Source organism: Actinia tenebrosa, unplaced genomic scaffold (genome assembly GCF_029948245.1).
Source record: "Actinia tenebrosa isolate PJP-AT-01 unplaced genomic scaffold, QUT_ActTen_1.0 PGA_scaffold4__44_contigs__length_22323623, whole genome shotgun sequence".
Lineage (NCBI taxonomy): Eukaryota > Metazoa > Cnidaria > Anthozoa > Actiniaria > Actiniidae > Actinia > Actinia tenebrosa.
This window is the reverse complement of record NW_028292581.1, coordinates 20,752,367-21,032,322: the sequence shown is the minus strand read 5'-3', so window position 1 is coordinate 21,032,322 and position 279,956 is coordinate 20,752,367. Positions and strand designations below refer to the sequence as shown.

General features: G+C 38.6%; 22 protein-coding genes, 1 long non-coding RNA gene and 1 other non-coding gene across 35 annotated transcripts in view; 13 read left to right on the top strand and 11 right to left on the bottom strand.

Moving 5' to 3' along the window:
- The window catches only part of LOC148907466 (uncharacterized), a 9,493-nt gene extending 2,876 nt beyond the window's left edge, over positions 1–6,617 (top strand). The window contains exons 2-3 of the mRNA XM_089036876.1: positions 4,672–4,753; positions 5,147–6,617. Of these exons, the coding sequence (XP_088893002.1) occupies positions 4,672–4,753; positions 5,147–6,428 (1,364 nt within the window). The 3' untranslated portion in view covers positions 6,429–6,617. The remainder of the gene's footprint in view (positions 1–4,671; positions 4,754–5,146) is intronic.
- Positions 6,618–6,755: 138 nt separating this feature from the next.
- LOC148907465 (uncharacterized) lies at positions 6,756–8,577 on the bottom strand. Its single transcript, XM_089037196.1, has 2 exons — positions 8,244–8,577; positions 6,756–8,072 (listed from the first exon to the last, which is right to left on the bottom strand). Exons 1-2 carry the CDS (start codon positions 8,567–8,569, stop codon positions 6,776–6,778), a joined length of 1,623 nt encoding a protein of 540 aa, XP_088893322.1. The 5' UTR covers positions 8,570–8,577; the 3' UTR covers positions 6,756–6,775.
- Positions 8,578–36,369: 27,792 nt separating this feature from the next.
- LOC116298967 (band 3 anion transport protein) lies at positions 36,370–56,925 on the bottom strand. The gene is made up of 15 exons (XM_031707561.2): positions 56,532–56,925; positions 56,278–56,431; positions 51,209–52,228; positions 49,215–49,372; positions 48,586–48,760; positions 47,499–47,845; positions 46,735–47,076; positions 46,479–46,662; positions 45,637–45,992; positions 43,854–44,048; positions 43,368–43,556; positions 38,042–38,567; positions 37,638–37,807; positions 37,393–37,563; positions 36,370–37,156 (listed from the first exon to the last, which is right to left on the bottom strand). Exons 1-15 carry the CDS (start codon positions 56,595–56,597, stop codon positions 37,088–37,090), a joined length of 4,122 nt encoding a protein of 1,373 aa, XP_031563421.2. The 5' UTR covers positions 56,598–56,925; the 3' UTR covers positions 36,370–37,087.
- A 1,585-nt stretch (positions 56,926–58,510) lies between these two features.
- On the bottom strand, positions 58,511–61,154 carry LOC116298969 (2',5'-phosphodiesterase 12-like). Its single transcript, XM_031707564.2, has one exon. It carries the CDS (start codon positions 61,134–61,136, stop codon positions 59,289–59,291), a length of 1,848 nt encoding a protein of 615 aa, XP_031563424.2. The 5' UTR covers positions 61,137–61,154; the 3' UTR covers positions 58,511–59,288.
- Positions 61,155–61,316: 162 nt separating this feature from the next.
- On the bottom strand, positions 61,317–65,321 carry LOC116298975 (26S proteasome non-ATPase regulatory subunit 7). The gene is made up of 6 exons (XM_031707578.2): positions 65,083–65,321; positions 64,723–64,815; positions 64,151–64,248; positions 63,102–63,182; positions 62,933–63,024; positions 61,317–62,135 (listed from the first exon to the last, which is right to left on the bottom strand). The coding sequence occupies exons 1-6, from the start codon at positions 65,252–65,254 to the stop codon at positions 61,691–61,693; spliced, it is 981 nt and encodes a 326-aa protein (XP_031563438.2). The 5' UTR covers positions 65,255–65,321; the 3' UTR covers positions 61,317–61,690.
- A 577-nt stretch (positions 65,322–65,898) lies between these two features.
- On the bottom strand, positions 65,899–92,811 carry LOC116298972 (voltage-dependent L-type calcium channel subunit beta-1). 5 transcript variants are annotated; one of them, XM_031707571.2, is made up of 14 exons: positions 92,548–92,811; positions 92,332–92,388; positions 79,058–79,168; positions 78,839–78,961; positions 77,460–77,527; positions 76,583–76,654; positions 71,751–71,839; positions 71,316–71,470; positions 70,904–70,984; positions 70,773–70,831; positions 70,579–70,691; positions 69,605–69,756; positions 69,249–69,344; positions 65,899–69,080 (listed from the first exon to the last, which is right to left on the bottom strand). In XM_031707571.2, exons 1-14 carry the CDS (start codon positions 92,647–92,649, stop codon positions 68,883–68,885), a joined length of 1,476 nt encoding a protein of 491 aa, XP_031563431.2. In that variant the 5' UTR covers positions 92,650–92,811; the 3' UTR covers positions 65,899–68,882. The 5 variants fall into 5 exon arrangements, with proteins under 5 accessions (XP_031563431.2, XP_031563433.2, XP_031563434.2 ...); XM_031707573.2 differs by lacking the exons at positions 92,332–92,388; positions 92,548–92,811 and adding an exon at positions 88,591–88,685; XM_031707574.2 differs by lacking the exons at positions 92,332–92,388; positions 92,548–92,811 and adding an exon at positions 85,965–86,093.
- On the top strand, positions 83,691–101,961 carry LOC116298977 (uncharacterized). The gene is made up of 5 exons (XR_004197398.2): positions 83,691–83,848; positions 97,967–98,015; positions 98,155–98,261; positions 100,550–100,732; positions 101,447–101,961. It is a non-coding gene; the product is annotated as an uncharacterized LOC116298977 (long non-coding RNA).
- Positions 84,714–84,786, bottom strand: Trnaa-ggc (transfer RNA alanine (anticodon GGC)). Its single transcript has one exon. It is a non-coding gene; the product is annotated as a tRNA-Ala (tRNA).
- LOC116298968 (mitogen-activated protein kinase kinase kinase kinase 3) lies at positions 94,577–115,381 on the bottom strand. 2 transcript variants are annotated; one of them, XM_031707562.2, is made up of 31 exons: positions 115,129–115,381; positions 114,930–114,987; positions 113,684–113,774; positions 112,940–113,004; positions 112,551–112,606; positions 112,417–112,464; positions 111,574–111,616; positions 111,288–111,360; positions 105,612–105,663; positions 104,908–104,987; positions 104,396–104,458; positions 103,679–103,760; positions 103,466–103,594; positions 103,298–103,373; positions 102,686–102,741; positions 102,558–102,595; positions 102,345–102,414; positions 102,125–102,268; positions 100,344–100,418; positions 99,256–99,340; positions 99,053–99,135; positions 98,631–98,691; positions 98,391–98,472; positions 98,192–98,250; positions 97,941–98,044; positions 97,454–97,551; positions 97,282–97,355; positions 96,667–96,732; positions 96,495–96,587; positions 95,874–95,944; positions 94,577–95,725 (listed from the first exon to the last, which is right to left on the bottom strand). In XM_031707562.2, exons 1-31 carry the CDS (start codon positions 115,228–115,230, stop codon positions 95,582–95,584), a joined length of 2,421 nt encoding a protein of 806 aa, XP_031563422.2. In that variant the 5' UTR covers positions 115,231–115,381; the 3' UTR covers positions 94,577–95,581. The 2 variants fall into 2 exon arrangements, with proteins under 2 accessions (XP_031563422.2, XP_031563423.2); XM_031707563.2 differs by lacking the exon at positions 100,344–100,418.
- A 305-nt stretch (positions 115,382–115,686) lies between these two features.
- LOC116298973 (cardiolipin-specific deacylase, mitochondrial) lies at positions 115,687–124,249 on the top strand. The gene is made up of 2 exons (XM_031707575.2): positions 115,687–116,431; positions 123,501–124,249. Exons 1-2 carry the CDS (start codon positions 115,712–115,714, stop codon positions 124,128–124,130), a joined length of 1,350 nt encoding a protein of 449 aa, XP_031563435.2. The 5' UTR covers positions 115,687–115,711; the 3' UTR covers positions 124,131–124,249.
- On the top strand, positions 117,000–119,801 carry LOC148907464 (uncharacterized). The gene is made up of 2 exons (XM_089036928.1): positions 117,000–117,254; positions 117,665–119,801. Exon 2 carries the CDS (start codon positions 117,719–117,721, stop codon positions 118,847–118,849), a length of 1,131 nt encoding a protein of 376 aa, XP_088893054.1. The 5' UTR covers positions 117,000–117,254; positions 117,665–117,718; the 3' UTR covers positions 118,850–119,801.
- Positions 119,579–122,071, bottom strand: LOC148907463 (uncharacterized). Its single transcript, XM_089036929.1, has 2 exons — positions 121,568–122,071; positions 119,579–121,244 (listed from the first exon to the last, which is right to left on the bottom strand). Exons 1-2 carry the CDS (start codon positions 121,780–121,782, stop codon positions 120,827–120,829), a joined length of 633 nt encoding a protein of 210 aa, XP_088893055.1. The 5' UTR covers positions 121,783–122,071; the 3' UTR covers positions 119,579–120,826.
- A 2,255-nt stretch (positions 124,250–126,504) lies between the features above and the next one.
- LOC116298974 (uncharacterized) lies at positions 126,505–131,485 on the top strand. Its single transcript, XM_031707577.2, has 10 exons — positions 126,505–126,680; positions 127,003–127,122; positions 127,310–127,420; positions 128,666–128,785; positions 128,866–128,973; positions 129,049–129,168; positions 129,452–129,559; positions 129,789–129,908; positions 130,366–130,473; positions 130,557–131,485. The coding sequence occupies exons 1-10, from the start codon at positions 126,578–126,580 to the stop codon at positions 130,583–130,585; spliced, it is 1,047 nt and encodes a 348-aa protein (XP_031563437.2). The 5' UTR covers positions 126,505–126,577; the 3' UTR covers positions 130,586–131,485.
- A 465-nt stretch (positions 131,486–131,950) lies between these two features.
- LOC116298966 (uncharacterized) lies at positions 131,951–143,305 on the bottom strand. 2 transcript variants are annotated; one of them, XM_031707560.2, is made up of 20 exons: positions 142,982–143,305; positions 142,377–142,475; positions 141,685–141,880; positions 140,875–141,115; positions 140,347–140,599; positions 140,034–140,252; positions 139,608–139,816; positions 139,136–139,290; positions 138,127–138,566; positions 137,908–138,036; positions 137,671–137,814; positions 137,113–137,347; positions 136,689–136,865; positions 136,033–136,219; positions 135,877–135,950; positions 135,497–135,630; positions 135,047–135,235; positions 134,087–134,386; positions 133,606–133,782; positions 131,951–132,656 (listed from the first exon to the last, which is right to left on the bottom strand). In XM_031707560.2, the coding sequence occupies exons 1-20, from the start codon at positions 143,040–143,042 to the stop codon at positions 132,049–132,051; spliced, it is 4,227 nt and encodes a 1,408-aa protein (XP_031563420.2). In that variant the 5' UTR covers positions 143,043–143,305; the 3' UTR covers positions 131,951–132,048. The 2 variants fall into 2 exon arrangements, with proteins under 2 accessions (XP_031563420.2, XP_031563419.2); XM_031707559.2 differs by having other exon boundaries at positions 133,606–133,785; positions 142,982–143,285.
- Positions 143,306–146,032: 2,727 nt separating this feature from the next.
- LOC116298971 (neuronal acetylcholine receptor subunit alpha-9) lies at positions 146,033–153,488 on the top strand. Of its 5 annotated transcripts, none has more exons than XM_089037016.1 (6): positions 146,033–147,006; positions 147,098–147,240; positions 149,852–149,896; positions 149,934–149,978; positions 150,223–150,332; positions 151,582–153,488. In XM_089037016.1, exons 1-6 carry the CDS (start codon positions 146,901–146,903, stop codon positions 152,744–152,746), a joined length of 1,614 nt encoding a protein of 537 aa, XP_088893142.1. In that variant the 5' UTR covers positions 146,033–146,900; the 3' UTR covers positions 152,747–153,488. The 5 variants fall into 5 exon arrangements, with proteins under 5 accessions (XP_088893142.1, XP_031563430.1, XP_031563429.1 ...); XM_031707569.2 differs by lacking the exon at positions 149,934–149,978 and having other exon boundaries at positions 146,037–146,763; positions 146,870–147,006; XM_031707568.2 differs by lacking the exon at positions 149,934–149,978 and having other exon boundaries at positions 146,037–146,767; positions 146,870–147,006.
- Positions 153,489–153,624: 136 nt separating this feature from the next.
- LOC116298970 (neuronal acetylcholine receptor subunit alpha-10-like) lies at positions 153,625–170,811 on the top strand. Of its 2 annotated transcripts, none has more exons than XM_031707565.2 (6): positions 153,625–153,917; positions 165,085–165,283; positions 166,128–166,264; positions 167,954–167,998; positions 168,073–168,182; positions 168,485–170,811. In XM_031707565.2, the coding sequence occupies exons 2-6, from the start codon at positions 165,142–165,144 to the stop codon at positions 169,686–169,688; spliced, it is 1,638 nt and encodes a 545-aa protein (XP_031563425.2). In that variant the 5' UTR covers positions 153,625–153,917; positions 165,085–165,141; the 3' UTR covers positions 169,689–170,811. The 2 variants fall into 2 exon arrangements, with proteins under 2 accessions (XP_031563425.2, XP_031563427.2); XM_031707567.2 differs by having other exon boundaries at positions 165,059–165,283.
- Positions 158,557–162,316, top strand: LOC116298976 (uncharacterized). Its single transcript, XM_089037023.1, has 3 exons — positions 158,557–159,132; positions 159,227–159,407; positions 159,745–162,316. The coding sequence occupies exons 1-3, from the start codon at positions 158,569–158,571 to the stop codon at positions 161,610–161,612; spliced, it is 2,613 nt and encodes an 870-aa protein (XP_088893149.1). The 5' UTR covers positions 158,557–158,568; the 3' UTR covers positions 161,613–162,316.
- A 4,090-nt stretch (positions 170,812–174,901) lies between the features above and the next one.
- LOC116298978 (ubiquitin carboxyl-terminal hydrolase 46) lies at positions 174,902–179,187 on the top strand. The gene is made up of 20 exons (XM_089037018.1): positions 174,902–174,972; positions 175,089–175,192; positions 175,282–175,457; positions 175,628–175,723; positions 175,809–175,880; positions 175,996–176,120; positions 176,198–176,332; positions 176,427–176,508; positions 176,638–176,671; positions 176,794–176,894; positions 176,992–177,036; positions 177,132–177,176; positions 177,310–177,348; positions 177,480–177,584; positions 177,694–177,738; positions 177,897–178,000; positions 178,071–178,137; positions 178,561–178,642; positions 178,778–178,828; positions 179,053–179,187. Exons 2-18 carry the CDS (start codon positions 175,156–175,158, stop codon positions 178,588–178,590), a joined length of 1,338 nt encoding a protein of 445 aa, XP_088893144.1. The 5' UTR covers positions 174,902–174,972; positions 175,089–175,155; the 3' UTR covers positions 178,591–178,642; positions 178,778–178,828; positions 179,053–179,187.
- A 581-nt stretch (positions 179,188–179,768) lies between these two features.
- Positions 179,769–185,817, bottom strand: LOC148907462 (uncharacterized). Its single transcript, XM_089037011.1, has one exon. It carries the CDS (start codon positions 185,595–185,597, stop codon positions 180,333–180,335), a length of 5,265 nt encoding a protein of 1,754 aa, XP_088893137.1. The 5' UTR covers positions 185,598–185,817; the 3' UTR covers positions 179,769–180,332.
- A 4,877-nt stretch (positions 185,818–190,694) lies between these two features.
- On the bottom strand, positions 190,695–193,510 carry LOC148907461 (uncharacterized). Its single transcript, XM_089037017.1, has one exon. The coding sequence runs from the start codon at positions 193,372–193,374 to the stop codon at positions 191,845–191,847; it is 1,530 nt and encodes a 509-aa protein (XP_088893143.1). The 5' UTR covers positions 193,375–193,510; the 3' UTR covers positions 190,695–191,844.
- A 6,097-nt stretch (positions 193,511–199,607) lies between these two features.
- On the top strand, positions 199,608–210,187 carry LOC148907460 (uncharacterized). The gene is made up of 2 exons (XM_089037021.1): positions 199,608–199,876; positions 207,688–210,187. Exons 1-2 carry the CDS (start codon positions 199,771–199,773, stop codon positions 208,233–208,235), a joined length of 654 nt encoding a protein of 217 aa, XP_088893147.1. The 5' UTR covers positions 199,608–199,770; the 3' UTR covers positions 208,236–210,187.
- A 1,366-nt stretch (positions 210,188–211,553) lies between these two features.
- On the top strand, positions 211,554–217,792 carry LOC116288756 (Golgi reassembly-stacking protein 2). The gene is made up of 11 exons (XM_031695581.2): positions 211,554–211,706; positions 211,891–211,971; positions 212,270–212,366; positions 213,783–213,830; positions 214,164–214,222; positions 214,772–214,858; positions 215,469–215,558; positions 215,638–215,678; positions 215,934–216,048; positions 216,554–216,602; positions 216,766–217,792. The coding sequence occupies exons 1-11, from the start codon at positions 211,644–211,646 to the stop codon at positions 217,353–217,355; spliced, it is 1,320 nt and encodes a 439-aa protein (XP_031551441.1). The 5' UTR covers positions 211,554–211,643; the 3' UTR covers positions 217,356–217,792.
- Positions 217,793–242,174: 24,382 nt separating this feature from the next.
- On the top strand, positions 242,175–248,554 carry LOC116293528 (uncharacterized). Its single transcript, XM_031700968.2, has 11 exons — positions 242,175–242,838; positions 242,990–243,271; positions 243,637–243,921; positions 244,144–244,443; positions 244,857–245,171; positions 245,309–245,458; positions 246,110–246,213; positions 247,052–247,113; positions 247,202–247,344; positions 247,644–247,940; positions 248,148–248,554. Exons 1-9 carry the CDS (start codon positions 242,175–242,177, stop codon positions 247,278–247,280), a joined length of 2,241 nt encoding a protein of 746 aa, XP_031556828.2. The 3' UTR covers positions 247,281–247,344; positions 247,644–247,940; positions 248,148–248,554.
- Positions 248,555–278,247: 29,693 nt separating this feature from the next.
- LOC116290266 (uncharacterized) overlaps positions 278,248–279,956 on the top strand; it is a 10,323-nt gene continuing 8,614 nt past the window's right edge. Inside the window, exons 1-2 of the mRNA XM_031697273.2 lie at positions 278,248–278,341; positions 278,594–278,721. Of these exons, the coding sequence (XP_031553133.2) occupies positions 278,298–278,341; positions 278,594–278,721 (172 nt within the window). The 5' untranslated portion in view covers positions 278,248–278,297. The remainder of the gene's footprint in view (positions 278,342–278,593; positions 278,722–279,956) is intronic.

Below are 279,956 nucleotides of genomic sequence, written 5' to 3'. Positions count from 1 at the left end.
TTTTGAAATTTCACATTTGTATGAAGTTCCTGTGGTATTAGGGTTAAGGTTAAGAATTTTTTTTGGATTTTTACAACCCTAAGCTGAAATCTTTTATTTTTCATTTCATGGGATTCCTGTGGTATCTACTTAGTCTTGGAGTCAGGGTAAGGGGGTTTTTAAGCTTTCTTAAAACTCTTACGTAAATATTCAAATGGTTATTTACGGTCACGTATGTAGTTTGTTGAAAATATTAGAGCTGTGCAGCCGCTGTCCAAAATAACCGCGGGCCGCGTCTGAACCTTTGAATTCGTCTTTAGAGCTAGCGCAGTGACATTTTTTAAGATTCTCTTTGCTTATAGGTATCTTTTGCAAGTTCAAACCAGATTCATATTGCTTCAAAGGCTTTCAAGGCTACTACAATGGGTTTTCTCAAGACAAGTTATCTTGGAAGCAAAAACATTCGAGTTGTTATTCTGTATTGGGCGAAGAGAATGCTTGGATCGTGTACTTCGTAAATAATTGGAACAAAGAACAACTTTGATAATCGACTGCTGTATTTATAGGGTGAGTATATCAAGGCTGTAGCGTTTGTTTAAGCAAACCTAACCCTCTTTTCTTTTTATTAATGCGTGGTTCTACAGGGTCGAGACATTAACGAAACGGTAGAACAAATATTAAATACAACAACACTAGGGCATTCCATGTGGAGCGTGACAAGTGTAATGTTGACCTCAAACGTTAACCAAACACTGTTTATACCAGGACGTAGAGTAATTACATCTCAAACTAGTCTTATTTGTATACATAAGCATAAACATTCTTTAATCACGAAAATCCTGGAGGGTGAAAAACACATGTTTCGGTCGTTTGTATTTTTAATTTTATGAACAACATGAACAACAATTAGGGTTAGGGTTAGGGTTAGGGCTAGTGTTATTTGTTATTTCTCTTCATGTTTTCATTACATTAAACTGAACAACCGGAATAGACCCATCCCAAATTCGCTTGACTGACCACGAAACAATGGTTTGAAGTCGAGACTGAATATGATTCTTTTATTCATCAAGATCAACCTCGACTTAAAACCATTGTTTCGTGACCAGTCAAGCGAATTCGGGATAGGTCTATTCCTAAATTATTATTGGACAATGGATTTCCGCCTTGCTTTGAAACTTGCATCGATGAAACGAACGTTGTAAATTTGAATTCTGGGATCGGATTCAAACTTTATTCCAGCAAAGCCTAAATTATTTCTACAGTTGTGATAACTGATCTGTGTGTTGTGATGTTTCGTTCAAAAAGTTCTTTCGCAAATGCACATTTTGATGTTTTGAACATTGAAAATTACAACGTTCGTTTCATTAATGCTAGCCTAACTTCAAAAAAAGATGGAAATCAAATTTACAATAATCACAGAATGCTGCTTTGAGTGTAATGCATTCCAATTTCAAATACACTAAGCAACTTAGAAATCATACGATAATAACAATTGGGAAGAACTTCAATCACTTTATCTTTTTGAACTCCACAAGACATACCCAAGGAAACAGTCAATGTCATGGAAGCATAGATTAAACGCTACGGACTTGCCTGTAAATGTCTCAACAATGACCAGCAGTGGACGGAGATTGACGATATTTATCGTATGATTAAACAAAACGCCTTTCCTTGCAATTCCAAATAATTTTATTTTTCCGGTTCGATAAGGTTTTTTGGGAAGGGGGGTTGCCTCTAATTAGTTATTTTCCCTTGTGAAGACATCGTAAACAAAAACCCATTAAAGCTGTCCAGACCAGATTGTATGTTCGAGACATACAATTGGCTTTCCGACAAAGCCTTTAATTGCGACACGGCACCAATGCGTCTGCACAACTTCGGCGGGTACAGGCAACTCATCCGGGACCTCAAACGACTTAAAACATTGTGGGATGCAGGGAGCCCACCATGCAAGAGACACATAGATTTCTGTCAAATAACAAATATATTTAAATGTTGGGACACCTCCGAGTTTCCTCGCCGCCTTTCTTTCAGCTGTACAACAGCCTACAAAACCCTGCATGGAGGTGCCCAAACACAGATTCGCCCACGAGGCTCCGTACTTTACAGGTAACAGTCGGACAGCTCTTCTATAAGACCGTCTTTTAAAACCAATGCTTTCCCTTTTTTACAACACCTTCCCCGCGTTACCAGCAGTACGCGAGAAACACAATTCTTTGTGTCCCGCAAATTTAAACCCTCACGAAGCTTAATGATGCCTTCAAATACCTCTCTGACCGCCAAAAATTCTTCTTTCATTACGTTTACTAAGCTCAGTCACTCTCCTTACCAACGGTTTACCTGCTATCTTTAGGGTTTTAATGGCAGCTACTTCTGGTTTTATTGGTCGTGGTCATGTTTCTAGCGCTATCAGTTCAATCACCGGCCTGTCTCAATTTACCTCCAGGTAAGACTTTCTTTATTACTCACCCTGCTCCTGCTAAATAACCTTGCGTATTCCTCAGCTAGCAGTGTAATAACTTTTATTATGCATTTTACTCGCTTGTATAAAATAATAATAATAATAAATAGACGAGATAACTAGCTAAAAACTAGTGTGGCCTGCGTCGGTGTTTCTAATTAAACAGTAATGATAAAAGGTTTTAATGGCAGCTACTTCTGGTTTTATTGGTCGTGGTCATGTTTCTAGCGCTATCAGTTCAATCACCGGCCTGTCTCAATTTACCTCCAGGTAAGACTTTCTTTATTACTCACCCTGCTCCTGCTAAATAACCTTGCGTAACTGCCAATACTCTTCACTTCATTCATATCAAATCAATACCAGTCAAATGAATAGAGAGTTACAATATTTACTGCTTTGGAATTATTGGAAGCATTGTCTCTTAATCATCAATCCAAAACAACACCTGACACCTATGCTTTATTGCTATAGTTACTTTAAACTAACTATACTTTAAACTAACTATACCAAAAAGTATAGGCTAATTATGCTATTATTTTGCATTGATAATATAAGTAATAATGTTAGTGTCGCATGTCATTGGTATGCCATATCCCTTAACTATACAAATATTGAGGTTGAGCCTGATATCCTAAATTATCAAGGTTTCTAAGGGTCTTGCTATCTGCCGAAGCTGTATGCTGAAACTGAATTCAATAGTGGTTTTATTATACATTTTGTAAACTAAGAATAAATATCAATATTTTTGCTTTCAGTTCAAAAAAAATCAAACATATTTCTCTATTTCGACCTTGAATGAACCTGACATATTTGCATGGAAGCCTACAGATATTACTTTCATCATGCCGAGTTCACACAGCATCATGAATTAACACTGGCTGATTTGTGTGTGTGTGCTTATGTGTCTTTATTAAGCTCAATTATGTTCCTGTTTCTGATTCCATTATTCAATTCTTAATTCAATTCATAATTTCATTCTCTAATCTTAAATTCTAAGGTATCTTATAGTAATATGCCATACTGTTACCTTTCATAAATAGTTTTTTCTAATAATGTTTATCATAGTATTGTACGCTATTTAGTTCTTGAAATTAAATATTTATTATTATTTGTTATTTATTATTCAGTATATAAACACTCCTTTCTACCGCCTCTTTCTCTTTTACTCCGAAGAAGGACTAGCGTCCGAAATGTCAGTAGTAATGAAAACCAATGAATGCAGTGAGCTAGTTACAAAATGTCTGCAGATTACAAGCCAATTCTCAAGATGTGGGTAAACGTTAAGCAGTTGTTGTTAATTTCAAGTTTACTTGCATATTTACGGCAAAGATGGTTGTCTTCAGGCACTCTATCGGTCAGGTTTTTCGTAGTGTACAATAGACAATTTATTACACTGCTATAGTTGTGCAAATTGCAGCTGGATAATTTTACTCGTGAAGCTATGATGGGGCTGGAAAAAATATGGCTGCTTTCACTCGTCCAATCAGCAGCTTTATTCCTCAGCTAGCAGTGTAATAACTTTTATTATGCATTTTACTCGCTTCTATAAAATAATAATAATAATAAATAGACGAGATAACTAGCTAAAAACTAGTGTGGCCTGCGTCGGTATTTCTAATTAAACAGTAATGATAAAAGGGTAAAATTTACACCGTGAAAAGATGAAAAAACTATTATTTTATACCTAATCAAGTCCCAAACATCTCTTCTATCAATTTATAAACGTATAGTTTTCATCTATTTTTCCTATTCTGTATGCGTTAATAGACCCTTTCAGCTTCCTACGTCACCGATCGGTCACGTGGTCTGAAATGGGTAAACACACGCACGCTTCAAGCACGCTTCAGCCAAATACTATCGAAGTGGAAAATTAAAAGCTCGAAAATGGTTCACTATTGTTGCGTGTTCAATTGTTATAATAGTTCAAACGATACGACGCTTTCATTTCATGGATTCCCAAAAGACAAAAGTCTTCAAAAGGTGAGTTAAAATTCTTTTAGTTTTGTCAAACAATCAGGTGTTGACAGACTACAATGTCGTCTCTTGAAGGGTGCGCTTCACGAAATCTTTCATTAAGACTTAAATACCGGACTTTAATATAAGCTTAACACTTCAGCAAACGCCTTTTCCTATGTCTATAATGTAGAAGTGGACGTCAAGAATAAAGAGAGATCCAAGTAAAGACTTCAGGATAACACCCAGCACAAAAGTTTGCTCTTCACATTTTTTAGATACGGACTACAAGTTCTTAGACAGCAAATCTAGACGACTGAAGGAAGAAGCATGTCCCTCGATTTTTTCCTGGTCCAAAACGTAGGTTACGATACTAATCTACCTTTGAAATTAAGGAGAAACTACTGAAGACATAATATATAATAAGTCTCCAGTCATAATGTATGACAGGGGTGGGAACTGATTTTTTTACACAAGGAAAATTTAAGATCCCCCTTGTGATAAGAAAAAAATTCTTGAACGCCCCTTCCCTAGAATAGGCCAATAAAAATTTAGACATGAACTCAAAATCTGCAGTCTTCAAAAAAGAGAGACCCCCTAAACTCATTAAAAAAATTGTGATCCCCACCCAAATGTCATCTGCCCCCTCCCCCCCCCCCCCCCCCCCCCCCCTCCCTCCCTGCCATACATTACTATGAATGAAGGCTAATATGTACTTAAAATCTTAATACAATTTTCCTATTTCATTTATAGAGAGAGCAATGAAAGACCTCTATCAGTCAGAAGAGAGCAACTTCAAAGGAAAAGAGAAATGCTTAAAGATGAAGAAACAGAATCAGCCTCTGAAGGAGAAGGATTTTATGATATGGCTTCAGAATCTACAGCAAATCGTGGCAATCAAACAGATTTGGACATCCCATGTTCTCACCAACTATCAATAAAAATGTTAAAAACAAGGTGCCCTACTTCCAAAAAAGGAGAGAGGTTTTTCTCACATCACACTGGATTCAAAAACTACATGCAGTTTAAGGAATTTCTTGAATTTGTAGTACCGGGATTAAAAAGAGAAAACATTGTATACTGGGGAACAGACCAAGCACGCAATAATCGTATAGATACTTCAGCTTTGTTCAAGTCAATACAGGAAACCAAGCATTCAGATTCTGAGGACAGTAAAAGTGATGATAATTCTAGTAGTGGAGAGTTGGATGGTGATACTGAATATGAAGGGAATGGCAGAAGCGGAAATAAGGCAAGAAAACACAAGTTAGATCTGGAAGATGAATTTTTACTATTCATGATGAGGCTTAAATTAGGACTCACTGTCACTGATTTGTCATTTCGTTTTAACATTGCTGAGGGATCTGTAAGTAATATAATAACCACATGGTTAAATTATTTGTATATTCACTTAGGAGAGCTTAAGATGTGGCCCCACAGAAATATTTTACTTAACAATATGCCCTCAGATTTTAAAGAAAAATACCCCAATAATATCATTATCATTGATTGTACAGAACTCAAGATAGAGACACCTTCATCTTTTGTAAAACAGTCACAGAGTTACTCATCATATAAGAGTACTAATACTTTAAAGAGCCTTGTGGGAGTTGATGCCAAAGGAGGGTTTATTTTTATATCACAGCTATATACTGGGTCTATATCTGACAAGCAAATAGTAACAAGGTCTGGGTTTTTGAATATTCTAGAAAGGAAGTTATCACTTAGGGAAATATTACCTAATGACTCCATAATGGCTGATAAAGGTTTTGACATAGAGAGTGAATTAAAAGGTATTGGTTTGCAATTAAATATACCACCATTTTTGGGCTCAGAAGCTCAGTTTCAAGAGTCAGATGTATTAAAAACTCAAACAATTGCTCAACATAGAATACATGTAGAAAGAGCCATAGGAAAAGTCAGGAGGTTTGGGATTTTTTCAAAGCCATTACCTATATCCTTACTTGGTACTGTTAACCAACTTTGGACAGTCTGCTGTGTAATAAGTAACTTCATGGACCCTATTTTAGAGTAGCAGACTAATACCTGCCATCCTGTTGTTATACAATTCAGCAAAAGTGGAGCCTACAACACACTGATATGACACGTTCCTTAACTAAGGGAATGATGAACTATTACAGGGAATGGAATGTGGTTTAAATAGGTCATAATAGTTATCAAGGTGTAAACCCCATGTTTGAAATAAAACTTTTAAAACCTTGAACATTGTCTTGAAACACTTTAACAGCTGTATATTATTCCTTGTAAGTTTTAACCACCTGCATTTATTCAAATGACTAACTTCTATTCAGGCATTCTGTACCACAACCAAATATTATTTGCATAACAGTAATTACTGAGGGTGTAACACTAAACAGTTTATCATACAAGGAACTGTAAAGCATGCCTGAAATAAAAGTCTTTCAGTTTAGGCAGAACTTGATCACAGTATGCCTCATCAAAATAGACTCTTTGTACATTCATTTCTTTAGATACTGTTAAATAGACTGCAAAATCACACCACCTTGCTTTTGACAAAGCAAGCTGTCCCTGCACTTGTGCATAGTATCCAGCCTTATGGTTCTTCTTTAAGCAGTACTTTCCATCAACAATCTCACAGGTAAACTTTGGGTCCTGACAAGCATCTTCAAAGGTCATGTCCCTCCAAGTGAAAGGGCATTTGATCTCTAGAAGCCCAAATGGCTCTTTTTCTGTTGGATCAAATACTTTTGCATCTGGTGTTGCACCAAGGAAAGGCAGCGAAGGATTGACAGCAAGCCCTGCCTCAAAGACAGTGAATTTTCTGTTTTTCTTTTGCATTTCACATGCATATATAGCTCGTGCTTTCAGCTCATTTTGTCTCCCATGCCTTATTGACTCTACATTTGACAGGTCTTTAGGATCAAAAATGCTTTGCAAAAATGACTCTGTTGGTTTTTTCTTACGGTGAAGTACTGCACCAAAATTTGAGGCTGTTAGTCTTTTCTTTCTTGCTTCAAACCATTCAGGAAGTAATGATTGTCCTACAGTTTTGTCAAAGAGTTCCTGAGCCCTCTCAAGAGTTAATGTTATAGATGATAAAACTCTTACTTCTTCAGGCGTAAGATTTTCAGGAGGCACAAAGGGAATATTGTCAATTGCACCTACTGGTAAACTAGGGAATGGCTTTACATACTTCAATACATCACTCTCACTTCTGATGTTTTCTTCTCGCCTATCAAACACAAACTGTATTTCTTCATTGTTTTCATCAAAAAACTGATAACCCAGGTATGACCCGATGGGAACATTGCCAATAGCAGTGTTAATGAGATTTGTTGGTTCTTGATCCAACAAAAGGTAGGATGCAGGAGGTTTTTTATCGCGATTGCTGAGTTGAGAACATTCCTTAAACACTGTCTCTCTATTCCAACCTTCACCTTTTAGTTCTGTTGATCTGGCATCGTAAATTTTGCAGTGAACAGGTGGTTTCTTTCTTTCTCCCTTTTTATCTGTGTCTGCACAGGCAAAAAAGCAGCTCATAACTGGTTCAGGTTGAATTTGCGGACCCCTAGGCTTATGCCAAGTCTGTGGCATACTTGTGCATGTTTTGTCTGCTGGAATCTCATTGAGATTTAACATAAACCAGTGATTCAGCGTATACAATAATCCAAATAAGTGATTACAGTGTCCTCCATTCCTTGTGAACAAAACAAAAAATCGATATTACTCATCGTATTGATCAATAAATATCGGATAAACTTCGGCACTGAACTTATAGTATGCCGATCGCTTCATTTGCCACAGTATGGAAACATTGAATAAATTGAAACAATTTAAAACTTAACACAGAAATTCACGTGGCTCTTACCCGGCTTTGCACGAACATTTGGCTTTGATTATTTTAGTTTTTTTATCTTCAGTCCCAACTTCTAGCTCCATTGAATGCGGGGATTCCGTTTTCCTCTGGCTTCGATAGCACTGTGCCTTGACTTTCGTCGTATGAATACTTCCTGGCATTTTGGCAACATGTACATCGTGAATATAAGCTTCGGCAAAGAATTTGTATCCTTTTTCACCAATGTTCTTTTTACCACAGCCTTTTAAGTGCTCAAGTACATTTGGATACGAAATTTCAGGTAAAAATGAAAGTGATTTTCGCCAAACCACACCAGTGTCCGCCATATTGGATTTCATTTTGTTTACCCATTTCAGACCACGTGACCACGAAGCTGAAAGGGTCTATTGTATTTGGACCTGTTTGACTCAACTGAAAATTTTGCATACTTTTGAGGTCGCCGCTAGGCCAACAGTTTTTTTCGGGTTTGTTTACTTGGTGATGCTTTCCAGCAAACCAAAAATTAGCAAAATCAAAATTTTGACTGTGACCGGTCGATGATCGATATTAGTGACCTTTCGCTCTTAAAAAAATGCTTTCATCTAAGTATATTTTATCTTTTATTATTCTAATTTATTATTGATAAATCAGAAATATAGGACAAAATGCATTTAAAAAATGGTACCTGAAATGTTTGAGGATATATATTTGAAAGTTATCACTTGACACTTCGTTGAAAGTAGTCACTTGGGAGTTTATTGGTTTTATTTCTCTAGACTTTCTAAAATTATAAAATACTGATAAACTATATAGATAGAATATATTTTATTTATTTCATTGTATTGATGCATCTCAATAGGAAAAGATGTTTGACAAACTGTACGTTTTAAATGCCACTCATAAAATATCACCTGCTGCTCGTAGTTTTTGATATATATGTCAGTATTTTTCTGTTTTTAATGTTTCTGATTACTGCAGTATTAAATGTTTGTAAAACGCTTATTTTGGAGAAAGTGTATTACAATTGTACTTTTAATTAAAATGTAACGCTGCAAGGGCGCTAGGACAGACGGATTTGGTTATATGTCGGTGTGTCTGTTTCACTTATTCATAGATACTAAATATTGTTCACTGATATATGTTTGTTTCTAAATAGATACTAAATAGGGCTCACTTATCTTAGAAGTAAACGTCCTTTCCAACCAACGGCCTTTCTGGTTTGAATCAGCTGTACGCTCTGAGTATTTACTGCTGCACTTGTCCGTTCCAAGCCGTACCAAGCAGCGCCGGCGTCGCTTCGTTAGCGATTAATTTCTTTTGATAAGTTAATCAAATTTACCTTCAGTACAGTACTGAAGGTAAGTTTGATTAACTTATCAAGGATAGTAATCGCTAACGAAGCGACGCCGGCGCTGCTTGGCACGGAACACATTTAAAACCCAATCCGTATGTCCTTGCGCCCTTGGCTGATTGGCTCACTTTTAAAAGAACAGGACTTGAAACCTGAACCGCCATCCGGTTAGCTCAGTTGGTAAGAACGTCGTGCTGTTGTGCAAGCATGCATGTCATCGAACAATAGTAAACATTTGAAAAGTTGGTGTTTATGAACATGTTCACTGCTCTTTTGTTACGTCATCGACAGCCATTACGGTTCCACGCTTAGAGCTTACTGCACCGGTAATCTCGACAAGAGAGAGTGCCACGCTTCGACAAAAACTTGAATACAGAAATATGACAGAGACTTTTTGGGCAGATAGCAGAGTATTCCTTTGCTACATCAATAACGATGTCAAGAGATTTTATGTTTTTGCTGCAAACCGTGTTCAGCAAATTCGAGATTCTACAAATCCTGACCAGTGCCAATTCGTCTACTCGTCTAATATTCCAACTGAAACTGCGTCCAGAGGCTTGAAGGCAGAAGATCTCAAGACCAGTCAATGGCTTAAAAATCAGTGCAAAAAAGTGGCAATTTCACTTTTCGTAATCATTTACATTTTGAAATGTTAAGTTTCTCTAAAATTCAGATCGATTCAGGATTTGAGTTTTCGGATTGAGTCGATAACTGAATTTTCTTAGTCTTATTGGTTTTCTTCATGGGAGACTGATGAAGGCTAAAAAACCCTACTTTATTTGAAATAAAAAGGTCGAGATTTTTCTTTTTTTTATTTTTTTATTGGACACATTTCATTAATTTTCTCAACTATTAAGCGACATTCTGCTTTTCAAAAGAGAAGTAAAAACTAGGATTTAATGCATGAAAAAAAAACTGAAAAGAGAGGAACATTTTTCAGGATTTTTTTAAAAATCAAAAGATGAAAAAATACTTACTTTTTCTGAAATTCTAACAAAATCAAACAGCTCTAAAAGGATCGACTTTTTCCAGAAATTCCTTGAGAGTCGGAATCTGAGAAAAGTGCATGTCCTTTGAAAGTTCTTAGTGATGTTAGAAGCTGGAAAAAGAGTCGCTTTTTTCAGGCATCGAGACTTGGAATACACTAACTCATTTGAATTCGCTAAATTTAGAACCGTAGGATCACTACTGTTATTGGTCAGATTTGCGTTAATATGCGTCCAATCTGATCAGTGCGGATTGGAGTAAAATATTATTTCCCGCCAAAAATTTTTTGCATTACTTTTACTAGTAACAATGGCGAAGGGTGGTCAGTTTGTTGCGATAAAATTTAGTGATAGAACTCATAAATTGAGGCTAGGCAGTATTAATGTCCAAAATCTGTCCATGATATGAAAACTTAATCCAGCTAGAGGTATATATTTTTTAACTTATTCACTTAAAATTTCTGGGATAGATACTACCATTTTCGTTCAACCACTCATTCATTCAAAATGTAGAAGATAATATAGGTAAGTTGTAGTGCTTGGGAACGAGGTTGTTCCGGTTGTTCTTGGAATTAAATTCGGAAAAATTAATTTCCGACCTCGCTGGGATTCGAACTCACGACCTTCGGAATTGTACTACCGACGCTCTACCAGCTGAGCTAGAGGTCAGACTGAGAGTAGGACGGGGTGAAATAGATGTTAGGTCGCGGTAATTATGATGCAAAGATGAGAGTATGTGGACCGCGTGGCACTAATGAAATAGTAGAAGATAATATAGGTAAGTTGTAGTGCTTGGGAACGAGGTTGTTCCGGGCGAAAGCCCTTGGAATTAAATTCGGAAAATGCGAGGTCGGAAATTAATTTTCCCGAATTTAATTCCAAGGGCTTTCGCCCGGAACAACCTCGTTCCCAAGCACTACAACTTACCTATATTATCTTCTACTATTTCATTAGTGCCACGCGGTCCACATACTCTCATTCAAAATGTAAATAATTACGAAAAGTGAATTTGCCACTTTTTTGCACTGATTCTTAAAGGACCCCAATATCTATGGCATGATCAACCGCAGGAAGATAAAGAAAAAGATCAGTACATCATTTCAGAAACAGACCCAGTTCAAGTTCACCATACCGAGAACTTAGTGAAGACGTTTGCAACACTTCTTGAAGGTTTGAACTAATTTTCTGTTTGTTGTCGTGCAAAGAAAGCTGTTTAAATGTGGCACAAGTTTAAAGAAAGAGTTCGAAATCGTTGGTTGAAAACACCTTTGCAGCCATTATCAGTTGAGGATCTCCAAGGAGCTGAACAGTTAATAACCAAGGAAATGAAGCGACAGGCTTTCGATGGAAGGAGTTCTGAGAGTTGGTGGACGGATCAAGCACGCAGATGTTTCATTAAGGGTTAGAACACCCGATCATTCTACTAAAGAAAGGACATATCACAAACTTAATTGTCAGGTATCATCACGAAAAAATCAAGCACCAACGTCGAGGTATAACTCTAATTTCTTATGGAAAGCATGGTTGACGTAGCGGTGAGAGCGCTTGCCTCTCACCAATGCGACCCGGGTTCGAGTCCCGACGAGCTCGATGTCGTATGTGAGTTGTTTGTTGGTTGTCTCCTGTGTAGTATGTGAGTAGAGTTGTTTGTTGGTTGTCTCCTGTGTAGTGCCTCAAGGGTTTTCCGGTTTCTCCAGCTTTCCTCCCTCCGCAAAAGTCAACTTCTAAATTCCAATTGGAATCCAGTGGAAGAAGAGCCACTCTGTGGAATCCACTGTTAGTCCATTATTTTTTTTTATTATTATTATTATTATTATTATTATTATTATCAAACGAACTACGTTTGATTGGTTATTTGATTATTAGGGGTAGGTCTTTCGTTGGCAACTACATCAAAAACTGCGTGATTGTTGCAAGTTACTAAGCAAGGCTGAGAACTAAAAGATGGATGATTTGCTAATCGACAGAGTTTTTTTTTTGTGCAACCGTGTACTTTTTGTGCAGTCGACTTCTTTGGGCCTTGGTACATCAAAGAAGGTTGCAAAGGACTGAAAAGATATAGATTGCTATTCACTTGGCCTGCAGTGCAATACACCTGGAAACAGCAAGTTCACTTCAAAGTACTCCTTAATTTATGCTTTACTACGTCTTATAAGCAGACTTGGACCAATACGACAGTTACGATCTGACAGAGGTTCTGATTTGGTTGGCGTAAAAAGAGAGTTGCAATAATCACTGAATGAACTAAAAGAAACAACTGTTATTGGATAACATTTAAAATGAACTTTCCATATTCAAGTCAAATGGGAGGGGCCTGGGAAAGGCAAATCAGGACAGTTAGAAATGTTCTAGCTGCACTTTTGGACGAGACTGTAAGACAACTAGATAACGAATCACTGACAACCCTAATGTGTGTAGCGGAGGCTATCGTGAACAGTCCTCCACTCACATTGGTAAACGTAGTCTCACCCGTCTGTCCAGAACTATGCACTAACACCTAACCATCAACTTACAAGTTAGTCGGAAGTCATTCTACCTCTTCCAGGTCTATTTCAGTGCGCAAATTGTTATTCCAGAAGACGATGGCGTCATATCCAGCACTTTAGTAACGATTTTTGGACACGTTAGAGAAAAGAATTCTCTCGTTACTCGTTGTTTGAAGGTAAACAATCGCCTGTATGCCTTAGGGTACATAAGAAGGCGGGAGTTCATCAGGCCGACATGGATCACATTCATTATTCCTAAAACGGGCCTTTTTGGAGTACGCGGTGCTTGTATGCCATGGTTAAAAGAAAGGCACTGAAGATCATTTTTCCTGATCTCAGTTGTAATATGATGATTATAGAAACAGGTTTGGAAGCCCCAATGGACCACCGAGCTTGCCTCTAAGCAAATATTATGCACAAAGCAAGTCACACGGAGCCCCTGAAGTTTTGATGTACCAGCTGGCACAGAGGTTGCTCATGGGTATTCTCTTGCGGTCTGGAGGTTGGCGCGTTGACCGGTACAAGGGTGCCACAAATAGACTGAAATTTGTTTTTAATGTCCGCTTTAAATAGTGTATACATATTTAATGTTGCTTGCTGACCCATACTGTAATTCAGCCTGACTGCAAAGTGTTGGAATAATTATTTTAGTGTTTTTAACACAATTGAATATGATAAATAATGGAGAGAGAGTTTTGCTTTTTCCAATTTCATTCATCTCTGCAAGCGGCACAAGTCGACAAACAAGCGCGTGCGTGCGCGCTATATTTTTCCTGTAGGCGAATATAATATCAGCATAAGACGTAAATTGTGATCAATGAGAGCGCCGGATTTATTATATTCACTTGTGTAAAAATACTAAACGATTATTATTATCCAACGGATTTGCCCAAAAGGATTTGCCCCAGCGTTAATCTAAGAACGAACCATATCGTTTTATTAAAGGACAGAGATGTTCCTCAAAACAAGTGGTGTATTTCAATAGTTCAAGACATGATTAAAGACGAAGATGGTCATACTATACAGGTTACACTTGTCGTTGGATAAAGTACATTGGATAAAAAAAGCAAAAGAACCAAGAATCCTTAGTTTTGGAGAGACCAATTTACGAGGGTTGTTCTTGTCATTTCCTCAAGAAAAACAAGATAGTACCTAGATTGTGAACATTCTGTGTTTACAAAGGAAGTAAACTAGAAGAATTATGAAGAGTCGCAGAGAATCTACAGAGAATTCAAGGAGAGCCATGATCACATTTATGAATACTTTATTGAGAAAATTAATGAACAATGGACCTATCCCGAATTCGCTTGGCTGACCACGAAACAATGGTTTGAAGTCGAGACTGAACTTGATTCTTTTATTCATCAAGTTCAACCTCGACTTGAAACCATTGTTTCGTGACAAGTCAAGCGAATTCGGGATAGGTCTATTAGTTAAATATTTGAAGGGGCACTTGGATGAAAATCGATGAAATTTGGAAATGATTTGAAACTCGGTTAAACTTGTCTATATGGCCCCAATATTAGCGAAGCAACATTTTTCACAGTACTTAAAAGTGGCGGATAATAATTATCAATTTTATTCAGCATCTAAATTGTGAAGAAATGACGTCATTTACTCAACCCTATTTTTCTTTTTGCTTTTAAACAAAAACTTCTCAACTGCAAGTGGCTTCCAGACTAAGAGGTTCCGGCTCTGGATCTCATAATTATAATTGAGTCATATTATCCTAAAATATACCTCAGTTTTTTCGAACTTTCAAAAATTTGGGCGTTCTCTTCCAATTACCCCTTTAAAAATCGTTAAGAATTAAGAATAGGTAGTTACATAGCTAATCATTAGTAAAATTTTGAAAAAACTTAGGAAAGTCATGTTAATGCAAGCAAATAGATTTGTTTATTTAATACATAGTTTCATTCGCGCGTGTTCTTTATTAATAAAGGATTGACCATCGATGAATGCCGCACGCTCGCGCAAGTTAATTAAAACTAATCAGAGCGCACATTATATCGTTCTTTGACATTCTGTTCTAACTTCTTTTCAAGTTGGGCTCTCATCTCTAAAGTATCTCTTGCTTTTCTATCAGCAATATATAATGCTTCAGCAAGCTTTGCAAGCTTAACATTTATATTCGGATCTTGTGGTGGTCCACGAGGAATTTTCTTACTAGTCTTGAACTTTGGTGACTTCATGGGGTCTTTTTTGCATTTCAACCATATTCTGATTACCCGTTTGCACCAGAATTGTGAGTACCTTATGTACTTTGCTGACTGTAGTTTTTGGGCTGCCTGAGTAGGCTGAGCAGCGGTTTTTTTCGTGTTTACACCTTTCTTTGAAACTACCCTTGTCTTTTCTGTTACACTCTTCACCTCTTCCTCGTCGGGCCTAATAAATTCGTCCTTCAGGTGAGTATCAATTCGCTGAAATTCGAGTGAATAACCTTTATCTTTTTTCTTTCCTTCGTTTTAAAATAGCATCATGTTACTCGTCCTTCAGCTTCTAACTGAACGGGTAAAGCATTAGATGTTTTTGCTTCCTTATCCCTGCCCGTAACCAAAGGATCCTGAGCCACATGTATTTCTGGAAAAGCTCCTCCATCGCCAAGATCATCGACTTTTCTTGGGATTCAACCTTGAAGGTGGTTCTTTGGTAACAAATAACTTTTGGTACGAGACCTCAAGCTCTTCATCTTACTCTTTATTCTTATAAGCAATGTTTACGGGAAAGATACTATTAGGGGATACCATGATTGATCTAGTTCTCTCCTGTTAAAGTCGATCGAAAGGATAACTCTTGTACTTTCTTCCTTTTCTTAAACAACATGGCGAACGTCGTTTACTGTAACTACTTTGCTTGGGAAAGTTGCGTTTTGTACTGACTAGTTTACTAATTAGTTTTTTGCCACTCAATTTCAACTTTTGAGAGTAATGTAAAGACATTAGCGATCAAAACAACCAAAGGAAAGCTTTATCCGTCGGTTCTCTTATTGATTATAAAAAATAACCAATCAGCGCGCGAGAAATGTGCAAGTTATTGTAAAAAACATTGTTATACATTCATATTTATATTTAATCCTTTTAAAATATAAACTTTTTCCTGATGAGTATTTTAAATTATCATTTTTTATATGATATATATTTGTAAAGCGCTGTTGAACCTTGGGGATTTGGCGCTCAATAAATCATTATTATCATCATCATCATTATTATGCGAGCTATTAATATATTTTACAAATATGTTTTCATCGATGAATAAGTAATTTGTACATATATTTGTTATTTTATATTCATAATCTTTTTTTATTGTTTTATTATTATTATTATTGTTGTTATTTGAAAGTATTTTTGAATAAAATAATTTTTTTTCATCATCATTATTATTATTATTATTATTATTATTATTATATAAAATATTAAGCATTGGAACTTTAGTAGCTTTGGAGCGAGTGTATTTCTATTTCTATTAAGACATGCATAGACTGTTAAGGTTTATTATTATTATTATTATTATTATTATTATTATTATTATTATCATTTTTACATTTTTAGACTTTAAACTACAAACAAAGAATACAATACAAAGTTACAATTTACACCTACTTGCAAGAAGGTTGTCATACCAGAATAGAACATTTGTAATTTAGTAAATTAGTGATTTACTAAATTAAGAATGTTCTATTCTTGTATGACAACCTTTTTTCAAGTAGGTGTACACTGAAAAATAAGCGAATATTACCCTTACCGCGATAATACCTAATTCCTAGCTAACGAAGATAGTTGTTGCAGGAACACAAAAATATACGCAAAAACTTTGGAACTCTAAACTAGAAGCTTCGAAAAACGCATTTCGCAAAAATTATCTAAAATTAACTTATCTGTTCTGTTATGTGCTGGCTTGATTTTTTCAGTTTTCCCGTCCCTGATTTTTTTCCAGTTTTTAACAGTTTAACAGTTTAAACGGCTAAAAACAATAATATAACGAAGTCTAACGGCTAAAAAACCATTTTAGTATTCAGTATTTTAGTAATCAGCAATTTCAGTAAGTAAATAAAGTTGGTTACGATTAAGTGTTCAAGCAAAACGTTTTAACCATTATTTTTTGTTGCAGAAAATTAGAAATTGCCCAGCAGTCGATTTTTTTCGTTTGTATTATATTCCGAAGGCCTACCCAGGGTCCTTAAGTCGCCTTAAGTCGCCTTAAATCGCCTTAAATCGCCTTAAATCGCCTTAAATCGCCTTAAATCGCTTTAAATCGCCTTAAATCAGTTAAAGTCACCTTAATATGCCTAAAGTTTGATCTTTTCAGACTTATTTTTTGCATTTTTGTATTCATTACTTCTATCATTCATGCATTATATCAAGAGGAGTTTGCTTGATGGCATTACTTGACCACCATTACCAGAATGCTTTGCAAATTCCCTAGTGAGAAAAGTAAGAAAATTGATGAAATGAACAAAACAAAGGAATTCTGGTAGCAGAGGTTCATGACACCACAATGCAAATGTCCTAGCTATTATAGTTAAGCACTCATAGTCATATGAATAACAAAAAGCTGACATAAACTCAACTTAAAAAACTCATTAATAATTCATGAAGGAAACCAAGAGAATATGAAGTAAGAGAGCATATCCCTGTGACCCATGAAAGTTTCTTGAAAATCTATTTTTAGCTCCGCGCGCTAGTCTGAGCTATTTTAGCATATGAATCTTGATTGGTCAGAGTTGTAGTAATGTCATAGGTACAGAAGAGATCGGCAGTGACAAAGCAAGCTTCACGCAGTTGACAAACCAAACTTTATTCAATTTGACGAGAAAATGTGTTTAGAGGAATTCCTTGAGAAATTCTGAAAGGTTTTTGAAAGAATCCATAAACAGCATATGTATATAATCAGCTGAGACAACATCATTCAAGCTTGTTTTTAAATCAAGACATTGGTCGCTCGATTGAGCCAATCATTTTGGAGTTGATTGCAGTTATAGATGAGACTGTAAGTTATTCCACAATTCTCCACCTAAACTGAAATACAGTTAATATTTCTGCATCCCAAGAACACGTACTTCTGACCTGAACTTCAGTGTTTTCAAAATGACAAGTTATCTAATGGACATCTAAAATGAAGGTAGATTGGACTCGTTTACGAAAGAGCCGGAGTTTCGATTAACAAACTTGTTGAATTCACCGAGTTAAGAGTTTAAAAAACTTTAAACTTGAGAGAAAATTTAGCATTTACTGTTGGAATCAGTTGCTTACCAGTAAAAAGAAGAGGTTTTAAGATAGCTGAAAACAGTCAAGCTGCTTGGAATAGAAGAATTTAAAAACATAAAGGCACAAATACGCCGAACTGAGAGCATCTGGCAGAAAAAATCGCAAGTAAAATGCCCTTCAATCAGGTGAAAATAATCTCTTTTCTATTAGTTTGAATCCTCAAATACTAAGTTTGATTCACTTTTTGTACTTCGCCGATATTGTGATTGTATTTCTATTGTCTGTTTGGGACTTTAGAAGTTGAAAAGTTATGAAAAAAATACCTGAACATTGAGGCGGAGCGAAAATTCATGGTGCAAAATTTGAAAGAAAGTTCTAGTTTTGATAGTCAAACTTTTTCATTCATTCACCTTTTCTCAATGGGCAATGTCTTTTGCATAAACTGACACACCGTATTTTGGCAAGCTAAACATATTTAATAATCGTGAAAAATCACTTCAGCGCCTCTTGTAGTTTTTTCCTCTGTGAAAACAGAAAATTTTCTTCGGTACATTTCGGTGCAAATAGTTTTTCTGATTCGTGTGTGAAACAAAATACTGGTCTTGTTCATCGTCTTCTTAATTACTTTAACTTAAACTTTATTTACTATAGAAAGCACAACGGTAAATGCTTTTTTGGCTGTATTCACTGTAGGTTTTTCGCTATTTTCATCGTATTTTTTATTGCGGTTTCCTTCCCCATGGCGTCTTCGCTGTTTTTAGCGCTTGTTCGTGTGTGACTGAAAACCATCCTGATTTGATCTTTTTCGATGTCCTTTTACATCAGTTGTTAAGTTAATGTTTAATTCGTCCATGAAGAACACATGATACTTTAATCATTTCAACTTTTTACTAATTTTGAAGGCATTCTTCTCGTCGGGAAGTAAACATTTTTCGCTCGCATGGAAGTCACTACAACTCTGAGCAGCAATAAGGGATCGCATGTTAAAAATAGCTTGCGCGCGCAGCTAAAAATAGATTTTCAAGAAACTTTCATGGTTACAGACCCATGTATGGGAGATGTGCTCTCTTACTTAATATTCTCTTGAGGAAACACAATAGAAATCATGACCATGAAGGAGGTTTTATATCTGATATAGATTGGTCTTCATTTGCATAAACTTTAACTTGGATTTTCTCTATCAAACTTGGTTCATTTCGTAAAGAATTCGGTACAGTATGAGTATATACATCAGGAGTTTCTTAAGCCGTTTAATAAACTCGCAGATCGTGTTTTATCGGGTCTAAAACCACTCGGCTACGCCTCGTGTTTTATACCCGATAAAACACTCCTGCTCATTTATTAAACAGTACATATAATATTATGTAAATAATTAAGACATGTCACTTAGAGTACAAACTCTATAATTGTGTAACATAAATACCACTAAATACTGCCAAATTATGCTAATCCTATTGTTTTTTATTGTTTAATTAGCACTATTTACTACTAAATAGTGCAAAGTGTTGCACACTTTTAGTGTTTGTACTCTATAATCATATATATAATAACAAACTGAGTCTGTCTAAAGTCTAAAGTCTGTCTGATGAGTGCGTAAGCACGAAACTCGGAGTTACAGTGAACATGTCTCGTCTTTAATCCAATCTTTACTATATATAATAACAAACTGATATATACTCATAATATGAAAATAAGCAGATATGATATGTGAGTAATATTAAGACATATGCTATATATGAGCAGCCAGAATACCTTGCTGATATAAGCTGCTATACTAAGTTTTATTTATCTCTGTTGGGTCATTTGATGTTAGATAATTTCAAAATGGATAATGTTTTAAAATTCTATAAGTCTTCATGTATTTTGAAGTCAATCTTGCTAAAATATGTGGTTTTTGGTAAATAAGAATATTTGATTTTCCAACCAATACTTTTTTGACTGAGATTACTGAGGTTCTTAGAAAGTTTTTATCGCAGACCACGTCATCACTACTCTAAAATTATACAAACTATACAACGCATTGATTCCTTTTTACGTGCATTTGATTTAAGCTTATATTTTTTGCAAATAATCTTTAAATTTGGCTCAAAAAATTTAACTAACTAAGAAAATGCATGACGAATAATGCTGGAACTTTAAGGCCTAGAAATACACATACACTTGTTACCTAGACACATTTGACTTTATTAATGAAAGCTTTTACTATGTATGATATATAAGACGTACTTTACAGGCAGATCGAGAACATTCTAGAACATTATCTACTCACTTGCGAGCTAATGCCATGCCATAGGAATTAAAGTCTCTTTATTCCAATCACTTTCACATTCGCATGCAGTTCACCCTAGTTATAAGCTAGTTATCACCTCCATTTTAGTGGTGTTATTACACTGACTATTTTAATGCGCTGTGAAATTCAAAGAAAACAAACCATCCGAAAAGCCATTACAAAACAGTATAACATTCGCCATTTGGAAATATTTTGGCGCGCAAGGAACTGTGGTTGTAATTACAACTTCTCGCCCCAGATTCTCTCTGTTGTAGGTCTTCCAAATATTGGCAGAGAGGGAGGGATGGGTTTGGATAATATAAAAGATAAGATGTTCGTCGTCGGTAAGGATAGTAAGTAACAACACGCGATTGTGCGAGAAAAATTTCTCAAGTTTGGAGGAGTAGCCATAGCCGACAAATGGGGTGACGTGACCTTTAAAGAGGGCTTGCACAGCATGAAATTGCCCGGACTTCCAGATCAAACTGTATCAGTTTCGATGGAGTGGATCACTAGCTGCATTGCCGATAGGAAGATTCTCCCTAAGGTTTCGTACGAGGCAAGAAATCAAAAGGTCCTTTGAAACCTCTTTTACTAGTAACACGCTTTCCGCCATAGTTATACTCGCGGGATTCGAGACCTCTTGAGACTTTTACGGGAAGTGTACTTGAAAGCTTGAAAGGACTGGTAACGAACAAAATGGCGGATTTCTTGCGGATGTCGAAAAAGTCAACAAGAGGACGAAAAAGACGTACGCTGTGTCAAAGACACCTTCCAAATTTTTTATCAACCAAAGAAGTAGTACCAAATGCTTTCGAGTCTCGACGATGATCAGAAGAAGTGTTTGAATTCAGAAAAAAGCTTGGTTATTGAAGCTGATGTGCCGATTGGGAGTATTTTGCTGGTTAAGGTCTGACGTATAGCACCAAATAGGATAGGTTCCTGAGAAGGAAAGCTAAGCTGATATAAAAAGATTGAGCTTATGTGTCAACAGCCAAGTTTTCGTGTGAGGATCATCAAGGAAACAGCAAAAACAGTTTCTGAAACCTTTTCGAAGATTTCTATTGTCTAAGCTTATATTTTCTTAAACTTCATCTTTGGTATGTAAAACATTAGATTTGCATGAGGTATATAAATTTAAGCTAGTTTTTATGAAAGAAATCAGATTTTGCTTTTGTTGTCATAATGATGTCATTTGACCTGAACACAATCAATAGAAAACAATGGAATGAACCTAGTAGTGTTAGATATTAAAGTTGTGGGTTACAAAGTCTTTCCTACTCCAGTGTTGTTATGTTGGTATAGACCCTTTGCACTGATTCCCAAGAGGAATTGAACTGGAGGACAAAATGATTGTTGTTATTTTTCACATGAGAAAATACAGCTTGAAATGTTTTGGGAATCAGGGCAAAGAGTCTATTAAGAGTTAGAAACAGAAATGATAGAACATTTTCACAACTATCATAACACTGGTTATCATACTGAGAAATGTTAGCTGCTTGAGTACTTGCACTAAACTCATGAGAGAATTGTTGCTAATTAGTACTAACAGCACTAATAACTACACAGACAAAACAAAAACAAAATAGCGTAACTTAGCAATATTTTGTACTAATTTATGTTCATGGGTTTAGTGCGAGCATGCTAGGGTGTTTAACACGGTCCTTATTCATACCATTTATGGTATCTAACAGGTGCCAGTATAAAATCAGAAATGCCAATGCAAACTAGGGAACCAGGGCTACTTAGACAGGTCTTTCTATTAATCAATCACAGTTTGCATAGTTGGCATTTCTGATTTTATGCTGGCACCTGTTAGATACCATAAGTAGTATGAATAAGACAGTCCTTTGTTTACCTTTAATTAGATAAATCATTTTAAAATTTATTTATTTACAAGAAACTAACTTTGCCCTCTTAAATCACCTTAGTTGCTTTAAATCGCCCTAAAAATACCCAAAATGTCATCATATTTTCTTCTTAAATCGCCTTAAGTTGCCTTGAGTCGCTTTAAGTCGCCCTAAAAAACCGTACCCAAAATTCCATCATATTTTCTTAAATCGCCTTAAGTCGCCTTACGTTGCTTTAAATTACGGCGACTTAAGGACCCGGGGTAGGCCTTTCCGAGGCAAGACAAATACATCAAACTGAAATTTATTAAGCAAAGGAAAGTTGTTTGAAGTTTCTCCACAAAACTAGAATACTTTGAGCTCCATAAGAAGTCGTTTTCGTTGAGAAACAGCAGAAAATTAGGAACTACCTGGCACCTATAATGCGTAATGTTTTCCAGAGTTCCTGAAGAAGGTCATTTGTATTTTATGCCGAGGCAAGACATACATCTGAATTTAAATCTATTAAGCAGAGGAGAGATATAATGATCGAGGAATAATAGGACTTTAGTATTTCATATTACTCAATATTTTAACAGGAATATCTAATTTAGCACAGGCTAGTTTAAATAGAGTCCTGTATAAATATTATTGCAAAGTAAATAACCATTACATGAATTACAAGTTACGTTACGATACAATATAATGATAGCTCAAAACAAGACAATAGAAAAACCTTCGGGAAAATGGCAGGGCCGTACCAGGTGGAGGGTTAGGCTTCACGAATTCGCAGCGTCCCCTGTGATTGGTTAGGTTTAGAGGCGGGGTTAGGGCGAACCCAGGTGGTGTGCGACACGGGTTCGCAAAGCATGATGGGTGAAAACGTGAAATGTGCTCATTTGCTTCTGGCCGTCGTAGTGCTCCAGCTGCTTCCGAAACTGAAATTGTACGGTATTTCTAATGATATTTTCAAAATTTAAAGATCTAAAAAGCTGAGCAAAGTTCTTCATGTTAGAATAGGCCCTTTGCAGCTAAGCAATCACGTGCTGATTAATTCACTGAGAGCAAATGAACTGAACATTTTGATTCCCATGAGTGAAATTTACTGGAATGCAACGAACACACTTTCTGCAACCTGTTTCGAGAGATCGTAATAAAACTGCATTTCGTAACACACTGGATACACATCTTTTCATTCATTTCTTTACAAGTACCTATTATTCGACTTGTCCTTTAGGAGACTAGTTAGCTTTACAAATACGACAGGTTTGCTACGAGCGTAAGGTGCACTGAAGCTGACTAGAAAGACGTTCCCTTAGTAGGTGTGGTTTTAGAAGGATTTCCTTACTAGACCATTCGTCCTAACTTAGGTCCATGCTTTCCATTTCAACTACAGCTACAGCCTTAGACTCGGCCTTCTAACTCCAAAGTTAAGTCGATTCAGTGTGTGTAAGAACTGTCTAAGTTATTATTAACTTTTTTTTATTAACGTGTCTTTCGTTCTAGCTTACAATTAAGAAACTAATTGGAGACACCTATCTAACCCTAATAATAACCCTTAAAATCCATAGTTAATTAAAATGTGGTTGCTGGAAAGGTTTCACATCTAAAGGAGTAATGTTAGACATTTACACTTTTGGGGTCTCTGTGTTGTGATTTAATTTATTGATGTTTTTGATGAAATAAATAAGTGGGCGTTTTGAATTGAGTCGATCAGCAATGCACAGTAATTAATTAATTAATGTACAGAATTTATTTGTGAACACTTTCTCAGAAAGAAAAATCAAAACAAACTTACTCATCAAAGTCATCGAACACCTCAATCTGGAACTCCAAATCCAGTTCCGGTCCGGATTTTGGCATACGTAATTAGGTTTCATGAACGTGCACATTCGCACGAAAATTGTATAGCTCGCTTTAAAATCAAAATGCTTCATTTAAAACGTAAATACAGGCTAATATTTTTTCAAGTCCTCTCTCATAATTGATTTAAATTTTATTTAGTTTATCGATATTTTTAAATGAATCGCCATTTTTTGAAGAAAAATTAAAGGAGATCATTCGCTACGAACGGCAAAGATCAAACCCTGGAATAGAAGTCTTGAGCAAATATTAGAAATATTAATAAATATTGCTATGTACCTCATGTTCCTTTGTGAGTAGACTTTGAAGTCAAAACAGTTAATATAAATACATGAAAATAGGTTATAAGACTATATTGTCAAGTTCAAGAGAATAACGAGTCATATTGAATGAAATATTTGTTTACTACAATATCGCTTATCGTATAATTCTGACCCTTGAAACCCTGTTCTCCTCATCGATCTTCGCTTGTTCGTGCAGAAAACACTGTTCGAGTAGATGAATCATGAATGGAAAACCAAAACAAGGTTTTGCCCATGAAGTTCATTGAAAATTCTTGAGAATAATCGCTTCAAAATCATCCCTATCTTCTCGGCTTGAAATCCTTGGCTGCGAAATTGATGAATTAATATTTCTAGTTCGGCTGTCTTGAATTACGGCGGTCAACGAAATAGAGCATGCGTAGACATAAACCTGAGCCACGTGATCTGCTAGCTCCGCCCTCTCTTAATCACTTGACAACATAGTGACATTGATTGACATCTGATACATGATAATTGATTGGAGTATAAATTGGAACCCTATGGCAGATACCCGCAAAGGTCTCTTGGGTAAGTTCCTGAAGACCCCTGGGTACTATTGCGCAACTTGTTCAATTTGTGGAACAGGAATCAAAAAAAAAAAACCAAGGGATTTTATAGCTGGTATACCACAGGTATCCCAGCAAAAAACAGTCTTTACACTCCTGAGTAGAGATAGTCATGGCCAAGTCCAACTTCCTTACTTGATTTCTAAATATATTAATTGGTTCAGCCATTTTGAGCGATTATCAAGCTTTGACCAAATTTCGTAGAATAGATTTAAACTTGGTTGAATCGAGAAGGAGATCGGGCGCAGCGAGTTCGCATAAACTAGAAGACCTACGTGTACTAGAGGGGTCGGAGGTTGAAGTTGAAAAATCGTTCTGTGGGCTAACATGGAGATTTTTTTTCCATGCTTCTTAGAACTCCCAGTATCGAGGCGGGATTTTATGGGTAAGCCCGTGTAGTGCCAAAATGTGCAATGTTTTTCAAATTTTAATGCCGTGTTTTGCTTCTAGCGAAAGCTTATCTTAGAAAACAATAACTTTAACCCATAGAAAAGGTCTTTTTGAAAAGATCTGAACAGATTGTACGAATAGATGTGTCATTAATTTCTCAAACTTCTTGCGCCGGGTATACTGTATATACTTGACGTGATATCGCTCATTCACAATCATCTTATGTACTAGTACATGTTTATATGTAAATAAAATTCAAGTTGATGATATGATACACTTAAGAAATAGAAAAACAATCGTATGATATATAAACTGATTTGTTAGTAGAAGTTAAAGTTTTTATTTATTTTTTTAATGTTATATACAAATAATTATTCGCTCTCATGATCGAGAGTTTCGTCGCTGTCACTGTTTCCAATGAGGTCTTCGCTTTCCCAGACAATATTTATAGACCTTGTCATTCCTTCATTTTCTGGATCATTTAGACACAAATACCATGCATTTGATATCATCCACGAATAAAGTAAATAATTTCCTCACGATCAGCGATCCCTTCTTGTTTGGAAGAAGTCGAATTTCGAAACCACGCTTCTCGTAATATGATATATAGTTTTACGCAAGAATAGCGTCAGCCATACTTTTGGTCAGCGGATTAAAATTCCGATTTGAAACAGCCGTGTACTGTGCCTCCCATATGTTATTGTGTTAAATCTTGGTATTGAGAAGTCATCTTGAATTTCTTAGGTTATACCTACACCCATTGCCATGGAAAAGGTCTGGTATATAGGGTGGGGCTAATGTTGGAGGTTTTGCCTCCTTTAAAAGCTGCTCGTATGAGCTACTCCTATCGCAGTAAATGGCCCTTAATGCGCGCTCTTGCAATCGTTATAGCTTCCTAGTATCCTAGCGCGACGGAAGTGCCAGACGGTATGGCAATACGTAAGTTGCGATAGAATGAATGATTTATAAATCCTTAACTTAGCTATTGTTGGCAACATATTTCTGAGCCTCATAAGCACCCCCACTTTCTTCGCCCCCTTGCTACAGATATCCCTTATGTGATGGTTAAAGTTTAAACGTTCATCAATAGAAACCCCTAGTAATTTCATTTCAGTTTTACATTTGATTTCCTGATTCATCATGTTTATGTTCATCTCCTTATTCTTGTGCTTTGGTCCCAAGCACATGGACTGAAATTTATCCTGGTTACACTTGAGTAAGTTGTCTTTATACCAGTCAGAGATATGCCTTCATTTATCGTTTAGGGCTTCCTCAACTTTATTTATCTCTTTGCCACACGGGTACACTTGGTGATCATCAGCGTACATGATAAGGCTGGACTTGTCTATATTATGGACTAGATCATTTTGAAATATGTTTCATATTAGGGGTCCCAGATTTGATCCCTGAGGACATTCCCTATCAAAGTCTTGCCATTGACTCAGAATATCTGCACCCATCCTGACTCTATTTTTTTCTGCAGTTCGTCTATATATATATCTAAATCTCATTTCCTATTTACATTTTGTGGCTAGATAAGCTACTTGGGGCTAGGTTTTGATTAAAACAGATAGTGTTGGTTTAAGTTGTGGCTATAAGAATGGTAAATATTATTGACAATCTTGCTTCATAACATTCATGTTCAATAAAATATGTAGACTTTAACTTTAAATACTTTACTATGATTTCGCTAATTTGGCATACGTATTTATTTACTATAAAACGATCCAACTAGAACAAATTAAACATAAAATACAATTAGAAGACGGAAGAAAACGAACAAACTTGAACTGGAAGACTAAGATAAATACTTACATACGTTAGCGAAAAATAACTTGTACTGTAACTGACTATGACTTGAACTGTAACTGATTAAATTTACGAACGAAGGCTACTGACTTTAAGGAGAAATTAACATAACGAATACACAAGAGACTACGAAGGGATTACAGCGAACGGTACAACGAGAAAAATAACAATAACCTAACAATATATATTAATTGACCGCTACAAAATACGCAAACTTGTACAAAAGTTTGAAAAGTTGAAAAACTTCACAGCTTCAGCTTGAGTTGTCCAATACTCATAATAATAATAATATTAATAATAATAATAATAATAATAATAATAATAATAATAATAATAATAATAATAATAATAATAAGGAATAATTTATATAGCGCCGATATCCTTAAGTTCAAAGACGCTTTACAATATAAAAATGTGACTCAAAAAATTTAAAATTTAAAATAAATTTAAGAAAAGAATTACTATTTCATGAATAAGAGTGAGTAATAAAACATGCCCATAATACATATCATTATCAACATATTTCAAATAAAATTCGTTGATAATATGTCTCAAAACTACGTCAGGATACAAATTAGAACTTAAACTAATATTACACAAAATTGTAAGACTATTGAACTCATTTGAAGCGATTTAAAGCGAACGAGAAATAAAGAAAACATTGATCGTCTCCCAACGATTTGATGCTCTGGGAATTCTATTGTTTGCTAATGATTTAAACATCAAATTCTTTCGCACCATGCACGGTCTCATCTTGCTTGGCTGCTTTTTACTATTTCTTTCTTTCTTTTATTTATTTATTTATTTTTTCGTGAGGGTCATATGATAAAATGCTTATTGACTGAGTTAGGTCGGGCCACACGGGAAAATATTTGGCTCTCGGTCATTTGTATGGTCCTCGCTGCGCTCGGTCCGTACAGCATCACCTCGAACAAGTCAGTCAATAAATACATATTATTTCTAGAGTTTAAAATGGCGCTTGGCCTTTGCCTTAAACTCTCCGAGATTGGAAGAGTGTTTTATATCTATTGGATGAAAGTGCGCGCTCTATTTATGCGAAGCTACCTTGGTATTTGTCGGTTTTAGCTAGTGGAATGTAGAGTAAGTCTCGGTTCCTAGTACGATAGCTATGGATTCCCCTGACATGTTTGAATTCGCCAATGAGGTATTCAGGGGCTAGGCTATGAATTGATTTAAAGACTAGGATCGACTTCATATAGTCTCGTCGCTTCTGCAGGTCAGGCCAGCTGAAGACTTGCGGCAACTCGGCATGCTAGACAATTCTGCCTTTGATGATACTGGCAGCCCTCCGATCTTTTTTCCCATGTATTCAATGTGCTCTTTCCACAAAAGGTTTTTATCTAATATGACTCCTAAGTATTTAAACTTCTCTACCCTTTCAAGATTATGACCATTCGCCTGAACAGTGAAATTACTGACAGGAGCAAGTCGTTGATGCGTACCTATCAACATCAATTTGGTTTTGCTAATATTCAGTGATAAGAAATTATTGCGCAGCCAAAAGATGACATTACCTAAGTCTGAAGTTAAATTATTCTCAATTGTTGCTACTGACTTACTAGCAAAATAAAGTAGTGTGTCATCAGCATATAACTCTACGTTACAGAGGTTTACAGCGCAAGGGATATCATTTACATACATAATAAATAATAGTGGCCCTAAAACGCTGATCTGGGGCACCCCGAAACTGATCGGATGATGGTCAGAGCTAATATCATCAATGCAAACGCTTTGCGACTTATCTGTAAGGTAGGATCTAAACCATTGCACGGCAAATCTATTGAAGCCAAAGACAAATAGCTTATCTAACCACATCAAGTTATGGTCAAGAGTGTCGAACACTTTACTAAGGTCCAAAAAGACAAGGCCAGTGAGGGAAATCTAAAGGGAAAGGGAAATCTTTCTTCACGGGTGTTCAAGTTTGTGGGCACGACTACTCTATTGAAAGCCTATCACAAGGACTGAAGAGTCTGTCTGTAGCATGCAGTTAAGGAGGCTCTGGGTAGTTTTGGTCTGGCACACCTAGCCGCATTAAAACGGCTACAACTTCGTCTCGGATAACTCGATCTGCGAGCACTTTTCACACAATGAAGTCAAATAAAAATAAGTACGCTCACAACTATTTTCGCTCACGGCTGCTTGTTGATTATTCACGCTTGACTTCCGTGTTATTCCTTGTCGTGTGCTGTAAGTTGTGAGCGTACTTATTTTTGTTTGAGTGCCTTAAAACCCTTTAATGCATATGAAATTAAAGGAGATCATTTGTAAAAGTTACATCTTTTCGTGACTTCATTAAAAAAAAAATCGTTCAACGATTTTTTGAATGCCACTTTTTTCGATATTTTCTATCGCTTTTGACAACAAATGGGGTCATTTAGCTTCATATCAAAAAATCCATAACGTTAGAAAGAAAGTCACAATTTGATTCATACTCAATAAGGACAGTGTCTATATCCATACCTATATTCTAGCTACTAATAAAAATATTGAATCCACTAAATTAAAGTCCCGATTTTGAGGGTATAAAGTTGACACGCTGAAAATGATAGTAAAAGTCCATGAAAATATTCATTGCGTAATATTTGGAAAACGCTCTCATACATTTTTTTCATATTGCAATATGTTGGGTGCCTTGATGAATCCTATCGACTGGTGCAAGTCACTTTGAAAGTTTAGGTCTAGTTTTCGAGAAAATAAGCGGTAAACGATTTCTATGATGTCATCATTACGCCATAATGAAAAGGCCGCTTTAAAATAATTTATCATTTTTGAAACCTTTAGTTCTTTCCTGACATTGTGTGAAAAGTGCTTGCAGATCGAGTTATTCAATGTGGACATAACGTATAATGCCGAAAGCAAGAAATCGATATTAACATCCAACGACACAGTTATAGAAGTGAACAATTGTCAACCTAAAAGTATCAAGTCCATCTTAAAGAACGAATTAGTGAGAAAGTACGAACTCGAAGTTGAACAGCAACCCTGGGTTGGACAATTCATGGCTAAACATTGGAAAAACAAAGAACTGCACAAAGAATGGTGTGACATCTCAAAAGTCCGGAAAAGCATTCCAACTGTTGTTTACAGTATTCACACAAGTATTATTCAACAACTATTGCCAACTAAAGTCTATAACGTAAAGAAACTGAAAGATGAAGAAGAAGACCTGAAATGTCGGCTTTGCCAATCTGGAGATGAGAGTATTGCACACATCATGTGCAAATGCTCGGCCATAGCCCAATCGCTCTACACATCAAGACATGATCACATGCTTAGACCTGTGTATCACGCGATACTTAAGAAGTTTAAACTTTCTGATGCATGATAAAGACAACGTAACACCTTGGATCAAAGAACTACCCCCAAAGAGCTCTGTCGAAAATGATGAAGCAAAAGTACTGTGGAATATCCCTATCTACCAAGACAGCCCTCCAAAAGGCGGTGCAAATAAACCAGACATCCTTGTGCGGAGTAAGAAAGACAAGCAATGGATTATATTTGAAGGAACAGTCTGTAATGTAGGAGAGATACTTGATAGGGATAAAAAGAAAACTGTTAAATATACTGACTTAAGATCTAGTCTTAAAAGAATGTACCCTGGATATAAAGTAACGCAAGTCAACATAGTATTTGATTTTCTATCTGGGTACCACACGGATTTGATTAGTAAACTGGCTGATGTAGGCCTCACTGAAGGTCTAAAAATTGTAAGAAAGTGTCAGAAATGGGTTATTTCACAGAACTGTGAGATTGTGAAACGTCTGTACAATTGTTAAATTTGTATACATCTTTGTAAAATCAGTCATGCAGGACTATTCATGCCCGCAATATTCTGTATTCATGTAGCAAAAATGTCTGAAGTTGAAATAAACATATAATAATAATTATAATAATAATTAGATAATTAAATAATTTTGATAATAATAATAATAATAATAATAATAATAATAATAATAAACCTTAACAGTCTATGCATGTCTTAATAGAAATAGAAATACACTCGCTCCAAAGCTACTAAAGTTCCATTGCTGAATATTTTAAGGTAATGATAAACAAAACAAAATTGAAAAACTATAGGATTTAAAGTTCATAATCTCAATGCCATAATGATAATAATATATATATATTTATTTAATGATAGAATTCAATTAACTATTAATAATAATAATATATTATTATTATTTATTTATCCTCACTAAGTATGATAGCACACAAGTGCTAGTTTGAGCGAGCTAAAGAATAAATAGCTATGATAAAAATATTTAAAATAAGAAAAGATACACAATAATATAAATATATAATATATAAATACAAGTAAAGTATAATAATAAATATAATGTCACTGGATACTAGTAAGATCAATTTTTGAAATATGGTTTCTGGAAGAATTGATCTTACTAGTATCCCGTGACATTATATTTATTATTATACTTTACTTGTATTTATATATCATATATTTATAATATAAGTAGTATAGGCCGCATGGCACGACCCCTTTTTTGGGTGGGCTAGTGGTGGGCACATTAATTATTCATTAAATGTAAGCATAAAACGACGGGTAGGCATTGTTTATTAAATCATTACCATAAAATGAAGAAGAGAGTATTGTTAGGCAAGTTTGGGCAAGTCTTTTGTTTACCAATCCAATTTATAGAGCGCGGGGATTTTGAATTTTTAACTCCAAAACTCAACCAACCAAGCAAGCAAGCAAGACCTAAAAAATTTATCTTTGAGAAACGCAATGGCTACGTTATTCCAGGCAGGCTCTCGAGGATATCACGCTACCGTCAATGAATTCAAAGGACTAATGAAAATAAATCAATGTTTTTTTGAAACAATCTTATGTGTTGATCTAATTCCCTCCTGCTGCTGCTATCAGGCTATCGATAGCTTAGCTTCTTGGCTATCAATAGCTTAGCTAGCTGGCTATTGATAGCTCAGTTATCAGGCTATCGATAGCTTAGCTAGCTGGCTATCAACGGCTTAGCTATCAGGCTATCAATAGCTTAGCTTCTTAGCTATCAGGCTATCAATAACTTAGCTTCTTGGGCTATCAATAGCTATTACCTCCTCCTCCTCTCCTCCTCCTCCTCTGGATGAAATGATAAATTAGAACTATAAGCTATCAAAGTATCCGGCTATCAATAGCTTAGCCAACCGGCTGCACGCTATAAAATTTCATTCACTCATAGTTCTAGCTTATCATTTCATCCAGAGGAAGAGGAGGAGGAGGAGAGGAGGAGGAGGAGGAGGAGGAGGTAATAGCTATTGATAGCCCCAGAAGCTATGCTATTGATATCCTGATAGCCAAGAAGCTAAGCTATTGATAGCCTGATAGCTAAGCTATTGATAGCCAAGAAGCTAAGCTATTGATAGCTTGATAGCCAAGAAGCTAAGCTATTGATAGCTTGATAGCCAAGAAGCTAAGATATTGATAGCTTGATAGCCAAGAAGCTAAGATATTGATAGCCAGCTAGCTAAGCTATTGATAGCCAGGCTATTGATAGCCAAGAAGCTAAGCTATCGATAGCCTGATAGTTAAGCTATCGATAGCCTGATAACTGAGCTATCGATAGCCTGATAGCTAAGCTATCGATAGCCAGATAGGGAAGCTTTCGATAGCCTAATAGCTAAGCTATCGATAGCCTGATAACTAAGCTATCGATAGCCAAGAAGCTAAGCTATTGATAGCCTGATAGCTAAGCTATCGATAACCAGCTAGCTAAGCTATTGATAGCCTGATAGCTAAGCTATCGATAGCCAGCTAGCTAAGCTATTGATAGCCAGCTAGCTAAGCTATTGATAGCCAGGCTATTGATAGCCAAGAAGCTAAGCTATTGATAGCCTTATAGCAGCAGGAGGAGGAGGTAATCTTACATCGACCTCTCATCAACCTCTCGTCGACCCTCAATCATAGAAAAAAATAAACAAAAATAAGATTATTATAAATTCAGTTATTAATTTTGGTATTTCAAATGGTCTTGGCTGTGGAAATAAGAATTGGCCATGGGCTTCCTGTGTTTTTTTTAATAACTAAATCGGATATGGGCTTCCTGTAGATTTGTGCATTCATAAAATTGTTTTGATGCTGTGTCTTATTTATCACGTGCCAAACAATGATTGAAGGAAAGAGATATGACAGCATTAATAAGCTTGAATGCCAAGGGGATTTTTGAATCATTGTACTATGGTCCAATATGAAATAGAACGATCGCTGTTTATATAATAAAGAACAAGATAACAGAACTAATCATTTTAGGAAGAACTTAGTAGGTCTTATTTTTTATCGTTTATGAGTCATTAAGTGCATTGTGTTGGATACAATAGTCATCAAATACTCGAAGTATTTCTTGAGTTTCATGAGGGATATCTTTAGAGTTTGGAAGATTTACGCTTGGTAGATTACTGAACTTGGTGTTTGCTTTTAAAAGAATTATGGAAGGATGTTATCAAGAATTTGCTCAACACATAAGATTGTTTCAAAAAAACACTGATTTTTTTCATTAGTCCACAGGTAGCCCAAGCTTGGTTTCTGTGGTGTCCTGTTATAAGGAAATGTATGGAGATTCATCAAAAATTTCAATAAAATCATTGAAACGTGAAATAAAGCCTCGACATTTTACCCGATCATTGAGAAATAGCACTTCTTTCGCTCTGCGTGGTTATTTTTTGAATTTAGCCCGTTTTAAGATTTTCCCCCTCACCAGTAAGAAATAAGAGAAGGTTGGAAACTCGAGTCCCAAAAGCGAACCATCACGGGTCTTTGAAACCTCGTACGTCTTCGAATTTTCTTTCCAGCGCCAAATTTTAGTCATGACCCTTCTCTCACATCCCTATAGAACCGAGAAAGTCGCATTAGAGATTAGTCTTCGCGTCTTTAAGCCATGAAATTTGCCTGTATTCACATACTACCTAGCTTGTTCTGACCCGTACTTGGAGCTCACTGTGCACCAGTTCAACGGATTTCTTTCGGCAATCGACCCGAGGTCACGTCGGAAGTCTTCGTATCGTAAATGCGGGTTGGATTTGGATATAGTCTTTCTTCGAAATTATGGTGACTGTATTTTTAACGGCCTAAGATATAAAAGTATTTAACTTATAATTTATAACTTTATAATCTTTCTTCGAAATTATGGTGAGTGTATTTTTTAACGGCCTAAGATACAAAAGTATTTCTTCCGGCGTGACCTCGGGACCTCGGACCTGTGATTAGTCCTTTGAATTCATTGACGGTAACGTGATATCCTCGAGAGCCTGACTGGAATAACGTAGCCATTGCGTTTCTCAAAGGTAAATTTTTCAGGTCTTGCTTGCTTGGTTGGTTGTTTGAGTTTTGGAGTTAAAACTTCAAAATCCCCGCGCTGTATAAACTAGATTGGTAAACAAAAGACTCGTCTAACAATAAACTCATGACGTCAATTGGTCGTCATGGTAACCCAAAACAATACCTACCCGTCATTTTATGGTAATGATTTAATAAACAATGCCTACCCGTCGTTTTATGCTAATATTTGATGAATAATTAATGTGCCCACCACTAGCCTACCACTAGCCCACCCAAAAAAGGGGTCGTGGCATGCGGTCTATACTACTAATATAGCTTAATAATGCTTTAATTAAAATGTCATCTCTGGACAATGAAATACTGCTCAACTATAGGCCAATATCTTCCCTTTGTTTTGAAATGTTGCGAAAAAGTGGCGACTTCCCAACCGAATGCCTATTTAAACGACAATAACTTAACAGAACCTTTTCAGTCTGCGCATAAGGAGCGCCATGGCACTGAATCTGCCCTCATTAGAGCTGTACAAAACGCAAGGATCTCAGTTGGGCCCAATCCTCTTTATACTATACACTTCGTCAATGGGAGACATAATGAAGCATCATGGCGTTTCTTTACTATACTTTTAACAGTTGTATAGGAGATGATATGGACTTATGTAGACACAAGGTTGAGGCGTGTAACACGTGCACTCGGACAGCTCCGATATAAAGACTTCCTTTATTAAGCTAATCTTTTTACTTTTTACTAAGGGATCCTGCACGGGCGATTTCTGCTGGTTTTGTGCCTAAACTTCGCGCCTTGAAAATAACCATAATTCTATCATGTCGATTGCTAATACAACCGTCGTTGCGAATAGTCCATGTAACCGCCAGGTTTTTTTGGATAATAAAAATACAAATCAACATATTACTTAGCTCGCTGTGCATCATCGAACCTCAAGGATCCTGCGATTAGAAATTGATTTTTGCTAACCCTAAAGCTAAGGAAAAAAACGGAGAAAACCCTTGAAGCACATGAGAGAACCATCAAACAGCTCTACTTAAATACGACACAAAGCACGGACGGCAAGACTCGAAACTTGGGTCGCACTGATGAGAGGCGATGCACGGGTACCACCCGTGCTTCTCAGTAGGTTTTATGACATAACTAAAATATAACGCCAGCTCTGATTGGTTCACCACCTATGAAGAATAAATGTATGGAGCACTCGTATGGGGCACGCTGGTGACGTCAATTTGGTAAAATTCGGTAAAAATTGCAAGCATTCAGATAAAACTAAAAAGACTACTAACTGGTCTACCCTTCTGTACATTTAAGGGTAAAATATGACTTGATTTCCTTTCAATAAATAAATTTATAGCGTATTTGTTTGAGCTCAAGTTTAGCTTACTAAAAAACTCGCCCTTCCACCGGCCAGCTCACTACTACAAGACGTAAAAGACTATCGAGAAGTCTTGCAGTTGAGAAGTCAATTAGTTCAGTTTTTCTTGCTCAATCCGCCGTACAGGTCACCACAGTAGTCCAGCAAAACACCATCATGGTTACTCGGCTCCGCCTCGTCGTTAGTCGTGCAACTCGTACGCTACCATCGTGCTCTCCCAACTATCCGCGTGCACCATCAATAGATTTAAGTACGCTAAGCATTGACCATTGCTTAATAAGTGGAATTTAGTATTTTGCAAATAAATTTTGGGATTTACGTTCTGTTATATTGGTGTTGGGACAGACGCTCTTTGATGTATACTGATATACTATACGTCTTTTCATTTTTGTAGACACACAACTCAAACAATTATAATTCATTCCATTCATGTTTTATGAAAATTGACGTAAAGAATGAATCTATGAGCTATATTTACTATTAAGTTGAATTATTACAAAAATACTTTTATTTGTTGGTGTACAGGCCGTTCATAAAAGACTGTTAATACGTGAAACTCTGTCCGGTAGTACTGTCCGGTGGTTATAGCAAGTTTTATTGTATTTGATTTGGCACATATTTCCAAACAAAAAAATTAGTCTAAAATTTTTGAAACTTGCATTTCGCACATTTTTAACCTCTCTTCTCTCCCGACCTATTATCAAAGTCACAAGATGACTGTAAGCCGGGAGAGGCGAAATGAAAACCGCCGTAGGTTTTTTCCGCCTCTCGCGGCTCGCTTTCGCGGCTCTCAGTTAATCCAAGAAAAAAAATCCCTCTGGAATCCAGGGTACCAATCCGATAGTGGTGCACAGTTTGATAAAAATGTAAACAGCACGAAGAACAAATCGGTTCGCTCTAAAATGTGTTTCCACCATTGCGGAAATGATATATCAACTTTCCTACTCATTGAAGCTTTATGAGAAGAAAAGAAGTAGAAAATTTTGTGTTAATATGGAATACAAGAACACTTGCGTTATACAAAATTAATACCTCTATAAGAGGTACGTCTTATAAGACTTTCGTGTTTGAAAGAAAACCCACTTTACTCAATATATAGCGAAGCGTTTTTTCAATTAAGTTAATTACTCTAGTATCAGCGATGCATTAATAATTCAATGTCATCGAAATCACTATCATCGCTTTCACCTTCTTCGTTGTCAAGCTGAAAAGAAAAACATCACAATAACACGTTACTAACAACTCTTTGGTGCATTTTCATCAGTCTTAGTTTGGAACCGGTGTTTTCTAGGCTTTTCCAGCCACTTTCTGAATCTGATCCAAGCCCTATCACAACCAGATTTGGGTTGTATGAACATGCTGTGTACGTTAAAAAAACTAATTCAGTATCAATAAAGATTAACGAAAACCTCCTAAATGCTTCAACCTTTGGGAATTTACCTCCGCTAATTCTTCTTCGTCAAAAATCTTGTTTAGAGACCACCTGAGCGGGATGAGACATATGATGAAGAAAGGAAACGCAGGAGCCACGTCGGTTAACTTAACAATCATTAATAGAAATAGACACACCATCTGGATAGCAGTAAACCAGTATATCGTCCTTGTTTTCACCTGAAATGTAATTAGTTTAAAGTCACCTATTCACCTTGTTAATGTCAAGTAAAAGATGCAAAATGCTGGCTCACCTTTCTGACGTAGCTGACATCAGGATGGTGTTTTGGAGGCATGAATAACATAATGATACGGTTAACAAGTTGGATATGAGATAAGGATGCTACGCCCAAGAAAAGAAGGACTCCAAAAAGTACCGGAACAGGAATACGATTAAGTACTGGAGCCAAAAGAATGGAAAACCCTAAGAAAAAAAATGTACTAGGTTCAAAACAAGCATAAAATTGATAACATTGAACGCAATCTGCTTGATCGCCCAATTTTGTTTGCAAAGCATAGTAAAAAGCGAAGTCCAATGCCGGCACAACTGTTCATGTCGCGAACAAAACCAATCCAAACAAAGTATTTATTGAACCTGATTTTCCCACAACTGAACAAAAAAGAAGATGTAAAGATAAGTGAAAGTGTAAGTCCTTACCGGTCAAGACATGTATAGCAATATTTGTAACTCTCTGTTCTTTTACTTCAACAAGGAATGGTCTTTCGCCCGGGGCGTGCGATGTACTCCATACTGACAAGGCAGAGAAATGTGATATTGAACGAACAGTAGCAGCACACATCCACGGTAATCCAAATATACCACAGATAAATGTTAATACACCCATCAAAAGTAAGTCCATATTGAATCCTGGAAGTTTTCGAAGGCAGTTCTCTTTCTTGTTTAACAAAACACCAGTCAGTTCGGTTTCCATAAAAAGAAGAATTCCCACAAATATCGCAGGAACAAATGCTGCGAAAACCCACCCGGGTCGTATTATTTCCTTAAGTCCAAAGGGATTTATAACCCAGCCTCGTTTTTCGTGAAGAGTTGGAAGAAAACCCTCCTTGAAAGGGTTTCCAAACGCAATTTTAGGAGTGAGTACTTTGTCTCCTACCACAATATCCAAAATAACCATGGTTGTCATAGCGATGACGATACTTAAATCACTTATTAATCTTCGCATCTGAAAGAAAACCAAAAAAGAAATGATTAACCCAACCACTGAATGTGGGGGTAAAGAAACCCTAACCTCAAGAACTGGCATAAGTCAAACAAACAAGGCATAAAATAAATCATGAAAAATTATTATTGTAAAACAGTGGTTCCACAAAGTGGCTCTTCTTCCACTGCATACTAATCGAAATTTAGAAGTGTATTTTTGCAGAGGGAAGAAAAATCGGAGAACCCGGAGAAAGCCCTTCCAATGAAGCACAGGAGAAAACCAACCCGGGAATCGAACCCGAGTAGTATAGGGGATGGGGGTTCCAGCGCCACGACCACCGGAGGATTACCCGTCTAAAGTGAATTCCTCGATTCGTACCGCGATTACCCGCATCCCGTGTCTATGTAGTTAAATATGTTAGTCTATATATGGAGTGTGAAGAATGTAAGAGAACTTTTAAGAAAGAAGTGGACTTGAAGAAGCATTTGAAGATGAAGACGAAATGTATTATAAGAGTATATTTTTGCCCATTGTTTCGGCAACCATTTTCGGCTACCTTTTCTACTCCCGCACGGGTATTCCTCGTAGACACATTTTTGCACAAAGTAGTATTTTTTTGTGTCCACTGCGCTGGTAGCAAGCCCCAGGAATGTCCGTGGAGGCGAAATACCTCTCCATTTTTGTATGCTCTTGTACTTTCCCCGCCGTAGCAAGACACCGCTACCTTTGCATGGAGAAACACAAGAAAAGGTTGGCGGGCTAAGGGTAACGATTCGTTATGCTTCTACTAGTAGCCAAAAACCTTCGACACCCTATATATACATGGAAGAGCAAAAGAGTATTTCGGCAACACTGCAAGAGATGGGTATACGTGCGAAGAATAGGGTGCTAGCACATTTGCTGTTGGACAATGCATACGACGGGAATCTACTACCAGACATATCCAAGTGCGACTATTTGCGCGGGAACGAAGGTACTACCGGCCTGCAGCCGCTATCCGGGCTACCACCGTTCGTAGACGATGTGTTTGTCTATGGATTTGTTGCAGAAAACGACATGTATGGACGCATATGCAGAAACGCAAAAACGCTGGTCTCCAAAATATCCACTGCGACCCAGGAGGCATTTGGTACGTTCCTGCATGTCCAAATAGTACACAGCTGCAGGCAAGGAAAAATAGTAGATCGCGTCTCCCACATGGCAGCCAAATGGTCCAGTTTGCACGGAGAACCTGCAGCGGTTTTCGTAGCCAAAGTAGACACATCGGAATTGTCCATAGAAACCGTGGAGGAAAAGATACCCAAGTTTGCTACTTTGCTAGATGGGCACGGATATGGTATCTATTCCGTGGACTACACACAGGATTTCTCTGGTACTTTGGATAGAAAACCTTTGGTGCGCAGATTGCGACAGCTGGGCTACGAAATGCAGGGAGAACTGGGGGGACGCAAGGGTACTATTTTGGACAATACACACCAAGTAGGCAGCCACGTTTGCACTTGGATGGAAGACGGGAAACGTACGAAAATATACAACAAGATAGTATCCAACTTCGAAGCCGGAGAAGTGCAGAATCCAGTAGGAGCAAAGTTGGCAGAGTACGTGGATTGTCCCAACGACCACCTGCGTAGGACATTCCTGCATCCAGACGTGCAGAAAAGAGGATGCAGCAGAGTGGAAATATCCATCTATGGTAGGGATTTCTCCAAAGAAAACACAAATGCCATCGCAGAGACTATAGAGCCTCTAGCAGACATATTCGTAGTACAACCACCCAAAAAAAAAAAAAAAAAAAAGCCTTATAGAGGACGAATAAAGTATGTATGTATGTATTTTTTAAAATAAAAAAAAACAACATGTGGTTGGCACTCGCGGAACATTTGGATAGATGTTTGTGTATTTGCTGCGAGGAGACAAAAGAAATCTTCCTAGCTTGGTACTGCCATGCAGAAACAGGTAGGATAGCCGGCATACGCGTGCGAGGCAACGAAAGATGGGAACAATGCGTACTTTGGACTATAGCAGAGTTTGGTCTGCGCAAATGCCCCATATTCCGCATAGATGTGCGAGGATTGGACCCTGTGGAGATAGCTCCACTTCGATGCTACACCAAAGATTCCCCCACGGTATTGGCGGAGTCTAACAAACCCACCAGAGTGCACAAAGATCCTCCTACTATCGCAGACTTTCTCCCAACTACGGAACACGTGGAGTGGGCTTGGCGCACCAAGAAGGCGCAAAGGATCGGAGTGGAAAAGAGTCTCTTCGGAATACTAGAAGTGCCTACGAACCGCAGGATATCCTTTCTGTCCAAAAGAAAACGACAGCAACGCCTGGAAGACATACGGGACGATTTGGAAGGCGACGAGTGGGTCGAAGCTACGAAAAGATACCACGCAGAACTGTCGGAACAAAGGCAGTCCATCCTGCGGCAGAAAGAAGAGGACAGGAAGAAAATAGAAAAAGAATTGGAAAAGTATAGGAAACTATTGGATAGGATTTCCAGAAGGACAGACAATCTGCGTAGATTGTTCTTTGGAGAGGAAAGCCCGTTTGGCCCAGAGACGCCTAGGGCCAAAGTGCATAGGATGGACCAAATACCTGCAGGAGACTACAAGATACTAGGATATGCGATCCCCAGAGACTTGGATGCCAACTGGTTGGCAAGAGGGCACCGCGTAGTATTGCGAAGGAATAGAGAAACTTCTGTAGCATGGGCCACGGAAGCCCTATTGGAAGCGTGCGCGGCTGGAAAGTTCGAAGCGAACGGCAACATACGCACTGCCATACCAGGAGAAGAAATATTGGTGGAGTGGCAGAACAACATAGCCACTGCCTTCGTGCCCGAAGGACCTGGTTTGGATACGTACTACGAATTGGCTAGAAAAGTAGAACATCCCAAACACCCGGAAAGACTACTAGAAGTGCCTGCGCCGCCCAACAAAGAATGCGTACAGGCGCTACATATGCATCCAGGCGAATACCAATGCTGGAGATACGCCAAAACCACGTACAGAAAAAAAGAAAGGACAATCCTGTTTCTCTCCGAAAGATGCTCGGAGTGCGTTTTGGAGGGCTGCACGGTAGAACATGCAACCACTCCGGTCTGGGGACACTTCCTGGACGAGCAAAAGATAGACTGGACATCGCAGCCGCCGCTGTACTGCAAAATAGGTAGGGAAAAGACTACCAAGGCAAAGAAGAAAGACAGACTGGTGCACGTCTCTACTCCGGAATCCTAGGCCTGCAAAGGGTGTTCGCCTCTACTCCATCTCCGGAATCCTAGAATTTCTCTGCGGTTTCGTATCCTCCGCTGGATGTCTGTAGTAGACAACTTTGGGTGGTTGCATGCGCGTCCAAACGACAGCAGCCACGCCCACTAGCGCAAATAGCACATTGCTAGCTATTTGCCAGTCTATTTTTGTGGATACTTCCTCCACTTCGCCCTCTATTTCTTCGAAGGAATTCTCTTCGGGTTCCTCTTTTTGTTCCATTTTGGCTAGCAATTCCTCCTTTGCGTCTCGGAGTTCTTCTCTAGCTTTTTGGAGATCGTCCAAGACTATAGCAAAGGAGTCCTGCACTTCTAGGAAATGTTTCTGCAGGTCTGTAGTAGGTGGTTTTTCGGGGATTGCTACCTCCAAGCCATTCTCTCGCTCTATCCTGCGTATCTTTGGTATGCCTATGCCGTACTTTTTGGCTACCTTCTGCAACCCTACGCCATTTCGTCGATCTTCCAACAATCCTGCAATTTCTTCCTCGGATAGTATTTTGGGTGTTGCCATATATATCTACGAATACGGTTCGAACATAGCTAGGTACCTATGGATCCATAGGGGTATTCCGTGGGTCCATAGGATATAGACATGTATCTCTACATAGCTGCGGGTATGGTCGCATACGTGCTAGTAAAACAAAGAACTACACGAATACTTTTGGAGATCTTGGAAGGTCTCTACAGACTTCGCATACCGGGCTACGTAGCCACTTTGGCGCAGCTACCGCGGCGTAGATAGTAGAAGCATAACGAATCGTTACCCTTAGCCCGCCAACCTTTTCTTGTGTTTCTCCATGCAAAGGTAGCGGTTGCTACGGCGGGGAAAGTACAAGAGCCTTGTTTCGGGCCCATACAAAAATGGAGAGGTATTTCGCCTCCACGGACATTCCTGGGGCTTGCTACCAGCGCAGTGGACACAAAAAAATACTACTTTGTGCAAAAATGTGTCTACGAGGAATACCCGTGCGGGAGTAGAAAAGGTAGCCGAAAATGGTTGCCGAAACAATGGGCAAAAATATACTCTTATAACTTGCTCGTCAAGATATACCGGGTGTAAACCTGGGATATGACTCATCCAGTCTCTAAAGTATTTTATTCTTTTGTATGGGGTCTTCTTACGACCTCCATTGGCGTAATATTGCTCTTTGGTAGCATTTGGTACGGCATTACGAATATTCTTACCACACTCGTAACACTGTGCTGACGTGTCGTCTTCTATTTGCATTTTCTTACCACAACAAATATACTTATTTGGCTTAGTAGGTACAAACTTGGGTTTCAAGCACTTTACACAGAAATCATAAGCAAACTCTTTACAATCTTCGCACTTCATATATAGACTAACATATTTAACTACATAGACACGGGATGCGGGTAATCGCTGTACGAATCGAGGAATTCACTTTAGACGGGTAATCCTCCGGTGGTCGTTGCGCTGGAACCCCCATCCCCTATACTACTAACCCGGGTCGCATTGGTGACGCCACCCGGGCATAAATCGAAGAAATACGACATCAAATAACATAACCAAACAGTTATTTTCTTACCTGTTTCCCAAAAAAATGGCTGTGTCTAACTTTTTGCATGTAAAAGGCAACAAAGAAAGTTCCAAATAGTAGAATGACAGACAGAAGAGCTGTGTTGGGCTCTCCTTTAATCGGGACCACTACATAATCCCCTTTTATTGTCATATTCCTGATGCTACTAATTCGGCCCAATGGATTAACCTTGAATACCTTAAACAACAAGTGGGATCTAATCAGTACACCCGTTACGACACTGGACCATAAAGATAGAATAGACGATTGGCATCATTTGCATCTAAGGGAGAATGCAAATTACTTTTCATTTTTATAATAATATTTTTTTAAATGTTACCCCTAAAGTTTCTTTTCCCTCAAGACCCTTCATAACAAATCAGTCGAAATGACAAAAAAATGAACCGGAAATATTATCTGCTAACATCTAGTCTATCATATTGTGTCAAGTAAAGCCATTTTAATTCAAATAAAATAAAAATGAATTCGCCCTACCTTAACCAGGAAATTGATAGCCTCGTAAATAAATATTGCTGATATCAGGCATCCAAATATCTCCTCCGTAAAGCGAGAAAAATAACGCACAAGAAAACATCCCTCAAAGATGACAACAACCAGCAAAATTATCATGACCCATATTCCTATCCAAAACCGCCACGGAAGAAACTCGATGCCATACTGCTTGCAAAACTATAGACAAAACAAGATAAGACTATTATATCATTACTAACCCGTGAAAACTAAGACACCATGTAACCTATCAGCTGGAATGACTAACCCCAAGAAAACTGCACACCACGTAACCTATCAGCTGGAATGACAAACCCAAGAAAACTGACCACACCACCTAACCTATCATGTAATGACAAACCCAAGAACACTAACCACACCACCTAACCTATCAGCTGGAATGACTAACCCAAGAAAACTGACCACACCACGTATCCTATCAGCTGGAATGACTAACCCAAGAAAACTGACCACACCACGTAACCTATCAGCTGGAATGACTAACCCAAGAAAACTGACCACACCACTTAACCTATCAGCTGGAATGACTAACCCAAGAAAACTGACCACACCACCTAACCTATCAGCTGGAATGACTAACCCAAGAAAACTGACCACACCATCTAACCTATCAGCTGGAATGACTAACCCAAGAAAACTGACCACACCACTTAACCTATCAGCTGGAATGACTAACCCAAGAAAACTGACCACACCACCTAACCTATCAGCTGGAATGACTATCCCAAGAAAACTGACCACACCCACATTACCTATCAGCTGGAATGACTAACCCAAGAAAACTGACCACACCACCTAACCTATCAGCTAGAATGACTAACCCAAGAAAACTGACCACACCACGTAACCTATCAGCTGGAATGACTAACCCAAGAAAACTGACCACACCACCTAACCTATCAGCTGGAATGACTAACCCAAGAAAACTGACCACACCACGTAACCTATCAGCTGGAATGACAAACCCAAGAAAACTGACCACACCACCTAACCTATCATGTAATGACTAACCCAAGAACACTAACCACACCACCTAACCTATCAGCTGGAATGACTAACACACCACGCAACTAGAATGACTTCTTATTATACACTACTCTTAGTTCACTCCAAAAAATACAAGAATGGGTTTTGAGATTGAAAACGTATCAAAATAGAAATAGCATTATAATAGCTTTGGGTTGACAGAGGGCGATAATAATCCTCGTTTGCATTGCGACTATAACTGTGACCACCTATCTTATTATTTTACCAATACCGTTGAATCCTTTCCCGCATTTAAAACACTTTTTACAAAAGTGTCCAACGTTAGCCAGCAAAATAAATCTGAATATTTCTGGTCACGCTGAGTGAAATTCTCGCTATCTGATTGGCCATTAAACTGGATAAAATAAGCTGGGTGGCCACGGTTGCCAGGCGCGTTGCACTTTATCAGTATAAATAATCGTATAAATAATAGTAATTTAATAGTATAAACAGAATAAATAAACTAAATAGATAATCACCCTCTTTTAGTGGAATATCAATTTATATCTATGCATACTATGCATACGACTTTCAAATCACATGTTAAATCTTACGGAGGGAAGAGAAGGCAAGAGAGAACTACAACACATGAAACAAATTCAACCTACATGATCTAGCCCAGGCCGGTGCTCGAACCTGGAACACAGTGGTCAGAAGCGAGAGGTACACGACTTACGATAGGTTGTTTGCCCATTTATAATTAGTTGAATCACATATATACCTGGTAAATAGTTTGTTCAAAAACCAGTACAGGTCCTGTAGCTCCAATGATTATTATTGGCTGTCCAGAGAAGAAACCAAAAAGTATACCGCATATACAAGTACCAAATATGACCTCTGATACCCCAAGCCATCGCTCAGTTTTCTCTGCCAGAAGACCTCCGAAGGCAATGTTTGGAGCGAATACCGAGAAGTACAAAAAAATGGTCACCCACAAGGAATGGAGGTTAAAGCCATCTTTAAAGTCGCTTACATAACATTCAGCACGCCTTTTAATATCTCTGATAAGCCCACCACATCGGTGACCGGTTCTTTTCAATGGGTCTTCTTCCTCCTCTGCGGCAGCAATAGCAATGGCTGTGAATACAGTACAAAGCCGGGTTAACTGACTGATATAATGTCTCATTAATAATGAAACCAGATTTTGGGTTTCACTTGTGCAGAATGTCCATCGGCTGAATCACAAGTTGTCACATAGAATTCCTTCTGGTTGACAGCACATGGTGGTCAGTGTTTGACCATCATTTGGAACAGATAATGAGATCCAAAGACTTTTATTAGGTGAGTGAAATCCAGGAATTGGAAATGTCGAGTTTATTATGGGAAGCGAACTAATAATGTAATCATTGGGGTTGATATCTCGAGAATAACAAACAACACTGTGTTAATGTGAGCATGGGGCACTAGAAGTTATACCAACTCAGGGTTATGCTTGTATGTCTGTTTTCACAAAAATAAGCTCAGCAATGACTTTTTTTATTTTGTTGCATGCCCTATGCCCTAAAAAAGCGCACAACAAAACTGTTATTATTGATCTTACCACTTATATTATCTATATCTTACCACTTATTTGTTTGGCTTCTTTTCTTCTTTTAGCCATGACCTTACTTTGCTTCATCAACAGAGGAACAAGTAGCTGACGATCCCACTCACCAGGAGGGAGAACTACTGTGTCATCTAGAAACTCATTTATAGCATGCAAGATATCCTCACGTGATTCAGAATAGTATGCTAGATCATGGAATACCTGCAAGTAAGCTGACAATTAATCAATAATACGTGAAGGGACAACTGATAGTCATTACAAATGTATACTGACCTGATCTGACATGAGTGTAGATATAGACCGGCCAATTTCATAGTAAGTGTCGCTGTTGTCAGGCGGCCCGAGCATAATGAAAATAAAACGTACAGGGATATCAACCTCTGTAAGATCACCAAGGTAACATCCTTTGGCAATGCGTACAAATGCCAAGACTGGACTTGTTAGTTTGTTTAACGAGCCAACCATAACAGCGGTTGCTTCAGCATCGGCTGGAATACGCGACTTTACGTTGGATTCATTCTTACGTGTCCCCTTTTCAACTGGTTTGGGAGGCTCAAATGTCACTTCACGTTTAGGGGTCGTAATGTCGTCCTCACTAGAAGGGTACAATGGAACCTACAAAGAAAGAAAAGAAGAGAGTTTGAAAAATCAATAAAATTGATGATATAGAGATGCGATACAGCACTAGACCTTTTCCAAATTCGTTTAATAAGTGGCCAAAAGGAAATGGCTCCAAATCGATGTTGGACTTGAAAAAAGCAAGTAAATGTATGAACACATCAAGACCTCGACTTAGAGTCATTTGGGAAAGGTCTATTAATTGATCTGGAAAAGTCAGCTATGAAGTTGAAAAGGTCACGTAGCTTTGACTGTGACCTTTGAGTTACCGTGTCCCTTTTGTTCTCATTGGTTCAGCGTTCAATTGACATATTTAGCTAAACAGATTTCTCAAAATAAAGATAAAAATTATTTGAACAATAAAAGTTTAGTTTGTGAGTGTAAAGAACGTTTTTTCTTTTAGTTTTTTTTTTACATACAATGCTTTTTTGACCGTCATTATCGGAACGTTCAGAAAAATCTTCATCGATTTTTAATCGAATGACACCATCCTCTTCTTCGTCGTCTTTTGCATGCAGTAGGAAAGTAGAGTCGTTTTCATCCTTTGATGGAGCATTCTGTGCAATTGACATGAGATTGTAGGAGGAGGGCCGCCTTGGTATATCGGGATCGTGCTGTTGATATTGATGTTTGTGTTTGCAAAGCAAGGCTTCTATTATCATCTCTTTATCAGATCGGGGAATCTGATCTGTGATAACCATGCTTTCTACCACTGTTTCGATAATACTTTGCAGCTCAAACTGCTCTAAGTCTAGCAAGACGGTTCCTGTAAATAAAGATTAATAACATGATTCAAATATTCACTAAAGTTTCAAATGTCCTAGTTTGTTCATGATGTGCCTACATGCAAGAATCTAAAATAAGCCGGAAAATAATGAGAAACACAAGTCATTCCAACTATTCTTGGATCTGGGAATGACCAATCACCCTTGGCTCCGATAACCTTTTTATTAAATGAGGTCCGGGGGGTGGGGGGGGGGGGGGTACTCCCCTATATTTGCTATACGGGTATGTGCCGCCCTATAGGGTATGGTTTTTCGGCTTCTGGGTCTGGGGTAGGGTATCATTTTTTGACATTTTGTCTGGGATACGGTATCATTTTAGTCTGGGATAGGGTTAACGATTTGGTCGTTTTTGTCTGGCGAATAGGCTACGCTTTCTGCCGACCAAAAACAATGACAAATGTTAGTAAATATTGATTGCAATCGATTGTAAAACCGTATTTTCCGTCTTTTAGTCTGGGATAGGGTGTACAATTCTTAGTTTTAGTCTGGGGTAGGGTATGTAAAATCAAAATTTTAGGTCTGGGATAGGGTCAGGGTTTCGAGGTCCTGGCGGCACACCCCTACCCAAGTTGGGGTGGTAGTACCCCCCGGGAATGAGGTATATATGAGAAGTCGTCAATACGCATTCCTCTTGCATATGGCAGCACTAACATAACCTCTGTTAGGTCTGCCAATAAATACTCTTTAGCTATTGTTATAGGTTAAAACGATTATGTAACACCTTTTTCAAGGCCTTTTCTTAGTTCAAGTAGACTGTGGAATGTCAGAGATGCCACGTGTGGTTTGCCCCATCGATTTGATGCTTCAACGTCTTCTTCAAATTTGATCCATCTGGCTGTCTCTTTCCAAATCATTCCATCTCCTTTGTCTGTTAATTCTTGTAATTCAATAAACGCCTAAAAAAAATCATTTATTAGCTTACTTGTAATAAGTTTTTGTCAAGTTGTCATGATATTATTTTATTCCTTTTACTTTAAGCAGGCGGTTGTCAATTCGGACTTTGTCCTGTTACCGCCTCCTGACACATGCTCGTCTTTTCTTTCCTTTTAGTGTGTGCTGTGTTGATTGTAATTTCTATTAGGCGTAATGTGTATATATATATTTTTCCTATTTAGTTTTTTGTTTATGAAGTCAATATACCACAAAAAATAAAATAATAATATAATAATAATAATAAAAATAAAATAAATAAATAAAAGTGGGTTGTAAATATTTGGCATCAACAATGGCTTTATGCCAAATGTTACCCTCCGCAACTTATACACCAATGCTTAATGGGTTAATAAGTTAGCCCTTTTTAGGCTAAATGGATAGATTACTACGATTTTCTTTAAGCTTTTTAATACTAACCTCATGTGGGCTGTGATCATATTTCACTGGAAACTGCTTGTAACTCACAGTTAGAGTGTCCGTACTACTTTGTCTGGTCAACATACCAGATTTGAGCCTAGGTTTGCGAAGGTGGGGGCGGCGCCTTCTAAGTCCCCGAAGGTCTTCAAAACGATGCCCTATAAAATATTTTACAAAAAAATGTACAGAACATATTAAAAGAAAAAGGAGAACATTAGAATCAAAGTTTTAAAACCCTATACTAATAAATCAATCAATAAATCAATCAATAGATCAATCAATAAATCAATCAATAAATCAATCAATAAATAAATAAATTAGTAAATAGAGTGCTTACACTATATCCATGAAATAAAATCTAAATAGTTACTATCTAACAGTTTTTATTTAGTGACTCAACTGGAACAGCTTTAGTAACAATACACAAGGGAGACCAAATACTCAAGACAATAGAAAGATAATACTTTGTGTATTGTTACTAAAGCTGTTCCAGTTGAGTGATAGTCACTAATAGTCGCTAAATGGAAACTGTTAGGTAGTAACTATTTAGATTTTATTTCATGGACATAGTGTAAGCACTCTAAATAAATTAAATAAATAAATAGATAGATAGGTAGATATATATATATATATATATATATATATATATATATATATATATATTTACAAGGATAGAAATAATGTTTAAGTGAAAACGTTTTATTTAAAAACTTTTAAAAGCATCATTTCTATCCTTGTAAATATATATTTTAACAAGAAGCAATATCATGACAACAATAATATATAATATTGTTTGGTTATAAAATAATTTGCAGCTAGCCATTGTCAATATGTTTAGGATTTCAGGGAAAGAGTTAGGAGTGTACAATGCTTGTATTAATAAATATGTATTAATATAAATACTGATTAAATTATTAACAGTGTTATAAGTATTAATTAAGTTATTACTACGGATCCCACCGAACTGTGACAGGTCATTAAACAATCCATGTCTCTACCACGCCCACTTTTGTGTACTGACACGCCCACATTTGTGTCGAAATTCTTAGAACTCATATAAGCTTCACGTTCGATAGCATGCTGGTCATGGATAGATACAAATTCAAAGTCAATCCACAGTGGAAAGATAATTTACAAAGTCTTGGCAGTACTGAATATTTTCAGGGGTAAACTTCTCTGCAGAAGGTCTGACCATTCTTTTCCAAGATCATTTTCCTCCTGACATGCAAGTTTTGGACCGTTGAATTCAATGCTTGTTGGCCAGTGCCTTTGAGAAGTACACAAAAGGTATTCAGATGCTTCAGTAATTCTCCAGTTGCCATTGAAGGTCAATGAATTGTGTATCTTGGGGTTGAAGGTGTTTTACTCCACTAGAACTTGGCTTAGGACGTTTGAAGTCTCCTATAGTACAAAATGTATTCCAAACTTTTTTGACCGTTCCCTGTTCAGTCTTAACTTTCTTGCTATATCATTGAAGCTTCCAGAAAAAAAACCTGTTACAATGTAATCGCCTCCGTTTTCTATATTTCATTGATTATTAAGGAACGGAATTCTTCTCGTAGAGCTTTTCCTATGCTGTAGGTACGTCCCAAGCTTTTCACCTCCATTTCCGAGTAGCCACTAAAATCAGCAGTGAGGCTTACGAATGGGGGCATGTCAGTACAGAAAAGTGGGTGTGGTAGAGACATGAATTTTTAATGACCTGTCACAGTTTGGTGAGATCTGTAGTATTAACATCTAAAAATCTAAATCTTATGCACTTTGCAACCCAATTGATAAGGCAGCTGGTAGGTTGAATTATAATTTAGAAGTCGACTTCTGTGGAGGGAGGAAAGGTAGGAGAGCCCAAGGAAAAACCGACTCTACTCACATGACACCCAGGTCCAGCAGGAGTTGAACCCTGGTCACATGGGTGAGAGGTGGCACATTAGCAGCACATAACACCTGTCCTTCCCTCAACTTAATAAGTAATAATATAAATAAGACAGTCTTACATGCTATTTCCTGCAGGTCCTTCTTTTCTAAACTTCCAACTTCTTCTTCTTCTACTCCTGATAGATATGTTTTTGGAAAGTCATCAACTCTAGGTTCAGTTTCTTGAAGAGTTAGAAGTCCAGAACGTATGCGGACTTTTTCAGCCAATGCTTCTCTTTCACTTATGGTCCTATGTTGCTTGACCTCATGTTTACGATGGCGTCGATGATGATGGTGATGGCGTTTATGGCCTTTCTTCTCTAGATGTTGCATACTTACAACTTTTTCTCTGTGGTGAGACTCAAAATCAGGTTCCTCTTTAGATGGAAGTTGTGCTGCATCTTTATCAGTATCATCTGGCATTTTTATAGCATCAAATGACAACACAACATGTTCTTTGATTTTTGGCATTACGTCAATGAGTGATGGTTCTCTATCTTTTGCAGCAAATTTTCTTATTTGTTTGCCATCACCATTTTCTTCCCTCTTTAAGCTTTCTTGTTTTTGTATGTCATTGCTTTTGTTAGCTTTACTTGGTCCATCAACATAACTTTCAGATATTGAAGGAGTATCAATTTCTTTACAAACAATTGAGCAAGTCTTTTCATTTACATCTTCTTTCTCTTTCTCTGAATATTGTAAAGGACCTCCACCTGCTTCCTTAACATTATCCTCATTTGTTGAAGATAAAGCACTAAACTTCTCCGAGTCATCTTCAGTTGGAACTTTGCTACTATCCTTGTCAAAGTCTATTACTTCTTCAATTTTACTAGCTTTGTTTATCTCTACATTATTCTGTATCTCTTCAGCTAAAACCACAGTACCAAAACATCTTTGGGGTGGATTTTCCCCAGATATGGCTTTTTCTTCTTCATGATTTTTCACAGATTTTTGTGTTTTAGTGTCTCTGTTTTGATCTTTTTTGTGTTTCTTCTTGTGGTGTTTTTTTGAGCTTTTCTTGTCATAAGAAGATAGGTCACCATGATGAGTGGGAATGCGACGCAGTGGTTCATGATATTTTGTGGATGTTTTTCTCCTATCTAAAAGACAGCAAACATTAATCTTAACCATGTGCATTAAATTCTATAGAATAGTAATGTTTAGTGCAAATCTTATACCACAAAGAAAAGGCCTGGGGATAAATAAAAGTGGAAAACTAATATGATATTACAACATAATCCCTGCCAAATATTTAAAGTATTGATTCTACATGAAGTAATTGAATGGTCAACTATTTTTTGAAGCAAGTTGCATCCTTAAGTAACAATAGTTTATAAATCCAGTATTGCTTTCAAAGAAGCATCATTGTTTTGCTTGTGGGTTATGTGAAGATTATTGCAAATTCGCTTTCTGATAGGTGGATAGAACAAATACTGTGGATAATGCCATAAAATGAACTATAACTTTATAATTCATCAAATACATGGTACTCCATAGTAAAGCATTGATCCATAATTCTAAGTGAGACAAACTGAATCCCAAAAATAAGTGTTAAAGTGTACAAATATGAGACTGTTTTGCTCTACTAGAATGAGGTACCATTTATTTGATAAAATATAAAGTTACAGGCATTTTTCATTTTATGGTAGTTATCTGTGGTATCCATGTTTTGTGAAAAGATGCATGATCCTTTGGATGGTTAGTTTTGTTCAATTACATTGCAATAATACTAGCCTGGTTAGCACTTTGGGTAATTGCTGGGAACAAATAAAAGTTAATTATTGACTGATATTGCAAGAAATAAACAAACCACTATTACCAAACAGGCACCAGACAATGACCCAAGGGTGTCTACTTAATTTAAAACTGCTGTGAAACAAGCCTCTATTACCAGACAGACACCAGACAATTACCCAAGGGTATCTACTTAATTTAAAACTGCTGTGAAACAAACCACTATTACCAGACAGACACCAGACAATGACCCAAGGGTGTCTACTTTAAAACTGCTGTGAAACAAACCTCTATTACCAGACAGATACCAGACAATGACCCAAGGGTGTCTACTTTAAAACTGCTGTGAAACAAGCCTCTATTACCAGACAGACACCAGACAATGACCCAAGGGTGTCTACTTTAAAACTGCTGTGAAACAAGCCTCTATTACCAGACAGATACCAGACAATGACCCAAGGGTGTCTACTTAATTTAAAACTGCTGTGAAACAAACCACTATTACCAGACAGACACCAGACAATGACCCAAGGGTGTCTACTTTAAAACTGCTGTGAAACAAACCTCTATTACCAGACAGATACCAGACAATTACCCAAGGGTGTCTACTTAAAACTGATGTGAAACAAACCTCTATTACCAGACAGACACCAGACAATGACCCAAGGGTGTCTACTTTAAAACTGCTGTGAAACAAACCTCTATTACCAGACAGACACCAGACAATGACCCAAGGGTGACTTAAAACTGATGTGAAACAAACCTCTATAATGAGCACTGTAGCTAGAGTCATCTCAAGAACTAAATCCTCCGAGCATATACAACCTGTCCTCTACTCACTTATAAAGCACTTCATGTTCTCACTCCTAACTACATAACTCAGCTACTACAAATATACAAACAGCAAAATCCTCTCGGATCTTCACGTCATAATTTGTTAATCGTTCCTACTACAAACACTTCTTACTATGGTAACTCTGCTTTCTCCGTTGCTGCCCCAAAATTATGGAACTCTTTACCAGAAGAAGTGAAAAACTCTGAAACTTTAGAAACCTTTAAAAATCTTTAAAAACATATCTTTTTGCAAGTACATACTGTTGACATTTAATTCTACATTAATTTCATATTGTTAATATATTTTAAATTCTATATTATTTTTAGTTTTATCTACATATATTTGTTATATATATATATATATATATACACTCAATTGTATATACACCTAAACAAAAAAATTCTGTAACTTCAGATATATATATGTCTTTTGTTCTTGAGAGACGAAACAATAGAAAAACAAAAGATATATATATATGTCAAGTTGCAGAATTTATTTGGTTAGGTGTATATATTGTTTATGTATATATACACTCGATTGCAGAAACGTTGTAGTATACATTACATTTATACAAATATCTAATGAGATGCATAATGCAAATTAACCATTTCCAAAACTTAAAACCAACTGATTTATAATCTGTACAATCTAATAGACAAGAAAAAATATTTTGACAGTTATTGAATGAAACAAACAGTAAATAAAGCAATTTTTCTGTTTAAATTGCATATCATTAATATACTGAATAAATTAGATATACGTATAAATGTATACTACAACGTTTCTGCAATCGAGTGTTAATGTATATATATTTATGTTATATGCATAAATTAGTTTATGGTAAAGTGCCTCAGCCTTTATTAGGATGCCCTATATAAGACCTTATATATTATTATAATTATTATAAATGAGTGGTAGTTTACAAGAGATATTTTAAAATTACAAAGCTATTTTTCTTGAGAGTTACTGTCTTATTTTTTCCAATCCTGTATTCTAACAATAGTGTCTACTACTTCGAAGTAGGCACTAAAAATTGTGCATTGTGATTGGCTGTTTGAGTGGTTGCTATTTTCTCAGAATCTGCCTGCAATCCAGTATCCTGACAACACTCATTTGTATGCGCACATGAGATAATGATTACTAAAGAAGTTGAAAAGTAAAGGGGTTAGGGTTATTAATAAATTGTTTACCATCCTAAATTTGGTTTGGGTAGGGAAATACTGTGCCTTCATCTTGAAAACAGGCTTTAGCCTAACGGCCTCAGCCCGTATATTTAACACGTCAGACACAATAGACCCTTTGCCAAAATGGTGGCCTCAAATTCGATTGAGTCAAAATTAAACTGCCTTCCTAGGGGTCTTATTTATTTATTTCCTTTGGAATGGCCTGCTGAGTGAATTGAGAAAGGCCAAGTCCTTTACGTCCTTTAAATCCGGTTATAAAGAGTATTTCTCTTTAACCAAAGACTTGGCAAGACAATGGCAGTGACTCATGTAAAGCAGTAATTAATTCATCTTTATTATTCGTACTTAATTTGTATTTATAAATTTATGTATTTTGATTTTACTGTTTATGAATGTATAGGAACTGCTGCAACGTTTGTGTATAAATAAAATGATTTATCAATAAATCTATGTAGCCACGTTTCAGGGGGGCTTATTATAGAGTGCTCAAATAGAGGGGGCCTTATTGATTTAGCAGAACAGTATGATGTAGCGCTATGAGGATAGAATATAATAAGATAACTTTTTTTTAAACACAGGGTTGAATAACAATGACATGATTTTTTCCCATGTTAAGATCTTTGTGTGATTGATCTGAACTGTCTTCCAAGACGTGAATAAATCATAGTACTTTAATCATACACATGCAGTGCTATATATCTTTAGTTGAGTAGGGGAGGAGAGGCCTAAAAGAGAGGGGGGTCATGATTATGTACATATTGACTGAGTGAGAGGCAAAGTTAGGAAAACACTTGGCTCAAGTTAATGAGGTATGGACCAAGTGCAGCAATGTCCATAAAAATGACAAAGAGCCAAGTATTTTTTCCCATCTGGCCTGACCTAAACTCAGTCAATAAGCATTTTGTCATATGACCCTATTTTTGTCATAACAAATTCCTATAATTGATAAATACAGCGCACCTAAATGGAGAAGGGCAAGACAGGTTTTTCTGGTGCCTGCTCACGTCAACCAGCTGTCCGGACCACATCACATGACTTTTCCCAAAGGTTTTATTAGAGCGTATGAACAGAGCTGTATTGCTCATATGATAAATTTCTTTCTCAGGAGGGCTTATTTGAAGGGGGGGTTTATTTACGGAGGAGGGGGGGGGGGGGTGCTTAATAGAGGATTTACGGTATTTCATCCCTCATTGCACAGAAGCTAGCTATAGGCTAAAACAAATAAAGAAATGATTCCTAAATTCCAATTCGATCATTATGGAACGAGGCCACAGCTATTAAGTGCTGCTCTCAAGACGTCATTTTTTAATGGCAGCAGTTAAAGACACACAAATTATAGAAATAAAAACGAAATAAAACATGTAATGGAATTTAAAACCAGCAAATCTTGACTTACTTTTATAATCCTTTTCATCAAAGTTGTAGTCGTAATGCGAAGTAGGAGTACCTTCCTCGGTAGAGGTTGCATGGGCACTTAATCTTGGTGCAACGAAAGGTCGATCTAGGACTTTCCTAAACTGCTCTGTGTCAGTAACCAGTTGTCGCTTTGCCTTTAAGGTACATAACTCATGTTCAGTTGAAAATTCAAAAATTAAACACATTCTTTACAATAAACAAAGTTAGAGGACTTTTTTGCAAGTGCAAACTTACCCCCCTGTCAATGTCAGTCAACTCATCTTCTTCTACATCAGAGCGACTCAACTGATCGCTATCCATGTCCACGTAAAATCACTTGATCTATAGAAAATCTTTTGCACATGAGGTGCAGAATACTTTCATCTACTATATTCAAAGCAAGCTTCTTCCGTTTCACCAGTGGTCTCGTGACTGACAATCGATCTGTGATAACAAATGTTTTGTACAATTTTGTATGTTCTGTAGTCTTGAAACACTTTAAAAACACAATAATCCTTCAATTTCTGGTCACAATATACCAACGATGTCCAATAACAGAACCAAAAATTTCATAAACGTCTCATTCGATCAAACGTTTGGGCCAGATTCATCTTTACTTCTCGAAGTTGGTTTGTTGTTCCATCAAGACGTCCCCTCTTTTATGAACCAATCATAAAGCTGAAAGAAATCACATGTTCACTTTGAAGCACGTGCAAACATTATTTTTGCAGTGGCACTTCATGGTCGAACTTGATCTGTATCTTACTACACTCCGAGTATACTGTGGTCTGTAGTACCTATTAAAACAGTTTTTCTACATTTCATCTGAGCACAGAAGAATTTCTTTACGACCAAAAATAGTATTTACACTAGGCTTGTGAGTTTTGTCTTTTACAAATACCTTCGGGGTCCCTCCAATGTTAAACTGACACTGATTCCTCTACTCACTGAGACCGGGTCTTCTTCATTCTTTAACATTTTTTAAAATTAAATAATGAAATGTCCTTTTAATAGTACATAGTTAATAGACCAAACGCAAAACTCGCACCGATGTGAGGCGATGTGAGGGATCTGGCGTGAAACAAAAGTCACGAATCATGCAAGATCCCTTTGTTCACAACTTAAGCCTCACATTGGTGCAAATTTTGCATTTGGTCTATTAACTATGTACTATTAAAAGGACATTTCATTATTTAATTTTAAAAAATGTTAACTTAATAACAGTTATAAAAATCGAAACTATGCATCATTTATTTCATGTAAACCAATATTTTGTGGGGACCAGGTCCCACCAAAACAATTCGTGCAGGGGGGGTTTCCACTGCCCCTGCTATAATATAACTCATCAATAATTCAAAGGTCCTACCTTTCCAGGATCAATTACATTCCAAGCCCCCACATTTTCTTACCCACCCCACCACCTACTCTGATGGGTGATGAACCTGCTCTTTTATTTGGTCAAGTTCATAGAAAAAAGTGCAATTGTTCATAATACTATTCGAAAACTGGGAAACTTCCCTGCTAGCATTCTCCTTCCTTGGCAATATTTGGCAGATTTTTTCTCTGCCAAGAATCATCACTGAATGAGACACCTGCTAACAAGGAAGAAACCAAAACACATCACCCTTGAGAGTCGTGGAAATGTGAACATTTAACTACAGTAAAACAGCAAAATTTCTTGTGTTACATCAGGACCCTTCTTCATTTGTCAAAAGGCTTTGAAACAAAAACTCTGGAATAATCATTAGGTTTCTTCTACGTCATCGAACATTTTTATACAACAAAACTTCATAGACCAAAAGAGCAACAAAAACTATATCTCAGCCCATGTTCTAGCTAAAAGAAGTTTTAGATACAGAGATACGAACGAATGATTATACTCATAATTTAGTTGAAATGTATGGGACTGCCGCCTTAAAGTCCTATTGAGGGGCACAAAGATGGCAGCCAGATATTACTATAAAGGTTGAAAATCATGTTTATATTGCAACCACTTCAATATTTTCAAACAATAATCATCAAAATAAAGTTAACAATCATCTATTAAGTTAATAACATATTATTACAACCAAATTTCCTTATTTCTGATGCTTTGAAAATGTGTGACAGAATTGGGTGAGAGATTTGGAGTCATAATAAATCAAAAACTGAACATTTATAATACAAAATCATTTTGGTAAATCTTTTTTTTAACGCTTTAAACAATATATTCAACAAGCAGTTTAGTGGAATGATTACTGTATTTTGGATTTTATTTTTTGATGACATCACGTGAAAGTCAGTAATAATCAAAATTCCATGCAATCCTAGGGTAGAAAATTTATTATAGTTAATTTAATAACTTAAGTCACTAATTTTTTTTATTATTGTGTGCATAATAACGAGATTGGTGTATTTCCACTTGTGACTATCTTTGTATGGTTTGTTTATATTCAAGGCAGAAACTGTGGGCTAGGCTATTTTGTCCAATATGGTAATGTTAATGGTAAATTTTTGGTGACCGTAACATCAAGTACATCATGTGCAATCTAGAATGTAATTGGTGAATTGACAACTCTTAAAACTCCAGTGTATGCAGGCTTAGCCTCACTTCTGAGGTCTGCAAACAAAAGCAGAAATTAGAATAACAAACAAGCAATTCCGGTATTGGAGGTTACGCCTGCATACACTGGAGTTTTAAGAGTAGTCAATGAGATGTTAAAATTGAAAAACAAAATGCATGCATGCATTTCTGAACATTTTCTGAATTAAACACCATTATTGTCAGACAAGTTTGAAAGTTGAATTTTTACATATTTACAATGGCACAAAGATATTCTCAACTATAGCACAAAGATATTCTCAAACAAATTATTTGTCACTTTTAACAACTAGGCATATTGACCCTTCTAATTGCCTATTCATTTTATGAGAAAACTATGATTCAAAAATTACAACTTCTTGTCTATATAGCTGATGACAGTTTACTATGAAATGTTTCAGCTTTGACCATCGAGTTTGTTTAGGGTTTTTTCACACTGTTTTCCATTTGAGATCACAAACTAGAGCAAGATGATCAGATGGCATTACAACTGAGGGTAGAGCTGTGTGCAATGACAATTCTTCTTCTGATGGCAATGGAATAACTGAATCTACTTCAATTTGCTGTGAATCGCAAAAGATATAATCAACAGTATCTTGGAAACCAGAAGTAAAGTTAGTAAATGGCAGATTTCCACAAGCACTGAATAATTGGAAGTCATGTGAAAGGTTGATTGTGGTACAATGTTGGTCTTCTTCTTCAGTAACTTTCCAGTCCTGGTGGTCAGCAGGAACACTTCCATTCAAAAGCAACTGAACTAGTCCAGTATTTGGCATGCTGTTAAAATCTCCACAAAAAAGTACAGCTATCTTGTTGTTAGTTAATTCATTTTCTGAATGTTCTTCAGTCTTTACAACATCTGGATTGAGTGAGCCTGTTGTTGTACATAATTCAACAGGAAACAAAAAATTGTCCACCACTTTCTTTATTTGGTTCAAGATGATTGCTGCTTGAATAAGTCTAATGTGTGGATAATTAGGCTTAAAAAAAAGATGTGTATTGACTATGCATAAATGTTGGCTCATTATACTTTTGTCTTTTAGTATAGCAATTTGAGCAACTGTATTTTTCTTTAGCAAGTTTTCCAAGAATGCTGGAATGGATGACAAATGATGAAGTAGTTCTTTATTAACTGGATCTTCCAAGAGTGATTCTTTTAGCACGATATCATGGCTGCTAACAAACTCAAATTTGTCAACATTAAAAAAGATTGCTTCTCCTTCAGGGACACCACCAGCCTTTGGTTTCATCATTCCATGATACCCGAGCATTTCCATGGACTGTTTGAGGAAACCATTGAACATTTGCACACCACACTCCTGCAAACACAATACATCTGCATTGTAGCCAGTCAATTCTCTCAGGAGAATTTGTTTACGATAACCAATATCCAAAGCATAAGGAGGACAGTAAGGATATAGGAAATTAATTGCAAAATCTTCTCTAGAATAGATATCTGCAAGTATGTTATAACAAGCAAGCCTGAAACCTCCATTTCCAAGTTTCTTGGATGTATAAAGATGACGATTTTCAAATGGACAAATCCCAGGTCCTGCAGATACCTTTACGCAACTTGTAACCTCTGATTTCATACTGCTTATTTTGTTGTGTCTTGCAGCAGTACATTCAACTTTGATGTAACAACCAATATCTGATACACTTGGGTTAACAAAGAAATCACTTCCAACCTTTTCCCATTCTGTTGGCATAGTTGGACTGGCACTGGCAGAGCATTTACTAGTACAAGGATTTCTGGAACGAAACCACTCAAAAATACAATGGTTTACATCGGCAAATTGAAGTTCCATCTCGGGGAAGATTGGAAATTTGGCCATGATGTGACTTGGAAGAGCCAAATGTGCTATCGCAGGAGGGTTTACTTCAACCCTCAAAGACCTTTCTCCTATTTTCAGTTCACAACCGTCTTTCCAAGCTTCTGTATTTACAGTATTTTCATTTAATTTTTCCCCTTGATTCCAAAGAGATGCACATAAGCTTGGAATGCTATTATCTCTAACTTCTTGTTTCCGTTTCTTTTCTTTCACTTTTCTATTTTGAATGGACAAGTTGATTCTGTTGAGGCACTTCTCTAAAGTTTCTGCTTTAGGTCGCTGCATGTTCCTTTGTTTCCCATCGTGAGTAAACGATATTGTCATAAAATCCTCACTCTCAAGACAACGAACAGTAACCAAAGACATTCCAGTATCAGAATACGCTTTAAGTTGCTGTAACTTGCAAAGACTCTGCAGAGATCGACTTATAAAGACCGCTCTCAGCATGGACGAAGTGTTGCTCCCCTCGCCTGGATGGAACCCAGAAACCTCTGCACAGAAATACCACAGGGAACCCAAGACAGAAGTTTAAAAAAATGTATTAACCCAACCGAACCAAGCAACTTAGATCCAAAAATGTCGAAACATTACCATCTCATAGCTACATGTATTGTAATTACTCTTAGATTATATTTAGAGTAGAATTTTAATGTCATAAAATATTTCATATGAAGTCCACATCAAATGTCCACCATGTTGCCCACCGCTACATATTTACAACACACAGCACTCAACTCTCTCATGTTCATTTTTATGGAGGGATAATAACCAAAGAAAAACCCTTGTGGAAAAGGGTCAACACATCAAAAGAATTCAACTAACATATGTGGTTCAGTTGGGAATCAAACCTGTCAGAGATAAACAAATGCTAGAATAAACGATGATGTAATCCAATATAGTATTTACTAGTCAATAGTCAACATATTAACTAAGAAAAACGATACATTCATAACTTAAGAACAGTAGTAAACAATAAACAATAATTATTGTCTTAAATGTTCTTATTTTTTGGTATCCTTTTCCTTGCTTTTGTCTTCTTTTTCTTTGGTGTCTTTGTCTTTGTCTTTGTCCTTTTCTTTCTCTTTACTCTTCTCATCCTTTTTCATTGTTTCATCTTTTTCAGCATCTCTGTTTGTGACTTTATTACTAATCAAGTTATGTAAGGCAATAATAGCACGCATGAGTGATGCAACATAAATAACCATCATTTGGTCATTTGTCACAACTGTCACAGATTTGAAGAATTCTTCAATATTCAAATTAGGCAGTAAGTTGAACACATCCTGTAATTCATAGATAATAGCATGATTTACTGGAAGGTTGCCAGTAGCAACTTTTTCAAGGTAATCCCTTATGTCACAAAGGCGAGCATGAAGACCTTTGAGTGAGTTGAGCTGATTAGTGATGCGCTGTGACAGAGTTCCTGCAGTTAGATTTTTGATGTCCCTAAAGAAATGGCAATCAAATAAATCAGTAAAAAATATCACTATTTCCATGGCATTTTTAAGGTGGCTAATTACTTTAGCAAAAAATGAGCATAACATTTCATAAAAATCTTTTTTGTTTTACGAAGAATTTAACATTTCAAACAAAGGAAAGAAAATTGGGTGTCCTGAGCTTGTTTTCAAGGTAAACTAATACAATAAATTGAATATTACTATTTTGACAACTTTTCAAAAGAAAATTGCAGGAATTAAAAATTGCATCAAATTTTAGGAAATTCACAATACCCAGAAAAACTCTAATATTTCTGACCTCGTAAATTATACACTTAGGATTTGCTGTATCCAGTTGACAAACACAACTTAAGCATCATTTTGTGCTTAAACCTATCTTCAAAGCCAATTTTATTTAGAGCAATGGGCAATCATAACGGCTTCAGTACATGACAGTCCGCCATTTTGTTTTTGTCAATTGGTAGTGCTTAACTTCCAGTTTAAATTAGTTAATGCACATGTGCGACAACCAGAATCTGGCTTCCGGTTCATTGGAGTTTTCCAGCTATTTATTTTGTTTAGTATGTGCATGCTGCCTGTTTCATGTGCATTAATTTCACATCAATTGTAATATTCAAGAATCATTTCAATATTCATTCAAGAATATGTAAACTTTATCATTATGATATCAAATTGGGACTTCATTTCCTTGATTTATTGATTCACAAAGAAATTGCTAAGTTAGTATTTCTCTTAAGAAAAGTAATATTTGAATAAACATATATCCAAGCATTTGAGATAGCACACCTGAGAAGATGCTCTACGCCTACTTCCTCTGCCTCTTCTGCACCTATTTCACTTGGAATATGTTCAAACGTCCTTGTCGTTGGAGTACCATCCTATAACAAATGAGCCATGTATTATACGATTACAATATCAGCTGTTATGATTCATCAAAATATGAGAACATGCTTACATCATGGACTTCCTCAACAGCTACGTATGCATCGGTTGGTAAACCAAGATCCCGTGGTTTGGCATCTATGATTACTAAGACCTAAAAATCATATAGATATTATAAAAAAACTTGTAATTGCTTATTATCACTGCAAACTGCAAGTTACAGCAGTGGTGCAGCTCAACACGGTCAAAGCATGTAAAGGCGCACGCCTCTGTACAGTCCATGCATGACTGTAGAGAACTTAATTATTTGAACGTCTCCTTGTTAGATTGAATGTCAAATGTTCTTAGGGGATGAGACAATGTTTCGGCTCTAATTACAAGCATTCTCACATGAAGTTCAGGGAAGGGAGTTTGGTTGTAAGTCGAAGTTTTAAAAATGTTGCTAGTTAAAATTATCATAAGAGTCTTACATCCACTAAATGAATTTGTAAAGCAAAAAGGAAGCGGGGGATATCGATAAGTCCACTATTTCATCGTTTTCATCAACCTTACGGTCAAAGAATATTTTAAATTTAATATTTTGATTGCACTTTTGCAATTGTAACCCTCTTCCACTAACGACTACAATACCCTCTCTATTTCATGTGTGTGAACAGTGTCTCTGATTGGTTAAGCAGTAATTTATTTTAAATCTGCCTGTTGCTCACTTTGAGCTTCCCGTGAGAACACGTTTATAATTAGTGGCAAAACATTGTCTCCTCTTCTTACAGCAATTTCCACTTGAGCGCACCGCGCGCCGAACGTTTCTGTAATATGAACCAAATTCAAAAATCGTTATTGGGTTTAATAATTGAAGCTAGGACCAAGGTGGTTTCTGGGTAAACAGATAATAGGCTTATAGCATGCATATTTAAGTTTTGCAACTATTGAACATAGATTCAAGTTACTCTTCATGCATATGTCTGTAATAAATTGAAAAAGTGGTATGTATGAGAATACTCTTCAAATGTCTAGGATATAGGCTACCCAGCATACCCAGTTTCAATGATTTACCCTTCTGAACATGGCAATGATTTTTGAATTTGTTCTATGCAGCATACTGTCAGTGTAGTTGGTACTTACGGAGTTGGCACAATATCTTTTAACAAGTTCATTAATCTTAATATCGTTGCTATTTAGCTTTGGCCCTGTGTGATACCAGCCGACAATCCTTTCTCTTGCTGAAAGAAAAATAAATTCAAAATTTACCTTTTCTACCCATACTCTCTTTCTGTCCAGTTGCGGAGGGTTAAGGCACACTGGTCAAGGATAACAGATAGAAGAACAAAAGACATTTTTATATGGGAAGCATGGATGGTGTAGTGGTACAACAGCGACGGTGCAATTCATGGAGTAGTTTCTAGTTGGTTCTTTCCTGTACTTTGATAGTTTTTCTCTAGTTTCTCCATTATTTCTCCCTTCACAAAAATCTACTTCTAAATTCCAATTTGATCATAAAATGAGGGTGACCAGTTGGCGTTTGTTAGCCATTGGCTTTTAAGTGCTACCCTCAAAAAACAGGGCGATTTACTGGGCTGTCACAGGCGCCCAAGTAAAAGTGTGTATAATTGTTGTCTTGTTTGCTTCTTTTGGCTTGGATTGACACATGACAGACACTTATATCAAGTAGAGTGAGAAAGGCTCAGACAACTTACCATTGACTTTTTTAAACATTGCATACATGTTTTCAAGGTAGTCATGGTCAAGAAACCAGACATTTGGATCACGATCATCTTCATCAAAAGGAACTAGACAAATAATGCATCATCAACTGATAGTAACATAGCACAAAACCAGTAATCACGAGTAAGTTATATAATATTTTGACAAGCCTAAGTTTGAAAGCTCTAAAACGAGAACAGTTAGACTACTAAAACTGTTAAATAGATTTGGATATATTACTAGGTCTTATAAACATAAACGTTTGAAAGAACAGGTATTTCAAGATCATTTTTCAGAACAATCACATACAAATATTACGTATACCTACAGACTACAGATAGAATCCAACCTACCAGCAAAACTGTTAGACACGTCCAATACTCCCTTTCTTCGGGAACCCAACAGGACTCCAACCACTCGTTTTTGACTGCCTACTTTCCCCATGCGATTAAAATGATCTACAACACTTAACAGAACTATCGGGTGAATAACAACTGTTGATATAGGTTCTTCTGGGCCAGGCATCTTGCTTGAAAAATACTTTTTCCACTAAACACAACGCAAAATGGCTGCCACCGAATGACTTGACAAAAACTACTGTTCACCAGGCCACGTGGACGAGTCCCTCAACGCTTGCGAGGTATCATGGGAGTTGGAACAAATGTATAAAAGTACGCCTACACTTTCCTTTTTGCTCAGTAACAAAAAAAAAAAATTTCACGCACAATTGCTGACCAGTCCTCACATTTTATTCTCAACCCCCCCCCCCCCCCCCCCCCCCCAACACCCAACCATTTACTTTTTTCCCGTTCCAGACAGAGCACGTACTGCCGGAACAAATTAGCACACCGCCTTTGTTTTGGTCTCGGACCTTTTAACTCCATAAGGTACGAGATTTATCTCCCTCAGTAGACACAGAAATCGGATCACATTTCAATACAAATACACACTTGACAGTCTGCTTTCAGAGGCGTAGCCAGCGGCATCTGTGACAAGAAAATGTTGGCTTTAATTTTTTAATGCCGGCTTTTCGTTTTGTTGTCGTTGGGGGGGGCTCAAACATAATGGCGTTTTTTTGTTTATTTTAATTTCGGTCTGCTCCTTCTGAAAACCCTGACTACGCCCCTGCCTTCTTCTTAGGTAGGTAGGAATAAAGAATAAACACGCGATTTCAATAGATTACGTTGTTTTATTGGAATAAGCAAGATATTAGTAACTATTAAATAGTATTGGTTAGAATATTTCACGGCATCAAAAGGAGTTCATTCTTGTAGACTTTTCTACTCCATACTATAAGCTGTGAATTTTATAGAAAGTGAGAGGTTATTTTTGATTCATAAAGTCATAGAGAACAAAGAGAATCGACTGCCCCATTCACACGGAATTGGTTCTATAAATAGATTAGGTAGAATAGGGGAATCAGGGGGAAATCGTGGTTTCAGCGGGCTGATTTTAGAAAAACAAATTGACAAAACATAGTCAACATGAATATGGTTTCCATCCAGCTTAAAACCGCGAAAATCCTCAAAACTCGATTTCATTTAAAAAACCATTTAAGTATAAAACCACTTCCGTGTAATTATGAGCCTTGCATGAATTTCTGACGAATCAAGCTTGCTGTTCCCGAGTTGCATCCACAGAACATTGGGATGCACTTCCATCCCGCATCAACAGGAATGCCTACAGATACGTATTGAATTGAAACCAAGGTAACGTTTAAATTTTAAGACAAAACAAAAAGGACTAAATCTAAAAAGCTTATCTAAACAAATAGCTGTTTTAAAAAGCCTAAAATTACAAAGTTTTGCTAACATATTGGTTTCTTATCTGCCCATCCCATGTTTTGAAGAAAATATTTTTATCGCACTAATTAGAAGTATTTTGCTACTCTGGTTACTTTACTGGATATCTAGATGTACTATATGAGCAATACAGTATTAGAAGCTGATCCGCCTTTACATCAGTTATAAGCCCGATCGTAATGAAGCCAACATTGCTCATGAAACTCCAGACCTTAAGATAGTTTATTTAGAGACTAACTCTTATCTAAGTAGCGGTACTGCACTCGCTTCTCGCATCTAGTTTGTATCCGGGTTCGATTCCTGGACTCGGCATCACGCGTCAGAACACATATTTAGTCACTCCTTTGATAAACCCTTTGAATGTGACGTCAAAGCAGCTCAATTTGGAAAATAAAACATAAGAATTTCAATTTTATGACAATTAGGAACCTATTGTTCTGTCCTACAGATTGAGCTGTATTCCGAAGTGCTGCAAAGGGTCTTATCTGGACTTTAACTAGGATTTTTCTTCCTAGTCAGTGCTAAATTTCCATTTGTGAATTAGCCGTGGCCTGACTTACTTAGATCAGCCTAGTGGTCATTTTACAGTTCAATAAAATTCCATTGGCGTATTTTAACCAACTATAATGCCTATTGTTTGGCCTAAGGTATTCGAGTCAAGAAAACCAAACGTAACAAAATTGTTATATTACAAAAGCTTTCCTACTTAATAAGTTCAAAATTCGAATTTTGTCATTATTTACCAAGTACAGCCAAGACAATCGAAAATTTCTCTCTCTCCATTCCAAACCGTTTGTTTTATTCCGAGCCTTTCATTTTTAGTTTGCTGCATCCAGGGCGCACTGCTACAGATACTTCAGTAAGATATCATTTTAAATCGGATCCCAAAAAACCGTACCTGCTTTAAATTATATTACATTAAATACTGGCGGGTTTGAACACGCCTATGCACTGGCCGCTAAACTCTAATTAGTTTTATAGATTTATACAAGAGGGTATTAATAATAAAATGAAACTTTTTAGTAACGGGCGCGCCACGTAAACACCCTGGTTGGGCTATTTTTGGTAACCGCATGCAGTTTAAATTTCGCCTTACCCTACTCCCGTGCGTCATCCCTTTGAGCGCGCGCTCTTTTTCCGTTTCGTTTTTAGCGATAAAAACGATAAACGGTAAGTGCGCGCGCGCGTAAGTTGATGACACACAGGAGTAAGGTAAGGCGAAATTTAAACTGCATCCGGTTACTAAAAATAGCCCAACCGGAAATCTACATAGCGCACGCGTTATTAAGAAGTTTCCTTCTCTTATCTATGCTCTCTTGATTTATAATAATGAAAAATACAAAACAAATCATGCTCCACCAGAAAGGTGAAGTTATTTTAACTTGACTACGGCAGCTTTATCGTTGACATGGTGGCAAGCATGCCCAAATCGTTAGTGCTAATAATACTACTAGATGGTAGCCTTTCTATTTATCTTGCATCTATCGATGCAATAAGTTATGAAAATATGAAAAAGTGGATAAAAAACATCTCATTTCCATTCTTTAATTTCATAATATTTTGGACGGCAAGGCCAGCCAATGAGATGGATGTTAATTACCTACTTTGATACAGAGGAAACCCCACATAAGCCAGTTGAACGGGACTCATTTCCTCATTCACTTGGTTATGTTAGGCTTCCACTGTGATGCGTGGGGGTCAAATAAAATAAAACCTGATCATTAGTAGGCTACCACCATATTGAACCATTTGAATCATTCATACTAAAATAGTACCAAATATGCCGGGCAGCGGTGACACTTTAAGTCCTTTGGGTACGGCTTTCACATAGTTTGGTCTAAAGACATGAACAAGATTTGAACATAGAGTATCAAGTAGTATGCCATTGCTTTAAGGTTCAAATTTTGTTTCTTTTTTTTTAAATAGACTAGTCCATTATCTAGCGAGGCTATGTTTAGTTTGAAGCCATACCGAACATGATTCAGTCTCTGCCTACATCATATTCCCATTTCTGGTAAGGAACTCTGTTGCTGGATACAAAAATTCGTTCATTGCATGGAGCTGATAGATGCCTTAGTCTTCCTGGATATATAGTTTATCGTAGAAAATATACCAGGCAAGTAATGTTCCATAAAAGTGCAGTGGAGAATGGATTTTGTCGCCGCAATTAACAATCCGCAGTCATTTGCGGCGGCCAGCCACATTACATCGTAGATTTAATTTGAACTCGAAAGACTGACGACAGTAATGAATGACGAATGATGTGTTTGGATCACGCGATTAGAAACAAGCATGCGTGGAAAATAGGTTCCATTTATTTCACGTTCTGCACAACACAGCCAGCCCAGACCCTATAAATAGACACTAGGCCGTTCACCACCTTCAATCACATTGTATTGAGGCATTGAAGAGGACTGTTGTGTGTTTGGAGGTCTGCTACCTGGCTGATTCGGAGGATGAGTTGCTCTCCAGTAACTTTCAAGAAATTCACCTAAGTGATCACAAGCGTCGTCCAGTTGTGTTTCGTCGAGCACGAGATCATACATTTCCTGTAAAGAAATAGAGTAGTATTTTAGAGTTCTGAACGAATGACGGATACAATTTTTTTCTCTGTAGCGTTCCGTGCACGCGTTGCATTACGTAGCTCCCGTCGAAGGTCAATTTGGTCTAATGAATTAAGCCGGTTTACTGAATGTTATGTCCTTACTATACGTTACCTCGCTGCACTGTGCTAATTTTTCTGCTGCAACAAGTTGAACTGTAAGAGCCCTTGATTGCGCTTTACCACGTGTTTTAATTAACCGTTGAAGAACCTAAACAACAAAGACATTCCCCTCAGATCAAATTCTTATCGAGCCTAACTTTATTACAACAAGCTTTGTCGTTTTCCTCCCTCCGTAAAAATAAATATGTGAGTTGAGAATTGTATGCATTAATTTATTGAATGTAGTGGTATTATTTATTTATTCATTCATTCATTTAATTCGTAACTCTTTATAATAAAGTGAATAAATAAATATATGAAGATGAGTGATGACTAAATCTAGTTATGGACTTGTGTCGTAGTACTCACCTTAGGAGCAGTTATTTTGACGTAAACTAATAAAGGAGCAAGCGATGTCTTGGCCAGTTGTGTTGGGTGGTTAATTGTATCACAATCCAAAACAACCAGGTTAAGACCACGCGACAGTTCAAATATTCTCTCGATTTCTTGCTGTACTTCCGCTGCAAAAAAGAACATTATTATACGTTTTACTGACTTCCTCGCCTCTAATTGATGACAAAAAAATTCAGGCAATACCTAAAATGTATTAGAGTGCATACCATATATCCGTGAAAAACTTTGTAAGAAATTTTGTTGTACTAATTAGGAAGTTTATTAGACCTCAGTAGACCGTACTACGACACTTTGCACTAATTTATACAATTTTGTTAGTTAACTTTTTCACTGATATATGGTATGCACTCTAAGATTTCTATTAAGTCTAAGTTCAGTAGACCTCAGTAGACCGTAGACCTACAAAACTTTGCACTAATTTGTACAATTTTGTTAGTTAACTTTTTCACTGATATATGGTATGCACTCTAAGATTTCTATTAAGTCTAAGTTCAGTAGACCTCAGTAGACCGTAGACCTACAAAACTTTGCACTAATTTGTACAATTTTGTTAGTTAACTTTTTCACTGATATATGGTACGCACTCTAAGATTTCTATTAAGTCTAAGTTCAGTAGACCTCAGTAGACCTCAGTAGACCGTAGACCTACGAAACTTTGCACTAATTTGTACAATTTTGTTAGTTAACTTTTTCATGGATATATGGTATGCACTCTGTCTGTAGGTTATTCTGCAGAACTGTCAGAATACGGCTTTCTTTTGCTTCGAAAGCAGAATGTAATCTCTATTGTCACTGTACAACTAATGTGTAATAAAACAATTTGGTTTTTGCATGATATCATAAATTATCAAAACCTCGACTCTTTTAACTGCCTCTGTGTCGATAAATTATGATATCATAGTCAACCACATCTAATAACTGTTCATTACCTAATCCAGAATTTTTACTGTTACTTCTTTCTATTATATTTCTTTTACTGGGATTAGCCAAGTTGGAGCGCTTAGCGAGGCTGATATCCGAAGTGACACGTGATATTAACACCCTGTTGATGAATAAGAATAAACTGTAAGTGACCGGCGGGCAGGAAGAGGACAACCAACTGATCATGAAGGACATAACGTACCTCCCTGAAAACTGATGCTTCATGTAGTCAAACAAAGCCTTTTGCATCATATCAGTTACCTGTGAACAATATAGAGGAGCCGCGTAAATGCATGCTTAAATTACTAAACAGACATTATTAGATCATCTTACCTCATAGCCTTTCAATGATGGTCCTACTAAAACTATAGGTCTCATTGACGGGACCACATCATAGGGAGGTAGTTGCTCTTGCTGAAATTAGAAGATAGCTGATTATATATACTAGATACATGCATCATATAGTACAATAAAAGAAGTAACATCAATTAAATTAATGAAAATTAACAGAAATTTCATCATTAATTATCTAGAAAGATTCTGAACCTAATCTAGAAGTATTGAGCCTAAGTAGTTTGCAGGACATTGTTATTATGAACCCAGTAAATGACCACTCTCTCCTGAAAGCTCAGCGGTTACAGCATCCAAGCGGTATCCGGAAGGTCAAGGGTTCGATCAGGGACTCTCATTTTATCTCAGTTTGCCTAAGTGACAAAAGATAATTTATTTCATAAGAATAACATACCTTTTTAAAAAATGCTTTTTTTGCTTTTGTCTGCTGACCTGTAGCAGTCTGCGAAGACACTGTAGTTCCTGATGCAGACCTAGGTAATGTTTTACTTGTGGGGCTCGTTGGACTCTGCTGTTCCTCTTCATATTCCATGCCATTTTCTGCATCAACTATAAAGCATATTCAATCTCTTATAATGTTACACACATATCCAACAACCAACCACAATCCCATGGCCCCAGTACTGACCTGATGCCATTTTCTGCATCAACTATAAAGCATATTCAATCTCTTATAATGTTACACACATATCCAACAACCAACCACAATCCCATGGCCCCAGTACTGACCTGATGCCATTTTCTGCATCAACTATAAAGCATATTCAATCTCTTATAATGTTACACACATATCCACCAAGACTAACGATACCTTTGCCCCAGTACTGACCTGATGTAGATGAATGTCGTGAAGGTGATGTGTTTGTGGGGGACTGGGCTTGATTAACCATATCACCAAATTGAAAAACGCTTCCTGACCTGTAGTAGATCAATCAAATCATTAAATAAATACCAAGAAAAAACTGTAAAAAGACAATAATGAATGCACATGCTACACTGAGATCCAAGTAAACCATGCACTGTCTTCAAACATGCCCTTTCCCATGACTCAATACGTGTATAATTATTATAAACAAATAGTGTAATATTACTGAATACTGGTGAATGAGCTAAAATAACACTCAAGATAATGACACGTGAAATAAAAAGGGAATATAGCAAACTTTACTTAGCCCCCTCCCCCCCTGTCCAAGTTGTTGAGATATCGGGTCAAGGTCTTAATACTGACTCTATCCAGTATTTTTGATCTTGGCATAAAACTACTAATGGTTTATCAAAAATCCTGTGCTCTGAATGGCTACGCTACTAGTGCTCTATAGTTAATAGACCACTAGTGCTTAGCAAAAATCACTGGTTTTGAAAACAAAGCAAAGCAAAAATATATTATTTCAAGCTTATTTTAAAATTGATTGTGTCCATTAGTTCACCGATCAGTAGGTTCATGTCAAGACCTGTAGAGGGTCCAAATGAATAGATAGTCCAGTGCTTTAATTCTTAATGAGTAATAACTGACACAAGTACTTTATAGAATACATTCACAGCACATTTATGATAATGATTGTAATATATTAAAAACCTAGTGTGCCATTCCCTCGAGTACCATCTTTTATTAACTGAATGCTTGAGCATATCCATTAATATGGACAGTATTCTCGTGGGAATGACACATACTCTAACATGATTTTATGATTTCAAGTCAAAAATACCCAGCCAAAAACAACTATGATTAGGAGTATTAGCTGTTAGATCCTGCACCAAAAAGCATAGACCCCATTTTAGACTACAACCCTTTGATAACACGTCTAGCAAGCAAACATGGTAATACAATGTGAATGGAGTAAACCCCTCAGCTCAATACCAAGATTAATGAACTAAGAAAGAGTAAATAAAAAATGTCTCCCAGTGACTATCAGACACCCATCTATACTGTCCTCCAGTCACTTTCAGACACCCATCTATACTGTCCCCCAGTCACTTTCATACACCCATCTATACTGTCCTCCAGTCACTTTCAGACACCCATCTATACTGTCCTGCAGTCACTCTATCAGACATCCATCTATACATTCCTTCAGTTACTTTATTAGACACCCATCTATACTGTCCTGCATTCACTCTATCAGACACCCATCTATACTGTTCTCCAGTCACTTCTGACACCTATCTATACTGTCCTCCAGTCACTTTATTAGACACCCATCTATACTATTCTCCAGTCAATCTATCAGACACCCATCTATACTGTCCTGCAGTCACTCTATCAGACACCCATCTATACTGTCCTACAGTCACTATATCAGACACCTATCTATACTGTCCTACAGTCACTTCTGACACCCATCTATACTGTCCTGCAGTCACTCTATCAGACACCCATCTATACTGTCCTACAGTCACTTCTGACACCTATCTATACTGTCCTCCAGTCACTTTATTAGACACCCATCTATACTATTCTCCAGTCAATCTATCAGACACCCATCTATACTGTCCTGCAGTCACTCTATCAGACACCCATCTATACTGTCCTCCAGTCACTCTATCAGACATCCATCTATACTGTCCTGCATTCACTCTATCAGACACCCATCTATACTGTTCTCCAGTCACTTCTGACACCTATCTATACTGTCCTCCAGTCACTTTATTAGACACCCATCTATACTATTCTCCAGTCAATCTATCAGACACCCATCTATACTGTCCTCCAGTCACTCTATCAGACACCCATCTATACTGTCCTCCAGTCACTATATCAGACACCTATCTATACTGTCCTGCAGTCACTCTATCAGACACCCATCTATACTGTCCTGCAGTCACTCTATCAGACACCCATCTATACTGTCCTACAGTCACTTCTGACACCTATCTATACTGTCCTCCAGTCACTTTATTAGACACCCATCTATACTATTCTCCAGTCAATCTATCAGACACCCATCTATACTGTCCTGCAGTCAATCTATCAGACACCCATCTATACTGTCCTCCAGTCAATCTATCAGACACCTATCTATACTGTCCTACAGTCACTTCTGACACCCATCTATACTGTCCTGCAGTCACTCTATCAGACACCCATCTATACTGTCCTACAGTCACTTCTGACACCTATCTATACTGTCCTCCAGTCACTTTATTAGACACCCATCTATACTATTCTCCAGTCAATCTATCAGACACCCATCTATACTGTCCTGCAGTCACTCTATCAGACACCCATCTATACTGTCCTCCAGTCAATCTATCAGACACCCATTACTGTCCTCACATCAGTCTATCAGACCCCCATTACATTGTCCTCACATCAGTCTATCAGACCCCCAACTATACTGTCCTCCAGTCAATCTATCAGACACCCATCTATACTGTCCTGCAGTCAATCTATCAGACACCCATCTATACTGTCCTGCAGTCAATCTATCAGACACCCATCCATACTGTCCTGCAGTCAATCTATCAGACACCCATCTATACTGTCCTGCAGTCACTCTATCAGACATCCATCTACACTGTCCTCCAGTCACTATATCAGACACCCATCTATACTGTCCTGCAGTCACTCTATCAGACACCCATCTATACTGTCCTCCAGTCACTATATCAGACACCTATCTATACTGTCCTACAGTCACTTCTGACACCCATCTATACTGTCCTGCAGTCACTCTATCAGACACCCATCTATACTGTCCTACAGTCACTTCTGACACCTATCTATACTGTCCTCCAGTCACTTTATTAGACACCCATCTATACTATTCTCTGGTCCCTCTATCAGACTCCCATCTACACTGTCCTGCAGTCACTCTATCAGACACCCATCTATACATTCCTTCAGTTACTTTCAGACACCCATCTATACTGTCCTGCAGTCACTCTATCAGACACCCATCTATACTGTCCTACAGTCACTTCTGACACCTATCTATACTGTCCTCCAGTCACTTTATTAGACACCCATCTACACTGTCCTGCAGTCACTATATCAGACACCCATCTATACATTCCTTCAGTTACTTTCAGACACCTATCTATACTGTCCTACAGTCACTTCTGACACCTATCTATACTGTCCTCCAGTCACTTATGACACCCATCTATACATTCCTTCAGTTACTTTCAGACACCCATCTATACTGTCCCCCAGTAACTCCAGTCATCAGACTCCCATCTTATGTCTAACATTGAACATTTCCAAAATGTACATTTTCCACAATAGAAAGTGTTTCAAGAAACCAGATTTAAGCAGTTAAAGAATCATTGACAAGTAAGTAACAAGTTTTAGAGAAATATAGCAAAGCAAGCCCCTCATTAATTATTGCAGTTATGACATGCATTAACAAGACATTGCATACATGCACTATTGCAGCATTGGTCAGTGCACTTAACAAAGGAAGAAAATAAAGAAAACTAGACTGAATAAGAAAGATGGCATATGCCATGAAACCTGCACTGACCGTAACAGTTGTAAAGACAGACAGAAGCGGGAAAACAGCCTTGACCCAGCTAGAACCTGGCAAAGCACAGGAAACAAATCCCATCCAACACAAGGCCAAACACAAAATCAAATAGGGAAGGGGATTGGTTATTAGGTTATGAGAATGAATTGCAAAGATAACGTTAAAAAGTTAAAAAGATTACATTATTGAAAACAAAAAAAGCTGTTATCAAATATTTTAATTTTACATGATGAAATCATGATATAAAAAAAGACAAACAAACATCACAGTTTGATTTTAGTAAAAAAATTAATCATTGATTTAAAATTATTACATTAAGCTACATGAAACACAGTTAATAAAATAGATAATGGAATGCAAAGAATCTGAGCTCTGATTGTTTGTTGTCGTGAAATTTTCTGTTAATTTTGCAAGTATTTTTAATCAAAACAAAGCAATATTTTTTATATAACAAAATTAATAATTGTTGGTGTTCCAACAATAGAATTCTGCCAAATTATAATTGAAACAAACAGACAGCAGTGTGTCACTGAATTATAAATATCCAATCTAACAGAACATCACTGCCGCTTGATACTGGTTTCAAAATGTGGGGTTATCAAACCAGCCATCACAGAACATCAATAAACATTTGACTAGATATTGAGCAGATCAAGTTCAATATCTAATTTGTGACCTTGATTAATGAACATGAGGAAAGCATCCCATTTACAAACTCTATCTATCCAGTGGGGAAGGCTTAATTTGATATTTATATGGCTTACTGTCTCTATTCTGAATCTGTATTAAACTCTTGCTCACATAATGAACAATCGCAAAGATGTTTTAAAGTGGGAATCTTCACTGCATCCTGGTTGTGGTGCAGATGCTAACTAAGCATATTAATCCAATTTTTGTTATTAATTTGGGCAACAGAGCAAAGATCGGTAAATTTATGATGGATCTCATCGATGACAGACAAGTGAAATAAAGACAATTTATCTTCTAATATATATTAAATGACATTTATACCAAACAAGTCTGAACTACTAGTGAATAAAATAAAAGATGAGAGGACAAAATGATGAGTATGGGTTACAAAGCACAATAAAGTAAGCCCCTATTATTATATAATGTCTCACTATTAAGAAGTACATTAATTAAAAGTTATTTTCAAGTTGTCTAAATATTTAAAACAATGAATTAAGTAACTTACTTTGAGTAGCCACGGCTTGGACGGCCACTCATTGAAGGTACTCCTTGTTGAAGGGATTTTAATTTACTTGGTCTGAAAATCAATATAGTTCAAATATTCAGAAGAATTCTCTGCATTAAATATCATAATAAATCCAAATAAACATAAACTATTAAAACTTTGATAGGCCTTTTTTATTACCAACAATGAAGATGAGTAGACCTATAATATTGATAATAATTATAACTATTTACAATAATCCACCTATCCAGATCTGCCCATAGGTGCTTGATAATTTAAAAAAACCAGCAAGATAAAGTATGACATTAAGTTACAATTGGCCACTTTAGAAATGAGTGAAGGACTAGGAAAAGTGGTATTGATAATTAATCTTCAGAGCACATCAAAACTAACAGGTTTCTGCAGTGTGGCTTTGGTTGGCTAAGTAACAGCTAAATTATAAACAATCAAAAATTACAAAGAATCACTAGTACCATACATTTCTTTGAAATTTTGTAGATGCTTGGAAGGTTGCTATGCACAAGGTATGATATGTATAAATATGGATATTAAATATATATATGTTTCTAAAGTGGCCAATAGTAATAAAATAAAATAATAATAAATAGAGTTTAGGAGCAGATATGGAGAACAAACAATGACCATAACATTTGACATGTTGGTAGTCTTGAGTAGCAAATCAGATCATGATTGGAATCACATTAATTTGAAGTGATTTGAAATTAATTATAAGGATCTTGTACTTTCCACAATATTTAGCAAAAACAAATATAGAACACTAATGTATGATCTCTAGTTGCAAACAGCTCATCTAGTGCTCCTGATCCAATCCCCCCCCCCCACCATGTCCCTTTAATGATGTATGTGGAGTACTCACGTTGGAATGAATCCAATATCACAGCCTTCTTTGACAACACGCCCTATCCACCAATCATCATTAAATTTCTGTTTAAAAAAAACAAGCAAGAACGTAACTTAAATTCATTTATAAAAATAGATAGAGGCCCCCAGATTAAATAATGAGCTGCTTTAAATGAAGATTAAGTTCTGTAAATAATAATAAATAATAATGATAACTTAATCAGTAAATAAATACGACCATTGACATAATATGCTTAATTACTTAGAACATTGTTACTCAACTAGATTAGCTTTTAGTTATTATGAGTAACATTTACTTATTATTTGTATAATTTTTCTAATTAACTTGTAATAAATTGTAAATATTTATAACAAAAAGTAACAAATTTGTTGTTTGAACTGCTTTTATTAAGGTTTACATGAACATCAAAGGTGAATAAATCATTTTCTTTCACTGAAATTCTTCCTTTTAGTTTACTAGCCATAAAATAGGTTTACTGCAGCTTGCAAAAAAAATATGAAGTAGGATAGCATGCTTGGCATATGCTGTTGTTTCACCTTTCACCACTGTGAGTCCAAAGGTTACGGGTCACAGGTTCGAGCCCTGTGGACACCATAATATGTACATACATACAGTGTACATATTATGTGAAAAAATATAAGGGTTTTCCCTGGGTTCTCTGGTTTCCCCTCTCCATAAAAAAATTAAAATGCAAGTTGAGCATTATGTGTACATAGAACATTGAATGTAGTGGTAGTGTGCGTGAGCAAAAAGTTCCCAATTAGTGTGAAAGCACTAGAATGACTAGACTCCTAAATAAAGTGATTTTATGAAATTAAATGAAGTTTTTTTGAAATGAAATCCTTTTTCTTTTTTTTTTTTTTTTTTTTTTTTGAAGAACTGCAACTACATTAAGCTTCATTTCACCTTCTGCATTTTGTAAAATGAAATTATTACATTTAATAAAATGAAGGAAGCCTGGCAGTATTATAATAGGGAATCATGGATGGCATGTGCTGCTAATGTGCCAAGCAATGTGACCTGGATTGAATTCTTGGGCTGAGTTTCCTGTGAGAAGAGTTGGTTGTTTGTTCTCTAGCTCTTGTTCTTCAAAAGTAGTTCTCCAGTTTCCCTCAATAGGGTCGTATTCCAGTATTATAACCAGAAGTGGTAAACGCCATTATTTTTTTTAAAGTTTTGTGAAATAAAATCATCTTGTTTTTGCAAAAATCAACATTAGGGTGTTCTCTTCAGAAAGTTCAAATTCATTTGGTATAAGCCTTACAAAAGAAACTGCAGTTTGCTAAATAAAATTATTTTATTTTCTTAAGTGAAGTCTTGCAATGAAATAACCAAAATGGAAAATTTAAAGTCTTTGAAATAATTTGAAGTACCTCTTTTACATGCAGAAAATCCTTGACATTAAATGAAACTGCAGCACCATGTACTGGTGAATCATCATCTTCACTGCCCTCATATGCAATATTGGTGCGAACAGCAAAAGCTACTGGTTTGGACTACAAGGAATAACATTTTTATCATTGTCATTAAACCAACAATAAAGGTATAGTATGGTAAAGCGGAGAGTATGTTTCAAAAGAACAAAATCTTACCCTGGCAGCTTGCAGAGCTTCCCAAGCTCTCCTTTCAAGTTCTCTTCTAGAAGTTTCTCTATCTTCGTCTACACTACTGGTATCTGAAGCTCTATATGCAGGCTCTGAGTCCTAGGTAACAATAGTAATACAATGTTGAAGAAATTGAAGTCTTCAAATACATCAGGATTTTTTGGGGGGCTAAAAAAATACATATATAATATGTATATTTTCTAGAACAAGCATGTACTATAATAATAAATAGGTCAAATAATGAACATTATCAAACCCAGCCATTAATGTTTTATTATGCTTCATAAAATTATTTAAGAAAACTCATGAAATTTCTTATTATTCAGTTAAATTTCAATACAATAATTGGATTTTTTTTGTTGGGAAGAGTAGAAAAATGTTCTGTGTTCATAACTTGACTAGTCAAGAAACCATACAACTTTTTAAACCAACAAGACAAATAAAGAAAATGCAGTAGTACCAGTCACAGCCTGTTAATAAGAGAATACAATAACAAACAAACAAAAAAGAATTCCAGGCATCTTTGGAAAAAAGCAGCAGAAATGAATACAATTTTTAATTTAAGAAGGTAGTTTTGTACTAACTTTTTCTTAAACTTCAAGAATATACAAGTGCAGTAAGTTGTATAATACAAAATTGTCAAACTAAAGATTTTAAAAAAACACTTTAAGAGAAATATTATTCATGATATGGCTGTCATCAATCTGTTAAACTTCATAAAGGATTTCTTACCAATAATTTGTCTCTGTCAGAAGCTTTCATGGATGGGGTAAATATAATTGGTCTCATACACAGCCCCTGATATCTACAATCCACTACATCTATCTGTCTCCTGGCAAGAAATGCTTATTCTACCACTTAAACTAATGCTGCCAGTAGACATGGAACTATACTGAATATATTATTGGATCACTAAGATGGAAAACACATCCTCGATTGTCACCAGTAGCTAGCAGTCAAGGAAAAGAGATGTGATTTCATATCATTATCGCCCACAACATTATATACAGATACAAGTGATTAATACTTAACAATGTCTTAACATCACTGAGGGTGTTTGGAGTTTAATGAGGTCTGCTGATCAGTACACAGGATGCATATGATAATCACTCCCAGATACTGAATACCCTTAGACAATAGAACACAGGACTAACCCAGGCTCCAGTTACAATTCATAACAAATTTTAGAAATGTATTTCTGATTTTCCCCCAAATAAATCAAGAGAAAGTTTTGGCTCTCTAAATTAATACGTTGGATTTATTTATACATTACATTTTTTAGGAAAAAAAACTTTTGCATTTTTGACATGGTAGCCCTATTCAAGTCTCTATCCCAAACTATGAAAAAATGTACAAAATTCCAATCTTGGTAAGTATTGATCATAATTGCTACAAAATGCCTATTACAAATATTGGGAAAGAAAAAAAATTAAATGTGAGTATAATCTAATTTATTTAGTGGTTGAGAGGAAATATAGATAGTGTTTGGCAGATACAGCTTCACACCTCCATTATCATTGGGGATTGGTGGATTTTCTTAATTTAAGTGATAGAAAATCATTCAAAAAAATTAATTTCGAAAATAGGGTTTCCTTGTAAAAACATTTACTTTATCTAGTAAACTGAAGCTAGTAATCCACATGTAATCACACATGCAAAAGTTTGCTACAGATGATGCTTGCAACTCCCCAATTAAAGGCTAGTTCAAAGCATATTTTAATTTCTATTTAATCTCTACACAGAAACAAAATCAAATCTCACATGCTTTCATCATTGCAGATGAAGACCCTGTCTGTCCAACATTTATTATAAATGATATATACAATATGACAAGGGTATACCATGCACGTCATATGAATGGATGTTTTCTTAGTCAGTAACATACATGCCATTAAAGAATGAATGTCTTATTGATACTTCTTTTGCACCTGTCATTCACTGCTTAGCAGTTGAACTCCTCTGCACACAATAATAGATCTTAACAATGAGAACAAGTCCAAATTTTTAAAACTTTACCACAAAAACCCCTACTGGAATAATCTACAGCCATGTAATAATTCATAACATAATATGCAAATAACACCATCCTCTGAAAACTAAAGATCAAAAACTAACAAACTTGTACCTGTATCACACAAAAATGATGGGGTTTAAAAAACAGAAAAATAATCCAAGGTCATACAATACAACCTCTGATCAATAAAAAATCTTGTCAATAAAATTCAATAATTTTTTTGAACCTATTAAATTAGAAAAAGGAAAACATTCAAGAAACCACAAGCAATATTGAATCTCTCCACAGTAAATATCAATTGAAAGGAAGTGTATAACATTCTTCAAAGTATTGATTACTACTAATAGTACTACTAATAATAACAAATATTAAACTGTTGAGGAAAAATGTGTAAAAAATGGAAAAAAGACATGGTAAGAATTTTTCATTTATGCAAATAACACTTTGCCCCTAAAACTTTCTTTATCATTAATTATTAATAACCTAAAGCTGAGGATAAAAAGTAAAAACCTGCTTTTATAATATGCATGCGGAAATGTTATTGAGGTTGTCATATGTGAAATATTTGACTTCAAAATATTCACATTTTTAACTCCATATGTTAAGTGAATGGTATAAAACAGTACTGAATTCAATTTCTTTGCTTAAAATGTAACCAAGTTAAACTTAAATTTAAAATATCTGAATTTAAACACATAGGTGTAGTGATATATCTTATGGCTTTAGCACACAGATGATTCTGTAATCAAACACTTTTAAAATAAATGGCAGCCATAAACATTCATATATACTGCAGTTTTTGAACTTTCCTGTGCCAAAGAAAACATACCAGCTGTACATTCATTTGAAGACAATTTCAATCAATCTCAAAACAATTTCATTGGTCTCTAGGTGTGATATAAGATGAAAATCTAAAAGCCAGATTGATTCTGAGTTAACCTATGTCTTATAAGTAAAATCTTTAGTGTTTGTCAGTGTATAAAAACATTGTTTAAGATGAGATGATAAGATACTACATGCAAAATGTAAAGAAAATTCATTAAATAAAAATTATCACTTTGAGCCCTATTTACATTATATACAAGGAGAAATATCTTGGATACAGAGAAACCCTGACCTATTTATATCATATAGTGATCAGAAAAGAGAGAGAGATAGACAAGTTACAGTTGCATGTACATGAACATGTAAATTACTAAATGAAAAAAGTCAAATGAGAAAGTAGTATGTCCCCATTAAATACTCACTAAAAGCTGATCTTCTAAGTAGTTATCATCCCAGTTGTCCCATGCTTCAGTAAAACTATATGCATCTTCCATCATAAGGATACTAAAATCATGGTTTGACAGTAGCTTTGTTAACCCCATCAAACCTTGAAGACTATATCACCATGATCCACTAATAAGCAGTTACATATAAAACCATGATTTGCTCATCATATTAAAAATACTCCAGCTATGACATCACAATTGATTGCTTTTCCAAAATCCAAATATGGGCATATGCGAAGGACAAACGTCCAATTGATTTTCTCTCTCACTTCTCTCATGTGTGGTTCAATTTGTGGAAACACTTATCATAAATTACTTGTTCAACAAATTAAATATATATCATAATATGTAGATATAAAAATATTAAGATCCTAAAATGACTAGACATTTAAACTGGAATTCTCTGAGTACATTTCTAGTTATTAACACCTTTTAGCAAGTGACCTTTTAAGTATACTTCCTACACATCATATTTTACATATACTTTGCAGCTTATAAATATACTACTCGAAATGTAATTTGGCTTATTAATACATGTACCATATTGTAACTCTAAAATCTTATCATTACTTGTGGGTTACACACCATCAATAAAGTAATATTACTGCATTTAGACCTGACTTGCACATGAAAGGCTTGAAAGAAGGACAACAGCTAAATTCCATTACAACAATTGATTGAAACTCTATTTTTCTTTTTAACAGAAACCAACACTGATGGCACTGACCAAAGTCAGCAGGATGGTAACCACAAATATCGCTTACCTTTCATCATTAACAAAACATAGACATTAAAACTATTTTCCATACTACTTGGCCTGGGCTATGATGTTATCAATTTGCAGTTATCAGGCTTCAATAATCTAAGTGTCAGTCAAGTCAAAGTAGCTAAGGTTTTAATAACTCCACTACTGTCTATTATTTACATAGTTCAGTATAGTTTTTATTACGAGAATGTAATGATAAATATTACATTATGCTGAAGGATAGGGTGATGGCACTTAACCTGTGAAATAGATATTAGCCGAATACCTGTACCTTAGTAATCTTTGATTCCATGATTAATTTCTTCTGTTAAAAAATTGAATATTAGAATTTATTTGACGTGTTAAGTGCCATCACCCTACAATACCATTTCTAGAGACAACAATGAAACATAAACTGGCATAATATTCAAAGTATTAAAATCATTCAGTCAATAGTCACTCATAATAAAGCTTTACCTCACTGAATTAATTATATTACTTGACATACTATAATTGGTTGGTGTAGCTGGCCTATCACAGTCCTATCTTGGCCGTCACCATCTCACTAGACATGCTTGACAGAACTGATAAATTTTTTATTCACATCACTTGAGACAAAAGAAACAGTATCTTTACAAAGAAATGTTGTATACCATAAGTTATCTACATAACTTGGATTGAATGGAAAAGTGTGATGGAATAAGAATATAAGACTACACAACACAGGCTAAAGAATACTGTATGTGAAGGTAAGACTCTAGAAATAAATACATGTGAAAATCAATCCACTTACTTTTGCAAATAAGGTCTCCCCCTTTTGTTGAGAAAATCAAAAAATTATAAAGTCAAGCATTTCATACTTCCTACAGTTAAGTAGGTAGCCTAAAATGCTTAATATCATACTACCACTACTCTACTACTGTAGTTACTGTACGTATAATACTTTACTAGCAATACAATGTAGAGCTCTGAAGACAATTTTGACTAAGATAATAAATGTTTTAAACCCCCCCCCCCCCCCCCCCCAAAAAAAATAAGGCATTTAAAGATTCAAGTAGGTAAGTTTTACTCAAAGAAAACTAGCTTAATTCAATATTCAAGAAAAGCCTGACTTAATTTCATTCAATAAGCATCATTGTGGTAAAGATGATAAGTCGATAAGAATCAGAAATATTACCAACCATCACTATCACTATCTATTACTCTTGCTAAAAAAACATTTTCGACTTTTAATTCAACTTTTAGAGGTACATATTTCAGACTTGCAATACATTTTTCTGGGTAAACAACAGCAAAATCCACAGCTATTAAACAAATATTTCCATAGAAATTTATTTTATCGTAAATGGATCAGTAAAGAATTGAATAAAGAAGTTGGCATAACATACATTTTACCACCCTTGGTAATGGTATTTCATTTATACCAAAGATAAGAAAATATGGCATCTTACATTTGCCTCTTACTTAATGTAGTTTTTTTCGCAGTTTTTTCACTTTAGTAACAGTACTGTATTCCTTTCCAATCCCCAACAGCATATGATAGATGTGTTGATCATCACAGTGAATGAGCGATCTAAGCGAACGCTGTAAAGAAAGACTTGAAAAAATGATTTCAAGCTTCAACGGGAATCGAACCCATGACCTCCGTGATGCCGGTGCGATGCTCTACCAACTGAGCTATGAAGCCAATCCTGTGTAATAAGCATATATTCCAATTTGATCTGCGAGTTAGCTATGCCCTGAATGATCAGCCCAGATGTTGTTTCAGGGTTCAAACAAAGTAAGCGATTTCCTACCTTAGACCAGCCCAGTGAGCCTGTAGATACACAGGAAGTGATCTGCAGACACAGGAAGTGAACTGAATACCCCTAAGAATACAGTAGTATGTGTACTTTATAAGGTACAGTATGGTGTGAGTGTGGAAGTAACCCACACTTACTGTATTAATGCTTTTTCAATAAGATCAGGACATGTGAATATTTTGATCAAAAAATAATGATTTTCTGTTAGCAACATCTACTAGACTAGTAAAGTAATGTAAAATGTAAATCAATATTGCATAATTAATTATTAATGAACTGCTTCCTTCCACTATTTTCTTCTTCAAGTCCTTTTCTAGTTCAAGTTCAAAATCTTGCGATTGAAAGATTTGAATGGTTAAATGTCCAAAACAAGATCATTACAGTGTATGTTAACTTCAGCTGTCAGAAATTAGAACACTAACTATAGAAACTGCCAAAAGGCAAACTTTTCTCTTTATTGCCAAGGATTCCCTTTTCCATAATAGCCTTAGTATAGTAGTTTTTACTAGTCGTATACTATAAAACAGTCTTTCACAAGGAACATTACACTACTCACACCATCAAAAATAACACTGGACACTTTGTCTACTATGGTTAACTGTCTTAGTTTGCTGGCTTGAAGGTTTTAATGCTAAAATGGTTTTTCTTTCGAATTTAAAATGGCTAGATTTAAACACAAATTTAACAGCAATTTATCTAAGTTCTTAATTGTGCTAACAAACTATCAGACAAACTATTAAACCCTACCCATAATGTAATTGCTATAGACTACTAATAGTGATATGAAAATCTAATTATAAAACTTTCAGGAACAAAAACCCAAGATAAGAGTATTCTACATTCTACTCTAAAATGCAACCAACCATTGAATATCTTCATGACAAGAACTGGCTATCATAATGAATACACCTCACCCAGAAAGAATTCTGTAGTGAAATAGATATTCACTACACTGTAGTATTTTAGAATGATTTGAAAAGCATCTCATTTAAATTTTTAGTGCTAATATTCCCTAGGTCACTCTTTTAACCAGCCATTATACTTGTATCCACATACAACTTACCATTGTTGCTAATGTAGAAGTCAATCAGTAACCTCAATGAAAGGGAAAAGTTGGAAACTTGAAAAAATTCCTTTTCAAATGTGTTGCAACTGTATCAAAAGCAAAATGCAAATACAGGCAGCATAGATTTGAGATAATCCACAATGTATAGCAGGTTACCTGCTTGTTTGGGCATTATGCCAACTGCAATGACTCTATCTACCAGCAAATACAACACTTGAATTATTGCAAAATCTCTGTTTATGTATTCAAAAAAAATATCTTTAAGATGTATTATTTTTTGTTAATACCATCAAGGCATATTTTAATTTCTTGCTAAAGAGTATATCTGTAAGATGTTACACTAAATTTACCTGTTGCTATCAGAATTACAAAAATATTTGGCATATTAATTTAATTAAAAATTCATGAAATTCACCTATAGCTTTCCAAAACAAGCCACTCCTTTTATATTATTAGAACAAGTAAGAAAAGCAAAATTATCGCTATAAATTTAAATATTGTAAGTAGTTTTGATGTATCTTATATACACAGACAGCTAGAGAGGTTTACAGAAAATTCATATTTCATGCAGCTTGACACAGTCCATGGAATAATTTATTTCATAATAAATGACAAACTTACAGTCAAAAAAATTTCATGAATTATTTGTGTTATTTTTTAAAGGAAAGAAATTGCATTCCTTGATTGAAAATGTCAGAATGTAGAATACACTAAAAAATCATAAAGAAAACTGACAAGAACAAATAATAACAATTAGCAGAATATCAGTTGCTGTGGGTACCTGTTAATACCTGTAACTATGGGCCTGTGATATACTAAATATGCTTATAAAATAACAACACTGAAAATACACATTTCCCACAAGAATTAAGATGTGAATTTTTTTGGAATACATGTACATGAAGTACACAACATTCTTTTAGCAAAATAACATTTTCTTTTATACATGAAAGAAAGAAACCCATAGAAAGCTACAATTTTGAATAAATTGCTTTTAAGCATAAAAATTAAGTTTCTGGTTGTCCCTAACAACCAAAAAGTAAAGTTCTAATGCTCTAGCAACACTACCTACTATGATCTGCATATATGCCATATCCATGCAGCCATATCCAAAGACAAAGACATAAATAATGCCCCAATTTAAAGCTAGTTTAGCTGGAAAAACAGCAATTCTAGAACATTCTAGGAAATGATCAACTAATAAATGTCACTCAATATATGTATAATAATATAGTGAATATATTAAGAATGACAAACAGTATGCTGGCTGCTGACATTGGCTGGCATATCCCAAACAGAATACAAGTCAGTAATACTAGTGAAGGATAGGCTGGCCAATTGTAATGTGGTTTAAAACAAGATACATATCTAAATGTATAACCCTAACCTAACCCTGTATCAATAACAGTAGCACTCTATGCTGTATGGAACAGCCGAAGGTTATTCAGTACAAATAAAACTGAACATAGATTTTTTTATGAAATTACTACTTATGTCATTATAATTACTCCATTTCAGTGCTAAATGACTTAAAACTTTGGTATTTTTGGTGGTGTACAATACAATATTCAAAACATGAAAATCAAACAAAAGATGTATTCAAATACCAGAGAGGTAATATCATATTTAACATATTCATATTATCATCTCAATAACATAATAAACCAATAGTCTGATTTAAAAACATGCAGGTAGAGCAGTATATATTACCCTAATATCATACCTATATACAGTATATATAATTATATAATAATAATAATTATTATTATTATTATAATTATATATATATATATATATTATTATCATATATATTACACCCTAATATCAGCCAGGAAACAGTTGCAGTATGTTTTGGAAAAGACATGTATATATCATGTAATCTGAGCACAGAGTTTTGTTAAAACTCCAATATGTGACAGTTGCTTCACATTGAAAATAAAAAAGATAGGTTACTGTGCTCTTTTACTTTATATCACACTACACCTTACTAAAGGACAGAACATACGATGGCCAAGTGAAGACTATGACGAGTTCCAAGAATACCACTAAATCATGACCCTACATATATTGGCAATATTTTGCTAAATCATAAAATCTTTTCAATGTTAATTTTGGAGTCTGAATATTTCCCTGCCATCTTATGTTATGTGCAGAAAGCGTATGCACAGGGCAATACTACAGAATTATCAAATCAAGCAAAACTATACAGTCAGGATTTAGAAAAAATACAGCAAAATATGTTTCTTAGTGTAAATAAACTAGTTTACAGTGATAACAGAAAACAGCATCCATTAATAAACTTTCATTGACCTTTCAATTCTTAATTATCTGAAGTAATTTTCAAAGTTTATGTTTGCATTTATCAAATCTGTTTTGTTAGTTCAAATCATGCTGCATCATAGAACTCCCAAATCAATGTCAATTACCAACAATTATAATAGTGAAATCAACTATTTTAAAATTAATACTCAATCACATACACAATAAGAAAATTTTAGGACCAAATTATAAAATACTTAATTTGTTGCTCAAACTGAACATCATGCTCCGGGTAATTAATATCTATACATGGGATGCAAACACATGAAATGATCATAAATATAATATATTAATGTTATCCTACCACAGCAGATTTGACTTGAACATCTTTGTTCATCAAATGAGTCTTTTTAATCCAAGAAGGTTTCAACATAATTTCTCAATATTTATATGTCTGAATGCTCACTTGACTCTGATGTAGTTATCGTGAATGACAACAACTTTTGATCAACCATGTGACTAAGATTAACATATAAATGTTGTTTTGTTTACTTTTTGATGAAAGAAAACTGCTTCCATCTAGGCTGAAGAAACACAACACAAAGGCATTTCAGAAACTTCATGCTAATAATGTGATCAAATGGAATTACTTAGAGTGTATCGTTAAGAAACTTGGCAAATGAGTTAACTGTAATGAAAAACAGACCTGATATATAGCATTGTGTCAAAAAAGAATATGGTGCATGCATTTCACCCATGTCATTGGAACCATGTCTTTTTCCAAGCTAGTAGATACAATATAACTGTATCAAAAGTGGTAAGTAAATGTAAACAAATGTAAACGTTAAAGAAAGGCCTATCGATGTTTATTTATTCTGAATATATATCCAACAGGTTGGAAAATATTTTTTGAGAGATTTCGGACACAAACTCTTATAATATTTGAGATTTCTGTGGTTCAAATATTGGTGTTTTACTTCAGTGATTAGGCTAAGGAAATCCTAACTGCATAAGTTTATACAGTTTATACTGTAAATCTGAGCAAAATCATACATAATATAGCGGTTTATGCAATCAGTTACAAGCTATAATACCAAAGACAAGTTCAATGGTTGCTTTTATTTATCATTTGTCATTGGTTTATGCAATCAGTTACAAGCTATAATACCAAAGACAAGTTCAATGGTTGCTTTTATTTATCATTTGTTAAGATGCACCATTTGCTTTCCTCCAAAACACTGGACCACTAATGTTTACATGACTAAGTGGTACTGTTACTGATAGTGAAACAGGAGTTTTTTTTCACTACAGAAACAGTGATCAAGCTTTTATTTATGTGCACTAGCTCACATTTTAGTCAACCAGTCAAACATAGGATATCATGCAAAAACTAAATTCAATAATTATTATCATAATACAACCAAATGTGTCAATAGCCCCAGATAGCAGTAAAACTGTGCTTGAGGTCTTAAATATAAACGGACTAAAGCCAAAATTCCAATTTGATTTTAGGAAGATGTTCTCATGACAGTGTTTACCTCTTATATCTCCTTTTGCACTATATTATTGTAAATTGGTTATTAAGCCAAGGTTTGTTTTCAAGACCAATCACACAGTTTAATAAATATAACAATAATAAAAAAAGAATAACTTGTTTATACAAGCCTATTGCAGTAAAATTAAATTACAAGCTGGTACACCAAATAGATATATAGATAATAATTAATAAATTATGACACACAAATTCTTTTACGAAAGACAATTAAAGGAGAATATGAAATACTTGATATAAGGGCAGGGTTAGTTTTTGACTATCTGGACTGGCTTTGGGATGGTAAATAAATTATTTTTTCTATATCCTTTTCACTTGGTTTCATAAACAATTGTTGTTTAGTAATCCAGTATCTCAGGGCTTAAGAAAACAGCCAGTCCAGGGCTTAAAATAACGGCCAATCAGTCATGGGTCATTATCACAGGCCAAATATGTTTTAGCTTAGTTATACCTTATTTCTGGCTAAACGTTACTGGTCAAAATGACTGGAAAGGCAAACATTTGACCAGACATTGTACCAGGTCCAGCCAATATTTTAAGCCCTGCCAGTCATCGAACAAAGTCGAACCATAATTGGGTCTTTTCCAGTCTTGTGAAAATCTTTGCCTTGTGGGTCATTGTGACCAGTAACATTGAGCCAGGTAAAGTATGACCAAGCTAAAACTAATTTGGACCAGCCAATATCTCAAATCCTATATCCCAGGACACTGAACATTGGTCAGGGATAGCAAATACCACTTGCTCCCACAGCCAATCAGAACACCGATTTTCAGGATACTGGATTGAAAAATAATGAATGTATATACAGTACAACTACTATTCTTTGATATCCTATAAAAAGCATCGAAACTATTTGTTCAAGGTCATCAGTAGTTGTAATATCAGGAAAAAGCATAAAACAAATTACAATACCTTATGAATGGTTTTGCACTGACATTCTAGCTAGTTAAAATGAAAGTGAACATCCTTATTAAAATCAATTAAACGTAAATAATATTAATGCTTTAGCTAGTTTCCAGTCTTGTTATATAATGCGCACAACTGCTGAGTTCAGTCAAGAACTTTTGTTGTAATTTACATTGCTCGTTTCACAAAAATTTAATTTTTTTTAGGAATTGTGAATCAGCAAATGCAGGAGAATAAAGTTTGATGCTGGTTGCAAAAAGACATTTAATAAAGTATACAGCCCATTAATATATAAACTCATAAAATTTTCAAAGTGTTGACCACTTTTTTAAAATAAAATGTACACCTATGTATGTATGTATGTATGTACACCTATAATTATTAAGCTTTTTATTAAGCATTCAAAAATATTCATAATTCATATAATGATCATTTTTCTTCTGAGTCGCGAATTTGGTAACCTATAAAGAGTGCCAACTCAACTGTAGAATACTATAAACACTACCACAAATAAAATAATTATCATAAACTGCAAACGTTTTATTCCCTGGCAGCTAAGGGGAAAATATATAGAACACCAAAAAAAACAACAAAAATATGCAACGAAAACAATCATTCATATATAAATATTACAATTCTGACGAGTTTTTTCCATAATTTGCTAGCAGAAATCCTCCATTGAAACTTGAAGTGTTGGATATTTGAAGTCGTGTTATAGCTCAAAGCTCTCTCAAACACTATAAATGTGTATATAAAAGGAAAAAGCCAAATTGCATACAAGAAATAGAGAATTTGTCATTTCGCCTGGGAGATGAAGTCAATGATAAACAACGAGAGAGAGAGAGAGCTTATTCATTTGCGTTTAAAAATATGGAGGAAAAGCGAGGAAAATTCCAGCAAAAGAAAACTAAAATGATTTAAGCTAAAACAAAACATTCCAGTGTGAAAAAAGGCTTTATTTTTTCTCTCCAAGAAACAGAACGGTAAAAACCCTTAGTATGTATAATTACGTCTATATTTCTCTTAGTTATATCAAATGAGTTTATGTGAAATTTGTGAGCAACAAAATGGCTTTTACACTTTCCTCGAATCGTATCACCGCTTCGACTCTTAACAAAACAAAGTGTCCGAAAGCTAACGAGAGTCGATTTGAGGCGATTTAAAAGTCGATTTACAAAGCATTATAATTCTTCTTTCAGCTCCCTACTGCTTATATGCTAAAAAAAATAAACTCATAACGCATCGTTCCCAAGCACAGATCAAGGCAGGCCGTTTAATAGCATATAAACACTTCGATTCATGACACCAAATGATCAAGTTGTAAGAAAAGCTTTCAAATAGGACCCATTTTTTTATAGTAAAATACGCATAATAACGAACGAAACGTTCCAAGGTACCATCTTAGTTTTGGATCAAACCACCAAAACGAAAATGATTATGCAAAAACGTTTTAAAATCTGACTATTTCGACCTGAACTGTGTCTGAGGAGGATGTACACACACATTAAAATATGCAAGCTCTTGCGAACTACTGGATTGAGCACATAAAACCAACTTGTATGTACCCAAAAAGAGTCAGTCGCTTTAACTTACCTTAAGGATACATACTTTATTATATTTAACATGAATATATGGCTGTATGCGTACCTTAAAACCATCCGAACCACCAACTCGACCAGAGCGTTCGTTGTACTGATGCCATCTCTGAACAACGACGAAAAAACGATGTTACTGAACTTTCGAATTCACAGCCAAAATTACAACCAAAATAAGAAGCACTTATCATTCTCTAAGGCAAAAAACACTTAATTCGGCGAAGTATATGGGCATAAAGGTTGGTAAGAAGGCCCCAAAAAAACTAACCTGGATATCAGAAGGAGTTGAAGATACAGTAGAAGCCTGATCACCACCAGAGAGACTATCAAGTTCGACGTCTTGGTCCCTTACGGCGATTTGCCGCGCCATTTGATGACTTTGTAAAAAATGTTCATGCCATGGGAAGAAAATATCGCCGCAGATCGAATACAACAAAATAAATCTTTGAACCAATAAATATATGGTTGGAAAATCCTAAAGAAATAAGCATCCAACAATCAGTAGACACCAAAGGCAGATGGCACAAGTTTTGCATTCCGTGACGTCAACCTTGACGATGATTGGCCGATTACTGCTTGCCTCGATGTCGCGTCACCTAGTTCCTTCATAATCAAATAGACAAAGGTTTTTTTTTTACAATACCTATCCTGCATTAACTATTTCCACTATGCATTATTACATGCCAAACTTTTGAAAAAAGAATAAATAAATGATCAGTAAGGAAAGACGGGAATCCCGTTTCTTCCTATCACACTTACAAGAAAACTGAATGTCATGTAGGTAGAAATGTTTTTTTTCGAAAAATGAACTTTATTTAGTATTTAGAAACTTTTATTAGTAACAATATACACGATCAATTATAATAACATAAAGTTAAATAAAACAAAGCTAACTCACTAAGAGTAACTCATTAACTCGTTATGAGCGCAGGACGTGAGGCAGGTCAAGCAAACTAACGAAGCAAACTAACGAAGCTATGGTCGCAAGAGGGCTAGAAAACCGCTAGGGGAAAAAATATCCACTTTAGGAAATTTTAAATATATATACGAGTGTTTAGAGTTCTGTACTTTGTACTTCACAACGGTGCCTGGATATCCGATGTGTAAACTTCCTATTTTTTCCATCCAATCGAAGCCTGTATAATTCATCTTTCATACGTCGGTACCCCGATGCATAATTTCTGTTCAGTTTTTATTTCTCATAGCATAGATGGGTGAATGGTGCCTTTCCAGAGTGGATGCTGCGAATCTGTCTTCCAGCTCAATCAGTGGTAGCTAGGGGACTACCAAAAAGATGTTGCTTTAAAACTCAAACTCCACATAACCGCTAACCAGAAAAAATGCATGAACTGGTTCCTTTTCTCTTTTCACTAACCTACAAATTTAGAACGGACGGACGGACGGATGGACGGACGAACGGACGAATAAAAGAAACCTGACAAATAAACCAACACTGAATAAAACCAACAAGGACGTCATTTAACTGAGTGGAACAATGGCCAGCAAAGGTGTATTGGTGTAACAAGCCAATCAGTAACGATTTGACTTGACGTACACATAAATTGGTTGTTAGAAGAAGATCGACAATGAAAGAGAGGGGAAGGCTAGACACCCATACCATAAAATAAAATAAATACTTGTCGGTGTAATTCACCATATTCCATACATCTGCAAAAGCATTTTAGACCTTCACGTGGCTTGGATGGCCACGGTTATGGCGGTCCCGTCCCTAATAAACTAGAGATGTTAAAATGTAAGCATCTAGAGGGTAACACCTAATGTTCCCCGCCTTAATTGTGAATAATACACCTTTGTATTTTGTATTAAAAAAAAAGAAACAAACAAACAAAAACATGTATGTAAACATCTAGAGGGTTACACCTAGTGTTCCCCTCCTAAATTGTAAATAATACACCTTTGTATCTTGTTGTATTTTGTAAAATAAAATAAAAAAATACAAATACAAAAACAATAAAAACAAAACAAAAAAAAAAGAGATGTTAATATAAGAGGAACACGAGTTTATCAGTTGAATTACTGTCAAGCGTTATCCTCTATAAACAAAGTTGGTAATTTAAAGAAAAACTAGCGTCAAATATTGAAGAAATTTTAACTCTCAGAAAAAAGTTATCAGTACCTTCGTTTGTACATGGCGTCATAGCCAACATATTGGAACAATTTGACAAAATATTTAACATTTTTAGTGGATTCCTTTGTTACTTCTTCTAATTCCATCCAGTCTTTTGTTGTTGTTGTTGTTTTCTTCACTCCCTTGGCAATGATTGCAAACCAAGAAATAGTTAAACCTTTGTTTATTCCAATCACTTTATTTAATAACAGTTTAGCTGAAATTTTACAGGTCATCAAAAATATTATCTTATTTCTTGCAAAAACTTCAAATTTCAATTCTAGGGAAAATCCTTCCAGTTCAAAACGATACGTTTTCTCTTTTCGTATTACAATAAAATAGGCCCTTTGCAGCTCAGTAATTAGGTGCTGATTAATTCAATGAGAGCAAATGAATGAACATCTTGATTCCCACGGGTAAAGTATACTGGTGAGCAAACAGACTTTCTACAACCTGTTTTCGAGAGATCGTAATAAAACTGCATTTCGTAACACACTGGTTACGCATCGTTTCATTCAATTCTTCACAAGTAGCTAAAAAGAATAAACAATTCAAAATAAAATAAAAAATTTGCTCACCAGTAAAAACATGACCGTTAACTGCAAAGGGCCTATTGAGCTACTGAGAGGTTTTTGTGGCGTCCATGGCATCTCATTCCTTGGCGTCATGAAAGACGATCAGCGCCAGTGATGCAAATGACAACAGGAAATTTTACATGTGCTTCTAAAATTTAGACCTTATTCACAAATCTATGCTCTTTATGATCCTATAGAGGTTTTGCAGCATCACGTGCCCACGCCCATAATACAGCTTGGGCGGCATGTAGTTGGATGGTAGAACAATAGAACCCTTTTACTTTAAGAAATTGAATCTTTTCTTATGTAAAACGATTGTATTGTTCCTGCCATCTAACATGGCTGCCGTCATGTGATGGTGCAAAATGACCTCTATATATTGGCGGACTGGCCGGTATCGCAAGTGCGTGCTGTGTGTGACGTGGTTAAGAATGGCCCAGGTAACAAACCCGGCAGTTATTAAAATATAGCCTGTGCACTGATATATGCTTTCACAAATTATGTTTCTGATAATGTACAACAAAGTCTGCTGTATAAAAGATTCCGCAGATCGACAACGTGATGAGCACATGTTGCCACCATAGGTATTTTTGTGAACCTCACTTGGTTTTGGGAGCGCTTGCTAAGATGTAAAGATTACATGGTCCTTGTGGGTCGTGAGTAGGCTTACTTTCCACCACAGCTATGCTGTCTGCACCAAGCAGTCGAAACGTTCTCTTTTGGTCATTCATCTCAACGCTCACCTAATCAAATCAAATAGAAGATTATTCTTACGAGATCTATTAACCTATCTTTTTTAGACACTGCCTATATTTTAGGAATATTTGTGTCAACATTTTATAATCATGCACACCGATACGTTTCTTGTATCAATTCTCGTGAGATTCGTACCTGGCCCGTGAGAAGACTTCTACCTTGAAGGCCATGTTCATGAAATCCGAGTACGCTACCCTGTAAACAAACTGATAGTACAAATATAAGGGTCCGTGAAATCATCAAGGGAACAAGGGTCCGTGAAATCATCAAGGGTACAAGGGTCCGTGAAATCATCAAGGGTACAAGGGATCATGAAATCATCAAGGGTACAAGGGACCATGAAATCATCAAGGGTACAAGGGACCATGAAATCATCAAGGGTACAAGGGATCATGAAATCATCAAGGGTACAAGGGTCCGTGAAATCATCAAGGGTACAAGGGACCATGAAATCATCAAGGGTACAAGGGATCATGAAATCATCAAGGGTACAAGGGTCCGTGAAATCATAAAGGGCACAAGGGTCTATGAAATCATCAAAGGTACAAGGGTCCGTGAAATCATCAATGGTACAAGGGTCCATGAAATCATCAAGGGTACAAGGGTCCGTGAAATCATCAAGGGTGCAAGGGACCATGAAATCATCAAGGGTACAAGGGTCCATGAAATCATCAAGGGTACAAGGGACCATGAAATCATCAATATAAACATAAAACAAACGACAATAAAAGTCGTAACACAAAAAGTAATTCATACCGACAGATTCTGGTTTCACATCAAAACGAATTTCAGAAACACCACGTTTCGTCTGCTTTGGTCTTCCTTCCAAATTGACAAACCTGATGATGTCTGTAGAAAGATCAAAGTAACATGCTGGACATAAAACCCAATGCATGAACAAACCTTTTTAACTACTAATTATACTTACTGTCAGCGCAAATAAGAATGGTTTCTTTTTCTAGCTGATCAAAATGGTCTACTGATAGCTTTTTGCCTGAAAGGAATAAAACAACAAATACATTTATATCACAAATAAGAATATATAAAACCTTCCAAAACATATTTCGTTTCTTTCCCGGTTACACTTTAGAATATATATGTTATTAGTTGTAAATTCTTTTCTTTGTCCATTCCCCATTTGACTTTGGTAATTTAGTAAAGCTGTTTACTGCATAAGAATCACTACCATGTGCAAGTTACAGAGAGGAGTACGGAAGGACAGCTAATAAAATGACAAGCTATTTCAGTTTCCTTTGTACTTTATTCAACTGATTACAGAGAAACTAACAGTGCGGATACACGGTGCCATGTCACATGCGACGGTACTTGTGACGTCGCTTGCAACATGTGACATCCAAAAAACCAGCCTATTTCATGCAACGTTGCAGGCGATGTCTCATTGTATATCCGCACCTTAACAGTCAAATATAGATCGATGAAGATACAACAAACAAAGGAAATTAGGTATTTGTACCCGTGACGGTGCTTGTTTTTTTTTAAAGCATGGATGCTATCATCCTTCCAACAAATTGTTATTTCTTACCATCTTTGTGTTCTGTATACCAGTTGGATGTTGAGTTAAGATTTACGAGATCAAAATTTAATGCCCGTTCTGACCTGGTAAACCAAAAAACATATGAACATGAAAATAAAGAACACATATACCTACATATAGGACTGTATGATGTACAAAGATATTAAATGCAGTCACTTACTTTTCCTGTATTCCTACTACAATGAAGGGGTAATCCATATCTGGCATGACCAGTGTCTCAAACAATGTGAGAGGCGAAGGCAAACGAACCTCGTACATCTGCAGGTTAAAAGAATACAGCCAAAATTGCTTCTTAGCTGGAACCCATATTTTTTCTCTTGTACGATAAACAGCCTTTGTCCCCCGTAACGATACATTATTTGTAAATGTTTTACCCTTTTGAAGGCTCGTAACCCTGGTTCTTTTTAATGAAGCACGTTCAATTTCACAGACTAATATTGAGATGCTTTATCACATGACAAAACTCTTTCGCTAATTAGATTAAAGATTCAAAACTCGACCCAGTCTCTTGCTCGTTTTTAAAATGACCAATCACACATGAAGTTACGTCGCATTATATATTCTTTCTGAAGTAAATGCTCAACATATCACATACCGATGTGTAATGTAATGTACCAAATATATAATGTACCAACATGATTACTTACATTGACTTTCATGAATTTTCCCAAAGGTTCATACCACTGCATTAGCAAGATGCCATTTGGTAAAGCAACACACAGGTATAGTTGACCGTTATAGGGGTTATTAACTATGGGAATAATACAATAATTATTTGATTGCAAAAACAATGAATGTTCAATTTAAATATTCTCCATGTTATGATAACAAGTTATATGGAGGCCTATTTTATGTATTTAGATGTGAGCCAAAAAGAGATGATTCAAGATGACCTTACCAATACAACATTTTGTGCATCCTCTGGTCTCTGCAATCCTTTGTGAATAAACAACGCCTCTGTATTCAAAGTAAAAATTCTTATCATACTTTAAGATCAGATCACGGTAGGGTGTGGTGGGTTATCACAGATCGTGATAGGGTGTAGTAGGTTACCACAGATCTTGGATTACCTCAGATCAGGAAAGGGGTTGACTTACCTCGTTACAGTATTAAAAAATGTTTGCTGTTGTTTGTCATGAAGGGAAAGTAGATTGTGCATGGAAACACACGGAGGAACACCTAAATCAATGATCAAACAGTAAAGAAGAAGTAACATAAATATTTGATAATCAATTACTCTAAACCTTTTTAATGTACCTTTAGAGTTTGCTTATTTTTAGAGGGATTATATTTTGGGGATCTTGTTTTTGAGGAAATACAAATTGACACATACTAACCTGTTATTGACACCATCATATCTTCTATGACTGCCAACCATGTACACTTTTTGGAGCTAATCTGAAAAGAAAATAATATGAGTAAGATATACTCAGAAAATAATATAAGTGAGATGTACTTAGTCTGCATAGAAGTAATATGCTAAGTAATATGCTTATTTTTTCTCATATATTTGCACAGTGAAACCGCTGGAAATAGTGGTCCAAGAAAAATCGTGGAAGAGTTTGGGGGGTGGTGGGTGGGGTGAAGGGGTGTGAGGGGGAGATGGAAAGGAGAGGGAAGAAATTTAAGGGGGCCCTCATTTCCTTCTTCTCCTTCCTACTGTATCTCTTATCCCTTTTGGGCTGCCATACAGGCTATGTATACTGGAACCTGTCCCCTCTTTGCCTACGATAAAAGACAACTAACATCCACATCTTACCTGTTCCATCTCTATATCAGGTGCTTGTTCAGAAATGTTCAAGGAATAAATGCCTTCATTTGCTCCTATAAGGATGTATTTACCTTAAAAATAATAAACAATACACAGTCAAGCAAAACAAATCATTTACTGTAGATTTATTAGCTGATGTATTGAGCTTATTCAATAGAAATTAGAATAAAGACTGGATACAAGTTACATACTTTTAGTTTTAGAATTAACCCATGTTGCAGTACAATGAATGTGGAGAGGACATTCATTGAAAATCTTTGAAAAGCAAGTTGTGACCTAAAAAATATATACCTTCAGGTCAGTAATTCATGGCCATTACAACATCATCATCATCAACACCATCATTATCATCCTTACACAACCTAGCCATAGTCATCAGTCAATATTGCCATCATCATCATCATCGCTATCAAGTGGTACATTTAAACAATAACCTATCAAGTGACCACCTATCAAAATTTGTCATTGCTAATCATCACCACCACCGTAAAGTACAGCAGTGGTGCAGCTCAATGGGGTCAAGCCAAAAGCATGTGAAGGCACCTCTGGCAGAGGCTATACAGACCATGTGTGACCCTGGAGCACAGCTCTAACCAGTTTGAATTAGTTAGGGATGATTTGAGAGCAGAGATGAAAAACCGGAAGACAGGAAAAACCCTTGGAATCAGAAAGAGAACCAACCAACTCTGCTCACATGGGGCGACTGGGAAGATGAGAATGTCATCCTGATTTCCCACAAATGACCAACACCTATTCCCCTCCCATCCCCTGAGAAAAATGTAAAAAGAATGCTCCCTATGTTAAACCGTCTCACAAGAACATACAACTAAGCCATAATATCAATAGTAACTGAAACATCATCGAGTTAAGGTTAAATGGTGGAACTGTTTAGGAGATTAATTGAGAAGAATCTTTTAATGATTTCAAACATTTTATGTAATATTATTAGTCAGAATATTAGGTCAAAGTGAGCATGCAGTATGTAAAAGGACTGAGTTATACACATAAATAAATGCTAGGAATCAAAAAGTGGAATAAATAATGGTGCTCTGAAAAATGAACTAAGTTATCTGGAGGATAAGAGAAAAATCTAGCATTTAGTTCTCAAAGGTTGATCATTGTTCATTAGGTTCATGCTAGGTTCATGCAAGGTTAAACATAAACAAGGCAAACAGGTCTGTTAGTCTTTTAGTATCCATTAATGATAAATCATGAAGGTCATATACCAGTTGATTCATAGTACAGCTAGGTCATAACTGCCTTGAATGTATATACTCACTACATTTTTGGGTCTTGGAAGAGGAGGTGGAACTCCATTTATTGAAACATAAGAAGGTTTAGATATAGGGGGTTTCTAAGAAATTGAACAACAGAATAGTAAGGGTTTAATTAATCTACACATATCTATATCACTGTAGGATTTGTGGATACCAATTTATTAATTTATCATTCAAGAACTGTAAATATTCAAAATGTTACTTGCAGGTGCCTTTTTAAAGTTCATAGGTCAGGCCAAGTCATGATTTCAATATGATGCAAAGGATCAAGAGCCTAAATTCACCAAAAACTGGCCATTGACACTTGGGATTTCTACATCAGGCATTGACAGGGTGGCATGGATGTTGTGGTCCAGGTTCAAGCAACAACTTGGGCTAGATCATAATTTATGTGAGTTGAGTTTGTTTGATCTGTTGTTTTCTCTTAAAAAATTGCCAGCAAGGTTTTTCTCCAGGTTCTCTGGTTTTCCCCTAGGGGGGAGGGGGGTACTCCCCCTATATTCTCTATACGGGTACGTGCCGCCAAACAGGGTATGATTTTCAGCAATTCTACTCTGGAACAGGGTATATAAAAACACACTCTCTCTGGAACAGGGTATATGAAATCATGCTCCCTCCTCTCTGGAACAGGGTACTTATTTTTGCAATGCGGGAACAGGGTATGGTTTTCAGCGATTTTGCTCTGGAACAGGGTATGAATTTCAGCAATTTTACTCTGGAACAGGGTCAGGGTTCAGAGGGCTCAGTGGCACATCCCTACCCTAAACGGGCAAGAGTACCCCCGGGGTTTTTCCTCCCTCTTTAAAAATCAATGTTGTGAGTTGTGTGTTGTACGTTGTAAATATAGAATGTTCATAATATACAATGTAAATATAGTGTTCCAAAAGAATTTTAGTGAATATGACCTCCTCACATTAACCACATAAATATTCTTTACAACCAAAGCTGGTCTACCAATGTACGTTGTTGAGTGCCAGAAAAGCATGTACTGGTATACATGTTATAGAACTGCATTCTCAGGAAATCCACACCTTACATAAGGACAATCACATTCTTGTATTTGAAAATTGCATTTCAATGCCCTTTTTAATCCTTTGCATTGCAGACCATGAACTACAGAAAGGCAAACTGACTAGTATCTAACAGGAGTGTGTTACTTTATACCAATGATAATTTAAGAAATTATGTTTTTAATTTTATATTAAAGCCTTTTGTGAAGTATTTAGTACAATAAGAACAAGCAGCTTATATCTATTACTTAGTGGCTGCATGTTACTACCTTCCATGAACAGCAGAATCAAGTGATTCTGATAAATAGTGTTTAATGGATGGTCATTAATTAGTTCAATTACTCCTCATTACCAATGGACTGGGTTAGTGTTATTAATAATAAACCAATAGCTACTTAACAATTTTAATAAATTTGAGCAATAATTTCATGTTATCTTTCATAAAACATATTGCAAACTCTTCATGCATTTAGGTCAAAAGTAAATGCTCATTAAAGTTAGATACAAGATTACAAGGTCAAAAAAGTAATTACAAACTATATAGATTACATGGAAAATTTATAAAAGTTTATAAAAATTGATAATTTACATTGTGATTATTGATTATGATTATAACCATGTTAATCTGATAAGGTTCAGATTTTCTTTTCAATTGAAAAGAGTTTATTAATTTACAATTAAGTTTATGTATTTTTTTAGTGTTTTTAGCAAATTAACAATATTCTTGTAAAGACAATGATTCCATAGCTTTTTTGTTATAAAAGTAATGTTACCGGGGGAGGTGCGGTGGGCGGTGGATGCCTTGGAGCACCTCCACCATTACTTGTGCTTTTTGTCAGCTTCAGGTGATCTGGTTTGGGTGGAGGTGCAGGTTTCAAGCTTTGTAGTCTGGGAACTTTATAATGATCTTTAGTTTCCTTGGAAAAGAAGAAAAATGCATTTTATTTACTGGCCTCTGACTTATAAGAGCATTCACTCATAGCTCGTTCTCACCTTTGGTGGTAATGGAGGTGGTTCATCATCTTCTTCTTCAGGTTGTTTGGCTTTAAATGTCCCTGTAGCTCTAAAACAATGTGAAATTATAGTTCAGCTAGACTTTTAATTCATAAATGTTTGGAATCAATAATGATATAAAATAATAATAACAAAAATATGTGATTATATAGTCACATTTGTCTGATTATAAAGAGAGGAATTATTACTTACTGCATAGTATCATCATCTTCTATACTGGAATCAACCCCCTGTGTCAGTCAAATCACAACTAATTATCAATTCTTGAAATAAGTTTGATTAACTGTTTAAAACGCCAAAAATAACTGACCATAGATTACCTGAAAATGCTGTTTGGTAGCTCTCTTTGCTATAGGGTCTACTTCCACACCATCCACTAATACGATAAAAAAGTATCATCAAAAGCAGTAGTGTTTTATATCTCATGGGTGGCGTATGCTGCTAATTAACACACTGTCTTTCACTGTGTAAGTCCAATGGGTTGGGTCGCGGGTTTGAGCCCTTAAAATGCCACATTTGAATTGAGTTTGTACTCCCCTATATTCGCTTTACAGGTATGTGCTGCCAAACAGGGTATGGTTTTCAGCGATTTTACTCTGGAACAGGGTCAGGGTTCAGTGGGCTCAGCGGCACATCCCTACCCTAAATGGGCAAGATTACGCCCCCCCCCCCCCCCCCCCCAGGGAATCAGTCTAGCTTGACAAATGGTCTTTTGAAATTCCAAAAATTTATGCCCATTTATTTTCATAATTATGCATCTGCCAGGTTGTTGGCTTCTGTCAATAGCTTTAAATATTCAGCAGTCTGAGTAAGTGAATTTTTGATTGATGTCAGCCAAAAACCCAGACAATTTGGGCTGTGTTGTCGTGTAATCATAACTAGGGATTTGAAAGTCAGTTTTTAACTACTACAACATTTAATGCTTTACTTACATATTCCACCTGACATGTTTTTAGATGACTTTTCATGCGGCTTAGTTGATCGTATTCTTGTCATGACTTTGACATGCTAATGAAAATAAGTGGAATAGTTAAAAATATAGCCAAAAATTCAAATTTTAAAAATCTTGGATAAAATTGCAACAAAAAACAAGAGTGTACTTCATCAATAGTTTCTTCTTCATCATCAGAACCATCCAATGGAAAGCTCCTTTCGTCCTGCTGTGTCTTAAACTTGTCAATTAGATCTTGTGTAACAGCCTTTGTGAGATGGCGGCAGCAGAATGGGTGCTAGTAAGAGAAAATAATTTCTTAATGAAAAAAAGAAAGAAATAATGCTAAGCCAAATGCAGGAGTTTTCTAGATTGAACTTACTGTAAGCATTTTATCAGCTCCTGGTCTTTTCTTAGGATTTTTGACCAATGCCACTTTAATAAAATGATGCATTTCAGCTGACCTGACAAGAACCAATAATATTAATACATTTTGCTATAGAAAAATGCTATAGAAAATGCTATTTCTATTTAAAATGCTACTTCTACTGATTTTTTAATGAAAATTTAGTGTCATAATTGTAAGTATTTTAGTGTTATTACCAATGGTAAATTTGAAAAAATCCTTTCTCAAAAAGTGTGGGGGATATAATAGTCCTCCTGGCTCCTATGTCCCTGGCATATCTGCGCTGAGTGGACTGGATGCATCACTTGTTGTTTTTTCTATCTTATTTTTTTGGGACTGAATTCATTTAGTATAGACGTTTTGCACCATCACATGAGGGCAGCCATGTTAGATGGTAGGAACAATACAATTGTTTTACATGAGAAAGAAATCAATTCCTGAGAGCAAAGGGATTTTATTGTTTTGCCACCCAATCACAGGCAGTCCAAGCTGGATTATGGTGCCCGCACCTGATGGTGCACAACCTCTATTTTGTTTCAATTCATGAATATAAGTCTAAGTTTCTTTTGAAAAGAAAGGTCCCCTATCCATCCACTTCTTATTTCATTGGTAATTTGGGGAAAATGTGACAAAACATTAAATGATGCTGGTATTAAATGATCTATGCAATAGATAACTAATAACCTTACTTACCATTTATCTTTTTCTTTTAATGTGGGAGGTATAAAATTCTTTTTTCCTATAACATACAGTGCCCTGAAATGAAAATTAAAGAAAATGGAAGGAATAATGAATCAGTAAGGATTTGAATGCATGCAGGTATGTCTGTTAGTAATTTTGTAGTTTATAAGCAGCTGACATATTTTTTGGTTGACAATAGCCTGACTGTTAACTGTGTGTTGGATGATTATCAGCCACGCTTTGACTGTGTGTTGACCAATGGCCAACTATAGTCTCAGCACAACTGACATTACATAGGATTAGCATTATTTAGCAGTAATGGTATTTATGTTGCACACTTATAGTGTTTGTACTCTATTAGTTGGAACAATATGAATGTTGACAACAAATGTTGGCTGTGTGTTAGACTATTGACGATTGATGGCACTTGTTGGCTGGTCATAAAGTACATATTTGCCATGTTATCTTTATAGTCCTGGATCATGCAATACCTAACAGCTTTACAAAGCTTAATATCTCCTTACCTCATTGGGTGAAGATCAAACATTGGGGGCTGTAATTCTGCTAACTCTATTACAGTAATGCCGACCGCCCAAATATCACACTAAAAACAACAAACCATTTTAGTTTTAGAATCAAAATTGTCTCCTGGCTGGCAATAATAATTATTGCCCAGTTAAAAGATTCAATCAATCTGAATCTAATACCAACATATAACTAATTTCAAATTACATAATATAAGAATGTGATTAATTTGGGTTAAAAGTGGCATGAGTTGTAGTTCAGCATGTTTCGTCAATAGAGCTACATTTTAAAATTTATTTCAACACTATTCTATGTATATCTATAAATTGTAGACATTGGATAAGTTAGATATTATATTATATTATTACTGTTAAGTGCTTTTGGCATTAGCACTATATCTGCAATATCATCAGCATCATCTCCATGGTCATCTCCATCATCTCCATCATCATTGTTGTCATCATCATCATCACAATAATCATCTGTGTCATCATCACTGTCATCATCCCCACCATCATCATTTTCATCATCATGGTTGTCATCATGGTTGTCATCATGGTTGTCATCATCATCACCACCACCACCACCATCATCATCATCTCCATCTTCATCAATGTCATCATAGTCAGTCATCATCATCATCATTTTATTCTTCTTCACAACCACCGCCAGTCAGAGAAGACAAAAAGACAGGTTTATTTACCTTAAGGTCATAACCACCTGTCCTTTCAACAGCAGCCATTTCTGGAGCCATCCTATATTGATTAAACAAACAAATGTACTTAATACTTACTGCGATATTAGATCATCTATTACTGCAGGTCTATGATGTGGATATTAGTGGATGGTTGGTATGAAATTGTGCATAGTGCAGTAATACCTGCTTATTTCCTTCATTATCTATCCACTGTCCTTCACTATCTATACCACAGTACCTCCCATCCCAACTATTCTATACCTGTCGCGTTTTAGGACCTGACTTTTGCTGTATTGTTGCCCGTATTGCGATACACCGATACACAACATGCCATAGGGCTACATATCTAAGCAATCCAAAATCCAATGTAGTCCCCCGGTCTCTCAAAGGATCAGCTAATATACACCACACGGCCACACATACAACGATACAGGAGATAAACAACGACACAGCACTACCGCGATACAGACGATACAGACGATACAACGATACAGGCGATAAACAACGACACAGCACTACTGCGATGCAGACGATACAGACAATACAGGAGATAAACAACGACACAGCACTACTGCGATACAACGATACAGACGATACAACAATACAGGAGATAAACAACAACACAGCACTACTGCGATACAACGATACAGACGATACAACGATACAGGCGATAAACAACGACACAACACTACTGCGATACAACAATACAGACGATACAACGATACAGGAGATAAACAACGACACAGCACTACTGCGATACAACGATACAGACGATACAACGATACAGGAGATAAACAACGACACAGCACTACGGTGATACAACGATACAGACGATACAACGATACAGACAATACAGACGATACAACGATACAGACAATACAGACGATACAACGATACAGACAATACAGACGATACAGACGATACAACGATACAGACAATACAGACAATACAACGATACAGACAATACAGACGATACAGACGATACAACGATACAGACAATACAGACAATACAGACGATACAACGATACAGACGGTACAGACGATACAACGATACAGATGATACAGAGGAGCAAGGAACAAGTATACAGCGCTGGTCCTTGGTTATGATTTGAGTGTATACCAACCTAAGTAGTAATCTATATTTATTTACTCGATCCAGACAAAGAGTTTTATTAACGACAGCTTCAATACTGTAAAGAACTGAACTATAGGACTTACATTTATACACTTTGCATTGACATTGATTTTCGACCTAAAAAAATGCTAGATATTGTATACTTCAAATTGGTTTAGATAATGTAATCTAGCCATGTACTTTCTAAGATGTAGATAATGTACAAATCATTCTGAAAAGCTAAGGATTATAATCTACATTTACTTCCTTGATCAAGACAAAGAAATTTATTAACAACAGCTTCAATACTAAAGAACTGAACTAAAAGGCCCTAGCTTACATTCATAGACTTTGCATCGACTATGATTTTCGTTAGAAAAGACATGAAATGAGCTAAATATTCGGTTTTTTCCAAGACGTAGATACTAGAGTAATTGCAACTCGTATGTACAAATCATTCTGAAAAGTTATTGTAAAAAGGCCTATTTTACTTACTCATTATATGAAGTCGCTATGACTGAAAACCTTTCTTGAAAAAGGGTATTTTATGAAATTAAAAAAAAAATCAATTTATGTTTGAAAGTGTTTAGTTCTTGCAATTTCAAACATAAATTGATTTTTTTTTTAATTTCATAAAATACCCTTTTTCAAGAAAGGTTTTCAGTCATAGCGACTTCATATAATGAGTAAGTAAAATAGGCCTTTTTACAATAACTTTTCAGAATGATTTGTACATACGAGTTGCAATTACTCTAGTATCTACGTCTTGGAAAAAACCGAATATTTAGCTCATTTCATGTCTTTTCTAACGAAAATCATAGTCGATGCAAAGTCTATGAATGTAAGCTAGGGCCTTTTAGTTCAGTTCTTTAGTATTGAAGCTGTTGTTAATAAATTTCTTTGTCTTGATCAAGGAAGTAAATGTAGATTATAATCCTTAGCTTTTCAGAATGATTTGTACATTATCTACGTCTTAGAAAGTACATGGCTAGATTACATTATCTAAACCAATTTGAAGTATACAATATCTAGCATTTTTTTAGGTCGAAAATCAATGTCAATGCAAAGTGTATAAATGTAAGTCCTATAGTTCAGTTCTTTACAGTATTGAAGCTGTCGTTAATAAAACTCTTTGTCTGGATCGAGTAAATAAATATAGATTACTACTTAGGTTGGTATACACTCAAATCATAACCAAGGACCAGCGCTGTATACTTGTTCCTTGCTCCTCTGTATCATCTGTATCGTTGTATCGTCTGTACCGTCTGTATCGTTGTATCGTCTGTATTGTCTGTATTGTCTGTATCGTTGTATCGTCTGTATCGTCTGTATTGTCTGTATCGTTGTATCGTCTGTATTGTCTGTATCGTTGTAACGTCTGTATCGTCTGTATCGCAGTAGTGCTGTGTCGTTGTTTATCTCCTGTATCGTTGTATCGCCTGTATCGTTGTATCACCGTAGTGTTGTGTCGTTGTTTATCGCCTGTATCGTTGTATCGTCTGTATCGTTGTATCGAAGTAGTGTTGTGTCGTTGTTTATCTCCTGTATCGTTGTATCGTCTGTATCGTTGTATCGCGGTAGTGCTGTGTCGTTGTTTATCTCCTGTATCGTTGTATCGTCTGTATCGTTGTATCACCGTAGTGCTGTGTCGTTGTTTATCTCCTGTATCGTTGTATCGTCTGTATCGTCTGCATCGCAGTAGTGCTGTGTCGTTGTTTATCGCCTGTATCGTTGTATCGTCTGTATCGTCTGTATCGCAGTAGTGCTGTGTCGTTGTTTATCTCCTGTATCGTTGTATCGTCTGTATCGTTGTATCGCAGTAGTGCTGTGTCGTTGTTTATCTCCTGTATCGTTGTATCGTCTGTATCGTTGTATCGCGGTAGTGCTGTGTCGTTGTTTATCTCCTGTATCGTTGTATCGTCTGTATCGTTGTATCGCAGTAGTGTTGTGTCGTTGTTTATCGCCTGTATCGTTGTATCACCGTAGTGCTGTGTCGTTGTTTATCTCCTGTATCGTTGTATCGTCTGTATCGTCTGTATCGCAGTAGTGCTGTGTCGTTGTTTATCTCCTGTATCGTTGTATCGTCTGTATTGTTGTATCACCGTAGTGCTGTGTCGTTGTTTATCTCCTGTATCGTTGTATCGTCTGTATCGTCTGTATCGCAGTAGTGCTGTGTCGTTGTTTATCTCCTGTATCGTTGTATCGCCTGTATCGTTGTATCACCGTAGTGCTGTGTCGTTGTTTATCGCCTGTATCGTTGTATCGTCTGTATCGTTGTATCGCAGTAGTGCTGTGTCGTTGTTTATCTCCTGTATCGTTGTATCGTCTGTATCGTCTGTATCACCGTAGTGCTGTGTCGTTGTTTATCCCCTGTATCGTTGTATCGTCTGTATCGTTGTATCGCAGTAGTGCTGTGTCGTTGTTTATCTCCTGTATCGTTGTATCGTCTGTATCGTTGTATCGCAGTAGTGCTGTGTCGTTGTTTATCTCCTGTATCGTTGTATCGTCTGCATCGTCTGTATCGCGGTAGTGCTGTGTCGTTGTTTATCGCCTGTATCGTTGTATCACCGTAGTGCTGTGTCGTTGTTTATCTCCTGTATCGTTGTATCGTCTGTATCGTCTGTATCGCAGTAGTGCTGTGTCGTTGTTTATCTCCTGTATCGTTGTATCGTCTGTATTGTTGTATCACCGTAGTGCTGTGTCGTTGTTTATCTCCTGTATCGTTGTATCGTCTGTATCGTCTGTATCGCAGTAGTGCTGTGTCGTTGTTTATCTCCTGTATCGTTGTATCGTCTGTATCGCAGTAGTGCTGTGTCGTTGTTTATCGCCTGTATCGTTGTATCACCGTAGTGCTGTGTCGTTGTTTATCTCCTGTATCGTTGTATCGTCTGTATCGTCTGTATCGCAGTAGTGCTGTGTCGTTGTTTATCTCCTGTATCGTTTGTATCGTCTGTATTGTTGTACACCGTAGTGCTGTGTCGTTGTTTATCTCCTGTATTGTTGTATCGTCTGTATCGTCTGTATCGCAGTGTGCTGTGTCGTTGTTTATCTCCTGTATCGTGTATCGTCCTGTATCGTCTGTATTGTCCTGTATCGTTGTATCGATCTGTTAATCCCTGGTATCGTTGTATCGTCTGTATCGTTGTATCGCAGTAGTGCTGTGTCGTTGTTATTCTCCTGTATCGTTTGTATCGTCTGTATCGTCTGTATCACCGTAGTGCTGTGTCGTTGTTTATCGCCTGTATCGTTGTATCGTCTGTATCGTTGTATCGCAGTAGTGCTGTGTCGTTGTTTATCTCCTGTATCGTTGTATCGTCTGTATCGTTGTATCGCAGTAGTGCTGTGTCGTTGTTTATCTCCTGTATCGTTGTATCGTCTGTATCGTCTGTATCGCGGTAGTGCTGTGTCGTTGTTTATCGCCTGTATCGTTGTATCACCGTAGTGCTGTGTCGTTGTTTATCTCCTGTATCGTTGTATCGTCTGTATCGTCTGTATCGCAGTAGTGCTGTGTCGTTGTTTATCTCCTGTATCGTTGTATCGTCTGTATTGTTGTATCACCGTAGTGCTGTGTCGTTGTTTATCTCCTGTATCGTTGTATCGTCTGTATCGTCTGTATCGCAGTAGTGCTGTGTCGTTGTTTATCTCCTGTATCGTTGTATCGTCTGTATCGTCTGTATCGTCTGTATCGCAGTAGTGCTGTGTCGTTGTTTATCTCCTGTATCGTTGTATCGTCTGTATTGTTGTATCACCGTAGTGCTGTGTCGTTGTTTATCGCCTGTATCGTTGTATCGTCTGTATCGTCTGTATCGCGGTAGTGCTGTGTCGTTGTTTATCTCCTGTATCGTTGTATGTGTGGCCGTGTGGTGTATATTAGCTGATCCTTTGAGAGACCGGGGGACTACATTGGATTTTGGATTGCTTAGATATGTAGCCCTATGGCATGTTGTGTATCGGTGTATCGCAATACGGGCAACAATACAGCAAAAGTCAGGTCCTAAAACGCGACACATATGAACTATTCACCACCATCTACCTGCTTATTTCCTTCACTATCTATCCACTATCCTTCACTATATATACCTCCCACCCTAACCATTCAACGCCATCTACCTAGACCTGCTAATGTCCTTCATTATCTATCCACTATCCTTCACTATATATACCTCCCACCCTAAACATTCAACACCATCTACCTAGACCTGCTAATGTCTTTTATTATCTATCCACTATCCTTCACTATATATACCTCCCACCCTAACCATTCAACACCATCTACCTAGACCTGCTAATGTCCTTCATTATCTATCCACTATCCTTCACTATATATACCTCCCACCCTAACCATTCAACACCATCTACCTAGACCTGCTAATGTCCTTCATTATCTATCTATTATTATCTAGCTGATATTGCTATTGTTTACCTTCTACCTCAAGCCACTGTACTACTTGCTCTGAACTAGCATGTGAACTGTGTCAGACTTCTTTATCATAAAATAAAACAGCAAATACTTTATTCATTCAGTGAATAGTAAGAAAGTGTTGATTTGATAACAGCCTATAACTCACCAGTATGGAGTCCCAATAAATGACTTTCTCTTTTTCATTGTGTCTGTTATTCGAGCTGATATGCCAAAATCAGCTATAAAATAAACAAGATAAGTTCATATATTTATACGAGGTACTAACAATGTCACAATTGACATATAAATAATCATTTTAATATCAAATGAATTGCACTTTGTCTTGTCAAGCTGTACTTGTGCTAAAGACAGATGACATTGAATGTTTGTTTGTAGACTTTTGGTCATTATCTCTTGACATTATTATCAGATTACCTACACATGTAACTTACCAAGCTTAACATCACCATTTGTTGCCAGCAGGATATTTGCTCCCTGAACAAGAAAATCAATAGACCTTAGACTATCACATAGAATACATGCTGTTGCACACTACATGACTATATATTTAAAGGTTACATTAAGCAGACTGTGCTGATTCCCTAGATCAGCTTTTATGTGCAAAGGAAAAAAACTGACTTCCAGGTCCAAAATGAAAAACAGTTCTAAAAATATTTTCTTACTTTTTCTTCATGACTGGAATAGTTGTCATAGGTGGATTTAAATAAAATATGTTGATATTTTCTGTCTTCTCCTTGACAACATGGAAAAAATTGCACAATACTTCAAATATGGGGATTGGACAGCGTGTCCATGTCCATGTGCAATCTCATATGCAGGATAACCTTGTAGCTTTGTTGATCCGAATAATAATATAAGTAAAGGAATTTTTAGAAAAGCCTGTCTCATTTTGGCGAGTAAATAAAAATTTTCTGAGTGAAATCAATATTAATCTCTTAAGTGCTGAGGCTGAATTTACAAACAAGAATTTAGAAACAAGAATCTTGGGCTCAGTTGTAATGTCTGGTCAATTTTGTCTTGTTGAGTGGTGTGACGTGCATAACTCAATGCAAAACGCAACATGGTTTCTATGCGCAAAAATCCAGGCAACCCAGTTTACGCTCTTAGAGAGTCTTGTTCACTTTATTTTAGTTATTTTTGTTAGCAGATGGACCTGGAGTCTAATGTTCATATGGGTGAATTTGCATAAATAGGTTTAACGATCTAACACAGTTAATATCACTAAAAGCCCTATTTCTTTTAACCATCATATTTGAGGATAGAATAAATCTCACCTTGATGTCTCTATGCATCAGATTCTTTTCATGCAGGTAGGCCAGTCCCTGCAATAATATTACAGATTAGAACGAATTCCAAAAGACAGTTGTTTATAACTAATAGACATGTAGTTTAATACCACAATGATTACCTTAAGTGTTTCAGTTGTGACAAAAGCTATCTGAGGTTCAGAGCATGGTCCAGCAACTGTTGACAATAAAATCAAAATTTCAGGTAAATAAAAATGTCCAGAGTGAGAGGCATTTAAGACAATGTAATTCGCATACAACATTAGGCACAGGAATCTAACACCACTCATACTTTATTCTGTATAGGCATCAAAATGACCCTGTGTTATAGTATTGTAAGTAAGTAACTGGTAATTATGACATATAAAAAAATACTCAGCAGTGCTTCACTACATACTCACTCACAACCACTCTAACATTATCAGCACATGTATATACAAATTAATTAAACTGCTGACTTTTTAAGACGAAACCTGGAGAATAATGGGAAAAAAACATATGGTAAACAGACCACAATAAATATCTTGTAATGATCCACCACCACAAAATTCCATTCCAATCCATAATTTTTCTCTCCTGAAAAAAAAAAGATCCAGAATAAATAATAATGAAATACAAAAGAGCCTCTTCAGGAAATACCGCTAGATGGCACATGTAAGTAGTTACCTAAATAACAAACTATACAAGCTGTCAGCCATTGCCTTCCCAGTTTTATGTAAATTATGAGTTTTACATTTAAAAATATGCCTTAAGATGACTCTAAGTCTATCTTTATATGCAAACATATAAATTCTTTAAGCTGTAGAAGACTGTCCAAAAGTAATATGACTACTTGTGCCTCTCTTTAACCTCTCTTTAACCTGTTTAAATTACCAGGATTCCAATATTACCCAGAACCCACTTCAGTTGTCATTCCTGTCTATAACTTTCTAAATTTGTGTTTTAAAAATTCTGTAAAATCCCAGGATGATCTTTATAATAATATTATATTGATGCTATATAGTCATCCACATGATACGTAGGAGACCTTTGTAGATGATTATGGCATATTAAAGAGCATACTATAATTCATACCATAAATACTTTTGCACAAATTTGCAAAAATTATGCACAAATTAGTAAGTTCAGTAGACCTTGGTAGATCTTGGTAGACCTACAAAATTTTGAACTAATTGGTACAATTTTGTTATTTAACTTTTACACAGGCATATGGCATGCACTTTTTATAAATTCCTATACAACATTAACTACATACCTCATGTAGCTCCCAATGTAGTTAATAATATTTGAATGATGACATTGTTGCATCATAGCAATTTCTTGTTGGATAAGCTCAAAGTCATCTCCTGTACAAGTAAAAAGAAAAACAAAACATCAAACAAATGCTGTTAGAAAACAACAAGTAGTCATAGTTAAATTCTGTAAATAGTCCTAGTTGGCTCAGTTGGTGGGCTATCAGTGTTAAGTCAAATACAACTAGTGGCCTATCATCAATGCTTGTCTGATTGGATGAGTTACTACTAAGCTATGAGTTATAGCCTATGTACTAGTAGCAAAAATGCCTCTATATGTTTGCATCTATATATTTGACTGACTAGTTGAATTTGACTAAAACAAGTCCTCTTGCCCTCATGGTGTATGAGTCAATAGCCTGTTCAGTCTTTGGGCTCAAGGACTAAAATTGCTAATTAGTGCAGGAGATCATCACTAAGGTTTTAAAAAGATGTAAAGAGGCTTTCAATTATTTCACCTTTTGATATGGATTACGAAACGTACAGTTTATTGTAATAATTTAATATAGTATTTCAAAATACTGCGATACTGCTATATACTGGCTATTACAGGTTCATAACAAGGTTATTGACCTGATAAATAACCTGATGTATCTGGCACACATATATTATCACAAATATTAAAACATTTATAGAATTATATTTATCATTTTATCAGGATTTTAAAAAACATCTAGATTGAATTGCAAAAAATATATATATCGGAAAACGTAGACGGTGTTTTAACAGTAAGCAGTGTAAATGAGTATTGAAATTACAAATTAAACATTTTTTTTAATGACTTAAATAATAACGAGTGTAATTCATTTTGACAACGGGAGTGAAGTAATTCTTTTAGAATCATGCTGCATGACTGTTTTAAAGTCTCTTTACTTCAAATATCAAAGCTTAATCATAACATAAATGCTCAATTTATTTTATAATTAAGAACAATGGTACGGTATTGTAATTCCGCAAATAAAACTTAAGTCAAAAGAGTAAGAGGGCAAGCACCTAAAAATCTACTATATTTGTCAAGTAATATTAAACACTGCTTAACCCGTGTCGCTGTCACACATTATCACATCTATCAAAACTAAATATGGCTTCAGAGCTAACAACCACAAGTCAAACTCTAAGTATTGTTAAGAAAATCACGTTTTCTCAAAAGTATTCGTTGAACCATTCTTAAGTAAGTCAAAGCAGAGTCAATATAAGTAAGCTTATTACCTGGTTCAACTTTAACAACCTTGACAGCAGCTAACTCACCAGTAGCGATTACACGAGCCTTAAAGTAAAAGAAATACATAAACCACATGATAAACCACCTTTGAAAATAATGATAATAGATAATTGTTTATGAACATCCATTAAAGAAAAACTTGGTCAAGCAATTCATGGCGATTAGGATAATTTGCCAACAACTAACCTTGAATACATCGCCATACGTCCCTCCTCCTATTTTCTCTATCAAATCAAAGACTTTGTCAGGGTTTCCCCGAGAAATGTTTGCCTTCAAAGGCACACTCATGGTTTTACAAAACTATCCAACGAGTCCTTGTTCTACTTAGGAAATTCATGAGCGCTCTAGAAGCAATAATACAGTTGTTCTGCTTATATTGGTTGCTTTGAATATTCACGTATGACTTAAAATTTGTGAAGTTGACTTGCGGAACGAATGCAAATTTCGTTTCCGCGTCGGACGACATTCCTCGGATACGACGTGTCACCGAACAGTACACGATTGTTCAGGCAAACAAAGCAAAACACAAAGCATCAAACCTGCACTAAGAATTTATTTTATTATTTTGGCAGATTATCTTAATATCTTCTACGCTTTTCGAAGTCGCAATCCAATGAAAAGATCAAACGTGTTCGAAAAAAATTTCGATTATAGGTCGACATCACTCGTCGTGACTTGTTCGAGTACTGATCCGACTATGTCCCGATAAAAACCCGATGTGTTTCAGTCCCTCGCATCCCTCGCCACAAGGAAAAGAGATGCTTGAAGCATGGCGTCTGTGGCGTCCCAGATACAAAGCAAAAGCGATGTGTTATACAGGCGACTTATCCTTTCTAGTTTCTTTTCTAAAGGTTGGGGGAATTTAGAAGATTATAAAAGGCTATTTGAATGTCGCGATTATTTCAACGTATCTTCTAAATGTTCAAAATTAGCAACGCCATCTCATCCTGTCTCCATCGACAGAAGTTGGAAAAAAGACTCGTATTATATTGCAGAAGGGCACTTCTTGTCTCCAGTGGCGAAGCACTTTCCTGGTCTACTACCCAAAGAGAGTGAATTAGCAAGATTTCAAGTGATTACACCAACGAAATGGCGAGACAAAAATAAAAAGCCCATTTGTATCCAGTTAGCCGGAACTGGAGACCATTTTTACTGGCGAAGACGAACCTTCATGGCAAAGCCCTTGATTCATGAGCATTGTATTGCCTCGATTATTTTAGAAAATCCATTCTATGGTTTAAGAAAGCCAGCTGACCAGCAGCGATCTAGTCTGAAATACGTCATCGATCTTTTCATAATGGGTGCCTCTCTTATTCTGGAGTCTAGTATTCTTTTACATTGGTGTGAAAGTCAAGGCTACGGACCGTTAGGCATCACTGGTGTTTCCATGGGGGGAAATATGGCATCTTTGGCATCTACTATTTGGCCCAAACCACTAGCTGTTATTCCTTGTCTATCTTGGAGCACAGCATCTTGTGTTTTCACTAAGGTAATTTCGGTACATTTTATACCTAATAATATTAAGCCCCAGGGTGGGAGGCTAGGGCAGGCAACCCCAGGGGAATTTTGAATTTGAAATCTTTAATACCCCCCACCCCCAGACAACTGATAAAAGTTATTTTTACCCTTAGTACATCTAGATATGTTTATACTGAATAATGTCAATTTCCCTAGGGCAGCCCCTCTTTCCGCCACCACTCTGGGGCTTAAAGGACAACTGACCCCAAAAATTGCCGTTTTTCATATAAAACTACAACGTACATAGATCACATAAATTCAACTTTGAACTCTGATACAGCTTCTATGTCGCCGAAAAGAAATAATCAATTCGCGAAAAATAGCAATAGAAGAGCGCCATATTTGAGCCCGCAATAAATTACCGCATTAATGCCGTGACGTCACAACGTGAAGCTTGCATTCCAAACTTGTTGAGTTTGTATATTTCGAGTGCTAGTCGATCTTTTAATAGTCTAAGTTAGAGTAAGTTTCTTAATCCAGATGGTCCATTGTTGTGTGCCAGAATGCACCAACCATTCTTCCAAAACTGAGTCTGTTAGCTACCACAAAATTCCTAACAAAATAGCTCTTCAGAAGGCATGGATAGCGCGGATAAAGAGAGAGAACCTGCCGCCTTTGAAGAACTGCTACGTTTGCAGCGATCACTTCGAGGATTCATGCTTTGAAGTGGATCTGATGGAGCAGTTAACCGGAGATTAAAGAGCGATGCTGTTCCGTCAGTATTCAATTTTTGCAAGCCAGCTAAAAGAAGAGCTACATCAGAGAACCGGCTCAAACGCAAACAAAACGAAGAGGTGAGATAACATGTCATTTATACATAACATAGTTTACATTGTTTTTCGAAATAATCACTCATGAAAAAGACTTATTAATGCATACCGAAGCGAGTCATCAATCATTAGCTATTTATGCTTTCATAGATGAAATGTTGCTTAAAATCATAAGTATAGCTAGTAATATTTGATCGATACTTGAAATTTTCAAAATGGTTATTTGCACGTGTTTAGTTTACATTTGATATTTATTCGTAAACCATAACAATGTTGCCGTAATATTCCAAATTTGCTTGGATAAATGACCACGGAAGAATAATTTATAGCATTGTTGGTTAATATGTTTATTTTGTATTATTTAAGGTAAAGTAGGCCTCGAAGAATGGTTTATAGTATTGTTGAAAACATTGTTTATTTTTGTATTTTCAAAGAATGTGGAGCAGCTATGTGCCACAATAAATCCCTCGTGTGAAGATCCACCAAGTATGGAAACACCAGAGTTCTCTCCTGAACCACTTTGTAAGGAGATTGGTGTTCAGTGTTGCCTTGGTTGTAGATATGTTGTAACATCCACTGCATCAACTCAGACAGAGCCTGGATACTATAAAGATGCCGACACAACAACAGTTTACAATCCCTCCCCTTCACCAAACATCAGTAGAGATGAAATACTCAGTGTGAGCTTCCACGACCACAGCTACAGTACTAGCTATCACCCCTCACCAGTAAAGTCAATGCCAACAGTGTCTCCACAAAAGTCAGAAAAGTCTTTGTTTTCAGAGGAAGAGGGACTCCCACTAAGTGACGATGATGATGGTTTCATTGTTTCATCGCAAGAGACAGTTTCAACAACGGACAGTGAATTAGAGCCAGAAAACAAAGACTGCAATAAAACTCTTGAAAACCATATCAAAGAACCTAAATATTTGGTATTTAACTCTTGTTTGCAGCAGTTATTCAAGTTTTGTAGAAGCTGTGGAGCACCTGTCGCTGATGTCAACTTTGTATGTCAAGGCAGCCTACTTATTGTGACAACTACATGTATGAAACATCATGCTTTGACATGGTACTCACAGCCAATGTTAAATCGCTTAGCTATTGGGAACTTGTTGATTTCCTCATCAATATTATTTACTGGTAATACTTTTACCAGACTTCAAAACTTTGCATCCTGTCTTGGCCTAAAATTTCTGAGTGAGAGGGTCTTTTACAGACATCAGGAACGTTACCTATTTCCTGTTGTTAATGATGCTTGGAAGAGAGAGGAGGCTGCTGTAATTGAAGAGCTGTCAAATAAGGACATAGTAAATCTCAATGGTGATGGCCGAAGTGACAGTCCTGGCCATAGTGCTAAATGTGGCACATATACTATGATGGAGACAAGCACAGGGAAAATTGCCACCTTCAGCATTGTTCAAGTCTCTGAAGTAACCAGCTCCAATGCTATGGAGAAAGAGGGGTTTCTAAGGTGTTTGAACACTTTAGAAGACACGGTCAGTATAAAATGTATCACAACTGACAGACACACATCCATCACCAGCACTATGGCAAAAGATTTTAGCCACATCAAACACCAGTATGATGTGTGGCATCTTTCCAAGTCAATTGTAAAATAGCTGAACAAGAAAGCAAAATTGAAGAAAAACCAAGAGCTGGCACCCTGGATACAATCCATTTCAAACCATCTTTGGTGGTGTGCTGCTACATGTAATGGGGATGTACAACTTTTGAGAGAGAAGTGGAAATCTGTTGCTCACCATTGCGTGAACAAGCATTCCTGGAAGGATGCAGAGGTATTCAAAAAGTGTGCCCATCCTCCCCTAACCTGCAGACAAGTGCGCACCACACACTGGATCAAGCCGGGGTCACCAGCTCATGTGGCCCTAGAAGAGGTTGTCCTTCAACCAAAGTTACTTAATGACTTGGCAAGATTGACCGACTTTTGTCACACAGGAGGGCTTGAAGTTTATCATTCGATGATGCTGAAGTATTGCTCAAAAAGAGAGCACTTCTCTTACAAGGGAATGGTTGCTCGTACTCAACTTGCTGCCATTGACAACAATTTCAATACAGCTAGAATTCAAGCAATTGTTCAAAAAGGCCCAAGGAGTGGAGAAGCTCGTTATCGCAAGTGCTTCCCTAAGATGCACAAGCGCTGGGTTGTTAAGCCAGTCTTACAAAGAAAAAGCTATGCTTTCCTCCCTGAGCTACAACTGAAAGTACTTGAAATTTGTGAGGGTGGCATGGAGGCTGCAGGGGTTGACCCAATTGAAGAGGTTGAATTACCAAGAAACATTGCTAGTGTTCCTGCCCCAGACAAACAGGAATTGATTGAACGACACCGGTCAAGATTTTCTAGGTAATTAATTTAAATGGAATGTAGTAGAGACTACAAACACTAAAATGTGTAGTGTTAAGTGATGCTAATTCTAACCATTTCCTATTTTTAATTAACACTATTTAGTAGAAAATAATGCAAAGCATCATTGGCACTCTTTTAGTGATTGTACTCTAGTGAATAGCTGTTTTGAAAGAACTGTCAAGTAAGCCTGTCGTCCCAATCCCCCTCATCTTTGAACAGTTGTGTTCATTACTGGTAATAATTACAATGCTTCTACAAATGGGAAGGTACATGACAGACCCAAGTAAAACTGCTATAAACAAAATATGTAATTAATGTGAAGGGGACCTGATTAAAGTGGTAGATAAGTTTGCAGTTTTTAGATGTTCAGATGAAAATTGTATTAAAATATCATTACCACTTAGGAAACGATTGACTTTTAAATGAAATCTTAAAAGAGGTCTTTTCTTTAACTATCTACGCTCCATTATATATGGGGTCTCTCCCAGTATGAATGAAGTATAGAAAAAATTCCAGCTGAATAGTGACTTTCGCTTTCACTCATGGGAATCAAGATGTTCATTCATTTGCTCTCAGTGAATTAATCAGCACATGATTACTGAGCTGCAAAGGGCCTATTTGCCTGGGAAAAAAATATATGAGCCATAAATGGCTGACAAGCCTGGATGCCAAGATTTCCTAGTGCCAATTTGTCTGACAATGAGACTAGTCAGTACCGAGATTCTAAGATGGGGTGGGATTCTATCACCAAGAGAATATTTTTTTCATTTAGAACAATTTTTGAATCCATTATAGCATGCTACTTCAAGGCAAATTCTTTATAAACAATACTGACTAGCCTTGTTTTCAGACAAATTGGTGCCCAGGAAATATTGGTTATCCATGTCTAGTATAACTGCAAAATTTGCTTGGTTAGCTCATGATTTTGTCCACTAGTGCTTTGTACACTAGGTTCTCTATTCAGCTGGATATTTTGTCTAGGTGTAGTTGTTTTTAAATAATAAAATATGCAAAACCTACAAAACATTTATATAAACAACTTTCTATATGTACTTCATCTAAGAATAAATTCATGACTACTCTTATACATTTTGGTCTCAGCCTTTCCATGTTTTCCTTTTCAATTTATCAATTCAGAAATCCTGATAGAAAAAAATCCACTCTGTGTATATGAAATGAAGTAAGGAATAAATAAAATGTATATAATAACTCCATGTAACTTTAGGCCAAGCTAATCATCTGCATAGTGAAAACCTTCAAATTCAAAGTCCTCCTCTAGTCCAGGGGGAGGGAAGTGTGCTCTGATGCACATGACAGCACAAGAGGGCAGAACAACCCGAACTTCCTTTCCAAGAACTCCCCAGCACCATCTTGCTAGTTGCCTATATGCAATGTGTCTGTACTGCTTGTGCTCTGGGCCTTCATACGCATTACTGTACTGCTGTTTGTACTGAGCCCATGCGGTTCGAAGAACATACTTATTGGCACAAACAGGTAAGAATCCAGGATGTTGAGTAATGCATGGTGGTGGTTCATCAGCATCTCCATCTTCAACAACAGACTGGCATGTTGCAACCACTTTTTCGATTTCTTGGCAACAAATGCATTCAGATATTGAATCCATAATTTGGCAGCTACCACAGGTACACCTATTTAACAGAAATAAAACAATTCTTAGTATCTTTGAACATTATCAACGATTGTCCCAAGTGAGAATATACATACACAACTTGTGACACAACTATATCCCTGTATCTATATCCTGCAGTATATAACTTATTGACTATCAAGCGATGTTTTTAAACATGTTTTTAATTAAAATTGTGAAAGTTGGTATTGCTTTTGGTCGCAAACTGGATTCATGCATACCAATATCTAAAGAACAGATTGCAAGAACACGAGTGGCAAGATACGATTTTATATAAAATGGATATGTAGTTCAGTTTTGTGATAAGACAGAAGTACGACTTACCAATCTGAATTTGTAAGTCGATTGTTCTCTTGTTCATCGTCTTCAATAATGTCACTGTCAGATCCTTCTCTGAACTCTTCATCTGAGGAGATTTCTATTTCTGGTTCAAACTGATATGGCCGTAAACCAAATTCGTCGTCCATTCCGAAAAATTCTTGAGCGAAATCGTCTCCCGAGCTGTCCGAGCCTTCGGAAGAAGAATTAAATTCTGACATGCCTTTAATTTGATGACCAAGTTGTATTTTTTCGCAAAATATTGAGTAAAACGTATAAGAAACTGAGGAAGAAGTCAGGCAAACAACTGGAAGCTTGAACTCTTGTGACGTTGTGACGTCATTACGCTATTTTTCTGAGCCCGCGATAAAAGCGCAAGATGGCGGCCACCAGAGCGATATATGCGATGTTTTCAAAAAATTGTTTTAGAAAAATGGATGCTCTATCCCCTTTAAAAACTGGATTTTTGGACTTCTCAAATGATGTAGTTCCTCTTAAAAATGGGTCATTTTGGAGGGTCAGTTGTCCTTTAACATTGATAGGTGCATGATAACATATAATTTTAAACTAATATTCTGAGTGCATTTATTTTGGTCTCCATATTTTAACAAACTCTGATTGGATTCCTCTTATTGTCAATAACTTATGCTTGATTGTTATGACAGAATAGGTTTTAGTAGACATGTAACATTTTCACACTCCTTCAGGAATATGGTTCTCTTCTCTAGCACATAAACCTAACTGTGATGTATTGAGTGACCTTTTGATTTTTTCAAAATAGTTTATTTAAAAAAATGTAATAGGGCACACAGTTTTTTGACAACATTACATCATTAGAATACATTTAAGATATTTGTCTGCCAGACAGTGCCCACTTCCCAGCATTCCATGCCCACTTCAGTTGCTTAAGCAACCAATACTCCAGTTTCAAGTTCTCAGTTACTCAGGATTAGCCTCAATTTTGTGTAGAATATTCATGTTTATTAGTGAAGGTCCATGAAATTAAATGTGTCTTTATTGTTGAAGTTGTGCATTCTTTACTTTATCCTTGGAATTTGTGAATATTTTAAGCACTGATATATGGCTAACCCTGAGTAAGTTAGTTTGTAATCAAGGAACACAGAAGTAATTTAGAACTGGAAAATGTCTTTTATGTTAGGTAGCTACCAGTCACATGATCAGATGATGAAATGTAAGAATATATTAGCAGCATTCCTTAGAGATCAGATCACGCAGAAGCAATAAACACAAGCAATAGACCTATCCCGAATTCACTTGACTGGTCACGAAACAATGGTTTTAAGTTGAGGTTGGACTTGATGAATAAAAGAATCAAGTTCAGTATCCACTTTAAACCATTGTTTCATGGTCAGTCAAGCAAATTTGTTTGGGATGCGTAGGTCTATTCAATTTTCTTTCTGACTTAGTAATCAGACTCTTGATAACTCTGATTATAATAATAATAATATTATTATTATTATTATCTATTTATAAAGCGCAAATACAAATCTGTTCTAAGCGCTAGTAAACAAACGACAAAGACAACGACAAAATAAAAATTATTTACAAAGAATATGCTAATTTGAAGAGATAAGCTTTAAGTCCAGTTTTGAATGAGGCCAGACTTGATGCATTTTGGAGAGATATTGGAAGTGAGTTCCAGAGTTCAGGAGCAGCTACAGAGAAGGAGCGATGACCATAAGATTTAAGATTTTAAAACTGTGCTGATAGAAGAACTTGTGATGCAGAACGAAGATTACGGTTCGGTTTATACACTTTGATGGGTTTTGATGATTATAAATCATTCCCCCCTCCCCCCCCCCCCCCCCCCCCCCCCCCCCCCACTTTTCCCTTTTATTTATTCCTTAAATGCACACATTGCACCAATTTAGAAATGTCCTCCGTATAATTTCTAATTTGGTATATGCTTGTTTTGTAGGGAGTAATGAAAAATTCTCTTCCATGGAAGAAACTTGAGAAGCAACTTGAAGATGATGCTTACAGAGAAAATATTATAAAATTTGCAGGTTTAAACGAAGAAGTTATTGCAAACAACTTGTTTGCAGGCAATTCTTCATTCCATGGCAGAGATGATATGAATGCTGATTACTCTATGGGATCAGAGAGAAAATGTGATCATTTAATGAATTTCTTTGACAATAATGATCAACCCGAAAGGAAGCAGTCACAGACAATGTATCTAGAAAAAAAGCACATTTACCATAGCATCAAGGAAGCACTGTTTGATTATGTTCCTAACACTTTGAAAATCAGCAAAGCTATTGATAAAACGCAAGAGATTAATCCAGAAACTGTACAGTTCATGAATCTTCTAATGAACAGGGCTACTCATCTTAAAAATTTCCCTTGCCCACAGAACCCAGCACTTGCTAAGTTCATAGCCGCCAAGAGAGATGCATATGTACCTAGAGACTGTATAGATGAACCAGGGATTATTTGGCCTGGTAGTGAAGTATTGTATGTAGATACAGGGCACATAGGTGCATCTTTGACCAATTTAAGTTTATTTAGAAAAGTAATCAAGGAGAAGTTGGATCAGGTTGTATGATAGTAATGTAATTCTGCTTGCAAGCATGTTTTTAAAGTTTTTTTTACATAATCAGCTGTAAATAAAGTGTGACATGTGACAGTTTGGTCACACCTAATAAACTTGTCAGGCATTACAAATTTGGTTTAATTTCATTTGTTTTTTAAGGGGAAGATAGTTCTGAAAGTAAAAAGTGGGGTCCTGCATTTATTCTTAATGCTTGCTCTTATCAGTAAAGCATAATCTTGTTTTAACTAAATGTACTGTTTAAAGTGCACATGAACCCTTCGACAATACTTTCAGTACTGATTCTACATAAAGTAAATAGTTGAATGGTAAAATATTTCTTGATTTGAGTGATGCGTCTCTAAGTTATGAAGGTTTATACTTCCAATATGCTAATGATGTGACGTCTATTAAGGCTTAATCAAATATACAAAATCGAACTGGTTCATAGATACAGTATTTAAGAAGCATCATTTTACTCATGGTTTACATGAAAGCTATTAACAATTTTTATTTTCAAAATGGCCAGCATTTAGTATTATTAGTTACAACAAAAACACTCAAATACCTTACCTGACGTCATCATCATTAACATATTGGAAGTATAAACCTTAATAACTTAAAGACGCATCACTCAAATCAAGAAATATTTTACCAATCAACTATTTACTTTATGCAGAACCAGTACTGAATGTATTGTCAAAGGGTTCATTTGCACTTTAAGATTCTCATCTTTACCACTAGTACTAGTTGCACTTGGCCAATTTTATTTTCATTTGATTATATTTGTTTCATCAGGCTTAGTTAAATAGTTTCTTTAATTTACTGAGCTTGGACCTACAGTACATCAGGGCTGTCAACTCTCCCGGATATACTGGGAGTCTCCAGATTTTGGACCGTATCTCCCGGTCTCCAGATTAGAGTCTCAAATCTCCCAGATAATCGCCGAAGCTGACCATTTCTTGTGAGACTCGACTTTCACAACCATAAAATTCCAATTATTTTGTGTTATTTTAAATCGCTAACAAAATCAAAATGTTCCTCATAAACTGTTCTTGCAAGCAGGTCATTGTAATATAAGCGATAATCTGATTGGGCAGAAATAAACCAATCACATCAAATGTTACAAAGCGAAAAGACGTCTTTTCGCGCGCTTTTTGACGCGCTGTGACGTCATGTCCCTTCCCTATCAATTATCCAGATTTGAATATGTCGGGGGGGTTGACAGCCCTGGTACATGGTCATCTTCAGGGTAACATAATGGTATAAGATAAACATCAAAACTATGAGCATGTGCATCAATTGCAATCTTACAAAAAGTGTGTGCAATAAATCAAATAGTTTGATGGCAGATTTCTACCACTGTCTATTGAACAAAATGTCCCACCCCAATACTCAACACAACATATATTCAGTTATGCAATACAATGAAATATTTTTTTCATTTGGCATTTTCTACTATATAACTTATAACCCAAACTAAAGACTTTCAGCAAACACTCATTTGGGTGCCCCTTCTACTCTCCCAAAACCCCATAGCCCCTGGCCATATCCAGAAATGCTCTAGGTGCATGGAAAACTGAAAAATAGTTGAAAGATGTATACAGTTATTTTAATAGTGCTTTTCAATACTGAAGTGCATTGTGGGTCATAGTGACACTGTCTAAGTTAGGACTGATAATTATTTATTCTCTTTTTAGTGTATTCCATCTGAAACAATATACTAACTACATGTAGAGAATTAATTGATGTATATCTACTTTTTGTTTCAAACTTCTTTCCATCACTAAACCATAATAACTTATTCCTCACAGATTCCATTCCGTGTTAAGTCAAATCTGCTGGTATTACATTTCGGACACTGTAATAACCGTGACCTGAATTATAAATGAGTGTCGCCTCGGGACAAAAGTCCACTCCCGAATGATAAATTGCGCGCAAGACTTTTTTCGCTTCTATCGATTACCTGGGCAAGCTAGGCCAATGAGTTTTTTACACATATTTGACATCAGGTAAAGTTGGTTTGTTTTGCGTTTTTAGCTTCGTTGGCAAGATTTCTGCTTAAGAGTGAAACTCGCTTCAAAAATAGAACGTCACGTCACGTCACGTCACACCCTTGACGACTTAAACCCTAAAATATTCTGATAAAACATCTAATGACACCTTTGCGTAAGGATGCCGTAAGAAGCACGTTTTAATTTCCTCACTTTTTCGCGGTTATTCAATTCCTTAGTAGCTATCTAAAGTGAAAGGTGTTTAACTACGTTATATTCCTTTCATAGAATAAATAAAAGGTGGTATATTTCAAATTCTTGTCAGGAGACCTTTCCTTATATGGTTCAAACCCAACCTTTTTTGGGGGCGGGTTTGCAAGTCATACGAAAACTTCTTGGATCATTCGTATTTGGTTTCACCCATCACAAGGATATAATTTGGACTCTTACGGCGAAAAGAATTTTGAAATGGCAGAAATTAAGCCTGATGTTTCTGAAGTTAGCAAGTTCGATGCAGGAAAGCTGAAGCATGTAGTAACGAATGAAAAAAATACTTTGCCATCTGATGAAAGTAAGTTTTGTGGCCTTGAAGTTTTAGGGTTGGGGGATGGAAGAGAGTACACTCAAAATCATCACGAAACTTCTTGCACAAACTTTTAAAACCTTTCAGTAAGGGTTTGAATCTCACTCTAGTTGTCTTGAGGTATGATATTAATTTTCTTCGATGTTTTTTGGTCTATTTTCAAAATGTTTAGGTTTTCGTGTAGCGACTTTGTTAACTTGAAATTGAAAACTAGAACTACACTGGAGCCATCTTGAATAATAATGTGCCCTCAGTTATCGAAGCACATGTTCTTATCATGCCATAACGAATTATTTGCTTTAAATAAAAGCGATCAAGCAAGAGCTTCAACCTGATGAGTTTCCTGACCGATCAGAGGTGAAAAATTTTGACGCTTCTAAGTTGAAGCATGTCGATCTACAGGAAAAGAATCCCCTTCCTACCTCTGACAGTAAGTAATAGCGGCCTAAAATGAATTGTTAACCACATTTTATAAAATTTTAATGCTATCTACTTGATTGTTCGCCGAATAGAAACTATTACGACAAAGGTTATGGCGTTCTTTTATCTTTTGCTTCATTATATTCTTTGGGCATGGCGAGCTGAGTCACGCGTGTCAACTTTCTTTCTGTTTTCAGCCATCAAGGATGAAAAACGTACTGCACCTTTCTCAGAAGTCGAGGTTTTCCAGAAAGGCAAACTTAAGCATGTCGAAACAGAAGTGAAAAACCCGCTGCCCGATGTTCAAAGTAAGTTGAACGTAACTTTTTTTAATACGGTCCTTTCAAAAAGGGATTTTTTTACCAAAACATCGTGCTGCACCTTGGCTTGTATTCGAACGCCATGACGAAATATCAATATTTATACATTACACCAGTTATCGATGGCTTTAAACTTTCTTTGGTTTAAAAAGCATAAAAATAATGTAGTTAGTTTGATTATGTTTTGTTAGAGTTCGATTTGTATTCGCACTACGCAATCGGAAATGATTGTATTCGCACTACGTCGTCCATCCTTACTGATGCTAGTTACTACATGTAAAACTGCATGTTCAATGGTTTTCATACGTACACTCACTTTCCATAAAACACTGCTATTAATATCACAATACAAAGCTTTTACCCTTTTTATTCATTTGAGCATTTCAACTTGCATAATTTATATTAGGTTGTGTATGTCGTTTAATCTTTCATGTAAATTTAATACATTTTATTATAATTTTTTGTCTCAAATAATTAATAATTTTTTATTTCAAATAATATTAATAATTTTTAATACTAATTTTTCAATAAAAAGGTGGATAGTGACATTTATCTACTTGTATAGGATTCCTTATTATTGTGCTCCTCCCCCTTCATGCATGTGTAAATTTAAGACAAGTTTATTTCCTTGTGGAAATGTTAAGTTGGAGTGAGCCTTAATAGATTGTCCTAGATAACAAACCGTATTATTAAAGTAACACATACAATATGAGTGGCGGATCTGTATGGGCATTTACAAACATGAGCTGTAGGCAAGTGTTGTAAAGCCTACAAAGATTGCCCACTCATATCGTATATATTACTTAGCAGAAAAAAATCCAAGTTAAAATTCATGCATAATCAGGTCAATTCTGTATTCACAAACTCCTCCTAAGCCATGATTTCTATTGCATAGTTCCAAAAATTATCCATACCCTCTCACAGAGGAATTTTTTAATACACCCCCCTACCCCCCAGAAATTCCAATTTTCTTCCATACAAACTCTGTAATTTTCATTATTTCTCTGACCCCCTACTCTTCGGAAACTCCAAATTCCTCTGTGGGGTGGGTATGGATGATTTCTGGAACTACACATTGTGTTTTCCTCTTGAATGGAAATGAGTTTGATAACTATATTTCCTGTTCCTGATATTTTGCATAACTGGGAATTAATGTCTCGATAATCTATGCTTAAGAGGATACCATATATTTGATTCTACGTAACCACGATGGTACTGCATGTTTTTATCTAGATATCCGTGCAGAAATGATGCCTGATGTTAAGCCTGACATGTCTGGAGTTACCCAGTTTGATTCCACCAAACTGAAGCATGTCGAAACACAAGAGAAAGTTGTTATGCCATCAAAAGAAGGTAATATTAGAGGAAGTAACAACAGCATACTTATCTGCGATATGCACATTAATTCTTTTTCAATATGCTGATCAATGCAGTAATCAAGGAGGAAGCCGTGGATTCAAGAGCTGAAGTAAAGTCTTTTGACCATTCCAAGCTCAAACATGTTGAGACCGAAGAGAAAAATCCTCTTCCTACTCCACAAAGTAAGTAGACAACTGCATCAAAAATATATAAAGGTTTATTTTTCTTTTTATTCATTCATTAAAATTCACTTTTAGTGCTAAGAGCAGAAATGATGCCTGCAAAGAAACCAGATCGTTCAGAGGTTGCAGGATTTGACCAATCAAAACTAAAGCATGTTACTACACAAGAAAAAGTTGTTCTTCCTTCTAAGAATGGTAGGTGCTAACTGGTCTGGTTGTCAATAACACCCCTTGACAAATAGGTGTGGACATAAGACATGATACACTTACATGATGGGTCATGTTTCTTAGATACAAGTGGCTAAATTATTTATTACATTTATCTATTTAATATTCCACCACCTAGTCGCATGAAGCAAAGTTTGAAATAGATAACCAATGTCATGAATAATTATTATCTTGAGTGCTTTTGACTGGTTTTTTCTATTTATTTATTTATTTATTTATTTATTTATTCATTTTTCTTTTTAATTATCAGATATCAATGAGGAAGCTATCGATTCAAGGGCTGAAGTCAAAAGCTTTGATCATTCAAAACTGAAGCATGTGGAAACTTTGGAGAAAAACCCTTTACCCTCAGCAGGAAGTAAGTTTAACTTTTTTTCATTGCCTGATTTCAAGTTGAGGAGACTGGATTGAGCTATAGTTTTTTTTTTTGGACGGAATGAAATCGCATACATTGCCTTCATTACAGGCTGGAGGGAGTCGCATACATTGCCTTGATTACAGGCTGGAGGAACAAACTGAGAAATGTAAATGATCAATATTCATTTTTCTCTTAATCTAATGATTCTGAATGATTGTTTATTCTGCAGCTCTTCGCCAAGAAATGATGCCAGAAACTCTTCCTGACAGATCTGAGGTGGCATCATTTGACCAAAGTAAACTAAAACATGTTCAAACTACTGAGAAAAACGTTATTCCCTCTAAGGATGGTAAGGAGTTGAAATTAAAATTGTTATCTATTACTGTCCTCCATCTTAGATGCAAAAAACTTTGCAGTAAGCCCCTTGATTAACTCTCACGGGATTATTTTCAACAGTGAACCTCCATTATCAATAAACAACCAGAGGGGGTTGATCTCTTTTTTTTCTTTTGAAAACAGATGGCAAATCCTTTGCTGTTTTCTTACTTTTTCTCCTACTTTTGCTTTATTGAAACAGTTCACAATATGCCAAGCTTGTTTCAAAATTCAAACTATTCTACTAAATTAGATTCAATCTCTTTAGTTACTAAGCCCAGCAAAAGGATATTTTTAGACCATTTTCAAACTTGTATGGGATTGACAACTACACCTTTTTAATTAATGTAATATAATACTGCTCTCCTAGTTGGATACCCTGAAAATCACTTAATCCATTTTGATTGCACTTTATTCCATTTTGATTGCAGACATTAAGACTGAGGCAGTTGAGACACGTGCTGAAGTTAAGACTTTTGACCAATCAAAACTCAAACATGTTGAAACAGAGGAAAAGAACCCTCTTCCTGATGCTAAAAGTAAGTTGGATTACATGAGCATCCCTTCTCACAACATTTAAATCCTATTTATTCTTATAATTTTATTGTTTTTGTCCACACAGCAATAGCTGCGGAAAAGGCATCATCCTGAAAATCTCTGCTTCGGATTGATGCCATCAACAAGATTACGAAAGGATGTATTCACTTCTATGGATATAAACCATTGATTTAGATAATATTGTCTCTTAGATTCCAAAACATATCGAATGATATCATATAGTTAAATACTATTCTGCAACTTTTCACTCTTTTTTGTGAATTGTAGAGCAGATGCAATTAAACAGTGAAAAAATCAAGCTAAATACTAACTAATATTATATCTATTTAGTGACTAATAGTTGCTTTCACTCAACCAGAACATTCATCATACAAAGACAGATACACAAGAGACCATTTGTGTCTTTTGTTTGATAAATGTTCTGGTTGAGTGATAGTGACCATTAGTCACTAAATAGATACTATTAGTTAGTATTTAGTTTGATTTTATTTCACGGTTTAATTGCATCCGCTCTAGTGCTAAACATCAAAGATGATTTGTTTTTCTTTGCACCAAAACCCTTGTTGCAAAGGAAAAAAACACCAATCACTTTATAAAAGGGTGTGTCAAGCAAATAGCAATTGTTGCAGAAATAAAAAATAAAAGGATAAAATTTTGATAATGACGAATCTCTAACTTTTGTAACTGAAAAAGAAGCATGTGTTGTATGGTTTCTCAATAAAAAGACTATGTAAAAGAACAATATTTGATTGAATAGATATCTTTTCAGTAGATGAGGTGCCAGTTAACCGAGGCTTCAAAGATTGATTGTCAATGGATAATCATTATTCCATGACACACCCATAATCTATTATTACCACTGCGCATGCATTGGAAAACATTGTTGTGGGTGGCATTTTAGCAGCTGTGCTTGTCAAACCGATAAAGAAACCCATTGTCATGTGAAGTTCTTTATTTCTTTTATAAAAGAATTACAAATTTAAATTACTTGAAGTTTCAAGATTTGCAAAACTATTAAGATGAAATCTATTCTATTCAGGGACAAAGTGAGGGGATCCCTCTTCTGCCCCCCACCCCACCTGTTACATTATCTCTACCCCTATGAACAAGACCCAGCTATGCCCCTGATTCTGTTCACTGGTTTCTTATGACCCATAAACTGAAGCATTACAGTTTGGCTCATTTGCATCGAATTTGAAGATCAGTTTACAGTATCACAATAGTCTAAGTGCAGTGGAGGATAACAAGCTATTGTATTTATGCAAAGTGACCCACAACTGGATTGAGTTGGTATTCAAGAGCACTTTGAGACTTTTTTAAGTTATATTGTTTGCACTCTATTTCGTCCTCAATATTTTTTTCAGCCTTGAAGTGCACTGCAATGCCAACTCAACCAAGTTTTATCTTCATCCTCGGAATGGCTAATTGGTCGTCTAGTAATGTTAAAGTAATGCAATGCAAAGCTATTGGTTTTTATTTGTCCTTTTGTTACAAAAGACTCGTGACATTCTTTATTAGCCGTGTTATTGCCTAGATTATATCGTTAGTTTTTGGTACTAGTCTATTTCATTCATAATCCAATCTACAAAATTCGTTACCCGTGTGTACACGCCATATTTTCCATAGTGACCGCACCCATCTCCCCATGAAATCACGCCGAGAAGTACGTGTCTTTTGACATTTCGTTTAGAAGGAAGCGGGCTGTTTACAGAAAACGGACCTCCTGAATCTCCTTGGCATGCGTCACCAAGAGAACTATTTTTCTGCCCAGCACAGAACATGTTGGGTGTAATGATGTAAGCTGGATGAGACGCTTTACATGCAGATGTGCTCACGATTGGTACGCCAGCTTCGTATAGCCTACGAGCTGAATCCCTGAATACTTTCCTGCTTCCCCAGCCACTAATCACTCCTGAAGTATTAACTCTCATGAGCTGAAAGTCTTGCTCTTTCGTCGGAAGACAAATAGGCTGAATATAGTCGGTAAAGATAACTTTCTTCGAAGTTCGGACTAAAGCAATATCCGAATCATACGTGCGATCCATGGCGTTGTAGTTGGGATGAATTTTGATCATGTCTGCATTCATTGACTGTTCATTACGTTCAGTTCTGGTGCGTACATGTTTACCCAAACGAATCTTGATATTTGACGGGAATAAGAGTTCTGTAAGACATGGACGACAAGAAGATTAAACTGAATTTATTAATTAATGTAGATTAACCAATAACAAAAAGCAAGTAAACTGCGTTCTAATTCAGATGCCAAGGAGCACCTTGTGGGGGAGGGTGACCTAAGATTGGAAAATATATGAGACTAATATGGGGGGAAAGTGGGGGGTGGGTTTAATTGGAAAATATGAGAAATATAGTATGGGAAAAAGTGGGGAGGCTATGCTCATCCCTGCTTTTTTACGTTGGATAGCTGTGTTTTTGCGAGGCAGAACCCAATTGTGCGCCTTACATCGGTATGCTCGGGATCAAAGTCTCTGAGAGGTCGTATTACTCAGGGTACAAGATTGAGTCCTGTCCTGTTTGCCGTCATGGTTAATGACCTTGTGTTCGTCATGGGAACCGCGCATTAAGCTTGTTGATGATCTTAGTGTGCTATAATTTAATATCCCTAGGAATTCAATGTCAGTGATGCAATTCATTGTCAATGATATTCAATCCAAACGCGCAGTTGCTATTGTTTTTCCAGATTCGTCCTATCGTGAACCATTGGTTAAATCGGGCCTTCCTGCATCGTTGGACCGTAGAACAGCTGCTTGTTATCAAGCATGCATGGTTAATCTTGATTGTTTTAAAAACTTTGTTACAGTTAAATTCCAATATCTCTGCTGTTAACCCTATCAATATTGGCATTTGCTTTATATTGGATTATATGTCAATGAGTTATTTATTTATATATTGATTGATTGATCGATCGATTGATTGATTGATTGGTTGGTTGATTGAATGCTTGACTGATTGACTTATAAGCGCATGATCAACCTGTACTTCAGTTTTTTAAACTGCAATGGGTTTGAATAAAAAGATATTATTATATTATTATTATTATCCCAAACCACCTTTTCTCCTAACTGTAGTAATTTTGCATGCGGCTTTGTACTTACTGGCATGTACACAGTGTGCAGCAGTTACCAGCCATCGATCTGTAATGAGTGTTCCTCCACAAAAGTGTCTCTTGTCTAACTTATTCCACAGCATGACTTGCCATGGGTGAGCACCTCGATCTGCTCGACGGCCTCCTATGATACGTGCACGTGTGTTGAATCCAGGCCGACCACATTCTACTAATATAAGAAGAAGAATGGGAAGAAAAATCAGAAAACCAATTAAGGTATAGAGGCTTTGCAGCACGTGTAGGCGCCAATAATACAGCTTGGGCTGCCTGTGATTAGATGGCAGAACAATAAAATCCCTTTGCTCTTGGGAATTGAATTCTTTCTTATGTAAAAACGATTGTATTATTTCTGCCATCTAACATGGCTGCCGTCACGTGATGGTGCAAAGCCTTTCAAACTTGACCGTAATATCAAGGTTGTTCGTTTTTTTTTTTTTTTTTTTAGAACATCCATTCCCATTTTTACTTACCTTTTAGTTTGACAGACCCTCTCACTTTAAGGTGGGCTGTAGCACTAACTTTGCCACCTTTGTTTTGAGCAACACATTTATAAAGGCCCCGATCACTGTATCGTGTTAGAGAAAAAATCAGGTGACCAGTAAAAGCCACATGGTAACGTATGTCTGGGTCAGGTGCCAATGGGGATCCATTTTTAAACCATTGGACCTGTATAGGGTGTGATCTATCTATTGATGAAGAACATCGTAGGACGGCAGCTTTACCCTCGTCTACAGTTGTGTTGATTGGCGTGGCTGTTAGAAATGGAGGTGCTACAAACAAAGAAACAGTATACAGTCAATGTCATTAACGTTGTCCACCGAAAAAAGACATTTACACATTTACACATTTACACATTTACACATTTACACATTTACACATTTACACATTTACACATTTACACATTTACACATTTACACATTTACACATTTACACATTTACACATTTAGACTAAAAGAAATATCACGTGTTCCCTCGATCGAACGTTCTGGCATAAAACAAACGCTGAAGTACAATTCTCCATCTTAAATCCTCACTAAAGGGTAAGGGCATTCTGGATTTTCGATTCACGAGTTGAATTTTACAATTAAAGTTCAGGCTCACTTTAGTCTAAATGTGTAAATATGTAAATGTGTAAATTTGTTAATGTCTCTTTTCGGTGGACAACGTTAATGACATTGACTGTATATCTAAATGTTAAAAACCGTAAAGGAAAACAATGATGACTCATAATCAAGTAGCATTCTTTATTTTTTATTTTTTATCTATTTTATTTATTCTTTTTTTTTTTTTTTTTTTTTTTTTTTTTTTTTTTTGGATAAAATTCTTCCCCTGTCTCTGCTGCGCACCGAGTGATATTTTCTATTTTTTAACAGCCACTTGATATATCTCTCTAAATATTATCATGTTGGATTGCGTAGGATTATATTTACCAACACATTCGGTGACTTTTCTACTCCATTTGCCTGTTCTCTTGCATTGCCGATTTATAGGGCCAATCAAAGTGTAGCCTGGGTTGCAAGTGAATATTAACGAAACTCCAACGTCATAACGGCCAGTGGGACCTGGGGCTGGAAATCGGTTTCCATTGTTTGGACGACCTGGGTCGGGGCACGTGTTGACTATTAAAATAAAAAAAGACATACATGCATATTATCATATTTATCCAAGACACATTGGTCAAGTAAGCTGCTTTGGAACAACTTACAGAGAAAACAAAAGGAACAGAAACTAAAAGTAAAGCTTTCAGTTACTGAAGTAAGCATTCTGTCACTATAGGCAAAACTAAAATATTCTGATACATTTTCAGTTTAAATTCAAGAATTTGGAATTACGTAGATGTCTTATCTTACTAGTACTGACAAACACAGCTTGCTACTTACGGGGTTGCGACTCTGTCATAAAGAGAAACATTCCTTTGGGGTTTTCCAAACCATTTAATATTTCTGCGTAGTCTTTTCCCGTTTGTTTGTCCACACTCTGAACGCCCTCCTTTTCCCAGTCGCTCCAAAACAATCTTCAATAATGTAGATAACAAAATTGTAAAGGGTAAAAGTAAAGTGTTAGTTCAGTTACGTGGCTGATCTTCCAGGGAGCTGACGGTGTGCACTTTATCCACCTCGGAGGGGATACATCTCCATATATCAGTGCTTTGTTTTAAGAGTATTAAAGCAAATTCATGCAAGACACAAATTAAGCTTTATAACACATGCATGTATCTTGTTTAGATAAGATTTCTAATAATAAGTCGTGGCAGGCTCACCGATTGTTGAGAATTCCTATTGAGAATGGATGTTTGGCTTTGTCGCCTCCCACTAGCACACGTCTGTTCCTGCCCTGAAATAAATATATATATATTACTTCAGTTATAGGCGTTTAATAAATGGACTAAAGATAGCTTAAGTGGCATTATAAGTACCTCCAGGTCACTGGTTTCTATCTTGTCAACTTTAGCGTCTGCCCAGTATAACTGTCTAAGATCTTCGTCAATTGCAAGACCGTTGGGCCAGCCTAAACCTCTAGTAACAATGGTTTCTCGAGTCGTACCGTCTTCCAAACTTCTTTCAATCTTTGGAATTTTCCCCCAGTCAGTCCAATACATTTGTCTTCAAAATACAAACAAAGTGTAAAGAATTACCATATATTTATTAAGGTTGATTTATTGTTCAGGGCTTGATATTAGATTGTATAGTATTAGCTCCATGTTGTCGCCAGCTTTATAATAAAATTAGGGAGCATTCAGGAGAGGGCCATTGAATTTCTACTCAGTCAATAAGTGCTGTCATCAAATATTTCATACTACGTAAAGGGGAGGGTCAAGAATCCAACACATTTCAAGGGGAGGGTCACGATTTTATGCAGATAGAAGAAAGGGGCTAAAGATTTTATATGATAGTTTAAAGTGATTCCTCCGGCTCACCCACCCCCCCCCCCTCCCCTCCCCATTCCCGATAAAAAATAAATGCTTGTTTATATTGTTCTTTTGGGGCTATTATTGTAACATTTCCCCCCTCTTTCCCTCAATTTAAGTTTCGTCCATTACTTTCAGTTTGATGTGCGCACTTAATAAATTACCTTCGCTTTTTGTATAGTACTATTGCTCGAGGTTGATCAAGCCCTTTATTTACCAAAACGCGTCTTCCTGAACCATCAAGTTTGGATTTCTCGATTGTTTCCTGTCCAGCGTCGGTCCAATACAGTTCACGGTCAACCGTATCAAGATATAATCCATCTGGTGTGTGTACATTGGACCTGAATCATCATTACACTCTGATTATCCTTCTTGTGGAGTATTGGAGCATTGTATTATTCTTTCTGAGGTTGAAGGAAAAGCTGGGTTGACTTGGTTTGCATTATGCGAGTGTTTAAGAGGACGTATTTGCAAGATGACATCTATATTTCGTTCCCTAAAACACTACCATAATGTACTGTATTGCTAGGTCCCGTTTTCCCTCGACCTCAGAATGTCTAATATAAAGATCTGTAATCATGATAGTACCTTAGAATAGTCTCCTCGCCTGTTCCGTCCATCAATGCTCGTTTTATAGTCTGTCCCATGACGTCAGACCAGTACATACGCTTTTCTTTTGGATCATATGCAATAGCAACAACCTGCATGAATCCTTGTGTGAACGGCATTCTACTAACATTAGCTTTTTGTTGGTTTTCATTGATGACTGCTTTCCAGATGGTATTTTGACTTGCAACTAGAATTGCATACCCTGGAAGAAGGTCTGTTGAAGTAAAGAAACAGGTCTGCATCGCATTCAATTGGAAAAAATATGTTTTTTTTAGATTGACACATACTCAGCTCAGTAAGTTAGAAAACTATATGAAAGGTTATTGCGTGTCCCTCTTTAAATAAAGTTACTGTAGTACTGTATTGTGATACTTTGCTAACAAAACTACGCAGTCTTCTTGGCGATGGAGGTGCTGCTTCCATTGTAAATTGCATGCAATGCCACATACAAGACCTATTGTGTACTACTTTGTGTCGTATACGTATATAATATAAATATAAGTCAACCACATTAAGTTACTGATAATTCTTACTGACCTGGGCAACACTTGGCGAATTTGTCTGTAGGATGAATATGGCAGTATGAACCTTCTAGACAATCAACATGCAAGGGTCCTCTCCCACAGTACATATCTTGACTTGTCAGCGGATTCTTCATGGGGGTCATCCCTCTACAAGGCACTAATGATAGCAAAACAACACTAAATATCATCATTCCATATATACCTGCATGACGTTTGCATGACGTTTGCATGACATTCAAAACCAACTTACAATTGTTAATGCATGTTTTCTGGTCAGCATCCAGCTCCATGTCTTTTGGGCAAATGCACTGAGTCAACAAACCACCGGCCTTGACCTGGCACTTGTGACTGCAACCACCATTGTTGGATGAGCAGCGGTCTGGTTATACATTAAGTCAGACGTCAATCAATAGTGATAGAAACATGATGCCATTGATCATCTACTAATGGACCGGTGAATGAAACTAACCTGAATCGCAGGTATTTTGTTGAACACATCTTTGATTTGGTGGGCAAGCTGACGAGCATGTATGAGAAGACGAATAAGTAAAGTGTCTTCCTATTAGCTTGACTTGTCTTCCAACATCTTCTTGCCAAACCACAAACCCCATGTCCCTATTGACATTGTACACTACAGTAGGGTTCTTTTGGATTCCACTGGTTAGCCTGAAGTTGCCATCTTTCATGAGCTGTCCCCCTATACTCCACGATAACTGGCTTCTTTCTTGCCATAAAAGATAATGTCCACCGGATATCGGCATAGGCAGGAGCACCGGGGTTTTTACTTCTCGGTCAAGATGACAGTCGTACTTGCCGACTTCCAGCAAGAAAAGTGCTCTGGTCATGAGTAGAGATGATGATGATAACGTGTTTTTCCCATTTTTAAGATCTTCCCAGAACATCACTAACCTGCCGACGGGACGTAGAATCAAAAAATTCTTTATTCATTAAAAAGATTAAATCTATAATAGTTATAAACACTATCTAATAACTGTCTTCACCCAGTGTATTACGACCATTTTTCGAGTGTAATTACATAACGCTATAAAATAATTGTTATAAATCTCGCGTTCTGATTGGTTGGGAACGCGTTCTTTATGAGAGCATAAAGTGTAATTCCTATCCAAAATAACGGTTACTTTAATTCGTATTTCATAAAAGAAATGAAAAACTTGCTTGTTGTGCTGTGTGCAAGTTATAAAGCACTTGGAGATTGGCGTCGTGTTTCTCCTAAGACTTCTCTTGTGTTCTGCCAACCCCACGTGCATTATGACTGCACACAGCACAAGCGCGCCTTTTCTATTTTTAGATAGTACACGGTCTGTGAACGGCGCTAGAACAAATACGGCCGCTTTCACTCGTAAAATTATCCGGCTGTAATATACAACTGGAAGTGTAATAACCTCTATGTCTTTTGGTTGTAATAACCAAGCTTCGCGCGTGTAATGCTATGTATGTCACGCAATGTCTGTTATTACCTGTCTGTCTTTTGGTTGTAATATCCTTCGTGTCTAGTGTGTCGTTTGTTGGAGTAGCCTATCAGTGTCTTGGTCCCACTAGAAGGTGTATTTGACGCATGAACACCAAATGCGTCCATTTTTGTCATCAAAACCATGAAAGGTCGTGTTTCAAGCTACCAATAGGAACAAATCAAAAATTTCAAAATTATCTGCTGGAATATACACAACTGGTACATACTATAAGGTACTATAAGGTACGATATGCCAGGTATAGCTAGACACAGTACTATAAGGTACGATATGCCAGGTATAGCTAGACACAGTACTATAAGGTACGATATGCCAGGTATAGCTAGACACAGTACTATAAGGTACGATATGCCAGGTATAGCTAGACACAGTAATATAAGGTACGGTATGCCAAGTATAGCTAGACACATGCAGTGGTTATTATACGGGTTTATTTAGTCGTAATACTGATCTACTTTACCTGAGGGTTTGCAATAGTTCCTTTATTTTCTATTGTACAAGTAAAGTAGAACTCATCCCGCTTCGAGTCATGAAACAAATTGTGTTCATATGCATCGTAACGGAAACTACAGACTTGACCAACTTTCGCTACTTTTCCATTTTTATCGAGAAATAGTCCAATAACGTCTTTCTTGGGTTTGGTAACGACTACTGAAGCCACGTAACCACCTGCACGAGGAAGACAAAAAACAGCGATGACAAAGAAATATTCAACGAAGAAAATTAGCACTTAAAATTGTACACAATGACCAATGAAATAGTTGGTGGGTCAATATACCACTAATGTATTAATACTGATGTAGATTACATGATGGGTATATACTAACCATTATACCACAGGTGTGTATTATTACTGATGTATATTACATGATGGGTATATACTAACCAGTTTTTGGATTGTAGAGCAGTTTTGGTTCTTTGATATCTGCACCGTCAGCCGTGGCAGTGACCGAAGGTGAAGCAGCTCTTTCACTTTGTGCAGCCAAGATTCTTTGAGCGAGAATAACGTGTCTATTCGAAAAATGTTTTGTTGAACGAAAATGGAAGAGAACAAGGTATTCATTACTTGAGGGATTGAATGCAACCGCTGGCCAGCCTTGCTCACCTGAAACACAAGAAAGCAAGTTATCCAGCTTTTGGCATAAACGTTCCCGACCCTACCCCACGCCCTCTCCCAAGGTACTAGTAGATCGACTTACCGCTAACCCAACCTGGAATGCTAGCTGAAAAGTTGAGCACTTTCTTGTCGACGATTTTACCAGCCTGATCGAGTCTAGCAGCATACAAGTGATCTGATGTACCATCATAATTCATGTCCCAGTCGAAGGCTACAAGATATTCATTTCTGTTGGGGTTAAACGCCACACTGTGGTGCATCGCTCGGCCACGTAGAACTGAAGGAATCATAAGAAACGGCTTTCCTTCTTTTTCTATGGCTCCTACAAATATTACCTGCCAAGAACAAACGAACTCAATCACGAAATGAAGACATGCAAACTATTTCAGGAATAATGAGGCTTTGCGCATGCTCTGAAGTTTGGCGGGAAACTCGTGGACGCGTCGTGTTTATGGATAAAGCACTTAGCACATAACAACAACGTTTATATAATATGTGTTACTGGAACCTGGCTTTCTAGCGCAACTCCTGGCACAGTAGTTTTGCAGAGACCGGCCCCAAGTGGATTTGTTCATTCGTTAATACACCCCCTTTGTTAAACATTAATTACCTTTTTAGCAGCGACCCTCGTCTGTTCCCTTCCTTTGCCGTCCACAATCGTGACAGCATAGAACCAGTTCGCCATAGGTGGTGGATAAAAATCTATCCAACGTCTATTATCGACTGCACGAAGTCTTGGATCCGTTACTCCAGACGCATGAGGTGCCATACCCGTGACGTCACTGAAGAATGAGTTACTGCGATACACGTTGAAATGTTTGAACTCAGAGCTGACGTATTGGAGTTTGGCGCTTAAGATACAAACAAAACATTAGTGTTATCCTGGAATTCCATTTTAAATAGCCACAAAAGGTGTATTCTGATCTAGCTTCAATGCATGGTTCCGACTCAGACAATAGCGAATCAATCACCGTGCAGCAGTTTTCCCAGTGGAATTTAAATCTTGTCCCACAAAAAACTTCACAGTATCTGTTTTAAAGAGTGCTACGAGGATTACGTGGCAATATTCTTTTATTATCAAAGGATAGTAAAGAATTGAAATAATTTGTGATCAATTTTCCGCGCTCAGATATTTAAATCTTGAGATATTTTGGATAAAGCGCATTTGATCATATTCTTAGTGTTAATTTGCGCTTTATAAATATTAAAATTTAAAATTTAAAATTTGTTAGGCTCGTAAAATATAGCAAAAGTAACTATGGAACCGAAACCATGAATACAAAAATAAATGTCTGATCAATACAAATTACTCTTGCTGTTTAATGTAAGGTAATGTTTTTATCGATTGATATGCATGCAGTTAAGTAACGTATACGATAAGCTCTATGCATCAATAATATGACTTGATGGTGATAGGCACCTGTAAGGTAGAGACAATGCATCCCATTCCAATATGATGCCATTACAGCCCTGACTGGCCGAGAGACCCTGCACTTGTAGGCCACCGCTGACCACATCCCTGCGTTTACGCACTCTCTGCAAAGAACTCAGTTCTGAAAGATGTTCTCCTGAAGAGCTTTTGAGGTCAGCGATCTTTGATGAACCTTGTAGGAACTCTACCATTCGAAGACAAAGAAAATGATATTAGTATTGATATTAATGTAAAGCGCATTGAGACCATGTGAAATGCGCTATAGAAGCACCCCATTATTATTATTATTATTATTATTATTATTATTATTATTATTATTATTGTGCGATATATGTAAGCAAGAGAATATGAAGTAAGTCAATATATCTATCTTGAACTTTGAAGATATACGCTTATTTCATTAAACGTTGTCATCGTCAAAGGCGATAGACGATATTTCATTACGAGACGGAAATGGTTTCGTTGAATACAAAAAACATTGAATCACTCTTAACACTAAGGTTCTCGACGAGAATAAGAAGCAGAAACACAAGTCAATCCAGCTATTCTTGGATCTTGGAATGACCTATCTCCTATCGCTTTTCGCCTATCGCCTATTGTCTATTATCTTTGGCGATGACAATAGTTTTTTTTGAAAACATTTACTACCTGAGAAACAGTTTTAATATTAAATTTCCTACCATTAGAAAACGGGTCAATCCTGCTTGATATCGACTCTTGTATTTCATGGAACCCATGTGATGCAAATACGTGAACGCCATCTAAACCAATCGCTTGGCCTGTTGAATTAATTGAAAGAACAAGAAAAGAAATGAAGCTGAGGTAGATTAGGGCTCAACAATGAGATTCAGGAAATAGATTACTTTCCCTCCCCTCCCCTCCCCTCCCCTCTTCTACCCTCCCCTCCCCCTCCTTCACCGACGAAGACGACGAGATGATGCCATCTTGGACAAACTCTGGGCCAAGCTCTGGGCCAAACTAAAGTTGGACCCAGGCGCATTTATACCCAGATTAGGGTTCGAATATGACTGCTTAAAGTAGATCGCCTATCCTATTTTAGACAAGAATCATTGCTTACGTAGATATGTTCGTACAGCTGCCTTCATTGCACATCATTTATAAAGATATTGAGCTGTTTTGCTGACCGATAAAGTGATTGTATGTGCATCTTACAATGGAAAATACAGACACAATGGAAAATACAGATTCAATGAACATCTAGTGTGTAAGCCTATATCAAGCAAGCTAGATAGAAAGGTGACAAGTTATGAATAAACCAACCTACCTTTGATAAGAAAGATGGTTAGAACAATGACAAAGCGTGCAGTACTAACTCGCGAATCCATCGCTCTGCCTGGTTTTTGTTTGGTTGATTGTGACCGTGTAAAATGCAGAAAACAAATGAAACTATTGCCTGTGGTCTTAAGATTAAGCCTCAAAAATAGACACTGTTTATCTTGGAAAGCTACGAATTAGTGATTTCTAATATATCGCATTTCATTCGAATAGAGGTATCAGATAACCAGAGAGTTGCAGAGTTTCCGGCCTTGCTGAATCCATGCACATCCCAAATTGGGATGCAGCCCATTGTCTGTAATTAAATCTTATTGCGCAATGTTTTGTTCCTTGGTTAATTGTGAATACTACAATGGAGTACAGTTTTTATTCCCTTCATCCCATTTAATGATGATACAAGAAGCATCAAAAGACCTTTCTTATCTTCGGCCAAGTCATCATGTGTCTTCTGATAGAGAACAAAACAAATAAAGGTCAAACATGTTCCTGTGGCCATACAGGAAGTCCTACCCTCCTATACCATTGATATGTCAAAAACAAGGATCCAAAGGAATGGGGACCGATTTTACTGGTACTAGCATTCCCCCTCAGAGACCTGTTTAATCAGTGCTCGCCGATCATCGATGATCAAGCACTGATTTATGATACTGAGTGTCAAATACGTCAATTTACTTAGAATCAATGCAAACATACACGAATGACGAATGTGTGTATTACTTTTTGTTTTGGAGACTGATTTTAGAACAAACTGATCCAGGATTTCCCTCTCCTTTATTGATCGGATCCTGTAAGATGATCCTCCTTGATGATCTGTAATAGAAATAGGAAAATAAATGACGTCAATGCAAAACTGAGGTGTCATGAAGCCTGCGAAAAAAATCATGCCTGCTATTGCAATAAGACTATAAACTATAAATCTGAATTACTGTGTGACTGTTATCAAGCGCGTATTAGCACAATTATTATACCAAATGCCAAAATTGCGCAATAGTACCCAGGAGTCTTCACTGCACTACCCAAGAGTCCTTTACAGACATATGATCCATCAGAGATCCCGTGTGAAGTCTGATTTATATTCAAGTGACAGTTACCAATCAATGTCTAATTTATTCAAAGTGATTGATTGGGGGTGGGGCTGCGAATCACGTGTCGGAAATTAACATCTATGCATAATATTTTTTCGTTAGTTGCTGAAATTCAAGGTTCAGTGCAGGATTAGGAATTACTTGAGTGTATAAACTGTGCATGCATATGGAATATTTGCTCTTTTCGGTCCCAGCCCCTCTCTTTCCTCTCTTTCCCGATTCACCTTGTTTTAAGTCATTATTACTTGCCAGAATTTTTACTTGAAATTTAATGATGCTAGCGCTATAAACAATTATTGAAAGCATAAAAAGGTTTGCTCGAGTTTCAAGTTTGGTTTGTGTTATCGTATAGATTGAGCTGGATTTTAAAAAATAGATGGAACTGCCGGCCATTTCATTTAGACACTCCTATATGATTTACTTAATATTGTATTTATTTAATACAATTTGGCCGGTAGTTTCATTTTTCTTCAGGGACTTTCCTCTGCTAGATTTCAGTTTGAAGGATTTGTGTAGACAGGAATAGGTTACTCAAAGATAGAAAAGTCGCACTACTTTATATCCTATTCAGTGGCGGATCCAGGATCTTTCAAAGGGGGGTTCCGTTTCTTAAAATGTGTATTACTCTCTTTTGTTTAGTCGATGTTTGACAAAAAAAATTGGCTCTAATCACCTAATTTACTATCTAGTAACGGACCAAGCGATAATGACACGACCCAACGCAAAACTACTAATATTTTTTTATTAAAATTTTAATTAGCCGCTATGGTCTGGGGGCCGGCTGGTCTCTCCCCTGATGCTTCGGCTAGAACATTTTTAGCGTAATTCGTACATTCAAGGGCAGAAGGATTTAATCGCCTCCAGGTCCGAAGTCCATACGCCGCCTCAGGTCTGCGGATGTCTCGGGGGTATGGCAAAGTGAAATCGCAATTTTTGAATTTCTATTGGTGGTTTCGAATCCCATCTTATCCACATAAGATTTTTTTAAATCCATTTTTTATTAGATATAAATATTCGACGATAAGACAATCGTTTTAGTGAAAAAAGATTTATTCCCAGTCGGTTGCTTATAAGACAGTATGAGTTCGATCACACGTTATCAGTCATATAAGCAATATCGATCCGCGAAAAGTAGAGCAATGCTTTGCTATCTTTCCTGGCAAAGTTTGCTGACAAAACATTTACTGTACTTGGCTCTCTATATTATATGCCCGCAAAGGACTAGTGGGGGATGCCGTGAAGACTTTTGGGTACTATTCCGCAATTTCTGCATTTTCTGACAAGAAAAATAAACAGCCACCTCAGTAAATAATATAAAAACAAAGAATGGTAAAAAGATAAGAAAATTAATTGGTGATTCTGACTGAGAACATTGGGATATTTGATCTTGTTGCGTCATGGCGCAAGATCAAATTCACAAGTAGTGTGACATGCATAACGCAAAACTGTTTATTTTATAGGCTAAAAAGGGCAGAACCTGCGATTATTTTGACATTTTAATGTAGAGAACACCTAATTCTTAGACGAGTTACAGTCCAACCACCTCAAGCGTGAACACGTAGAGGTCATTAATGTCGACTTTATTTTTGGATTCTTGATTCGAACATTCATTAATAAAAACGAATCTTCAATATTCAAAAAAATTATAATAATTTGAAGATTTGATTAACTTGGCTTGTAGGCTCTTGTTTATAGCGCAAACAGAAGGTAAGTCATTAATATTACATATTCCTTGCACAAAAAGGTGCTTTTTACATTTCAATTTCATATATGCTTGGCTTTTGTTTATGCCAGGCTTTGAAGATTCGTTTTCATCCATGAATCTTTCGAATCGAATAATGAAATCAAAAATCCAAAAATAAAGTCATTAATGACCTCTACGTGTTCAAGTTTCAAGTTTCAAGTTTATTCGCACACAAGTACAATAAGCTAAATTGTTACCAAAAAGTGGAATGAATGATGATACAAGTGGAGATTATATATACAAAGAATTCAGGTTAATACAAGAGGAAAACTAAATAGGTGTGCATGGCTGTTGAAGTAGTATAAACTTTCGAGTCAACAGTCACGCTTGAGGTGGTTTGACTGTAAGGGAGAAGATCGTCTTAGACGAGCTAAACGAAATCATTGTTTTCTGTGAAACATTCCATTATCTTTTGGCTATCATTGAAAACTTCTTCAGCGTACTAAGCCTCTTTGCAAGACACAGGCAACCCAGTGAATGCCTATAGGACGTCTTGTTTTTTCGCCATCTTGTAGCCTGGAAATCCTTAATTTCAAGAGGAAATGTGACGAAATGTGGGGAAGAAGTTAGTTTATTTTTATAATTCCACAAATGACAAAATAACAGATCCAAGAAAGACTGAAGGCATATTTGTCATGGTTCCATGGAGAGGTCAAGGCACCCGTAAAAAATTTCCTACATGACATGACATGTTTTACTTGACAGAAAACCGGCGAGAATCATCAGAGGAATATGTTAAACTGTTCTATATTCTTTAATTGATATCCCCGATGGGCGATCCTTTTGCTTTTGACTGTTTTTTGTGATTTGCTCATTTGTCATTCAAAGTCAGAAGTATTTTGTCTTCCGCCTTGTTGATTATGTTTTATGATATTCACACCCGACACGCAGTCGTGACGTTATGTGATATTATTGTCACAGTGCAGTTAGAGGCTGATTTTTGTACGTACGTATATGTGTTTCATTTCAAGGGCGGATTCCTTTCATTGGTGAACTTTTGTTTCTGTTATTGGCTTCGATTTTGGTTTCATATTTCAGCATTTTTCAGCCGTTCTAGACAAGAAGGTCTGTGAGACAACATGAAGCTGATCAAGCGTGTTCCAACATCATTCTGGAGAGCATATTTATGCTTTTATACTGGAATTTTTGTTCTCTTTTATGAACTGAATCCAAGATTTGTCGAAGGTAAGTATATCCTGGTTTTCTTGCTTCTGAATACAAACTATGTACTAGTTCATGAAAGTTTTCATTTTTTTGGAATTACATTTTTGCTTAGGATCTACTTTCGAAATGGAATCGAAACTTATAGAATACCTCCTGAACGGCAATCGATCCTCAAAGCGAGTGCGGCCTGTAAAGAACGGCTTATTACCAATCAACATTACAATGGACATGACTTTGAGCAACGTGATCGACATGGTAAGTCACGACAATGAAGGATTTGAAACGAGTTATTCACTCACATATACTAATGTATCTATAATATTGATTGCTAATATTAGCATGACTCTCGATCTAACCGAGTTCTAAGTACATGTTATAGACTTCTTATCCAAATCCGAATAAGTTTAGATGAAACTTGTTTTATTTCATATCTTTTCAGTTTTATTCATTTGTCGTGATGTTGCTTTAGAACACGTGCCCCACTCTACACGGCATCATTGAACATGCAGCACATGCAGGACTAATACTCATGCTTATTTATAATTGCTGATACATTGATACAACAAGATCCATCTTATGAAACCGAAATATTTCAGTGATATACCATGCGGAGAGCGAAATATCAACACAGCATTTTAGACAAATTTAATATTTGTATTATATCTTGTTTATAATAAGATTTTACTCAATTGAGCCTACTAGCTATCTATTTATCAATTAACTTGCTAATGTTAACGGGCGTAGGAAGAATGCGAATCAAAAAGTTGCGAGTTGCGAGTTGCGAGTTGCGAGTTGCGAGTTGCGAGTTGCGAGTTCCTGAAATGAAAAAATTCATAAACTACAAAAATTAAAAATTGACAAAATAAACAAGTAAATGGAACAATAAGGTTAGTTTAAATTTGTTAGCAAGATTGAGATCGAACAGCAAGAGCGGTGCACTAAACAAATTAAAATACAAAGCTGCCCAAGCGAAAAAACAAAGACAAAAAATAAGTTCAGATTCGAAAAATCTAATAAGTGCTAATTTATAGTGTAATGAAGTAATGGTATAAAACCAATCACTTTTAAGTTTTAAAAACTTTTTAAACTGTTTAAAAACAGTTATAAAAGTTGTTCATCTCGACTTTGTTTCGGTTATAATTCATCGATATTCACTTCGCCTCCGGTTAATAATTGTTAACTATGCTGACTGTATTTTCTGAAGTCATGTACGTTTTTCAGATCAGTGGTCGAGGATTTTCTTGAGGATTTTCTTTTACAGCGGAGAACGAGGTGTAGGCTTGAAGAAGACGAAAATCATTGCGCTATATATAAAATATATAAATCCCTTTATGTAAACAGCAAACGCCCAGCAACCTGACATCGGGTGGCTCTCGTGTTGCAAAAATTGACAGGCACAAAATAAGTAATACACTTAGGAATACACTTAGGGGGGGGGGGGGGGGGGGTTGCAGGAATTTTGGTTGCATGATTTATATATTTTTTGGCTCAACCCTTGCACGTTTTTTTTTTTTTTTTTTTTTTTTGCGTACAGTTAGATATTTTTCTTCCAGCAGAAGAGGTTGTGCGATATATTTTTTTGTTTTTGGTTGAAGTGCCAACTTTGGAGCCAGTGTGAACCCATCGTTATTACAACCTGAAATCTTCGATTCGTGCACAGAAGAGGAAGAAGACTATTGTTGTTTGAAGATATGTAAACACAACAACCCGACACAGACTGATAGAGCCGTCCCATTTTAAGGAACTCACGATAAGACGTCTGATAAAAGCTAGTATAAGAATGTACATTTGCACGAAGTTGGAAAAAATATAAAAACTTTATTGTCTTTAAAAGTTTCTCTGGTTTTTCTGATGATCAGTAGTGGAAGTCAATGAAGATTTGCCAAGTCGACAAACTCAGAGCCAACGTCGCATTTTCTCGTACTGGCACCATCATCTTTTTTCAAGACTTTACGATAATTATGTACAAGATATCTTCTTGTCATCATTAAACATTGTGAAAGTACGGCGGTAAAATGTTAGAACGTACCGTCACGAACCCCTACATTTCTAAACATACAGTCAATTCAAAAAACGTTGTCGTCGACCAACTCAAGCCTACGCGACTGGACCGAAAGGAACTCTGGGTAGTAATCATTGAAGCCGAGTTGACTCCATAATTTTATCTGACTAGTTATGCCTGGTTTACAGCACGAACCTTCGTAGGCGTGAGGGAAGAGTTGAAGGAGACGTTTTTTTAATGCCTTCATATTTTCGAAATTGTGAACTGAATCATAACTACTTTATTTTTTTTCCCCTAAACCCAAAGACATGCATTTGATGGATCGTTTCTCGCTATTATTATCTTTACTACTAGCGGGAACAATTAATTCAGAACGAATATTTAACCGCTTCAGTGAATTTTACCCATATTTCTTTCGGTCCAGCCGCGTAGGCTTGAGCCGGTCGACGACAACGTTTTTTGAATTGACTGTATCTGCCAATTTATTGCTGTTTTTTTTTTTTTTTTTTTGCTGTGAGAAACTTTTGTTGCTTGGGTTTTGATAACCATGATTTTGATAATTTTACAAGTGTGAAGTTATCGTTAAAGTATAATTTTTTCAACAACTCGCAACTAGCAACTAGCAACTATCGGACTCGCACTTTACCAAGACCCAATGTTAATCAAAGAGATCTTTCTGGGCCGGGTTGTCCAAAGCTGGATTAGCGCTAATCCAGGATTAACTCTATAGGTATTATTAAGAGTTAACCAAGGGTTAGGGTTAATCGGGCTTTGAACAACTGGGCGCTGTCATGCAATGAGTCAGGTATCACGCTAACCTCGTTACTTTAGTTTTTATCGATCGTTAATCTTTCTTAATTCCAGGATGAAAAATATCAGATACTGACTTGTAATGTTTGGTTACGCCAGGTGAGTTACGTTGGTATTGTATTTTCATTGATTTCAGGATGAAGTCCGTCAGATGCTAAGTCTCAACATGTGGATACAACAGGTCTGTCAAAGACTAATAACTTGCATTGATTTCCCTCATATATTCTAACTTGATGAGCAATAATGATATGCCCTAATGATTAAAAAACAAAAAACAAAAAACAAAAACAAACAAACAAACGCTGAAGAAAAAAAACCCCAACAACAACAGAGAACTCTTACAAACTATACTCTACTCACATATAATTTCAAGGATTTTCTAACAAATTCTATTAAATATTATTGTTACTTTTCACTCACTAAAGAACTGGACGAATGAAATCATGGCCTGGAATCCTGATGATTTTGATGGAATCAAGTCAATATCTTTAGAAGCCTCGGATATTTGGTTACCTGATACAATACTATACAATAAGTGAGTGCATCAACTATATATTATAGTTGATAGTCAAACATCAATTTGTATAGATAATCTGAAAAAAAAACTCTGGGCTGATAAACGTCAGGGCACGGCTAACCCACAGATCGAACTCTGAAACGACCTCTGGGCTGGTCTAAGTCAGGGCATGGCTAACTCACAGATAGAACCCTGAAACAACCTCTGGGCTGATCTAAGTCAGGACATGGGTAACTCACAGATAGAACCCTGAAACAACCTCTGGGCTGATCTAAGTCAGGGCATGGGTAACTCACAGATAGAACCCTGAAATAACCTCTGGGCTGATCTAAGTCAGGGCATGGGTAACTCATAGATAGAACCCTGAAACAACCTCTGTGCTGATCAAAGTCAGGGCATGGGTAACTCACAGATAGAACCCTGAAACAACCTCTGTGCTGATCAAAGTCAGGGCATGGGTAACTCACAGATAGAACCCTGAAACAACCTCTGTGCTGATCAAAGTCAGGGCATGGGTAACTCACAGATAGAACTCTGAAACAACCTCTGTGCTGATCTAAGTCAGGACATGGGTAACTCACAGATAGAACCCTGAAACAACCTCTGGGCTGATCTAAGTCAGGGCATGGGTAACTCACAGATAGAACCCTGAAACAACCTCTGTGCTGATCAAAGTCAGGGCATGGGTAACTCACAGATAGAACACTGAAACAACCTCTGTGCTGATCAAAGTCAGGGCATGGGTAACTCACAGATAGAACCCTGAAAAAACCTCTGTGCTGATCTAAGTCAGGGCATGGGTAACTCACAGATAGAACCCTGAAACAACCTCTGTGCTGATCTAAGTCAGGACATGGGTAACTCACAGATAGAACCCTGAAACAACCTCTGTGCTGATCTAAGTCAGGGCATGGGTAACTCACAGATAGAACCCTGAAATAACCTCTGTGCTGATCTAAGTCAGGGCATGGGTAACTCACAGATCAAACCCTGAAACAACCTCTGTGCTGATCAAAGTCAGGACATGGCTAACTCACAAATTAAATTGTTATTCAGTAGCTTGTTAGTTTTCGGAAGGAAGGAAACCGGAGAAAATCCTTGAAAATCCTTGACCCCAGAGGTGAGAGGAGAGCGCACCGTGGATTCCAATGTGTTCCACATACAAACCCATCCCCTCATCATATAGAGCACACGTAGATAAACCAGTTGTAATTTCCTTTACATTCTTTTAGTTGATGCTTTACTTGAGGTGTTTCTCTTGTTGTAGTGTATTTGAAGAGTTTGATGGACGTCTGGATAATGTCAAGACAAGAGTTCGTCTCGGATATCGAGGCGATACAAAGTGGACTGCGCCATTTATCTTCAAAACGCTCTGTAAAATCAATGTACAGAACTTTCCATTTGATCGGCAGCAGTGCAAACTGAAGTTTGGTTCTTGGCAGTACGACGTAAAGGAACTCGATCTGTTAGTACCTGAAAATGGAGGTCATTTAGATTCGAACAGGATCAAGAATGGAGAATGGGATGTCCTGAACGTTGAAGTACAAAGAAATGAGTTAGAGTATGGCTGTTGTCCTCCTGTGGTTTATCCTGATATCACCTTCATCCTAACGTTAAAAAGACGTTCTCTTTTTTACATGTTTAATCTGATCATTCCTAATTTTTTGATCGCGTTGCTTGCATTCTTCTCATTTTACATCCCGGTTGAATGCGGAGAGCGAATATCATTTGTTATGACTGTACTATTGAGCATGTTTGTGTTTCTTCTTTTGGTTGCTGAGAGTATTCCACCCACATCAGAAGCTGTTCCTACCATAGGTGTCTACTTTACCTCATCAATAGTACTAGTTGCACTTGCTCTTATCGCCACAGGTTTTGTCTTGAAGATTAACTACATGTATATTCAATTGCCATGTAGCACCATGTCACCGAAGTTAAGATGGCTCTTGTTTCAGAAGCTTGGTCCTGTCCTTGGGTTTCAAGATAGCACGCGCTTTGTAGTAAAGACCAAAAGCTCATCGGAGCTTTGTCCTAAACATCAGCTCCAACGAGATGACAGGATTACAGCCAACCATTCTACGAATGATGAACCTACTATTTATTACCAAAACGGTTCGAAAAAGGGCTCCAAAAGAAAAAAGATATCATGTAACGAATTGCCCAGTGGAAGTGATGAGGAAGGCAGTGTTAGCTTGGTCTTAAGCGAGATCTATCCAGATGTAGAGATAAGCTGCAGCCAGAGGAAATCAATTGGAAGTGATGTTCATGCTATAGCTACGGCTGTGTCATCGCATGAGCAAGACAACACAAAGAGTATGGAATGTCGACTTGCTGCAGCTATCGTTGATCGTGTTTTCATGATCATTTTTATTGTTGTGTTTCTCTTTTCAACTTTTGTCATTCTTTTTTTCCCGTATTTAAGCAGTGAGTAGCCTAACCAATCATATTGCAAGATTGATTTTTACCACAATAATCATTTTTTCGCTTTTCGCTTTCTGGTTCAATAATAATAACTTACCCTTTATTCAAACAGTCATCGAAGAGATATAGTGTTTTTAGATATCATGCATAAAACGAAGAAAAGTCAAACTATAGGTATAGGAAATCGCACGATCACGAGTACAATTCGGAATTTATAGGTACGAGTGATGTTTTGATAGCTTTCAAAATTGGACGCTCAAGCTTTAAGGCGAGTCTAATTTGACTGAGGAACTTTCAAAACATCACGAGTATCTCTACCAATTCCGAGTTGTACAAGAAGATCGTTCGTTTTATTGTTGTAATACACTCAGCCAAAAAAAAAATTTTTCCAATCTTATTTTATTATTTTTTTAGAAGGCCCAGTGTAAGATTAGCTTTGCTAAACTGGTGTATTTTTGTAAATGCTTTCTTAAAAGTTTACTTACTTACTTACTTTACTTAATTAGTACTCTACAGAGTACAATTAACGGTTAAAACTCTACTCCTCTTGTCCAATCAGAATCGAGTAATTTTGTTGAGTCAGTGTGTTTGATTGACTATCTATGGGGGTGTAACAAACAGTTATGACTGGGTCTTTGGCAAACAGTCAGTGTGTTTGATTGACTATCTATGGGGGTGTAACAAACAGTTATGACTGGGTCCCTGGCAAACAGTCAGTGTGGTTGTGTATATTAAACTTATTATTCAACGTAACTTTATTTTTTTCTTGATAAACATTTTTTATCATTCATTCATGTATTCAGTCTCAAAAATATTAGAATGCTTGGCTCATATGTTATGGCATTTTTAATTACGAATAACTGGCTTGATTCCTATCTTGAAACCCTGAAACTGACAGTTAAGAGCTAGAAGGTGAAATATACCTGTTTGTTTTCTCGGGATTTTTGTTATAAACTATTTATAATTAATCGATTAAGGCCGCACCATCACTCTTTATTTGCTTCATGATTGGTTCAATAAAACATGAAGCTCATTTGAGTTAACCTGCTCATGCGCACACATAACAGCGCCACCTTTCTAATCATTTTCACAGTTGTTTTTACTGGCGTTTTTTAATATTGATTTTTACGGCTGCATTTAACTTTTGGCTTAAAAGAAGACAAGATTAGCGAACTTATTACCGTAAGTATACCGAATAATTGTTTTAATTCGTGCTGTCATATATGAAACTTCCACTTCGATTGGTGCATGGTTATACTGTGTGTGTTTACTTTTCTTACTGTGCTTCTGTTTCTATATCATTTTCTTTTTGGTGTTAGTAGATGCACTTCAAAGCGTTTTAGGGCAATTGTACTCATAGTCTTTAATAAGCAGAATTTTCCCGTCCAAGTCGATGTACGTTTGCATATGTTTTTTTCACAATGTTTTTTTCTTCTTAAACATAAATTACTAAATGAGGAAGTCTGATTCCTTAATAAGCCTCACGGCTTCAAATCTGACTTCCTTTCCATTATCATAAATATCATTTATATGCATAGAATTTGTATATAATGAATATCTAATGGCAAATAAACTGTTATACTGTTATACTGTTATATGGTGAGAATGTCATAATATTGTCTTGATAGCCATCAACGTTTCGTTAGATCGTTTTTAACTTTATACAAGCGATGAAGTTAATGACCTTACTTAATGCAAAGAATTTCCCGCAAAGAATAGCACCAAGTCTAGATGAGCGTAAAAAACATACCAAACATTTAAAAAGTGTAAAATCGATTGAATTAATTATATGTAGAGTTTGAAAGACTGCCAGATTAGAATGTCGTCAGTTCGTGCTTAATGCTTTCATATGTTAATGTAATTTTGTAGTATTTTCGCCTGTCAGAATGAAAGAGTGTCGCACCAGAAATACCTGTTATCGTTAGGATCCGCATTTTGTACAAATGTCGTCTGTACTACTACCAAAAAATATTAGTTTCCATACATTTGAAAAGATGTCCGAGTCAGTTTTTACAAGGGGTGTCCGTATTACGGTGGTCGGTTATACAAGTGGTGACCTTATGCGATGCGATGAACTTTATTTAAAGAGGGTGACGCAATAACTAAACCAGTGAGTTATCTAATTAACTCATGGCCCTCACGTAGCTCCAAAAAGGAGGTGTCCGTATCACGATATGGTTCTACTTACTAATGTCTCTCATCTTCCTTCCTCCCTCCTTCCCTGCCTGCCTGCCTGCCTGCCTGCCTGCCTGCCTGCCTGCCTGCCTGCCTGCCTGCCTGCCTGCCTCCCTGCCTGCCTGCCTCCCTCCCTTCCTGTCTACCTCCCTCCCTCCCTCCCTCCCTCCCTCCCTCCCTCCCTGGCTGTCTACCTCCCTCCCTCCTTCCCTCCCTCCCTGCCTGCCTATGTTATTGAAAATAAAATATTTAGTTAGACCGTTTATTTGTAAATCTAACTTAGTTTTTGAATAATGGATCTCAACTGCTCTCTTGCTTTCAAAACAATTCGATAGAGCCTTTTGTTGTTTTGTGTATATAAAACAGTCAAGTATACTTGAGCCCCGCAGTTCTGGGTTGGTGTGGCTGCCCTTTAACAATATGGAAGAAAGTTTGAATAACGTATTATGAGTGAATGTCAGTAAAAATCAAACAAAATTTGAAAATTCGCGGACACGGCCAAAAAATCGATTCGGCTTACATTTTGCCTATTGATAGGACTGGATGAGTGGGTAAAGGAAATGGGAGGGATTTGATCAAATATCTATTATTTTGAAAAATTACGAGCAAAAACGATTTCAGCCTGACTTTCGCTCAATCCGACCCACCCGACCTCGGTATTTAGGCGTTTTATAAGTGTTCTGTACAAACGCTAAAACAAAAGCAAATTTATTGATTGATCGTATCTATGTTAATTGGACCTAGTACAATCAAGATTTAGTAATTTCAACGGATATGAATTATTTTTGAGAAGAACGGAGGCCTTTTAAAATGACGACATGCATAGGTGATAAATTCACCTGTAAACCACCTATCATTCGAGCAAAGAAAAATGCATGTGGTATTTCATCAAAACTCTCAATATTTTCACCAGATATCCTCGAAAGGAAGTTCTTTAAGCTACGTAAAAAAAATTCCGGGCTCTTTTTGATTTTGGCAGCATAAGCGCCCTTTAAGTTTCGCAAATATTGAGTCTTACTCCACACACTGAAATCGACAACAAACTGCATGCGCGAAAGAGGAAGTCAAATAATTGTTTTTCTAGACCGAAAAAATACTCAAAAGTACTTCTTCATACCTTAAAACGATTCCTTGGTATGTCTAGCTATTTTATATTCAATTATTTAAAATATTTTGGGAGTCAAACTGGAGTTTGAAATCCGCGCGCGGCTCGACTTTTCGGGCCATAATTACGATAGTTAACTAAGTATGCTTTGGTGTATCGTAAGGTTCTGAAATGGCACATCGGTTGTGCTATAATACTAAATGAAAATAATTTATATTCAAACGTTAAGTCAAAAGTTTATTTCAGTGTCGTTTGAAGGAACTTTGCTGAGAACTTTCACCATGCGACGTTTGATAAAATGCCAGTAATAATAACTTGTAGATTTCCAATTACCTTCGTGAATATTTAAATTCAAATTCCCCCTGATTACTTTTACTTGGTCGTCTTACAAACAAGATGTCGTGTTCCTTCAAGATCATATGCGGAGGAGAATGCGGCGCAGAAAATCGTGCGAGAAAAGCTGAAACCGTAATTCCATTAGTGTCTTGCTGTAAAGAAATAGCGAATCATAAGAAAGCGCTCGATTTTTCCGGTATAGAGACTGAGGTGGACCTCATACTTGCTCGATGTGGAATTTTCAATTCATCGCGTTCAAATACTCAAGAGATGACTATTTGTCCGTCGCATCGATCAAGGCTAGGAATTGGTTGGAGAAGGACAAGGAAGTCATGCTGTATGCCCCCCTCGATTTCCAAACACGCAAGAGATTCAAGACGTGCTCCATTGGCACAAAGGGGAATCAATTTCTTTCAGTCTCGCAAAATAATGGAGATAACAAACGAGCTTATCCCTGTTGGTTCTGGTAAGCAATGAAAAACTAATTTATTTATGAGATGTTATAATTTGTTGCTGTTATGAAATGTTTACTGCTCTTATAGTGTTGGCTTGTTAGGCGATGGTATATACTGATTTAAGTCAATGGTTAATGAGTTACTAAGTGTTCATGATAGGGGTATCTCCCAATATGTTTGTGTATGTCATGCTCATAAGAATATCACTTAATAAATTTGTGATTGTTGAGACTTTGAAATTTTTAAATTATTTGATGGTAATTTTATTTATTTATTTAGTTTTCAATAGGCCTTTTGCAACAACAGGTCACGTGACCCTAACTCCCGTTAAAAGAGACGTTGAGTCAAAATAAACATCAGCAATGGAAAAAAAACACCTCAATATTAGCAAGATGGCAAAGTTTCAGCTTATAACATGTCAGTAACACAGGAGAAATGGCAATTTAATGCCATTTCTCCTATAGTCATCGTTATGAGCTAAAACTTTTGCCCTTTTAATAATATCGAGGTGCTCTTTTCATTTCTGATGTTGATTTTGACACAACTGTTCATTTTAAGGGGGTAGGGTCACGTGACCTGTTGTTGCCAAAAAAAGGCCTATTGTCTCAGCTGTCCCACACAGTCAATAGCCGTCATTGCGGTTGCAATGACTCATTATGCATTGTATCGATCCAGTAGTCTCGCTTGAATGATCCTTAAAACAAATAAGGTTCTCTCATTGTGGGGTCAACTGTAATAACAGCTAGTGGTTACCAAACTATAAGACCCGGGTACTAAGGACCTTTATCACACAGCAGCCATGTTTATTCTTATGAGAATAAAAATCTTGTTTCATTCGCATAAATGTATTCTGAATGCCAGAATACGCGTAGTGGAATCTATTGTGTAAACCAACATGGCTGCCGCGTGAAAAAGGCCCATACTGGGCCAGACATACGGTTCTTTGTTCTGACTTTAAAAATCCGTCCAGTCACGTGGCTTTTCATGAAGATTTGCGCATGCAAGATCCGTAGAAGTCGGTTATAAATTTGCTTAGGCATATTTCCCTACTTGTTGTTGATAGGAATTTGTCCAAAATGCCGTATGTGGCTGGATAAACTACAGACTGAAGAGTTAGAAAAGTCTGAGGTAGAAGTGACGGAGTATATAGAAGAAATGACAACTAATATGGAATCCCTGAAACTGGTGAGTGAGAAAGATTTCGATTTTCAGTCTTGAATTACGTTATTGATTCGAATGTTTTTTCTTATTTGTTATCACACTGATTTGGAATTGCTTTGTTTCACAGACTCATGTGACACCAGATTCACCAATTACTCCAAAGTGTAGAAGAGAAAGCGTATATGTGCCTTCTCGAGAAGAAGAGGAAGAGTTAGATGAAAGCGTCGAAGCTTCTAAAAGTGACAATGATGATAATGATGATGATGATGATGATGAGCCCCTTCGACAGCTCAATGGCTTTTTACAGCTTCGAGATATAAGTCCAATTCGCGTTTCCCTATCAGTACCCTGGAATAAAGCCCACGAAATAACGAAACGACGCTACGTAAGAAAAGCGAAGCAATGTATTTCTGCTGTGTTAGATGTCCTTACTCCGGAAGATTCCATAAGCCTTTGGAGGGCGTTGCATGAAAATAACAATGTGGGCAAAGATGAAGAAGAATTCGCACCCAAAGGTGATAAAGAACTAGAACTGCTCGAAGCCTATGCTGAAAGTTATGCAATAGCACAGTATTGGAGCACGCGGCGACAAATTCTGTCGATGATGGCTGACAAAATTACCTTCAAAGAACTTAAGCAACATATTCCTATGCTTACCCGATATCGTTACAACATAGCTCGTCGGCACAGACTGTTACATGCCCGAGCAGCACCGCTTCCAAGTTGGGAAAACAAAAGAATGAGAATTGATCCGTCTCAGTTAGAGCATTTTGTTTCTTTTATTACAAGCCCTCACGCTATCCAGGATGTTCCTTTTGGAGAGAGGCTTCTAAAATTATCTACTGGTGAGATCGTCAAAACTCCCAACGTCATCAGGACAATGATACCAGAACGTGTTGTGCAGCAGTATGAGCAATACTGTAAGGAAACAGCCTTTAAGCCCATGAGCAAGCGAACACTACAGAGAGTTTTGACCGTTTGTTCTGCTTCTACTCGTACATCTCTCCAAGGACTTGATAATTTTTCAGCACAGGGAAGTGACGCCTTTGACGAGCTTGACAGCCTTGTTGACAAACTAATTGATTGTGGAAAAACTCAAATTTGGGGCAGAGACATCAAGCAACAATTACGATCATCACAACAGTACCTGAAGGGTGATTATAAGGTTGGCATCTACCGAGTAGAGTAACATTCGTTGCCTGTGTAAATTTACTGAAACCTTAATTTAATCAATTGATCCGTTTAATCTCTTTTTTTAGTTGCATGTTGCTGAATCGTCGACCATTTCCGATCATTGTCGCGTTTATGCGCTTAGTGACCCGAACGACGCAGACTTCAAAGGCGACTGTGACCATCTCCACCTTGATTCATGTGCGCAATGCTCTCAGTTGAAAAACGTATTTCGCATCTTGGAAAATGAATGCGCCACTACATCATGTAGTGATTGTAGCGGCCTACTTCCGGTAGAGCACGTGATTGCCACGTGCCCGCGCGTGCCAGTAATTTTACTGACCTCAAGGGCACACAACACACAGTTGTGAACATTGTTTGAGTCCACATTAGTTTGAGTTCTTTAGAAGACTCACTGAAGTTACGCAGCAACAACAAGCTTTATTTCTTGCCTATGAATTGGGATTCATGTGGATTTAGTGTAATTCATGCAGTAGAAGTTGAAATGTATGGATAATTCGCATGTAAAGGAAATAAATTCGTCAACTCAGTGAAATATGGTCTGAAATTGCCCATCACCTAGTTTATGGAAACTACAGTGATGGAGAAGAGAAAAGTGACATGGTGTATGTGCTCCAACGCGCTAAAGATGCTATCTTGTCTTGGAAAGCCCATCTATTGCGATCTGTCCACCAAGATGAGGCAAAGCATTCCGTCCTAAACAAACTTGATAACAAATCTGTGCTCTTGGTACAAGACTGGGCAATGAAGTATATACCACGGAAATTCAGAGAAGCCCAGTCTGACTGGTTTGCCAAGCGTGGTCTCCCATGGCACATTACGGTTGCCGTTCGCAAGTCACAAGATAACAAGCACCTTGAGTCTACAACGATTGTTCATGTGTTTCAAAGCTGTACACAAGACAGCAGCACGGTGTCTGGCATAATGGTAGATTGTCTTCGTTTGCTGAAAAAGGAAATGCCTTACCTGGAAAAAGCGTACTATAAACAAGACAACGCTGGCTGTTATCATAGCGGAAATTCCATTGTATCTGCTAAGCTGGCTGGTGATCTTGCTGGCGTGACTATAATAAGGAATGACTTTTCGGATCCCCAGGGAGGAAAGGGGGCATGCGACCGCCAAGCAGCCACAATTAAGGGGGCCATTGGAAGGTATGTAAATGAAGGCCATGATGTAAACAACGCTTTACAGCTCAAAACTGGTATTGAATCAGGACAAGGACTACCTGGAGTTAAGGCCACCTATGTTGCTGCTACAACTGCTAGCACACTTTCATTGAGGTGGGATGGTATAAGCCTGCTAAATAACTTTGAATACGAAATGAATGGTATTCGAGTATGGAGAGCATTCAATGTTGGTCCAGGCCGATTAGTGCCTTGGGATACCTTTGGCGTATCTACTGAAAAACTCGGTGCTTTAGAAACCCTGAATTCAACATCTTTGGCATCTGACCCCGCCTTTCGAGTTGTCAGACACCGATACACCAAGAAAACTTCAAATGCAATTCAGTTTGGTGAAAATGAGGGAGAAGGAGAAAAGGAAGAAGCAGAAGAAGAAGAGAAGGAAGAAGAATATGAGGAAGAAGAAGAAGAAGAAGAAGAAGAAGAAGAAGAAGAAGAAGAAGAAGAAGAATTAGATGATGATGATGATGATGATGATGATGATGATAATGATGAAGCCATGTTATTTACGTGTCCAGAAGAAGGTTGTATAAAAGCATACAGCATATTTTCTTCTCTTCAAAATCATCTTGATACAGGAAGGCACAAACGAATGCCTGAGCACGAAACCCTATACGATAAAGCAATTAAAGAATACGCCTTTAAACTGACAGAGGGAGCTACTCGAGTTCCAGACGTTCAATGTGAAGCGGTTGGTGGGAAGGAAGATTTAACTGCTCTTCCAATGGGCTGGGCCCTCAAGTCTGCGAAGAAAAAGAAGCGTTTCACATCAAAGCAGACTGCCTTCTTAACTGAGCAGTTTCAAATAGGAGGAGTCAGCGGAAGAAAAGTAGACCCCCAAGAAGTTTCCAAGGCAATGGCTGTAACCCGACGTACCGACGGAGCCCGATTATTTCCCCCAGATGAAGTGCTTACTAAACAGCAAATATCCGGTTTCTTTAGTCGCCTCTCTGCAAAGAAGCGTCTCAATTGCCCAGTTGTAATGGAAAATGACGATGAAGATATATATGCAGCAGAAACTGAAACACAATTTTCCACCTTGTGTGCCAATGTAATGATGGCGGTACAGTTAAATCACCCGATTATTTGCTTCGATTTCAATATCTGTGAAATGGTTCAAAAGAACAAGTTATCAAAACTATGTGTAGAGGAATTGAGGAACGTTTGCATCGAGCTTGGAAAAGATGTTGAAGACCTTTCCCAAAGAAGGAAAAAGCCCTACATTGAACGAATAAACAATATTGTCAAAAACTGTTGTTCATGTACTGCGTAAAGTCTGCATTCTATTCAATCCGCACAATGGTGTTCTATGCTCGACGGCGTGTAAAAGGTCGGGAGTTCGTGAAGAGTGGATTATGAAGCGGCTTCATCGTACTGAAACAAGACACCAAAAAGGTTTGCATAAAACCACGGAATCAGGAAGAGAATACTGAATCCGTATGTATCCGCACTGAATACTGAACAAATACGTAAAAAGGAATTTGAATTTAAATATTCACGAAGGTAATTGGAAATCTACAAGTTATTATTACTGGCATTTTATCAAACGTCGCATGGTGAAAGTTCTCAGCAAAGTTCCTTCAAACGACACTGAAATAAACTTTTGACTTAACGTTTGAATATAAATTATTTTCATTTAGTATTATAGCACAACCGATGTGCCATTTCAGAACCTTACGATACACCAAAGCATACTTAGTTAACTATCGTAATTATGGCCCGAAAAGTCGAGCCGCGCGCGGATTTCAAACTCCAGTTTGACTCCCAAAATATTTTAAATAATTGAATATAAAATAGCTAGACATACCAAGGAATCGTTTTAAGGTATGAAGAAGTACTTTTGAGTATTTTTTCGGTCTAGAAAAACAATTATTTGACTTCCTCTTTCGCGCATGCAGTTTGTTGTCGATTTCAGTGTGTGGAGTAAGACTCAATATTTGCGAAACTTAAAGGGCGCTTATGCTGCCAAAATCAAAAAGAGCCCGGAATGTTTTTTACGTAGCTTAAAGAACTTCCTTTCGAGGATATCTGGTGAAAATATTGAGAGTTTTGATGAAATACCACATGCATTTTTCTTTGCTCGAATGATAGGTGGTTTACAGGTGAATTTATCACCTATGCATGTCGTCATTTTAAAAGGCCTCCGTTCTTCTCAAAAATAATTCATATCCGTTGAAATTACTAAATCTTGATTGTACTAGGTCCAATTAACATAGATACGATCAATCAATAAATTTGCTTTTGTTTTAGCGTTTGTACAGAACACTTATAAAACGCCTAAATACCGAGGTCGGGTGGGTCGGATTGAGCGAAAGTCAGGCTGAAATCGTTTTTGCTCGTAATTTTTCAAAATAATAGATATTTGATCAAATCCCTCCCATTTCCTTTACCCACTCATCCAGTCCTATCAATAGGCAAAATGTAAGCCGAATCGATTTTTTGGCCGTGTCCGCGAATTTTCAAATTTTGTTTGATTTTTACTGACATTCACTCTTATATCCCTAACAATACTAAAAGCATTTTGGTCAGTTAGCATGGTGGAAATAAATCAGCAGGGATGCCTGAATCAGAAATTTCATTTTATTCGAGATATATGGACAGGTTGAATATCATTTATTATTATTCAGTTATACCACCTCCTATATGCGTTTAGAAAACCTTTGTTTTTGCTTTTCTTTTGTTTTTCGTTTAGCCAATGGCTATTACAGCTGGCTTGTACCAATTTTCTGTATTTTTGTTGTTTAGTAAATGTAATTTTGGCAATTTTGGTACTAAATAAATATTGATTGATTGAAAGGTTTTCTATATGTACGAGAAACACCAGAACACAGTACACCACACTTTTTTTTGGGAAGCACGGGTGGCGTGCGCTGCTAATGCGCCGCCTCTCACCAATGCGGCCCGAGTTCGAGTCCCTGGCGATCTCGATGTCGTATAGGAGTAGAGTTGTTTGTTGGTTCTCTCCTGTGCTTCGAGGGTTTTTCTCCAGTTTCTCCGGGTTCTCCGGTTTTTCTCCCTCCTCAAAAATCAACTCCTAAATTCTAATTCGATCTCTGGGCTTTCACTTAGTTTGGAGCCTAGCTCTGTTGTGATTGTCCCACGCTGTCGTACGACAGCGAAAAGCTTTGTAGATTTTTTATAGATTTTTTAATACATACACTTCTTGTATTACGGACACCCTTCAATAGAGACTTCCCTTGGTTATAAAGTATCAAGTCACTTTCATTAAGTGCACATTAGGCACACCTTGTGTGCTGTGGTTTGTGGTAGGTGTATTACTTCAACAAGATGGAAGCGGCTGCTTGTTTGTATACCAGAACATAACTCACTCACTCAACTCTGTACCGTGTAAATGTATACTTAACTCACGTTTCCGAAATTGGTCTTCTTTATCATAATGATCGATAACCAAGCTCAAACATCTGCTCAGAGGACGTTTCCCGGAGTAGTTGTGCCCTAAAGGCCAAGGGCGGGCCGAGAGGGAAAATCTGATGATGATGCATGGTGATTATCGGGGATGTTCAAGTTATTTATGAGTCCTTTCACTATTAACTTTCAACTTTTATTGCTATACTAAGTTGTGTCCAGAATTCATGTGCTAGTGGTTTTAGTGCATAGTGAATGAGGCTGGGACCGTGATCGGAAAGAAATGAAATTATCTAGTTTAAGGATTAGAGATCTTTTAATTCCAGTGTTTTATCAGTAAGAAGATTTACGAGGAAAATATCAAGAGTAACTTATTATGAGGCACTTTATTGAAAAGATTTTAATCTGGATTATATACATAGCATTTCATCTCTAGGTTTTGCTCAACACCAACTATTCAGTTTTCTTGATCATTTATTTGCAATTTTTTTAATTTTCATTTTCTATAAACGAAGAAACGTTTATAATAAGTCCCTTCTTTTCTGTCTCGATTTCAGTACTGCTTGGTTACTGTGGGAATGCAAATCTTCTTTTTGATTATGTCGATGAACTAAGCCGAAAGATAAAATGATACATCAGCTACTTAAAGACTTAGGGATTACTTTTTCTTTTATCGTTCACAAGTAGTTTGTCATGTTAGTCATTTAGTATCTATGATATAAAACTAATTGGTTTTCCATAGTGACTAGCCAAACTAAAGCTCCACTTTATTTATCGCCAGATTTCTTTGCCATTTGTTCAGTTTTTGTCTCACATGTAGAGGATCTGAGTTTTATTCATTATTCTGATAGAGTTATAGCAGTACTTGTTTGTTTGATATGCGCTAGTAAAGATATTCTTCTCACTTTATGACACAACTCGGTCGATTGTAATGGCCTCACTCAGTGATTATCTACGAATTCTAGTTTTTAACTGAATGATTTGAAAAACTGCATTTGTTAAGACCGCTTTCAATTTTGTAGAAATGCTTTGTACAGGGTCCGCAGTCTTATTAGATTTATATTGAATTACGAAGATTTTTTTGGGGAAAAAAAGACATTTTCAACCTTCTCTCTATAGAGCATGTATTTGAGAAGACATACATAATAAGGACGATTCAATTTCATTTCTTATGGATTAAATTATTTTCTATATTTTTTCAACATATATCTTTAATGTTTGAAGCAAGGTCAGTACCTGCCAAACTGGCTTAATGCTCATGCATTATTAGAACAAATCAGAAATGTGATTGAAAAACATCGACCGCACACATAAGACCTGTTAGTAGACGATTAGTTGAATGATTTTTTCCAGGTGTTAATGGGCTAATTGTTACGCAGGAATTTATTTGGCTGTCGGATAGCGTAGTCACAAGTCAAGCCGGCAGTACTGAAACGATGGCAACTGGATGGCATAAAAAACAACATCTCTGGAAAACCAACACCACCATTTCCAGTCGAAACCTTGTAGAATTTTGTATGAATGTTTTACTAGCTACCTTTTTCTTTCTTGATTTCTTTCTCCTGAACACCGTGGAAGGTAAGTCTTTAGTACATTCCTTCAGGATAGGTGTGAAATCATCTGATATTATTTTATATTGGAGGGAAAGATTTTCATACATTTTTGCTCTCTGATTTTGAAATTTGAAGGAAAGATCGAACCAGAAAAGCCTTAGATTTTTCATTGTTAACTGCCTTTTAAAAACAGTTTTGTGCTAGCAGGCGCCCACTACCTTATTTATATGTGCATATTGATTGTGTTTCTTGCTGTATCTCAAAACAAGATCATGTAAAGCTTCTCTAGATATATATTTATTTCTACTGATGTTATATTTTACAAGTGACATAATTTTATCACAGAACTCAATGAATAAACTATTACTTTTCAGTATTAAACCCTCGTAGTCATCTTAAAAACCACAAATTCGTTTTGATCTTCTTTCAAAATTCATGTCTTATCTTGATTTTTCAGGCTGAAGCGTCATGCGGAGTGTGTAATCTTTCTTCCAGAAAGTGATTGATATTTTAAGCGTCACCTGCTTATTCATCGCCTAGACTAATTGTTCTGATTTTTTGGGGCATTTACTGCCTCTTATGTTAATACTTTGTTTTGAAAAAAAAAGCTCAGCATCAAAAGTTTACATAAATTTCTTATATGAGAATTTTTTTCAAAAATGTTGCAAATGGTCGAATAATTAGCTTCAATTTGATGTGCGCAGTTGACCAGTTGCTTTCTGAGTTTACTGTCTCTTAACCAGTTCAGTAATATCATTATATATTTTGCTTTTACAAAAATGCTAAGCAGCAAACTTTTGCATAAGTGTGTGTTTAATGAGATTTTTTTCTAAATTGCTGAATGTGGCGAACTCTATTTTTAAAATCAGGTATCTCTGCTGATCACGAGAATAGAATTCTCAAAGAAGTGATTTCCAAGTACTCCAACAGCGTACGACCAAGTGTCCGTGAAGATGAGACAGTTAACTTTACGTTGGACATCACCTTTAATAACATAATAGATGTGGTAAGATGTTGTTTATCGCTGATTTAGCTCCTCCTAGCCACGTCCACCAATTATTATTATGCATAACAACCATAATTGCTAGTTGGTATGAATGCAGTAACTATTTAAACCAAGCTAGTTGTTTGGAAAAAAGGTGTCTTAGCTTCATCACATCTCTTTATTTTTCTTTTCTCTTGGAATAAACTTGGAATGCGTGAGTGTTTTCATCATTATTGTCGGTATTTTTACTGTATTTATTTTTTGTTTCACTGTTTCTTGTTTTTATAGGTTGTTCGTGTATTTATTCTACAATTTTTTAAGTTATTTTTTTTTCTGTGGTCTTCGGTCTGCAGTCTGCGTAGGTCGCCAGTCCTCAGTACAGATTGCATTGCATGCATTTTCGGCTACATCATACCTGAGCTTGTATGTAAGAAATCTAGATCTACTGAGGTACTTTGTACATGTGTACAATTATACAAGTTGCATTACATATAGTTTTTTTGTGCATTGTTTGTGCAGTTCAGTTGAAGTCAATTAATGGTGATATACTCAGTAGTACAAACATTGAAAATAAGAAAAGATAGATAACGTGCCTTGCGAAAACTGCGCTTCGAATTTCAATCTTATCGTGTCTTCACATATTTTGATCAAAACATAAAACAATTACTTCTTAGCAAATTTTTAGCTCTTTATTTGAAAAAAAAAAAAAAAACAAAACAAAAAACAACAACAACAACAACAAAAACCCGCAATCATAAAATGAGGTCGGGAGACTTTTCCAAAGACATGTAAAAATCTCATTGGTAATGTTGGTGGGCTGCTGTGCCGGGCATATTGTTGAGGTTTTTCTAGGTAATGTTTGAAGTATTGCACTGTGTCATCTGTTATTGTATTGATTTCGGTGCACTTTTAATATTGAAAGTGCTAAGTGTTTTTAAAAGCCTCCATCATAGCTGTGATTAGTGTAGAAGGACGTGGCTATAAACAATTAACACTACTAAGTGCCTTAAAACAAAACAAGAGTGACCGGTTTGGCGATATTTTCCTGGTTACAGTACTTTGAATAAAAACAATAATAACCATCATTATCATTATCATGGGTGTAAACAGTTGAGCTTAAATGATTGTTTTTAGTGTATGGAATGATTTCTATTATCACATTCCATGCAGAGGTAATCCAAGTGGTTTAAGTGAATATATTTAGCACCACTAATAATTTATCATTAGTGATCCATAGAAGCCCACAATGATCGGTGTACGTTAATTTGAATGGATAAATTGCTGTAACAGCAGCAAGAAATAAAAGCTAGAGTGCATACCATATATTCGTGAATAACTTGATAGTAAGAAATTGCACAAATGAGTAAGTGAGTAAGTTCAGTAGACCTCAGTAGACCGTACTACGACACTTTGTGCTCATTTGTACATTTTGTCAGTTAACTTATTTACGGATATAGCTGTGCTATGCACTCTGTATGTCTACTGCAATTAAGTGAATTCATTAGTGCATTATATCACCAAAACGTGTCGGGGGGGGAAGAAGAAGAAAAAAAAAGACCTTGTATGATAAGGGTTTTCCCAAAAAGCATGTAAAGGCCTTTTTATGAAACTGCATTATATACATAAATCTTTTTAGGGCACGGAGTTAAATGTTTTGATGTCGCAGAATTCAGTATTAATTTTTCCATGTTTGTCTGATCATTATCACAGGATGAAAAAAACCAAATCTTAACAACAAGTATCTGGGTTCGACAGGTGAGTCTATCAGTCAAGTACTTTTCTGATCCAATTCTTAAGGAAGCTTAGAATGTCTTCCTTTGTCATTTTAGTTCTGGACGAATCCTCTGACGTCATGGAATGAATCGCAGTATGGAGGCTTGAAAGAACTGATTATCGATTCAAATAAAGTATGGCAACCCGACACAGTTTTATACAACAAGTAAGTACTAGATTGTCTATACCTTTCACTTTGAATTTACAGTTCAGTTCTGTGTTCAGCATTCTTGCACACATTCATGACCACTCCATGTAGAACAGCGACCGTGGTTTTGATATGCTATCCATTATAATGTTGGGACAAACCTCTAATAGATACAAAGAAAGGAAACTTATATCTAATAGCAGCTTTTAAGTTATTTTTTTGATTTATAAACCTGTCCTGCTGGGCGAAGTTCCAATTTTCTATACAAATATGCATTTTATTGTCTGCTAATTTACACCTCATTTTCTATTTTTGCACAGTGTCTATGCAGAGTACAGTGGACGATTGGATGCAATAAAAACTCGAGTTCGTCTCAGCCACAATGGTTTCACCTATTGGGCCGCTCCTTTCATCTTTAAGACCCTTTGTAGGATCAATGTAGCTGATTTTCCTTTTGACACTCAGATATGTAAACTTACATTTGGATGTTGGCAGTATAATGGCAACGAAGTGAATATCAGAAACACCAAGAAAATAGCAGCAATTGCTAGCACTAGAGTGGAAAATGGAGAATGGGAAGTACTCAAAGTGTTAATCGAACGCAAGGAAGTGTTTTATAAATGCTGTCCTAATCAACCCTATCCTGAGATCTCATTTATCATCCACATGAAAAGAAGACCGTTGTTCTACGTGGTGAATCTTGTGATCCCAAATATCTTGATCTCTCTGTTAGCCTTCTTCTCGTTCTTCATTCCCGTGGAGTGTGGTGAGCGTATATCGTTTGTCATCACTGTTCTGTTAAGTATGACTGTCTTCATGCTTCTAGTAGCCGAGAGTATTCCTCCAACATCTGATGCTGTTCCAGTAATTGGTATCTACTACACGTTCTCAATTTTTGAAGTATTTCTTGCTCTTTTGGCTACTGGAGTAAGCTTGAAGATCAACTACAGCTACATGTTTGGAGATGGTCTGTCACCCAAACTGCGAAGGATTCTTTTTAAAGTTATTGGTCCGTGTTTTGGATTTGATGTTGCTCATTTGCTAGATCAAGGAAAGAAGGCAACTAAAGCTTCCTTCTCTCGTATTGATTGCTGTGGAAAATCACATCCTTCTAATGGTGATGAAGAACTTGATCGAGTTATGTACTCTGAGCCTCTCTGTGATACTAGATCCAGGAAATCCAACAATAATGGCAGCATCATCAACGAATTCAAGTTCTTGGAAAAGAACGACAACAAGAGCCATGTTTCGAGCACGAATAGTGAAGATGTTGGAGAATTGCTCGCTTTATCTCCATCAACGAAGCGTTGTTATCATCAACATCATCTGCATAACTGTGCCTTTGATGATGTTGTGGACGGGTCGGGAAATCAACGCACTAATCAAGAGCAAAAGATGGCTGAAAGCAAACTTGCTGCTTCTATCATCGATCACCTGTTTCTCTGGATCTTTGTTGGTACTTATGTGATTTCATCTGTTCTTATTCTTATTATACCTTTAATGAACTTGTATAAACATGCCTGACCACTGAATGCTTAAGACAGAGCCAGAACGGCGCTGAGATGGGAACTTCCTCAGCTATTCATGGCCGCTGCTCACCCAAGAAAGAGAACCTTCTGCACGACTTTGCCATTGGTTTCTTGATCATCATCAACCTTCTCCAGATTTATTGACCATAGGTTAACGACTATTAATTACTGCTGCTGTGGAACTGTGGAAGAGTGAAAAATAGCAACCGTTCAACTGTGCACCTTGGAAAGTCTGAACTTAATAAATCCAGATTTCAGGTTTTAACAGTAGTAGAATAATTAGGGAACCAAACAAACCAACTCAGTGTTGTCCTCAATGGAAACTTATGCCTCGCTTTAATTGAGTTTTACCAATAATTAGTTAATTATAACTAATTCTTTCTAGTTGCATTTGTTTAGTGTGTTTAATAATAACATTATGTACTTTGTGAAAATTTAAAGAGAAAAAGTTACTATTTACAAAAAACTAGAAAAAAAACAAAATGAAAAACAAGCATTATAAAAAAGTCTAAAATTATCTAATATCGGCAAGGTTAGTATTAATGCTAAAGTCCAATAGAAAGTCACTTTCGTTGTTCTTATAAAAAGGAGTGCGGGAGCCTCTAATGTTTAATAATAATAATAATAATAATAATAATAATAATAATAATAATAATAATAATAATAATATATTAAAAGTTTTATTTGCTTGCTTAAAAGTAATATTCCATTTTAGTAACCAGGACACCCCCAAGTCCAATATTTGTAATACCATTCGAATGAAGCATCGAAGATGAATGACTTTGGATTGATAGCCCTGCAACAGCATAATATAACTAATTCGCCCAGTCCCGTTTGGTAGTCTTGGTTTTGTCACCAAATGAATGACTTTAAGTAAATCAGTGACTGTACGAAGAACTAAACGCCTGGATGTTCTCATACAAATACCTTCACTGCCCTCGTAATTTCCAAAGTCAGCTCGCTGTAACCAGTTTTCAGGTTAACTCCGAAAATGGGGTGTGTTCCATTATCTCCATTACTAATCAAAGTGGAACAAGTATTCTTTTTTCAATGCTTTTCGCTTAGGACTTAGACAATATGATCAGAAAACTGAATAAAACAAAATATCTATCCATTAACCGGCTCAGTTGTTTTTCAATGTTTTCAGTGCGTACTGCATTTAATACCGTTTGATTGAAGCTGCTTATGCGATGTTAAATCAGAAAATAACGGGTCGCAACACCGTAACATAGGATGCGGTGATATCCTGCACACACAGTTCTAGTTCTAGGGATGTCCGCTAAAACAGCTTATGAAGGTAAGTATTCAATGATATGAATCATGCAACATGCTGTACGGGAAGAAGGATTTTAACTGCAGTATAAGGCGGGCCAGATGGTTTTTAACTAAAGGAAACACACAGAAGACCTTTTAAAAAAGCTCTTTAAAAATAAACTAAAAAATAGTATGTCTAATGCGGTGGGATGAAATGATCGTCTCAACTGTCGTTTTCAACATATTTAAGTATAAATATATTATATAAATGTATGTAAATAAGTTAATATTTTATATGTCCTTTTGTCTAGATCCTTTATTGACAGCCAAGCCACATAGAGTTACACATAGGGTCGCCACTCAAATGTTGTCATCGGCTTCAATACGCACGATAATATGACAGTCACAGTGACTCGATGTAATGAGCTGTAAGTTGATGATTGTATTATTAGTCACTGACGACATGGCTTTCATCGTTAACTGCTAATTAAGAGGCGTCTTAAAATTTTAATTACTTGTTGATGCATGATCATTGGAGCGAGAAGAGAAACTAAACCGTTATGTACATAAATTAAGTTGGAGTAAGATTGAACCTACCACACCGGCTAACAGTGAACCGAACCAAGTGAATGAGCATTAAGGTCATCTTTCAGTGTCATTTATGGAGTTGATTGTAGTTGTTGTTCTTGTCGGGTGTTTACTGTCAACTACATACCAAGGTAAAGTAATCTCGTATTCAAGGCTAATTGTTCTTTATTTAATGTGCCCTTCACGTTGAGAGATATGTACTTAAATCTCGTTATGTCTAGAGCCCAATGTAAAGAAGGTTAGCTCTGTTAAACGAACTAAGTTTTTCAAAACTATGAAGTGACGGCTATTTATCTTGCGCCTCGTCAGAAAGATGGTTCTTGTTCTGAATCTTGTGAAGCCGTGTTCAGTGAGAAAGGATAGCAGAATAACAAGGATACGGTCACTTTCTACCTATTAATGCCTGATAAAAAACATTTCATCCATCGTTTAATGAGTGATCAGTAGAAACATTTAGCCTAATATATTGTAGGGAATTTATCAGTTAACTATGATGAGCAGCCGGAATATTCAGCTTCTTTCATTAAACTTTGTCAAAATACTGACATTGATGTAGTTATTGAGGACCGTTTTTTGGACATAATGCTGATACAAAAAGAAACATTAGATTCTGAAAACAAACAGTCAAGCGGCTTGTTCAAAACAACATGGAAAATTTTCATATAGATTTCGGTGTTGTTTTTAATGCCAATATCTACATAATGATCTCGATTTTATAATTGAGCTGACAATTAACATGTCTGACAGGTTATTCAGTATCAACTATATCAATATCAGCTAGATGAGAATATGTGGACCGCGTAGCACTTATGAAATACATGGAGATACGGAAATATAGATAAGTTATAGTGCTTGGGAACGAGGTTATTCCGGGCGAAAGCCCTTGGAATTAAATTCGGAAAAATTAATTTCCGACCTCGCTGTGAATCGAACCCACGACCCCACTACCCACGATTCCCAGCGAGGTCGGAAATTAATTTTTCCGAATTAAATAAGCCTGAAGCGAGATGACGTTTTACCCCCGACTCTATATCATAATAGTTTTTAAAATTCTTTCATATTAAAATTTTTGATTCCTTAGAGAATACAGGAACAATAATCATAATTAAAGAACAAAAACAGTGTGAAAAGGATTATGGTCTAGAGACGGGGGTAAAAGGTCATCTCGCTTCAGGCTTATTCCAAGGGCTTTTGCCCGGAATAACCTCGTTCCCAAGCACTATAACTTATCTATATTTCTATATCTTCATATATCAATATCAACACATATCTCTGCTTTATCCACAGGCAGACCAATCTCTTATACTGTAAAATTAGTACTTTTGCGAATAAAAATAACCATCTTGTGAAAATATTTTTATATTTTGCTGATTTTAAGCCACTTTGGAGCTTTTTGAACGAAGTTATTATCGAGTTTTTTTCATCCCCCTACTCTTTTCAAGAGATTGGGCTGCCTGTGCTTTATCCTGTTACTAAGGTGCTACAGTCGATGGCCTAAAAACATCATCAGATTTTAAAAATAAACCAACTTAGTGGTCAAGCAGTTAAGGGTTTTCTATCTCGTTATTTTATTATTTTTTGTTTTTTATTTTCTTCGATCTGATTTTTTGAGATAAAACTATAGTTTAAAACGGATGTATGTATGTACAAATGTATCATTCCCAACAGGTAATTGCTCTGCTATCCATGAAAACAGGCTCATTACAAGTGTGATTTCCCGATACAATACGGACGTACGACCGGCTTTGGATGTTAAAGCCTCTCTAAACGTTACCTTGGATACCACATTTAACAACATTATCGACGTGGTAAGCCGTGTACGAAGCGTATTCTATAATATTATCCAACTATAATCAGTAGAGTACAAAGTAGTATAGGGCATACCAGTCCTGATTCACCCGACCTAACCCCATGATTCCCTGAGTTAATCTAATTCGCGTAGTAATGAAATTCCAAAAACGCAGTTAGAAGAGTATATTTTTGCCCATTGTTTCGGCAACCATTTTCGGCTACCTTTTCTACTCTGGTAGACACATTTTTTTGTGTCCACTGCGCTGGTAGCAAGCACCAGAATTCCCCGTGGGATAGTAGGTGGAGGCGAAACACCTCCCCATTTGTATGGAGGAACGAGTCGTTTCCCTAGTACTATCTACGCCGCGGTAGTTGCGCCAAAGTAGCTACGTAGCCTGGTATGCGAATTTCCTGCAAAGTCTTTTGCGCTCTGTAGAGACCTTCTAAGATCTCCAAAAGTATTTGTGTCGTCCTTTGTTTTCCTAGCATGTAGCCGGCTATGCCTAGAGCTATGTAGAGATACATGTCTATATCCCATGGACCCACGGAATACTCCTATGGATCCATAGTGTTTGTCCACGGAATACCCATATCCGAACCATATCTCTAGATATATATGGCAACACCCAAAATACTATCCGAGGAGGAAACCGCAGGATTGTTGGAAGATAGAAAGAACGGAGTAGGGCTGCAGAAGGTAGCCAAAAAGTACGGCATAGGCATACCAAAGATACGCAGGATAGAGCGGGAAAATGGTCTGGAGGTAGCAATTCCCGAAAAGCCGCCTACTACGGATTTGCAGAAACATTTCCTAGAAGTGCAGGATTCCTTTGCTATAGTCCTGGACGATCTCCAAAAAGCTAGAGAAGAACTACGGGCTGCGAAGGAGGAATTGCTAGCCAAAATGGACCAGGAAGAAGACTCGTTCGAAGAAACAGGGGAAAAGGACCTAGAAGAAATAGAGAACGAAGTAGAGGAAGTATCCACAAAAATAGACTGGCAAATAGCCGGCAATGTACTATTTGCAGTCGTAGGCATAGCTGCCGTCGTTTGGGCGCGCATGCAACCACCCAAAGTTGTCTACTACAGAGCGGAGCCGCAGAGAAATTCTAGGATTCCGGAGATGGAGTAGAAGGGTGTAACCCTGGCGGCCCTAGAATGTTAAGATGTGGTTAAATTATTGTTAAGGAAGGTCGGAAACTATATCAGAAACCGCCTCAGAATGTTAAGATGTGGTTAAGACTTTGTTAAGCCACCCACCAAACTCCTCCAAAAGATGCCTCAGAATGTTAAGATATGGCTAAATTATTGTTAAGGAAGGTCGGAAACCCTCCTAGAAACCGCCTCAGAATGTTAAGATATGGTTAAATTATTGTTAAGGACCCCATCAAACTCTCCCAAAAGATGCCTCAGAATGTTAAGATATGGTTAAGATCGTCGCACCAGGAAACAGAGGGAGATCAGAAATAACTTTTTTAATTAGGCCATATAAAGAAAAAGGTAAGGGAAAGTAATGGTATCATTAATAATAATATTGATAAAAAATGAAAATGAACCTGAAGTGGCCTTCGACTAATTCGTACCTTTTAAAAACAACTTCAGGAAAACAACGGCAAAAAATGCGAAGGGGGTGCTCTTTTCAGAAGGTAAGACTAAATGTTTTCCCAAATGAGAAAAGGGAAGGCAAAAACAGTTTCAATGACGTAAATATTATAAATATTGTAAATATATATTGTAAATTGCCTCCGCTTGTCCCTTCAAGGGCGATTGCTGATAGAAAAGGAATTAAAAATCTTGGCAGTACTTGTTACTTGAGCGCAACACTGCAAATGTTAGTCAGGGATCCAGTCACAGATTCTATCATAGGTAAGTTAAGTCTCACGTAGTTAACGTCTACCAATTTCACCAAATGTGCAAAGGTACTTTCTTATGTTTTACGTGATTTTCCTTCTTAGAACATTCGAGGAATGAGTCATCGAAATCACCGGCTTCTACAGACAGCGATTGTTTGATCGTGGAGAGCGTTTTTCAAACCCAACTTGCAAAAGATGTGGTTGATACTCTCAGACAGCTGAGAAGTCCATGTGTAACCGAGCGTCACATTGAAAGTGTTGATCCAAAAAACGTTCTGGTAAGAGATGAATATGTTTAGTTTAAAAATTGTTTGTTCATCCTTTGCAATCAGTATTTTTTTTGTTTTGTTTTTTGTTTTGAGTCCTACTGCTGGTCTTTAATCGGGCTATGGTGTAGACTGGACTGAATGTTTTTCTTTAAAGTATCCTCGTTGTTTTCCTTATCCAGATGTTCCTTTCAAAAATCGATTCCAAGTTTACCATGGGAGAACAACAAGATGCACAGGAGTGTTTAACTTTACTTCTGAACGAGCTGTTTGCCAAGGTATGCCGACAATATCATTGAAAACAATAAGGCTATATTGCTGAATGGAGTCTATCAAAGGTGCATTTGTTATTACGTTTTACAGCTACCAGAAACTGCGCTGTCATTTATGGGATACCTTTCAGTATATCAAACTTGCCTCGATTGTGCTGTTCAGGTGAGTTTTGGAAATGAGTTTGCGGATGTTTTTGGAGGTAAGCATACGCCGGCATGGGCAATTTCAGTGTTCTTGAGGTTTTGCTCTACGATACGTGATGTGATTTGACTTTCAGAAGGATAAGATCGTTGATCGGTATTCCACTCTCATATTACCACTACCCAATACGTCCGAATGCCGCTTGGAGGAGTGCATGGACCAGTACTTTGAGGACGAGATTTTGGATGATGAGAATAAAGTGTAAGAGAACAAACAATTCTCATGTAAACGTTGTGATTTGTAAGACTGTAATGAGCGTATATTGCGTATCTTATCAGGCAATGCGAAACATGCTCAAGGAACACTGCCACTGGAAAAACGACAAAACTTTTAACGACTCCAGAATCCTTGTACTTGATTTTGGGAAGGTCCAAACTGAATCAAAAGAATTGTGCAGTTGTATCTCTACCAAGGTACCGTGCAATTGAAATGTAATGTAGTGTCGTAACTAGTGTTTGAACAGATTGAATGAATGTAGGCCTATCATACATATTTTTTCTTTTTAAGATATATAAACATGGCAAACCGTGTGGTGGAGGTGTTACCAGAGCATGAACATAGACACGAATACTCATTAGAGGCTGTTGTGGTGAGTTCTGCAATACCCTGACATACTTACAAGCATGCATGCAGTGCATATTTAGTTGAAATTGTATTCATCCTGCTGCTGTAAACGAACTTTATCTATTGCTCCTATACCTCTTTTACTTCTCTTCAGCTCCATCGTGGCCCAACGACAAATTCAGACCATTGTAAGTTTAAGTAATGTTGGTAGTTTCATTTGTGCTTGTGGAATTATATGTATGATATTTGGAAAAAAAAAGTCCTGGAAACGCTGCGCCCGCAAAGAAAAATTCTTTTTTCTCTCTTTTAGACACAGTTCTCATAAGACAGGGTAGTAAATGGCTTCATTTCGATGATGATAATAACGTGCGCACAAAAAAAGAAGAGTACTTTGAAACGAAGGGCGTACAGGTAGGGGCTAAACTATTGACGTTGACAAAATTAAAATTAAAATTTCATTTCATTAAATACCAATAAAATTTATGCCTTTTCATATGTCACTGTGTAGACAGATGTTTATATACTGAGATACGAGAAAAAGGAATACGAAGAGGTTAGTTTTTAAAAGCAGTTCTTTGTTTACTGGTGACGTGAAGAGAGATCCCGTTCTGTTGATGCAATAGAAATATTTCTATATTTTACTTTCAGTACTTGTATCTAGAGGAAACGGACGCCAACTTTTCTTGCGTTGAGGTAAGGTGGCATTTATTTCTTAATTTCCCGACAACTAAAACTATAAAACAGACATGTTTAGGTAAACTTGTAGTGTTTAATTGCAGCTTGTGAATTTATAATTTAGAAGCTAATAGGTGCATAAAATTTTCAGGATAAAAAATTCTGGTCACCAAGCACAAAAGGAGATGAGGTAAAAAGGAATTATATATTTTTTTCTATTGTTTTCCCCCTTTTATCCGTTCAAAACCAATCTTCCAATACTTTTCGTTTATTATAAACGATAATAGAATAACCCATTTAATTTTGTTAAAAAAATTTAAGGAGAGTCGGCGTCCTTCCACTCATCCGGTCATAGAAAATACTGTTGATGTTTGTGACGAAAGCGATTTGGAAACTCTGAAGAATGGACAATGGCTTAATGAGAGAGTAAGTAGACACTTTGTAATGAAACAATCGTAGATAAAATATATCTTTGCGTTTCTATTTTATTTGTTTTTTGAAAGCGATATTTGCTCCATATGTGAATGATTTACAGGTTGTGAATGCCTACTTAAAGCTAATAGAACGGGAAGCAAAGAAGGTAAATTTTTATCTAGGTACCGTAGACTATTTGAATCATGATTATCGCTTAAACATGCAACTCAGAGGAATGTGTAATCATCATCATTATGTTCTTCATCATCATCATCATCATATTATTATTATTATTATTGTTATTATTATTATTATTATTATTAGGCAAATAATAGTAGAATAAAGATAATTGAAAGCTATATCCTTCAAAAGTGGCACAGCAATAGAAATGCAGTGATTGCAGAAATCTGGACAAGACAGCACAAACGGTAAAAATGGAAATGTAACTTCTCAAGTTATGTGTAACATTGGCATAAACACCGAATTGTTTTCCTATAGATTTTTGTTGTTCGATGAAGATATTGTGTTGTTTCCCGTGAATGAGACAAATCATTGGACACTCATGGTAAGTACTGCGGATGTGAAGCCACGATAAGAAGAAACAAAACAGGAAATAGTGTCACCACTCATTATCGATTAAAATTGGAAATCATGGTATAGCCGGAGATCACTTGTTTCCTCAATAATGTGAGTATAGCGCGTTTTCCCACAACACCCTGACTAATCATCTACTCTCAATTACGTCACGAACGAAGTATATTATCCTCCGTGTTTTGGGATTTTTCTCTTCATTTAATTGTAAATGGCTTCAGTGAAGAAGAGCCACCCTTTTCGGTCCCTGCCAAATCCCATTGTTGTTGTTTTTATACTTTAGTAATTTTTTATGAATTAATCCCATCAATCAATCAATCAATCATCTCTTCTTTCATCTGTTGATTATCAGTCTTATTGAGTCTTCTATTGGAATCTAATAACAAATACTTTTTAGGAAGCTTTTATGCTACGTTCATGTTGCTAATTACAACGCTCCTCTGAATATTAGTGAGTGGTTTGCTCTAAATCCAAACGAAGTAAGTAGGTCCAAAAGCTCGCACAATGTTTACTTTTGATCAACCCGGTGACAATTAACTGGTAATGGTGATAACGGAAATGGAGATTATATTACGAATTACTAATAATAAAAAACTGTTTTGCATCATTTTTAGACCATACCTTTACAGAGGAATTGCGACGACTGTGGAGTGTTTCTTTGCAAGGTTTGTACCTCAATTAAGGAGTACATTGAAATACTCTATCAATAGTAATAACTGAAAATGTCTGACGCACGGTTTAAGTACACGTACGCATTAACGCATCAGTCTGCTGTGTGAATTCCTTTTCATTAAAAGCAACACCGTAAATGACCTTAGCAATACTCGATTAACTGATAGGAATAATATAGTGTTTTTACCGTAATTCTTGCAATTCAATATTCTTATAGTATGCCGAATACATTGCACTGGAAAGAAAGATCGACTTCGACCAAGTATGTACCAAAAACATCTTTAAGATCCTATTTTAAAGGATGTACAAAATGAAAAACATTACCAACTTTTTATCCCAACTAAACAGAAAGACATGCCGTACTTCAGAAGGATGATCAACAAAGCTCTTCAAGATGGGCATCTTTAGAAGTACGGGATGCTTGGATGTCCACGACGCAGAAATTATTGCTGCTAAGGGCTGTGGAAAAGTGATATTTCTTGGGGAGACTAGATTTTGACTTGCAAATGCGTTCATGAAGATCCCGTAGAAATGACGCTTGTTGGGAGATGTCAAAATTCAAGAAAAATATAATGGTTGAAAAGAGAAATTTGTGGATCACTCTCTCACGCGGCGTGACAGAAAAATTTGACTCAAAAATCAGACATCAAGTGATGTTTCTTGGGGAGACTAGATTTTGACTTGCAAATGCGTTCATGAAGATCCCGTAGAAATGACGCTTGTTGGGAGATGTCAAAATTCAAGAAAAATAGAATGGTTGAAAAGAGAAATTTGTGGATCACTCATTTAAGCGGCGTGACAGAAAAATCTGACTCAAAAATCTGACATCAAGTGATATTTCTTGGGGAGACTAGACTTTGACTTGCAAATGCGTTCATGAAGATCCCGTAGAAATGACGCTTTGTACGATAATTTATGAATATAGTCTCCAACTCCTGCTTTAAGATTTAATCCAAATAACGAGTTTATCCTCTTTACAATTCCGATTCTCTCTCACAACATCCTTTTCTCCAAATACATCTCTCGTGCTCTCACGGCTCTTCTCTCACATGTCACTCAAACTCCCTCCACAGGGAGCCCAGTCCTTATCATTCTCTCACACTCCCCCTTGACCAACGCAGTAGTCTAAACTGCTTGGTCACTAACAAGTTCCTTTATTCGCACTCTTGCTTGACTCTTTGCCCTCCTTTGAGGTCTTCCATTGTCCTTAACATCATGATCTGTTTCATCTGCTTCCTTGCTCTGATCAATTCTGGTTCCTTGCGACTGTGTCGGTTTCTCTTGGGTACATGTAATTTCTAATGGGTAGATCTTCTGGACTGGTCTTCTCAGCTTGGTAGCTGCACCTTTTTTCGTTAGAGTTCTGATCTTTACTCCCCTCACCTCTTGATCTTCTCCAACAATCAACTCTTCTACCACTCCTGTCTTCCACTTGATACGACTTGGATTATCATCATGAATGATTACAACATCTCCTACCTCAGCAACCTTATTTCTTTAAGATTTCTTTCTTTGAAACTTCCCAAGGTTCATCAAATACTCTGTGCTCCATCTTTTCCAAAAATGGTTCAGTAACAGGCTGAGGTACATCTGTCTTCTAGTTATGGATGTCAAATCGCAATCTTCTATGACTTGTGATGGGTGTGGTAATGTCGCTAAGCGTCTTCCAGTAATAAGGTGTGAGGGTGTCAGTGGCTGTTCACTGACCTCAGGCTCAACATACGTCAAGGGTCTAGAGTTCAAAGTCCCTTCAACCTCTGTTAGCACTGTTGAGAGTTCTTCATAGTTAAGTTTTGCATTACCAAGAACCTTCCTAAGGGATCTCTTCACCAACTGTACCATTCGCTCATAAAACCCACCCCACCATGGGGCCTTCTCTAGAATAAAGTTCCATTTGATTCCTTTCTCTAACGCATAACGTTGAACTTCTTCATGAGCAAACAACTTCTGGATTTCTTTATCCGCAAGTTTAAATGTTTTAGCATTGTCTGAAGTAATGGATGAGGGAATTCCTCTCCTTGAAACAAATCTTCTCAAACACCTTAAAAACGACTCTGTTGATAAGTCTGGAGCCAGTTCCAAATGCAGTGCTCTAGACGAAGTACATGTAAACAAACATATGTAAGTCTTTGGTCCTTGTTCAGGCATCAACTCTGAGGGTTTTATGTACAATGGACCTGCATAATCCACCCCGTCATGTGTAAATGCGAGTGTCTCCACAACCCTGTATGGTGGAAGATCTGAGTGCTGTGGTGAAGCATACGCTGTTCCTCGTAATCTCTTGCATAATACACAATGAAACAGAATCTTCCTCACTAGCTGACGTCCTCTAGGGATCCAAAACTGGCTTCTAACTTGCGTCAACGTATCTTTGACTCCTCCATGCTCATGCTGAACTTCTCGGTGACAATGTTCTACGATCAATCTAGTTAAATAATGTTCTCGTGGTAAGAATATGGGAAACTTAGTTTCAACGGGTAACAACGCATTGGCCAATCTCCCTCTGCTTCTGAGGATTCCTTCTTCATTCTTGTACAGGCCAAGCTGTTTCTGCAAATCTTTCCAGTTTTTCTGTTGCTCTGTCTCTCTTTGTACCTCACGAATCCACAGCTTCTCTGCTGCTATCACCTCTTCTTGTGATATTTCGCTATTTTTTTGTAGTTTCTGCTTACGATCATCTTGTTTAGTCTTGAGAATGGCTATAAATCGTAACACTGTTGCTGTGACTCTAAACAGTTTCATGGGTTTGCTGTATCTTGTACAATCGATAACCTCTGACACGTTCACAGGCTTGGTTGACATATGAATCTTAAATGAACTGGTTAGAAATGAAGCCGTACTTTCGGTGTCGTTCTGCTTCGCTCTCATAACACGAAACTCCTTTAAACAGTCCTCAGAAACATCTGCTTCTTCAATGAAGCCGTCTAACTTGGGATAACAGTCTGGTGGCTCTTTCAACCAGCTAGGTCCTTCCCACCATGTAATGTTACTTGCTATCTCTGAAGGGAAACATCCTCTGGATCCAAGGTCTGCAGGATTCTGAGTTCCCGGGCAATGACCCCACATATCAGCTGTCGTTAGTTCTAAGATTGTGTTCACTCGGTTCTCTACAAACTGTTTGAGTTCCTTGCTTCGTGTTATCCAGTACAGAACTGCTTTGCTATCAGTCCAACAGTGTGAAATGTCAATGTTTACAACTGACTCTAGTGCCTTCTTTACTGTAGTAACTAGGCGTGACGTGATCACAGCTGCAACAAGCTCCAACCCTGGTATGGTAAGTTCTGACAAGGGTGCAAGTCTTGACTTGGAGGCAACTAATGTAGAATGTCTGAAACCCATCTCTGTCTCTGTGCACAAGTACACAACAGAACAATATGCTTTCTTAGATGCATCTCCGAATGCATGTAGGCTTGCTGATTTCAATGAATCACTGATCTGAGAGTTCAAATAATACCTTGGCATAACAATGTCCTTTACCTTGTCAGCATCTGCTAACCATTTCTTAACAATTCTCTGCTTACCCTCAGGCAGGGGGCAGTCCCATTCATATTTTAAAGCACAAAGTTCTTGAAACAGTATCCTCATTGGTATCATGACGGGAGAAATCAGTCCTAGTGGATCGAATAACTTTACTGACAAACGTAACACATTTCTCTTGCTGGGTTCCAGATCTTTAGCAAACTGTGTTACCTTATCTAACTTTAGTACCAGGGTATCAGAGTTCAAGTTCCAGTTGATCCCAAGTACCTTATGTTCTCCTTGTGTAGGATCAATCTCATGTAATCCTCCTACAGAAATCTTAGCATATGACTCAGTGTCTCTCTCAACCGTAGGATGTGGTGTCTGTAGTGGATGCTCTACATCCCTTACCTCAGTAGGCCTAGTGTTCTCTACTCTATCTTCAGCAATCCTTTTCATCAGGTCCTTGCTGTTTGAAGCCCACTTCCTGAGATTGAATCCACCAGCTGACATACATGACTTGACTGTGTTGTATAACATGAAGGCTTCCTCCTCATCATTCCCCCCAGATGTCCAGTCATCAACATAAAACCCATCCAGTACTCTCTCAGCAAGATCAAGATTATCACCATAGTATGACTTGATGTGATAGTTCAAGGTAGCATTAAGTAAAAAAGGGGAACAGTTCAGTCCAAAGAGTACCCTGTTAAATCTGTAGACTTCTACTTCTGGATCTTCTGCATTTACATCGTTTACCCATAGGAACCTCATCAAATCTCTTTGGCTGTCCTCGACACAAATGTTCAAAAAGGCCTTTTCAATGTCAGCAACTAATCCTACCTTGTGGGCTCTGAAGCGTATCAAAATATCCAGTAGTGCACTTGACAGAGCTGGTCCAGTATGTATACAGTCATTGAGTGATGGGTACCTTGAACTGACCTTGGAACTGGCATCATAAACAACTCTCAACTTGGTAGACAATGCATCCTTTCTTATCACCGCCTGATGTGGTAAGTAATGGATCTCTTCTGCAGTGTCCCTCTCGTTAGGCTTTACCTTCTCTATGATTCCACTCTGCTCTTGTTCTTCTATGATCTGGTTATATTCCTTGTAGATGTCTTGGTCTCTTCGTAGTCGTCTCACTAGCGAGTCCAGTCGAGACAGGGCCAACTCGTAATTATCTGGTAGGGGCATGTGTTTCTCTTTAACTGGCAATCTGACAACATATCTACCTTCCTGGAAGGAGATATTCTTCTGGAATGATTCATGAATTGTCTCCGTATCTACAATTCCAATGGAATCTAAGCTCCATAGTTTGTTCACCAGTTCCTGTGAGGGTTCTGGCTCTGTATCTCTAAGGTCAACAAGAGGTTGTACTGTTGACTGAACTTTCAAAACATGGGTAGATACAAGATTGACACTTGACAGTAGGCTATTTCTGGAAGATGGCATGGGCCCTGACAGCACCCAGCCCAACTTTGTCTCACTTGCCACTGGTCCACTGACCTCCCCCTGTTTGGTGTTCCCCGTAAAGAACTTCCAATAAAAATCTGCTCCAATAAGCATGTCAATTTCAATACCTGATTCTCCCTCATTGGTATCAGCTAGTTCAATATCGTTCAAATATGCAAAGTTCCTTTTCGCCTTGTCAATTTTTTGACTTCCTAATGGTTGACAGATGGTTGGTACAACAAATAAATTCACCGAAGCAGCAAATCGTCCATTCTTATCTTTAACAATCAGTTCCACGTTTTCACAAATTCGCAACTCTGATGACTCGTTATTTCCAAATGTTTTTATCATTAATGACTCTCTCTTTCCAGGGTTTAAGCTCAATTGTTCCTTAACATGTTGAGTAACATAACTCCTCTGACTCCCTGAGTCAAATATGACTCTAATTCTCATGCTAGAATTGGAATATGGTGACTCCACGATGGCTTGTGCAGTTTGAAGTAAAATGCTATCACATGATCTCACGTGAAGGTTATGGGTGGCAGCACTGCTTGTGCTTGTCTCTCTAGTTTGTTGATGAGATGTGGTGCTAGATGTCTGTGGTGCTGAATTTGGTGCTGGCTTATTCTCACTTGATTGTCTGGATTGGCTCTCCTCACACAAGCTTACACGATGTCTTCCAGAACATTTAGGACATACCTTTGCTGAAGTACAATCCTTGGCAACATGATCTTTCTTCAGACACCTGAAGCAGCGTCCTTGTTTACGTAATTCTTGTCTCCTTTTTGCTTTATCAGTAACTACATGGCAAGTAGCTGAAGCATGTTCTCCTCTACAATAAGAACATGTTATTGATCTTGTCGTTTCACTCGTAAACAATGTGGCTGCTGTTGTGGGACTACTTTTCCCCCAGGTAAATGAAGATCTTCTTGAGTTCGATTCACTCCGTTGTCCGGAAGCCTGAACTCCAGCACACCGTTCCCGATTTTCCACTTCCTCTCTCAACAATGTCAGCAATGGATCTAACTCCCAAGTCCCTTTAATTTGTCGACTGATATTCAATTTTACTTCTTCTGGTAATTTCCTTACGATGACAGGAACGAGCAATGCTCCATAAGATGAAGTAGGTACGTCTAGTGCTTTCAAGCCGCGCACGTGCGTTTCGATCTGTTCGTAGGTTTGTCTGAGCTTGTATACGTCGGTCGATGAATTAAGCGGAGGAATTTTCAATAAATAATCCATATGACTGCTTATTATTGTCTGTTTGTCTCCAAAACGTCGTTGTAGTAGGTCTATAGCTGTTTGGTAATTTCCTTCAGTCAGTTGAAGTCCGGAAATTGTAGATTCAGCTTTCCCTTCCACCAACCCTTTCAAGTAGTTGAATTTGTCGATGTTTGACAGCCCGCCATTGTCGTGTACGGCGCTCTTGAAACTATCCCAAAACGATTGCCATTCAGTTGGCTCTCCTCGAAATTTCTTCAAAACTAGCTTGGGAAGTTTGGTTGCTGTAGAACTGGTTGGTGTAGAGTTAGCAGATCCGCTCGGTGCTGTAGTTTCTTTCGATGAAAGTGTTGCATCTATTTTGGCTTGTAGCTCATGAATTAATTCGGTGAATTTTCCCGCCTCGGCGATCTCGGTAAATATTTCACTTTCATTCTCAATTTTCTCCAAGATTTCGTCGTCCAATTCGTTCAGCTTCGTAATCTTGTCCTCTAGAGTTCTTTTCAATTGATTTAACTTGATGCTCTGGTCATTTTGGCTATGCTCCACGAGTGTCGTCTCCACTGTGTCTTTCAAATTCCTCACCACTAATCGGTGCCCTTGTCTAATTTTTTCCTTCTTTGTCGCCATAATTCAACAATCCGGCTCGAAGGACCATGTACGATAATTTATGAATATAGTCTCCAACTCCTGCTTTAAGATTTAATCCAAATAACGAGTTTATCCTCTTTACAATTCCGATTCTCTCTCACAACACCCTTTTCTCCAAACACATCTCTCGTGCTCTCACGGCTCTTCTCTCACATGTCACTCAAACTCCCTCCACAGGGAGCCCAGTCCTTATCATTCTCTCACACGCTTGTTGGGAGATGTCAAAATTCAAGAAAAATATAATGGTTGAAAAGAGAAATTTGTGGATCACTCTCTCACGCGGCGTGACAGAAAAATCTGACTCAAAAATCAGACATCAAGTGATATTTCTTGGGGAGACTAGATTTTGACTTGCAAATGCGTTCATGAAGATCCCGTAGAAATGACGCTTGTTGGGAGATGTCAAAATTCAAGAAAAATATAATGGTTGAAAAGAGAAATTTGTGGATCACTCTCTCACGCGGCGTGACAGAAAAATCTGACTCAAAAATCAGACATCAAGTGATATTTCTTGGGGAGACTAGATTTTGACTTGCAAATGCGTTCATGAAGATCCCGTAGAAATGACGCTTGTTGGGAGATGTCAAAATTCAAGAAAAATATAATGGTTGAAAAGAGAATTTTGTGGATCACTCTCACGCGGCGTGACAGAAAAATCTGACTCAAAAAAATCTGACATCAAGTGATATTTCTTGGGGAGACTAGACTTTGACTTGCAAATGCGTTCATGAAGATCCCGTAGAAATGACGCTTGTTGGGAGATGTCAAAATTTAAGAAAAATATAATGGTCGAAAAGAGAATTTTGTGGATCACTCTCACGCGGCGTGACAGAAAAATCTGACTCAAAAAAATCTGACATCAAGTGATATTTCTTAATGCTTTTATGTGTACTGCTTCATCGACAGTTTATTTGGACATCAAACTACGGCTTGGCTTATTCGACGTAAAGCATGGATATTTTTCGTTAAGGAAAAGTGCGTCAACATTTTGAAATAAAAGGGTTCGGTAATTCGATATATGCGGTGTTCACCGCATTTGTCTGTGTTTTCTGCCCCTGGCGGGTCTAATAGCTTGCGCAGTTTGTGTATGTGAATGTGTGTGAGAATTATATATAAGATATTTAAAGTTATCTAAGTTAATTAGCTATATTTTTACAGATTCATACTTATATTATATTTTATTTATTTAATTTATTTTATGCACGACCCCACAAGCTTTTAGCTTTAAATTTTATCGTGTTTAAATAAAGGTATTCTATTCTATTCTATTCTATTCTATTCTATGGGAGTGGTACACGAAGTATTTGTGGCATGAAGCCCGTTGATAGTAGATAAAACAGCTCAAAAAATCTGAAACCGCTGTTTATTTTCTTTGAGGTGAGTGTTTCGATCCCCAAAGACAACGAATCGCAAGAAATATCGTGTGAGTAAAGCTTGGTGTGGGTTTTACAGTAAATCAAAGCGTTTCTACGAATATAGAGCACTTTGTGTTCAACATGATGTGACGCCCCCCGGAAAAAATCAGACCCTAGATCCGAAAACCTGACTCAAAAATCTGACTCTAAAACCTGACACCAACTTCACTCTGGTTGGGTTAACACAAGGCAAATTGAACTTAGTTGAATCCGGTTCATATCAGTCACACGGGTTATAGTTGATTTCATTGTAAAGGGTTATCCTTTATGCTGATTTGGAACTTTAGAGTTGTCAGTCCTTGAGGACAACCATGTGAGTACGATGTACCAACTTCCGGTGAATTTTAATGTAGAGATGTCACAAAACTCATTTGTCAATCATGACGATCATGAATCACGTTGCAAGGTACAGGGAGTTTACAAACTTTACTGATTCTTCCCGTAAGGGCTTTTCCGAAAGGAGAGAAAAATTACGTAAGGGAGACGTGTTTCATTGATGTAGTATAAATAAATGTAAATGTTGTAAGGCGTCTAAACCTCTAAGAAGTAAAATTTTGTTGAGAGTCTTTGTCTTAGGTCATGAAAGGTCAAACAATAATAGAAAGCTGTATTACAGTCAAAACACCTCAAGCGTGAACACGTAGAGATCATTAATGGCTTTACTACACCTTTTGCCGTTCATTAACAGAAAATGTATATTCATTTGTGCCAATAGTTGTATCAATAACGTGTAATGTACTTTCATCAACACCACAAGTAACATCATTAGCGCGGATCAACTTTCAATAACGATAATAGCGGAGCGCAGTCGTGACGTCACGAAATTGTGACCCCTGCTGAGATTCGGACAAACAAATCAGCCTTTAAGAGATGGCATGGCGGCAACTTCGAAAATTACGTCGAGTTTTATCACTGTTCTCAATGAAAATGATGGCGTTCCTGGTTCAAAATTTGAAAGCGAGCCGGATAACTATACATTAGAGCAGCTGAAACGTTGGCTGAAATGCAGAGGGTTGAAACTTAGCGGTAAACGAAGCGATTTAATCGCACGCGTGAATAATTGTTTATCGTCAGGCAATAATCATGTTCTCGATCCAAGTATTGATGATGGAAAATGGTTTGAAGCCAAAGCTTTACGAGAAAAAACAGGAGATGATGTAAAGAAACCAAATTTACGAAAGATCCCGGACATACCAAATTCCGGATGGAAGAAATTCCCGGCATACGATATACCATCGCAGTTTAACTACGGCCACGTGCACTACTATGGCTTGGAATCCCTTCCATCAAGCAACGAGGAAGAGAACGACGACAACGAGAGCCATGGACTTGGCCACATGACTGATAAACCCTTTAAAAACGGACGAAAATACGTAGAATCCGGCTTTGTGCATGATATAACAGACAACAAGAACGACGATTACTACTTTCTACGCGCTCATGTCTGGCCTTCTATGCGAAATGATTACCCTCATAATGTCACGATTGTTTTATCTAGTATTAGTGGTGCCGTTGTGCATGCGATGTGCAATCCATGTAAAGTCTCCCAGCTAGGTCGCTGTAGCCACATTATAGCAGTTCTCCTTCACCTTACTGACCACGTAAAGGCAAACGGGTTCACCGTATCAACACCATGTACCAGTAAGGAATGTTCATGGAACAAGGGTAAAAAACGCAAGAAAAATCCCCAAAGACTTTCTGAGGCTAATTATCCTTCAAAGAAAAAGAAAAGCCGAATAAAGGTAATCGAGTTCGATCCTCGACCACCACAATACAGATTCGTGACAGAAAAGCACTTAAATGCTTTATTTAGAAACATCGAAAAGGACTGTAGTCGCACGGGGAAAAGTTCTATGTGGACAACACAGTTAAAGCTGAAGTATGCCGATTACAAGCTGGAGGACATAGATTTATCTGTGTTGGAAGAGCAGCTTAAGGTCCTCGAATGCAACATCACTCCACCATCCCTCATGCAAATACAAGGCACTGAAGCTCAAAGCAAAAGTGAAATGTGGCAGTCAGAAAGGTGGCTACGACTTACAGCATCTAAATGCATTGAAGCATTTAGAGTCGGAAAGTTAGTCCTTGATGACTCAAGCACTGCTTTGATCAGATGTAAGAAGTTCATATGTTCTTACATTTGGAACTTAGTTTCTCCAAATTATCAGTCGGTTTGGATGGCACGTGGACTTGAAAGTGAACTTGAAGCTGTTTCAAAGTATCAAGAACAAACCAAGCAGCAAGTAGATCCATCTGGTCTCTAGGTTAACCCAAAATTCCCTTGGCTGGCATGTTCACCTGATGGTCTAGTAGGCCCAAATGGACTCATTGAGATCAAATCCTTGAAAATTTTAGTGATCATACCATCAAAGCTGTTTCAGAGGATTATAGTGTGGTTCCTAAGGAGGTACTAGGCAGACAGTGTTTTAACATCAAGGATAAGCAGTGCTATTTGAAGCACACACACAACTACTTCTACCAAGTACAGATGCAACTACTTGTCACTGAGAGAGAATTTTGTGACTTTGTTTTGTATGCAAAGGATGGTCCTGTTTCAATTGAGAGGATAACAAGAGATGATCAACTGATTTCAGATATATTGGTGAACCTCACAGCCTTATGGAAAAAAGTTATTGCTCCAGAGATCTTTGAAATGAGAGTTCCCAGAGATTTGAATCCCTTCATTTTACCAGTTTTAAATCCAGTTAATATTAATCCATCCTCTGGTAGTACTAATACCCACCCGTCACAGCCTACAGTGTCACCTGGTAGTACTAATACCCACCCGTCACAGCCTACATTGTCACCCGGTAGTACTAATACCCACCCGTCACAGCCTACAGTGTCACCTGGTAGTACTGATACCCACCCATCACAGCCTACAGTGTCACCTGGTAGTACTAATACCCACCCGTCACAGCCTACAGTGTCACATGGTAGTACTGATACCCACCCGTCACAGCCTACAGTGTCACATGGTAGTACTGATACCCACCCATTCCTGTCCCAGTCATCTTGTCATATTGATAACAGTTATTCCCAAGACGAAATTGACATTGCAAGCTTCCTAGCACAGTCAAAGATCCCTGATGATTTGATAGCCATACCTTGGGGAGGTATGACTAATAGAGGTTTAAGTCTTACCAACACATGCCCTCTTGACAACTGGCTCATGATTTTACAAAGTTTGGTAAAATCAAAGAAGATAAACCTTGACATTCTTAAAAGAGGAGATGCAATTAAAAGGGCACTTCATTTGGTGGAACTCCACCAATTTGGAGATGCTAAATTGACATTACCTACACCACCTCTGGTAACACCTGGTGACCTATATGGCAATGAGGCAGATTACTATATGCCACTATTTAGTTCTGTTCTTACAAGTGAAGTCACAACATCATGTAACCTAGCTTCATGTCCTTCACCATGCAACACACACAAGACATGTAGCAATACACTTGGGTGTCCTTCAGGCCAAGACTATTTGTTTGAGAAATCACTATCTGAATGGCTAAATCCTGGTCCCACTCTATGTCAAAGAAAGTTCTACAGTCAGCCATCAATTGGAATTCCATGCACACAAAATATTTCAATTGATTGTAATGGAACACAGTATCTATCATGGCACTGCTCTGGTATGAGAACAAGTACAGCACGTCACTTTTGCAGTTTTGGAGATATTTTTATCTTTTCTTTGGACTTAGCCAGTAGAGCAGGCTATTTACGGATGGACAATTTACCTATGGTTATAAAACTGAACACAAAGGAACTATATTTACACAGTGTTACATTATGGAATGGCCATCATTATATCTGTGTTTTCAACCACTTTCATGCATGGCTTGTGTATGACGGTCTTAAAGAGTACAGAAAGCCAAACTCTGGCCTTTCTATTTATAAGGCACAGCCACTTGGATATTCAATAAGCCATGTAATTTATATTGTTTAGATAATCACCAGGTTGCATTTCAGTGCATAATATCATTTCATTTTTATCATTTTTTTATAGCATCGTTTTACCTTTTGAACTTTCTTCTATGTTATAGAGTGTGTTTCATTAACTCATGAAATAAATTGTACTGATTACAGTGTAATAGCTACATAAACACAGCAGAAAACAAAGGAATGGAGTGACGTAGTGCGATAAACATGTTAAAGTGTATTTCATGAGTTTATGAAAGCCACTAATTTGTTAACACAGATATAAAACCATGTGACATTTCTTTAGTCAAATTGCTAATTCCGTATGTCAATATTACAAAAGCCTATTGTTCACTTAATCTACACCAGTGAATTTTAAAACCCAAACAGTGCTTTAACAAAGCTATATATGATGACTTGTAACATACTGTCTTTTATGCAAGCTCAGATGTATATGGCATATTAAGTACAATGACATGTACACAAGAACATTCAGTTGACCTTGAAGGGACTATCTGCACTTGCTTATGTCTGTCACAAGTCAATATTTCATTGACTTACATAAAGTCCAATGTTCAAGTGTTCTATTCATACAAATGCCTGACATGGGCAGGTCCATAGCTAGGATGGGTGAATGTGGTTGAAAATTTGCTCAACATGAACCAAATACAATCATTATACAGTATATGCCATAGAGTTGTTTTTATTTGGGAGACTTTGTTTAACAATACCCTAACAGAGACAGTTCTGTTGTAATTATTTTGATACAAACATTTTAAATTAGATAAATATTTAACTTCTTGTAGCCAAAGAGTGGGCCTTCAATGTCCTGACAGGGGTGCAGGTGCACCCTTTCATGGGCATCCCCTAGCTATGATCACATGCATGATTTACTTACATAAGACCTCTTGGAAATTAACAAGCACGCACGCAACTACCACTATTTGTGTAGCTAATGGTGCAATCGAAAGAGGGATTTTCCTTCCCACAAGCTTAAACTGTTTGAGTCTCTGATTGAATCTTTCAATGTGTATTCTCGCCTTTGCTATAACTCGTGTGTCAAGTTCTTCTTGTGCTGATAGGCTCTTTCTCCCCTTCAAAAATGAAGGAATTTTTACTTTGGCTTGGAGTGGGTACAAGTTATCTTGAACTGTAAAGCCTCTGTCAGCTAAAATAACATCCCCTGGTTGAATGTGCTTCATGATTCCACTTTCCTCAAAAATTTCAACGTCAGAAATGTCTCCCTCAAACAGATCTGATATAAAACATGCTCCTCCATTTGGTGTACATGCAATGAGACACTTAAAAGTGTTGGCGTGTTTGTACGAGGAAAAGGTATTTCCTTGTTGAGCAAAGTTCCTCGACGTTTCAACACGAAATTCTGTGCAGTCAATGCTGCATCGCACATTCTTAAGGGTCTTGAAAACCCTTGGTAGAAAGCGGCTCAATATCTGTCTCGATGGGAACATCACCGTCTCCATTTGTCGAAAAATCTTATACATCAGCTGAATAAACGTTGTAAATATTACTCTGATATAGCTATCTTTGATTTCCTTGTCGGGAGAACTGAGTAATACAGACAACGTCCTGATGGTGAATCCAGTTTTTAGCCTCAAGAGACAAATGTACAGCTTCTCTCGAGAAGACCACTTGGACATTCCTCGCTGGCACTTTACTTTTGATATCTTTCGATCTTTGTAACCCCAATATGAGATTGTTTCTAGAGGGCAAACATCATTAAGAAACTCATGAAGCATCTCAAATTGTGACGATGTGAGGCCAACAAAATGTTTCATTTGGTCTGGATGGTGCACAACGACTTCATAAGATATATTGCTTATAACTTTGGGGGCGCTAGATGAGCCAGACTGGAGCTCATTACGTAAAATCATGTTCTCGATTTTACTTGCCAGCTCGTGCTTTGTTACGTCCGTTTGTGTTGCCTTATTATTCTCTAAATAATTCCCTTCATCTTGTACAAGACAGTTCTCCTCCATAATTTCTTGATAGTCTTGACTTTCAATGGGAGTATCGTTGGTAGCACAGCACTTCTTTGTCTGCTGTTGTTCAGCCTGTTGTCGTTGTTTCGGGAGCTTTCTCTTTCGTGTTGCCTTCGCCACTCCGCTAGTCGAAAGATTCGCTTTCAACGGGTCTGGAAATTCTGTGGTCGGTCCCTTTTCTCCAGGCCAATGTTCTACACAAATATACGTGTCTTTTGTGATACATTTTACAGTGAAATCTTCGCGAGAGCAGGCATTAACCCATCGTTGGCATCTCTCAAGATCGTTCCATGGCTTCGGAAAAGGGAGAAATATCTTTTTGCCCAAATCTGCCATTTCTTTCAACGATCTGGGCAGTTTGTCAGGGTATCTCGAGTCATTTTTACACTGTCCCCAACAACAGTGTTTCGTAGTGACCATCTTGCAATGAAATCGCGATTTTTTTGGGTTGAAGCGTACTCATTCACAGTAATACACAGTGAACTATCGGTTTGTTTGTCCGAATCTCGCCGGGGGGTCTAATTATGCAAAGCTATTTTTAGTATGACTGCGCTCCGCTATTGAATATGCGTGTACATTCATAGGCATCAATGGACAATCAATAGCGCGTTTGTACATTCATATGCGCGGAATGTATTTTCTTGTGCGCGAAATTCAACTTCAACTGACACCAAATGACAAACAATTGCATTTATGGACAATCATTTACCCAAAAGTGAAAATTCATTAGTGCTATTAGCATAATCATTGACAATCTATAACGCGCTTGGACAATCATGAGGGTCAACGTTATATTCTATAGCGTGGTTCGACAAACATTTGCATGATTCGAATGAACAATAAAAGAAATAAAACAATCATTAGCGATTTTTTAAAAAACTATTTTAGCCTTCAATTTCTTCGCCATTTACACATCGTGGCAAATACGTTTGCATACATCTGAACCACTGATCACATTTAGCGATAGTGATAGTTGCCACATTTCTCTGGAACCCTTCCATTAGCAACTGCTTTCTGTAGAGGCCTAGAGCAATCCCTTGTCGTCTTGCCTCAGCCCAATAGTTCGTATGTTGTTGGATCTCTGGACGGCTGATGTCGGCTTTAATTGCTGCTTTAAGTGAGCTAATTGCTATTCTCCTACGCAGCCGCTATTATGGAGGCAGTTTCCTGAGTTCTTTATATGTATTAAAGTGATTAAATTAAAAACGCTAATGATTGTTTTATTTCTCTTATTGTTTATTCGAATCATGCAAATGTTTGTCGAACCACGCTATAGAATATAACGTTGACCCTCATGATTGTCCAAGCGCGTTATAGTTTGTCAATGATTATGCTAATAGCACTAATGAATTTTCACTTTTGGGTAAATGATTGTCCATAAATGCAATTGTTTGTCATTTGGTGTTATTGAAGTTGAATTTCGCGCACAAGAAAATACATTCCGCGCATATGAATGTACAAACGCGCTATTGATTGTCCATTGATGCCTATGAATGTACACGCATATTCAATTGTCGTTATTGAAAGTTGATCCGCGCTAATGATGTTACTTGTGGTGTTGATGAAAGTACATTACACGTTATTGATACAACTATTGGCACAAATGAATATACATTTTCTCTTAATGAACAGCAAAAGGTGTAGTATTTTTGGATTCTTGATTTCATTATTCGATTCGGTTTGAAAACGCTCTAGGGCAAAATTGTCTTGGGCTCCTTCTTCTTCTTCTTCTTTTTTGCCTCTGACCTACATCAAGTGGAGGTAGTAAAATAATAAACTGTAAAAGTAGTACGTGGTTGCAACAGACTAATATAAACACTAGCCGGTCTTTGTTATCAGTTGCGGCCTCTTTGCAATTGACGTTTCCGGGTCTTGCATTATGTTCTCCAGTTTTGCTCTTCTAAAATCGTGAAAAAATGAGTTATAACTTAACTTATACAACATAAATTTATTATCGATTATTAATTTTTATATCAGAAGATGAAAACGTCTTTGCAGAAAACAACAGAAACAGTATATAACAACTGAGATACGCCGATCGGACCCTAACAGCTCAACAACGAAGAAGAAGGCACACCTTTGCCATGGTTTATATATCTATTCCCAATACGTTTTTTATAGATTATGAAAATATACATTCCGAGGTTTGCTTTTTCGTTTTTCGTCCTCTCCAGTAAAATACTCTCTCCTCATATTTGATACAATAACATAACAAGGCCATTTGGTGATTGTGAATTTTCACAGCCGCAGCATATGGATACACTTGCATCACAAGTTTTCTACAAGCAAACCTCGAAAGAGCCAGAGGATGGATTGGGTTTATATCGCTCTTTTCGTGTTTGACCTGCAGGTACAGGCCCAAGGCAATTTTGCCGTCGAGCGTTTTCAAACCCAACAAGAAATAGTGTCTTGTTAACTTGTCATTCGATTATAAGTTGACAGTTGACATATTGATGATGTACATTAAGAAGAAGAAAAACAGAAATACACCGTTAACATCTACATGAATAATGATTTTGCCTGAAATCGATACGAAATGTCTTCCTTATTTGTACTATTTATTCTATATGTATGTTCATTCCGCTATTCCGCTATTTCGCTTTTTCACGGTTTAAGAACACCCGACAAACCGAAAAGGTTTGCCCGGGGTTTTCAAATCCACTTCTGTTTTTTTTTTGACAGGTTCTGTTTTATATCAAGGAGAGACGATTTTCTAGCTTGACCCCGGTTATGTCATGCATTTTCTCTTGTAAAATACGTCCAATAGCGTACATTCAACTCAAAAAGTACGGTGGTTTTTTTCAATATAATTCAATCTAAACTATATGATACAGTTCGTGAATAGTTGAATTAACTGAATCCACTTCTGTTTTTTACCTAGATAGTCATTATTTTGAGAAAAGATCCAAAAACCGTGTTTTTGAGACATAATTTGTATGGGCTCACATGAGGGGGCGTGAGCTTGAAATCGTAGCTGACCAAATGTTAACAGATTTTTTCTGATGGAAGCCTATGACTGTGATAATTTCCTTGTTAGCGTTTTGAGAATACACTACTAGTAGTTTGGGACGGAAAAAATATTGTATTGCTAAGAAGATGCGCAACCTTTTGGACTCGAAGATTGAATCCTGCAAGTTTTCGACATTTCCTTCGATGCATTACGATGGTACTCAATAGTTTGACATGTTCCTGGAAATCCTCAATCAGTAGATGGTTCCGGCGAAAGCCGTTTTAGCCAATCACAACCAGTTGCCGTATAATCAAAGAGACCCCAATGATTACATTTATCACGGGTCTTGGTAAAGTGCGAGTCCGATAGTTGCTAGTTGCGAGTTGCGAGTTGCGAGTTGTTGAAAAATTATACTTTAACGATAACTTCACACTTGTAAAATTATTAAAATCATGGTTATCAAAACCCAAGCAACAAATGTTTCATTTATTATCACTCAGTACATTGAGGCGTTCCGTTTCTTGTTACATATGCAAACAGCACTCTCACAGCAAAAAAACAAAAAACAAAAAAAAAAAAAAACAACAACAACAACAACAAAAAAAAAAAACAGCAATAAATCAGCAGCTTTGTTAAAAAATGTAGGGGTTCGTGACGGTACGTTCTAACATTTCACCGCCGACGTACTTTCACAATGTTTAATGATGATAAGAAGATATCTTGTACATAATTATCGTAAAGTCTTGAAAGAAGATGATGGTGCCAGTACGAGAAAATGCGACGTTGGCTCTGAGTTTGTCGACTTGGCAAATCTTCATTGACTTCCACTACTGATCGGCAGAGAAACCAGAGAAACTTTTTTAAGACAATAAAGCTTTTATATATTTTTTCCAATTTCGTGCAAATGTACATTCTTAGACTAGTTTTTATCTGACGTCTTATCTTGAGTTCCTTAAAATGGGACGGCTCTATCAGTCTGTGTCGGGTCGTCGTGTTTACTTAGCTTCAAACAACAATAGTCTTCTTCCTCTTCTGTGCACGAATCGAAGGTTTCAGGTTGTAATAACGATGGGTTCACACTGGCTCCAAAATTGACACTTCAACCAAAAAAAAATATATATATATATATATCGCGCAACCTCTTCTGCTGGAAGAGAAATATCTTTATTAGCACTTATTAGATTTTTCGAATCTGAACTTATTTTTTGTCTTTGTTTTTTCGCTTATTGGGCAGCTTTGTATTTTTATTTGTTTAGTGCACCGCTCTTGCTGTTCACAAATTTAAACTAACCTTATTTTCCCATTTACTTGCTTATTTTACTTGTTTATTTTGTTTATTTACTCGCAACTCGCAACTCGCAACTTTTTGACTCGCATTCTTCCCACACCCATTTGTCACACAGATTCTACTGCCTGTAATCTAACCACATTTGTAAATCTCAACTAACCCCGCCGAGAGGGAGAGAGTCTCGAGGGTTGTTCTTTGAGATTTTTTGTTACGCAAAGACCCTATGTTTGGTATCTCTTGTCATTTGTTATTTAAAATACCGAAATGATTCTCAAACCGTTTCGTCTTTTTTTCCCCTGTTATGTTCAGCGACTCCATAGATATGGTGGGCTCAAATAAGTACGTTTTTAGAAATGAAACATTGAACAGCTTGTATTTCTTGATTACATCAATTTTCGCCTTGCACTGTAAACTGCTCCTTTTATCATTATTTAACACGAATAGCTACAATTTGCTTGTCTTTGTATAAAGCCTACATGGTGTTCAATAACACAAGGATCAATAAAATTGAGACGTTTAATAAGACTTCAGAATATTTTCATTCAGTTTTCGCGCAGGATGTGGATAACCTCTAGTGCTCAGGGTCAACAACACAAAGATTATGTGAAATGACTGGTGTATGGAGGTGGTGGGTACCGGCATATACCCCCCCTTACAACACACAAAATTATGTGAAATGACTGGTGAATGGAGGTGGTGGGTACCGGCATATACCCCCCCACCCCCATCCATGAAAAGGTAGGTGGTGGCGGGCAATACCCCACCCCCCTAAATCGGGTCCCTACTGCGGACAATTGTTTTGACCTCTTCCCTTATAAACAAAAAATCCCCCCCCGGGAGGGGGGGGGGGGGGGACATTTAAAACAACAACGTTTCCAATCATTACATTCTTGTATGACGTTTGATATTTTTCAAAACGAACAAATCTGACCTTAAAAGGCACGAAGTCAGCCGGGAGTTAGCCGGAGATCCTAAAAGGTACGCGAGGTCTCATTTTCGATCCTAAAAGGTCCGTCGAGCCCCACTACCCACTTTTCAATTTTCAATTTTGAAAACGTTCGGCAATACATCTCTCGTACCTATAAATTCAGAATTGAACTCAAATTCGTGCGATTTCCTATACAAAGTCCTTGCTTGACTTATTACAATAGGACTTCCTCGAAATGAATCATGTTCAAATCAGTAGCTTCTTGGGAGTTTTGAGAGTATTTTGGTATCATCATTCAAGGTCGAGACCATTCTTAGTTCCGTCGTACAGAATTAGCAGAATTAAATTATTCAAGATTATCTCCAGCGACTGCAGACATGGAGAACAGCGTGTCAAGTACAATGCTATATATATATGCTTTTACTATTGTCTAGTGTAGCACAATGCAGGTGGCTTGCACTTCTCCTGGCTTCGAACCCTGGCGGCGTAGATTGCAATCATATCATGAGATCATACTAACTAACGATACTTACTAACGATATCGAATCTGTGTGGTCAACGCAAATAAAACGATAAATTGACTTTGAAATTATATAAGTAGAACGGACTTTGAAAGAGAATAAAATAGTTAAAAATAAACATGGGTTTACTTCCTTATGGTCAATAGTGTTATGCAATCTTAACAATTAGCTTCCTTATCTAGCTGACAAATCCAAAGAAAAATATCCACTAAGCTTAAAAGAAATTGAAAAACCTGTTGAATGAATTCTATTAAGAAGAAAGATGTTTCAGGCCTTCAAATGCAATTAAAGCAAATAGTCTTCCTGCATTCCACAGGTGCGTTCATGATGTCATTCTTAAGTAGAAAAGCTTTACGATACTTGTTTTCTCTTGTTCTATTCCTTTACTAGTGTCAAAGACTAATTATCTTAAAATCCTTGACTAATCACTCTTTACATGATTTGCATTCTGGAAGGGTTGAATTTGGATAGGATTCGACTTCTCGTCTTTAATGGGGTGGCCACACTTTGGATTCAGAAACTATTGCTGGAACAGGTCATAAATGCCTAATTTGAGTAAAAATTATTCAACATAAAAAGGATATTCCGGAAACATTGTTTTAAACAGGGTCATCCTCTAAGCCCCACTAAAATCAAGGTTAAGTATTCGATACTTCCTTTCCACCCGACTAGGGATTGTAATTAGCAAATCTTTCATATACGCCGGCACGCGTTTAAGTGCAATGGTGTACAACACTGAGGCAAATGATATTTAGATGGGTGAGAGCTGTTTCGTGCGCCCAATGTTCTATGTAGGAGATCTTAGTGGATATTGAAATAACAAGTGAGCGGAAACGAATCAACGGGACACATGCCCTGAAATCAACCTATAGCCATCAGTAACGATACTAACCGCGCGACCTACTGGGCTCTTGCGTGCCACGGAGCTTGGAGACCACTCAGCGACAGAAACATTTATCGTACGTCAATCAAGTGATTAAGTAAGAAGTATTTGTGGCACGTTGATCACTTGTATCGCTCCTCATTCACCCGTTAGAAGTTGACGGGAGAACCCATCTAGCGACAAAGCTAAACGAGAAGGGACTCGTTACGTATACATTTGTACACGATTAGTTTGTTTTGTACAACAATGAACACACATTTATTGTTATGGCTCGTATTGGCAGCTTCGTCTACGTACACTTGTTTTACGTGGGCGGCAGCTCATCTCGACAGGGATCAAGATCAAAACACAGGTATGTAAGCATACAAAGTTAACCAATTTTAGCTGACTATTTTTAAAACTCTATCGAAAAATCTTCTTGAAGTACGGCCTCCATTTTTAACTTCAATAAAAACTTAAATGTCTCTCAAGCCCCGTGATGTCGGCATATATCAGCACTTCAAAAGGGAATTTAAACACTTTCCTGGATGTATTAAGTATTCAGTATTTGGTTACCGCGCCTTTGTCATAACATTGCTTTGCGTAATGTGGTGCTTACTTTTTTAACTAGAAAATTGTTCCGTCATTTTGAATTCTGGATGGTCTAGTTGTAATGTTTGCTTTTAAAAATACCTTTATTTGAGGTCTTTGATAGTTTTGGCTAATTATACACAGAGAATTTTCCTTATTTTAGATGGTTCGCAAAATATGCACCTTAGTATTCAATAAAGGCATTTCAGTCCACTATGAGTTATGCTGTTATGATTATAGCCCTGAAACTCAGAGTAATTCACTGCCTGGCTTTGGTCATTAGAATCTTCTGTTGTAACATTGAATCTAGGTTTGTTTTGTAATAAATGGAATGAAAAAGCTGAGTAATTTGATTGACCTGCTTGTTATGATGGCTCATCATATGTTGGTGGATTTGTTTGAATTAGTCAATACCATAGCTTGTGGTTCTTTGTCATTCGATGAATAGAATGGATTAACTTGAAAAGTGTCCCTACACCACCATAATGCTCTAATACTCGTACAAAAGACATGTTGATCCTGGTAGAACACCCTAAAACCGAATAGTTACAAGCAGTTTTTCATTCCAACATCACCGATTCATCGTCAATAGAAAATTTGAATTCCCTGTGCCAATAGTATATAGAGTTGTTAGTTGGGCGGCAAGGAGCTTGAATCATGTCGATTGATTGAAAGGATTCTTTTACCGCCCCCACAATGTAAATCAAATAATCTATCAGGGCAGTTTATTAAGTGTTTGTCGTCTGTGGACAGACGCCGGTGACCATGTTTAGTCATGATACAAGGTCCGCCAAGTCACTGTTTTCCGGTGTACTCTCCAGCCTAAGGCAATGAAAAGTGGGCGACCCTAGCAATTTCATGTTTTTCCAATTTTTTGTGGTTAGATTTTTGATGTAAAAAATTTGAAAGCACAAGAATGAAGTATGCTCTTCTCATTTTAGAAAGACGGTTTTCTTGTTAAAGCGATCTCTGATGATTAAATTTACTATGGAAATTAACCCTGACCCTTAAGACAGAATCAGCAGTAAATGACTGGAATACATGTTTGAGCACAGCCAACCTTAGATGTTGAATGAAAGTAGGGTTATTGACATTGATAATGCACCGACCATAACGAGGCTAGTCAGTCACATGTGATACATGCATATGGTTTGAGCTATTTTCTATAAGCGATTGATATTAATCTTTTTTTTTCTACTGATCAACAATCCATTCCAAGACGAGGCTTAGTTCCAACCTGTAATTTGCTTATTCACGTTGTGACGCATTTTGACTCGCCAAAAGAGGTGCCGGTATTTTGACCACAAATGGCGATCATCGTCTAACACTGAAACATTCACATGACATGCGTTTCTTAAACTGTGTCACTAGGTCTTCGTCTTTACATCGATCATTCAACGGGGATAAATCAACATTATCTCGACCACAGTTATCCCTCAGTTATCTCTTATTAGAGCCTTTCGCTGAACCAGCGCGCTCTGGTCGGAGAAAATCTTTAATTTCTCCGACTGTACATAAGCTACGACCCCGGGCTACGACCTGCTACCCTTGCATGGTTAGATAGTTTGCTGCTATCGTGCAGGATGGAAGAGGATGACGCCAGATTTGATGTAGACTACAGGCCTTTGTCAGCCATGTTCCTGGACAAAGGCCTTGCCCAAGGGGTGTGTGAAAAATAAATGATAGCCCTATTCGAGTTTGAAATTTCTTGCAGAAGATCAATCACTTATTGGATACGGCTAAGAAAATTCAGTTTTGCAGAGTGAAAAGGAAGTCGGGAAAGAAAATTTTGGAATCCTGTTTGTCATATATCTGATTGTTAATGTCATACTGATCACATGACTGTACTCTGATATATAATGATCTAGTTTGTAAACATTGATTCAGAACTTGTACTAGCGAGAGCACGAATAAATCAATCTATAAATCTATAACATGGTGTCAGAAGTGGGATTCTGAGAACTCCAAAGAGCAATGGCGGGACTACAATGGGCAGCCCCCAAACCACCATCATTCGAAGGGAACGTTAGCGAAGCCTGGAGGCGCTTCGAGGAGCATTGGAAGCTATTCGAGAAGACAGAGTCGAGGACAAAGTCTGAGGAAGAGAAATGCTCGTACTTTCTTTTATGCATTGGGAGCAGGGTCGAGAGATTTACAAAACGTTCAGTTTTGACAGGCCCGAGACAACCACTGATACAGATGGGGACACGGTCTGGACCAGAAAAACTACTGATTTGATTACTGCCTTCCAGAAGTACTGCAACCCTCGCAAGAACGTGACTTACGAACGCCACAAATTCAATACCCGAAATCAAGAAGAAGAGGAAAAGATAGATCAGTACGTTACTGTCCTTCGAACACTCGCTTCGACTTGTGAGTTTTCCACTCTGGAAGAAGGACTAATCCGCGATAGGATTGTGTGCGGTGTTCGCATGCAAAGCTTAAAGGAACGCCTACTCCGCGAGACTGACCTAACGCTACAGAAAGCCATGGACATTTGCCGAGCAACGGAGGCTTCGAAAGAGCAAATGAGATCTATCAGTGACGACAAGCCAACTAGTGTGGATGCCCTGAAACACAAGGGAACAAAACATCGAAAGCAATACTCAGACAACAAACCACGCCACACCAATCCAAACAACAGGCAACATGGGCAACAATATGGAGACTCAAAACGAATCAAGAATTGTGGAAACTGTGGCAGAGTGCACCCACCGAAAGCATGCTTTGCATACAACAAAAGCTGTAATTCCTGTCATAAATTAGGCCATTTCAAGGAATTCTGCCGATCGAAAACGGTACAAGACCTTGAATACTCGAGCGATGAATCAAGCTCCGATCACGGCGTGGATATGGTAATTGACTCCTGCGAAACCAACGGCAAAAGCGAGGAATATGGCAAATTGAAAATAAACGAGAAGTCTATAATGATCAAGCTAGACACTGGAGCTGAGATAAATATCCTTACTAAGGATGACTTTAATAATGCGGTCCCTAAGCATCAAAGAAAACAGAAGCTCAGAGCAAGTAACGCAAAGTTAACAGCATATGGCGGCCACAGAATACCTGTACTGGGCAAGTGCTATCTCCAGCGTCGTAACAAAAATAACAAACAAGTTCTAGAGTTTCAAGTTGTGGAACAAGGAAAATCACTCCTTGGATGCAAAACCTGTAAGAATATGAACTTTATCACATTCCATAACGTCGACAAGGTAGCTGAGAAAGGAGAAAATGAAGACAAAACGACGGCTGTCTTTAAAACGGGGAACGGGGAACGGGGAACGGGGAACGGGGAACGGGGAACGGGGAACGGGGAACGGGGAACGGGGAACGGGGAACGGGAACGGGGAACGGGGAACGGGGAACGGGGAACGGGGAACGGGGAACGGGGAACGGGGAACGGGGAACGGGGAACGGGGAACGGGGAACGCGAATTTGGTAAAATCTCTACACAGTACAATATATTCCTCGTTACAATATTCTAAAAAATCTTTTTATTTTTTTTATTATTTTTAATTATTTTTATATTAAAGTCCGGCAAACGTACTTATTTCCAGCCCAGCATATCTATGGAGTCGCTGAACGCAACAACAACAAAAAAAAGACGAAACGGTTTGAGTATCATTTCGGTATTTTGAATAATAATTAATAAAAGATACCAAACAAAAAAAAAACAAAAAAACAAAAAAAACAACAATAAAACAAAAACAAAAAACAAAACAAAAAAAAACAAAAAAAACAAAAAAAAAAAAAAAAAAAAAAAAAAACAAAAAAAAAACAAAACAAAAATATCTCTTTATTGCGTAAAAAAATATCTCAAAGAACAACCCTCGAGACTCTTTCTCTCCCTCGGCGGGGCTAGTTGAGATTTACAAATGTGAAGATATAAGTAGTGAGCGGCGTCGGTGTTTCTAATGAAACAGTAATGATGAAAAGGTAAATTATACACCGTGAAAAGATGAAAAAACTTACTTACTTTTTTCATCTTTTCACGGTGTATAATTTACCTTTTCATAATTACTATTTACAAATGTGATTCAGTAGTTATTTTCTTGACTAAAATGTGGCCTTCACTCTGGATTCATGTTGACACCGTAACAACTAATGACCTGAATTTATTCCGTGCCAAATGCATATGATTCTGTTAAAAATCAAGAAAGTTTTGACGTTTGACAAAATTTTGTCCTGCTTCGAATCAGGTCGACGGTGTCTTTAAAGTTTGGTAAAGCGAGACACCTTTTGGTAAGATAAAAAAAAATTGCGTTCGCACCACGAAACGGGCTGATGTTGACAGATATTTTTGCAAAGCAAACATAAATCTAGCCTAGTGCAAACGGGCCCTAAAACTCATCAAATACAATATTTCAACTGACTATTTCATTAATAAATTCTATTTACAATATTGAGAGAAATATATTTTACCGCGTAGAAATTTTACCAACTTCCCGTTCCCCGTTCCCCGTTCCCCGTTCCCTGTTTTAAAGACAGCCCAAAAGGCTTTGCGACGGGATCTAGCATTTCTGGTTTATCCGAAAAACAAATACTTCGGAAGTACTCAAGCTGTTTTGAAGGGCTTGGCTCCATTTCGGAGCCATATCACATTAAGATTGACGAATCCATGACACCTGTCATTCACCCACCAAGAAAACTACCAGCTGCTCTTCGAGACAGGGTGCAAACCAAGCTAAATGAAATGGAAGAACAAGGCGTAATCCTTAAAGTTGAGGAACCAACGCAATGGGTCAACTCGATGGTAGTCAACGAGAAAAAGAATGGCGATCTGAGAATATGCATAGATCCGCGTGATCTTAACAAAGCAATCAAGCGTGAGCATTATCAACTACCAACTCTACAAGAGATAATGGGCAGACTGGCAGGCGCCAAATACTTCAGTAAACTAGACGCAAAATCGGGGTTTTGGCAAATCCCGCTGGACACGGAAAGTTCCTACTTAACAACCTTCAACACGCCCTTCGGGAGATATAGATTTTCTGTCGTCCCTTTTGGCGTTATCTTTGCTCAAGAAGTCTTCCACCGAACCCTCAATGAAAAGTTCAACGACATAGAGGGATGCGAAACAGACATCGACAACATTCTGGTCTGGGGTCGTACCATAGAGGAGCACGACGCGCGCCTCGAAAGAGTTCTTAACCGGGTGAAGGAAATCAACCTCACACTGGGCATTGACAAGTGTGAACTTCGCCGCCAGGAGATAACCTATCTTGGCGTAACACTAACACAGGACGGGCTAAGACCAGACAACAACAAGATAAAGGCAATTACCGAGTATACTAAACCGGAAAGCAAACAAGACGTTCAACGTCTTCTAGGCATGGTCAATTTCGTGGCGAAGTTTGCACCCCATATTTCTGAGGTAACTACACCACTCAGGGAACTGCTCAAGAAGGATACAGAATTTCATTGGATAGAAATACATGATCAAGCGTTTTCGGATCTCAAGGCTCTGCTCACGCAACCGGAAACTCTACGCTACTATGACGTGTCTAAACCTGTCACTTTGCAAGTTGACGCCTCGCAGAATGGGCTCGGTGCAGCACTCATGCAGGACAATGGTCCTGTGGCTTATGCTTCAAAGGCATTAAACGAAACTCAGAAACGATATGCGCAAATTGAAAAGGAGCTGCTAGCAGTATTATTCGGCTGCAAACGCTTCCACCAATTTATTTACGGAAAATCTGTCCTTGTTGAATCTGATCACAAGCCATTAGAAGCAATATTCACGAAGCCGTTATCACAGGCGCCATCAAGGTTGCAAAAGATACTAATGCAACTCCAAGCTTACGATATAACCCTCGTATACAAGAAAGGGACTGAAATGTACCTGGCAGACGCGTTATCACGGGCATTTCCTACTACCGTAGTAAACGAAGAGTTAAACACAGATGAAACGACGCAAATATTGATCAATCAAATAAGGAATGGCTGGCCGGAGAATCGACATCTGGTACCATTGGAAATTCGAGAATATTACCCTTACAGACACGAATTAACTGAACAAGATGGACTTGTCTTTAAGGCACACAATGTGCTTATTCCCGCGAAACTGAGATCAGAAACACTGGCTAAGTTACACCGCGCACACCAGAGCCTAAACAAGACAAAGCGCCTGGCACGTGAATGCATATTTTGGCCTGGGATGAGCAAAGAAATTGAGGATATGATATCGCAATGTCCCACATGCTTGGAGCAAAGGAGGACTAACTGTAAGGAACCATTGCAACCACACGAGCTTCCCAAGTAGCCATGGCAAAGGGTCGCGACTGATCTATTTGAATGGAAGGGTAAACCTCACATAGTAATTGTTGATTACTACAGCCGTTTTCCTGAAATTGCTGAATTGCGTGACATTAAATCGCGAACAGTCATCAACAAATGCAAATCTATATTCAGTAAACACGGAATTCCCGAAGAAATCGTAACAGACAACGGTCCACAATACGCGTCCCAAGAGTTCACTAAATTCGCATCAGACTACGGGTTTACTCACACTACGACAAGCCCCCACTACCCGCAATCGGGCGGGATGCACGAAAGAGCAGTACAAACAGCAAAGGCTATTCTGAATAAAACGCTGCTAAGTGGTCAAGACCCGTATCTGGCTCTGCTTGACTACAGGAACACTCCCATTAATGGAGTTACGCCATCACAAGCACTAATGGGCAGAAAATTACGCTCCGATATCCCGACAAAACTTTCAACACTAACTCCTAAACTGATCGACCACCAGGAGTTCATCATGAAGAGGAAAGATGATCAGGTGACTCAGAAATTCTACTATGACAGGTCAGCAAAACCCTTAGAGAGCCTAAAGAAAGGGGACACCGTAAGATTCAAGCAAACTCCTGAATCACCTATCTGGAAACCCACTACAATTGTGGATTCTCACCATACCCCAAGGAGCTATATACTTCAAACAGCCGATGGTGCAGAATATCGAAGAAATAGAAAGCACATCATGAAAACCAAAGTTCTACCTACAACACTCTCTACAGAACCCGATTCAACACCGACGGAAAATCTTGAACAAGCTGAATTAGCTATAGAGAACAAACAGGATGACATGAGTCCTCCTACGAATACGGATGCATGCACAACGCGGCGATCTGGAAGGATTGTCAAACCAGTGAAACGTTACGGATTTGACAACTAGCGAATTGTATGTTTAATTTTAAACATTCCTTGAACAATTGAACATTTATCTATTATCATGGGTTTGTTTATTATGACTTGATTACTACGTGATTTAACCATATCAAAACCGTATACTCAAATTTCATATTCTATCATCTCTTATTGATAACCTTTAGAAAAAGAGAGATGTCATATATCTGATTGTTAATGTCATACTGATCACATGACTGTACTCTGATATATAATGATCTAGTTTGTAAACATTGATTCAGAACTTGTACTAGCGAGAGCACGAATAAATCAATCTATAAATCTATAACACTGTTGTTCTATCATACATTCTCTTATAAGAGCCTTTCCCTAAACAACGCCCTCTGGTCGGAGATAATTTCTCTACAGACGTAGTACTTGAACTAATATGCAGTGGATATTCTATTTTAGGTGTGCGAGAAAAACGAGACGTAGGGATAGCAAGCTCTCCTTCATCCCATCCTACTGTAAGACCTCCGCGGTACACATTTAGAAGATTGTCGACCCGACCACCAGGTCAGACGTGGATTCCATTCACTGGAACCGCATTCAATCATAACTTGACTGAAAAGGAAATCACTGACCTACAAAACGAGACAAACTGGAAATTCAGCAGGTTTCCTACAGCAAACAGGTTTTACAGCACTTTACCGTATAAACGAGTAACAGGCAGCTCGCTTTCACAGCTAAATGTTACGGACAAACTAGCTTCAAATCACCATCAAAATGTATCCAGCGTCCTATTAAGCACAAACGACAAGTACTGGGCCCACGTGACTCCATCAGGACCCACCGCATCGTCAAAGAGCGACCCACAAAACAGCAAACTGTCTTTGAAGGAACGGTATACTATTATTATGGCGGTTGTGTCAGCAGTACTGTTTCTTACTTTATTAGGGTTTGTAGCTCATTTTAATCGAGTAAGAAAACGTAGAAAAGTCAGTATAACATTAGCATAAACATGCTCCTATTGTCCTTTCCGAAGAAGGTTTGGTAACTCTTGTGCGAAGATTATGGGGCCGATCCCATTCAACACGAGAGTTACCATTCTTCTCTCGAACGTACTTTGGAAAGGTAAAGTTATTAACAGCGAACAGTAGAAGCAAGATATACATCTAGTTCAAAAAACGTTGTTTGTCGGAGATCTGAAATCTGAAACCTGACACATACAATTGAATTGATGGATTATAGGTGATCGTACGATGACGTCATTTGTTTTGATCAAGAACATGAAATTCTTGGAAAATCAAGCAATAAACAAACAAATGTCAAAAGTGGCAAGATCCTATCGCTTTGGAAGATATCTGAGAATTTGAGAACAAATCTCTTGATGGTTTTCAAGTTAACATTGCTCAATTTGACAGTAAATGTATGTTGGTTGGCAAGATGTTGCTAACCAACCTGCATTTACTGCAAAATTTAGCAACTTTAATTTATTATATCACCTGAACTAATGAAGCAACTACTCTTAAATTGACAAACAGTTATGACTTCTTTATATTTCTTAATTCCAATCGTTTATGGCTCAAAAGTTGATTTTTGGAAATGTAAACAGTACGACATATGAAAGAAGACAAGATTGGAACAACGTCTGACTCAGAAAAATCTGAGCTCCAGACGGGAACAGTACGCCCACCTATAGTTGCGAATTCAATGAGTATTTAGCAACAAGTTAATATCTGAATATGGCACCACCTTTGAGCAATGACCTAGATTTCAGACGGATACTCTTCGACCGAAAATGTTTTTTAAAATGAATGTATATCGGTAGTTAGTGCATCAAACCTACTGCATACTACTATTTTAAAGCTTATTTTAACGCAATGTGATATCCACAAACAAACCAGTTTTTATATGATAGAGTGAGTGCAATACCATATATTCTTGAAAAAGTTAACTAACAAAACTGTACAAGTTAGTGCAAAAACCTGTAGCTACGGTTAACTCAACTTTCTAATTTGTGCAAATTTGTGCAATTTCTTGCAAAGATTTTCACGGATAAAGTGATATGCACTAATCATTTAATAACTTATATGACAATGGTAATATTTTTTTTTTTACTGCAATTTATTTTAGTTTATTCTGATATCTGACAAAGAAGACTAGTGCAACGGGACAAAATGTTTTAATGTATTTGTCATTTACATTAGATTTGTTGATGGAGTAAATGCAACAAACGTTTCGGATACATACTGAATGACTGAAGTTTTTTGTCCCGTTGTACTTTGACTTTACTTAGCAAGACTCATCCACTAGGTATATGACTTGATCTGACAACGATAGGCTAAAATGTCTTTCACAAATCTACAGTGATTTACAAGTTTATTAGTAGGCTATAATACTAGATAATACTTATAATACTATAAACCTAGATACCATGATACCATGACAATGGGGTCCACTGACACCTTAAACTGTCTTTGACAAACCTGCAGCGCTTTACATGTTCATCAGTATAGGCTACAATACTAGACACCTTGACAATGGGTACTGACACCTTAAACTGTCTTTGACATACCTGCAGTGCTTTACATGCTCATCAGTAGGCTATAATACTAGATACCATGACAATGGGGTCCACTGACACCTTAAACTGTCTTTGACATACCTACAGTGCTTTACATGCTCATCAGTAGGCTATAATACTAGATACCATGACAATGGGGTCTACTGACGCCTTAACCTGTCTTTGACATAACTACAGGGCTTTACATGTAAATACCCATGACAACGAGTACTACCAACACCTAATATGTTTTGGGGTCTATAGCTAACTATAGCGGAACCCCTCTGGCGTACATCATATATTTAACCAATAAATATATACCATATATATATATATATATGTTATCCATTTTGAAACGTATATTTGTAGCTGTACTGTTGTTGAATTAAACATGTATTAACTATTGACTCCTTTGACTCCTTTCTACTAATGAACAGGCTTTTTCTGTCATAATATTTGGAATATCAAGTCTGATGAAACTGTTGGCTGCTGCTACAGGCTGGAGGTGTGCCGAGGTTCTGGTCCATTTTGTCGACGTTATGTCGTCGGGTTGGAACTGAGTTACTGCGCATTAATAATAATAATAATAATAATAATAATAATAATAATAATAATAATAATAATAATAATAATAATAATTAACTTTGTTTATAGAGGATAACACTTGACAGTAATTCAACTGATAAACTCGTGGTCCCCTGTTAACGTCTCTAGTCAATTAGGGACGGGACCGCCATTAGCGTGATCATCCGAGCCACGTGAAGGTCTAACCATTTGCAGATGTAATTACAAAGGCAGCACCTTCTCCTCAGTTATTTTAAGACCCTGAGTGTTGGTCCGGTCGAGGCTTGAACCACGACCTCCCGCACAACAGACCGACGCTCTTACCAACTGAGCTAGCCGGGTGGCGGTATTGCCGTGGCAGTGCATATATGTGTATGTAATATATACATAGATAGATGTGGCAGTGCGCCGTGTGGGATGGGCTCGGATATCAAATAAGAACATGCGTAATAAGTAAATTACGAGCCTTAGATGAAACGACTGAAGGCTCGTAATTTACTTATTACGCATGTTCTTATGTAATATATACATATTTATTCGTTTTACAAAAATTCCTATAGTTTTTGTTCGCTTTGTATATACTGGGTAACCTGCTCTGCAAGGGAAGCCATTTCCTGTTTCGGGTTCTCCATATAGCTCTTTATGCTGTGTAAAACCATTAAAGTTTAAAGTTGAAGTGTAGTGTAGTTCCTGACGTTACATCCTTTCTCCCTCGCTTCTTTTTGTCTATTCATCCCGCATCCCTCAGGAATCCCGTTGCTCGTCTGTTTGCACAGATAGGCCAGATGACTTGAAGAAAAACGATTAGCTAATCAAACCGCCAATAGTGTTTTAGGAAAAAGAATCAATTCATCGTCTTTTCGTGTCCAATGCTTGATATGCAGGCGAAAAAAAGAAAAAAAAAAAAAAAAAAAAAAAAAAAAATCGCGGACGAGGTATTGAAAAATGAAGGGAGAAATATCATTTAGCGAAGATTTTTATTAAGATATCGGTAGCTTAAAAATGATCACGGAAATCATGCATTGCGCGCCTAGCCATCACCTAGTAGTTTGATTTGGGTTTACTGTGTCAGAGTGAACTTCTGACTGTGTCGAATCATCCCGTATCTTTTGTGAATCCCGTTGCTTGTCTGTTGACAACAGAGCGTTTTAATTAAAGTTTGATGGGTTTCCTGTGTCTAATCATCCCGTATCCCTCGGGAATCCTGTTCTTATTGCACAGCATGCTGGGTGAATAGCCTCACTTGGTCCACGTCAACATTGGCGGCCATCTTGAATAGAATAAAGTAAATTTCAACATGGGAGCAGGAACATCTACGGAAATCCCTGGAGGTGGAAGCGAAGGATACCACGTTCTACGAGTCAGTTGATATCATTACATTCATCCTCTTTTGAAATATATTTTTTGTGATTTTGACATCGTTATTTGATCAATGTTCTCCTGATAAACAGACTTGACCGACCAGACGTGTAGCTGATCCAAACTTTTAAGCTTATATAAGCTAATTTATTACTAATAATTTTGAACTTCTCGACTTGCTTTAGGTTCAAGAAAATTCCCCTGGATATAAAGCTGGTCTGGAGCCATTTTTCGATTTTATCGTATCAATAGAAAATACTCGATTGGTAAGTTGTGTTGAGTGTGTCTGCAATTCATACGTGGACTAGATATAATTAGTCAAATGAAGTACCTAGATACCTGCATAGTTGCTCTTTGTTAGAAAGTAAAGCTGTTTTGGAGTGTCGCATGAGTAATGTTCAAGGAAGAAAATATTGTAGAGGTTAGACTAAGAGACACATACTACATGTACGTGTAAGCTATTTCTGTGTTATTCTCTGACTTTCATGTAGTTTTACCCTCTAATATTACATGTGATTTATTACTGGTTGTGGTCAAATTAATGCATTATGTTTTGATCTCTAGGATCAGGATAATGAATCTCTCAAGGAAATATTAAAGAGTAATGCAGAAAAACCAGTGAAAATGTTGGTATATAGCAGCAAGACCCTCAAAGTCAGAGGTAAGGCCTTGCTAGTAGATAAGTCCTCTTGCTTTAAATAAAGTGCATTACAGGATTGGATGATAAGTGAGAAGACTAGCCTGTAATTTGTGATGTTGAACATGGTATCCCTGAAGATGGCCACCAAAAACAGTAGACCCTGCCAACTACATTCTCTGTTTTATTTATTCAGAAGAGTTAGAAAAAGTTCTTCTCTTGTGTATTATTCTTTGTTCATATATTTTATGTGACAGAGCAGAAGCACCATTTTTTGCCTATTGTTATTGTTAAGGACTTCTATTCTTTTTTAAGCTCAATATTTTGTAAACATGCTCTTTTGGGGCCAAAGAACAAAATATCAAAATTTAGTGAATGTGATGCATTGTGCTTTGGGAGAGGTGATATTTTGATCAGTAGAAAACTCGCAACAGTGAAGAAAGAAATGAAAGGCTTATAGTTTTGGCATATAGGTTCCAGTTAATATAAGAATCATGAAAGTAGCGGCCTTGTTGTTTTTCTGCTCTGCCATTATTCATGCTGAACTACTACACCATTTAATACCAAGAGATAAAGGCTGATTCAAAGACTTAGTAATATGTGTTTTATAACTCACTGGCAAATGTACTACCACTGACTCCACTCACTAACTGTAAAATTCATGAATAGTTATTGAGGGCCTAAGCCAATCCAGCTTTAGAAATCAGGTCACATGAATATCATGTGAACCCGATACAAACCTTACAATGAAAATGCTAATTAGATATAACCACTGGTGGATGTATACTGTTCTGATACAACACTAGTTGTTGTATCTAATTAGCATATGAATTCAAAATGTCCAAAGGAGTTATGAATTATTCACGGCAATTCACAAGTTGTTTACAATATTTGAATCCGTGTTGTATCGGCCATACAATTGTATAGCCGATACAACACAGCCACTCATATCGCAGACATTACTTATAAACACACATCCATCACTCAACTAACAGGGTGAAAAAATAGAAAACCTGGAAGAACAAAACCCTCATAACAAGGGAGAGAAAACACATCAAACAAACTCCACTCGCATGTGGCTCAGTCGTATATCAAACCTGTAACCCCAGGTGCAAACTTCATACATAGTTGGGAGAGTTAGCACCATACATGTAGCAGTGCATGGGGCTCAGTCGTATATCAAACCTGTAACCCCAAGAGCAAACTACATACATAGTGGGGAGAATCAGCACCATACATGTAGCAGCCCATGTGGCTCAGTCATATATCAAACCTGTAACCCCAGGTGCAAACTACATACATAGTGGGGAGAATCAGCACCATACATGTAGCACACATACTACTTACATTATATTTGTATTAATGTTTAACGGTCTACAAGGAAAGGCTGTTTTTGTTTACTTCGTATTTTATACCAATGTTTTTTAATTTTCCATTTAGAGGTCAGTATTACACCCAGTAATATGTGGGGTGGACAAGGTCTACTAGGTAAGTCTAGTGGGAGAAATGTGATAATTACCCATAAAATGGATATTCTTATAATATAATGAAGATACAGTATATTAGAGTTGTACTGTATAATTACAGTAAAGTGATAAGTATTTAACAAATGAATATTTGCTGAGAGAAATTTTTTTAGTATATGTGCAATGTTATTTTAGACTAGAATATCAAATAGGAGACCACATTCAGGGTAGAAAAAAAAAACATTCATTACTGACTTCTGCTTAGATGATCAGCAAGTAGTCAGTTTGTAAGATAAGGTAAATATACATGGTATAATCTGGTGCATAAGGTGTACAATGATTGTCTTTTCACCAGGTGTGAGCATACGGTTCTGTTCATTTGATGGTGCAAATGAAAATGTCTGGCACGTCTTGGTAAGTAACCAGTCTTTATATGATAAATGTTAACAATGCATATTATTATCAGGTCTAAAATTACAGCTAGCCAAATTAGCCAAATTAGTTTTAGGTATGTGTCATACCTTGTTTCTGGCTCAATTTTACTGGTCAAAATGACCAGCAAGGCAAAGGTATAATACCTGGCAAGTTCCAATTCCGTCCAAACATTGTCCATTGACTGGTTGATATTTTTGATCCTGATTATGCCCAAGCTTTGCTGGTTATATGAAGGTGCATGTTTCTTTGTGATTTCATCTACTGTAGTAAGGCAAAAAGACTTGCTTTATGCATAAGTATATATCAGTGCATTTAGAGGAGTCATATTATACATCTGGCCTGGTAAATCCTTATTCAGTGGATAAGCTGATGCTGTCATCCAATAAATTTATGGACTGGATAAAATTTATCCATTGGATAGTGCTATCCACCCTGCATGGCATGATACTGCATGGCAGACTGATGAATGAATCTGTAGTTGTTATATTCTATATTTATTTGTATATGTTATGTTATATATTTGATTAGGATGTTCAACCCAACTCACCAGCAGACATTGCAGGATTAAGATCCAACACTGATTATATTATTGGTGCTGATTCTGTGTTGCATGAGGTAAGATATCTTATTATTGTGACATTGCAACCGCTTGACTGTAAATGAAAAAAAAAAAAAAACAAAAAAAAAAACACCTACTAGGAGGTCTAGAACGCAAGACACAGGTTTTTGAGTGTAGAGTGAATTAGATTTTTTAGATTTTTAATGTACAAATCACACTCTTAGAAGCTTAGTAGTTTGCTTTTTGATTTAAATAATGTAACTTTCAAGATGTTGATTGATTCAAATTCTCAATCTGTTGATTGTGATGATACATGAACAGTATGTGATATACATGGGAAGCACGGGTGGCATGCCCTGCTAATGAGCCGCCTCTCACCAATGCAGCCTGAGTTCGAGTCCTGCTGATCTCGATGTCGTTTGTGAGTAGAGTTGTTTGTTGGTTCTCTCCTGTGCTTTGAGGGTTTTTCTCCGGTTCCAGTTTTACTCCCTCCTCAAAAATCAACTTCTAAATTCTAATTCGATCTTTGGGCTTTCACCTAGTTTGGAGCCTAGCTCTGTTGTGATTGTTCCACTGCTGTGATACAACAGCTAAAGCTTAATAGATTTTAAAAAATAGATGTGTATATAACATGTAGGTTTCATTTTTCTGTTTTTTAATTTTCAGTCGGATGATCTGTTCCAGTTGATAGAATCACACGAAGGAAAGGCTCTTAAACTTTATGTCTACAATTCAGAGACTGATGGTTGTAGAGAGGTGAGTATTTTCTTACCTAGGTAGTTCTCCACTTAATTATCACAATAAAGCTGCAATTGAACATTTGTGTTTTTTGAAGGTGACACTGACACCAAACAGTAACTGGGGAGGTGAAGGAAGGTATGTAAGACTATTTGAATGCAAACTGTAAATGAAATTAAAGTAGTATCATGACTCTCCTATAAGTTTGATTGGGAGAAATCTGTCAATATTAGTATAAATGTCTCGTGTTGTTACATATATATCAGTCTTGGATGTGGTATACTGTAGGATATGGTATTAACTAATGTCTTGTGTTGTTACATATATATCAGTCTTGGATGTGGTATAGGATATGGTATTAACTAATATCTTGTGTCGTTACATATATATCAGTCTTGGATGTGGTATAGGATATGGATATTTACATAGAATACCACAAAAAGATGAGGAATCTCTTCCACCAGTATCTGCCTCACCTCCTGCACCATCAAGTGATGGCTTCTCAGAGGTTAGTGTTTAATCTTATAAACACACATGTAATGTCATATGAATCAAACAAGAAGTCTAAACCTTTTATGATTCAAGATCAATAAGCCTATTATTTAACACATGCCATTTTTTAAAGCATTTCATGCACTTATGGTTATGTGAGATAATCAAGGGTAGGTCTGCTCTCTACTGTACTCCTCTGTCTACCCCCATAAAGTAACTGCAGCTACATGTAAATTAAGGGATTTCAGGTAAAGGTACCAGCCCAGTGGCATAGCAAGGGAGGGCAAGGGTGAGGGCACGTTCTCAATTTTAACTAAACCTGTTGATATCGTGGGTTACGGTTAGGGTTAGGAAATCTAAAGTTTCAGGGTATTGGCAGGAAAAGGATACATTCTGTCCACTCTATGGCCAAGACCTCCCTATGCGGCCTCTGTCTGAGCCATTACTGGTTTCTCTATTGGCACCACTAAAGAAGCATACCATGCAGTGTTGTTTCTTATGTCATATTCATTATTTTGCAGGTTCCATTGGTTGGAGTTACTACAGCAACAACTACTCCACAACATACAGGTAAGGGTAAGGACTAGTGGTTAGTGTACTGTGACAAGTGTGTATACAATGTACCTACAGTACATGTGTCATGTTCAAGAGTCATATCTACACTTTACGTGAAGGGTACTGCATGCCAAGTAAAGCATAGATATTGAATAACGAAACATTATTTTCCATTTAGTTCTAGATCAAGGGATGGCATCTTTGAACCTTGAATCAAGTACAGCCAGTGCAGCAATGAATCCATTTAATACAAGCCTCAGTACTCCAACAACAGTAGAATCAGCATCTGTATCTAGTGCACCAGCATTAGTCAACTCTTCGACTCAGCCGGCACCTGCTCCAGTGCCGCTATACCACTCACCACCTCTTGTTCCGACCCTTGTTGGGGAAACACCCGCTAAAAGTGAAGTATCTACACCACCAGCCCCATCAGCTGTACCCCTGTATAACACACCTATGATGTCTGCTTCTACCCCTCCTCAACTATATACTGCCCCAGGTGTGCAGGCACCATCTCCCGTCAATCCTTATGCCTTTCCACCACAATCAACTGCAGCGACAAATATCTCTCCCTTTGCTACACCAGATGTAAAATACTCTACACCCGGTGGTAGTAGTAGTACAGTTACTGCCACTCCATCCCAACTACTCACTGATATTACAGTAGGAGCTAAGCCAGCACCATTAATCCCTGGGACGTCTGCTGTCAATGGTGATGAAGCTGCAGTATTACAACCAACATCATCCCCTCAAATCCTTGCATCGTAATTTAAAAGATAATGTTTTACATTTAATGTCTGTAAAATAAGATAGAATAGGTGTAGGAGTTGTTTCTGTCTCAGTTTACTATCAAGATATTCCTCTGTATTACTGATGAGAATACATTTTTATGCATGTGTTTGAAAGAGAAAGATGAAATATTAGATAATACCAGCCATGTGTTCTGTCAAGCAGGGATTTCAGAGTGTTGCGTATAAAGGATTGCATCAATAGCCAGAAGTTATGTTTTTGGTTTAACCCAAACAGTTAATAACAAATGCATATTGGCAAGGGTAGCAGAAAAACCTCACACATGAAGTCTTCTCTTCGCTTAACTGTTAGGGGCTCTAGTATTAATTCATTTGCAAATGATATATTATTGCATTTAAAAATATATATAATAGAAACTGAAAAAGAAATCTAATAAACTGAATTCGTTATTCTAATGAGGTCTTGAATCAGTCTGTGCAGAGAGTATTACTCACTTTTAAAACAACTAGATCCATCCAGATCAGTCTTCGTTTCTTGATGGAAACTCATTCCCAAGGAATGAAATTACTAAAGACACCCCGGGCACGTTTTTTGATACGATAAGAGAGACCCCTTGCATGATGTGACGCCAAAACAGCTCGATTTGGAACACACACACACAAAAAAAAAACAATAGAATTTCAATCTCGTGAGAATCGGAAACCTATTGTTGTGTCCTTCGAATTGAGCTGCATCCTAACGTGCTGCAAGGGGTTTATAGAAGGAACTCGTGTTTGGTAACATGCTTGATGTATGCACTGCGCATGCTCATGATGTGATTTACAATAACCGTAGTAACCGACTTGGTAACGCTATGCAAGCATTATACACCCCCTCCATTGTATCCCACAGATAACCTAACTCAGTCTGTGTCCTATTCTGATGTAAATTTTTGATTAAAGTGCTTATGCCACCTAACTTAATATTTTCAGTATTGATTCCACATAAAGTGAATATTTGAATGGTAAAAGAATTTCATATGATTTGAGTGATGCTTCTTGAAGATATCAATATGCTAATGAGTGTGATGTCATTTTAGGAAGTTGAGTTTGCTTCTCATCGTTTTTAAATTGCCGCTACTGACAACGAGCTTCAGATTATATATCTTGGTGCATCTATAAAAATAACGCGATAAGTGGACACATTGCTTCGCGTTGTTCGTCAAACTTTTTCAAAAGGCGCCAATTAAAAATTCATTAAAACTGGCAGAGCAGGTGGAATACTTGTACATTATTTTCCTATCAATCTCAGTTCCCGGCAGAAGAGTGAAATTAGGTCATATTTTTATATTGATTAGAACTGCCGAGCCGATCGAAGTCTAATGGAACGAGAATCGAATCATTGAAACAAATAATGACTGTCCCGTGGTCATACAAAATGGAGGTATGATATGAACTAGATCAGTTTACAGTCAGCTGATTTCAAATTTGTTTGCGGTTCAAGACTTAATGTCACTATCTCTGATTATTGCAGCTATTTTGGTATGCTTTTTCGCTGTTCTGTTCAGCATTACAAGGTAAATATTCAAACATTCACAATCAAATGAAGGAATAACTCTGGTCCGTTCTAACATGATCTTGTATCGAAATAATTCAGATAAAATATCAAAGCAATTTCCCCCCTCTTTACTGTTTTAAGGGATCAAAGCATGGGTGTGTAGAGCGGTGAGAGGGCTCGCCTCTCATCAATGCAACCCGGGTTGGGTATTGTATGTGAGTAGAGCTGGCTGGTTATACTCTGTGCTGCCAGGGTTTTTCTCAAGGTTCTCCGGCTTTCCTTCCTCCTCAAAAATCAAATCCTAAATTCCAATTCGATCATAGAACGAGGGCCACAGGTTTGTTGCCACTGGCTATTAAGTTCCACCCTCATAAAATAAGGACGATTTATTTATAGTTTTATCTTGTTATTTGTTTATTTATTTTTAATTGAATTGAATTACCTGTTAACCTTAAGTACGAAGGAAATGTGTGCAGAGCAGGGCGGAATAAGGGAGAGTCCCTCTTTCGGCCCTGGTGCGGAAACAGGAAACATTTCAGATTGAGTTCCACTCGGATGGGAAACACACAGCCGGCTTGACTTCCCACAGAGTCTTTTACTCGCTAGTCTAATGACCATTCGTTTGTTAGGGATAGACTGTAGAATAATATGCATTTTGGTTCTTTTATCAGTCATCTTTGTTAGTTGATATTGTCACCGGGGTTTCGGAAGTTCATTTATTGTGTAGACGAATCGATTTTCAACAGCTCTTCCTTTCGTCACATGCTTTTTGTTATGCTGTTGATGTAAAACACTACATAACTAGCTTTTGACAAAGCAACCCGAATTGTATACTTGAAAAAGTAAAATATGCTATTTAAGTCAGAAACCGTGAACACTTTTAAGTCTAGACTTAAAACGTATTAATTATTCACTATATTTTCTTTTCTTCTTCTCAATTTAGTTTTTAACTTTTGTAAAGAACAAAGGATTAATATATCAAAAGGAAAATTATTCTGTCTGTGATCCCTGGCATTCCCGTAGCTAGCTTCTAATGCATTGTTTCTTTATTTCCTTTTATACTTTTCCACAGCAGCTGGAGCAACCACAGGTTAGTCAAAGGTTTAAAAAAAGTTCATTTTCCACTGAAATACTCAAATATATTCCCGACCTCCCTGGATATATTTGGTGTAGTATTCAATTGCCCTATTTCACTATGACGTCACATCAAAATAATCTATTGTTTGAACGCAAAGGATCATGGTCGTCGTCGGAGGTCAAATCAACGCAAATTCACCGAAAATTGTTCTAAAACCCGTATCAATCCACGAAGAGAAGTAGAATAGCCAGCAAACACTCAGAATATTTTTTTAGTACATATCAACACATATTATATCTGAAAACCAGGCTATTTTAGATTAAACTGTTTCGCTAGGAGCAAATTTTGTTGAATTTTCTATTGGATTTGGCTGACTACTTTTGAACGTCCGATTTGAACCCACGATGTGCACGTGCTCAAAAACCGCTGAATAATCTTCACGAATTTATTGAAGAACCATACACGTTTTGAACTTTAAGAGGGCAAAACCCTCAAATTTTGTACGGTACTCTTATGTTTTTTATCAGCTTGTTCGAAAAAAATTCCTAAAAATCTAGCTTGTATTCATTTTTTTAGGAACAGTTGATTTTTCTAACACATGAAAAAATAAATTTTTGTAGGGATTTCAGTGTTCGACTGTGAGAGTTTTTGAGAGCATTGTAAGGAAAATATGAAAAATCGATGTGTTTCTTTGCAAATATCCACTTATTATTGTAGAAAAATACACTAGCCGTCGTTTGTGCAATCTAAGGGATGGACCATTAGATAATTGAGGGGGAGGGGAGGGGGGTTTGAAGGAATTTTGGTTGCATGATTTTTTTTGGATCAACCCTTGCACACTATCAACTCCTATCTGTGAGTCAGGCATGCCCTGACTTAGATCAGCCCAGAGGTTGTTTCAGGGTTCTGTCTGTGAGTTAGCAATGCCCTGACTTAGATCAGCCCAGAGGTTGTTTCAGGGTTCTATTTGTGTTATTTCTGATCTAGATTATGATGTGACATTAAAAGAAAATAGTTCGTCGATTTCACACGTATTGGTCACGCAGAAAAGGATCGAAGGATTCACGTTCTGCTTGTGGTTCCGCCTCTTTGAGAAGAAAGGACAACGTGTAATCGTTTCATTGGAAGAAGTAAACAGCACTACTAACAACTCTATATCTCTTGTCTACCACGACCCGAACGTCCTGCAGCTTCACTTTACTAACCAAAGTGTGTAAGTATCACGTCTTGTTTAGTCTTGTCGATGATTATTAGTCTCTTGGGTCTGAACAATTCCTAATACATACAGTGGTGGTTTACTCCAGGTAATACTGAACGTGCCATACATTCACCGTCTTTCTATTTCACATTTGTCTGATGCATCACTTAACTGGGTATTGTTTATCCTGATAACTGTTTAAGTTTACTCCAGGTAATACCATGCCATAAATTCCCTGTCTTTATATTTTACTTTCTATTGTCCCTAGAAATGTGTCTGTTCCTGAGCTGTTTACTGGTGAATGGCACCACACTTGCGCTGCCTGGAATACAACCCATGGAAGATGGATGGTGATGGTAGACGGTGAAATACAACAATCTTGTAATGGATTGAGCAATTATTCGTCTCTAGAAAATTATCTGACGGTTAACCTCGGGAAAAGAAGCTATTCATCCTCGACGTCTCAAGCGATCGATGAATCATTCAGAGGACAAATGAGCAGCTTTTACTTCTGGGAATATGAAATACTCATTCGTGATATGAGGCAAATGTTTAAAGTGTGCCAACCACAGCATGACACCAAATCTACACTTGGATGGGATTCATTTTGGGGAAACATGGGACCAAATGCATCGACACCATCACGATGCCACAAAAAACGTAAGCTTTGACTTTCATTATTTATGTATTTTTAAAAGTCTTAAGCAAACAACGACACTTTTGATATTTGGCAGTTTTAAACCAAGCATGTTTCGGCAGGTTTGACTGCCATCATATTTTTATTTTCTCTCCTATCAACATTTATCAGTGTTATATCCAACACCCATTTTTCAAAATTGCCTAAATGCTCAAGAATCAGAAAGTGTGATCCAGCTGAGTTGCTTGGTATATAGTTTGTACGCTAATGCTAAGGAGGGGTAGAGTGGGGCTAACAATGCATGGGACGGAGCTAAAAGGAAATTTGATAGGTATGACTAAGTAACTGTGATGATCTTTTGTTTTATTATCAAAACCAAATAAATGCTTCCCTCTACTATTGGTGTGTTAGCGAATCATTTCAGTTCGCGCATGCTCACAGGATCCGTGAATCTGGACCCTTTACTGAATACCATGGAAGAAAAGCATGATTAAAGACTAAACCTGTCACCATTCTACCAGCACTTTGTGTGACAGAGGTGGGGGTTTGTAAGAGGGAGCTGGTAACTAAATTTGTTCTCTATAGATGGTGTAGGGGTTATTTTTATATCTAATATTAAGCTACTTAGATTTTCAACCCTCTCTCCTTAAGAATTGCTTGACCCTTATATCAAACATTCAGTTGTGTTGGTCTTGGCTAGTCGAGGTCATCGCTACTATGGGTAAGTATGTGACAAGGCTATTTGTTCAAAACGCCCTAAATCCTTGCAATTTTCTCTTCTAGTTAACTTGGCCAGAAAAGGTACCACCATTCCTGCACAAGCACACCCTGTTGTGGATGGAGATGTACGTTCAAGCTGTTCCAAAATTTCGCTACTCTGGAGCTCGAGAGCGACGGTTAAGATAGATTTAAACACAAGAGCATTGATAAGTAAAGTGTTTATTAGCTTGGCTTCGACATTAATCCAAAACCTTCAAATAGAAATATTAGTGTCCAACCATGCATCTTCGGTCACGTGTGGATCTGTTCAAGACATGATCTCCGATCAGTCAGGGGTCTTCTACTGCAACAAACCCTTGAACGGGACTAAGCTGATTATCAACTTTTCAATTTATTCACTATCATCCCGGAAGCCTATCACATTATGTGAGGTGCTCATATATGGAGAATACGGTAAGCAAATATTGATCGAAAAGGAAACAAATTGTGCAACTTTGTGTCTTTCTATGCATTAAGCTAGTTTCTATTGCGTAACATTTCATGAGGGCAAAGTAAACGCCCAGACTCACGGTGCAACTTTAAAACAGTGAAATCAATCTTTATGTTTGTTACAGTGTTGGTAAAAAATGAAATGCAATTTTGTGTACCTCTTTCTAAAATTAGATAGCTGTCTTAGTTCATAATATCTGTTGTAGCAGAGGCGCTGCTAAGTTGTAACGCTTCAAACTGTCGGCAGTAACTCTGCATGGATGGGACAGTAATTAGCACGTGTATATGTACGAGCCTAAATACCCACCATTGATTTGGAATACGTCATCGTAAATGCATACGTTTTCTCAACTTTATCTTCGATGTTCTCCAAGACTTATTAGTGATTTGAGAAAAAAATCTAAAATTTGTTTCCTCCCATTGGCTCTAGGCCGTTAAAAAATGATTGCGGCTTTTTCTTTTTTTTCTTTCTCATTTATTATATACTTTGTACTCTTACTTATAACGTGCAGTTGGGAATCTGTCTAATTCAAGACTCTTCGGTTATTTATTATTTTTGTACTAATTTGTAAATGTTAAAAGGTGCACAAAACAAAATATAATGTCATTGTCACTAACATTCTGTTTGCCTTTCATTCAGACGGCCTGCTACCTCTGACTATCTTTCCATTGTCGAACAACTCTCAAAAAGTCACCGAATTTAAAGCAGAAAACTTCCAACTCCTTTATCAACAGAATATTAAGTTTGGTCCAGGAATAGCTGGCGAAAAGAATGGCTCATCTGTGTTTGAAAAAAAGAGTACGATAGAATACATTGTTGATCAAGATTCAATTGCAAGTCAATTTTCGTCAGGGTCCTTCTCGATGTCTGCTTGGATTAGCATCAAAGAAAATTCTAGTAAAGCACACATCGTCGGATTCGTAAAACAATTAGTAAGCCATTCTAGTGATGCTACCCATATATCTCTGGTTTCGTCCAAAAAAGTAAGAGCAGTGTTTGGATCCAAGGGCTCAATACTGTATGACACAGTTACTCATGAAGGATATTTTGACTTCCAAAATAATTTTTGGTATCATTTGGTTATGACATACAATGGAGAGTCGAAGGAAGCTTCGATGTTCAGAGATAATGAACAACTATTCGCCATGACACAAAATCTTACTATACTGACATCAAATAAGTTTGTAATTGGGTCAGGGTTTATTGGAAAGATATCGTGTGTTGAAGTATGTGATCAGGCGATTCACCCTTTGGAAGCAGGACGCATTTTCTACAGGTGCCTTGATGGACAACCGGGTAAGATAGCAGCAGTTAGGTGGACTCGCGAAGCGCCGGCATTGCCAAAAATCACAAGTCGAAAAACACCAGGGGGGGGGGGGGGGGGTGGGTTTTTGGAGGTCGGTAACCCGCGGAACAGGGGGTCTTGCGCGATCCGCCGGCAGCGCGAAAGGTGCCTAACTGCTGCTCTGTTGGGGTCGCAAATGGAGGGAAAGATATTTGTCGGATATACGATGCATGAATGTAAGAAGTTTGTTAACGACTTCTGTGTGGTTTGTTTAAGACCTAGAGTCGTCATACCCAAGCCAGAATCCTTTTGGTGTTGTGGTAAAAAAATGCAGATAGAGGAGGATACGTCAGCACAGTGTTACGAGTGTGGTAAGAATATTCGTAACGCGGTGCCAAATGTTACCAAAGAACAGTATTACGCCAATGGAGGTCGCACGAAAACGCCATATAAGAGGTTGAAATACTTCAGGGACTGGATGAGTCATATCCAAGGCTTACATCCGGTGTATTTATACACGCGGGAGATTATGGACAATTTGGAAGAGCCAACCCCACAAAGTCTACGAAAGACATTGAAAAAATTAAAGCTAGGGAAATATTACAAAGCTATTCCCTATCTTTTGTCTGAAATTACCGGTAGGCGTATTCCTCATGTCCCAGATATGCAAAGGGCCGAGTGGTTATTCTGTCGGCTGGATAAGGATATTCCTTATTACCCCGACGTAATTTACGAAATATTTTACAAAATAGACTCCAACCACCCCCTATTAGAATGGATTCCGAGAAGATGAAATGTGCAGTCGAAATCCCCCTACGTTCTTTTCAAAGCAGATGTCTACTGAGCGAGTTTTCTTTGGAGCTCCTCTTTTGCCTCTTGGTAGATCTTTTTGCGAGATTCCTTGGACAGATCTTTCACGATGGTTTTTTTATTGCCCGACTTTAATTCGCCATATTTCTTTTCCTCCGCGAGGATCAAAGAAAACTCCGTGTCGTCTATGCGGCGGTCCCGCAGAGCCTTGGAGACCAAGTCGGTGATGGTGTTAGCCTTTGCTTTTGCCAGGGCTATATGAGTGTCGTGCTTGGATATCTTACCGGACAATTGCTTTATAATGCCTGTCGTAACAGCGGAAACAATGCCGCAGACGGCTCCAACGCTTGCCAAAGGAATGCCGACTACCATTCCCGGACCCGTTAAAGAAGTAGCAACGCCGGTGCCGGTAAGCGCCACAGACATGGAGCCGGAAGTTATCGCGATTTTATGTAGTATGCTTCGGGCTCTGGCGTACTTTTTTCTAACCTCTTCGTAGTGTTTCGCTTGCCCTTCCAAGTAAGCCAGTATTAAGTTCGCTTTATTCAGACGAAAGTTCTTGGCGTTTAATTCGTTAGGTTCCTCCTTAGGTAAATCAGGATAAAGTGGAGGTGCTGATGGTATAACATCCATTATATACTAATGTACGACGCTTTTGGGAATAACGTAGAGGGGCAGCCACATCATGACAACAGGGATTACTGGAACTGGAGGGCCTTTAGGAAGATGTTTCCGCATGCAGACCCTAGTATGTTCGAAAGAAGATCCGATGGGATTTACTTTAACGGCTCCAGAATGTACAGCAATGCAGACTTGGAACATTCGAGGCTGGAGCAAGTAGGCAATCAGGTGCAGCGATTGACGATTGTACGCCCCGTTCATGAAGAAAGGCCACCAAAACCCAAGCCTACACCGGTGCATCAGGAAGCTCCACCTAATTTTCCAAGGAATCTATTAATGACCAAGGAAGATTATCCATTTTACGACGCTGAAGGTGGTGTAAACGACTTTGAAACGATGGTAACGTTCCTGAAGATTTCAGTGGGTAAGCAATCATTTGACATAGTAGTAAGGAATATCTATGGGGATACGATGTTAAAGCATACGTCGGGTAAAGAGGCCAGGGAATGGTTAGCAGGACCCAATATGCGATATTGGCCGCAGCAGTTAAACTTTGCTGTCTGGGCCGCCACTAAAGGTTGTGGTGTTGCCGCGAACATGTTTCACATTTCATTTATGCGGTTTCACGTTGCCTTTACGGTAAGGAGGTTGTTGAAGGAGCTTAACGTACCTTTACCGGGAGATAAGGCATTTAATCCAATGAATAATCGATATGACACCGCAGCCCTAGAAAGGCTAATTAATGAGTTCAAACCACAGCAAAGAGACTTTCGTTACAAAGAGGGTAAGACGCATGGTCTTGGCATTGTTTACGTTTGGGGTGCCAACGGTGAGAAACCGGCTGATTATGAGCATCAGGAATACCCAAGTAATGAGTTAGAGTTCGGTGATATGGGTGGTGATAAGAGTAATAATTCATTAATTACCAGAATCCAATCGAACTACCTCGGCACTTGGGATCCATTCGTGTTAATGAAAGGAAAAGGTTTAAGGAACCTAGCCAGGATTAACCGCAGCATTGAAGCATTCGTGTACTGCATCTTAGGAGCGCAGGTAAATATCCGCAGCCCCATCGTTGGATTCCAAGGTGCTTCGCGGGAAACACAAGAAGAATTCCTAACTTTATTTGAGTCTGCAGTAACAGAAAATGACATATCCAAGTCGGTGCAGAGATATCAATTAGCGGTGCAGCAGTCTAAAGTGCGACTGGATTACGCTTTGTCGCCTGGTTGTTGGTTAATGCCAAGTAATTTGGTTATTAACACCAATTCCGTTGTGGGTTATAACAACAAGCTGCAGCGAGCTACTAAGGATATGAAGTTTGGGGTGAATGACGTGAACTCTGACATGACCAAGGGCATTACTCACTTCGTAGAGAAACCAAAAAAAGAGGTAGAAAAACCATCAAAGAAGGCGTACGTGCCGCCAAAGAAACCAGTAAAGAAGGTTATGCCGCCTGAGGAATATGACCATAACTTACTAAAGGCCGGCTTAGCCACCGCAAGCATTGGTCTGAGCTATTATATATGGCGATGAACAACCCTTACGTAGCTGGAGTAGATTGTGTTTACACGACTTACACAGGCGAGAAAAAATACAACCAGAGCTCTTGGGTGGACGTTGAGGGTATGTCCGTGAATTTGAACTATTCAGGAAAGAAGTTAATCCTTTGTAGTATTTGCATTAGCACTAGCAGCCACGCCAACGTAGGTTTCAGGTTCATGGATGAAAACGGCGTACTGCAGCCAATGCGTAATAAGACGAACAACAGGGAGCCTACGCATTTCTCCGTAGAGCCACCAGCAAATAGTACTGAGAATTTATCGGTTTGGACCTTTCACATGGTCGCCGATTGTCATGGGAAGGTAAAGCTGCAAATACGCGTAGACGATACGGGGAAGGTCACGGTAAATAGTATAGAGGATCAAAGAGACGCGGCCTATAACCATTTAACTATTAGCACTCTTACGGTGCTTAGTCTTTAGGCCTGAAATATATGAATCCACATTTAACCGAAGCGCGCTACGTTCACCATTTAGACGTAAAGGAGTACAAAGGGCATAAGTGGTTTGATACTGGAATATGGGCTGAAGTTGGAGGCCTTGCGCTAGTCATTTGCACCATTTCCATTGGCACGGGAGGTAGCGCTAACGCGGGGTTTAGGCTTGTTGATGAGAACGATGAGCCTTTGCCCCCCAATCGGACTTCCGCGAATAGCAGGAGAGCAGCACACTTTTCAGTAGAGTCAAGCAAGACCAGCGTGGAGAACATTAGACCTGTCACGTTCTACATGGTAATTAATTGTAAACACGTTAAACTACAAGTATTTTCTGATGATGGCTTTGCCAATGGAGCGCTGAGCTACACCTGGATAAACAGCACTGTGTTAGGTGATGGCAGAGATAAGGACTATAATCATAAGCCCATTTCTACTATGAGCGTCCTACCCTTGCTACCGCATTATCAAGGCGGTGCGAATACTATCTTTACTTATCCCCAGTCGAGAACGCCCCGTGCGGCTGACGACGATAAGCCCGACATAACATACAAGGATAAGATTAACCCTTCATCTTCTTCAGGAGTACCACTCCAATAGCTACGACTAAGATCCAAATGTTGTTACCCACGAACTTCAGCAGTTCTCCGCCGGCCCTAAGTGCCAAGGAAACAACCGAACCCAGCAGCCCAGGAAGACCGGCTGCCATCTTTTTTCCCAAGTCCGTCAGCCCATTGCCTAATTTCTTTACGCCCGCGCCTGTAGCCTTAAGCGCGGACAAGATCACGCCTACTACGCTCGAAATAGCGACCGCAAATACCAGCGGCACGCCATATTTCAAAAGGGCTCTTTTTATCTTTTCCTTGGTGGTAAGCCCCAGCTCCTTTTCCTTACCTTCTATTTGCGTTTGTAATTCCGCCAGTCTTTCCTGAAGGGTTTCTACTTCCTTTTGGGCTGCCTCCCTTTCTTCTTCAGGGCGAGTTTGATCTTCGATTATTACTCGCTGTCGATCTATTTCGTACTCCAAGTCTTCGACGGCCTGTCGAAGTTGCCGTATTTGTTCCTCCGCCACTGCCTTGTCCAGCATCAATTGCCTTTCTCTGTCAACAGACTCCATTAATTCTTGTCCTAAGCGCTGTAGTTCCGTGTCTTTTCCCGCCGCTTCATTCAAAGCAGCCCTTAGCTGATTCCTTGCGTCGCTTTTTTCGTCCAACGCCTTAGAAAGTCTATTCCTAAAGTCTACGATTTCGTCGGCATGGCTCTTAGTAGTTAGTTTATTTTGTTTAATGAATTCGTCTTCCAATTCTCTTATACGTTCCTGCAATGCTTGGTTTTCCTCTTGGACGGCTTCGAAGCGACTGACGATACCGCCTTCTTCCTTGGTTACGTAGTCGAGTTGTCGCGTAAGGTCATCGATGGTTATGTTATTTTCCTGTATTTCCTTCTTAAGTGCTTCCTTTTCAGCAGTCTCGTCGCTCCCCAATTGGCTAAGTCTTTCTTGACGCTCCTCTTGCAGTCTGATTGCGGATCTGAGGGCATCTTCGCTACCCGGCAGTGAAAGGCGACTAACAAAGGCCTCCCTGGCAACTTCTGTATCCCTTTGAGTCGAAGTGCTTAGCATCGTCAAGTTGGGCGCTCCCAGCGCATTTGTGACTCCTTTTGGAAGCTGGTTGTTAAGCAGGCTGGAATTCTTCCTTTGATACAGGTTATGCCATTTTTCCCTACCCGATTCTCTAACTTGAACTTGCCCTTTGTCTCCTATTTGGATGTCTAAGAGAGCCAGGTTTATGTTTGGGTATCGCTCCCTTAGGTCCTCGATGAGGTCCGCCATTAAGTCCGACCGCACGCCAAGGGATTCCATTTGTAAGTATTCTGGAATGGGCGTGTGGGGGTTCTTAGACTTGAATTTATCTCTCAAAGAACGCATAGCATCGCGGGCCCTGCTGCCATACTTACTCCTTAATTTCTCAAAAAGGCCTCGGGGGTCTACATTGTCATTAGGAAGTAAAGACTCGTATTCTTTGTCATTAATATCAACTTGACCTTCTTCGGCAAGGGGATCAAAATCCGTTCCTTCTACTTCCATTATATATGATAAGCTCAAAGTTAAATCCCAACGTATTACCTAAGCAGGTTGGCGGGCTGAAAGCAGAACGCACCTTTCACCGGGTCACCTTTACTCCTTCTAGCGCAAAGCCTGGAGAAACCCTGTATGTGGGCGTTCCCCGCCTAACGGATAACCTAGTCTTAGTACCCGGCACCTTGGCTTTGAGGTTTGACCTAGCGGTGCAGTCAAGCCCCACAGACGAAAGGATTATCGTTAACAACGTGGGTCGCAACATTGTTTCTAAGATGCGCGTAAAGTTCGCTGGGGAATCCTTGCTGGACTTAAATAAGTACGATCTGTATACCACCTATAAGGATCTATGGTTGACAGCCTTTGACCGCGCGCAAAGGATAGAACAAGGAATTGGTAGTGTCATCCTACGTAAGGTCCGCACACCTACGAAAACGCAACCTACTGACGGCAGCGGAGAAACCGCAGTGGCAGACGCAAAGCGAATAAAGACCGCCTATGGTAGCAAGTATGTCATACCACTGGACTTTGAAGTAATCACGAATCACGGTGTGTATTACCCAAGACAGTTATCCGAGCTACAGTTTGAAGTAACTTTAGCAGATGCTAATAACATCATTGGTGGGCTAAGCACTGCACTTACCACAACAACCCCATACTCTATTACCAACTTAGAGCTACAGTACGAAACGGTGTACAGCGAAGAGCTGGCCCGTAGCGCTGGCATGGAATACAGCTCCGGGAAGGCATTCTTATACGACCACGTAGTGATGTATAAGACATTTAGCTTCCTGGATAAGACGGATGAGGTCATAAACCAAAGCATTAACCTCCCCCGAAGAAGTCTCACGGGGTTGATGCTGGTGTTTGCCAAACCCTGTGAGGCTGGTAAGCGCAACTCCGAGGCCTTTCACAACCCCAACATTACTAATGTGGGGGTCAACATAAACGGCGTTCCCAACAAAGTTTACTCCCAGGGGATAAAGCCCGCAGACGTGTACAGGGAGGCAAAGCGTAAGTTTGGCAACCAAATTAGCCCTGAGGAATTCTTTAAGGACAAGTATGCGCTGTGGATTGACATGCGCACCATTAACGACGAAGACCTACATGGCCAGGGTTTGCGGCTGGTAAACACCCAGGATGGCATAACATTGGAGATCAAGCGCACCAAAAATGCCTCCGCGGGCGACGCTGACAAGATAAACTGCTACATCTTCGTCGTCTCAGATGCGCAGCTAAGCGTAGAAATGAATCAGCTAAAGAGCGTTGCATATTAAGGTTAAAATATTTCTTAGATATACAATGCTTCGCGTATTCGAAAACAACGACACCAAACTGCAATGCATAGTGCAAGGCGAAACTTTGTACTTCAAAGCGAAGGAGGTGGCTTTGGCGTTGGGCTATGAGCGCCCCAGAGATGCAATTAAGGATCACGTCTCTGATAAATACAAGAAAAGGTTGGATGAGCTAAGGGGGGCTCCAAATCACCGCTCCCTTGCTAACGCACAGCCACATTCCGTGTTTATATCCGAACCTGGTTTGTACGAACTGATATTTAGCTCCAAACTACCCAAAGCTGTGGAGTTTCGTGATTGGGTCTTTGAGGAAGTCCTACCCGCGCTGCGTAAGACGGGTAAGTATGCGATGGACAAGCGCTTCGACGGTCCAAACAAGTTGGTATTCAAAATAGAAAATGAGTTTGACCTGCATAAAAAGGTGGTGGACTACATCCGCAAGTTTTACCCCCAAATGCTCATAGCCCCTGGTCTAGGTGAACTGCAGGATTCGGACGGCAAACGTATGAAGTGCTGGCAGAAAGGATATCAACGCGGTCAACCCGACTTAATGATCTTGAATGCGCACACACATTACTGTGGATTCTGCATAGAGCTAAAGACCCCGAAAGGCAATGGCAGGTTATCTGAGGATCAGCAACTACTCTTACGGAGGTATGAAGAAAACGGCTATAAGGTGCTCGTAAGCAGCGACTACGATGTCATTTGCAGGGAGATCACTGCGTATGCTGAACACCTACGAATTCCCTGCAGGTGGTGTTGTAAGGGCTTTAAAACCTCGGAGACTTTGGCAACACACTTAAAGATATTTCATAGAATATATGGACAAGGATAAATTTAACGAGTTAAAGTTCATACAAACGCACTGGAGGGATTTGCAGGTGGGGGAAATCTACGAGATAAAGAATTACGTGGTCTTTGAAGACTTGGACCGCCTGCGCTTGGTCTTAAAGAATAAAAAAAGAACATACACCCTTTGGGCGCCCGATAGGATAAGGTACGCCATCGAAGGGCAGGACGTTACCCATGTTATGAGTCATGGTAAAAAGGATGGCAGGTGGGTATTTGACGTGGTTAATTGGGAGCCTGAGAGTCCTCTGCATTCGTAATGTCTGCCGCGGAGCACCAATGGGATCCTTCAAGAAATACCTTGCCGCAATGAAGGCAGGTGTATTTTTTACGCGGAGTGGGCGTAATGCAATCGGCTGGTAGTTCGCACGTAATACAGTCCATATATCGAAAGGGCGATTAGGAATCCTCCTAAGAAGGCGGCTGCGTAGGCTAGCATATACCTTTAAAAGGGGTCCTTATTTTTCTTAATAATAAATGAGAATGGGGTTTGCGCAAACCCCATTCTAAAAGGGTCTCAGAATGTTGAGTATAAGGTTGTTACATTGTTAAGGACGTTTATTTGTCGAGGCAGTTGAAGATATGTTCCTCTTCTCTGATGCAACCACAACGATCGCACTCCTGCCTCCAATACTCCCTTTTAGTCCACGGAACGCCTTCTGCGCGTTCGAAAGAGGGGTAAGTACGGACTATCTTCTTATGGTAATCTATGCGATTCCTTAAATAATCCTCTTTATGCGGGCAGCGACTCATCATATCCGCACATTGGTGGCAATCCACGCCTTCTAAGTCGTAGCTCCCAAAGAGAAATCGATAGTTGACTTCGTGTGTTTTCCGATGCGTCTGTAAACGTTGACGACTGCTTAGTATCTTATTACAGAAACTACACTGTCTGCTTTGTTCACAGACGCCCCTTTTCAGGTGCTCGGAGGTGTTAGGGAATTCCTTATTACAGCCCTTGCAAAGCCCACAAATGCGTTTGTCTTGATGTTGTCGCATCTTTTGAACGGTGCTGAATTCTTTACCACAATCCTTACAAACTTTACTAATTGGTTTCTTTGTGCAAACGCCACGACGAACGTGGTATTGTAGTCTTTGCTTGGTGCTGAACACCTTTTTACACATTGAACAGTTCATTTATACTTAAGTGTACCTTAACCACAATATAACGTATTTTTAACCTTATCTTTAACATTCTGAGGTATCTTTTAAAACAGGTCTACGGGAGCATACAGCTGCGTTTAAAAGACACCTAAGAATGTTAAAGATAAGGTTATCATATTGTTAAGTATGTCTGCATGCTGCTTTAAAAGACACCTCAGAATGTTAAGTATAAGGTTGTTAAATTGTTAAGGATGTTACTTCTAAGAAAAAAGATGTCTTAGAACGTTAAAGATAAGGTTGTTATATTGTTAAGGATATACGTATGAGTCATTTAAAAGATGTCTTAGAATGTTAAAGATAAGGTTGTTATATTGTTAAGGATATACGTATGCTGCTTTAAAAGACACTTCAGAATGTTAAAGATAAGGTTGTTATATTGTTAAGGATATACGTATGAGTCATTTAAAAGATGTCTTAGAATGTTAAATATAAGGTTGTTATATCGTTAAGTATGTCTGCACGTGCTGCTTTAAAAGACACTTCAGAATGTTAAAGATAAGGTTATCATATTGTTAAAGACTATTATCTCTCCTCTTTTTTTTAAGGAAAGAAATATCCTTATCCTTAGGTATATTTTCTTAAAAGAAGAAATAATAGTCCTTGACAATTTAACGACCTTGTACTCGACATTCTTAGGTGTCTTTTAGAAGTAACATGCAAGACATCCTTAACAACCTTATAGTTAACATTCTAAGGTGTCTTTTGAATGACTCATACGTATATCTTTAACAATTTAACAACCTTGTGCTTAACATTCTTAGGTGTCTTTTAGGAGTAACATGCAAGACATACTTAACAATTTAACAACCTTATAGTTAACATTCTAAGGTGTCTTCTAAATGACTCATACGTATATCTTTAACAATTTGACAACCATACACTTAACATTCTAAGACATCTTTTAAAGCAGCATGCATATGTCTTTAACAATATAACAACCTTATCTTTAACATTCTAAGGTGTCTTTTTTCTTAGAAGTAACATCCTTAACAATTTAACAACCTTATACTCAACATTCTGAAGTGTCTTTCAAACAGCTCTACAGCGGATATCGCATAAAGTCCTTAATGCTTTCTTTAGCCCACGTTGCCATCGTCAAAAGCGCACCAAACCTCTCCGCGCGCTTCAGACCGCACATTTCATCATACAATTCCTGCACGCGCTCCCGCAGCCGATCGATCTCCTCCCTTTGCATTTCTATGGTGTCTCTTTTATCTTTTGCGTCGGCGGCAATCCTTCTTACTGCTTCCACTGGGTCCATCGTATATATAATGGATCCGAACCATATTCCCTGCAATGCTCTGATAGTAGGACCCACCGGCTGCGGAAAGACCCAGTTCGTAGTGGAGCAGCTATTAGGACCCTTTAGATACCGTTTCGACTATATTGTGCTATTATGCCCCACCTACGTGAATAACCGCACCTGGGAAGGCATAGGAGTGAAAGATGACGACTTCTTCGTAGATATCTTAGACCCTAATGAGTTATCCAGCCATCTTAAGTTCTGGCATAAGCAATTCCCTAAAGATACACAGACTTTACTCATATTGGATGACATCGCCTGCGGGGACGACGTAAAAAGACGCACTTCCGAATTAGTGAAGCTCGCCTTTAGCGGTAGACACGACAATATCAGCGTTTGGTTGCTCTCGCAGCAGCTTACCAGCGTCTCTAAGCCCTTCAGGGAAAACATAGGTTCACTTGTCGTATTTTATACTCCGAGCCGGAGTGACCTGGAAACCATCTTAAGCGACTATGGGGGTGAGATATCCAAGGAACAGTTACACGAATACATGCGGCATTTAAAGACGCACCAACATTCCAAAATGATCTTCTCTTTGAGGTTTCCGTATTCCATTAACATATATGGAGATTGAGCAGTTGATAGATGAAGTCCCCACGCAGCTAGATGAAAGTAACCTTAAGGAACAACTCAACATCCTTGTGTCTTCTGGGAAGTGTAAAGAAATGATAGGCAAGGAACTTACCCATGAGCAGGTTAATAAGTTGTCAGAAGAGGAGGTTAAGAAGTTCCATAAGAGGTACGAGGCTGCCCTTGCAAGTAAGACCACGGACGCCGTAGCAGACTCCGCTATCCGACTTGCGACTAAATTGCTTGGACTTGCACTGCCTATAGACGACGTGGAGCAACTACGGAAGGACATTAGCGAGGACTATGTCATATCCCAAGAACTTAAGATAACCTGCGGGTGGTTATCTTTAAAGTGTGGTAAGTTAATGGCAGTCGCCTCTGTGGCTTTGCACGTAGCTTAGCATGTCGACTTGAAGGAGGTACTAGGTTCCTTCGGAACATCTTGGAAGGACTTCAAGAAGGACAGAGAAGTCGAAAAGGTCTTCCAGGCAGCACTTACTGAGGTACCTGATCAAGTCGCCTCAAGTACTTAGTCAAGTCATTCGTAAGTACTTAGTCAAGTCGTCCTTAAGTCATTGTCAAGTACTTAGTCAAGTCGTCCTTAAGTCATTGTCAAGTACTTAGTCAAGTCGTCCTTAAGTCGTTGTCAAGTACTTAGTCAAGTCGTCCTTAAGTCATTGTCAAGTACTTAGTCAAGTCGTCCTTAAGTCATTGTCAAGTACTTAGTCAAGTCGTCCTTAAGTCATTGTCAAGTACTTAGTCAAGTCATTGTCAAGTCGTCGTCAAGTACTTATCAAGTCCTTCAAGTCCTTAGATATAAATGAGTGAACCAGAGTCGAAGGCAGAGCAGCCCGAGCAAAAGATTACCAAGGCTAAATCTCCAGGCAGAGTTGCCGCGGGGAAGAAGCTCGCGGAGATGAACAAGAAGAACAAAGCCAAAAAAGAAGAAAAGGTGGAGGAAAAAGAAGAGGGATCCTTTTGGAATCCCGGCTACGTCATTGGCGCGTTAGGAGTTGCTATAGCAGCAGGCAGCCTCTACTTACAATGGCGGGCTACGAAAAAGGTAGAACCACCAACATATCACGCGCCCGTGCACGCACCTGTGGAGGTTAGAAAAAGCAAAATCCCTGAAATGGAATAACCTTCTCGCTTTGTAATATAATGTCGACCGCGTTGTTGAAAACTGTTGAAGAAGCAGCTATTATTACTTCCATCGTTGCGGGTATTGGTTGGGTGGGTAAGAAAGTGCTCAAAGAAGACTTTACTGAAGACCCAAGCAAGAGCTTCGCTAATTTTGCTAAAATGACCGCTGCCGTAGGCGGGGCTATCATGCTAAAGGATTACCTACGGAAGGAAAAGTACCTGCCTAACATATAATGGTTAGCTTAGTCGCAGGTGGAGTTATTGCAGCTTTAGCATTTACAGGGGCTAATTATGGTGGTCAGTATTTGGATAGATTAGTCAGAGGCGACAAAAGCGGAGATTTAACCGCTGAGAGGAAGAGACACGACTTAGCGCTGGAGAAATATCAGCGGGACGTGGCAGCTTGGAATGAAAAAAGACAAGCCTACAGGGATTGGTTGGACAAGAACTACCAAGACAAAATGCAGGCGGATAAGAACTTCGAAAATACAGACTACGCCTTCAAACTTTATGCGCAAGCGCATCCCACAGTGGCGTTAAAGAAGCCTGACTTTAAGAATTACTACCAGCCTTCTAAGAAACAAAAAGACAATGAATTGGTCTTTGTAGGAGTCGCAGGGCTGGCGGGAGGCGTAGCTTTGGCGTGGGCAGTTGTAAAATGCCCCTAATATAATGATCGTCTTTTTGGAAAGCGACAAGAATGACTTTACCACTTACTTGAATCCCCCCATTAAAGCCCATAAGGTTCGGCTCATAAGTTGCTCTTTGTACAATTCTTGGTATAACCTGATTAGGGGCATAGTCACTGAGCATACAGGAGGATCTAACTATCAAGCCGTATTGCTGCCCGATGGACATTATACACCAATCACACTGGCCAAGGAATTAGCAAAACACGGTTATACTCTCACCACAGGATTGCCGCACGAAATGACCCTCAAACATAATATGTCAAATTATTCAATGACTTTTGGAAAGTCTGACCCATTGGGATCTTTATTATGTGCCTCAGGCAAGACGATTACCAACACAGCCATACCTGTGAAATGGAAAGTCGCATCCTCTTACGAAGTCTATTGCGACTTGGTTCATAGTTACAACAATGGAGAAAAGTCTTCTCTTATGTCCAAATTCCTACCTAAGGGTAATCCATTTGACCTGGTAGAATACACTCCCATTTCTTTGAGCTATGATTTGTCTAATTTGGTAGAAAGCATAAACATCACCATTAAGGTGGACGGAGAGACGGTGGATTTCAACGGGCGAAAGATCAATCTCGTCCTGGAATTCATATAATGGGCCGCGTAGAGGACAAACTCAAAAGGATTTACTATGGACCTGAGGGCTATTGGAAAGGAGCGTCGGCTATCAAGAAACTCGCGACCGCGGCCAGGGTATCAGAAGAAACGGCTAAGAACTGGCTAAGAAAACAAACCCTCTGGCAGGTTTATCTTCCCGTGCCCAAGTACATTCCCAGGCCCAGCTTTACCGTAAATGCCCCCAATGAAGTTCATCAGGCGGATTTGCTTTTCTTACCGCACGATAAGGTGAGAAAAAAGAGCTATAGGTACGCTTTGACCGTAGTTGATATCGCAAGCAGATATAAGGACGCCGAACCCATAACCAGCAAGGATTCTGGGGAAGTCGCAGAAGCCCTAGGTAGGATTTATAAGCGCGTTTTGAAATGGCCCAAGCTGCTGCAAGTGGATGCGGGGACAGAGTTCATGGGCGTGGTTACTAAGACCCTGAAAGACCACGACACTAAGATTAGGAGAGCTGAAGCTGAGTACCACAGGGGTCAGAGCATCGTCGAAAGATTCAATAAGACCCTGGCCGAGCGTCTCTTTGCGTACCAGTATTGGAAAGAGCTGGAAGATCCCTCCAAACGCAACAGGGAATGGACACAGCGGCTCCCCCAGGTCGTCGCGGCTTTGAACAACGAGGCGGCCAGGGCTACGGGAATGAAACCCAGGGACGCCATAAAAAAGAAACACGTGGAACACAAGTCCTATGTCAGAAGTTCGAGGGCGGTCGGACTGAAGGAAAAAAAGCTACCCCGCAACATAGTGGTCAGATACCTCTATCAGCCGGGGGAACTCGAAGGTGGCAGTAAGAGAGCCACGGATCCTAACTGGTCTCTGGAAACGTATGAGATTTCGAAGTCCATCACCAAGGAAGGGCAACCCGTGTTGTATTACCTAAATGGCCCAAGTCGTGGATTTGTCAAGGAAGAGCTGCTTATAGTCCCCAAAGACTCAGAGTAGCGCAGCACCACGCGCCCGATTGCACTCTAGGCATGTCAGTCTTACGTTGCCTCTGCAATGCCCGCGTTTGTTGTTGATACGATCCACGGAGAACTGCTGATCGTCATTTGGGTCAAACCTCCATAGTAGAGGTATGTTACACTTTGCACACCTTGCCCCTTTCTTATAGACGTCGTCCACGCATAGGTCGAACGTCATATTTTTTTCTTCGTCGTGTCTTTTGTAGCGAAGGAGTTTCTTAGCAATGTTCTCCTTTGCTATATCTTCTGGCGTTTTATCGTAACGCAATTGCGGACCCCAGGCTCTCTTTAACTGTTTGGCATACTCCACACGGCTTACGGCAGTGTAGATAAGGTTGCTCCAACACAGCCGCTGGTCTATGATCCATAAGGTTTCTTTTATGGTAAGCCCTTGCGCGCTGTGGACTGTCATGCAATAGCCCAAGCGCCAGTCTGGATGGGAGGTTATTTTTTCCACCTTTTCTATGGGTACCCAGGCTTTATCGTGCCTTACCGCGTTCTGCAGTTGCACGTCGGTACCCGGCACCCACACATCACGCTTCTGCATGCGGGTATCGCGAGGCTTATAGCAAACGGGCACCAAATGGCCCGGAAATCTTTCGCGGTGCACTTTTAATAGATCTTTCTGTATTCGCGATTGTGCTGCGCGCTTACTGCTCAACACCAAGTCCGCTGGATGCCACGTGGTAAGGAAGTCCTCGTAAGACTTCGCTCGTACATGCTTACGCAGCGTCTTGTTTTGCTCGGCGTCACTGAGGCCCCTTAATGCCGCCTTTAAGTTTCTCACTTGATCCTTGCTGCGGTAGTCGGCATTGATTTCCTCCGCGTGGTCTACCATCTTCTTCAACCATTTATGGGGCATTTCTCCGCAAATGGGAGGAGGTTGGCATGGATCTCCAGCAAATATCACTTGACACTTCCCACGGAGGAAGTCTACAAATTCCTGCAGGATTTCTAATGGCACGGTGCAAATCTCATCCCATAATATGACCGACGGTATGTCGCGTATTGCTTCCGGCACCCACTTTTGACCATTCCAGCGAAAGAAGCTGTGGTACGTTTGCGCGTCGTGGCCCATCTCCGTCAATTCTCTTTCAAGGCGGTTTGTCGGCGTTAACACCTTCACGCTGGGGAATAACTCCAAAACCCTGGTGGTCTTACCGCTGCCTCCGGGCCCGTACAGGTACGAGAAGCGTTGGTAAGGAATGGGGTCCACAACGGATGGCAATGGCTCCACGGTGGGGACGGTGGCACCTTTTACGTGTTTCCCGTGGTATTCCACACGTTCTCTCCAGGCTTTTATCTCTTCATTTTTTACACGCCATTGACCACTTTCCGCGAGTTCGTCCTCCGTGTAAAACTCTTGCATTTTTCCTAACACTTCGGGCTTCACATACAAAGAATCCGTGGCCACGCGTGGAACGTCCTCTTTGTCAAACCGCAACAGCATCGACAACAGATTAATATGCGCATACGCGAGCATGCTCGCCCGGAGATGGTAATATTGCGGGCGATGATCTTGGTAATAACACAACGCATTCCATTGCCGTTCACCTTGGCCTTCTATGAAATAATTCCACTTCTCTACGGACACCATGGTTCCTTGCTCATGTGCACGCTTTACGAGGAAGCTCAACTCTCCGTCGTCGGTTATCAAACGCCGCTGCATGTGCTTTTCTCCTTCTTTTGCACCCTGGGTGAATTTGCCTATGACGATTCTGGCGGTGGGGTTATGCTCCGGAAGCCATTGCGTAAATGCAGAGTGACAAAGTATGGCTTCATGCGCTGCGTACGTGAGAAGCTCGCGCTCTTCGAGAAACTTCAGCAGGGGTATGGGAATCCATTCTTTCTCCTGCAGATGTTTCCCATACCACGCGTAAATTATTGGATGTAAGCCCTTTGCTAACTTCCACGTGGTCAACCGCACGAACCCCGTAGCTGGGGCGTCGTATTTACCTGGCAAAGACACACGAAAGAATTGTGAGTCTGGATGCCCGTAGCGGTCGTAATACTCCTTACAATCCCCGAGGCCTTTAAAACTGGCAGGGTAACAATGTTTCATGTCTAAGGAGACGTATTCGTTCTCGTCATACTCCATGTTCCACAGACCTCCATGACCATGCTCTACGCAGGCTTTGGCTATGTCGGCGAATTCCTTAGGCGTGGACTTCCATCCGTTCCTCTTCTTTGCGGCTACGAAGTCCAAACTACGAGAGCTAAGGACCTCGTCTGAGAAGTCTTCCCCTAAGGTTTCACAAGCACTTTGAATGCGTTGGTGTTCTACTAGAGGCCTGTAAAGAGTACCATCCTGCGTCATAAACTGACTTCCTTCCGCGTCCATCAACCAAACGGAATTCTCGTGGACCAATTCTGCCAACGGCGACATCTTATAAACCTTAGTTTCCTTCTTTTTGGGGAACCTAAGTTCTCGCCAAGCGTGTCCATTGTGTTGGTAGATGATTATGGGGGCACCTCTACCTCCATATTTTTTCGTCCCTTCGTAAATGAGACCGTCGGTGATGTCCTTCACGTGTATGCGACGTTCTAAGACCGTCTCTAACTTCTTTATGTTCTCAATAGAGCCTCCAGTCTTATAAGTGTCATTTTCCCATTTCCTGATGGCTTCTCTTCTTTTTGGCGTAAGCTTGCCGCCACGAGAGGAATCTTCGAAGAACTCTCTTACCAACTTCCCGACACAATTACCTGGATGTCGCATTGGTCACAACTTTCTGACATCCGGCTCCTTAATCTCGTACGCGCCGTAAATGACAACGGTAACCGGGTAAGCGACCTCATAGAAGAGCATGTCAATTCCCTCCAATGCCCCTGGTCTCGTATGCTTATTCAAGACGAACAAACTCTGCTTACCAGACGCCCTGATGGGATTACGGCCCTTTTCTATCACCCACTCGCCGTCCAAATACTTCACGAACGTCAACTCCAAGCGGTAGTCACCGTCCGGCATTCTGTCGATTATCCTTTCAGCCATCTCGTGATTCATAGTCTTGTCTGTCTTGCCCTCCATGAATGTCGCAAAGACAAAATCCGCATCTGAGTTATCCATCACCTGATTTCCCAGCCTGCGCACAGTTTCGTTTTGAATGTTGTCGACGGATGCCATGTATATCTAAAGAATATCTTTCCCTCCATTTGCGACCCCAACAGAGCAGCAGTTAGGGACATTTCGCGCTGCCGGCGGATCGCGCAAGACCCCCTGTTCCGCGGGTTACCGACCTCCAAAAACCCACCCCCCCTGGTGTTTTTCGACTTGTGATTTTTGGCAATGCCGGCGCTTCGCGAGTCCACCTAACTGCTGCTAAGATTGACCATACGAATTCTCATGTTTCAACTTAATGTATTTTTATACCCTAGGATAAATAGATTAACGCATTAGGTGTGCATTAATGCTTGTATGACTTCAACTCAACTCAAAAATATTTGTACATCTGGTTTGAGAAAAATATTGATTTGACTTGCATAGCCAGTATGGTAGAGCATACACGGGCGAGTAGTTGTCGATTCGAAAAGGTTTGCACCCTTGACTTGTAGTGTTATGCTCAAAGCCATGCATGATGTACTTTGCATGTAGGTTTTCCACCGTTAATAACTAATTCTAAACTCCAATCCAATCTATCGGCAGCCTTATCAAGTGGGTTGTAAAACCTGTTAGACTTTCCGCACACCATAAAGCATAAAGTGGCAAACCAATTAGATTTTTGTCGATTTTAACTGACTCTTTTCCTTATTTCGTACATGCTTTTTGATGCAGTTTCTTTCTCTTATGACAGCTCTACCACCACCGATTGCCTTCTTCCCATTTTCTGACAATCAAACTCTTCAAAACGTCGTTGATGCTTCCATGACGATAAAAGTATCTGGAGAGTTTGCAACATCGAGCTCTGAACGAACTGGAGTATTAAATGAACCATACAAAGCCGTACGATTTTCTTCCGACACAATGAGAGAGATACGTGTGTCCCCATCTTCTCCGTTCCAACCAAAGTTTGCTCTGTCAGTCTGTAGTTGGATAATGATGAAGTCAACTGATTCCAATACATTCTATAAGCATAATAAATTAAAATTAAATATTGAGCATAATTTGTATGAAGTAGAATTGACATATAAGAACGAAATCCATCATTACAAATACAAATTTAAAGCAACGGGGACGACTAAGTTACTGACAAAAAGATGGTACTTTATCAGTTTCTCTTTTACGAGTGTACGAGGAGGAAGCGTGCTGCTTGAGCTAGATGGTCAAGTGGAATATCACAAGGAAAATATCGCTTCTGCTTCCCAAAGCATTACAATGTTGTTTGGAGAGAAAATAGAGTTAGGGCACCATTTGGATGGAAAGATGGCTTGTGTTCAGGTGTACAATGCTTGGTTGACGAGTGCACAAAGAACAATGGCCAAATATAAATGTCTGGATGAAATTGAACAAGGTTAGGTCAATATTTTTGTATTATGCCACTTTATTCCTATACCATTCCATTCTGTTCTATCCCCATGTTCTAGTCCCAACCAGTCAGACAACACTCACCAACCACTGAACCAGTCGGATTAGTAACGAGTAGATCTATTTCTTTGAACTAGGAATCTACCAGATGCCTGTAATCACTTCTGTTAGTCTTGTATCACAAACACAAGCGGTAGTATCTTGGCTAAAGGTTGATTATCCAATAAGAGGTCTGATTCAGGGATATCGCGTAACTTACTCCACAACAAATATAACTTCATGGTCCATCCTTTCATGTAACGAATCATCCACCACGTTGAATGGTCTCCAGACAGGATTAGTTTATAACGTTTCAGTTCAAGCTCTTGGACGAAAAGATGGTCCCAAAAGTCAACTTGTAAATTTCACCATACCAGAAGGTAAGTGGAGCAGACAGGAGTTAATAATACTTTGACTTGAAGGATCAGCAAGGGCTCCATTACATGCATGGGAGCTAGCACGGGTGACTTGCGCTTCTAATGCGTCGCCTCTCATCAAGGTGACCCGAGTTCGAAAACCCGGTGTCGAATGTGAGTAGAGTTGGTTGATCGATGGTTTTTCTCCTGTTCTTCTTCCCTCCGCGAAAATCGACTTCTAAGTTTCGATCATGGAACGAGGGCGACAGGTTTGTTAGGCACTGGCTATTAAGTACTACCCTAGTAAAACGAGGACAAGTTATATTGTATCAATCAAATCAGACCCCATGCTTAACAGGATCATCATTTCATTTCATTATATCTTTCAGTACCTATCAGTCCACCAACCAATATCACGGCTATTAGTACAGGAACGTCTTCTATTCGTATTACATGGGTTCCTTCTACAAGCCCTGGGTTGGGTTATTACGTTTCTATCCAGGCTTTAGACAACGCAGCTGGAGATATCACAGTAATTTTGTGTCCTAATGTCACAACATATGAGTTACAGGGCCTGACTGCTATGACAGATTACCTTGTCAAAGTAGGTGTATTGGATGCTAAAAAAGTTGTGAAAACAGGTCAAAATGTAACTGTGAAAACCGAAGAAGAAGGTACGATAAACACTATTGTTTCTTTCTTTCTTTCTTTCTTTCTTTTCTTGAACATATAGGAACGTTTTGTCTTTTCGTACCTACACTTGCCAGTGATTTCATTGATATTCTGATGAACCAGAATCAACATTGCAGGGGGAGGGAGAGGGTTAGAAGTCAGGAAAAAAAAGGGGAGTTGCCTTAGTAAAACCTTAAACTCGTCCATTTGTTTTTCCCATCCAGCTCCATTGAATAAACCCTACAACGTACGGGTATTAAATATCAAGTATGATACTCCCTGTATCTATGTCAACTGGCAACACAGAGTCAGCTCTAGTCTAAGGGGCATTCTCCGGGGATTCACGATTAGCATTTGGCCTACCGATGGAAACGAGAGTCAAGCCAAGAATTATTCAGTCATTGCTAAACGTTACCATAAAATGTATGACTTAGATGTGGGTAATAAGTACACGGCAGTAGTTTATCCCTTTACAACACATGTAGGACCAGGCAGTGATCCAACCACCAGTAGGGATGAAGAAGGTATGTTTGTTAGTATTTTTATTACTATTGTGAATTTTATCGCTTTTTAGAGCAGGGGGAAACTGGAGGACATATCGAAAAGTTACTTAAGCAACAAACCATGCGTGCGCTTTAAATTTTACCCTTTTTTTTCAGTAATTTTTTAAATTTTCTATGGTAAAAAAAAAATTTCCTTCGGTTTTCCGTGGTATGTCCCCTTCTTTAACACTTTTTTCGTCATCTAGCCGTCAAAATATGTCGTTGACTCCCTTGGTTACGCCTCGTGAGTCCACAACATTTTGACGGCTAGATGACAAAAATCACGGTAAAATAAGAGGACACACCACGGAAAACTGGAGGGAATTTGTTAAACATGACATAACCAACTTGCTGGTTTGATCATTTAGATATTATTTGGTTTATTCTCATCTTAGCTGTCAAGTATCCTCCGACATCCCTTTTTGGTTCTGTCGACGAATCGTGCAGCATGATTCAGTTGAGCTGGTATCATCCAGATCGTAGTGTGACATTTGGTTTAGTAAGACACTACCGTGTTAAATACTATACCTACAGCGAGGGCCCTCAAGCAGCCATAAGCGTTATAGTTAAACACAGATCACTACTGAATGTGACAAAAATCAACTCATTCCAGACATACGCCATTTGCGTCGCAGCCAGATCTTTACCAGATACGCCATTTGGTCCATGTACAGATACGTTGAACATCACCACCAACTGCAACACTTCAAGTAAGAATTTTAAGATGTATGTTGATCATCACCATCATCATCATCGTCATCTTCATCATCATCATCATCATCATTACTGATTGACTGACTGATTAATTGCTTGGTTGTTTGCCTTATCCATCATTACTTTGACACAGGGACTGGTTCTGTAAGTGAGTGGAGTAACTGGACCAACTGTAGCCAGAGATGTGGAGACGGCATAAGGAATCGTTCTCGTACTTGCCTCACTTCACCTTGCTATTCCAACCTTAATGAGAGCGAGTACTGCAACACTAACCATTGTCCAGGTAAATTAAATGATACAACGAGATATTAAAATATTTTAAATTTCTAATTCTATTGGCAAGAATGCTTTAGTTTTACAATTGAGTGCATGCAAGAGAGCGTGAATACGAGAGGGAAGCTTCTTATGTGGCGCGCGCCATGTAAATTCCCGGTTGGGCTATTTTTAGTAACCGGATGCAGTTTTTTAAAATTTCGCCTTACCCTACTCCCGTGCGTACTCAACTTGCTAGCGCGCGCTCTTTCAGTTTCGTTTTTAGTGATCAAAACAATGAACGGAAAGAGCGTGCGCGCGCAAGTTGATGACGCATGGGAGTAGGGTAAGTATTGAGAAGAACTCCGCTACGCGTCGTGCTTCTCCTGACACTTCTCTCGTGTTCTGCCAACCCCCGCGTGCTTTATAACTACAGCAGCAGGCACGCGCGTTTTCTATTTGTATAGGTAATCACACGGTTTCGAGTGGGATTAATTCGCACGAGTGTGTTGAAGACTTGAAATTGCACGAGACCGCAGGTTATTACTTCAGTAACTGCGGAAATTGAGTGTGTCGCATGATAAGTCCTCATGGACGTCCTTAATACTTATCGATGTACGTATTGTTGACTTATTTAGTCATTACAAATACTAATGCGATTTGTTACTTTCTTTATTTTAAGGTATAACTCTCGAAGCAAATTTTACAGAAGAATTATGGAATGAAAATTTAGTTAAAAGTGAAAGCACACAGTTCAAGGATCTTGAAAGCAAAATCCGTAAAAATGTAAGCGGCTTTTGGCACAGGGAGCCCAATTTAGACAAAATTGAAAGACGAAAATAAACTCAACAAAACCCATCAAAATGCGCTGCAATACTTTCATATAGGAAAACGAAGGCGCACGCGGAAAAAAATGTTGTAGTGCATCTCTTATGGATTTCTTCGCGCGTTTGCATTATGAAAGATATTACCTTGCATACAAAAAATAAATAAATAAATCAATTAATTAATTAAAAAAAAAAAATAGAAGTCTATTTTTCCCAAGTTTATTTTCACCTTTTACTTTTATCTAAATTGGGCTCCCTGTGCTTGTGGTGGTTTGTGTTGCACGCGCTGTGATTAGTGGAAGTGCGTGTTCTATCAGGATACAGAGCACTGCGTAGAAACATTTGGTTGCAAATTTTTTTCTAGAATTTTATTTATTTATATATATAATAAAACTGGCTTAAGTCATAAGTGAAGATCAAACTCCTTTTGAATATAATAATCATTGCTCGAGCAGTGATTATCGTCTAAGAACCACTGGTCGCTCGACGAATCACTTCGCGAGAAATTCTATAATCAAGTCCGTCTAAAATTATGCTAGTTAATTATCATTCGTCGTAGGTGAAGTGAATATATGGGAATATTTACCGAGACGCGTGTCTTTTTTTTCAACACAAACTCAAGCAAGCAGCTCAAATCGACAAACGAGCGTGCGCGAGCGCTCGTTATATTCACCTGTAGGTGAAAATAACAGCATAAATTGTGACCAATGAGCGTGCCGAATTTATTATTTTATTATATTCACTTGTGTAAAAATTTCTTTTCACTACTTCTTTGTCTTCTATTGTTTACATTTTAGGTGGATTTGGTTTACGAAGGAGCAAGTCGTTTGGTTAAAGACGTCAAGTTGATAAAGAGCTGGTAACAAAATTATATATATTTGGGCTACCTGTGTCATTCCCAGCAGCACACATGGTGTCCTAACTGAAGATTTAATGTTTGTTTATAGGCAGGGAAGTGTCATGGCATCTGTCAATATCACCTTTTTCTCATCAACTGCTTATGAAATCCTTAGACTACAGGAGTGAATGGATATTAATTGCACCATCGGCTTGATGCCTGTCATCCCAACTGCTCTTTATTCTTATAATGGTAAAGTATTTCCCAAGTATTTCATGGCATTCCCGGCAGTAGATCTTCAAACGAGAAACTGTAGCAAATAATTTTAATTAATCACGACAGGAGAGTAGCGAGGGATCGACCATCAAAAGTTTGATTAAAAAACGTAGATTTTTACATTTTGGTGGGCTACCTGTAGTTTTGGCGGGAATTTTCTGGACAAAACGCGTGTGCTCGCTACGCCACAATTGTCCTTAATGTTCTTAAAAATGAGTTTATATTCACATGTAAATAGAGTTCAGTGTTTGATTTACGATATTGTTGTATTCTAGTGGCAAGGAAGGGACCCGTAGTTAGTTCTATAATTAGCATAGCAACTACATCAGCTCAAGTAACCTGGACCCCAATCAACACTACGTATTACAATGGATATCTCCAAGGCTACAAAATCAATTACCGCCCGTCAACTATGAACACGTGGCAAAGCACTAACTGTTGTAGCAGCTGTCTTTCGACTGTTGTTAGTGGCTTAGAACCAATGGTGACCTATCGGTTTCGAGTACAAGGAATCACAGAGAAAGGCAATGGTATTGTAGTACCAGCATCTATTATTACCATGCCACAGTTAGGTACGTAATAATATTATACCTATATACTTATGTTGTGATAGCTGCCCTTACTTGTATCAAAGCGATATTACTAGAAATATACAGTACCTTCTATATCTAGTATTCGAAGTATTTGTGTAAGTATTTGTAACATTCTTTTTTAATGCAATTTGCAACCCGTTCTTTTCTTTTCACTGGTTCTTGTTTTTTAAAACTCAATATTTCCAGCATCAAACGCGTCTCCAGGTCAAGTGAAAGCAGCAGCGTTGAGTTCTACTGTGATAACAGTGGAATGGAGTCAAGCAGCAGTAAGGGAGACTCGCGGTGGATGTCAAAGATTTACGGGTTTTACGGGCGGTTTGAGGAATGGTCCGGCACGGGAAATACCCGTGTCTCGTTATTTGTTGCTGCTATGTTAGGAATATTTGTCTTATATATGCATGAATGTAAAAAGTTCACCAATGACTTCTGTATAATTTGTCTAAGACCCAAAGTTAACATACCCAAGCCCAAGGGTTTCTGGTGCTGTGGTAAGAAAATGCAAATAGAAGACGACACGTCAGCACAGTGTTACGAGTGTGGTAAGAATATTCGTAATGCCGTACCAAATGCTACCAGAGAGCAATATTACGCTAATGGAGGTCGTAAGAAAACACCTCATAAGAGAATAAAATACTTTAGAGACTGGATGAGTCATATCCAAGGTTATCGACCGGTATATTTAAACAACGAAGTAAGGAAGAAAATCATAGACCACTTAGAAGAGCCAACCCCGCAAAGTCTACGGAAGACATTGAAAAAATTAAAACTAGGGAAATATTACAAAGCTATTCCCTATATTTTGTCTGAAATTACTGGTAAGTCTATTCCCGAGGTTTCTGATATGACAAAAGCCGAGTGGATGTTTTGCCGGCTGAATAAGGATATTCCTTATTACCCTGACGTAATTTACGAAATATTTTACAAAATAGACCCCAACCACCCCCTGTTAGGATGGATTCCGAGAAAATAAAAATGCAAAACTGGCGTTTATTTTGCCAAAAACCCCACTGGGGAATGCATCGCGCAGAACACCAAGCTATCCCCAGTGGGTTTTTTTGCATTTTGGGCTTACGGGGCTTATTTCATCCCGCGCCAGAGGCCCTCTAGTACATACACATATATCTTTCTTACGACCCACCAGAGGGTGAACTCCGGACAGCGTCCCGAGACACCCCCTGACTTTTCCAATCGCGAAACCCCCCATCGCGGGGTTGAATCGCACTTTCTATCTTTTCCACCCCTCCCCCCACGGTTGCTGTGGGTGGGGGAGGCTTTTTTTTTCACTCACAGCAACCGGTCCAAATGCGTCTACAGCGAGGCTCGAACTCGGGACTTTAGGCCTCCCCAGCTCCAAAGTCCACGATCACAAGCGAACGCCAGACACATCTGGACGCTTATGTATGTGAAAATTATTATATTTAATCTGCATATTTTCTAGACTGACGTTCGATATGCAAATAGAATCCTGTCACGCTCTTTTCAAAGCAGATGTTTACTGAGCAAGCTTTCTTTGAAGCTCTTCTTTTGCCTCCTGGTAGATCTTTTTGCGAGATTCCTCGGAAAGATCTTTTACGACTGTTTTTTTATTTCTTATGTCCGTCTTTAATTTCTCGTATTTGTCTTCTTCGGCCAGAATAAGCGAGAATTCTACGTCGTCTATCTTTCTGTCACGCAAAGCCTTTGAAACAAGATCGGTAATTGTATTTACTTTAGCCCTTGACAGAGCTATTGTCGTGTCATGCTTGGATATTTTGCTTGACAACTGTTTCATAATACCCGTAGCAACGGCTGAAATAATACCACAGGCTGCCACAACGTCGGCCAAAGGAACCCCAACAATTATTCCCGGTCCAGTAAGCGAAGTAGCAACGTCGGAGCCCGTTAACACAACAGAAATGGATCCTGAAGTTATCGCAATCTTATGTAGCGTAGTCCGGGCTCTGACGTACTTTTTTCTAACTTTTTCGTAGTGTTTTGTTTGCCCTTCCAAGTAAGCCAGGATTAAATTTGCTTTGTTGAGCCTAAAGTTTTCGGCATCCGTTATTGGTGCCGTAGTGTGATAATTGGGAACATCTGGGTACAACTGAGGTGCTGATGGTATAACATCCATTATATATACTAATGTACGACGCTTTTGGGAATGATATTGAGGAGCAGCCACATCACGACAACCGGGATTACTGGAACTGGAGGGCCTTTAGGAAGATGTTTCCGCATGCAGACCCCAGTAAGTTCGAAAGAAGACCCGATGGGATTTACTTCAACGGCGAAAGAATGTACAGTAATGCGGACTTGAAGGCACCAAAGCCCGTTCGTAAAGAAAGGCCACCAAAACCCGAGCATAAAGAAGTACCACCCAATTTTCCAAGGAATCTATTAATGGCCAAGGAAGATTACCCATTTTACGACGCCCAAGGTGGTATAAACGACTTCGATAAATTGGTAACGCATTTGAAGATTTCAGTGGGTCAGCAATCATTTGACGTAGTAGTAAGGGATATCTTTAAAGAGACGATGTTGAAGCATACGTCGGGTAAAGAGGCCAGGGAATGGTTAGCAGGACCCAACATGCGGTATTGGACGCAGCAGTTAAACTTTGCTATTTGGGCTGCCACTAAAGGTTGTGGTGTTGCCGCGGACATGTTTCATATTTCATTTATGCGGTTTCACGTCGCCTTTACGGTGAGGAGGTTGTTGAAGGAGCTTAACGTACCCCTACCAGGAGATGAGGTGTTTAATTCGATGAATAACCGCTACGACTCCGCTGCCCTAGAAAGGTTAATTAACGAGTTTAAGCCACAGCAAAGAGACTTTCGTTATAAGGAGGGTAAGACGCATGGGTTGGGCATTGTTTACGTTTGGGGTATTAATGCTGCGCGTCCGGCAGACATGGATCACCAAGAATACCCCGGGAAGGAATTAGAGTTTTACGATATGGGCGGTCGCAAGGATAATAACACGCTGATTACTAGGATTCAGATGATTTTCCCCAGCACTTGGGATCCGTTTGTATTGATGAAAGGAAGGGGCTTGAGGAACCTTTCTAGAATTAACCGCAGCATTGAGGCGTTTGTTTACTGCGTCTTAGGAGCGCAGGTAAATACCCGTAGCCCCATTGTTGGATCCCAAGGTGCTTCGCAGGAAACGCAACAAGAATTCATGGTGCTGTTTGAGTCCGCAATAATAGAAAATACCATTTCTAAGTCGGTGCAGAGATATCAATTGGCGGTGCAGCAATCTAAGGTGCGACTGGATTACGCCTTGAGTCCTGGTTGGTGGTTGATGCCCAGTAATTTGGTTATCAACGCTAATTCCGTTGTGGGTTATAACAACAGGCTGCAGCGAGCAACCAAAGACATGAAGTTTGGGGTGAATGACGTGAACTCTGATACTACCAAGGGCATTCCTCACTTCGTAGAGAAGCCAAAAAAGTCACACGAAACGAAGCTACCCGTAGTTAAGAAACCATCAAAGAAGGTTTTGCCTACGATACCTGAGGAATATGACCATAACTTACTAAAAGCCGGCCTAGCAGCTGCAAGTATTGGTCTGAGCTATTATATATGGCGATGAATAACCCCTACGTAGCTGGAGTAGATTGTGTTTATACGACTTACACAGGCGAGAAAAAATACACCCAGGCATCTTGGGTTGATGTCACCGGCATGTCCGTGAATTTGAACTACTCAGGAAAGAAGCTGATAATATGCAGTATTTGCATTGGTACGAGCAGCCATGCCAACGTGGGCTTCAGGTTCCTGGATGAGAATGGCGTACTGCAGCCTATGAGAAATAAGACAAACAACAGGGAGCCTGTGCATTTGTCCGTAGAGCCAAACCCCCTGAGCACCGAGAATTTATCGGTTTGGACTTTCCACATGGTTGCCGATTGCCACGGGAAGGTAAAGCTGCAGATAAGAGTAGATGACACCGGGAGTGTTTGCATAAACAGCATAGAAAATCAAAGGGATACTATCTACAATCACAAGACCATTAAGTAGTATAGGGAATGGGGGTTCCAGCGCAATCTCAACACGGGGCAAGATCCGTATCAAAAATCCACCTACGGACGACCCCCACTCCAAGTGTGGTTGAGGGCAACAGCGCACTTAAATATGTTAGTCTATATATGGAGTGCGAAGAATGTAAGAGAACTTTTAAGAAAGAAGCGGATTTGAAAAAGCATTTGAAAATGAAGACGAAGTGTATGAGCAGTTATGATTGTGGATGTGGTAAGAAGTTTGAGACTAAGGTTAAGTTGTTTTGGCATTGTCAGGACTGTGAGTACGACTACGACGACCTAAAAAGTGCTTGGTATTAGGTATAAAATATTTCCTATTATATAGATGGAATCCCAAAGCAACTTCAGCACGGTGTCAATACCCGGTAACGGTGAGATTGACGTTAGACAGTTTTGGCGTCAGTCAGAAAGGAAGGTTAAAAGGACTCTCCGAAAAGGTATAGAAGAATTAGGAGCCCTGAAAGCGAGCATAATGGTAGAAGTAAGTTTGTCAAAAGACGAGGTAATGACGACAGCAATGTTGCGATCAAAGTCGTTAGTGATATTAGAATCCACGAATCTGGATAGGTCACTCAGTGAAGCCTTAGAAGCAATAATGGAGTCGCTGTCTAACTACACGAAAGAAGGATCGGGTTGGACAGTAGAGGAGGTTGAAGGAATAGAGATAAGTATAGCCAGGTACGTACCCATACGAGGGGGGAGTTACGTACCGCTACCAACGTGGGTAGAAAGGAAGAAGGCTATTGTAAACGTGAAGAATGAAGACAATCGATGCTTTATGTGGGCAATCAGGTCTGCACTGTATCCAGCAGAGAAGGATCCCTGTAGGACAAGTAAGTATCCCACAGACGATTTAGAGTGGGATGGTGTGGAATTTCCCATGCAGTTGATAGACATCCCCATATTTGAGGAAATAAACGATCTAGCAATTAACGTTTACGGAGTCAGAGAGCAGACGATAGTACCGTTAGTTCTGTCAAAAAGTAAAGGAGAGCGCGTACATTTATTCTACCACGGCGGACACTACTCATGGGTTAAACACATTAGCAGACTATTCTACAGACATACTAAGCACAAAGGCAAAAAGTACTTCTGCGACTGCTGCTTGCTGTCATTTACATCCTTAAATGCCCTAAAGAAACACGATGAGATCTGCCGCGGAGTCGAAGAAGTGGCGCAACGGATCCAGATGCCCACCAACAAAGAGCTTTCATACGCAAACCATCAAAAGCAGATGCAAGTGCCTTACGTGATATATGCAGACTTCGAAGCGTTGATAACTAAGGAAGAGCAGAAACGTGGTGCCACGAATAAGGTAGGATTACACGAGATCTGCTCCTTTGGTTACATAGTAGTCAGATCAGACGGTAAAGCAAACCCTCCTGTGATTTACCGAGGTAAGAACGCAGCTAATGAGTTTCTAGAAGCATTGCGAGAAGAGGAGGGGGAGATTAGAGAACAATTAAGACGTCCAAAGAAGATGGAATTTACCAAAGAGAACCAGGAGGCTTTTAACAAGGTAACAAAATGCCACATTTGCCAACATACGCTTCTTCAGTTTGGAAGACGAGCCAAGAAAGCGTGGGATGAAGATGGAAAGTATCTAGGAGAAGCTCATTTTAAATGCGGGAAGTATGCTAAGAAAGGTGAGAAGCCGGGAAAGCCCTCCACGCACTGCATTCACTGCCACAAAGCATTTGTTGAGGATTTCTATGTGGATAAGGTTAGGGATCACTGCCACATCACGGGTAAATACAGAGGAGCGGCTCATTGGAAATGTAATATAAACTTCAAAGTAAATCCAGACATGGAGATTCCGGTGTTCTTTCACAACCTCCGCGGTTACGACTCCCATTTGCTACTACAAGGAACAGACGGCTCCGACGTCAAATGCATACCCAACAACAAAGAGCGCTACATGTCCGTAACTGTGGGTAAGCTAAAGTTCTTAGATTCGCAGCAGTTTATGGCGGACTCCTTGGCAAACCTCGTAAAGTATAACACCAACTTTCCCATTTCCAGTCAATATGGCGCGGAAAGGAAAGGAGTCTACCCATATGAATACATGGATTCCTGGGATCGATTCAAAGAGTCCCTACCACCCAAAGATCGCTTCTACAGCACCCTAAACGAGTCCGGCATAAAGGATGAGGAGTACCAGCATGCGTTAGACGTGTGGGAAAAGTACTCCTGTGAGAACATGGGGGACTACCACGACATCTACCTAAGGTCTGACGTAGTGCTGCTTGCAGATGTTTTCCAAAGCTTCAGAAAGATGGCTATGGAATATTACGGATTGGATCCCGCTAATTTCTACACGGCTCCTGGGCTCAGCTGGAGTGCTTTGTTAAAGAAGACAAATGCGCAGTTGGATCTCCTAACGGAGTACGACATGTATCGGTTTATGGAAGACGGTATTCGTGGCGGCGTATGCGGGCCCAGCCGACGTTACGCCCGCGCAAACAACCCCTTAGTAGAGCACGACCCAGAGAAACCAACCACATACATTTACTACCTGGATGCGAATAACCTTTATGGTTGGGCAATGTCACAGTACCTACCTGTGAGAGACTTCGAATGGGATCCAGTGAAGCCGATAGACTTCTACATGCAGGTAGGAAAGGAGGAAGACAAGGGTTACGTTTTAGAAGTGGATCTGGAGTACCCAGAGCGCCTGCACGACGAACACAATGAGTTCCCCTTAGCACCAGAAGCGATAGAGATACCATTTAAGCAGCTAAGTCCGCTGCAAAAGCAAATGTGCCCTGGTTACAAACCGTACAGGAAACTAACTATGAACCTGATGGATAAGAAGAAGTATGTGGTACATTACCGCAACCTGCAGTTCTACGTGCGACACGGAATGCGCGTAGAGAAGATCCACAGAGTCCTAAAATTCACGCAGGAACCCTGGATGCGCCCCTACATTGACTTTAACACGCAAAAGCGTACCGCAGCGAAAAATGACTTCGAGAAAAACCTCTTCAAACTGATGAACAACAGCGTGTTCGGAAAGACAATGGAGAACATCCGCAAGCGCGTAAGCGTAAAAATAGTCAGCACCAAAGAGGAAGCAGAAGCATACGTGTCACAGCCAGGCTTCGTTAGATACGTAGAAATGCTGAACTTCTACGTGATTCATATGAAAAGGGCAAACCTCTTACTAAACAAGCCCGTTTACACAGGCTTTACGGTGCTGGATCTATCGAAGCTGCTTATGTACGAGTTCTACTACGATAAGCTTAAGCCAAAGTACGGAGACCGCTGTCGCCTCCTGTACACAGACACCGACTCCCTAATTCTAGAAGTGCAAACGGAAGACGTTTACAAAGACTGCCTCCCCGACATAGACGAGTACGACACCAGCAGTTACCCGAAGGAGCACTTCCTTTACTCTGCGAAGAATAAGAAGGTAATTGGGAAGATGAAAGACGAAATGTTAGGAAAACCCATAGTAGAGTACGTGGGTCTGAAACCAAAGATGTACAGCGTGCTAAAGTTAGACGGCGTAGAAAAGAAAGCTAAAGGCGTAAAAAAGTACGTGGTTAAGAAGGACATTACGCACGAGTCCTACCTCAACGTATTACGAACACGCAAGGAACAGCGGCATAAGATGAACAGCCTGCGCAGCTATGGTCATCAGATACATAACGTCACGCAGGAGAAGGTGTCACTGTCTGCATTTGACGGTAAGCGATGGATGTGTGATGACGGAGTGCATACGATAGCATTCGGACATCACACGATAAGCAGTTCTTCCATGACGAACCCACGTGTGGGGCCATCGTGAAGATAATACAAGATGGGCTGACCCTTCTTAGCTATCGCACTTCGGATCTGGTAAGTTTCCAAAGACCAATTAGGATCCGTAGCTCTTTTGGATCCTCCTTCTAATTCACCCGGCTCATAGAGATATCGAACCGTGACATTACCTAATTTCTTTTCATGGGGGAAGACCGCCCTCGAACTTCTGACGTAGGACTTGTGCTCCACGTGTTTCTTCTTCATAGCATCCTTGGGTTTTATCCCCGTAGCCCTGGCCGCCTCGTTGTTCAAAGCCGCGACGACCTGGGGGAGCCTCTGGGTCCATTCCCTGTTGCGTTTGGAGGGATCTTCCAGCTCTTTCCAATACTGGTACCCAAAGAGACGCTCGGCCAGGGTCTTATTGAATCTTTCGACGATGCTCTGACCCCTGTGGTACTCTGCTTCGGCTCTCCTAATCTTAGTGCTGTGGTCTTTCAGGGTCTTAGTAACCACGCCCATGAACTCTGTCCCCGCATCCACTTGCAGCAGCTTAGGCCATTTCAAAACGCGCTTATAAATCCTACCTAGGGCTTCTGCGACTTCCCCAGAATCCTTGCTGGTTATGGGTTCGGCGTCTTTGTATCTGCTTGCGATATCAACTACGGTCAAAGCGTACCTATAGGTCTTTCTTCTCACCTTGTCGTGCGGTAAGAAAAGCAAATCCGCCTGATGAACTTCAGTTGGGGGCATTTACGGTAAAGCTGGGCCTGGGAATGTACTTGGGCACGGGAAGATAAACCTGCCAGAGGGTTTGTTTTTTCAACCAGTTCTTAGCCGTTTCTTCTGATACCCTGGCCGCGGTCGCGAGTTTCTTGATGGCCGACGCTCCTTTCCAATAGCCCTCAGGTCCATAGTAAATCCTTTTGAGTTTGTCCTCTACGCGGCCCATTATATGAATTCCAAAACAAGATTGATCTTACGTCCGTTGAAATCCACCGTCTTTCCGTCCACCTTAATGGTGATGTTTATGCTTTCTACCAAATTGGACAAGTCATAGCTTAAAGAAATGGGAGTGTATTCTTCTGAGTCAAATGGATTACCTTTGGGCAGAAACTTGGACATAAGAGAAGACTTTTCTCCATCGTTGTAACTATGGACCAAGTCGCAATAGACTTCGTAAGAGGATGCGACTTTCCATTTCACAGGTATGGCTGTGTCGGTAATTGTCTTGCCTGAGGCACATAATAATGACCCCAATGGGTCAGACTTTCCAAAAGTTACTGAATAGTTTGGCATATTATGTTTGAAGGTCATTTCGTGCGGCAATCCCGTGGTGAGAGTATAACCGTGTTTTGCTAATTCCTTAGCAAGGGTGATTGGCGTGTAATGTCCATCGGGCAGCAATACGCCTTGATAATTGCCGCCGCCTTTATGCTCAGTGATCAAGGCATTGACTAAATTATACCAAGAATTGTACAAAGAGCAACTAACCAGCCTAACCTTATGGGCTTTGATGGGAGGATTCAAGTAAGTGGTAAAGTCATTTTTATCGCTTTCCAAAAAGACGATCATATATTTCAGGAAACACAGTTTCCTTCGTTAGAGCAGATACGCCAAAGCTACGCCTCCTGCCAGCCCTGCGACTCCTACGAAGACCAACTCACTATCTTTTCGTTTCTTAGAAGGCTGATAGTAATTCTTAAACTGAGGCTTTCTTAACCCCGTTAATGCCGCGGGGTGCGCCTGCGCATAAAGTTTAAAGGCGTAGTCTGTGTTTTCGAAGTTCTTATCCGCCTGCATTTTGTCTTGGTAGTTCTTGTCCAACCAATCCCTGTAAGCTTGTCTTTTTTCATTCCAAGCCGCCACGTCTCGCTGATATTTCTCCAGCGCTAAGTCGTGTCTCTTCCTTTCGGCGGCTAAATCTCCGCTGCGATCGCCTCTAACTAATCTATCCAAATATTGACCACCATAATTAGCTCCAGTGAATGCTAAAGCTGCAATAACTCCACCTGCGACCACGCTAGCCATTATATACCAGCAAACACAGTTTGCTTCTAAATTATGTTGTCGGCAGGTACTTTTCCTTCCGTAGGTAATCCTTTACCATGATAGCCCCGCCTACGGCAGCGGTCATTTTGGCGAAATTAGCGAAGCTCTTGCTTGGGTCTTCAGTAAAGTCTTCTTTGAGCACTTTCTTACCTACCCAACCAATACCCGCAACGATGGAAGTAATAATAGCTGCTTCTTCAACAGTTTTCAACAACGCGGTCGACATTATATTACAGAGCGAGAAGGTTATTACTCCATTTCAGGGATCTTACTTTTTCTAACAGCTGGTTCCACAGGTGCGTGCACGGGCGCGTGATATGTTGGTGGTTCTACTTTTGGCTTCGTAGCCCGCCATTGTAAGTAAAGGCTGCCTGCTGCTATAGCAACTCCTAACGCGCCAATGACGTACCCAGGATTGATAAAGGATTCCTCTTCTTTTTCCTCCACCTTTTCTTCTTTTTTGGCTTTGTTCTTTTTATTCATCTCTGCGAGCTTCTTTCCGGCAGCGACTCTGCCCGGAGATTTAGCCTTGGTAATCTTCTGCTCCTCTTGGGGCTGCTCTACCTTCGACTGTGGTTCCATTTATATCTAAGGACTTGAAGGACTTGATAAGTAACTTAATAGGACCTGAGCAAGTACTTAATAATGACTTGACTAAGTACTTGGCAATGACTTAACGGCGACTTGACAACGACTTAACTAAGTACTTGAGGCGACTTGATCAGGTACCTCAGCAAGTGCCGCCTGGAAGACCTTTTCGACTTCTCTATCCTTCTTGAAGTCCTTTCAAGATGTTCCGAAGGAACCTAGTACCTCCTTCAAGTCGACGTGCTGAGCTACGTGAAGTGCCGCAGAGGCGACTGCCATTAACTTACCGCACTTCAAAGACAACCACCCGCAGGTTATCTTAAGTTCTTGGGCGATGACATAGTCCTCGCTTATGTCCTTCCGCAGTTGCTCCACGTCGTCTATGGGCAGCGCAAGTCCGAGAAGCTTGGTGGCCAGCTTAATGGCTGAGTCTGCTACGGCGTCCGTGGTCTTACTTGCAAGGGCAGCCTCGTATCTCTTATGGAACTTCTTGACTTCCTCTTCCGACAGCTTATTAACCTGCTCATGGGTAAGTTCCTTACCTATCATTTCTTTACACTTCCCAGAAGACACAAGGATGTTAAGTTGTTCCTTGAGGTTACTTTCGTCTAACTGTGTGGGGACTTCATCTAAGAGCTGCTCAATGTCCATATATCTTTATGGAATACGGAAACCTCAAAGAGAAGATCATCTTGGAATGTTGGTGCGTTTTTAGGTGCCGCATGTATTCGTGTAACTGTTCCTTGGATATCTCACCGCCGTAGTCGCTTAAGATGGTTTCCAGGTCAGACTTGCTCGGAGTATAAAATACTACGAGAGAGCCTATGTTTTCCCTGAAGGGCTTAGAGACGCTGGTAAGCTGCTGGGAAAGCAACCAAACGCTGATATTGTCGTGTCTACCGCTGAAGGCGAGCTTCACTAATTCGGAGGTGCGCTTTTTTACGTCGTCCCCGCAGGCAATGTCATCCAGTATGAGTAAAGTCTGTGTATCTTTAGGGAATTGCTTGTGCCAGAACTTAAGATGGCTGGATAACTCGTTAGTATCTAAGATATCTACAAAGAAGTCGTCATCTTTCACTCCTATGCCCGTCCAGGTGCGGTTATTCACGTAGGTGGGGCAAAGCAGTACGATGTAGTCGAAGCGGTATCTAAAGGGTCCTAATAGCTGCTCTACCACGAACTGCGTTTTACCGCAGCCGGTGGGTCCTACGATCAGAGCGTTACAAGGAATATGGTTCGGATCCATTATATATACGATGGAGCCAGTGGAAGCAGTGCAAAGAATTGTCGCCGACGCAAAAGATAAAAGAGACACCATAGAAATGCAAAGGGAGGAGATAGACCGGTTAAAAGAGCGCGTGCAGGAATTGTACGATGAAATGTGCGGTCTGAAGCGTGCAGAACGGTTTGGCGCGCTGGTGACGATGGCGACGTGGGCTAAGGAGTCCGTTAAGGACTTCATGCGATATCCCCTGTAGAATGTTGACGTTTAGGTTAAATCTTTGTTAAGGATGCCTGGAAACTATTTCAAAGAGTGTCTCAGAATGTTGACGTTTAGGTTAAATCTTTGTTAAGGATGCCTGGAAACTATTTAAAAAGTGTCTTAGAATGTTTACGATAAGGTTAAATCTTTGTTAAGTCGCCCATGAGCTATTCCAAAAAATGCCTCAGAATGTTGACAATAAGGTTAAATCTTTGTTAAGTATATATGGAAACTGTTTCAAAGAGTGTCTCAGAATGTTGACGTTTAGGTTAAATCTTTGTTAAGGATGTTAAATGGAGGCTAAGATATTGTTAAGTATATATGGACTGCTTGTTGTGTAAGAAGGTGTTCAGCACCAAACAAAGACTTCAATACCACGTTCGTCGCGGCGTTTGTACAAAGAAACCCCTTAGCCGCGCTTGTAAGGATTGCGGTAAGGAATTCACCACCGTTCAAAAGATACAACAACATCAGGATAAACGCATTTGTGGGCTTTGTAAGGACTGTAATAAGGAATTCCACAACCCCTTCGAAATGCAGCAGCATCTGAAAAGGGGCGTCTGTAATCGAACCAGACAGTGTAGTTTCTGTAATAAGATACTTAGTAGTCGTCAACGTTTACAGACGCACCGGAGAACGCATGAAGTGAATTATAGGTTTCTCTCCCGCGCTTACGACTTGGAAGGCGTGGATTGCTACCAATGTGCGGATTTGATGTGTCGCTGCCCGCATAAAGAGGATTACTTAAGGAATCGCATAGATTACCATAAGAAGATAGTCCGTACTTTCCCCTCTTTTGAACGCGCCGAAGGCGTTCCGTGGACTAAAAGGGAGTATTGGAGGCAGGAGTGCGATCGTTGTGGTTGTGTTAGAGAAGAGGAACATATCTTCAACTGTCTTAACAAAGATTTAACCTAAACGTCAACATTCTGAGACACTCTTTGAAATAGTTTCCAGGCATCCTTAACAAAGATTTAACCTTATTGTCAACATTCTAAGACACTTTTGAAATAGTTTCCGGGGTGTCTTAACAAAGATTTAACCTAAACGTCAACATTCTAAGACACTTTTGAAATAGCATTTCTTGGGGCCTTTAATAGTAAGGTAGGGTTTGCGCAAAGAGTCTCAAATCCCATCCTTATTTTTATTTATTATTATTAAGGATAATGAATAATAATAAATAAAAATAAAGACCCCTTTAAAGGGGCCTTGCAGAGTCCCCTAAGTATATGGTAGCCTACTTCACGGCATTCTTTGGGGGCGCCCTAATCACCCTTTCAATATATGGACTGTATTACCTGCGAACTACCTGCCGACTGCATTACCCCTCGTAAGCCGCCGCGTAAAAAATACACCTGCCTTCATTGCGACAGGGTATTCTCCGAAGGATCCTTTGTGGGGCATTGGTGCTCCGCGGATCCTAAAGCGCAGCGGACTTTAGCAGACGCGCTTAACTACAAAGAGGAGATGGAGTGACTCTTCTTTCAATGTCAAACTTCCATCGGCCATTTACCTTACCATAGCTGCGTAAGTGGGTGAATTCCTCGCCCTGAATTACGTACCGCACGCAATCCGGCGCCCAAAGGGAATATTCCTTGCCTTCTAAGTCTTTGAGGACTAACCGTAAACGGTCGATGTCTTCGAAGACGACGTAATTTTTTATTTCGTATGCTTTACCGTGGACAAGATCACGCCAGTGAGTCAAGCTGAGCTTCATTATACCTATGGAATATCTTTAGGTGTGTTTTCAAAGTGGCGTAGGACTTAAACCGCTTCACACAGCCCCTACAGGGAATACGAATGCCATCCGCGTAATCCATCAGGGCACGGCAGATAATGTCGTAATCGTTGCTAACCATCGTTAGGTAACCATTTACGTCAAGCTGCGAGGTTTTCTTAGATTGCTTCGCGGATAAGACGCCGTTTCCTTTTGGGGTTTTCAACTCAATACACAACCCGCGGTATTTCTTATGCGCATTTAGGATTAAAAGGTCGGGTTGACCGGCTTGGTAGCCTTTTCGCCAGCAGGTTATTCGTTTGCTGTCTGAATCTTGAAGCTCGCCAAGACCCGGCGCTATGATGAAATCGGGGTAAAACCTACGTATGTAGTCGACGACCTTCGCGTGTAGGTCGGCTTCATTTTCGATCTTGAATACTAACTTGTTTTGGCCGCCAAACCACCTTTCTATTGCATATTTACCCGTTTTCCTTAGCGCGGGTAGGACTTCCTCAAAGACCCAATCACGAAACTCCACAGCTTTGGGTAGTTTGGAGCTAAATATCAGTTCGTACAAACCAGGTTCGGATATAAACACGGCATTTGGTTGCGTAGTAAAGGAGCGGTGATTCGCAGCCCCTTGTAGATCAACCCATTTTTTCTGGTATTTCTCAGATACGTGTGCTCTAATTGCATCTCTAGGGCGCTCATAGCCCAACGCCAAAGCCACCTCCTTTGCTTTGAAGTACAAAGTTTCGCCTTGCACTATGCATTGCAGTTTGGTGTCGTTGTTTTCGAATACGCGAAGCATTGTATATTTAAGAAATATTTTAACATTAATATGCAACGCTCTTTAGCTGATTCATTTCTACGCTCAGTTGCGCGTCCGACACCACGAAAACGTAGCAGTTTATCCTATCGCCGTCGGCCGCACTGGCGTTTTTGGTGCGTTTGATCTCCAATGTTATGCCATCCTGCGTATTTACTAGACGGAGGCCTTGACCATGTAGGTCTTCGTCGTTAATGGTGCGCATGTCAATCCATAACGCATACTTATCCTTAAAGAATTCCTCAGGGCTAATTTGGTCGCCAAACTTGCGCATTGCCTCCCTGTACACGTCTGCAGGCTTTATTCCCTGGGAGTAAACCTTGTTTGGGACTCCGTTGATATTCACGCCGACGTTAGTAATGTTGGGGTTGTGAAAGTCTTCGGAGTTGCGCTTACCAGCCTCATAGGGTTTGGCAAACACCAGCATTAACCCCGTGAGACTTCTTCGTGGGAGGTTAATGCTTTGGTTGATAACCTCATCCGTCTTATCCAAGAAGCTAAACGTCTTATACATCACTACGTGGTCGTAAAGGAATGCCTTGCCAGAGCTGTACTCCATGCCAGCCCTACGTGCTAAATCTTCGCTGTACACGGTTTCGTACTGTAATTCTAAGTTGGTAATAGAGTATGGGGTTGTTGTGGTAAGTGCAGTGCTTAGCCCACCAATAATGTTATTAGCATCTGCTAAGGTTACTTCAAACTGTAGCTCGGCAAGCTGTCTTGGGTAATACACACCGTGATTCGTAATCACTTCAAAGTCCAGCGGTATGACATACTTGCTACCATAGGCGGTCTTTATTCGCTTTGCGTCTGCCACTGCGGTTTCTCCGCTGCCGTCAGTAGGTTGCGTTTTCGTAGGTGTGCGGACCTTACGTAGAATGACACTACCAATTCCTTGTTCTATCCTTTGCGCGCGGTCAAAGGCTGTCAACCATAAGTCTTTGTACGTGGTATACAGATCGTACCTATTTAAGTCCAGCAAGGATTCCCCAGCAAACTTGATTCTCATCTTAGAAACGATGTTGCGACCCACGTTGTTAACGATAATCCTTTCATCTGTGGGGCTTGACTGCACCGCTAGGTCGAACCTTAACGCCAAGGTGCCAGGAACTAAGACTAGGTTATCCGTTAGGCGGGGCACGCCTACGTACAAGGTTTCCCCCGGCTTTGCGCTGCTGGGCGTGAATGTGACCCGGTGAAAGGTGCGTTCTGCTTTCAGTCCGCCAACCTGCTTAGGTAATACGTTGGGATTTAACTTTGAGCTTATCATATATAATGGAAGTAGAAGGAACAGACCCCGACTTCGATCCCACCACTGAGGAAGGTCAGGCTGACATTAACGACGGTGATGAAGAACCGCTGCTTCCCACCCAACAAGTCGACGATTCCCTAAGGGATAGGATTGCAAAGGTCCTAAGACATCCCAAAGCACGCGAGTACACGTTTCCGCGTGAGCACATAGAGCTTCAAAACATGGGCGAGCCGGAAGCAGCCGCGCGGGAAACCGTAGAGTGGGCAAAGCAGGAGCTAGAGCTGCGCTACGACAACTTTGATGCTGACGACGTAAAGCTCACAGAACGCGGAAACAAAGTTCTCATAAGCGTTCAAGACCTAAGATTTCCTGACAAAGACCGCTGGACGAAACCACAACCCCTCTTTGATGAGAATGGTGACGTTAGGGGCGACGTCTTAAGATTAAAAGGCTTTCAGCATGCTACCCGAAGCATGTTAGGAAGGTTGCAAACCCTGAATGAAAAGGTTGCGCTAGAAAAACGCGTCGAGGAACTACAAGAAACGTTAAAAGAAAGGGAGGAAGAATACGCAAAGCAAACTCAGCTAATTGTCGATGCTGAAAAGAAGTTCGGCAACGAAAGAATGGTAGAAATGAGAAACCAGTTGGATAAAACCCTGCGCCAAAGAGATAAAGCACAAAGGGACTTAGAAGAAGCTAAAAACTCAGGCGCCTCGGTGGAAGCACTGCGGGAAACGTTGGAAGAAAGGGAGGAGGAATACATGAAGCAAAACCAGCGGCTTGCCGACGCACATAGAAGGGAGGTCGAATTCAAAGAGCAAGACATAAGGGATCTGGTAGACCAAAGGAATGAGATTCGACGTGAAAGGAATAAATTACAAAAGGATCTTGATCTCACCCTGCAGGCGTTGGACGTAAAAAGCGAAAACCTGCGGGCTGAAATGTCTGACTCCTTGGTAGAAAGGCGAATGTTAATGTCTGAAATCAATGCAAAAACAGATCAAATTCAACAGAAAGATCAAGCCATCAAAGACTTAGAGTATGAAATAGAACGACAGCGGGGGGTAATCGAAGATCAAGAACGTCCTGAGGAAGAAAAGGAGGCAGCTCAAAAGGAAATAGAAAATCTAGAGGTACGCCTTGCGGAATTGCGGGTGGAAAAGGAGAAGTTGGAGAAAGAATTAGGGCTTACCACCAAGGAAAAGGTAAAAAGAGCCCTTTTGAAGTATGGCGTTCCACTGGCATTTGCGGTTGCTATTAGTACCGTAGTAGGAGTCATCCTATCCACGCTTAAGGCTACAGGCGCGGGCGTAAAGAAATTAGGCAATGGGCTGACGGACTTGGGAAAAAAGATGGCAGCCGGTCTTCCTGGGCTGCTGGGTAGCGTTTTAAGCCTGACGCTGAAGACCGGCGGCGAACTGTTGAAGTTCGTGGGGAATAACATTTGGATATTAGTCGTCGCTATCGGCGTGGTATTCCTGAAGAAGATGAAGGCTTAATCTTATCCTTGTGTATTACTGGTGGCTTATCGTCGTCGGGCGCCCGAGGCATCCTCGACTGGGGATAAGTAAAGATAGTATTCGCACCGCCTTGATAATGCGGAACTAGCGGCAGCACACTCATGGTGCTAATGGGCTTATGATTCCAAGTAGCATCCGGCTTCGCATCATTAATATCTAGATTAGCATTTATCGTAAATTTATCAGTATAGCCGTTCGTGGAATTGCTAGGGTAAACCTGAAGCTTCACGTATTGACAATTGACTACCATATGAAAAGTCACCGACGATTGGTTCTCCGGACTCGCAAGCGTGGAGGAAAACGTAAAATGAGCTGGGGTCCTATTATTATTTTTTTCTCTGTAGGGTAATAATGGGGTGTTGGTCTCATCAACGATCCTAAACCCGACATTGCAGATACTCCACGTGCTAACGTTAATGGTGCACGTAATTAACCCTAAGCCTCCAACCCTTACCCACAGCCCGGTGTCTTGCCAACCATTACCCTCCTCATACGTACTTTCCTCTAAATAATGTAAAAACCAGTCCTCTTTCGTATGCGGGTTCATATATTTAAAGACTAAGCACCGTAAGGGTGCTAATGGTCATGTGATTATAGGCTATATCTCTCTGATTTTCTATACTATTCATGCAAACGCTCCCGGTGTCATCTACGCGCATTTGCAGCTTTACCTTCCCATGGCAATCGGTAACCATATGGAAAGTCCAAACCGATAAATTCTCAGCGCTATTCGTTGGCGGCTCTACGGAGAAATGCGCAGGCTCCCTGTTGTTTGTCTTCGCGCGCATAGGCTGCAGTATGCCGTTGTCATCCAGGAACCTAAAGCCGACGTTGGCGTGACTACTCGCGCTAATGCAAATGCTGCAAAGGATTAACTTCTTTCCTGAGTAGTTCAAATTCACAGGACATGCCCGTGACATCAACCCAAGATGCCTGGGTGTATTTTTTCTCGCCTGTGTAAGTCGTATAAACACAATCTACTCCAGTTACGTAAGGGTTGTTCATCGCCATATATAATAGCTCAGACCAATGCTTGCAGCTGCTAAGCCGGCCTTTAGTAAGTTATGGTCATATTCCTCTTCTTTTTTAGGCGCTCGGTATACTTCTTTTGTTAGCTGCACTTTCTTAGGCGGTTGCGTATGGTGTACTTTTTTAGGCTGTTCAACAAAGTGCCTTCTAAGAGTGTCAGAGTTCACGTCATTCACCCCAAACTTCATATCCTTAGTAGCTCGCTGCAGTTTGTTGTTGTATCCTACTACAGAACCAGTATTTATAGATAAATTACTAGGCATTAACCAACAACCCGGGGCTACTGCATAGTCCAACCTCGCCTTAGAATTTTGTATAGCTAGTTGGTAACGCTGTACGCCCTTGCTAATGTCGCCCTCCAAGATCGAACTTTCGAATAAGATCAAGGCTTCCGCTCGCGTCTCTTCTGCGGCGCCGGTATTCCCCACTATACTTGATCGGGTATTTACTTGGGCTCCAAGAATAGAATACACGTAAGCTTCTATGCTGCGGTTCAAACGGGCAAGGCCGGCTCTAGTTAGTCCTTTACCTTCTGGGGGTATGAAATTAAAGTATTGCTTCGTTTGCTCGTCGTTGGTAATCTTAATAATCAGTGGATTGGCCCCGGCATACTTACCACCCTCGTCTTTGAACAAAGGTCCATCGCGAACTTGCTTGGTATCTTTAACTGGACCCTCCAACCACCACCACTCATTCTTCAAACGATAGTGGGTTTCTGGGTGGGAAGCCATGGTCCATTGTAAATTCAACGCGTGGACTTCCTTATCACTTAGCACATGCCCGCCAATCCCCCAATAAGCCCAAATGTGCCCCAAACCATTGTTAGCACCCGCGGTACACCTGAAATCCTTCCCTACAACACCAAACTCCTTACAAAGCCTATCATACGCGGGAACGTTGTATTTATTATCTCTTGGATAAAACGTGGCATCTCCCGGCAGCGCAATAACACCCATTTCACGTAGTATTCTTCTGACCGTAAAGTGAAAATGAAACATAAATATCGAATTTTTCATCAAGTTCGCGCTCACACCGCAGCCGCTAGTGGCACACCAAACCGCAAAGTTCAACTGCTGCGGCCAATAACACATGTTAGGACCACTTAACCATTCGTGGGCTTCTTTCGCCGTGGTATGATTAATGGGTACGTCTTTGAAGATATCTCGCACCTTTAACGGAAAGGAATGATTGTTAGAGACCCGCATGTTCAACGTTAAGTCCAGGCTTGGGTGTTTATCGAATGACACCGCGGGTATCGGATAAGTACTGGTACCCAGCAATAATTCCTTTGACCAACCGGGTTCAACATGCGTTGGCGCTGGCGTTGGCTTATGCATTGGCGAATGCTTCAGTTGATCGTCTATTTGATTAACCAGCGTAGGCTTCAAATCCTCGTTGCTGTACATCCTGGAGCCGTTGAAGTAAATCCCATCGGGTCTCCTTTTGAACTTACTAGGGTCTGCATGCGGAAACATCTTCCTAAAGGCCCTCCAGTTCCAGTAATCCCGGTTGTCGTGATGTGGCTGCTCCTGTATATCATTCCCAAAAGCGTCGTACATTAGTATATATAATGGATGTTATACCATCAGCACCTCAGTTGTACCCAGATGTTCCCTATACTACACCTAACGAACTAAACGCCGAAAACTTTCGTCTGAATAAAGCGAACTTAATCCTGGCTTACTTGGAAGGGCAGGCAAAACACTATGAAAAAGTTAGAAAAAAGTACGTTAGAGCCCGGAGTACGCTACATAAGATTTCGATAACTTTGGGGTCTATATCTGTTGTGTTAACGGGCTCCGAAGTTGCTACTTCGCTTACTGGGCCGGGAATAATCGTTGGAGTTCCTTTGGCCGGCGTTGGGGCAGCCTGTGGTATTATCTCGGCTGTTGCTACGGGTATTATGAAAAAGCTATCCACGAAAATATCCAAGCATGACACGACAATAGCTCTGTCTAGGGCTAAAGTAAATACTATTACCGACCTTGTCTCAAAGGCTTTGCGTGACAGAAAGATAGACGACGTAGAATTCTCGCTTATTCTGACCGAAGAAGACAAATACGAGAAACTAAAGTCGGACATAAGGAACAAAAAAACAGTCGTAAAAGATCTTTCCGAGGAATCTCGCAAAAAGATCTACCAGGAGGCAAAAGAAGAGCTTCAAAGAAAGCTTGCTCAGTAAACATCTGCTTTGAAAAAAGCAAAACAGGATTCTATTTACATATTGAACGCCGGCTGTCTGGTTCATTTGCAAATTAGTTTCACAAAATATTACACAGCCTGCATCGTTTTCACAAAATATTACACAAATGTGAAAAAACGTGTGTAAAATCATCTTCTCGGAATCCATTCTAACAGCGGGTGACTGGGGTCTATTTTATAAAATATTTCGTAAATTACGTCAGGATAATAAGGAATATCCTTATTCAGCCGACAAAACATCCACTCGGCTTTTGTCATATCAGAAACCTCAGGAATAGACTTACCGGTAATTTCAGACAAAAGATAGGGAATAGCTTTGTAATATTTCCCTAGTTTTAATTTTTTCAACGTTTTCCGTAGACTTTGTGGGGTTGGCTCTTCTAAATGGTCTATGATTTTCTTCTTTACTTCGTTGTCTAAATATATCGGATGTAAACCTTGGATATGACTCATCCAGTCCCTGAAGTATTTTATTCTCTTATATGGCGTTTTCTTACGACCTCCATTGGCGTAATACTGCTCTCTGGTAGCATTTGGTACGGCATTACGAATATTCTTACCACACTCGTAACACTGTGCTGACGTGTTGTCTTCTATTTGCATTTTCTTACCACAACACCAAAAGGGTTCTGGCTTAGGTATGATAACTTTAGGTCTTAGACAAATTATGCAAAAGTCGTTAACGAACTTCTTACATTCTTCGCACTCCATATATAGACTAACATATTTAAGTGCGCTGTTGCCCTCAACCACACTTGGAGTGGGGGTCGTCCGTAGGTGGATTTTTGACACGGGTCTTGCCCCGTGTTGAGATTGCGCTGGAACCCCCATTCCCTATACTACTCCATTAGCACTCTTACGGTAATGAGTCTGTACAAGGGAATTTATTCCCTGAAATATATGAACCCACACGCGAAGGAAGATTGGTTTCTTCATTATTTGGAGGAGAAGGAATACTTAGAACAGCATTGGTATGACATCGGGCTGTGGGTGAAGGTTGGGGGCTTGGGATTAATCGTGTGTACTATTACCATTAACACGGGGTATTCGTGCAATGCTGGGTTTAGGATTGTTGATGAGAATGACTATTCATTACTGCCTTACAGAAAAAAAGATAATAATAGAAACCCGGCCCATTTTTCGTCGGAGCCCCCACCGCGAAGCACAGAGGACATAACGTCAATAACTTTTCACATGATAGCCAATTGTCAATATGCGAAGCTTCAGGTTCTTCCCAATGACGTTGCCTACCTTCGAATAAATGGTCAAGGCGCTGCTTCCGCTGATGCTGCATGGTGCCATAAACCCATTTCTACTATGACTGCCCTACCCCTGATACCAAATTATCAAGGCGGCGCGAATACTATCTTTACTTATCCCCAGTCGAGAACACCTCGGGCGCCCGACGACGATAAGCCACCAGTAATACACAAGGATAAGATTAACCCTTCATCTTCTTCAGGAGTACCACTCCAATAGCGACGACCAAGATCCAAATGTTATTCCCCACAAACTTCAACAGTTCTCCGCCGGCCCTAAGTGCCAAGGAAACAACCGAACCCAGCAGCCCAGGAAGACCGGCTGCCATCTTTTTTCCCAAGTCCGTTAGTCCACTGCCTAATTTCTTTACGCCTGCGCCCGTAGCCTTAAGTGCGGACAAGATCACGCCTACTACGCTCGAAATAGCGACCGCAAATGCCAGCGGAATACCATACTTCACCAGAGCCCTTTTTACCTTTTCCTTGGTGGTAAGTCCCAATTCTCTTTCCAGGTTGTCCTTTTGCGCCCGTAATTCTGCAAGGCGTACCTCGAGGGCCTCTACTTCCCTTTGGGCTGCCTCCCTTTCTTCTTCGGGGCGCGCCTGGTCATTGATTATTTCCTGCTGCCGCTCTATTTGCCCCTCCAGGTCTTCGATGGCCTGATCTCTTTGCCGGATTTGCTCTTCTTTAGTATTGATTTTGGCAACCAACTGCCGCCGTTCCTCCAAAGAGCCGGCTATGGTGGTACGTAAGTTCTTAGCTTCTTCCTTGCTCATGTCCAGGTCTTGCAGGGCGAGCTCGAAGGCTTTTTGGGCTTGGTTCCTATCGCGCAGGGCTTTGTCTGTTTGTTCTCTCATTTCTATCATTCTTTGGTTTTTGTCGTCAAGTTCTCTTTTTTGAGCATCGAGGAGTAGTCGGTTTTGCCTCATGTAATCTGCTTCCCTTTCCTCCATTGTTTCCTTTAGTCCTTCGACTTCCCTTATCGCTTCGATGCCTTTTTGTTGCCGCTGCATTAGGGTCTTGAACTTTTCAAAGGCTTCGCTGGTGTTTTCATCGTTTTCTCTTAGTCTTTCCACCAAATTAGGCCTTCCTAATGCGTCTTTGATTTCTTTTGGGAGATTACTGGTGAGCCTGTCGGAGTCTCTCCTTTGGTAGAGATTATACCACTTATCCCTTCCTTGATACTGGATTTGAATTTGCCCCTTATCTCCGGTTTGGAAATTAAGACGGGTCAAGTCCACATTTGGAAATTTCTCCCTTACGTCGTCTAAAAGCCCCCTTAGCATTTCAGTTCTTAGGTCCGTGGAATCCAAGTTTTGCAATTCCAAATATTCTGGAATAGGTCGCCCTGGGTTCCTTGATTGCCACTTATCCTCTAAGGAACGCCAGGCCTCGCGGGCCCTGCTGCCATATTTGCGTCTTAGCTTGTCAAAAAGGCCCCGCCCGTCAACGTTGTCATCAGGAAGTAAAGACTCGTATTCTTCGTCGTTAATGTCTACTTGGCCTTCTTCGGTAAGGGGGTCAAAATCCGTTCCTTCTACTTCCATTATATATGATAAGCTCAAAGTTAAACCCCAACGTATTACCTAAGCAGGTTGGCGGGCTGAAAGCAGAACGCACCTTTCACCGGATTACATTCACACCTTCTAGCGCAAAACCAGGAGAAACCTTGTACGTGGGCGTGCCCCGCCTAACGGATAACCTAGTATTGGTACCCGGCACCTTGGCTTTAAGGTTCGACTTAGCGGTGCAGTCTGACCCCACAGACGAAAGGATTATCGTTAACAACGTGGGTCGCAACATTGTTTCTAAAATGCGCGTAAAGTTCGCCGGGGAATCCTTGCTGGACTTAAATAGGTACGATCTGTATACCACGTACAAAGACTTATGGTTGACAGCCTTTGACCGCGCGCAAAGGATAGAACAAGGAATTGGTAGTGTCATTCTACGTAAGGTCCGCACACCTACGAAAACGCAACCTACTGACGGCAGCGGAGAAACCGCAGTGGCAGACGCAAAGCGAATAAAGGCCGCCTATGGTAGCAAGTATGTCATACCACTGGACTTTGAAGTGATTACGAATCACGGTGTGTATTACCCAAGACAGTTATCCGAGCTACAGTTTGAAGTAACTTTAGCAGATGCTAATAACATCATTGGTGGGCTAAGCACTGCGCTTACCACGACAACCCCCTATTCCGTTACCAACTTAGAGCTACAGTACGAAACGGTATACAGCGAAGAGCTGGCCCGTAGCGCTGGCATGGAATACAGCTCCGGAAAGGCATTCCTTTACGACCACGTAGTGATGTATAAGACATTTAGCTTCTTGGATAAGACGGACGAGGTTATCAACCAAAGCATTAACCTCCCCCGAAGAAGTCTCACGGGGCTAATGCTGGTGTTTGCCAAACCCTACGAGGCCGGTAAGCGCGACTCCGAGGCCTTTCACAACCCCAACATTACTAACGTAGGAGTAAGCGTTAATGGCGTTCCAAACAAGGTCTACTCGCAGGGAATAAAGCCTGAAGACATTTACAGAGAGGCCGCGCGCAAGTTTGGCGACCAAATTAGCCCTGAGGAATTCTTTAAGGACAAATATGCGCTGTGGATTGACATGCGCACGACGAACGACGAAGACCTGCATGGTCAGGGTTTACGTCTAGTGAATACGCAGGATGGCATAACATTGGAGATCAAGCGCACCAAGAACACCAGTGCGGGCGACGGTGATAAGATAAACTGCTACGTCTTCGTGGTGTCTGACGCGCAGTTAAGCGTGGAAATGAATCAACTAAAGAGCGTTGCCTACTAGGACATTTTTGATAAGAAAATGTCATACGTATACCATGTTACGCGTATTCCAAAACAACGACACCAAACTGCAATGCATAGTGCAAGGCGACAACCTGTACTTCAAAGCAAAGGAAGTTGCGGCTGCGTTAAGCTACACGAACTCCAGGAAGGCTGTGTCAGACCACGTATCGGAGGAAAATAAGGTAACTTTAGGGGATATAAAGGGTGTAACTCAAAATGACACCCTTAACGCGCAACCGCATTCCGTGTATTTAACGGAGGAGGGCCTTTACGAATTAGTATTTGGATCTGAAAAGCCCATAGCTAAAAAGTTTCGCAAGTGGGTGTTGGGTGACGTCCTTCCTACGTTAAGAAAAACGGGTAAGTATGCGCTTGACGGTCCAAACAAGTTGGTATTCAAGATCGAAAACGAATTTGACCTGCATAAAAAGGTAGTACACTACATTCGCAAATATTACCCCCAAATGCTCGTAGCGCCCGGCTTGGGTGAGCTGCAGGACTCGGACAGCAAGCGCATAAAGTGCTGGCAGAAAGGATATCAAAAGGGTCAACCTGACCTTCTTATCCTGAATGCACATTTGCGATACTGCGGCTTCTGCGTGGAATTAAAGACGCCAAAGGGTAATGGGGTGTTATCCGCAGATCAACGCCTGCTGCTGCAGCGGTACGAAGAAAATGGCTATAAGACGCTGGTGAGTAATGACTACGATGACATTTGCCGCGCCATTGCGGACTATGCGCAGGGAATTCGCCTGCCCTGTAGGCGGTGCCGTAAGCGCTTCCGAAGCGCGCAGACGTTGGCAACGCATTTAAAGATATTTCATAGATATAATGGTCATAGTTCGGCAAACGCAGTGGCGAGATTTGACGGAAGGCATTGCATATGAAATAAAAAATTACGTCGTCTTTGAAGAGCCAAACCGCTTGCGGCTGCTTTTGAAAGACGAGCAGGGCGTGGAGTATTCCCTGTGGGCGCCCGATAGGGTTCGGTACGTCATACAGGGCGAGGAATTCACCCATCTGCGCTCGCATGGTAAGCAGAAAGGGCGGTGGGAGTTCGACGTAGAAAGGCGGGTCACTCCGTCTCCTCTGCATGTGTAGACGCGTCCAAAGGTAGGGTGCGCTGCGCTTTAGGGTCCGCTAAGCACCAGTGGCCGGTAAAGTCGCTTTCTAAAAATGCGTTGCCGCAATGAAGGCAGTCGTATTTTTTACGCGGTTTGGGTAGGGGCTGCTTACGGGGGCCAGCAGGTTCACAGGCGATGCAGTCGGCGGCAGGTTCGCACGTAATACAGTCCATATATTGAAAGGGCGATTAGGAATCCCCCAAGAAATGCTATGAAGTAGGCTAGCATATATTGCAAGGTCCTCTTAAAAGGGGTCCTCATAATTATTGTTGATTGTTAACAAACAACAATAAAAATAAGATCAAGGTTTGAGACTCTTTGCGCAAACCAAGACCTTCATTATTTCTTTTTTATCCCTTACGGGCTTTCTCGACCGCCTCATTACTCGCATGCCAACCATTAAAGCGATCTAAGTACTCTTTAAAGCCACCTTGACCCTCATACAATCAATGCCAAATATGTTGGTCACTTCTTTGACAGCCGCAGCGCTCGCAGTCTGCCTCCCAATATTCCCTGTTTTCCCAGCGCACACCTTCCGCGCGGTCAAACATTACGAAGATCTGATCTATTTCTTTCTTACGACGCGTTAACTCCTTTGCGGTGTCGACGGGACAGCATCGCGCCGCAACGTCACCATGTTTTGAGCATGCTACGCCCCCTAAGTCGTAACTGCAACATCGGTGAAGATGCCATGCGTCGGTAACTTCCTCGTCACAGCGCACGCATACGTTCTTTAAGCACACCCTTTTGCTGCGGTGATACTCCAGCGCCTGTACGCTACTAAACTGCTTATCACAGTCCTCGCAAATCGTAATGTTAACTCTCTTTTTATCGCATACCCTTCTTTCGACGTGATATTCTAATCGCTGTTTGGAGCTAAAGCCCCTACCACAATTCTTACACTCCATTATAACTAAGTGTTATTTAACCCTTATAAGGGATACCGAATGAAGTCCTTTACGGACTCCTTTGCCCAGCCGGCCATCGTCAAGAGCGCACCAAACCTTTCCGCGCGCTTCAGACCGCACATTTCATCGTACAACTCCTGCACGCGCTCTTTTAACCGGTCTATCTCCTCCCTTTGCATTTCTATGGTGTCTCTTTTATCTTTTGCGTCGGCGACAATTCTTTGCACTGCTTCCACTGGCTCCATATATTTTAGCGAATAAGTTTAAATATAAATGAACCCAGATCACATGCCTTGTAACGCTCTGATAGTAGGACCCACCGGCTGCGGAAAGACCCAGTTCGTGGTAGAGCAGCTATTAGGACCCTTTAGATACCGCTTCGACTACATAGTGCTATTATGCCCCACCTACGTGAATAACCGCACCTGGACGGGCGTAGCGCGAAAGATGACGACTTCTTCGTAGATATTTTAGATCCTAACGAGTTATCCAGCCACCTTAAGTTTTGGCACAAACAATTCCCTAAGGATACGCAGACACTCCTCATATTGGATGACATCGCCTGCGGGGACGATGTAAAAAGACGCACCTCCGAATTAGTGAAGCTCGCCTTTAGCGGCAGACACGACAATATCAGCGTTTGGTTGCTCTCGCAGCAGCTTACCAGCGTCTCTAAGCCCTTCAGGGAAAACATAGGTTCACTTGTCGTATTTTATACTCCGAGCAAGTCAGACCTGGAAACCATCTTGAGCGACTACGGCGGTGAGATATCCAAGGAACAGTTACACGAATACATGCGGCATTTAAAAACGCACCAACATTCCAAGATGATCTTCTCTTTGAGGTTTCCGTATTCCATAAAGATCTGCGATCTTTAACTCCTAATGTATATGGAGATTGAGCAGCTCTTAGATGAAGTCCCCACGCAGCTAGATGAAAGTAACCTCAAGGAACAACTTAACATCCTGGTGTCATCTGGGAAGTGTAAAGAAATGATAGGCAAGGAACTTACCCATGAGCAGGTTAATAAGCTGTCCGACGAGGAAGTTAAGAAGTTCCATAAGAGGTACGAGGCCGCCCTTGCAAGTAAGACCACGGACGCCGTAGCAGACTCAGCCATTAAGTTCGCGACTAAATTGCTTGGACTTGCGCTGCCCATAGACGACGTGGAGCAACTACGGAAGGACATAAGCGAGGACTATGTTATCGCCCAAGAACTTAAGATAACCTGCGGGTGGTTGTCTTTGAAGTGCGGTAAGTTAATGGCAGTCGCCTCTGCGGCTTTGCACGTGGCTCAGCATGTCGACTTGAAGGAACTTGCGGGCACCTTTGGTGCCTCTTGGAAGGACTTCAAGAAGGACAGAGACGTTGAAAAGGTCTTCCAGGCGGCACTTGCTGAGGTACCTGATCACTTAGTCAAGTCGTCCTCAGGAATTACCCAGGTCGCCTCAAGTACTTAGTCAAGTCGTCCTTAAGTACTTAGTCAAGTCCTATTAAGTTACTTATCAAGTCCTTCTCAAGTACTTACCCAGGTTACCTTAAGTTACTTATCAAGTCCTTCAAGTCCTTAGATATAAATGAGTGAACCAGAGTCGAAGGTAGAGCAGCCCCAAGAGGAGCAAAAGATTACCAAGGCTAAATCTCCAGGCAGAGTTGCTGCCGGTAAGAAGCTCGCGGAGATGAATAGAAAGAACAAAGCAAAGAAAGAGGAAAAGGTGGAAGAGAAAGAAGAGGAATCCTTCATTAATCCAGGCTACGTCATCGGCGCGTTAGGAGTTGTTACAGCAGCAGGTAGCCTTTACTTACAATGGAAGGCAGCAAAGCCAAAGGTAGAATTAGAACCCGTGCATGTGACGCAGGAGCCCCCTAAGAGAAGCAAAATACCCGTGATGGAGTAATAACCTTCTCGCTTTGTAATATAATGTCAACCGCGTTATTGAAAACTGTTGAAGAGGCAGCTATTATTACTTCCATCGTTGCGGGATATTGGTTGGGTAGGTAAGAAAGTGCTCAAAGAAGACTTTACTGAAGACCCAAGCAAGAGCTTCGCTAACTTTGCTAAGATGACCGCTGCCGTAGGCGGGGCTATCATGGTGAAGGATTACCTACGAAAGGAAAAGTACCTCCCTACGGTGTAATATATATGGCTAGTGTGGTCGCGGGTGGAATTATTGCAGCTTTAGCATTCACTGGAGCTAATTATGGTGCTCAGTATTTGGATAGATTAGTCAGAGGCGACAAAAGCGGAGATTTAGCCGCCGAAAGGAAGAGGCACGACTTAGCGCTGGAGAAATATCAGCGAGACGTGGCGGCTTGGAATGAAAAAAGACAAGCTTACAGGGATTGGTTGGACAAGAACTACCAAGACAAGATGCAGGCGGATAAGAACTTCGAAAACACAGACTACGCCTTCAAACTTTATGCGCAAGCACACCCCGACTTTAGGTTAAGAAAGCCTCAGTTCAAGAATTACTACCAGCCTTCTAAGAAACAAAAAGATAGTGAGTTGGTCTTCGTAGGAGTCGCAGGGCTGGCCGGAGGCGTAGCTTTGGCGTATTTAGTCTAAGTCAGCAAGCGTAGCTTGCTTCTAGAAGGGGACTTGTCCCCTGTAATATATGATCGTCTTTTTGGAAAGCGATAAAAATAACTTTACCACTTATTTGAATCCCCCCATCAAAGCCCATAAGGTTAGGCTGGTTAGTTGTTCTTTGTACAATTCTTGGTATAATTTAGTCAATGCCTTGGTCACTGAGCATAAAGGCGGCGGCAATTATCAAGGCGTAATGCTACCCGATGGACATTACACGCCAATCACCCTTGCTAAGGAGCTCGCCAAGCGCGGTTATACGCTCACCACAGGATTGCCGCACGAAATGACCCTCAAACATAATATGCCAAACTATTCAGTAACTTTTGGAAAGTCTGACCCATTAGGATCTTTATTATGTGCCTCGGGCAAGACAATTACCGACACAGCCATACCTGTGAAATGGAAAGTCGCATCCTCTTACGAAGTCTATTGCGACTTGGTCAATAGTTACAGCAATGGGGAAAAGTCTTCTCTTATGTCCAAGTTTCTACCCAAAGGTAATCCATTTGACCCAGTAGAATACACTCCCATTTCTTTGAGCTATGAGCTTTCCTACGCAGTTACCAGGATGACGCATTGGTTTAAGCTTCTTAACGTCCGGCTTCTTGATCTCGTACGCGCCGTATATAACTATGGTAACCGGGTAAGCAACCTCGTAGAACAGCATGTCCACACCTACTAACGCTCCCGGTCTGGTGTCTTTATTCAGCACGAACAAGCTTTGCTTACCCGACGCCCGTATTGGATAACGCCCCTTTTCTATTATCCACTCACCGTCTAAATACTTTATAAACGTCAACTCCAGAAGGTAATTACCTTCGGGCATCAAGTCAATTATCCTTTCTGCTCTTTCCTCGCTCATCGTCTCATCTGTATCTCCCTCCATAAACGTTGTGAAGGCAAAGTCCGCATCCAGGCGATCCAACACCTGAGTTCGCAGTCGGCGCACAGTTTTGTTACGAATGCTTGTGATGGTGTCCATCTATATCTAAGGAATATCTTAACCTTCGTTTGCGATACCTTCGATTCCTAACATAGCAGCAACAAATAACGAGACACGGGTATTTCCCGTGCCGGACCATTCCTCAAACCGCCCGTCAAACCCGTAAATCTTCGACATCCACCGCGAGTCCCCCTTACTGCTGCTAGTCATATACCATTAGACCAGATATCTGGCACCGTTCTTGGCTACAGGGTGGTGTGTATGGAAGAAGACACTCGAACAGCTTTGCTGCGAACTGCGTCTAGGTAAATGCAATTGAAGTTTACGCTATTTTTCGTGCGGGTACAAAATCCTTTTGCGTCTTACACGTAGCAATTTCTCAGTCTGTAACTTGTCTCCAACACTGTAGGTCACACGTTGCAATGCAACTTGTGTTGCATCGAGGTTGCGAGATATAAGTTGCAGAGAAAATCGCTCCGCGTAATCACGCCTTTTGCAGAAAGAGACCGGGCTTAACGTCACAAACATGTTTTATTCTTTCTGTCTAACATCAATAGCTGGACCGATTGGATGATGGTCGACAACCTCAAAAAGTTCACTTGGTATTTGATTCAAGTTGTTGGCTTCTCAGATCAAGGATCCAGTGTTTCTAGTGAGGTTATTCGCGTACTGACTCTTGAAGATGGTAGGTTTTAGAATGTATACATAAATCATCTTCCAAATAATGTAACTTCTACTTTTTTTAAAAACAAAAAAAAGCTTATTATTTCTTAACGTAGAAATCCCTAAGAGACAGAATTGTGCTGACTTTCACATCATGAAGCTTTTTAACAATTGGCTGCGACTGTAGCAGCCGGTTCGGAACATTAGACAAGATTTATCTGAAGTTAGCAAGTAATTGTAGCTTTATGGATCAGATTTTTTGAGCGAATGTGGGACTGCAAAGAAACTTATAGTTAACCGCCAGCCGATTGGTTCAGTTGGAAAATTCTGAATTTATTTTTGAGCAAGAGGTCGTTGGTTCAAGTTCAGGCCGAATCAATTCTCAGGATCTTAGCAAAAAGGAGAAAAAATTAACAGAAACTGACAAACTTTTGAAATCTTTAAAAATAAAGCATCATTGAAGTTTTTATATATGACGTCTTCATACACATATCTAAACAAAGTGTAAAGTCTGCACGGCTCGCACAAATTTGTATGTTCTGGAATTCTGCTAAGGTTTTGTACTACAGCTTTTAATAATATATATTTTTATTTTTCCCGAGCTGACTGTTTAAAATGCCTTTTATCAACCCAGGTTTTAATTATAGATATTTTCATTTTTCCAAACTGAATGTTAAAAAATGCCTTTTATCAACTCGTCTAATTTTTTAAAAACTCATCCCACATGGAAAGGAGTGACCGTGGGGGCTTAGTCATCAGGCACACAGGCGAATTGTTAGGTCTGCTGGTCATAGCAAGGGGTTAATCATCTTTTGCAAGTAAGCTCACGATTGCCGATAGTTGGTGAAGTTTTTCTTTACAAGTCGGTGTAGAAATTGAAGTCCAAGATCTGAGATTCACAGTTCAAGATTCAAGGCTCAAGATTCTCAAGACTCAAGAATCAAGATTTCTGAAGTCAAGAGCTGGAGTTGTATCCTCCTCCCCCTGTTGGATTATTCCCTAGGTTTGTCCTACTTCGACAACCTAGGAATATTTCCTTCAAGGGCACTGATTATTAATATTTTTGGTATATTATTTTTTGGTCAAATATGTTCTCTGTACATAGGCCAAATACATTAGAATTAGGGCTTCCACGTCAATTACAGAGGCTTAGACAGCCGGTTACTAGGGATGAAATTATTGCGGCCATTGGAAAAGTTCTTGGGAATGAATTGCGTACTGCCATAAAATGTGTTCAGGTGTCTAATACAGGTTATT

Bases quoted from the DNA above. Each gene is read 5' to 3' on its own strand.
- LOC148907465 (XM_089037196.1), bottom strand. From the start codon at position 8,569: ATGAAATCCAATATGGCGGACACTGGTGTGGTTTGGCGAAAATCACTT. The intron at 8,073-8,243 runs GTAAGAGCCACG...TTTGTTCACAAG, and splicing joins AAATGTTCGTGCAAAGCCGG to GAATGGAGGACACTGTAATC.
- LOC116298967 (XM_031707561.2), bottom strand. From the start codon at position 56,597: ATGGATAGCGATCAGTTGAGTCGCTCTGATGTAGAAGAAGATGAGTTG. The intron at 45,993-46,478 runs GTAAGATATAGA...CTGTATTCACAG, and splicing joins AGAAGCCAAACAAATAAGTG to CCATTGCTATTGCTGCCGCA. The intron at 43,557-43,853 runs GTAGGGCGAATT...TTGTTGTTTAAG, and splicing joins CTATCAATTTCCTGGTTAAG to GTATTCAAGGTTAATCCATT.
- LOC116298969 (XM_031707564.2), bottom strand. From the start codon at position 61,136: ATGCTGAGAGCGGTCTTTATAAGTCGATCTCTGCAGAGTCTTTGCAAG.
- LOC116298975 (XM_031707578.2), bottom strand. From the start codon at position 65,254: ATGCCTGGCCCAGAAGAACCTATATCAACAGTTGTTATTCACCCGATA. The intron at 64,816-65,082 runs GTAGGTTGGATT...TTATTTGTCTAG, and splicing joins CGTGTCTAACAGTTTTGCTG to TTCCTTTTGATGAAGATGAT. The intron at 62,136-62,932 runs GTGTGCTATCTC...CCATTTCTTTAG, and splicing joins GGCGTAGAGCATCTTCTCAG to GGACATCAAAAATCTAACTG.
- LOC116298972 (XM_031707571.2), bottom strand. From the start codon at position 92,649: ATGGCGCGGCAAATCGCCGTAAGGGACCAAGACGTCGAACTTGATAGT. The intron at 71,840-76,582 runs GTAAGTTACTTA...GATCTACTACAG, and splicing joins CCAAGCCGTGGCTACTCAAA to GTCAGGAAGCGTTTTTCAAT. The intron at 71,471-71,750 runs GTCAGTACTGGG...TATGCTTTATAG, and splicing joins ACGACATTCATCTACATCAG to TTGATGCAGAAAATGGCATG.
- LOC116298968 (XM_031707562.2), bottom strand. From the start codon at position 115,230: ATGAGTGTGCCTTTGAAGGCAAACATTTCTCGGGGAAACCCTGACAAA. The intron at 99,341-100,343 runs GTGAGTATATAC...TATATTTTTTAG, and splicing joins TTCCAAGACCCAAAAATGTA to GTCACAACTTGCTTTTCAAA. The intron at 97,356-97,453 runs GTAAGTGACTGC...TTGGTTTACCAG, and splicing joins GTAGTAGGAATACAGGAAAA to GTCAGAACGGGCATTAAATT.
- LOC116298973 (XM_031707575.2), top strand. From the start codon at position 115,712: ATGGCGTCTGTGGCGTCCCAGATACAAAGCAAAAGCGATGTGTTATAC. The intron at 116,432-123,500 runs GTAATTTCGGTA...CTTGTTTTGTAG, and splicing joins CATCTTGTGTTTTCACTAAG to GGAGTAATGAAAAATTCTCT.
- LOC148907464 (XM_089036928.1), top strand. From the start codon at position 117,719: ATGGAAACACCAGAGTTCTCTCCTGAACCACTTTGTAAGGAGATTGGT.
- LOC148907463 (XM_089036929.1), bottom strand. From the start codon at position 121,782: ATGTCAGAATTTAATTCTTCTTCCGAAGGCTCGGACAGCTCGGGAGAC. The intron at 121,245-121,567 runs GTAAGTCGTACT...TCTGTTAAATAG, and splicing joins CGACTTACAAATTCAGATTG to GTGTACCTGTGGTAGCTGCC.
- LOC116298974 (XM_031707577.2), top strand. From the start codon at position 126,578: ATGGCAGAAATTAAGCCTGATGTTTCTGAAGTTAGCAAGTTCGATGCA. The intron at 127,123-127,309 runs GTAAGTAATAGC...TTCTGTTTTCAG, and splicing joins TCCCCTTCCTACCTCTGACA to CCATCAAGGATGAAAAACGT. The intron at 128,974-129,048 runs GTAAGTAGACAA...ATTCACTTTTAG, and splicing joins TCCTCTTCCTACTCCACAAA to TGCTAAGAGCAGAAATGATG.
- LOC116298966 (XM_031707559.2), bottom strand. From the start codon at position 143,042: ATGGATTCGCGAGTTAGTACTGCACGCTTTGTCATTGTTCTAACCATC. The intron at 140,253-140,346 runs GTAAGTCGATCT...CTTGTGTTTCAG, and splicing joins CATTCCAGGTTGGGTTAGCG to GTGAGCAAGGCTGGCCAGCG. The intron at 139,817-140,033 runs GTTAGTATATAC...TTCCTCGTGCAG, and splicing joins GCTCTACAATCCAAAAACTG to GTGGTTACGTGGCTTCAGTA.
- LOC116298971 (XM_089037016.1), top strand. From the start codon at position 146,901: ATGAAGCTGATCAAGCGTGTTCCAACATCATTCTGGAGAGCATATTTA. The intron at 147,241-149,851 runs GTAAGTCACGAC...TCTTAATTCCAG, and splicing joins TGAGCAACGTGATCGACATG to GATGAAAAATATCAGATACT. The intron at 149,897-149,933 runs GTGAGTTACGTT...CATTGATTTCAG, and splicing joins GTAATGTTTGGTTACGCCAG to GATGAAGTCCGTCAGATGCT.
- LOC116298976 (XM_089037023.1), top strand. From the start codon at position 158,569: ATGATGGCTGACAAAATTACCTTCAAAGAACTTAAGCAACATATTCCT. The intron at 159,133-159,226 runs GTTGGCATCTAC...CTCTTTTTTTAG, and splicing joins ACCTGAAGGGTGATTATAAG to TTGCATGTTGCTGAATCGTC. The intron at 159,408-159,744 runs GTGATTGTAGCG...ACAGTGATGGAG, and splicing joins ATGCGCCACTACATCATGTA to AAGAGAAAAGTGACATGGTG.
- LOC116298970 (XM_031707565.2), top strand. From the start codon at position 165,142: ATGGCAACTGGATGGCATAAAAAACAACATCTCTGGAAAACCAACACC. The intron at 165,284-166,127 runs GTAAGTCTTTAG...TTTTAAAATCAG, and splicing joins TCTCCTGAACACCGTGGAAG to GTATCTCTGCTGATCACGAG. The intron at 167,999-168,072 runs GTGAGTCTATCA...TTGTCATTTTAG, and splicing joins CAAGTATCTGGGTTCGACAG to TTCTGGACGAATCCTCTGAC.
- LOC116298978 (XM_089037018.1), top strand. From the start codon at position 175,156: ATGTTAGTCAGGGATCCAGTCACAGATTCTATCATAG. The intron at 176,672-176,793 runs GTAAGTTTAAGT...TCTCTCTTTTAG, and splicing joins AACGACAAATTCAGACCATT to ACACAGTTCTCATAAGACAG. The intron at 177,037-177,131 runs GTTAGTTTTTAA...TTTTACTTTCAG, and splicing joins AGAAAAAGGAATACGAAGAG to TACTTGTATCTAGAGGAAAC.
- LOC148907462 (XM_089037011.1), bottom strand. From the start codon at position 185,597: ATGGCGACAAAGAAGGAAAAAATTAGACAAGGGCACCGATTAGTGGTG.
- LOC148907461 (XM_089037017.1), bottom strand. From the start codon at position 193,374: ATGGTCACTACGAAACACTGTTGTTGGGGACAGTGTAAAAATGACTCG.
- LOC148907460 (XM_089037021.1), top strand. From the start codon at position 199,771: ATGAACACACATTTATTGTTATGGCTCGTATTGGCAGCTTCGTCTACG. The intron at 199,877-207,687 runs GTATGTAAGCAT...ATTCTATTTTAG, and splicing joins GGATCAAGATCAAAACACAG to GTGTGCGAGAAAAACGAGAC.
- LOC116288756 (XM_031695581.2), top strand. From the start codon at position 211,644: ATGGGAGCAGGAACATCTACGGAAATCCCTGGAGGTGGAAGCGAAGGA. The intron at 211,707-211,890 runs GTCAGTTGATAT...GACTTGCTTTAG, and splicing joins AAGGATACCACGTTCTACGA to GTTCAAGAAAATTCCCCTGG. The intron at 211,972-212,269 runs GTAAGTTGTGTT...TTTGATCTCTAG, and splicing joins CAATAGAAAATACTCGATTG to GATCAGGATAATGAATCTCT.
- LOC116293528 (XM_031700968.2), top strand. From the start codon at position 242,175: ATGACAGCTCTACCACCACCGATTGCCTTCTTCCCATTTTCTGACAAT. The intron at 243,272-243,636 runs GTAAGTGGAGCA...TATATCTTTCAG, and splicing joins AAATTTCACCATACCAGAAG to TACCTATCAGTCCACCAACC. The intron at 246,214-247,051 runs GTAAGCGGCTTT...TTTACATTTTAG, and splicing joins AAAGCAAAATCCGTAAAAAT to GTGGATTTGGTTTACGAAGG.